Raw genomic sequence first — 288,358 nt, forward strand, 5'->3', positions numbered from 1 at the left:
TGTTGAAGGCTCTAAGTTTGAGAGTGATTTGTTACACACCATGGATGACTAATATACCAACGCTCCAACCTTGTGTCCTTAGGTCCCAGTTTGTTCAAGCCATTTACCTTCGAGACACAATTCCCAGACCAACTGATACGGAAGGATGATGTTGCCATAACTTCTACTTATTACTGAGTCTTACCATGTATGTTAATTCTTCTGCCAGGAGATCCAACACACAGAAGAGTGTCTGGCAATAGGAAAGGCCCAGTAAATATTTGCTGCATTAATGATGCAAAGATTCACAAGATCAAACCTCCAGTCAGACTCCAAGAAAACCACTCAATCTGAAAGAATATTGACAAGAATGTGCCACAAGTTAAATGATAAGCAAGCACTAGATGGTGCCCAGCAAGGCTCACGAAATTCTACACAGTTTCCCAATACCATCTCCATCCCGGGTCCCACTGTTCCTCTGAGGGAGTCCTTCATGGAGAGTTTGGTTCCACTCTAGGTGGTGAGGACTCACCTGACGGCCTTCTACCTGGGCTTCAGTCATTCCTCCAGCTTGGTCTTCCTTGTTGGCTTCCTTGCATGTCTGGGAGACTCAGTGTTCCACTCAAGTCACCTGATGTGGCTCTTCCTGGCAGGAGCCGCAGCTCCGGCTATAATATACTGGACACGTATACCCTTCTTTGGGGTTGATTTTAGTGATTCGCTTATTAACCACCACCCTCACAGTGTGACACCACCCATCACCTTTGACATTCAGCTTCTGACCTGGGCTTCAAGAAAATTATCAGCACTGACTCTTTAAGCAGAAGGGAAGATGGTGACTGTACCTCAGCCCTGCCGTGCTGCCTGCGTCCTCTGCGGAGAAGGAGGTGTCTCTACCCCAGCTGACCACTTCCCGTGTATCCGGGGGTTGGCATGGCATCCTGACGCTCCTCTGGGTCAGGGGTAGGCACAGTCTGACCATGCCTGTTGCTTAACCACTGTCTATGTCTACTTTCAGCTACTACAGCAGCAGTGAGTAAATGCAACAGAGCCTGTAGGGCCTGCCGAAATGAAACTACTTACTATCTGGAGCTTTATGGGGAAAATTTCCCAGCCCCTGCTGTTTAGATCAGTGGATGCCAGAAATTTGCATTTTACAGAACTATTACCGAAGTGAGACTGGCAAATATGACTATAATAGTCACAAAACAACTAAAACACCAGCATTTTAATATTACAAGGAAATTCAGTACTTAAGAAGATAATGAATAAATTTAATTAGCAATCCACGAGAGCCCTGGATTTTCTCATATTTAATGCTTCCAACTGATAAAAACATCACCCAAGCCCAACTCTGTTGCATCAGAAAAGATAGTTTGGGGTTGACATGTTCACACTGCTATATTTAAAATAGATAACCAACAAGGACCTACTGTATAGCACAGGGAACTCTGCTCAATATTCTGTAATAACCTAAATGGGAAAATAATTTGAAAAAGAATAGATACATGTATATGTATAACTGAATTACTCTGCTGTACACCTGAAACTAAAAACAACATTATTAATCAACTATATTCCAACATAAAATAAAAATCTAAAAAAAGATCATTAGAATTTTAATTAAAACACCAGAGGGTGAGTCCCAGCCTTTCTCCTTTCCATTGGGTGAGCTGAATAAGTCAATTGGGTTCCATGACCTCACATTTGCCCTATAGGAAGGAAGGTAGGAAGGAAGGAAGGAAGCTCACAGGGATGGAGAGTTACCTTGTGTCAGTCATTGTGCTATTTTATTTTTGTTCCAGCATTTTTGTAAATGAGGTAAGTAAGGCTGAGAGGGGATGGATCAACAACTGCTGTTATATATAGAGAATAGGCTCAACTGGCATCAGAAGGAAGTTCTGCTCACTGGAAGCCTATACTCTACTGCACCTCAGAGAGCCACTCAGAGGACAGAAATGAGGTAGCCCTGGCAAGTCCAGGTGATGCGTGGGACCAGGAGTAGCCCTTTACCTGAAATGGAGTAATCACCTAATCCACCCTATCATGTGATCAATGAGAGAGCCCCTGCCAGCCAGTGATGGGGTTCACTTATAGTGCTTCTGCCAGGTCTGTACAGGGAGTTTGAGGAGGAGGAGGACAAAGAGAGCTGGTGCCTGGTGGCCCTACTCCCACTCTGAGAGAATGGGGTGGCCAGGGATGGGTAGTGCAGAACATAAGGCATGAAAGGACATAGAAATCTGAATGACCCTTCAGAGCTCCCATGCACTGCTGGTAGGAATGTAAAATGTACAGTTGCTCTGGAAAACGATCTGGCAGTTCCTCAAGCAATTAAACATGTGCGACCCAGCAATCCCTCTCCTATACCCCAGAGAAATGAACACACATACCCCACAGGATCTTGTACACTAATATTTATAACAGCATTACTCATAACACCCCAAGATGGAAACAATACAAATGTCCATCAGTGGACAGATGGATAAACAAAATGTGGTCTATCCATACAATATAATATTATTCAGCCATAAAAAAAGGAACGAAGCCCTGATACATGGTACAACGTGGATGAACCTTGAAAACATTATGCTAAATGCAAGAGGCCAGTCACAGAAGAACGCATGGTATATGATTCCTTTTATGTGAAACATCCAGAATAGGCAAATCTATTGATACAGAGAGTAGATTGATGGTTGGCAAAGGATGGGGGATGGAGGAGAGGGGATGGGGGTGACAACTAAGGGTATGGATTTTCTTTCTGAGGTGATGAAAAGTTATTAAAAGTGACCGTGATGATGGTTGCACATGTCTGTGAATATACCAGAAACCATCGAATCACACACTTCTCATGAGCAAATTGTCTGGTATGCGAATTATAACTCAATAAAGCTGTTAAAAATATTCATGATCATAACTCTACCTCTCTCTCCACCTTCTCTGCTCTACTGCTCACACTTCTAGGTTTTAATCTGGAAATCACTTTGAGGATGTACAGAACCTGTGTGTCTGTCTGTTCCCTGGCACCATTCCCTCCCACACACAGAGAGCACATCTACTTAGCTGAGAATAGCAGGGTCTGGCAAACATTAGCTCCCAAACCTTCAAATATACGCTTTCTTTGTGTCCTTTAATCAGTACTTGTCAGCAACAATGAAAGTAGCGGCTGAGAAACAGTCATTATGAAAAATCAGAGTAGCACACTAACAATCCACGCGACTCTATCCCAGCATCTCCCCTGTACCAGGCTGGGAGATAATTACGTTTGATGCTGTGCAGGGGGTTGAAAGAAAAACCACCGCGATTTCCCGGGAGCAGGTCCGTTCAGGCTCCCCCTGCCAGGAAGTCTACTTTACAAAGAGCCTGAAGCTCATGAGCCTCTTTCACGGTCTCTCTGCCCTCGACTAAATGTTCTGTAAATAATTGGACATTAAAGGCTTGGAAATAATCAAGCCGCCATATTCCACGGGTAGAGGACTAATTGGCAGAACTTGGTCTTGCCGATCATTAAATCCCGAGTCTGAAATGCCCGAGAGGGGGAGGAGAGACTGGAATTCTTGTCTAACACTGATATTTATAGCCCTTTGTTTTCCCAGGAGCAGATGTCTTCCACTCTGTGGGCATAAATTCAGAGTCTTTCAATTTCACATTCCTATCCACAAATTATTTAAGCACTAGGGCTCTTCTATAAACAATGTTACCTTAAAAAAAAAAAAGAAAATCAAAGGACTGAATACTGCCAAAGTTAAATATGAAACCTGGAAGCTGTTGAGGCACAAAGGAGGCTGTGCTCCCCTGAGGGTGAGTGTCTGGATCTCATGAATATTCATGACCCACCTCGACTCAGGAGGGACCTGCACTACCTCCCAGAACCCAGACGATGAGCACCCCCTTCCTGAGAAGCCTGGAGGAGGCAGCCCCACCCTGTTGGGTCCCAGCCTTAATTGCCTCTTTTTTGTTGTTGTTTTTACATCTTTATTGGAGTATAATTGCTTTACAATGGTGTGTTAGTTTCTGCTTTATAACAAAGTGAATCAGCTATACATATACATATGTCCCCATATCCCCTCCCTCTTGTGTCTCCCTCCCACCCTCCCTATCCCACCCCTCTAGGTGGTCACAAAGCAACTAGCTGATCTCCCTATGCTATGCGGCTGCTTCCCACTAGCTATCTATTTTACATTTGGTAGTGTATGTACGTCCATGCCACTCTCTCACTTCGTCCCAGCTTACCCTTCCCACTCCCAGTGTCTTCAAGTCCATTCTCTACATCTGCGTCTTTATTCTGCCCTGCCACTAGGTTCATCAGTAGCAATTTTTTAGATTCCATATATATGTGTTAGCATACGGTATTTGTTTTTCTCTTTCTGACTTACTTCACCCTGTATGACAGACTCTAGGTCCATCCACCTCACTACAAATAACTCAATTTCATTTCTTTTTATGGCTCAGTAATATTCCATTGTATACATGTGCCACATCTTCTTTATCCATTCATCTGATGATGGACACTTAGGTTGCTTCCATGTCCTGGCTATTGTAAATAATGCTGCAATGAACATTGGGGTACATGTCTCTTTTTGAATTATGGTTTTCTCAGTGTATATGCCCAGTAGCGGGATTGCTGGGTCATATGGTAGTTCTATTTTTAGTTTTTTAAGGAACCTCCATACTGTTCTCCATAGTGGCTGTATCAATTTACATTCCCACCAACAGTGCAAGAGGTTTCCCTTTTCTCCACACCCTCTCCAGCATTTATTGTTTGTAGATTTTTTGATGATGGCCATTCTGAATGGTGTGAGGTGATGCCTCATTGTAGTTTTGACTTGCATTTCTCTAATGATTAGTGACTTTGAGCATCCTTTCATGTGTTTGTTGGCAATCTGTATATCTTCTTTGGAGAAATGTCTATTTAGGTCTTCTGCCTATTTTTGGACTGGGTTGTTTGTTTTTTTGATATTGAGCTGCATGAGCTGCTTGTATATTTTGGAGATTAATCCCTTGCCAGTTGCTTCGTTTGCAAATATCAGAAAAGAAAGTCTGGGCTTGTTTTATTCCTTCTTCTTCAGGGTTTTTATGAACATCGATAAGATCAATACCTGGATTGTGCTGTGAGTCTCCTGAGACGAGACCTGAGATTAATATTAGCGATTGTCATTTTAAAGACCGATCTCCCAACCACTTTTGACAGCCAGTCTAATGATCCACTTTCAGCCTGACCAGCCAAACTCTTCTAAAATCGATTTAGAGTCCATTCTGCTGAAAAATATATCTGGCAATTTAGAATATCTTTTAAGGTAATTAGAGACATCTAAAGGCATCAACAATTTTACCTGCCCAAAGGTAAACTCTGATAATGGCCCCTGTCACCTGTGTCTCCCACAGGGTTAGAAAGGAGGGAAGAGGCACCACTGGCACCTTTCACATCACCACGCTCCATAACCTGGTGCAAGGTGATTGATCTCTCTATGGGTCGATTTTCCTAAGAGTCTGAGAAGTGAGGATCATAAATTCTAATTTACTGATGGGAGGGGAGGGTTTGTTTTTATTTTTATTTTTGAGATACAAATGCTGTGATAGTAATACCTCACCTCACATTAGCAGAGAATGTACAGTTGTTAATATATTTTCATGTGATTTTTAAGGAACTAACTAACAAATAAATCGTTTGGGAAAATAATTAGGTAGAGAATAGTTAGGGAAAGCAATATCACTCCTAATTTAGAAAGGACGAACAAGACTCAAAAAAATCCCAGAGTTTGTCAACGCCACCTATAAAAGACAAAGCAAACAGCAGAGACCGGTGGTCAGCCCTCTGGCCCTGGCCTTGGCCACACCTGGCCAGAGCCCAGCACACAGACCACCCAGCCTTCCACCAGAGGGGAGTAGCTGACACTTACACTGGATCCTCTCCCTCCAAAGTGGCACCACTGAGGGATAAATTAAGAGTTTGGGATTAACATATACACACTACTATGTATAAAATAGATAACCAACAAGGACCTACTGTATAGCACAGGGAACTATACTCAATATTTTATAATAATCTATAAGGGAAAAGAATATACATATATATGTAAACTGAATCACTTTGCTGCACACCTGAAACTAACACAACATTGTAAATCAACTATACGTCAATAAAAAATAAATTAAAAAAATAAAGTGGCACTACTGATAACCCTGTCTCTCTGGAAAATAGGAGACTGAAGCCAGCTGTCACTGTGTGAGTCTTAGCCTGAGGGAAATGTGACAATCTTTCAGCATGCTTACCTGCTTTGGGACAGACAAGCATGGGGACATTCATTTTTGTCACCCACTTCTCCACTCACAGCCTCAAGGCGCTGGTATGAACATGCATTGCAAATGACACTAGACTTTAGTTTTACAACCATCTTGCCTCCAAAAGACCCCAGACCAGTAAGCCTTCCAGAGCTAGGGACGTGCTGGGTGCCACAGTGAAGACCAGGACCGTCTCCTTCTCTCAGTGGGTCAGGGACCCCCTGGACACGTGAAATAAGCTGAGACAGCTGCATCCACAGGGTCCCCGACTGAGCTTCTTCCAGAGCTCTGAGACCCTGCCCATGATTTTTCTCATTTCTTTCTGCACAATAGAATCCACCGGACCGTTAATCTAGCACAAATAAATATTATTACATGCTTTGGTGGGGACACAAAGGCAAATTGGGTTCACCGTGAAGATTACCTTGCTCTTCATTTCATATTAAAATGCCTAGAAGTCTCCCAAGAGACCATGTCAAAGATGAAATTTATCCATTGCTCTGCATTTGCTAATTTGGTAACAGTTCTGATCTCATTTGCAGGGCTTAATATAGAAATTCATTGAACCTGAACAGACACACAGAAATGAGGAATTTATCCAATGCCATTTTCTGTGATATGTGTCAGAAAATATACACAGTATGCTGCCATCTCTTTACACATATATATGATCATACATATGTCCTATATAATGTTAAAAATTCTGAGGCAAAAATGCACTTAGCTCCTAACAGCATCATACCTTCCAAACAGCATAATGCCTTCCAAATTCTTCCTAATTTATTTTCTCTGATTTTTGAAAGAAAGATGCTGTGTTTTAAAGTATTCGTATTTTGTATTGAAAGAACATGTTATAATTCTGTATCATAATCCTCAAATTTCAATCAAGTAACATGAGATGAAAATTCTAAATTGAGGAATGAAAGATAAGGACCCAGCATCAATTATTGTGACATGCCATTAGACAAAGACTTAGACTATTTTATGGGACTTCACCATCTCCTAAGGACCCCAGTCCCACATGTTATCAGGCAGTTTAGGGGGTGCAGCCATCAAAATAGCATACCTGACAATGTGACCATACCTGTCAAATTCCGAGTCCCCAGCCATGTGCCCGCCTTCCCCTCCTGATGCTGTGTGCTTTGTTTGTTGGCTTAAAAAAAAAAAATTCCTTGGTTGAACTAACATGCAGGAACAGCCGGGATGGAAAAGAATGGGCAGGATTAAATGGTATCTTCATAGCAGTGTTTGTAAATGCATGAATGTTTATTTTAAAGGTTAGTATAAAGCATGTCTATCCTTGGCAGGTAATAGTTCAGCCACAGCTACACTACTTTGTTATTCACATTATTTTGTGTGTGAAATGGGAAAGGTGTCCATATGTATCATCTGAATTTCTCAGATTTGGCTGTGACAAAAGAAAAATCTCCCGGTTTGCTGCTGTTCTTCACCATGACTGGGCAGGTTCTGAGGAAGGATAGTAAGAGTGTGGGGGGGACTCAGAGTTGAGTAGCTCAGTATATGAAATCCAAGATGCTCCGAGGATGGTACAGTTTTATGGTCTCAAAGCAATGCATGCTATGGTAATAACATAGCCATTTGTACTTTACCTATAACAAGAAACACAGGGGAACTTGACAACTTCATTGTGCCTTTTACTGGAATTTACTAGAGATCATCTGCAGTGAATTATGCTATTCTGTCATATTTCAGAGTATGTTGTCCTTGGTGAGTGAAGAGAGCACAGGATAAATGGAACATGTATGGCTGACAATAAGACAAAATCAGTGACCCCAGCCTGGACGATCTATAGCTTCCTACAGCTGCTGGAACAAATTACCACAGAGGTCATGACTTGGACAGCACAGATTTATTATTTTATAGTTCTGGAAGTTGAAGTGCAAAATGGTTCTTACTGGATGAAAATCAAGGTGCTGGCAGGGCTCTGTTCCTTCTGGAGGCTCTAAGGGGGTGAACCGGCTTGAATGGTGTCCCCCCCCCCCAGAATGCATGTCTGCCCGGAATCTCAGAAGGTGACCGTTATTTTGGAAATAGGGTCTTTATAGATGTGATCAGTGAAATTATGATGAGGTCATATTGAATTGGGGGGGGGGGCATAAAGCAACATTTGATGACCTTACAAGAGAATTAAGCTAATCGAGAGACACAGGAGAGCACTGTGTGAGGAAGGATGTAGAGAGGATGGAGGGATGCATCTATGTGCCTAGGGATGTCAAGGATTGCCAGCAACCACCAAATGCTGCAAAAGGCAAGAAAGGGTCCTTTCCTAGAGCATGGCGAGGGCATGGCCCTGCCAAGACCTTGAATGTAGGCTCCCAGCCTCCAGAACCAGGAGACAATAACTTACTACTATTTTAAGCTACCCACATTTGTGGTTATTTGTTATGATGGCCCTGGGAGATTAATACAGGGAGAATCTGTCCCTCGTCTTTTCCAGCTTCTAGAAGCTGCCTGCATCCCTTGCTTCCTGGTCCCATCCTCCATCTTCAGAATCAGCCATGGTGGGGTGAATCCTCACATTGCCTCTCTCTGACCTTCTTCTGTCACCATATCTATCTCCGACCAGAGCCAGGAAAGGGTCTCTGATTTTAAGAACTTATGTTTTGACTAAGCCTTCTGGGATAACCCAGGATAATTGCCCCATCTCAAGGTCGATGACCTCAATCACACCTACAAAGTCTCTTTGACCACTTAGGTGACAGGCTCACAGGTTCCAGGGCTGAGGGCCTGGGCATCTTTGCAGGGGAGTGGGGCATTATTCTACCTGCCAAAGATGGGCTGGCAGAAAAGAATACCTTGAATTAAAGACAAAAGTGTGAGCAATGTAACTTAAGAAAGTCTAGGAAAAAAGTCAACAGCTATTGAATACTCATTACATTCAAAGAGGAGTATTGGGGAGAAGGAGGAGGAAAAGAAAAGTTGAATAAGGCAAGTCTTCCTTTAAGAAATCATATTTTAGTGGAGTAAACAATATAAATGCATCTTTCCATAGTACCCAAGTCATTTACTATGCAACTCCAAAAGGAAGCACAGGAGACTTTCTGAAATTTCATATGACTCCTTTATTAGTGTCTGTGAAATATTTCCCAGCCATGAAATAGGATGCTAGGCAACCAGGAGTTCTGTGATGAACCAGCCAGAGGTCTGTCGGGGAGCAGGGCAGAGCGAAGCTCATACCAGGAACAGTCTCCCCAAGAAGACATTTGAACTGGTTCTTGAGTAATGTGCGTGGCTTAAGCAAGAGGGAGAATGAGACTCCAAACAGCCAGAACGGTATGAGCAAGGGAACCGAGCCATGAAGGTTCAATGAGCATTGAGAAGAACAAGTGGAATTCTTTAGACAGTGTCCAGCTTGAGAATGAGGGTGAAGTTTAATTTGCTTTGCTCACCAATGGCTGCCGAGCATTGAAGGCAGCTGTTCTAGTCGTTTTTCTCTTTGCCTTTCACTTATTTACTGTTGAGTAGCACACATGATGGCAGACTGTACAACATTATTTTTCAAAACCAAATCCAGCATTCTTTCCTCTTAAGATTGTTTTTTCACATGTTTAAAATAAGAGTTTAGAGACTAATACTAAAATGACTTAAGTATCACTGATGATATTTAAACAAGTACATTTCCAGTACTTCTGAGTCTTTAGTTTGTGAGCAGGCTGACAAGTGTAGGGGAGCAAAGCTTGGTCACCCCACCAACCCCCGGCAAACGTGTCTCTTTGGTATGAGGATTATTTTAGGCTGATTATTTTTAAGAAACAGAAGATTCAGGAAGCCTCTCTTTTTACTTCCCTCTTGCTACCTTAAGAATTTAATAAAGGGCATGCTCCCTAAACAGAGCTATCACTAGAGATGTCTGTAAAGAATATGTGTAAGTGTGGTCGGAAAACTCAGCAGGGCCTAGAGATAAGGGTTAGTCTTACCTAACTGTCTCCTCCTGGCCCAGCAAACATGTTTACCGAACTCTCAGGAGGCATCATTTCTGGAAGAAATGTAATATTAACGGTTCTGAATTACCTTTTGAGTAGAAGATGTCCTGGGACTTAATCTCCCGAAGCTCCCAGTGAGGTTAGCTGTACTGGAAGGTTTCTGAGGCCAGTCAGGTGTAGGGGAGGGGCTTCAGATCAGTGGTACCCAGATAGTACATGGAGAGAGGATTGGTGGGTGGCATTTGGGTTGTACATTTGCTATACTGTACACGTCCTTTTCTTTGCCAGCCATTTTTAAACTTCAAAGTGTATCTGCTCAGTGGCAGATGTTCTAAAACCCTTTCATAATTACCTAAATTAATAAGAAATAAAATATTTTAAGCCTGTTTCAAACGTAACCCTCTCTCATCTCACATGTACATTCTTTTTGTCGAAGAGAAAGACAGTTTCCTCTGCCCTTCTAGGTTTTCCTGGCTGGTCTAAGAATTAAATTGACATGAGATAGATTAACAGGAGAAAATCAAACAAAAATTTAATAACAAGTATACATGGGAGAGACCCAGGGGAGCTGAGTAACTTGCCAAAATGGCTGAAACCCTCATCTTAAATACTATCTTCAGCTAAAGACCCAAAAGGAAATCTGGGGTAATGGTTTGGGACCTCAAAGGGGAGGAAGGCAATTGATGGGGATGGAAAAGCAAATGTTTTAGATTTCTTCCAGATGGAATAAAATGAACACTCCAAGTCCCCTCCAAGTGGGAACCAGATAAGTTGCCTTAAGATTTAGGCTCCGCAAATATCATTCAATCTGTGTGCTGTTTTCTTTAGGCACTTTGCTAATACTGAAGTATTATTTCAAAGTTTATTGATATTGAATGAGTTTTAAATGCCATCTAATTATTATGTAAATTTGAAACGAACGCAATCAATGTAACAAAATAAAATATCCCATAGGTTATGATTCTATATCCCTCTGGGAGGTATTGTCTGGGAGTTAATTCTGGAACCGGAAAATGATCCCTCTGAAATCCACCACACCTGCTCTAAGTGGGGCACTGAGCCCTGCCCTTGAAAGTGTGGTTGTTCTGACCATTCTGTGTGGCTTTTATTTTGACACCTACACGTCAGAAGGCAGAGAGCACAGCCTCATCACATAAGCAGCCAATGTATTCACAGGCATTAAGAATACAAACTGCTATACATAAAATAGATAAGCAACGGGATTTACTGTACGGCACAGGGAAGTCTTTTCAATATCTGGTAATAACCTATAATGGAACACAATCTGGAAAAAAATATACATATAAAACAATTCAACAGATGGGAATACAAAGGAACATAAAAACCAACATAAAGTGGATCAAAAGATTAATGAAAAAAAAAAAAAAGACAGGAGTGGGTTCTGTGCTAGGTGGTTTCACCCGCTGTGAAAGGTCATAGACTTCCCAGGCTGTCAGGGTGTGATATATGGTGTGCAGTCCAGCCATAGATTTCTAGGAAACACTCATAAGGTCCTTGGGTCTTCCAGGCCTCGAGACAGTGGAGAGGAGAGGCAGAGGGGCTCGGGTGGAGAGACCGGACCTTCTGCCATGTGTCCCAGCTGTGCCCCTGCTCTCAGCTGGCAGCGCACACCCTCCCTGGGCAATGTCCCCGAGACCAGAGGAATCAGGGTGAGTGGGTGCGTAGGCCTTGTCTCCCATCTGTGTGTCCTCTTAGCGTGGCCCCTGGCATGGTGATTGTGTCTCTTTCCCATGTCTTAACACTCAGGACGTTGAGGGTGTCCCCCGCCGGGTTGGACCCTGCCACCAAGAAGATGACTAGGCCGTGTTGCCTCACTTGGCACCCGTCCTATCAGCTTGGCACCCGTTCTCACCCCATGGGGCTGTCCTCTTTGCTGTCCTCGTCTGATGACATGGTCGGTCCACCCGTGGTGACGGAAAGAACATGCTGCAGGCTGTCCCCAGGCTGGTACAAATTCCAGACGGGGTGCAGCATCTTCAGCACCTGAGTGACTATCCCAGCTTTTCTGGGTTTGATGTGTCTTTGAATCATTGAAAGACGGGGGCTGTGAGCCCTGGTCAGACTTTCATCCCCTGAGCTCCTGGGAGGCGAGCTTTGATGACACACAGCCCTGGCCTTGCACCTGTGCGTGCTGTGTTATGAATGACTATGGAAAACAAGGGTGACCCCAGTCAGGGGAGCACAGAGGATGCTGGAGCTGGCCAAGCAGTGGTGACATCAAACCCACCACCCCCTTTTGACAAACCAGGAGAGGTTTCGCTCTCTGCCGGACCCAGGACAGATGTTTTAGGCCTGCCCCACTTGCGGGGCCTATGGCTGCTAGCACATCACACCCCTCTTCAGGGGAGGGCCCTGCAGCTGTGCGGCTGCCACAAAGCAAGAAGGGTCCAGTGTTGTGTGTGTGGGGGGGGTTGCCTAAGGAATGGGGGCATCTACTGATTTAAATGATATTCACATCTAAAAAATACCTTCATAGCAATGTCTGGACTAGTGTTTGCCCAAACAATTGGGCACCGCAGCCTAGCCTAGCCGACACATAAAATTAACCCTCATAGATTCTACCAACGTGAGATGAAACTGTGCTTGCACCCAACCGCCCACCGCAGCTGCCACTGAAGTCAGGGCTGCACTGGGGGAGAAGCCGTAGGAAGAGGTGTGGGGGGCATCTGGTGGTCAGCGCTCCACCCCACCCACTTCAGCTGGGGCTGCCTTCTTTCACAGGCTTCCTACACTGCGACTTAGTAAAAGACTGTGGGTAGGTGGGTAAAATGGTTGGGGTACAAATATATTCTGCTTGTCTCTCTCCAGCATGTACACCCACGCAAGCACACATGAATACAAACCCATAGGGAATCTGGTGATAGAACTTGTCACTCCTGGGAATTCAGAGGCTGGTTCGGGTCTCCAGTCCCAGCCTTGTCATTTCTAACTTGCTGGCTCTGACCCAGTTGTGCTCTAACAAAGAGATGTAACAGGTGCTTCTTGGGGCCCAGGACCTGCCGGGATGGTGAATTTCTTACAAAGGTGGCCGGGCTGCTGCCATGTGTACACTTAAGATTATTTAATAGGCCTGCTTAGAAGATAGAACTTTCAGATTTCCTTATGTCTATGTGGCTGTTTGAGGGCTTTGTTGAAAATCAACAACTCTCTTTCACTTCCATTACTCATTTCCCAGCAAATGCCTACAGAGTATGGATCAGCTGTTCTTGAGCTACAGTCTAAAGAGCAGCAACAGGGTCTAAATATGTCAAATCATCTTGACACAAAGAACAGACTTCCTGTTATCCCAGTTGGAGCCATGCATTTACAAACTTAGATGGTTTTGTTGAGATCATTTTTTGAAAGTTAATGATCTCATCTAGACTCATTCGTTGGCAGATTTCTGTTTAGGTAAACATGTGCATACACATTGTAAAATATATTAAAATGGGACCCAAATCCAGTAACCTTGGACAAGTCCTTTAAGTTATTGGCTCCAAGTTTTCCTCTGTGATAGGAAAAAGGAGGAGAATTAGATGATCATTAAGGCTGGCTCTCTTCCCCACCATCAGGCGCAGTAACCTTTAATACCAAGAAGCACCCCCCTGGGAAACATGAATAAGAACGATCCCTGGAAATTGTTGCCTCATGATAGATTTTACTTGTTATTAAGTTTACCAAGAAACTTAGTTATAATTTTAATATACAGAAATATAATAGTTACTCAGTATTTCATTACTTTGGTATATGGGCAGTGTATATGCTGCAAAAGAGACATATCCCCCCAATTTAGAGACAAAGTTGGTAAACATCACTCTCTGAGCTATGATAAAAAATCATTATAAAATAATGAGTCAGCTACCTGAGAAACTAGTCTCCAATGTGAAAGATTGACAAATGGTAAATTGATCTCTGATGAGATTCCTACACTTCTCAAAGTTATACCAAAGCCACTGAGGGGTCTTCATCAATTTGGAAAGTATCCTCAGAGAGACCCACAAGGGAGGTCAGTAGTTGGATGGAAGATTTAATCCCATCTTGGGCATCATTTGTCTGGTTTCAAAGTGATTTTATACCAAATAGTCACCACTTACATGGCGCTCAGACACAAGATGGCAGGGAATGGGACCATGGCCTGTGTACAGCCTCTGCTCACGGACAAACCCAGGGTCCCCAGGACCCTGATGCCAGGGAAGGTGAAGCTGCTTCTGATGCAGGTATGCATCTACCTCCGTATGGTTCCGGAAGCATCTCGACAAGGATAAGGAGAACAGGCAACATTCTGAAACCTTCTATGTGCCCAGACCTGCCCCAAACACTTGGCTTGTATCATCTCAGGGGGCTCTTCGCGCCAACTCTAGAACATAGCCTCCATCTAGTCCCTTGACACACAGGAGGAGGGTCCGGGCAAGTGACTCGCCTGAGGCCACAGGCAGGTCAGTGGAGAAGAAGGATGGGAACGTAGGCGGGCATCCTCTGTCAAGAAGCTACTCAAAGTGGGCAGCAGCCTCAACATCGTGAGGGGGCTTGTTATAAATCTACATTCTCAGGGGCACCAGGGCTGGGGGCCGGGGTGATGTGCTCGTGTGCTAGGCTTTGACCAGGGCTGCCACGCTGCCCTTCTGGGTAGAATTCCTGCCCTGTGGCTGCCTTTCCCTCCCAGCTTCAGACCCAGAGGAGCTAAAACACATTGTTCTCTCCTCGTGCCTCGTTGAGCCTGCGCAGTGATTCTTTCACGTATTTCTTTGCAACATGCTAGTTCCCACTGTGATGGAGACGCGGGCCACAGATGTTTCCTTGGGAATCCCTTTTGTGGTCTATTTCACAAAGTTAATGTCAGGATTAACACTAACCTGAAGGACTTGGAGTCACGAAGAGGCACGTGTGTTTAAAGCTTTGAGATTTAATGGTTTTAAGTGAAATTTTTTAACAGCATATAAGTGTGATGGAAGAGTGAATAGGATGTCCTGTTTTATATTTTCCAGATATAAAACCAGACAGACTCTATGTTTGCTGTAGGAATAACCTGCACAGAAGTCCAGTAGTGTCAACACTCCCATCGTAGAAAACAGAAAACCTCCTTCATATGTGTGTACACCCAGACCCAATGGCAAACTCAACAGAATTCATTAATGTTAACATGGAGAGCTACACAATGTCCAGGACTTTGTAACCCACAAATACGGTGGACATCTAAGTGGTCCATTCCATTAGGCTTTTTAGATATTGAAAGTGACAGGCTTATAAATAAAATATTATTGGATATGCCAGCAGTCTTGGTGGTTCTTGGAGGTAGTACTGTATTCATACACTGAGCTACTTGATGCCAAGAAACACCTTGTCTGCTACTATTTTGCTTCTAAGGTGTAAGTGACAATATTATTTTGGAGTGAAGGGAATAGGACAGCATCTCCTGGGATCCACAAAGATACAGTGCAGATCTGGGAGTGGAAATTATCCGTGAGTTAGTAGGTTTGCAATATGTTTGCCAAAATCATTTTTTGTTTATAATTAATATTGCTGCTATATTAGTCTGCATAAAATAACTTGGCAAATCAGTCTTCAGATTTCCCTGGATACCCCAGAGTGTTAACAGCAATTATTTATGTTGTGGAGACTACCGTTTATAAATGGCATGGATTTCTTCTCTTTAGGGCTAAAAGGCATCATAAATCAAGATTATGGAAGTTAAATTTAAACACTGAATCTTTTCTTTTCAATAGAGGAGGATATTGATTGAATTAAACAATGACTTTGCTCAATGCTACCATCATTCTTCTTTACCCTGAATACAGACATTTTCCAAATAAATTGAGTCTTCAGATTTAGATAATATCTGTGCAGCACAAAAATGCACAGGGATTTCAAATTACTTGATTGACTTCATCAGAAAATATCAAAAAGTCAAGACAAAAGTGCACTGGGGCCCAAGTAATCTATTTTACTATATGGGTTAGAGAATCACTTTTTCTAATCTCCACTTTAAACTGTGGAGATGGATGGAATATCTATATAGAAAAGCTCACTTTGGTGGTAGGGGGGTAAATTTAGCAGTATGCCTAATTTGTTCACAAAAAAATAAATGACAAACTTCTGATTGGCAGCTTGATCGATTTAAACTATTATAGATTCGGGAAGAGGATAGAGTCTGTGCAGTATTCTAAATATCTGAAACAGGGTCACTCTTAGTGAGGTCTGGATCTCCAGACTGCCTGCACAGGACCTTTGGAGCTATAACATCTGAGAGAGGCAGCTCTTCTCTTCCCAGCCAGGAGGGGGTGACCCAAGGGAAATCGCCTCAGTGGCTGTTTTTTTTTGCACCCGCAGGTTTGCTGGACTTAGCTTTGAGCAGAGGAAGAGAGTATTCTTGTCTGAGCTGGAAACTTCTGATGGAGCAACTTTATGACTCTCTGTCTCAACTGGTAAAACTCAAGTGTTTTCAGGAAATCAAGCCAAGACTGCCTGTGAACCCAGAGGTCATAGTTGGTGGATCCTTTAACAAGCCGAGCTCCCATCCTGCTCTAAAACCTCCCTCCTGCTCTCCCACTGAAGTGAAAACTTGCTAGGCTGGTGCTCATGACCCACCCTGGTTTGGTTCCACCTGCCTTTCTGGTTTCCCACTGTGGAAGCAAAATCAATCCTTCTTCCTGCTGCCATTGTAAATGCGTAGACATACAGCATCTTACATTTAGGAAATAAAAATTTAAAAAATACATCCCTGGAAAAAACACAGGGTCATCTGTCTAGTTCCAGTTCCCAGAGGAGATGAAAACATGAGCGCTTCCTTCGGTAGCTGAGTCCCCAGTGACAACCTTGCTAAACCTGACATCGCCGGCAACAGCGATGCGGAGATATGTCATGACCTTCACGGACACAGGCAGGTGAGGAAGCAGCTGTTTTTCCAGCATGAAAAAATGAACTGTGGGCTTGCTAACCTGGACAGTTTTGTGCGTGTTTCCCTTCCATTCTGTCACGTATCTGATTATTATTACCGAATGAGCAAAAGTGGCATGACTGGGGTTATGGTCTGATCATCTGATAGTTTCTGTTGGGTATCAAGTGATACAGTATTTGTGATTGTGTGTGTGAGCGTGTGTGCATACATGCATGTGTGCATTTGGCTTTTTGGCCAGTTGGTCTTGGACATCTGATATCTCTGGCATTTGAGACAAGCATCTGCTTGCCACTAGGTCACAAGATGTTATTTTTGCACAGATGATGTCATTTATGTCACTCTCCACATCACTGATGTATCTTGTCCTCTGACAATTGATAGAATCTCTATGCTGTTTGTCTTTTTAGCATGCCACCATGATGTCCAGTCACTTAAAAAAAAACTTTTATTCCCTCTGGAATCAAGGAAGCCCCATGAGTTCTGCAACTGTTAAGAACTAGTGACCTTGTAGTTCTGCAGGGTTTTCTTTGTTGCTGTTGTTTTGACCTGTGACTAGAGTGATACAACTTAGGCTTCTAATTTTTTTGATCATCTAAGTGGAAAAAAAAAGATTTTAAAAAGTCCCTTCTGGTTCTTTATTAAAATAATGTGTTTATAGCTGTAACACAGTCTATTTCTTTGGCCAGCTGGTATATGAACTTTCTCTCACTCCCCCCAACTCCACACACACACATACACACACCATTTCAGGGAAATTGGTCACGAGAATCTGCCATTTTGTGCACACTCTAAGGATACATACTTCAGAATAGCATATTTATCAGCAAAGGTGAGGAGATGTGGAGCTAGGAGGAAGCACTTTTGCAGCTGGTTTTTCTGTGGCTTGGAGAACAAAGAAGAGACCCTGAGGAGAGTTTTCTTTCATGTGTTAACACCCATGGGCTGCCCGGCAATGTGGACAGAATGGGAAGCTGGCTTTTGGTATGTCTGGAATGTACTGACTTCCTGAGAAATCCAGAGAAGTGATGTCTCTCTCATCCATCAAAAGAACACAGGGAAGGGCTTCCCTGGTGGTGCAGTGGTTGAGGGTCTGCCTGCCAATGCAGGGGACACGGGTTCGAGCCCTGATCTGGGAGGATCCCACATGCCATGGAGCAACTAGGCCCGTGAGCCACAACTACTGAGCCTGCGCGTCTGGAGCCTGTGCTCTGCAACAAGAGAACCCGCGATAGTGAGAGGCCCGCGCACCGCGATGAAGAGTGGCCCCGCTTGCCGTAACTAGAGAAAGCCCTCGCACAGAAACGAAGACCCAACACAGCCATAAATAAATAAATAAATAAATAATAAAAATAAAAGAATTCCTTTAAAAAAAAAAAAAAGGAAGAATGCTGGAAATAACTGAGTAGGCTTGCCATGCTCCTAAGTTTTAATTAGCTCCACTAGTTGGAGCTCTACAGTTTATTGAACCAACACTAAGAGAATAAGCACATCATAAAGTGAAACTGACTCTCTGGGTTAATTAGAATAAATAAAAAGTCACTAACTTGAGGATATTCCAGTCTTGGGTTTTACAGTCTGAATGCTCACATACACTTGTCACTTGTGATCGGTCAGCCTGCAGGGCTGATGGGATCAATGAAAATACTCTGGAGCTGTGTCAGTGTCCTCACCGACCTCCATAGATCTGCCACCTTAGATTAGCTTTTGATTTGATCTTATCATTTGATTACGTATGTCCTTCTGAAGAGGCCCAGCTCTCCCCCTTCCGATATGGCTGCTGTAATCAGTTTACCAGAGCTGTTTCACCTCGCTGAGCCTTGTCAATTGCTGTTTTCTCATCTCCCTTACACTTGCCTCAAGGCCTCGCTATATGTGACAAACAGACCTTGAATCTTCTGGGAAACGGCAAAAAACTGCAGTAAATGACTACACTCTGAGGAGCTCCTGCCCATCCCTATTACAGCAACTCTTGTCAAGGACTCAGAATTCTCCACGAAGCCGGCAGTGTCCCAAGGAACACACCCTGCGTGTCATCAGGGACTGAGTGAGGGCTCCCAGGACTCTTATTCCAGAAACAGATGACTTGGTGAAAGTCATCTGTTCAACACAAAATCATCAAAAAAATTTACAGCGGATAAAATGGACTGAAAGAGTGGATTTAATCATAGTTAAACTTCTGTTTTTTGTGGGGTTTTTTTAACCTATATTGGAAAAGAATCTGAAAAAGAATATATATATATATATATATATATATATATATATATATATATATATATACATATAACTGAATCACTTTGCTGTACACTTGAAGCTAATACAACATTGTAAATCAACTCTACTCCAATAAAAATTGTTTGTTTTGAACTAAACTTCTGTTGTCAATGAGCATATGAAAGCACTCATCTCTTCTTCATCTACATCTAACTCTCAGTTAAAGAGCCAATAGTTCTACAAAGTGAAATGAAACTTTCTTTAAATAATATCTTGTTTCAACTAATCCCTGAGACTTGAGAAAGAGGAAAAAGTCTTGTGAAAGTTCTTATATAGATAAAAGCTAATAAATGGTTAGCACACAAGTATAGCAACTCTAATAGAAAGTATTTGCATATATTAATTGTCTGTGTCTACAAACCTTTTCAAAAACTGATGCCAATGGTTAAATATAATGTAAACCATTTTACTAAATCTTTTTACTTTTCCTTTATTCTTTCCAAAGGGACATAATTTTAACCATGACCATGCCAGAAACCCTATGTCATTAGTTATGACAAGCCTAAAAACACAGAACTGGGACTCTTCCTCAGGTGTGGAACGATGCCAGGGAAGACTTCCCAGAAATGCTGGCTGGTACGTGCTCTATGTATGGCCCATAGAATCCTGGTGCTATGATATTATCATTTCCTGGCAAGGTGGGAAGATTGACAAATTTTGTAATCTCAGAGAAAAATGTGCCCTTATTCTTGAAGGTATTAAAGAAAAAAACACAGTAGTGGTGGATTAGATGCTTCTTCATGTCTGACCTGATAGATTAACCGATAAGTGCAATAAAATAATTCTGACAAATAACTACAGTTCTAGGGTTTACAAAGTCTCATCAAAGAAGTTAATTCTTAATCTTAATGGTGTATAGCTTTAACTTTTTAAACCATACAGTAAGGCTGTATTTATATACTAAGAAACATCTTCTGTAACAAGTAAATAAAGGTGGTAAGTAAAACAAACCATAAAACTAACCTTACACAATCAGAAAATCACAAAACGGTGTGGTCAAAGCTCTAGTAAAGGCTCTAGTAGACTGCACTGTGCCCCCAGCTCTGCGTCCACACCCGCCCTCCATGGTGTCTTCACAGACAGCCTGTATTTCCCTGCTCCTTCACTTTGGACTTGGCCATGTGCTTTGCTTTGCCTGATGGTATATCAGCAGGAGTGACAGTGTTCCAGTTCTAAGCCATAGGAGGTCCCACACATGTCCACTCAGCATCTCAAGTCTCTGCTGTTGCCATGAGAACACGTTCCCATGGGTGGCTGCTGGCCTTCCAGCCTTGGCTCCAGAGTAAGATATGTGGGTGGACCTGGGCCACAGACCTGATGTAGGAAGCAGAATCATCCCCACCAAGCCCAGTGTAGATGCACAAAACACTTGAAGATCCACAGACGTGGGAGCAAAGACAGAGAACTCTTGTTCTAAAGCCCTGGTTTTGGGGGTGGTTGTTATGCAGCGATGAGTAACTGATACAGGGGTGGGTAACTGACCACAAGATGGGGCTGTGGCCCTGAGTGGCTCTCTGTCCTGTCATCATTGTCCGTGACCTGTCACAACACACCCCACATTCAGAGATAATGACATCTTGCACCCTGAAATAAAAGAAAAATAACAGGTTCACTCTGTATAACACTAGTCTATCTAATAAACAATACTTTGAGTCTTTCTTATAAGTTACTGCCTCCTTAGTGGAAACAATTTTATCACTGAATATTGTATTACCAATGTCTGAAGATATATCATAACCATGAGAATGTGAAAATCATAGGAGAAAATTGCCATTTATCCACCATGATCAGACTATGAATTGATAATCTTGGTAGTTTTGATTTTTAAAAAAAATTTAAATACCTGGGTTTTAAAATTTTTTAATGAGAGGTCCATCTGTAGACCAGACTCTCTTGTACCTCTTTGTGAACAAGTTATTTTCTTTTCTAACATACTTTGTCTCTGACTGTCCCTTCATGAAGAGGATCTTCCATGGCCTCCGTTAGCTCCCTTTTCCTTTTACACCCTAATCTCCCTTCTGGGAATTCCCATAGTACTACACACCTCTCTTACAGCACGCATTATTATTGTCCTGTATCTGTTTGTGTTTCAAACCTTATACTTTAACACTGGTGTGAAAATGTCCCCAGCTCCTAACAGGTGCTCAGTGATGTCGAATTGCTTGCATGAGCAAATCTGGGGCACACTCTTTCTTAGGGACCTCTAACAAGATTGTAGGCAGAACAATTCCATAAGAAGATGTGTATCTTATGTGCAAAAATGAGAGAATAATGTTTGGCCAGAAGCTTAGACTCTGAACTTAGCTCATGGGGGCTGGATCCAATCAGGACAATGTACTTCCTAGGAGACTTCAGTGGGCAAATGAACTTCCTTGAGGCACATTTTCTTCTTTTGTGAAAAGTTGTTACTGTTAATGGTCGTATGCATCAGTTCCAATGGTTAAGTTAAATCATTATGTAAAGTGCCTGGCACCCACTAGGTCGTTTAATGAAAGTTTGCTAATACTGGACAGTTCAGATTCCTGCTATTTGAACAAGTGTGGTTCTCTTTGGCTCGAGGACCTGGCATCAAATGTTCGTAATTTTCATCCGGGACCCTCAGGCTCTTCCTCAGTGATGTTCAGGAGACCGTTCCATTGCCCCTAATAAGGCATCCTGAAATTCTTCTTAACGAAAAGAAACCACATTACTTTTCAAAAAAATGATGAGAACATCTCACTTTCAAAACAGGAAGTTCTGAAGTTTGGATATTTTGAGTTCTGTTTTTAATCCACAATGTAATCTGAAATATTCAGAAGCAGTAGCAGTAATATTGTCATAGTTTAACCTGCCAGGTGTGCTCACAGGTAATTTGTCTGGAGAATTATTTCTCAGCCTCATGAACCTGATTCCGTTTGCACTGAGTCTCCTGTGGATTCGGGTGGAAAGCAGCAAGAGCAGAGGTCAGGCACCTTATGCTGCACCAGCTCACTTCCTTGGGGCACCACATGTCTGTCTAGGATGTCAGGCAGCCCCTCTGGCACCATGGTATGTGTCACAGATCGAAGTCCACTCCTGTCTTTACTGCATGAAGCATTCCCAGGGGATGTAAAGGCAAGCATTTTCATGGCAACCTTTTTAATTAGTAGAGCAGAAACACTCAAACTTATTCAAGTATTTGATCAAAGAAGATTACAATTTATATATTTAAAATAATTGTGTATGAACTAGAGAAGATTTTTATAGCCTATTAGTATACTAGTATGAATCAAATGATTTCTAGATCTCTTTATTTTCGATGAGATTCACTACCAACATGAACAAAAATCTTAAGTGTTGTCATGAAATTGTTAGGAGAAGCAAAAGCCAAAATGCTGCCTTCATGGCTTCTAATACAGCCCAGGACAGTTATAAATGAAAACTAGCCAGCATGATGTGCAGTAGCGGATGGAGCGTTGGTCTCACAGCCTGACCATCATTTGAAGGGCTGTGAGCAGGTCACCAAGAAGAAGACTGAAGGAGATGACAACTGAGGCATCTCTGCAATGACAATCTCCATAGTTCCAGACAGACACAACTAATTACAATGAGGGGTAATTTAATATGCTACAAAAATTGTAAACCATTAAAGCCCAATAGCCTCAGAATCTCTGGCAACAGATTTACTCAGATGGGCGTAAGCAGAATCATTTCAGTAATAAGGTGCTTGAGATCATCTCTAAATTTTAATATGAGCATTTATGTTCTACTGTCAGCCTGTGGGGATTCTTTTTCACATAGAGAGACATTATTTGGGATTAGAGATGGGGTGGGCAAAGATAAGTAGAAAGTGATAATTTAAAAAATCCAGGGGTGGGGAGGGATAAATTGGAATATTGGGATTGACATATACACACTATTATATATAAAATAGATAACTCATAAGGACCTACTGCATAGCACAGGGAACTCTACTCAATACTCTGTAATGACCTATATGGGAAAAGAATCTAAAAAAAGAGTAGATGTACGCATATGTATAACTGATTCACTTTGCTGTATACCTGAAACTAATGCAACATTGTAAATCAACTATTCTCCAATAAAATTTTTTAAAAAAATCCATAAGGTGATCTAACCATTGTTCATAGAGTTGGTTGGTGCTCGAGTATTTTCTTTCAGTTTAGGGCTTTCATTTTTTTAAGTGAATTTTTTCTAGCTCATTCTTCATGCAACAAGATCATGATGTAACTCTTCAGAGTAATTTTATATATTAAAGTATATTACTCTGAAGTAATATATAGCATTATACATTGGCAGGATCAAAAGTTCTCTTTGTCATTTCACAAAGTATCACTGAGCACAGGGACATGGTCATGTATTTGAGTGTCCCCAAGACCTAATAATAAAGGCTAAGAATTGGTGTCAATACAGAGGCCTTTGGAATATTCTCCATGTCCTCCAAAGCTACTGTGATCTTCAGTTACATTTGTTCCTCCATTCATTCATCCATTCAACAGAAATGCATGAGCTCCTGGTATGTGCCAGGCACTGGCTAGTGGCTGTGTGTTGGTGAACATGGCAGACAGTATGCTTCACTCTACGTGGGCAGACAGGCCCCAGAATGGGAACTTACAACACAGTTTGGCTGACCTGATCTTGGAGTACTCTACTGAGATCGAAAATTGTTTTATAAAATGTGAGAGAGAGAACCAAGAGAGGAGGACCATTCTGAAACAAGTCTGAAACAAAGCCAGACCCCGCAACGTACGCCCTTGAATTCTTTGCTCAATTTTTAACTTGTGACAAAGACTCTCTCCCCTGAGCCTGCTTCTTGGCTGGTCTTCAACCTTAGCCCCATCCTTGCTGGCCCTACCAGCCCAGCTTTAGGAAGAATCCTGCTGAGTCAGTTTAGAGAGAACCCTCACCTTGGTATCTGGTCACCCTGTCTGCTTTCAGCAAGAATCCCCCCACCCTTGGTGTCTCCTCTCAACCACTTTCTTTCACTGAACCCCTCACTCTGCTCATTGGTTTATAAATCCACAGCTGTTATTTCTGTATTCAGAGTTGAGTCCAATCCCTCTCCCTGTCAACTGGAAAAAAAAAAAGAAAGAAAAAAAGAAGCACAACGTGAGAGTTGTGAGTTAAGCTTTATTTGGGGCAAAATGAAGACTGTAGCCCGGGAGACAGCCTCTCAGTAGCTCTGAGGAAATGCTCCTAAGAGGTGGGGTGGAGGTCTGTATACATGTGGTTTCGGTGAAGGGGGGCACGTGCAACCCAGCACACATTTGGCAGAAGGTTGCAGCTAGTCACAAGGAGCAGATGTCTCCATTAATGGTTTTAGTGCTTTCCTAGATGTGAGAAGGTGCAAGAAATCGGGCTCACAAAATCTCCTCCTGAAAATACCTAACTATCTGAAGGCCTGTTCTGCCAGTTTTCCCAGCGCACAGACTGCCTCATTCCTGATCTCTGCCCTGAGCTCCTTTCAGGGTGTGTTGAAGGTCAGCGACTGCAGTGGCCAATGACTTCATTCTTGTAGAACAAGATGGTGAGCAGCCATTTTTAGTTGGCATTCCCTAATGCAATAGCCTTGAATTAAGTCTTCCTTGCCATTTTCAACACGTGTCAGAATAACTGTTTCTCTAACACTTGTCAACAAACTCAGGCCCTTTTTCATCTTTCCCAAATCTTAAATTAGCATAAAACTTCTGAAGAGCTTGGCTAATTCAAACTGATGGCTTGAGGACCCATCACAAATTACCAAATTGTGTAATTTGGACTATCAGCTAACACAGTGGAATGAGATTTGCTTGAATCTATATTTGTCAGTGATGGGAAACAGCTGAGCATTGATGCCCAGCCCTCACTAAGCTCTCCACTTCCAGTGAGTTGTTTGTTACAAGAGTTTTTAGGTTCCTATAAACATATTAGCTCGTGTTTCTCCCCCTGAGCATTTAAAATCTGAGCATGAGATGGAAGCTAGAGCACAAAGGTGTCTCTCTGAGACCTTATCCTAATTCTCTTGGGCTACTTTCAGACTATGTGGTTTTGTCACGAGGTACTGAGGTATGTTCCATTCTACGTAAACCCCACAGGGAACCACAGGTGTAGCAGAATATTGACAGAGCAAGAGAGCATCTCCTGTGAGGACCTGAGAAAACTCTGCTGAGTCAGTACCTGCAACCGGTTGAAGAATGGAGCCCACCTCCCCAGGACTCACAATGCTCATGCATGATGGGCGGATTCCATCCTAAGTCCCAGAGAGCCTGGCTGTGAGTCCCACAGCACCCAGTGGTTGAAGGGCTGTTTTTTTCCCAGGGCATCACAGCTCGTTTGGACCAGAACCTGGTTTGGAGGTCACAGGGAAGTACAGACAGGCCCTGCCCTCAGACGCTATCTAGGATTGACTCTGATGATTTCATCTGGAATAAGTCCTTGATGCTCCCTTCCCTACAATTTTCTCTTCTCCAGAATTTCCTTGGCCTCCTTTGGATGTTTGGATGCACATCGTTTGGATGCACATCTGGTGCTTCAGCTCCAGAGTGGCAACTGTGCCCACGATTTGGAGAGGTGAGGCCAGTAAAGGAGCAGAGAGACATTTCCTCCCTCTTCTTTGTTTCTGCTTCCTGCACACAGGAGACACTGGCTAATTGCATCTTTATTACCACTTCTCCCACATCAGGATCCCACAGTATCATTTTTATTATCTTAATTTCAGTGTTAATCATTCTGAATTAGAAAAAAAGATACTTTCTTTTATTAAGAAGATAATTTTTTCAATTAAAACCTGAAACTAGCCTTATAACAATCAGATGAAATGAAATGTATCTCGATGTGTTGCATGAAGAATCCAACATTTTCTGTCTTTTAGGCACCACTATTAATAGACCTGGTTAAATGTACATTTTGCAGAGAAAATGGCACAAGATACTCAATGGAGATATTTAACTTTACCACATCTTTTATTAAAAAAGTCCAGACCATAATATTTGAAATGCTTTTTTAATTTTATAAAGATAATATTGGGTCATGCTTTCATTTTAGGGCTTAGCCTCTTATATTGATTGTGTGAGAATTTAGTATAAACTAAGTACTTGTGGTAATTGTTATTTTTTGATGACTTGAGATAACACATATGATTGAGTTTTGAAACTGAACTCCCAGGAATTATCAATGTTACCCAATTACTAACAATTTCCAAGCTATAAGGGAGTGCAAGACAAAGGCCGAGAAGGCAGAGGTCTGGGACCCAGCTTGGGTCTCACTGTTCCAAGACTAATGCATATAAAGTCTGGACTAGAAAAGGGTGCATTTGGTTATGAAACATATCCATTTTATACTCAGATAATTATATAACTTCCATGTCATTTTCCAAGGAGCCATGCCTCAGACATGCCCAGCTTCTAGGTTTGTTTTCTATTGGCTATCCTAGTCACCAGCTACATTCTGCTGAAAGCAATTCATAGACACAGACTCTCTAAGGACTCAAGTATCATTGATTTATTTGTCAGTGTTCTATCAATTATTTATTTACAAGAAGGTTTGACTTGTTCACCCTCTATCTATCAATCTCTCTATCTATCATCTACCTATCATCTATCCACCAATCTATCTATTGATCTATTTATCTCTCCTGTATGTAGTTATATCTCTATCTGCTTTTCTATCAATAGATTTAGAAAGAACAAGGGATAGGGGAGAAGTCTTCAGAAGCCCATGTACTTGCCCAGGACTAATGAAAAGATCTTTCATTGGTATAAGTGTAAACCTTTTTTTTCTTTTAGTAAATAAAGCTTCTTGAGAGCAGTTACTTGGCCAAGAAGCCAGTGTTCCACTAGCGACACTTCCCACACTGAAGTCTCATTCTGGATTTGGGGGCATCTCCAAATCCTCCTCGGGGACCGTGTTCCAAATTCACATCCTCAACCTTGACATCTGTCCACAAACCTGGTCCCTCTCAGCTTAGAAGTTGTGTTTTTCCTTCCATTCAAAACTGTCTCCCATGGATCCTGCCATTCCTTCTGCCTTTTGGGCTTTTCCATATCTTCCTGTCAAGGCTAAACCCCCCAGAGGAATTTTTGAGTATCTACTCTCTTTGTCCTTTTTTACTTTAACCAACAAATTCCAATCTGGCTTCTGGCCACAGCCTCCATCACACCATTGAAGAGACAATTGCAAGGACTTCCTATCATGATGGAAACATCCAATGGAGCCGAGGGGAATTTTTCCATCTTTTTTCATCAGAGATGAGTAACCCTAGTGGCTACTCTCTCCATCACGAAGATCTTCCTGCCTGTGTTCTGGAATGTTTCTGCTGTGCCCCTCCAGTCCCTCCCCAGGATGCACTACTGCCCTGCTAGATTCTGTGGGTTGGGGTTTCTCAGGGCCCACAGACACTGCTTCAGGGGTGACCTCATCCCCTGCTGAGGATTGAACCACCGTGGCTCCCAAGTCTGTGCCTGTGGCCCTGACTTCTCCTGCGAGCTCCAGTCTTGACTTGCATGCAGCTCTGGGAAAGTCATCTGAAGACCCACCTACCCTTTAAGCACAGCTCACAGTGACACTGTCACACAACTGCCCTCCATCAATGCACCCCCTCTCTGGCCAGTTTCACAGAGTCACCCCCATTCCACATCAAATCTGTTTCCTTTGACTGCTCCATCTCGGCCAGAATTTGAAGTCATCATTGATCTCTCCTCTACCTCCTCATACTTTCCCAGATACACCCGCTCCTTGATTCTATTTCCTAAATAAAGATCAAGTCTACGTTTGCCTCTTTATCCACCTTTTAATGCATTATTTCAAGCCCTCAGCATATTTTTTGGACATTGGAAAACATTTGAAATATTTTTTCCACTGACCTCTTTCATTCAGATCTGATTTCTCTCCAATTCCTCTTTCATTCTATTGCCTAAGTGGACTTTCTGAAATGGACTTTCTGAAATGCAAACAGATATTCCCAACTGGGTGTTGATAAATCATGGGAGAACCAGTAATTATAGAGCATAACATTGAACAAGAAGTTACCAGAGTTATTGGCAAATATGCAAATATTCACTGCTGATCTAGCAGAACACACAGACACACACGGCGTTCTTGAGTAAATATCTTTTCAAAAAGTAGTAAAGACACAGAAGCAAGACTGTTTAGTAAAGCCTCTATGTGTTCATAGAAAGAATATATTTAATGGGCAAGGGCTGCCTTGAAAATCCTTGAGGTTAGGAATTTGATACAGCTTTTCTTAAACCTTAAATAATATATTTCTGTGAACTTGGATTTGAGGGGAGCCCTGTGTTTCCTTAAAAGAATTTATCATGGGAGAGTAAGGTGATTTTTGCTTTCTTATAATGTTTCTGAGGATTTCAAAATCTTTAAAAATAAACATATTTATCTTATAATTAGGGAAAATAATAACAAAATGAATCAACACAAAATTTTAATGATAAACTATTTCCATCTTGCTTCTTGGCTCTCATGAGCAGCCACAGCTGGGAGAGGCCACCTGCTGGTTTCCAGAGAAGTTTGCTCTGAAGCAGGATTGAAGAGGAAGAAGTAGCACCCCTACTGGCACCAGAATCTCTCCCTCTCCCCCTCCCCTTCCTCCTCCTCTTCCTTCTCCTTTCCTCCTCCTCTTCCTCTTCTGGTCTGTTAAATCCTCAAGGCCTCCCACATGAAGTGTGAATGGCAGGACTGATGTTGTTTGCACAGCATTTGTTATGCCTGTGAGAAGATGAAACAGCGTTTAAGAGGAGGAATGTGCCTCTTTCTGTCTCAGCTGTAATAAACTTGACCTTTATCTGCAGCTCAGCGTTAGTGATGAGAGCTGCCTTGGGTGTAGGGATGTGTGTGTGTGCATGTGTGTGTGTGTGTGTTTGTGTGAAGGGGATGTATGGAACCCCATGTAATACAAAGAGGAAAAAAGACAGGGAAATGTGATCTTCTGGGTGATCTTAAAGGGCTCCTTTATCAATGGAAAATGATTTTGATTTTGTGAAAGTCTCAGGCTGCACCTGTGGAATCCATTCCCTCCCTTTTTACAGGCAGGTGACCTTCCTCAGCTTAGCGCAGCCCTGAACTATGCCTTGTGGACAGAAGAGAATTTAGAGACACATGATATTGGAAGAGCAGTGGGGAAATAGTCTGTTTACTTACCTGGGAAATAACGGAATTCCTTGGGTGGGCTGGAAGCCACAGCTGAGGTCTGGGAAGGGAGCCTGGAGAGGCATCAGCCATGTGTGGACCAGGTCTGAACAGCACACTTGTATTAAGTGGCTAAGAAGCTGGCCCAGGAGGATTGGACGGCACTCTTACGGTGAGTTCTAGAGACGTGCAGTCATTGCCATGGGAAGGAGGCCTTTGTGCCACACATTTTTCTTTGCGTCTTGTTTTATTTTACTCTGGGTGTATGTGTCACCAGCCACACTTCTCCCCAGCTGCCATGTGAGTTGCAGACCTCACTATTCCAGGTGTGGATGTGCAGACCCACCAGGGGTGACAAGGGTCCTGGCCAGGAGGGTAAAGGACACCCCTGGAAGCACTGGGAAGAGTGAGCACAGTGGGGGAAGGCAGCTCCTCTGATGAGTCAATTTTTACAATTTCGGCTTTTACAATTTCGGTTTTACAATTTCGGCTTCACACAGCACCGGTGTCACAGGCTCAGCCGACAAACTCAAATGTTCTTTCCCTCTCTGCCCAGAAGATCATGGGGGAAACTCGCAACCACTGTGCTCTCTTCTGTGAGTTCTCTTCATGGACCCCCTGAGCTGCAGGGCAGGGTGCAGCTGGGCTCCCACCGGCGTGGACGCGATCACACTAGCCTTGCCCCTCCAGCCAGGCTCCGAGGGCTGTGTGGCCAGCACCCCTTCTCTGATTGCCTTAACGAACGTGAGACAATGGAACACACATGAATTCTCCTTCCTCCTTTTCCCAAATCAAGATATCTTAATTTTCTTCGCCCACTTAGAATGCAAGTTATTTGAGGTTTTTCTCATTTTTCTATTTCTTAGGAAATACCAGGTTTATATTTAGTCATTTACTATGGATTTTTCTTGGTTTCTGATATTTAAGTCAGAGTTATTTTGCATGGGTACAAGTGGTTAGCAGGTAACCACGGTTTCAGGTTGGTGCTAAGCATAGGTGGAAGGTGCTAATGTTGGCTGAAAGGTGTGTCTGTGCTGTGTGTGTGTGTGTGTGTGTGTGTATCTGCGTCGTGTTCTGGAACACAGCGTGCATGACCATCGGTGAGAGTCATTGCTCTTGTCAATCTCACTGGTGATACCAGAATCTGGTTAGAAGATACATACCATCTTCATCTTTGCCTTGCTTCCAACCTCAGTGGCTCCCAACACATCCTCAGGCAAATTAAATTATCTGTGAGGTCCTGGGAATGTCTCTTTTGCCTACCACCTTCTTGCCCCTCAATCAGCGTCGCTGCTTCTGCAGGACAAAGGGTGCCTTCCTGGTCCATAGGCCAAATCCTCTCTAGGTCCTTCCTCTAAGTGCTCCACACTTCTCACTCCCCATCCATGCAAGCTGCCCAAGAGGCCATGCCCAGCCCTCAAGATCCTGCTCCCCTGCAAGATGCCAACTTGGTCCTAAAACAAATTTGATCTCAATCCAGCAAGGGGTCTCTGAAAGAGCCCTGTCTCTTACTCAGAAATTTCTAACTTCCACTAACTCAACAGATCTTCATAGAGATCTGAGCTGGTCATTTTTTTTTTGGTTTTTGTTTGTGTCTCAGAATTTCAGATCTGTAAGGGATTTGCAATCACCTGGTCTAATTCCCTCATCTTGCAGATGAAGCTGATCCCTTCCAGTATCTGTCCTAAGTCCCAGGCCAGGTAGAGGATAATGACTTCACTTATCCTCCCTTCTACTAACTCCTGCTCACAGGTGGTTTGTCTGTTGTTTTAGAGCAACAATAGGGTCCCAAAAAAGTGCCTGGGGAGGTCCTGGATGGCCTGATGATAGAAAATGACAACATGGCAGGCTCAGTCATAGGGCCTCCAAACCCATCAGGCACTTTCCCCTGTGAGAGCTGTGATTAGTGACACAGAGTCGACCATGAGGGAAGACTAGTTCCAGAACTTTTTTAATACCCCCAATAAAAACCCCACCCCATACCCATTAAACAGTCCTTCTACCCCAGGCCCTGGCTCACACGCACAACTTTACTTCCTCTATCCATAGATTTGCCTAATCTGGTTATTTCATATAAATGGATCATATAATATGTGGCTTTGTGTCTGCCTTTTTTCACTTAGCGTAGCAGTTCCACCCCATTTAGGGGTGATACTGGAACAACATTATGAATGTACTGGATCCAAGCCCCTGGATTTTACAGTTGAAAATGATAAAGTTTATGTTATGTGTATTTTACCTCAAAAATCTACTTAAGAAAATAGAGTTTTGTTTCTTTTAAATGTACAGAACAAGCTGATTGAGAATTGACAAAAATTTGTCAAGTATAGATTTTGCTGCCTATTCATAAATACATAGATGAAACAGCTGTAAATTGAAAACCAGTTGCTTTTGCTCAATATGGGAGATGGTTAACCATAGAAATCCTATCTTTGTCATTCAGTTTAAACCCGCTCTTATTCTTGGAACCGTATAGAACAGAAGGTAGGTTCAGCTCAGCTCTGGTCAAATTGCAGTGAGTACTTAATTAGTATGATAAACAAGTGGAGTTTTATTGAATAGTTAATGTACACTCAACATTACACATATTTTCTTGTTCTTGATGTTTGAAAGATCAGGCAAGGATAGAAATGATCCTGGTTGAATAATCAAGAAATAGGTCAATTCTAAAAGCACTGCCCTGCTTTTATTATTCCTTTTGCAAAGAAGAGGAAATTATGTTTTGTCTCGCTCTTTGTTAAATGTATATAAGCCTGAAAACTTACGTCATTCCAGTGGTATCTTCAAGACGTTAGTGGTGATATAAAAGACGGTGCTCTCCACGGGGGAGAAGAGTTTGGACAACTTTACAGCTGTGTACACAGCATATAAACATTTCAGTAATGAAAATGGAATTCAGGGCCAACAGCCATACATTTTAGTAAAATTCACTTTCAAACTGTGCTTCTCATCTACGAGCTATATATATGCAAACACACGATTATAGCACCCGTTTCTGGCAACAGCAAACAGAGCTTGACCTGGTTAATCCCTTTTTGGTCAATAAATATGTCAGAGCATCAAAATTATTTTGGTGATATTTGATTTTACAGTGCCTAGAACCCAAAGTGATTATTTTCAAAAAATACAATTAAAGTTCTTTTAAAGTGGATATAACACTTGCTGAAAGGTCCCTTTTTTCTAGCACTTATCCAAACTTTAAAAGATCCATTGCTCACGAGAGCATTTTACGTGGTGCAATTTCCAGTCTTTATATCACAGCCCAGGAAATCATAGCACAGATAGCAGACTTTACTGCTCACAGCTCACCCCCAAATTCTGCCATTTTCCTAATGGACATCGTAGTTGCTTTTCAGAACACCGTCCTTGGAGGAAAATGAGTATGAAGAAGGGTTGAGAGGGATTTACTTAGTACAAGAGAGCATAGATTTCAACGACACAGCTCTTGGTGTGTGGCTTTGGCTGGTTCTCCTTTCCCTCAGGAGCAGCTTCTCCCCATGGTGTGCACCCCTGACTTGCTCCCCACTCTTCAGGACTCCACTCAGAAATACTTCCTTTCCCCAAGTTAGATTTTACCTCTTCCTTACCACTTCTGCTCAGCCTGTGCTGGGTCGCACCTGCTGCATGAGGTGCCGTCCCCGCAAGCAGGTATGTCTGGCACACTCACATTTGCATACCCAGCTCCAAGGCTTGACAGACAACTCGCCAATCAAATGTGTGAATGTGTAAGTGAATGAAGGTGAAAATGTTCTTTCATTACATGACACATTAAGATCTGATATGGCTGAAGAGATATGTTTTTATGTTTTATGACTGCTTTACATCGTCACATTTGTTATCCCTTTTGGGGGTACAGACCTCCCTCCAGGATAAATGATGGTCCTGGCAGAGAGTCACGGAATGTCCATTGGCTCCCTCCCCAGTATCTTTATATATAAATACACACACATTTATATACATGTAAAATATGATACATATATCAGAATATATACAAAATGGTACTGTGGTCAAATTCGTGCATGTGTGTATTGGACGGCACCAGAATTCATTTACATAAGTGAGTGCTTCTCACTTGAACTGGTTATAGCATCAGAGAAATGTATGATGGACGCTTAAGCACGATATTTCACATAACAACTATATGGGTGCAGTTATTAATGACAGGTATTAATGATTAAAGGTTAATAACAAGAGACAGTCCAGCGTCAAGAATAAGCCAGTTAAGCTTTCCCTGCCTTAATTTCCTCAAATGAAAAATAGAGATGATAAACTTACCTTCCCCATGCTGCTGTATAAGAATTAAATAGCTCATACAGGTGACCCCTTAGAACAGTGTTTCCACAGAGTAAGGGATCAGTGAGTGTCTGCATTTTGATTGAATCCTTGTCAGTCATCCCAAGCCAAAGACAAACCTCAGAGTTCTGTGCAACTAGTGAATTTACTTTCATGCACATAAGGTACAATCTGATGGGAAAAAATAAAGAGACATTAACAAATCCATAATCATCATAGGAGGTGTTTTTTAAAATCACATTTCCCAGAAATTAACAGATGCAGTAAATATACAAGCATAGACATTCTCTTCATATACTCAAGAAAAATCAACATTTAAAAAAAGGAAGTCATATCTGTCATGTCTGATTGCAGCACCTGAATAATAAAATAGTAGCAAATGATAGACCAAAAAATATATTCGTTAGAACTTAATACCCTTTTAGTAACCCTATGTGAAAGCCACAATCTAATTTTAAATATTAAAATAGCAATGAGTGATGAGGCCACTTTACCCTCCTGCAGTTACTTTCCTTTTTTCTTTATTGGAGTATAATTGCTTCACAATGTTGTGTTGGTTTCTGCTGTACAATGAATTGAATCAGCTCTATGTACACATTTATCCCCTCTCTCTTACACCTCCCTCCTACCCAACCACATCCCACCCACCTAGGTCATCACAGAGCACGAGCTGAGCTCCCTGTGCTATACAGCAGGTTCCCACTAGCTATCTACTTTACACATGGTAGTGTATATATGTCATTCCTAATCTCCCAATTTGTCCCACCCTCCCCTTCCCCGGCTGTGGTCACATGTCGGTTCTCTATGTCTGTGTCTGTATTCCTGCCCTGCAAATATGTTCATCTGTACCATTTTTCTAGATTCCACATACATGCATTAATATATGACTTTTTTTCTCTTTCTGATTTACTTCACTCTGTATGACAGACTCTAGGTCTATCCACATCTCTACAAATGACCCGATTTTGTTCCTTTTTATGGCTGAGTAATATTCCATTGTATATATGTACCACATCTTCTTTATCCAATGTCATTGGACATTTAGATTGTTTCCACGTGCTGGCTATTGTAAATAGTGCTGCAATGAAAATTGTGGTACATGACTCTTTTTGAATTATGGTTTTCTCAGGGTATATGCCCAGTAGTGGGATTGCTGGGTCGTATGGTAGTTCTATGTTTAGTTTTTTAAGGAACCTCCATACTGTTCTCCATAGCGACTGTATCAATGTACATTCCCACCAACAGTGCAAGAGGGTTCCCTTTTCTCCACACCCTTTCCAGCATTTATCATTTGTAGATTTTTTGATGATGGCCATTCTGACTGGTGTGAGGTGATACCTCATTGTAGTTTTGATTTGCATTTCTCTAATGATTAGTGATTTTGAGCATCTTTTCTTGTGCCTCTTGGCCATCTGCATGTCCTCCTTGGAGAGATGTCTATTTAGGTCTTCCGCCCATTTTTTGATTAGGTTGTTTTTTTGTTTTTTTTTTTTTGATATTGAGCTCCATGAGCTGTTTGTATACTTTGGAAATTAATCCCTTGTCTGTTGCTTCGTTTGCAAATACTTTCTCCCATTCTGAGGGTTGTCTTTTTTGTCTTGTTTATGGTTTCCTCTGCTGTGCAAAAGCTTTTAAGATTAATTAGGTCCCATTTGTTTATTTTTGTTTTTATTTTCATTACTCTAGGAGGTGGGTCAGAGAAGATCTTGCTGTAGTTTATGTCAAAGAGTGTTTTTCCTATGTTTTCCTCTAAGAGTTTTATAGTGTCTGGCCTTACACTTAGGTCTTTAGTCCATTTGGAGTTTATTTTTGTGTATGGTGTTAGATAGTGTTCTAATTTCATTCTTTTATATGTAGCTGTCCAGTTTTGTCAGCACCACTTATTGAAGTGACTGTCTTTTCTCCATTGTATATTATTGCCTCCTTTGTCATTGATTAGGTGACAATAGGTGTGTGGGTTTATCTCTGGGCTTTCTATCCTGTCCCATTGATCTATATTTCTGTGTTTGTGCCAGTACCATACTGTCTTGATTACTGTAGCTTTGAAATATAGTGTGAAGTCAGGGAGACTGACTCCACCAGCTTTATTTTTCTTTCTCAAGATTGCTTTGGTTATTCGGGGTCTTTTGTGTTTCCATACAAATTGTAAATTTTTTTTTCTAATTCTGTGAAGAATGCCATTGGTAATTTGATAGAGATTGCATTGAATCTGTAGATTACTTTGGGTACTATAGTCATTTTCACAATATTGATTCTTCCAATTCAAGAACATGGTATGTCTCTCCTTCTGTTTGTGTCATCTTTGATTTCTTTCATCAGTGTTTTATAGTTTTCTGAGTACAGGTCTTTTGCCTCCTTAGGTAGGTTTATTTCTAGGTATTTTATTCTTTTTGTTGCGATTGTAAATGGTATTGTTTCCTTAATTTCTGTTTCTGATCTTTCATTGTTAGTGTATAGGAATGCAAAAGATTTCTGTGCATTAATTTTGTATCCTGAAACTTCAACAAATTCATTGATTAGCTCTAGTAATTTTCCGGCTACATCTTTAGGATTTTCTATGTATAATATCATGTCATCTGCAAACAGTGACAGTTTTACTTCTTTTTTCCCAATTTGGATTCCTTTTACTTTTTTTCTTCTCTGAAATCTGTGGCTAGTACTTCCAAAACTATGTTGAATAAAAGTGGCGAGAGTGGCTATCCTTGTCTTGTTCCTGATTTTAGAGGAAATACTTTCAGTTTTTCACCATTGAGAATGATGTTTGCTGTGGGTTTGTTGTACATGACCTTTATTATGTTGAGGTAGGTTCCCTCTATGCCCACTTTCTGGAGAGTTTTTATCATATGGCTGTTGAATTTTGTCAAAAGATTTTCTGCATCTATTGAGATGATCATATGGTTTTTATTCTTTAATTTGTTAATATGGTGTATCACATTGATTGATTTACATATATTGAAGAATCCTTGCATCCCTGGGATAAATCCCTCTTGATCATGGTGTATGATCTTTTTAATGTGCTGTTGGATTCTGTTTGCTAGTATTTTGTTGAGGATTTCTGCATCTATATTCATCAGTGATATTGGTCTGTAATTTTCTTTTTCTGTGATATCTTTGTCTGATTTTGGTATCAGGGTGATGGTGGCCTCGTAGAATGAATTTGGGAGTGTTCCTCCATCTGCAATTTTTGGAAGAGTTTGAGAAGGATGGGTGTTAGCTCTTCTCTAAATGTTTGATAAAATTCACCTGTGAAGCCATCTGGTTCTGGACTTTTGTTTGTTTGAAGATTTTAAATTACAGTTTCAATTTCATTACTTGTGATTTGTCTGTTTATATTTTCTAATTCTTCCTGGTTCAGTCTTGGAAAGTTGCATCTTTCCAAGAATTTGTCCATTTCTTCCAGGTTGTCCATTTTATTGGCATAGAGTTGCTTGTAGTAGTCTCTTATGATCCTTTGTATTTCTCTGGTGTCAGTTATAATTTTTCCTTTTTCATTTCTAATTTTATTTCTTTGAGTCCTCTCCCTTTTTTTCTTGATGAGTCTGGCGAATATTTATCAATTTTGTTTATGTTTTCAAAGAACCTACTTTTAGTTTTATTGATCTTTGATATTGTTTTCTCTGTTTTTATTTCATTTATTCCTGATCTGATCTTTATGATTTCTTTCCTTCTAATAACTGTGGGTTTTCTTTGTTCTTCTTTCTCTAGTTCCTTTAGGAGTGAGGTTAGATTGTTTATTTGAGATTTTTCTTGTTTCTTGAGGTGAGATTGAATTGCTATAAACTTCCCTCTTCTAATTAAGCAAAAGATACTTTATAAGAGAAGTTATTTAAATGTACACAAAATAAGTTTTATATACAAGGAGCAAGATAAGACAGCATTTAGGAAATTTTTCCAAAATATTGGATATTTGTGAAAAAAAAAAACATAACTTTTTAAAATGTGAAGTTTAAGTAAACTTCCTTAGAACTTTGGCTTCAGCAAGACCTTGTGTTCAGAGGTAAACAAGCCTCCTATGGAATCTTTTACTTTAATTTGCTAGAAGCCATATCTTAGTCTGTTAGTGTGTGACTGACCAATCATTAACAAGCAAAAGTTCTCAGAGGCAGCAGCTCCCAGTGGAACTCTGGTGCCCGAAGACACAGAAGAAAGTCACCAAGAAGTCAGGAGGAAGGAAGAAGATCTGGATTTTAGCCAACTTATTTCTCTTACTTTGATTAAAAAAACACAATTAATGGAGGACTCAGAAAATATGCAAGCTGTTTTATATTACTATAAATGTTGTCAAAATTTATAATTCCAAATGTTTAAAGAATGTAAACTATAAAAATAATTGTCTAGTATTTAACTATTTAACACATTTTAAAGCTATTTTATTATATTTTTTCTTTTTTAAAATTGATTTTTTTGAAGTATAGTTGATTTACAATGTTGTGTTAATTTCTGCTGTACAGCCAAGTGATTCAGTTATACATATATATGTGTATATATATATGTACACGCATTCTTTTTCATAGGCTTTTCCATTATGTTTTATCACAGGATATTGAAAATAGTTCCTTGTGCTATACAGTAGGACTTTATTGTTAATCCATTCTACATATACTAGCTTGCATCTCACACGACAATTTTCTGAACATGCGTTTCAGAGTCAGCCCAACCTTAATATTATTTGTGAATGATATTGCCACCATCTAGCTGTTTTCACTCTCTAGGAGTTTATGACCTTGGTGAGCTAAGATTAACCTTTGGCTTGTTGTGATAGGCAATGTTTGCTGGTAGTTCTGTTCCTTTGTCTCATAGGTTGGTTTACATCTTGTGCCAAATAAGCCCCATTTCTGGTTGCTGAACTGTTGAATCTGTGCCTGCACACGTCCTTGCAAGGATGCTGTTCCTATTCCACTGGGAGTTACCACACCTAATGGCTAGACTGACATCAGTGTCTCATTGAGCCTCTGCAAGTCCTGCTCACAGGACCTGTGTCAAGATATACTCCTGCCTGGCAGTCTAGGGTGTGGTTCCATGACTTTGTTTTCATGGACCCTAACTTATTTTTTTATTTTAATTTTTTATTTTTCTTAACATCTTTATTGGAGTATAATTGCTTTACAATGGTGTGTTAGTTTCTGCTTTATAACAAAGTGAATCAGTTATACATATACATATGTTCCCATATCTCTTCCCTCTTGCGTCTCCCTCCCTCCCACCCTCCCTATCCCACCCCTCTAGGTGGTCACAAAGCACAGAGCTGATCTCCCTGTGCTATGCAGCTGATTCCCACTAGCTATCTATTTTACATTTGGTAGTGTATATAAGTCCATGCCACTCTCTCACTTCATCCCAGCTTACCCTTCCCCCTCCCCGTGTCCTCAAGTCTATTCTCTACATCTGCGTCTTTATTCCTGTCCTGCCCCTAGGTTGTTCATAACCATTTTTTTTTTTTAAGATTCTGTATATATGTGTTAGCACACGGTATTTGTTTTTCTCTTTCTGACTTACTTCACTCTGTATGACAGACTCTAGGTCCATCCATCTCACTACAAATAACTCAATTTCATATTTTTATGGTTGAGTAATATTCCATTGTATACATGTGCCACATCTTCTTTATCCATTCATGCTATTGTGAATAGAGCTTCAGTGAACATTGTGGTACATGACTCTTTTTGAATTATGGTTTTCTCAGGGTATATGCCCAGTAGTGGGATTGCTGGGTCGTATGGTAGTTCTATTTTTAGTTTTTTGATGAACCTCCATACTGTTCTCCATAGTGACTGTATCAATTTACATTCCCACCAACAGTGCAAGATGGTTCCCTTTTCTCCACACCCTCTCCAGCATTTATTGTTTGTAGATTTTTTGATGATGGCCATTCTGACTGGTGTGAGATGATATCTCATTGTAGTTTTGATTTGCATTTCTCTAATGATTAGTGATGTTGAGCATCCTTTCATGTGTTTGTTGACAATCTGTATATCTTCTTTGGACAAACGTCTATTTAGGTCTTCTGCCCATTCTTGGACTGGGTTGTTTGTTTTTTTGATATTGAGCTGCATGGGCTGCTTGTAAATTTTGGAGATTAATCCTTTGTCAGTTGCTTCATTTGCAAATATTTTCTCCCATCTGAGGGTTGTCTTTTTGTCTCTTTTATGGTTTCCTTTGCTGTGCAAAAGCTTTTAAGATTCATTAGGTCCCATTTGTTTATTTTTGTTTTTGTTTCCATTTCTCTAGGAGGTGCGTCAAAAAGGATCTTGCTGTGATTTATGTCATAGAGGGTTCTGCCTATGTTTTCCTCTCAGGGTTTTATAGTGTCTGACCTTACATTAGGTCTTTAATCCATTCTGAGTTTATTTTTGTGTATGGTGTTAGGGAGTGTTCTAATTTCATTCTTTTACATGTAGCTGTCCAGTTTTCCCAGCAATACTTACTGAAGAGGAAAATGTTTAACTATTTTGCTCTTTGGAAATGTCACAGTGATAATCTTATTTCTAAGGAAACTTCATCCTCATCTTCCTAAAAAATGTATTATAACCTTGATTGTGCATGTCACTTTTCAAGGTGTCTATAAATGAGAAGACAGAGAAACAACTTGTGAAATATAAGGTTAGTAACTGGAGGGTCAAACCCAGGAATCACACAGATAGGAATCACACCATAGAACCAAGGCTGGATGCAGTAGGTGAACACAGATTCCAGGTCAAAGGTGATGACCTTGCGGAAATGGGAAACAGGATACATGGAACTGTGGGTACACCAGCTTCCTGATTCATTTTTCAGACTAGAGGTGCAAGATGAGGGTTTGTGAATGCAAGATCATCACTTCCTTGACCCGAGTGGAAGGATGGAGCAGGCTATTATGAGTTCCCTTGAATAACAAGAGCCTTTGGAGGAAACACAGGGGATGAAACATTTCTTTCCAGGGGAGTTTGAACACTGTCATGGTCATCCCAGGGAAAGAAGGAAAACTCAGAGCCTTTTTGAGGCATGTTTGGTCTTGGGAAAACCTGTCTCTTTATCCATCCTCACCACCCATCCATCGACAACTCCTCACCCACTAGAGAAAGTTTACAGGGAGTAGTAGCATTCAATAAACACCCCTATTGGTCATTGTTGGGAAAAGATCCTCACAAGAAAATTACATCATCTGTGGAGAAAGAAAGCGAGAGAAGAAAAAAATATAAAATAAGTGATATCATCCTAGGAGCTCTGCTACCCTAATGGGTGGGAGGAAAGGATTTAGCAGCTTCCTGTCTACATTAGTATAGACACTGTCCTAACTCAGAAAGAAACACCAGGACAGCTGACACTGAGAATAAAAATATAGTAATACCTGCACTCTAAGGACACACACACAAACTCATATCACAAGAAAAGGAAAAGAGAGAAGATAAATTATATTTTAATATCCAACCTAAGAAAAATCACTTCTTATCTTTCTAATAGTGAAAAGGGAAATATGCAGGATTACACAGATTTCATAGCTAACTAGTCAATAAGTGCTTATTCGAATATAAGCATAAAACAGTTCCTGTCCATTCCTCACCCATTACCACAGCAGAGACCAAGGAACGACCTCATATATTTGCTGTCATTTGTTTCTTCTCCCACTCTCCTCCTCCACCACACAGACAGACAAACAGACGTAGTACCACATACAGGCTGGCTGAGAAGAGAAAGGAACTACACAGGAAAGTAAGAGTGGTGTTTCTCTATTCCACTCTGAGGGAGAACATGATGAATGATGTCCTCAGTAACAATTGCCTGATAAAATGAAAAGATATCCCCATATGTCTGGTACTTGGAGAGTGTATTGGTCAGGAACCGGCAGGATCCAGATGGCTCATCCAAGCTAGTGTCCTTGTTAACTCCTCCACCCTTGTATCACATTACTTACCAGGGAAACCAAGGGAATGCTGCAGTGTTCCAGGGCCACTATGACGTCTGGGCTGCCTGTTACCACCTGAAGACATGAGTGGTGCGGGGAGACCATGGTTACTGGAAGCTAGAACAGAGAGTCATACAGAATGGGCCACCTTGAGAGGTGCCGTGTCCCTCGGTGGAAAGATGCAGCCAGCACAGTCCTCCCTCACAGGAAGAATGCCAAAGGAAGCAAGACCCTGACTTCACTCTCCTCCCACCCACAGACCTGCTGCTGGGGCCCCTCTGTGGCTGGTCCTACAGGACATCTAAGAACAAGGAGCCCTGGTATGGTCACCACCAAGGAACAGGGAACCAGGCGGAGCAGTAAGACCAAGTCTGGAGGGGAAGAGGAGGATTCCCAGCCTACACGGGCTATGAGCACGGCTAGTGTCACATGGAAGTGTGATTCATCTGTTGAAGGTGATTTTACTGGGAACCAAAGTAAATGGAATTCCAGTGTGTAACATGTTCTACTGAATAGAGTCTATTTTCACACTTAATAGAGGGAGAAAACTAAAATCGTCTTGGGAAAATAAATTGTTAACATTTCCTCTAAACCATTCTTCATGATACTAGTTGTCTGAATGCGGTTTTGATAGAATTTGCCGAGCTGACACTTCACAACTGAGGTTTAGAGCAAGAAACTAAAGAGCAGGTAGATGATAACAAATGTTCGGGCTGCAGATGACCCAGGTGACAGTTTATTGTGAGAAATGAAGTGTTTTGCTTTGATGAAGGGCTATTTCACTAGGTTTCTAGATTTAGCAAATAAAAATAAAGGATTCTCAGTTAAATTCAAATAAACAATGGATTTTTAAGTATAAGTATGTCCCAAATATTGTGTGGTACATACTTATACTAAAAAAAACACTATTTATCTGAAATTCAAATTTAATTGGACATTGTTTTTAAATCTGGCAACACTATACTTCACTGCTACGTGCAGTTGGTTTACAGGGTCACCATTTGTAAGGCCAGAAGGTTTTTTTTTCTTTTTTTCTTTTTCAAAAGGCAAGTTCAAATCTATTCAAATGTTTAAAAGTGGAATGGATTCATTGTTCAAAGTTCTACAACATGGCCTGGGATAATTTCTAGGTTGGGTTTAACAAATTCTCACCTCTACTATAGAAGAATTTTAATATGGGAACTATTCACTTGTTTATTCATGCATTCATATGGTAAATATTAATTAATGTCTCTTTAGTGCTAGGAGTTATTCTAGATGTGACAGACACAGCAATAAACACGAGAGACAACACACCTGTCCTCATCTACCCTCATGGTGCTTAGGGTCTGGTGGGAAAGACAGGTGTTGGCTGGAGCTTCAAGTTGGCTCTCGAAGGTTTGGCTCCCCGGGAAGCAGACTCTGAGATGGGCATGAGCATGTAGGTATTTTTAGAGCAAGCCTCACTAAAAATTGAAACCCTTATTTCAAACTTTCTGGTTTCCCCGTTGCACTGTTCTACCTGCATTTGGTCCGTCTTGTTAACCCCCTTTTCAAAAGCAAGTCCCTTCACTTGTGTTCCTGGAGCCCACATCACCTTGATTTCTCAAAGCCATTGTTCCTCCAATTAACCCTGCTCTTTCCTGGGTCATTAACTCTCCCCCAGTCATTCCTGTTACACCATATGTTTTTCATTCTTCCATCATCTCCTTTGATCTTGTGTCTGTTTTCAACTACTGTGCCATATTTCTGCTTCCCTTTATGCCTAAACTTTTAAAGAGGTGTCTTCTCCCTGTCCCAATAAGACTCTGATGCTGCATCCAGCCCAGCTTCCGCTGGCCTCACGTCACCCAGGCTGCAGTTTTCAAGGTCATCAACAACGGCTCTGTTAGACCCATAGATGGCCTTGTCCTCATCTTACGTGACCTCTCAGCATTGTTTGTGATGGTTGACGACCCTGTCATTGATTAAATGCTCTCTTGACCTCAATAAGGGCAATCCCTGGGGTTCCTCCTGCTTTTAGCATCACCGCTGCCTGGTCTCCTTGCCTCATTCTCACCTTCTACTTTACCCTTTAGTCTTTTCAGCATTTGTCCTGCCCGAGTACTTGCTTTACAATGTATTGCTTATTCCTGTGGATTTAAATATTACCTGTAAGTGGATGACTTTCAATTTTAATTCTCCATCCTAGTCCCTTCCTCTCATCTTCTTGAACTCTCCATGTGAATTTCTCCCAGGCACCTCATTTTAATCTGTCCATACTGAACTCTTGATTCCTCTCACACATATTTCCTCTCCAAACTTCCACATTTTTGGAAATCATGTAGCCACAAATCATTGCTCGTTTCTGATTCTCTTTTCCCCTCAATTCTCCATACACAGTGGTCACCAAATTCAGTTTCCTCTCAGATTATATCTTAAATCTTCCCACTTCTCTGAATCTTCTGCTTTCACACCTGGCCTATTGAAAAAGTTCCTGCATCTTCTGTATCTTCTTTTTTCTTTTGTTCCTTTCAATATATTCTCCACACACCAGGCAATCTTCTTGAAATATAAATCAGATCACTTAATTTGCCTGCTTAAAACTTTTCAAAGGCTTCATATTGTGCCTTAGAATAAAATATAACCCACTGAAGGAATTTGGGTGAATTGATCCCAACCTGGTATTCCCACTTCATCTTCTCTCTTCCTCCTTCTCTTGTCTCACATCCTGTTCATCTTTTCTCAGTTCCCAGTTCTTACTGAGCCCCTTCTTGACCTAGGGCTACAGCTGCCTCTCTTGGAAGAATTCCATGCACTCCTTCCTTATCTTTTGAATTGCTATTTCCTTACTATTCTTCAAGTCCCCGCTTAAAAATAATTTCCTCAAAAAAAGTCTTCCCAGACCCTTTCCCTCTAAAATGTGTCCCTCCTTTAACCCAAATTTTCATTTCCTTCCCATCACTTATTACAGTTTGTTCTAAGCCTGCCTCTTCCTCTAGTTCATAGGGGGACCCCATCTGTCATGTTCGCCCACGGACTCACCGATGTTGCAGGACAAACAAAATCTGCGAGATAAAGCAACTTGTCATAAGGTAGGCCATCAGAGAAGGAGAAGGAGTTGTTTTTGTTGTATCTGAATTTATAGCAAGACATTCAGAAAGTAGAGTATAGCATTCGGCAAAAGACAAAGAGGCAAGTTCAAAGATAACATTCTATATCTGTGGTGTTCTTTGTCCCTCGCATGTAATCAAGTGTGTTCACCAAAAGAAGATAAAAGATTTGATCAGAAGTAAACTTAGATAAAAATGACAAAAAAGAAATAAACTTAGATAATAGTGAAAAAAGATTTTAAGGTCTGTAAAAGAATAATTACAACACATCCTTGAAGGACTGCTTATAATATGTTTTGATTCAAACATATATGTGAAGCAAGAAAATTATAAAATGATAAATCTTTCAGGTATTGATCATCATGAGGTTATATGTACATGTGTACATACAAATATACAGACAGATGTGTATATGTATATGTATGCACACACATATTCACACACATAATATATACACACATACACACACATAATAACACAATATTGCCACATTGCAGTATTCTTTACAAGTGATCATTTTTCTAAATGACCTATGGGTTGTTAAGAAAATATCTATTCTATTTATAATTATGTTTATTCCCAGAGTGCATATTTTCTAACCTCCTGCCATGTGCCAGGCACTCCTGCCTACACTGGGGATACATCATTCAACAACAACAACAAATGATAACCAGCAGACATGTCAGATGTTGATAGATGCCGGGGAACAGAACTGTCAAAAGAGGTTAAGTTGCACTTTCATATGGGTTGTCAGCAAACCCCTCAGGGAGACAATGACATTTTAACAGATATATATACATATATGGGGAGGGGAGCACACCAGGTGCTCAGAACAGCAGGTGTAAGAGCCCTGAGGCAGGAAGTGTGCTCTGCAGAGAAGACAAGGACCGCACATGCCTGAAGGAGGTGGGGAGGGTACGGAGGGGCTGGCAGCAGGGCAGGTCACATGAGGACCTTCTTGGTCAGCCTCAATACTTTGGTTTTCCCCCTGATGAGATGGGGAATCTCGGAGGGTGTCCATAAGAGTGATGTGGTCTGATCCCCATTTTGCAGGGATGGCTCTGACTCTGTGTTGAGAACCTGTGGTCAAGCAGGTGTAGAAGCAGAAAAGCAGGTAGGGCCACAGAAGTGACCTGTTAGGGGATGTTGGAGATGTAGACAGAGGGCAGCAGTGGGGGTGGTGACCACTGGCCAGAATCTAGACGTATTTTGTACCCAGAGACATTACCACTTGCTGAGGGGCTGGATACAGGGGTGGGAGAAAGAGAGGCATCTGGTCCATCACGTTTGGCCTGAGCAGCTGGTGAGTGGACTTTTCAATCACAGGTGTTGCAAGAGAGTCCATCAACAGGGTGGTCTTGGAGATACTGATGTTGCTGTTGGCTTTTTTTATTGTAAAGAATTTCAGCATTGACAAGGACATATGTGAAAAATAGACAGAAGCATCTCATTCTTTCTATAATACGCCAGCCCCGTTTTGCATTTTTGCGTGTAGAGAAATTATGGGAAGGGGCAGCTCGGATATTGTTCTGCGGTCCTTCTGCAGTCTGAGTGCCATTCTTGCAGCTGGTGATTCTCACTGCGCCATATTGCACCTATGAGTCAACGTGCCCCCAGGGTGATGGCAGTGTCTTTGCACTTGTGTCTTGAACACATCAGGTCTCCTTGTTTGTTGGAGGACATAAAGTCTATACTCAAAGTGGCCTTTCATATATTTTTAAAATACTCATGCCCTAGATCCTCCTCATAGCCTACTTTCTTGACTTTTGACTAAAATGTCTCTTTATAAATATTAATGTTCTTTTTGATTTCTCCAAGTCTTGCAAATGGCCAGGAGTGAACCATCTAAGCCTGAGGGAGTTGAGGTAAACACTCTGTCATTTTATCTTTTTGGAAACCCTGTGGATGCCAGGATTTGGCTGTATGTGGGATGCCTTATTCACGGATCTAGCAGCCTGACCTGGATGCAGGGAGGCAGGCTCTTCTGCTACGCATAAACTTGGTAATTTCCAGATTAATATCACACTTAAGAAACATGTTTTTACCATCTGCATTTCCAGCCAAATCCTTTGCAAATATTTTGTGATTTTTCTTCCCCCACCAAAAAAACACATTCTTGACATTAAATGTATCTTTGTAAGGATCATGCTCTGCCACCAACCCCAAAAGAACCATGACAATGTTCTCTATTGATTTTTTAAAAATCTATATTAACCAGATTGTGAATCATGGCATATTTCTGGGGACCAAGGTCATCAGTGGCAACACAGGTGAGGACAAGAAACAGAATTACAGAAGGTTATTGTTTCTCACATAAGATCTCCCAGCCAAGTCTGTTCTAAATTTCCAGTGGGAGCACAGATTATTGATTCAAAGCTGCCACCAGCTACTTAGCCATGTAGAGAGGCAGGAGCTTATTATATCAGATGCTATTTTCTACTTAGTCTCAGGTGGTAACCTAGAATCGATATCCTTAAATCTAGAATCTCTATATTAAGCCAGAGCAGGGACATTTATTATAATTCTGGTCCTTTCTCATTGTCAGCATATGCAAGCAGGCAGAGCGCTCCAGCTTTCCATGGCATGTGGCCCTAAATATTTCATTGTGTTATTCCCCATAATTGTATTCTCTCTGAACTATAAAGAGTCTGGAACAGGCTTACATTAAGATGTATTTTCCAAAGCACTTTGACTATTTGAAAAGATTAAATACTAAAATGTGACGTAATGGCACTTGCCTTGAGAATTAGGTAAAAATTAATCAATACAAAATGAAGGTAGTGCAAATCCAACAAAGATGGAAATAGTACCAAAGCCAAGAAATCAACAGGCACAGGGGAAATTTGAGGCACATTGAGAGATAATGGGGCAGAGTCTGCACCGACTGTCACAGGAAGAAACTGGTTTATCTAAAATTTTTTTTTAAAGTTTCTTGACCTCACCCTCTGAGGGAATTTGTTAGGGGATACTCGGTAGATTCCTGAGCAGTGTGACAGATTTCATAGCTAACAATTTTGTGTAAAATTCAAAGGGTGCCGTTAGAGGTTGCTTCTTGTACAACCTTTTGATGAAGGTCAAGTTCACTTTGCATGGGCTTCGATCAAGTCGGTTCTGCTGGGAAACAGATGGTTGGTTTGTTCTGTAGCTTTGGGGAGCTTCAATTTTACTGAAAATTTCATGGGAAATTTTAAGTTCTAAATTAAATATTAGAAAATATTATTTTATACTAAACTAGACCAACTGTGTTATGAGATAGAGTACAAGATTTACAACAGTTTGGTGATAAAGGACCCCGGAGAAGGCAGTATCCGAGCATTTGCATACAGGTTGTAAAGATGGAGTGTTCTACTAAAACCCAATCCTACCCTTTCAAACTGGGAATTTGACCCATCAGAAGGCTCTTCCTACTTTTAAAAATATCTCAGTAGCATTTTGGTAAAGATTCAAAGGGGATTTAAAAGCCCTTGGATCTGTTGGCTTTATCCAACTTGGTCTGTAAGCACACAGTTCCTCTCTGTGATTTGAGAGTTATTAAAAACCACAAAGCAGATACCAGGATCTGTTCTCATCACTTTACTCAATCCATCCTCCGAGAATTCTCATAAGAGAATGATGAATGTTAGCTTCCATTTTTCACAGTGAGGAAGTGGAGCCACTAAATAAAAGGTTCAGAAACATTCTAAGGTCACCCTGCTGATGAGTGACAGGGTTGGATTGAAACCCAGAGTCTGCATTCACCACTGCTGGGCTACACTCTCCACCTGATCACAGAGTTGACAAAACTTAATTTGTACTTAACCTTTTTATTTTTGGTGAAATAATGATAAATACCATTAAGTCCAGTGTTTTCTTTTTCTTCCTCATGTAAGATATTGCATCTTTTAACAATGAGGAACAATGAGAAAATTTTCACAGAAATTCCAGAACTAGCCAGCAGAATGCTTAGGCTATATTTCAAGGACTCCAACTGGGGTTTTGTTTGTTTCTGTAATGAAGGTAAGTTAGACTCAAGGCCTCTGCCGGTGCTGGCTGGAGGATAAGTTAGGTGAGGAATTTAGCAGAACTGGGGTCTCCAGATGTCCAGGATCTAAGTGACTCAATAGATGTCTATTATTATGGTTGTCGCCCTGAATGTGCTTTCACAGCGATGGTAACAACAGGGAGTGAACAACACTAGCTACAATTTCTCAAGCACCTACTATGGACCTGGCACTGGGCGCAGTGTTTCTCTAGATCGTTTCATTTAAACCTCATGCAGCCCGTTAAGGAACGCCAGATGCCACCCGTGTCTCTACCAGCTTCAATGCTGAGTCTCTTAATCATGAGGATATGCTTCTTCCTAGAAAAAAGAACAAAAGCTCTTCTTGGATTGAGTGCAGATACCTACAAATTGAGGATGGGTGGAATGTATGCATTCATTCAGCATGATTCAGCAAATATTTTTTGAGGTACCTCTGGGTGCAGTGTGTACTACACACTGCAGTTGTGTGGGGGTAAAGAAGATGCTGTTCTCACTCAGTTTACATTTCTCTTGGGGAAACTGAAATAAAATCACTGGGAGGAGAGGTTAATTCCCACTGAGAGGTAAAGGGAAATATCCACAGAACGCAAAGACGAGAAGTTGAAATTTAAAGATAGAGTAGGGTTGAATGGGCAGAGAAGGGGAAAAAGGCAGTGCCTTCAGAGGAAAAGGAAAATTAAAGGTGCAGAAATAGGGGAAACAAAATTTTTACTTCGATAATGAAATGTTGGCTAGAATGGAAACACCTCTTTAAGTCACCTAAAGTACAATTATTTTAACTCAAGATAAAAACTGCGAGAGACTGCAGAGCTGATTAAGAAGAACCAACTCTAGATTTGGTTATTGCAAAGGTTAAGCACATTGAATTAATGGCTGTGGCATTGAAACCAGTCCCCTTATGATAAGGGTGGAACGAAAAAAAGCTTCTGAACCATGTTCTTAACCCTATTATGTGGAGTTTTGAATAAATGTTGTTATACGACCACCACCCTTTGCTTTAAAAATTGCTGTTTATCCACTCTGCTGCAGAAGGGCTTTCACAGAATGTGTTTCTCACCAGGGTTTTAAAATATTTACATGTGCTGATTAATAATGTACAGTTGGCATTCAGGACCTTAGACTTGTGAATAATTGACGTGTTCATTTAAGATTTGCAACTGTTCTGTATAATGAGGAAGTGCACCAATCTAAGTTTCCCCAGCACTTCAGTGGAGAAAGTTTGCAGTAAAATCAGGCTTTCTTTCAGTTTTAGAGAGGTTGAAAATAAGGACTCTAAGCAACTAAGGCAGGAAAACAATTGTATGTCCCAGAAGTTCTCTGTTAAGAAAGGGGAAGCCACAATCCCCACTACCACACGAACAAGTGAATTCTGTCAGCTGTAGTTTTCTGAGTTGAAGGAAGGGGACTCAGGAATCTGGCTAAATTCCACATTGCCACACCATCCTATTAAAATGCAAACATATAATATATGTGTGGGCAAATATGTATGCGTGGGTGTGCATTTCCAATCACTATCAGTTTATTTATTATAATAGTGTTTTCAAAAAAAGAAAATTGATAAAAAACAATGAGAAACTAGTGTAAGATTTTATATGGCTGCTATCTTAACTGTCAAGCTGGTCACACCAAAATGTTCATTTCTAACCACACTTCTTTCAGAGAACTGAATGTTGGTTATTGACAGTTTAATATCAAAATAATTCTTTAATTTCAAAAAAGAAATGTCAAATCTGGCAGTTTTAGAAGCTTGATAAAAAAATATAGAAGAATACTGAATGTAACTTTTCATTAAATTGTTTTTTTTGCCCTGGCAATTCGGTGTGGGGCTTCATGTAATAGTACCCTGCCTGGGTCATCAGCCACAAGCAACATCACGAAGAAGGCATACCGTGTATTTACTTTTCTAATTTTACACATAGATTCCCCTAATTCTCTTCTTGGGACCATGCCTCATTAGCTACATAATCTTTTCCATATCATTCCTGGCTCCTCTATAAGAACATCTCATTTTTAGTGTTTTTTTCTTTTCTTTTATAAAATGGCTTTCTAACTCTTGTCAGGGGAAGTAACCAAAAAGACGTCATGGCCCCAAGATTTCTGGGGATATACTCAGTAGTCTTGTGATTCCAAAAGGGTGACATTTCCAACACAATGACAAGGCAATAGGCAAAACTGCTTTCTAAGGACCATCACGTAACACCACCTGAGCCCATATCCTCCTCTCTTATTCAGAAGATACTTGGTGATCGAGCTCACAATGCACTAAAAGTGGATGCCTCACTGTAACATGTCTGGTTGGACTCTCCAAAGTCCTAGAAGCTGGCAAGCATCCGCGCCCCAGTGTATAAACAAACGCTTTCTCATTTGCCTATTTTGATGGATCTTTCTTGCTCTTGTCTTCCCTGGCTGTGTGAAAAATCTCCGGCCCCCAGATTCAGGTTGTGCTGTTCATTACAAGTTTTCCTTGCTTGTGCAGTCTATTTGAGGCATTCAGCTCCTCCAGCAAAATCATCAGCTTCTAAGCACCTTCAGTTTCATGTGTCCACGTCTGGGGATAGGACTCAGGCATCAGCCCATAAAAAAAAGAAACCGCTCTACAGCTCAAAATACAGGGAACTTAATCTAGGGCATTGTTTACACAGCAATGCAAAAGCTAAGAAGCTAAATGTGAGCAGTGATGTAACAGAGGTGAATCGATACGTAGTTTCTCAAGGCTGGATGTTGGCAGTGAGTAGTGCTACCAGGGCAGAGGCTGAGGTCATGACGCAGAAAAGAACGTGAGGGTGGAATCTTGGGGCAAGAGACTGAGCCAGACAGAAAAATATGAGATTACAGAGATGGCACCCAAGGTAGATGCAGAGAAATAGCTTGTCTTCTCCCTTCGCCCCCACCTTGCCTCTAACCTCCCTCCAGTACCAGCCATTGTCCAAACCAGGAAGAATCAGCTGACATGGGACCTAGGACTTGCAACCCACTGAGCTAATATTCTGTGCTATAGATTAGCATAGGGAAGGTTTAAGGATTAAATCTGCTTGCAAACAGGTGAAAGACCAGCCCTGGGTGCCCTGCCAGCGCCATCGTGCTCTGAGAAGGGGACTGATACATTAGTGTGCTTCTCCAAGACGCAATCTGGAATGAGATAGGGTTCCATTGTCTTGGCACGTGAATAAAGGCAACCAGTCAGAATTTATACTTTTCCCAATAAAATATAACACGATATGAAAGATATTTGAATACATTCTTAAAACCTACAGAAATACGTTTTATATGAGGAGATGACTAATTGTCAAATGAATTTAAATTTGATAACATGAAGAATTCTCAGAGTATATTTTTAAGAGGTAACTTCAAATTAATTTGACAGAAGAAGGCCTTAGGTTTGAAAAAATGTATAAAATATGCATAGAACACTAGAACTGTTACAAGGCATAAATACATGGGTGGAAGGAATTAAAAAGTGTCATATCCTGAAATTTAATCACTTCAAAGTTGCACAATAAACTTAAGGGAAAGAGGATCTGTTTCACCTCCATAGAAAAACAATATGGCCCCAAACATGCTGACAAACATGAACGTGAGCATCTTATTCTTGAAAAGGGCTTAGCTGTTGCCGTGGGCCCCTCAGACAGATCATTTAACCATGTAGAGTGGAATCACTTTTAGTTAAGACAAATGTATTAGAGACTTATGATGCAAGGTAGTCAATGTTGGTTGCTTACCCCACAACCATCCCTCTCTCCACTTTTTCTTTTGGCAAAAGGTCAGTTTTTTATTTCCACGTGTTGGGTGGCAACACCCTCATGGACTATAGGTCTTGTGTCCAGCCCCAGTCAGTGTGCTGCAGTCAGAGCTCAAGGCAGGAAATAGAATCCACATGGAACTTTTCACGTAGAACGTCATTTAACACAGGGATTAAATGAAAGAGCTGGAGGAGGGAAAGTCAGAGGTATCACTGGGTAGTTTCAATGGCACAGGATGGTAGGGAGCTCCTGCTGCTTCTACCATTACCAGCATCACCATGACCACCTGACTTCACAGAGCTGCCGTCTAGACACTGAAATGTGGATTCCAGTCACTGAATTACTCACTCCTCTTGATCTTCTGGTAGCCACAACATCAGCAAGATGGGTCCTATCTCAGTCCTGACTTGGACATTTTAAGTGTGTCTCACTGACAGTTTATCACCCAGGACTCCAGCTGGAAGGAAGTTTTTGAAATGTAACTTTTAGACATCCAGCACTTTTAATAAAAGAAGGAGGGTCATATAAAGGGCAAGGATGTTGACTGAGTGTTTATAGAAAACAGCTAGCATTGACATATATACACTACCAAAGGTAAAATAGATAGCTAGTGGGAAGTAGCTGTACAGCACAGGGAGATCAGCTCAGTGCTCTGTGACCACCTAGAGGGGTGGGATAGGGCGGGTGGGAGGGAGACGTAAGAGGGAGGAGATATGGGGATATATGTATATGTATAGTTGATTCACTATGTTATACAGCAGAAACTAACACACCATTGTAAAGCAGTTTCACTCCAATAAAGATGTTAAAATAAATAAATAAATAAAATAAAATAAAATAAAATGTTTACAAATAATAAAAAAAAAGAAAACAATTAGCACAACATCTGACTTTGCTTTCGACTTTGGAATTTACGTCTAAGACTGCTGTTGAACTTCTGGGAAAGTCTAATATCCTGATAAAAGATATACCTCAGGAGAAATTCCCCTTCCTCTTTTGGAGGAGGATATTATATCTGGAACTAAGGTTTCTTCTTGCAATCCTAGACAGTCAATACTCAGGGTAAAAGCCAATAAACTGGGGATAATAGTAGGAAGGAAATTACCGGGTTCTTGATGACAGAGATGTGTCAGTGATCTGATCAACCTTGAAAGAACTTACCTCCAAACTTCCAGGTAGATGAGGCATTAACTCCCCCTCACTGTTGGGTGAATATTTTTTAACATGCAGCCAAAGAAGCTTTCCTCCCATGAGGTGTATATTGCACTGCAACAGCTTGTAGAAACGACACTATGGAACTCACAAGGAATAGGCAATAACAAATTCTGAAATCACAGCTGATGTCACGAAAAATGGTTGAAGCCTTTCTCCTGAAATTATTCTATACAACCCAGTCATTCAAAATATGCAAGAAATTCCTCATAAACAGCACTGGCTGTCCACTTTCTTGACATTTCTACTTTTGACTGCACAATTTTGAAATAGTTAGGAATCTCTTATCTTAGAGCCATTCTTCTGAAACTAATGTATGCCTATGATAAAAGTTCTGTTCTATTTCAAACATTTAGCGTCAGGTACTTTATATTACTCTTTCTGATTTAAGAAATTTATGCCATATGTTAATATAATCAGCATGCCAAATTTTCTAGCAGAAAGATTGGTCCTGTTTAAGACATCTGCATCACCAGCTGTCTTAATGGCCATTGGGCAAACCGTGAAATCCAGCAAAGCTTTCCAGCATTTCTTTGGGGTGAAGTATCTTTTTTTTTAACTTTTTATTTTATATTGCAGTATAGTTGATTAATAATGTTGTATTGGTTTCAGGTGTACAGCAAAGTGATTCAGATATACATATACATGTATCTATTCTTTTCCAAATTATTTTCCCATTTAGGTTGTTACATAATATTAAGCAGAGTTCCCTGTGCTATACAGTAGGTCCTTGCTGGTTATCCATTTTAAATATAGTAGTGTGTACATTTCAATCCCAAACTCCCTAACTATCCCTTACCCCCACCATTTCCCCCCGGTAACCATAAGTTTGTTCTCTAAGTCTGTGAGTCTGTTTCTGTTTTGTAAATAAGTTCATTTGTATCATTTTTTTTAAGATTCTGCATATAAGTGATATCATACATTTGTCTTTCTCTGTCTGACATATCCAGCTTTCTTTATGTCTGCTTGACCATCTAAAAGATTTTTAAAATCTATTTCAATGTTTACTGCATGCTGTGTCATATTTTAAAATAGGGGAAAAATATAAATTTGGAAATACTGATTATTCACAAAGTTTTGAATAATTTGAATTTTTTGTCTGCTATTTGTTATTTGCTGTGTTGTACAATGGGCCTGCAGGGTGAATAGGACACAGTCTCAGGAAGACACACTCTACCTGGGGAGACCCAGCTTCACAGTATCTCTTCTCAAAGTATCACACAGAAGTTGGGAAGTGCAATGACTTTGAATATCTATTAATACTAAGTGATGTAGTCCTACTCTCACTGACGGAACATAGATTCCTAAGTTACTTAGTGTACATTCTATAAAAACAACAACAATCATACTTCTCATCTTCTATGCATGACATACCTTCATATTGCCTATTTTAAATGATTTTAATGGTTCACATTTTATAAGAGCACAGTTCTATGCAAAGTCTGAAATTAAAGCCCAGAGCATCAATAGCCCATTGATTCAGTTAATGAATAATCTGTACATGGTTTTACTGGAAAAATTGCTTATCCTTATCCTTCACTTGTAGAAAAATACATCATATGGAAGATTCACATAGGGGTTGTTAATCCATCTAAAAGGAACCAAAACAAACTAGTAACTGTTCCAGTCAGTAAAGTTACATTATTCTACGGAAGGAACCCCAAGCCACAGGCCCTTATCACTGCAAAGGTTGATATTTTGCTCAGACCTCCTGTCCAGAGGGCTCTGCTTATGTGGTCCCTCAGGACCTGGGCTGGTATAGCCTCCACCTTCCACAGCAGGGAGAAGAGGGCAGGGCTGGCCACACAGTGCCTTTTGTCTGCAAGTGTCATATGTCTCTGTTTCACATTTTCTCTACCAAAGCACGGGGTTGACTGTGCTCTTAGATGCAGTCCTACCATGTGTCCAGAAGGACAAGAGCTAGAAGTGTCACCCTGAGCTACCTTGGCCAAAGACAGCCCTGGTCATTCCTTTCACTGCCTGTAAGTGGCTTTGTGTTTTCTGGGAAAAACTGGAAAGAGGTTAAGTTTGCCTCTGAGCTTATCTCCTTTGCCAGATGTCAAGAGCCCTCTGTCCTCTGCCTTGCCCGCCACCAGCATCCATCAAGCCCTGACCTCCTCAGTGGGTACCATGTTGTTTTACTCCACCCTCCTCTTCTCATCCTAGCTGGGTGCTGATGACTAAAGAAATGGAATTCCATTCATTCTATGATTGTCAACATAGTCAGCTATCCTAGGAAGTATTTTCACCATGCAAGTAGAAACTACTTGCCGCAAATAATTCCTTATGTATAAGCAAGGTGTTATTTTTTGAGAGCAGTTCCTATGAAATACTTGTTTACTTTGTGCATCTCACTCTTAGGACGAGGTTCAGATCTTCACATGAACCAGTCTATTTGCCAGAAAGATACTTCAGCCTGTATGAAACTTTCACTGTGTGCCAGGCACCCAGGAGCCACTTTACATCAAATGTCTGGCTGGATCTCTCTGAGCCCGAGTCTCTGACTCTATGAAATGGCTCCAATCTCTGTCTACATCTTCCTGTGCTTCTCATCTGTGTGTTTCACATCTCCCTCTGCCTCTCTTATGCGGCCAATTATGACAGCAGTCAGTGTCCGCCTGGATATCCCAGGAAAATCTCCTTACTTCAAGACCCTTAATCACATTTGCAAAGACCCTTTTTCCAAACAAGGTAACATTCATGGGTTCTAGGAATTAGAGCCTGGACTTGTTTTAGGGAGCCATTATCAGCCTATCACAGTAGACTTCCAGCCATTCTATCAGTCTTGTCCTTCTGGACTTTCTTTGAATAGTTAATGTTGAGCCAATAGTCTGACTCTTTTATTTTCCTTATCTTTACCACCTCCCCACCCCCTTCTCAATTCTTTGTCTTTTGCTATCTTCTGGGAGTTTTCTATAACTTTTTTTCTGTCTCATGATGTCCTACTGGTCTGTCTTAATGTTCAGTTACCCTATTTAATTTCTGGAGTACATTCCCTTTTCTCTGATATTCTTTTTTCATAGTATTGCAATTTATTTATATGGATGCAAATTCACGGATGCTTATTTCTGTGGGTATTTCTACTCTCCTGCATTTACCCTGCTTATGCCAGGTTCTATTTTTCTGTTTGTTTGTTTTAGTTTCTCTATTTCATGTTAGAGGCTCTCCTTAAATGTCTGTCTTTCCTTGGTCACCTGTTTATATTTTTAAATGAGGCAGAAAAAAAAAAAAAAAAAGAACCCTGCAGGAGCTCTCTGTAAATGTGTGTGCAGGATGGGGTGGGGGGGGAAGGAGAGGGGCAGCTGGTATGCTCATGACCTTCACTCTTCACTGATCATGTAAGAAGCCAGAATTCTCACATGGACCAGACAACATCAACACCTTTCATCTTTGTCCTTTGAGTTTCAGGGACAAACTCTCCAATCTCCTACTTGGTTCTTTAAGGTTTCCTGCATATGTTCTTTTTAAAAGCAGGATGTTAGAATGAATACTGGCCTTCAATAGTCAGTATTTCACTAAGTTCCCCAGCATCAGCTGTGCATTTGATCTCTTCTGTGCCTGGGATCCCTAGTTCTAGGGTTTCTCTGAATCAGTCTTTCTACTAATTAAAATCCTCATCTCTTGCTTGGGGCTGGGGGTGGCTTGGCTGCTCTGAATAGGAAGAGGGAATCTTTCTCCATAGCTTCAATCAGTTCCCCTGCTATCAGCTGGACAGAACCCATAGTCCTTGCCCAAAACCCTAAAGTACCCCCAGATCTATGTCAGCATTCAGTTTTTCTAATTTTATAAAGTAACATTGCTGTGATGGTTGAATTTATGTCAACCAGGCTAGGTCACAGTATCCATATATTTGGTCAGACATTATTTTAGATATTTACATGAAGGTATTTTTTAAATGAAATTAACATTTAAATCAGTGGACATTGAACAAAGCAGATTGCCCTCCACAAATGTGGGTGGGTCACATCCAATCAGTTGAAGGGCTTAAGAGAAAAGGATTGAGGTCCCCCAAGAAAAAGGACTTCTTCCTTCGTATTTGAACTGCAACATCAACTCTTCTCTGGGCCTCGAGCCTGCTGCCTGCCCTGCAGGTTTTGGGCTTACCAAGCCCCACAATCATGTGAGCCAATCCCCTAAAACAAATCCCTATCTATCTATCTATCTATCTATCTATCTATCTATCTATATCTATCCATCCATCCATCCATCCAGTTGGTTCTATTTCTCTAGAAAACTCCTACTAATACACTGACTGTCTCCCATGGTTTATATAACAACTCCTATGTTATATAGATTTTCTATTTTCCCTGTTAAAGCTGTCACAATGAGGACCATATTTGGGCATCATTATCTGTTAAGAGACATCTTTGTCTCTTAATAAGTGTGAGCCTTGAAGGCAGGAAATGAGCCCTGTTTGTGCTTAGAAATCTAGTATCAAGCATGGAATTGATACAGGCCACTACATGAACAATTATTGACTTGGTTATTGTTTAGGATAACTTTTGAGACGGGTGGGTCACCTATGAGTGTAAGAGCCTTGAAAAGCCCTTGGTTCACAGGCCAAAGTGTTTCCCAGGACAACTTTTCACAAAAAGCAGGGTTGTTTTTTGAGGGTTTGTTTGTTGCCACTATAAAAGAGATGAGAGCTAAACATCAACTCATTGTAGTGTCCTGCCCTTTCCTCATAGAGTTGGTGCAGTTGAGTTTTTGTGTGTTTTTTTTTTTCCCCCTCTCCAGGGACAAGATTACTAAGCCTTTAGCTATAAGTTGATAAGATCAGAGAGGCAATCATTTAGTTGGGATGAAAGAAAGGCCAAGGTTTCCCAGATGTTTCACTGTTATAATTTAACCTTGTTTAGTACCTAGTATTTTTCATGCCTTTTAAAAAATGTACAGACTGAGTTAACCTGGAGGGAGTCCTCTCATTTGGGCAAAGAAAAAATTACATTTGGTCAGGATCCAGTGGTCTTCAATGTACATTTTCACCCCCTAGGCTGAAAATCCCACAGTAAGAGGATTCACAATTGTTCATGATTTTGTAAAAAGAATCAGGAGTTAACACTGGAATCCTGTTTAAATGGAGTTTTGTAAGCCTTTCTAAATATATTTATTTTCATTGAAATAAAACAATGCAAGATACAAACTAAATAAAGATATTACTCATGACATTGTATGTAGTCTAATTAATAATATTGGTTACTGTGTATTTATTATCTATTGCTTCATAGAAAAATTTGAAAGTTCTTTTTTCTCCTGGCATAAAGAAATATTTACAGGTTGGTCTTTTATCAATAATACGCCCAGTACCAGACATCATTTTCTATTTATTTCCTTCATCCTGGATTTTAGTGCCTCTCAGAATTGATCTTCCAGCGGTGATGACTCTCACTTTTCCCTGCACATACTATTGCTGAAGTTTCAAATTGTGGAAGTTAGAATATGGCCAAAGGCAGAAAAATGATGCAGAGTTGTGTCCCAAATCCCAGTGTGGATGATCCTTAATGGTTCTTCAGGTTAGGATCTGACCTTGGCACTACAGGCTCAGAAATATGACTTCGTTGTCACACTGAGAAGGTCCATTTTTTGGAGGCCATGCTCTTGAAAACCAAGCCCATAAGACTGACATAAAACCAGAGGACCAGATGGCTACTTCTATACTATGAACAATCTAATTGTTATTCAGAATGAAACATTCCTGTTGGCAAAACCAGCACAATTTCTCTTTGTGAGTTAGACCCATGTAGGAAAGCCAGCCAGCTGGTTCACTAGTGAGAGAGTTTACTGAGCTTGCAATCTGAACAAGATGCCAGGAGAGCTTGGAGGTACCACCACCATGAATGGGCTGGTTTTGCCGACAGGAACATAATGTTGTAAGTCCACTGCCAGAGGCTCCCTCTCCCCTGGACACCAGTGTTGGCCCCTTTCACTGGTGCTTTACTGGGCTGTCCTGGTGCCTATAAAAATGCCAGGCCCATGGGTCACTGCTATGCCTACCCTCTGGGCAGAAGTTCTGTTCCCTTTGTTCATTCATCTTTGACTTACATCAGTGACAGTTGTATCTTTTTTTTTTTTTTTTTTGTATACACCATATTTTCTTTATTAAGTCATCTCTTTTTTTTTTTTAACCTTCTAGTTGTTTTAATTCAGTGTTTCTTTTTTTTTCCCACACACACACTGTATTTTATTTTTACAAGAGATAAATAGACTGACACCAAGCATTGTACATGGATGACCACAACAAAAGCAACAATGATTGCAATTACCAAACATGAAACACACTCATACTATGTAATAATATTTACATTCAGTCCAGTGATCCTCCACTGTAACAGCTCCTTTACTTTGCAGTGAAAATTGATTTGTATATTCTTTGCCTCTGAGTCCTTGTGGGATTTTTTTTTTTTTAATTCAGACAGAAAGTCACAAAAGTCAGTTCACTCAGTCCCATGTAATTAATTTTTTTTATCTTGATCTTTTGTTAGCACTTTTATGAGTTCATCAGTTTTTCAGTAGAGTTCTGAAAATGCTTATTCATTCAGTTCAGCAGTACAGTCAGTTACCAGAAACCTGTACTTGTCAGAGTCTTTTCCATGAATTTCTTGAAGATGAAACCCTTTTATAGGAACATATTTGCAAAATCATCAGAGTACACCCAGAACTGTCTGTAAATGACAAAAGACTTAAAAATGACCACGGTTAAAGATCAGATGAAAGTTCATAATAATGCAGTTGACAAGAAAATTAGTTATTTCTGAGATATACATTTTAAAGTAATAACTAGGATTATTACTTATAACATTATACCAGAACATATAAGATTTTTAGAAATTTCATGTAATGTCTGAAACATTTATATTAACGTATTTCCACACATATTTCCATACAAATACAAATATAAGATTTTTAGAAATTTCATGTAATGTCTGAAACATTTATATTAACATATTTCCATACATATTTCCATACAAATACAAATATAAGATTTTTAGAAATTTCATGTAATGTCTGAAACAATTATATTAACATATTTCCATACAAATAACCCAATGAAAGTTTAGTATTAGTTGTTTTGTTTGTTTTTTTATACTGCAGGTTCTTATTAGGCATCAATTTTATACACATCAGTGTATACATGTCAATCCCAATCACTCAATTCAGCACACCACCATCCCCACCCCAACGCAGTTTTCCCCCCTTGGTGTCCATATGTCCATTCTCTACATCTGTGTCTCAAATTCTGCCCTGCAAACCGGCTCATCTGTACCATTTTCCTAGGTTCCACATACATGCATTAATATACAATATTTGTTTTTCTCTTTCTGACTTACTTCACTCTGTATGACAGTCTCTAGATCCATCCACTTCTCAACAAATGACTCAATTTTGTTCTTTTTATGGCTGAGTAATATTCCATTGTATATATGTACCACTTCTTCTTTATCCATTCGTCTGTTGATGGGCATTTAGGTTGCTTCCATGACCTGGCTATTGTAAATAGTGCTGCAATGAACATTCGGGTGCATGTGTCTTTTTGAATTACGGTTTTCTCTGGGTATATGCTCAGTAGTGGGATTGCTGGGTCATATGGTAATTCTATTTTTAGTTTTTTAAGGAACCTCCATATTGTTCTCCATAGTGGCTGTATCAATTTACATTCCCACCAACAGTGCAAGAGGTTTCCCTTTTCTCCACATCCTCTCCAGCATTTGTTGTTTGTAGATTTTCTGATGATGTCCATTCTAACAGGAGTGAGGTGATACCTCATTGTAGTTTTGATTTGCATTTCTCTAATAATTAGTGATGTTGAGCATCTTTTCATGTGCTTCGTGGCCGTCTGTATGTCTTCTTTGGAGAAATGTCTATTTAGGTCTTCTGCCCATTTTTGGATTGGGGTGTTTGTTTCTTTGATATTGAGCTGAATGAGCTGTTTATATATTTTGGAGATTAATCCTTTGTCCGTTGATTCATTTGCAAATATTTTCTCCCATTCTGAGGGTTGTCTTTTCGTCTTGTTTATGGTTTCCTTTGCTGTGCAAAAGCTTTGAAGTTTCATTAGGTCCCACTTGTTTATTTATTTATTTATTTTTATTTTTTATTTTTTTAAAATATTTATTTATTTATTTATTTATTTATTTATTTATTTATTTATGGCTATGTTGGGTCTTCGTTTCTGTGCGAGGGCTTTCTCTAGTTGTGGCAAGCGGGGGTCACTCTTCATTGTGGTGCGCGGGCCTCTCACTATCGTGGCCTCTCTTGTTGCGGAGCACAGGCTCCAGACGCGCAGGCTCAGCAATTGTGGCTCACGGGCCCAGCCGCTCCGTGGCACGTGGGATCCTCCCAGACCAAGGCTCGAACCCACGTCCCCTGCATTGGCAGGCGGACCCCCAACCACTGCGTCACCAGGGAAGCCCCCACTTGTTTATTTTTGTTTTTATTTCCATTACTCTAGGAGGTGGATCAAAAAAGATCTTGCTGTGATTTATGTCAAAGAGTGTTCTTCCTATGTTTTCCTCTAAGAGTTTTATAGTGTCCAGTCTTATATTTAGGTCTCTAATCCATTTTGAGTTTATTTTTGTGTATGGTGTTAGGGAGTATTCTAATTTCATTCTTTTACATGTAGCTGTCCAGTTTTCCCAGCACCACTTATTGAAGAGACTGTCTTTTCTCCATTGTATATCTTTGCCTCCTTTGTCATAGATTAGTTGACCATAGGTGCGTGGGTTAATCTCTGGGCTTTCTATCTTGTTCCATTGATCTATGTTTCTGTTTTTGTGCCAGTACCATATTGTCTTGATTACTGTAGCTTTGTAGTATAGTCTAAAGTCAGGGAGTCTGATTCCTCCAGCTCCATTTTTTTCCCTCAAGACTGCTTTGGCTATTCGGGGTCTTTTGTGTCTCCATACAAATTTTAAGATGATTTGTTCTAGCTCTGTAAAAAATGCCATTGGTAATTTGATAGGGCTTGCATTGAATCTGTAGATTGCTTTGGGTAGTATACTCATTTTCACAATGTTGATTCTTCCAATCCAAGAACATGGTATATCTCTCCATCTGTTGGTATCATCTTTAATTTCTTTCATCAGTATCTTATAGTTTTCTGCATACAGATCTTTTGTCTCCCTAGGTAGGTTTATTCCTAGGTATTTTATTCTTTTTGTTGCAATGGTAAATGGGAGTGTTTCCATAATTTCTCTTTCAGATTTTTCATCCTTAGTGTATAGGAATGCAAGAGATTTCTGTGCATTAATTTTGTATCCTGCAACTTTACCATATTCATTAATTAGCTCTAGCAGTTTTCTGGTGGCAGTTTTAGGATTCTCTATGTATAGTATCATGTCATCCACAAACAGTGACAGTTTTACTTCTTCTTTTCCAATTTGGATTCCTTTTATTTCTTTTTCTTCTCTGATTGCCGTGGCTAGGACTTCCAGAACTATGTTGAATAATAGTGGTGAGAGTGGACATCCTTGTCTCATTCCTGATCTTAGAGGAAATGCTTTCAGTTTTTCACCATTGAGAATGATGTTTGCTGTGGGTTTGTCATATATGGCCTTTATTATGTTGAGGTAGGTTCCCTCTATGCCCACTTTCTGGAGAGTTTTTATCAGAAATGGGTGTTGAATTTTGTCAAAAGCTTTTTCTGCATCTATTGAGATGATCATATGGTTTTTATTCTTCAATTTGTTAATATGGTGTATCACATTGATTGATTTGCGTATATTGAAGAATCCTCGCATCTCTGGGATAAATCCCACTTGATCGTGGTGTATGATCCTTTTAATGTGTTGTTGGATTCTGTTTGCTAGTATTTTGTTGAGGATTTTTGCATCTATATTCATCAGTGATATTGGTCTGTAATTTTCTTTTTTTGTAGTATCTTTGTCTGGTTTTGGTATCAGGGTGATGGTGGCCTCATAGAATGAGTTTGGGAGTGTTCCTTCCTCTGCAATTTTTTGGAAGAGTTTGAGAAGGATGGGTGTTAGCTCTTCTCTAAATGTTTGATAGAATTCACCTGTGAAGCCATCTGGTCCTGGACTTTTGTTTGTTGGAAGATTTTTAATCACAGTTTCAATTTCATTACTTGTGATTGGTTTGTTCATATTTTCTGTTTCTTCCTGATTCAGTCCTGGAAGGTTATACCTTTCTAAGAATTTGTCCATTTCTTCCAGGTTGTCCATTTTATTGGCATAAAGTTGCTTGTAGTAGTCTCTTAGGATGCTTTGTATTTCTGCGGTGTCTGTTGTAACTTCTCCTTTTTCATTTCTGATTTTATTGATTTGAGTCCTCTCCCTCTTTTTCTTGATGAGTCTGGCTAATGGCTTATCAATTTTGTTTATCTTCTCAAAGAACCAACTTTTAGTTTTATTGATCTTTGCTATTGTTTTCTTTGTTTCTATTTCATTTATTTCTGCTCTGATCTTTATGATTTCTTTCCTTCTGCTAACTTTGGGTTTTGTTTGTTCTTCTTTCTCTAGTTTCTTTAGGTGTAAGGTTAGATTGTTTACTTGAGATTTTTCTTGTTTCTTTAGGTAGGCTTGTATAGCTATAAACTTCCCTCTTAGAACCGCTTTTGCTGCATCCCATAGGTTTTGGGTCGTCGTGTTTTCATTGTCATTTGTATCTAGGTATTTTTTTTATTTCCTCTTTGATTTCTTCAGTGATCTCTTGGTTATTTAGTAACGTATTGTTTAGCCTCCATGTGTTTGTCTTTTTTATGTTTTTTTCCCTGTAATTCATTTCTAATCTCATAGCGTTGTGGTCAGAAAAGATGCTTGATATGATTTCAATTTTCTTAAATTTACTGAGGCTTGATTTGTGACCCAAGATGTGATCTATCCTGGAGAATGTTCCGTGCGCACTTGAGAAGAACGTGTAATCTGCTGTTTTTGGATGGAATGTCCTATATATATCAATTAAATCTATCTGGTCTATTGTGTCATTTAAAGCTTCTGTTTCCTTATTTATTTTCATTTTGGATGATCTGTCCATTGGTGTAAGTGAGGTGTTAAAGTCCCCTACTATTATTGTGTTACTGTCGATTTCCTCTTTCATAGCTGTTAGCAGTTGCCTTATGTATTGAGGTGCTCCTATGTTGGGTGCATATATATTTATAATTGTTATATCTTCTTCTTGGATTGATCCCTTGATCATTATGTAGTGTCCTTCCTTGTCTCTTGTAACATTCTTTATTTTAAAGTCTATTTTATCTGATATGAGTATAGCTACTCCAGCTTTCTTTTGATTTCCATTTGCATGGAATATCTTTTTCCATCCCCTCACTTTCAGTCTGTATGTGTCCCTAGGTCTAAAGTGGGTCTCTTGTAGACAGCATATATATGGGTCTTGTTTTTGTATCCATTCAGCCAGTCTATGTCTTTTGGTTGGGGCATTTAATCCATTCACGTTTAAGGTAATTATCGATATGTATGTTCCTATGACCATTTTCTTAATTGTTTTGGGTTTGTTTTTGTAGGTCCTTTTCTTCTCTTGTGTTTCCCACTTAGAGAAGTTCCTTTAGCATTTGTTGTAGAGCTGTTTTGGTGGTGCTGAATTCTCTTAGCTTTTGCTTGTCTGTAAAGCTTTTGATTTCTCCATCAAATCTAAATGAGATCCTTGCCAGGTAGAGTAATCTTGGTTGTAGGTTCTTCCCTTTCATCACTTTAAGTATATCATGCCACTCCCTTCTGGCTTGCAGAGTTTCTGCTGAGAAATCAGCTGTTAACCTTATGGGAGTTCCCTTGTATGTTATTTGTCGTTTTTCCCTTGCTGCTTTCAATAATTTTTCTTTGTCTTTAATTTTTGCCACTTTGATTACTATGTGTCTCGGCGTGTTTCTCCTTGGGTTTATTCTGTATGGGACTCTCTGCACTTCCTGGACTTGGGTGGCTATTTCCTTTCCCATGTTAGGGAAGTTTTCGACTATAATCTCTTCAAATATTTTCTCTGGTCCTTTCTCTCTCTCTTCTCCTTCTGGGACCCCTATAATGCGAATGTTGTTGCGTTTCATGTTGTCCCAGAGGTCTCTTAGGCTGTCTTCATTTCTTTTCATTCTTTTTTCTTTATTCTGTTCCGCAGCAGTGAATTCCACCATTCTGTCTTCCAGGTCACTTATCCGTTCTTCTGCCTCAGTTATTCTGCTATTGATTCCTTCTAGTGTAGTTTTCATTTCAGTTATTGTATTGGTCATCTCTGTTTGTTTGTTCTTTAATTCTTCTAGGTCTTTGTTAATCATTTCTTGCATCTTCTCAATCTTTGCCTCCATTCTTATTCCGAGGTCCTGGATCATCCTCACTATCATTATTCTGAATTCTTTTTCTGGAAGGTTGCCTATCTCCACTTCATTTAGTTGTTTTTCTGGGGTTTTTTCTTGTTCCTTCATCTGGTACATAGCCCTCTGCCTTTTCATCTTGTCTATCTTTCTGTAACTGTGGTTTTTGGTCCACAGGCTGCAGGATTGTAGTTTTTCTTGCTTCTGTTGTCTGCCCTCTGGTGGTTGAGGCTATCCAAGAGGCTTGATGGGAGACTGGTGGTGGGTAGAGCTGACTGTTGCTGTGGCGGTCAGAGCTCAGTAAAACCTTAATCCACTTGACTGTTGATGGGTGGGGCTGGGTTCCCTCCCTGTTGGTTGTTTTGCCTGAGGCAACCCAACACTGGAGCCTACCCCTGCTCTTTGGTGGGGTTAATGGCAGACTCTGGGAGGGCTCACGCCAAGGAGAACTTCCCAGAACCTCTGCTGCCAGTGTCCTTATCCCCACGGTGAAACAGAGCCACCACTCGCCTCTGCAGGAGACCCCCCAACACCAGCAGGTAGGTCTGGTTCAGTCTCCCCCAGGGTCACTGCTCCTTCCCCTGGGTCCCGATGCACACATTACTTTGTGTGTGCCCTCCAAGAGTGGGGTCTCTGTTTCCCCCAGTCCTGTCAAAGTCCTGCAATCAATTCCCACTAGGCTTCAAAGTCTGATTCTCTAGGAATTCCTCCTCCCGTTGCCGGACCCCCAGGTTGGGAAGCCTGACATGGGGCTCAGAACCTTCACTCCAGTGGGTGGACTTCTGTGGTATAAGTGTTCGCCAGTCTGTGAGTCACCCACCCAGCAGTTATGGGATTTGATTTTACTCTGATTGCGCCCCTCCTACTGTCTCACTGTGGCTTCTCCTCTGTCCTTGGACGTGGGGTATCCTCCTTGGTGAAGTCCAGGGTCTTCCTGTCAATGATTGTCCAGCAGCCAGTTGTGATTCTGGTGCTCTCGCAAGAGGGAGTGAGAGCACGTCCTTCTACTCCGCCATCTTGGTTAATCCTCAACAGTTGTATCTTGAGAGACTTGTCATATCTGCTCTTTCTCCACCATCATTTCATCCGATCTGTAGCTTTGCAACATTTTGAACCAGCATTGTTGTTGTAACCTGTATTAACTGTTCTTCTGGTACCTCTGAGGTCGTCCAAATGGTATCTACTTTCTTTAGATAAGAAAATATAGTAAACTATATTTTACACAATTATCAAAGGCTTGAGCCCTTCCATCTTTTATGGACTGAATGTGGACAAGCCCAGGTGTCCATGCATAACTGGGTGTTTGATCCTATTACACAAGGCTGCACTCAACCACCCAGTATTCACTATTTTAATGTTAAACTTGACCCATAAAGAATGACTCAGATATATTTCAACCATTTATTGACTGAAATGTCTTAGTGGTAGTCCACAAGTGTGGGTTGGGGAAAGATAGTCAGTTCATGTGGTATAGTCTTCTAGCACACCTGAGGGTCAGGACCACAGCCATTTAGAATAGCACCAAATTCTGTGACCTTTACCTGCAATTTTCTCTTTTTTTTTTGAAGTAGTTTCCTTACTTGGGTCTGATGTGGACTTAACTCACTCAGAGGTTGGAAATAACTCCAGAGACAAGCAAATAGGACCCAAGTAGCTTTAAAACACATTGAGAAACCTCATGGAGATCTCTGAACTCACCTCTATTAAGCCCTCCACCTTTAAAAAACCCTTTGTGTCTAGGAAAGGGGTTGGAATAGTTTCTATCAATTTCAACAACTCAGGGGAGCCCTGTATCTCTAGAAACAGATTTGGAAGTAATTAGATAAAATTAATGTTGTTACCTCCTTAATCTTCATTAAACATTTGTTGGAATCACAGGTAAAAGATTAGAGACTGTAACATTCCTATGAAAATTTTCCATGCAATTTCTTCAATTTTTAGGGGATATTAACATTTAGTATTTATTCTTTTAGGATTTGGTATGTTTTTCTGGAAATGTGTCCATTTCATCTAAATTTCATGTATGTATTACTTCATTAATTTCTTCCCTTGTTTATTAGATCCTTTCTTCAATTTATTTAGGTTTAACTTGTTGTTATTTATTTTTCTAACTACTTGAGATAGATGCTGTTGAGGAAAAAAATCGCACCAGAGAAGGCGAGCAAACAGAAGTCAATTTTATTCTACTATTGCTGGTGATGGGATGAGAGTACAGAGCAAGTGTGGAAACTCAGCTCTGCTACAAAAAAGGGAGAGCATTTAGAAATCTGGGCAGGGGATCAACACATCTAACTCAATACAGGGTGTTCCCACCCCCGACCCCTACAGCAGATCTTGGATTCGAAGTTTTGTTCCCTTAGACCCACAAGGGTGATCCAAATCTCTGTGTAGTTTCCGAGTCTGTCATCTCTCTGGAATCAGAAGATGCTCCTGGAGGGAAAAAGCTTACAATGCTGAGCTCACCTGTCTGGTTTTCTTTATCTCTCCTGTCTTGGTCCCCAACACTTCAACAGTGGGTGGTCCCCACCACCATTTCAGAGCTCCAATGTCTTCAAGCAAAATATATTTTCCAGCATTTCTAGTTATTCTCAACGAGCATATCTAGTCTGTTCTTAAAAGACGTTTTTAAAGCATTTGTTATATTTAACCAATAATGGATCTCAGTGATTTGCTTCTTAAGAGATGTAATTGAAAACACCAAGCTTAAGATTTTGCTTTCATGGGATGAGGATCATTATCATGGTGATCTTTTCCTTTCCAAATCTCCTCTTCACTTTTCCTTTTGTAACTCAACTTTGACATCTAAACGTTGAGTTTATTTTGCTGGTTTTATAGCTCATGCATCTATTATTCTTGTCTTGCTTACATGCCATCCTCTGTTTTCACTCTGACTTCAGTGTGATACATGAGCTCTGATGTGGGTGTGTGCATTAAGGAAAAGAGCATTGCAAACCTGTACGATTGTTCATATTATATGGGTTTTGAAAACTAATCCTAAATAATTATGCAATTCTGCATAAGGCACATGCATCTTACTTATTTTACAACTGAATTTTCATTGTCTCAGAGACAAACATATAGATGACATAGGAGGCTGGATTTAGGTGGCTCTAACTTAGTTGTTGACAGATGTTTACTTCAATATGGCTTTGCATGAGTTCATAATGAGTAGCAGGGACAATTCCCCAAGCACTGCCTTGCTAATCATCTGTCACAACAACATGGAAAGTTGAAGGCAGCACATTAATGTAGGCGGATTGCTGCTAAATTTTCAGACTGATGTCAATGGTATACCATTAACTGTGAATTCCCTGGAGTCCCCCATCTTCCCAGCAGTGACCTAGTCCTGTACCTGGGCTCAAGGACTGGTAGATTCCCTGTGGTCAGAGCACCTGCCCCAGAGAGAATGGGTTGGTCTTAGGGTGTCTACCTTCTTGACATGTTGGGTGGGGCCTGGGCACATCCATGACCCTAATGTTCTCACTCTCTCTCCGGCTTCCGCCACCCCTATGCTTTTCTTTAATACTCTGTTTCCATCTTGATACCAGCCCTTTATTGTCCCATTCTTTCTTAGGGTCGTGTGGAGATACTCTTCATTCAACCCTCAGAAGTGAAGCTCCTATGAACTCTAATTGTTTCTTATATTTGCCACTACTGGCTATTTGCCTCTTTGTCTTTGGAAAATTTTAGCTATTTTGGAAGCTTCTGAAAGGCAGCCAGTATATGTGTTAAATCTTCATTTCCCAGCAGTCATTTCAGTTCCTGGCACAATATAGGCACTTAAGACAGTTTGAACAGATAAATCAATAACTCACTAAATGAGTGGGATGATTTGCAGTTACTGGAGGGAAAATCCCCTCTGTGGAGTAAGAGGAGGAGGATACCAGCATCATTCTCCCAGGCAGACCTGAACCAGCCCTGTCCAGCTGGAAACCCAGGACTTCCTGGTTCTTGTCCCTTCTTTGGCTCTTCTGCTGCCTCCTTATCCACTGCCATCTGTCACTGTTTGACAGATGCTTCTGTTCTTGCCATGTTATGATTACGCTGTTTTGTTGTTTTTTTTTTTTCCAACTTGACTATCAGTATATTCTGTTATAAACACAGAATGACACTTACTGCTCATTCAGAAAACCTGGAATTTAATTCTGGCTCTGCCACTTTGGACAAGATTCTTCACTCTCCAAAGCCCCAGTTTGCATATCTGTAAATTGTGTGGATTTGACTACATGAGATTCACCATCTCTTCCAGATCTCAATCCACGCAACTCTACCAGGGACGCTGGGAGACACGCAGCCACGTGTGAAGGATGCTTTCCTGGCTTTACACCGTCCCTCTCAGCCAGCCCACGATGCTCACATGTGATGCTGGAAAGTGCTTCCCTCACGGGTAATAGGTGGAGGGACTGGAGTGGTGACACGGAGCATGGATATGACACACTTCACTTACCTGGACCCCACCAAAGGGAAGCTTCTGTCTATGCACTCAAATAAACCCATCAGTCAGGCAACACGTGGCATTTTGCAGGAAGCAGTTAACCTGTATGACTTCTACAGGACAGCCACAGGCCACTGCGGGAGAGAAAGACCGTTCCGTACTGGAAAACTGCACACTTAGGAGAACAAAGGGTTGTTGCTTAGCCCAGTTCCTTGGAACCTCAGAAATAACTTGAAAAACTAATGAGAGGACAAACAAGGTCCTCAGACCCCTGGAGAAGAAAATTCACCGTGTGAAGGTTGTCAGCAGGACGGGCTCTGTGGCCTCCTATATGGACTCCAGGGTGCCTGGCGGGTTCCCTCCAACATGAGTGCCAAGAGGCCTGCACTTGTGACAGGCAGTGCAACCTTGACAGCTAGCCGGCCTGCATTAGGTGCCTAAACGGCAGCCCTTCTTTAGCTTAAATATTCTTTACATTCCTCTCCACCTGCTGACAGTTATATTTTCTCTCAAAGCCTCTCCTGGGTCAGAAATGCCTGATCCTTGGCTGTTGGATGAAGAGACTCAGGAAAGGAGAAAGAGCTATTTGAAAGCTTTGCACGAAGCTGGCCGCGGTTGTACAAATTAGGTTTACGCGTCTGAGAAGATGGAGACATGAAGATACGAAAGATTGTTTTATAAAGTAAAGGAGATGCACCCACTGAGAAAAGAACATAAGACGATGCTCTTAAATCAGAGTAGAGGGAGAAATGCTTAATAGTTACATAAATCTTCTAACAATGCAGCAGGTTGCAAAGGCTAAGGCCGGGGTCAGTGACGACTTTTTTTTTTTTTTTTAAGTACGGGAACAATTAGAATGGAATCATAGTTTCAATTTACTTTCTGTGGAGTGGGAATAAACTTTGAACATATCTTCAAGGCATAAATGTGGTGATTACAGCTGTGATGAACTATCTGCCCACTCACATCTCAGAGTGAATGCAACTGGATAATTTTAAATGTCTGTGATGATTTAAATGTGGAATTATACAGAAGGAAAGTAAAGCCATCTTGTTTAGGAGATTAAGTTAAGGCTACATGTTGGCCATCACAAGAGGGAAGACCCTGGTCCAGATGAGGTCCCCCTGGTGTTTCAAGTGCTCCCTGGGGAAGACACCTCCATGGCTCTCGTAGAGGACAGCGGTAATTGTGAGAGGAAGAGACACCCTTGACCCCAGATCTGATCCAGGGAGCCACCAGCAAAGCCACTGAGAGTGGTTGCAGCCCTGGTGCTTCTGGTGGTGGGACCCTGGGTCGGGGGCCACGCCAGGACCGTGAACTCAGCACAGGTGAGTGATGGCTGGGAATGGTGCTGAACAGATGGGGGAAGGTAATGAGATGTCAGCCAAACACTCTGACCATGTCCTATCAAGGACACTTGGTCTATTTACTGTTCCCTTGGGCTGGCATCTTATTCCTAGTACCCACATTCCTCTCACTCACCTCTCTCATGTCTTTACCCAAATGTCCCCTTCTCAGGATGCTTCGATGACCAACTGACTTAAATTTGCAACCACTCTCCCCAGCACTACCCGCCCTCTCTCCAGGGCTGTTTTTCTCCAAAATACCAATCAGCTGAACTACTGCACAGTTTACTTGTTTACTTTATGTATTGTCTGTTTCTTCAACATGAGGGCCTTGTCTGTTTAATTTTCAGGAGTATTTCAGTGCCTAGAAAAATGAAACTAGAACAGAGAGTTAGTATTTATTGATTGAATAAGTGAAAAGACAGCAATTACAAGTATTTTAAATATCCAAATTGAGGCAACAGAGCAACCAGCTAAGAAGGAGTTAAATTTGAGCTAAACACAGAAAACTTAGGTCATTAATAATAAAAACAAAAGCATTAAAATTGCTCAAGATTAATCTGCTGAATTGGCCAAAGTGTGTGTGTGTGTGTGTGTGTGTGTGTTTCATTTAGAAAGTGTAGATAATGTTAAACAGCAAGATGCTAAAAGAAAAAGAAAAAATTTTTACAATTGGAATCCACTTGATTGACAAGGTACAGATTGTCTTGAACACTGATCATGTTTTGTATATAAAGGTAACTGTTAATTTTAAAAAGTTGAGATAAGTTATTTTGCAAAATAAGCATGTATTCAGTAGTTTTAAGGGAGAACTCTCTGTATATCCCAAATATTATGGGATTTACCATTTAGAAAAAACAATCATGGCTGTAAAAGTCATGCATGTAAATTCCTTTATAAACAATTATCTGATAAAGTTTTATACCTTTCCCCAAATAGGACTAAGGGCAGTATCAGTTAAAATGTTTATTACCGTGAACCCAACATAGTTATTCATCCATTTGGTTTACTGGCCTCAAGATGGTCATTCATTTATTCAGTCACTCATTCAATAAATATTAATTAATCAGCAGATATTTAGTGAGGGCCTGTTACGTGCAAGGCCCTGAGCTACATATTATGGAGGATGAAATGGTAGGCTTGCTGCCCTTGAGAAATGTGTTTCCCAGAAGGGGAGAAAAGGTATATTAACATCCTCCCTGCCAGCCCTCTGATTCCAAAAGCATACTATACTCAAGCAAAATGGAAAAAGCCAGGCCCTCAAGGAACAAGGAGCGAGGGTATACACAGGGAGGGCTGAGCAGCCTGGCGAGGCTGGAACTAAAGTGTCACATACAAGTGTTGAAGGCAGGCTTGGCCACACAGCAGCAGATACTGAGAGCCAGTTGGGGGCTTGGACTTGATCCGTGGAACAGGACAGCATCTTCACACTGATTTAAAGTGTCAAGAGGAGAACTGGCCTAGCTAGCCTGGATGAATCTGACAGTTTGGGTTGCATTAAGAAGCAATACCTAATTTTATAGTTTTTCCCCAAAATGATGCCAAAAGAGTCGGCAAGATGTTGGAGTTTTGGAGCAGTAATTGGCTTGGATGTATGCTTTCAGTATGTTTGATTTATAAAGACAGGTAGCTACCTCAGCAGTGGCCAGAAGTAGAAAATAATTATTACAACGCACACAACACTTGGCCCGAGCCTATAAATGAGATTGTTCAGGGTGCCAGGGTTCCATCTGGAAAATAATCTTTCCCAGCCAGTGTGTGACACTCAGCTGGTTTGGAAGGGCTCTGGGCAATCAGTGAAACAACCTGGGCGTTTGATGAGCTCCAGGGCATCTACCCCAACGGACCCCTAACAAATGCCTCGGTGCTGGTGACGACTGCTGTTCGGAGTTCAAGCAGAAATGTAATGTCTGGCACCTGCTCGAGACTGAAAATCACAATGGACCCCTTTCCAGTCCAGTTTTCCGTTCTTCACGCTCTGCTACATCTCCATCTGCTTTTTGGTGAAGGACATAAAGGTGGGTCTTTCAGCAGCTGAAAGATACAGGGAGACCCGCTGGTGGGACCTCTGTTTGTCCCATGTCCTTCAAGGCCAAATCTCAGCCAAGAGAACCCGCAGCAAACGAGGAGCTCCAGAACTTGTCTTGGTTCAGATGCTGAACAAAGAGGCCCAGATGGGGCAGTGGGAGGCGGTTGGAAAGGGGAGCGCTCCTTGCTTTCATTGTAGGGGTGAGAACTTGAACCTCCTTCCCAGCAAGCTGCTCACTTACTTTAGTCTATCCAAGTGCGTACAGTCTCCAACTAAGCTTCGAGGACATTCCCCAAGGAGAAAGTGGTGGCCAGCTCTCCAATATACACGCTACAGGTCAGAGTCTGCCCTGCTGCCATCCCAGTAGAACCAAAGAGTTTTGCTCTGTTGTGTAGCACAAAAGATAAACCTAATTCTGTCCGTGGTTGTAGAAAACGTCAATTTCCCTATTTATATAATCCACCCAAATCCACTATGTCCTCTTAGAAATAGTCCGAGCACATGCACTTCTGAAGTGGGTTATAGCATCATCTTTATTAATAAAGAAGAGCAATAAGAAAACTAAAATGTGTGCAGTAGAGAAAGAACATAGATACTTCTCTCATCAAAGTTCCCAAAGTCCCACAAAGAATCGGTCATTCTGACCACACCCTCTTGGTTTAATTTTCCTCCTGCTTCTGTGATGCTTGTCAAAAGGGCCTAAGTTAGGATAGGGGAAAATCAACTGTACGTTCTCTCTTCATTTGCATATTACACAGACTCAACTTTTCTACCTTAGACATAATAATATAATGATTTTTCCAGATTTATAATAAAAATTTTAATTGGGATAAATCGTGGGTTCTTAGTCTCTCCAATAGAGAGGCTAAATTGCCTTTTTCTGTCACAGGAAAAGCTGCAGGGACATCATTTTTAAGAGCTGGATGCAGACAGCAGCTGCCTTCAGATCCACCTGCAACTTCAAAGGCCAAGGATGGGCTGTGCTCCCAGCCAAATCGGCACGGTTGGCCAGGGCAGAGCATCTCGGCATCACCTGCACCCTGGCCCGCGGAAGACTGGCTGACAGAGCTTAGGGGCCGCTTCCTGCTCCTGGGTCGGGGAAGGGGACCAGTGACCAGGTGGTTTCCCAGGCGCTTTCGCAAATGCCAGGCTCTCCACCCGCCGGGCACTTGCTTGTCCCTCCAGGGCTGGCACTGCTCTGGCGCCCACTTCCCTGGAAACAGGAACGATGGAGACTTGACACTGCTGCATCCCTGGCAAGTGAAAATGGGGCACAGAGGTTTGGCAAGGAAAACAAAGGGTGGTTTGCTGAGTACCTTTCTGGCATCTGCTGGGACATCTGTCCTTGCCCTGACCTGGGAGGCATTTTCTAGACTCAGTGGGGAAGCCAATGGGCTCTCTCATCTCCCATGTAGCACTGGTCATTCTTCCCCAAATCCACAGATTCCTAAGTGTCCCTGTCAATCTCTCTCTCTCTCTCTCTCATTCCTTCCTCATTTCTTTCCCTTTTCCTGTTTCTCTCCATTCACCTCGCTCCCCATCCAATCATTCCAGTCCAGATTCTTACTCTACAAATAAGTTTTTGATTTTAATATCCTGTGGGGAGAAAAACAAATCCTGGATCTCTCCAGTAAAGTTGTCTGAAGTGGCTTCCTTCCTAATTACTTATTTAAAAAATCATTGCACTCTATTATTTTTAAGTTACAAGTTATATTAGATGGAGAAATAGTTATTATTGGTCCTGTCTTCAAGGCTTCTACCATCTGAGAAAGATGGGGTAGCTGAGGAGCAGTGCAGCTCGGGAGAGGACAGTGGTGCTGGTGACGTGGGAAGGACCGGAGCTCAAGTTCGGCCGGCTGAACACAGGCGGTGTGGGCAAGCAGTGAGATGGGCCTTGTTTGCATCCCAAGACTAGAGCTCGCCCTGTGTCCCCAGAGCTGGGGAAGGGGTGTGGCCATCCGGGAGGGGTCACTGGAATGAGAGGTGTCTTGGTGCTGAGACTGAGGCCACGGTGGACAGGGTTTTGTGCGGGCTTTTCCTTCCGTCACCATGGAAATGAGAGCATCAGGGGAGATCCCAGAGCCTCGGGATCCATGATTGCCAGACCTTAGGAGCCACTGCAGGGGCTTCTGGAGTCTCCATGGTGCTGGTGGGCTCTCCCAGATGCCACAGCAACTGCAGCAGCCCGGATGCTTCCTGAGGAGAACACATTAAAAGGTGACTCTGGCCACAGCAGCTCTCCTCAGAGGGGTGGGCCCCTCCCCTGGGCCCCTCCCCCTCCGGGTGGGCCCCTCCGTGGGCCCCTCCCCCTCCCCCTTCCCCTCCCCCATGCCCCTCCCCCCTCACACCCGTGGCCCCAGAGTGACCCCTGTGGCCGTGACAGGAGACAGACGCGGTGGGGGAGAACCGAACGGGGACCACAGCGCACGTGGGCTGTGCCTCTCTGTTCTCCACGCCGTACAGATCGCAGCGTCCCTTTGTGCTCTCTAGTGCTGGAGCCGGTGAAGGCAGGGATTCAAAATGTCTTGAGAAGACAAGGCTGAAAACAGCGTTGAGGGCTGCTGTCTGAGCAAAGCAACCCCCTGCCTCCCTCCCTCCTCCCTCCCTCCCTCTCTTCCTCCCTTCCTACTTTCCCTCCCTCCTTGTCCTAAGCAACCTCCCCAGGATTTGGGGCTCCATCTCAGGACCTGGTAGAATAATTTCTAGCGGACTTGTGTGGGAGAAACATTTTCTCTTCTCTCACCTGTCCCCTCGTTCATCCGTCCCTTTATTTATTTGCCCCCCAGACACTGGAAGAGCACTCAGGCGGGCCAGCGGCTGCTCTGGGCGCCCGGGCTCCGGGGATGAAAGCCCTGGTTTTGCGCCTGGCAATCAACAGTCCGAGGCAGAGGAGGGGCACGGCGGGCGGCCACCTGCTGCGGTGGACACGTGGCCGGCGAAAGGACAAGAAGGCCACAGGAAGTGTGTCGGAGGCGTTTCCCCTGAGAAGATGCCTCTTGGGAACCCTTCCCTCCGTCACCCTCTGCGCGGGCTTTCAGCTGGCGGGGAAAGGTGGCCCAAAGGCAGTGGACCACCCCCTTATTTACAGCGGCCCGGGTCACGTGGGTAGCACGTCTGGTTTTAAGGTTATTTGCTGGACTTAGACTTCCCGCTGCTGACTCTCTCCTGGAGAAGGTGTGACTATTTCAACCACACGCAGGTGTAAGGGCACCCGGGAGGTTCCTGGGTTCCTCCCTCCCATCTTCCGGGTTCCCACTGCCCCCGCAGTGTTGTCAAGGTCAGCAGTATTTGCAGAGACTCCCTCCCCAAGGCCGCTCTCTGAAGAGGTACAGACCGGTTCGCAAGTGCGTACACAGCTGCGTGGGCTGCAAAGGCGTCCCCGGGGAAGCCCGGCGGGCCCTCCTGTCCGCCCCCTCGAGCCCCGCGGGCCCCGCCCACTCAGCCCGAGCAGCAGGTTCTCGTTCCCGCCGGCAGAGGGCGCGCGCGGCAGTCTGGTCGCGGCCCCGGGCGCTGTGATCCCGCGCACCTGGTGGTGGCACCTGCCCACTGGTCAGCGTCAGGACTGCCTTTGGCTCGTGCCAATCAGTGCTGTGCCCTGGGCACGCTCCGCGGACCCCAGCGAGCGCCGAGCACCGTTCCTCTTGAGAACCCCTGATTACTGCGCCGAGCTTTGAGGAGGCCCCAGGCGGTGCCTCTGAGCGCTCCCACCTGCCAGCGAGACTGGGTCCTGTGGGCGAATCGCGCTTCCCCGAAGTGTGCAGTCCACTACGCCTGGTTACGTCGTGCAGGGCGTTGCGAACTCCAGAAAACTGAGGCCAGGTGGAAGCATCGGTTGGGCCGTGAGCCCCATCCCCCCGTGCCTCAGCAGTAATTCTGCTCCTTCTTCCTCAGTCCTAGCACTGCTGGCTTTTCGTTTGTTTGGTTGGTTGGTTGGTTGTTTTCTGTTTTTTGTTTTTTTCCTATCCTTAGGTCCCCGGTAATTGGAAAACAGTAATGTGCTTAATAACCCAAGCATTGTTTGTCTCTACTTTTAGCAATAACTATAAAACACACACCAAATGTGGCATCAGAAATGTGTCTGGGTATCAATGTCAGTGACACATAGGAGACATTAGGGTTTCTCATTCCCTAAAATAAAGTGGCAATCTCAGTAAGTTTCTTGGTTCAGTTCTGATAAACTGCACCAACAGCCAACATACTGAGAAGTTTCCCACTTTTAAAAATTTTCTTTTTTTTTTTTTTTGCACTGCAGACAATTCCTCAGCTTCATGACATTAGCTTTTAACTTTGATTCATGAAGTAATAAAGGGATCTCTTATTCACGAAGCCACTTATCCTGCTAAAAATTCTTTCTTTATTAGCTTTCTCATTACGAGCCTGTAGCAGTCAGCCATTTCTTACAAAGAGCCAGATTCCTTATCTCTTGAGAGAGGTATGTGAGAGACATATAAATAGTATAGCAGCCAGATTGGTAATTTGTCAGAAACTCATGAGCAATAAAGTCCAACTTCTCAATTATCCTGGGGACTATCCCAAAGCCAGAAGTCTCAGAATTTATCGGAGGCTCAATGTGGATTCTTCTTATGAGGTGTTGGCTACAACTCACTTCTTGGTTAGCATTTGGTTTGAGGTATTTGCATTTGGAGCATCTCTGAATAATCATGATGGGCAAATTCCTCCAAACTGAAATCATCTGAGACCTTCCTTATGGACAGACTCTAGCCCACAACTACCTTACTGAGGAAACTTTCAAAGTGCGTTATTTCCCTCTGGACACTGAACAAAGGTCTTGTGACCTCCAGAGATGATGTAATAGGAATTGTGATGAGGCCCCGCTCAACATTGCTCACGTCTGTGCTCAGCCTGGTCCCGCATGTGCTCTGTGGTATGTTTGTGGGAATTCTTTCATTTCCCCAGCAACCTGCTTTTCTGAGCTTACAGATTCTCCCAGATTCATGTTATCAACCTGCAGATTAAAGACAGAGTAGGTGGAGCTGAATATGACATCTGAAATATGTGAGTAGAGTGGAACTGCTTTGTTATGGGAGGAGAAAATGCCCAACATTTAATCATCTTTCTCACCATATACACAGAAATGATACTCTTTTGCTAGAAAGCCATTTAAGTGATTCAGAGAGTTAGTACCTTTGTCTCTCTTTCTTGAAATGTGGGGTATATTCTATTCTTTTCATTTCTAACTGAGTATAAGAAATGGAAACGAGACCTTTGCCTAGCTTTTCTCTCATCACTGTTCCTACTCATGAGAGATCCCAGGCACTTCTCACAAGATTAATGGGTCCTTTAAAAGTTTCTTTTGCATCCCCGATTTAAAGAGTTGCATATTTCATGAAATGCCAACCAGGAGGTCACCAGCATGTGTGGGCAGGCACTTTCTGCAGCAACTGATAATCATATGCTCTTTCTTCCATTGGGAGACACTGGACCCAGTGTCTGCAGGCTGGTGAGTGGCAAGTCCTCCTGTCTTTAAAGAGCCTGATTTATTCAGGTCAGTAGACATTGGGCAGAGGTGTTCTTGTGCCATCAACTCCAGAAAATGGCAAAAGGTAGAACTCCCCCAAAGGGCTGATCTGAGAATAAAGACCCCAGATACATAAGACTTTCAGATAAAAATATGACAGGTCATTTATTTATGCTCTATTGTCACCTGAATATCAGTTGAATAACAGTGGGATAATCAAGCAAAGAGATGTCTGCAGGAAATCCAGGTACATTTAGCCAGAGCCCAAAGAAATGTCAGCAAAGGGTGAGAAGTTTTTTTTATTTTACTTCTTTTAAACACTGGGATAATTGCGTGTCAGAAAAGACTTGTTAATGCATAGATGAATAAATAATAAACCATGAACGAATGCAGAAAAGCATAGGGAACAAATGGGAAATTAAACTGAGTATAATTTAGCTAAAGTACATGATATTTGAAGGGGCATTAGGGAATTATAAGATGGAAAGCAGGATTGTAGAAGCCTGAATGTGGCATAAAAATTATGGTAATATGCTGCTATATTTAAAATGGATAACCAACAAGGACCTACTGTATAGCACAGGGAACTCTGCTCAATATTATGTAACAACCTAAATGGGAAAAGAATTTGAAAAAGAATAGATACATGTACATGTATAATTGAATCACTTTGCTGTACACCTGAAACTAACAAAACACTGTTAATCAACCATACTCCAATATAAAATATAAAGTTTAAAAAAATATGGTAATATGTATTGGAAGGGGATGTGATAACAGACATGCAAGTTAAGTTGCTACAATAATCTAGCACTTCCTCAATTGAGATCCATGGGTTATTAATTTTATATTGTTATATCACTTATAATAAGGATATTACAATAATAGGGGTAAACAAAATTAAACATTTTTTAAACTGATCGCTGTGCGTTTCCAAGGAGGATAAATATAAGGCAGAATTTAGGAAAGTTATTCGATCCCTAGAGCAGTTTTTTTTTTCTCAAGGAAGCTCATAGGACTCCTGTTCTGTGGGTAACACTTTGGGAAACTCTGGGTAGGAGGTTGTCAGGGTCTGATCCGGACTCTGAGGGTTGAAAGGGAGAGAGGAAGGAGCAGTTCTGAGAGCTGCTGCTGCAGAGGTGGAGCCAACAGGACAACAGAGCATCTCATGAGGCGGAGGAGAGAATTCGGACATGGTGGATCTGGCTGGAAGCATAGGAGGCACCCTGCCCACATTCCTGGACACCCCTCCCTTCAGGCTCACACCCCAGCCTTCCTCCTAAAGCACTTGTGGCTGCATCCCTGGCTGTTTTCTCCCATCAGAGGTGTGCACGTGGGACTGACGGAAAGTGCCAGCAAACCAGCGTGCCTGGGAGCAGCCTCCAGACGATGAAGGATGGGAGGGGGATGGGTAAGTACCTGTTTTCTCATACCACAGAGCAGTCTACACAGTCTCCTGGAGCCCCAGGAGTCTCAGCTTTCCACAGTTGTAACTTGCTCAGGAAGGCACCCTGCTCTGGCCTTCTCCCACTCCATCTCTTTCTTCCTCACTCTTACTGGTGCTTCCTGGGGTCGCCTTCCAAATTAACCATTTTCACCCAAATCCTGGTCTCAAGGTCGGTTCCAGGAGAACTCAAACTAAGGCAGGTGCTTAACTAAAAAAGAGAAGAGCTCATCATTTTCATCACAATTCCTGTGTACTACTTTATCCTTTTCTGTACAAGTGCTCCAACTCACCTTTGTATCTGTCCACCTGCCTATCCACCTGTCATCTATCAATCAATCAGCTATCTATCCATCTGATCTGTCATCTATCTATTTATCTATCTATCCATCCATCAAAATAAAGGATACAGGTAAATATGCAAAACTATTGTCATCACTGGGAGAATTGACTGAGTGTGTGTGTGTGTGTGTGTGTGTGAGTGTGAGTATGTGTGTCTGTGTGCCTTTGCATGTTGTTCAAGTACTCTAAAACAATATATGCTTACTTTTATATTTAGGGGGGAAACTATAAATGTTTTTTAAATGCTTATCTAAAAGACTAAACAATTCATACTCAACTTCCGCACTCTGCTGACACACTCTTCCTTGGAAGAAATGACAACTTCACATTAATATATGTATTCAGCACCTCTCTTCCTTAAACATGTGATTTCACTTAAAAAAAGAAGGAAGACAGAGAAAGGAATCAGAGCATTTCACTGACTAGCTAATACTATCTTAGTTACAAAGGAGGTGGTGAAGGCTGTCTCATTAGCTTCTTTGGGGGCTGGTTCCCTTCTCCTGCTATTTGAGGCATTTACTACAGGAATATATGCGTTCATCACTCTGCCTTCACTAGGGATTATGATTCATCCTTGCCTACACAGATCCACTAAACAGCTTGGTTTCTGAATCAGTGACATTTTAGTCCTTGGTACCATAGACCATTTCCATAAAACATATACAGTCACAAGGATGCCCTTAAATTTAACTCAAAGACTGAGTTTGAGATATCTTTGTCAGAAAGATCAGATTGGGTAATAGGGAATTAGAAATTGTACGTATGCGACAAAGAGTGTCAGTGTCCTACCTGATGGGGCTGTGCATGGGGTGGGGAGAGGACCTGAGGAAGAGGCAGAGAATTTTCAGTTCTCCAGTACCAATCCAGTGTGATGTGCTGTAGGGCTCCTGAGAGGACTGCAACCCAGTGGGTGACTTCCAGAGAGTTTCCATGGTGTGTGTGGGGTGTGTGTGTGTGTGTGTGTGAGTATGTATGTGTGTGTGGGTGTGTGTGGTGTGTGGGGGTGGGTGTGGGTGTGTAGGTGTGTGTGGTGTGTGTAGGTGTGTGTGTGAGTATATATGTGTGTGTGTGAGTATGTGTGTGTGTGGGTGTGTGTGGTGTGTGTGTGTGTAGGTGTGTGTATGTATGTGTGTGTGGGTGGGTGTGTGGTGTGTGTGGTGTGGGTGTGTGGGTGTGTGTGTGTGCATGTGTGTGTGAGTGTGTGTGGGTGTGTGGTGTGTGTGTATGTATGTGTGGTGTGCATGGGTGTGTGTGGGTGTGTGGTGTGTGTGTGAGGTGTGTGTGTGTGGTGTGTGTGGGGGGTGTGTGTGTGAGTATGTATGTGTGTGTGGGGGTGTGTGTGTGGGGTGTGTGTGTGAGTATGTATGTGTGTGTGTGTGGTGTGTGTGGTGTGTGTGTGGTGTGTGTGTGGGGGTGTGAGTATGTATGTGTGTGTGTGGGTGGGTGTGTAGGTGTGTGTGTGGTGTGAGTATGTGTGTGTGTATGTGTGTGTGAGTATGTATGTGTGTGGGTGTGGGTGGGTGTGTGGTGTGTGTGTGAGTATGTATGTATGTGTGGGTGTGTGGGGGTGTGTGTGGTGTGTGTGTGAGTATGTATGTATGTGTGGGGTGTGTGTGTGTGGTGTGTGGGTGTGTGTGTGTGGTGTGTGGGTGCGTGAGTGTGTATGTAGGGTGTGTGGTGTGTGTGGGTGTGTGTAGGTGTGTGTGGGTGTGTGTAGGTGTGTGTGGTGTGGGTGTGTAGGTGTGTGTGGGTGTGGGTGTGGTGTGTGTGGGTGTGGTGTGTGTGTGGGGGGTGTGTGTGGGTGTTTGTGTGGTGTGTGTAGGGTGTGTGTAGGGTGTGTGTGGTGTGTGTGGTTATGTGGGGATGTCTCTTCCACAGGTGGGTTGAAAATCTCAAATCATCAGGGCGGGGCTGGCATCAGCTTGTCCTCAGCTACCGTAAGGCCTGAGAGAACCCACATATTTATAATAGGGAGGAAGGAGGGGGCCAGAAAAGGCCTTGGACTTGAACCCTGGTCCATGTGCTGTCACCTCCCTGGCGGTGGCCATGGCAGTTCAGACATGGTGGCGGGGGTAAGGTATGGCCAGGCAAGGCCTGCTCCTTCCTCCCCTCCTTCTTTAGCTGCTGTTGCAGGGTGCCTGGGCCCTCGCTGGTTACCTGAGCTGACTTACATGTCCACGAGTAGCCCCTTCATTGAACTCGTTGGTCACATCTCTTTGAGTGGGACTCTCTTGCAGAGACTGACTGACAGCGTCTCTGGTGTTATAGTGGGTGAAGCCAACACCCCCGTAGGGGCATAGAGGAAGGATAAGGGACCTTTAGTTCACTCCCTTTCCTCGGTTCCTTCTGTTTAAGCAGGAGACTCACCCATTTCCTCGAGCTGGCAGCATCAGCAGACATAAGCTTCCCAACTTCCTGCCTGTATTTTGAAAGCATCCCAGAGCAGTCTGTTTCACAGCAGAGGTGATGTAGGTTGGCGGCTGGGTTTTCTCCAGACCACGGGTGAATGGCTTGTGACTGTCTGGTAGTTTAGGAAAACTCGGCCAGCCGGGACACGTATCCATGGTGGCCAGATGCCCACACACGGCTCTGCAGCACCACCCAGAGCCACTGTCCCTGGGAATTCGCTTTTCAACTGTTTCTTAGTTCTTCCTGTTTGTTTCTTTCCAAACAAAGAGACCAGGACAGAGTCCCTGGTAATTTGCCCCTTGCCTTGTGGATTCTGACCAGTGAAGCTGCCCACATTTCCCTCTGAAGTCTTCCTGAGGGGAGGAGAGACAAGCCCAGGACATGTGGACTTTCACCCTTAGGGCTGTCAAGCTCCTGGATCTTAGAAACACCAAAACTGGACACGACAATTCCGCTCTCTCAGGAACTCTGTTATTGTTCTTACTTTGTTTCCTCTAACTGTCTGCCCACCCCAGCCATGTTCCGAGCATTATTCTTGAAACCTCCCCCTCTTTCATCACCCACACAGATCACCAACCCACTCTTGTCAATTCCATTTCCTCAGTGTTCTTAAATCAGATTCACTTTCTCCATCCCCACCAATGGCACCCTATTTTAATAGACTGCCATCTCTCCTGGAATACCATAACACGTTTCTTCCAAACTGGTGTCTTTGGCTCCTATCTTGGCCTTTTTCAAAATCTTTTTCCACGTTGCTGTTAGTGTGTTCTTTGTACCCACACCTGATCACACCCCCCTGTAACTCAATACCCTTCAATGGCAAACCTTCAGTTAACTCACAAGGTATAGCATGCCCCTCACCACCTGACCCTGTTCATTTGTCCAGTCCTGTCCCTTGCCAGCCCCATCTTCTACCTTTCAATCCCACTGTTTGCCATCCTAGGACTCCTGTGACAGAAACAAAATAATCTTATACCAATTTCTTCTTCAGCTTTGCCTTTCCTTCTAAACTGCTTACCTGTTTCTTCCTCCAAAAAGAGTAGACGATGTTTTTAGAATGTCAACTTGACCTAGCTTCCTGTTCAAAATCTAATGCCACGACCCAAACTGTGACATAATCAATTCAGCTCTGACAGTGTGAAATCCCATCGAATCACCTGTAATCTTAAGGAGAGGACAATCTGCTCACAAAACAGGCATGAGCCCTGAAGTGGGAGAGTGGGGCCTCATGGTAGGAAGAAAGTAAAGAGAGTTCTATCCATAAGCCTCCATATCATCACCGTCAACACACATTCTCTCTCTCTCTCTCTCTCTCATCTCAAACCTAAAGACTTTGTTGGATTGGAATCTCCATCAAAGAATCCAATAATCACAAACAGTCATCCTGATGTAATAATTGTGTGTGTGTGTGTGTGCGTGAGTGAGTGATAAGGATCATCTCTCACATGAAACCCTAAATGTCTCCTTGGCTTAAAAAGGCCATCCCTGGCATTTCACTGCCTGGAAAATGCTTTCTTATCTTTCATGACCATCCAATCTGTTACCACAGCATTTTTACATATGTCTGCAGCAAAATTCATTTATTTGTTCATTAGTTCATGCAATTCACTTCTTTATTTCACAAGTATTTATTGTCATTCTCCCTTGCAACATCACCCAGCTTTCTTACAAATCCCTGTAATGTTCTGTTGCCCTTGGGTTGAGGACAAATCACCTTGATGTAGGTGATAAAGGCTTGCATGGACTGGTCCCTTCTCATATCTCCAACCTCCCCCTGGAAGTGACACACATCTATCCAATAATAGTGCAAAGGCATCAGCAGTGCAATAGGAGAGCCTAGCATATATTAATAGAACATTTCAGTGCGTAGGAAAGGGCTCATTACAAATCGTGGAGAAAATGAAGATTACTTTCTACATATTTTTGCATACATGTTGTATCATTTGTCTATACTTTTTAGCTGTTTAGGAAAGTCTCCATAGATTGTGACCTCACATCATGATTCAATATAATCCCAAAGAAATGAAAAAGGTAAATTCTGAGATTAAATGTAAGTTTATTTATAAATGAGAAAGTATTGATGTTTCACTGATTTTTTTCTACTACGATTGATTTAACCTTATTATCACATGAAATACAATAAAAATTGTTATTTTAAGAGATATAGCATAAGCTGGGATGAAGTGAGAGAGTGGCATGGACATATATACACTACCAAATGTAAAATAGACAACTAGTGGGAAGCAGCCTCATAGCACAGGGAGATCAGCTCGGTGCTTGTGACCACCTAGAGGGGTGGGATAGGGAGGGTGGGAGGGAGACGCAAGAGGGAGGAGATGTGGGAACATATGTATATGTATAGCTGATTCACTTTGTTATGCAACGGAAACTAGCACACCATTGTAAAGCAGTTATACTCCAATAAAGATGTTAAAAAAATAAATAAATATATTTTTAAAAAAGCAAAAAAAAAAAAAAGAGATATATACATGTGAAAGAAAAACGTTGAAATATCAGAGATATTGAGATGTAATTCTGCACCAAGCTCTTCTTTTTTAAAAAAATTTTATTGGAGTATAGTTGATTTAAAATGTTGTGCTAGTTTCTGCTGTACAGCAAAGTGAATCAGTTATACCTATACATATACCCACTCTTTTTAAAATTCTTTTCCCATATAGGTCATTACAGAGTATGGAGAAGAGTTCCCTGTGCTGTATAGTAGCTCCTTATTAGTTATCTATTTTATATACAGTAGTGTGTATATGTCACTCCCAATCTCCCAGTTTATCCCTCCCCCCTTTGCCCTCCTGATAACCATAAGTTTGTTTTCTACATCTGTGACTCTATTTCTGTTTTGTAAATAAGTTCATTTGTACCTTTTTTTAGATTCCATATACAAACAATATCGTCTGATATTTGTCTTTCTGTGTGACTTACTTCGCTCAGTGTGACAATCTCTAGGTCCGTCCATGTTGCTGCAAATGACATTATTTCTTTCTGTTTTATGGCTGAATAATACTCCACTGCATATATGTACCACATCTTCTTTATCCATTCCTCTGTTGATGAACATTTAGGTTGCTTCCATGTCTCGGCTATTGTAAATAGTGCTGCAATGAACACTGGGGTATATGTGTCTTTTCAAAGTATGGTTTTGTCTGGATATATGCCCAGGAGTGGGATTGCAGGATCATATGGTAACTCTATTTTTAGTTTTTTAAGGAACCTCCATACTGTTCTCCATAATGGTTGTACCAATTACATTCCCACCAACAGTGTAGGAGGGCTCCCTTTTCTCCACACCCTCTCCAGCATAAATTCACATTTAATCTAAGGATGGGGAAGGATTTGTCAGCATAATAGCAAGAGAAGTAAATGCAAAAATAAACATTAATTGATTTGATTAGATATAGTTTTTCATCACATTGGTAACATCATAGGCAAAATGAAAGGACCAAGAAACTTAGGTGAATATTTGCAATGTGTTTGATGAAGAAGTTATGCCTTAAATATGTAAGAAACTCATACACATCGATTACTAGTGCACTGGCATCTCCATGGAAACAGTGTTCAGCAATTTTAAGTGCTCTGAATAATATGAGCTTTTTACTACTTTGTTGTTATTGTTAATATTGGTATTACTAAAATACAGGGAGAAAATACAAGGCCCAAAGTTCATAAAAACAAAGGTAAAACACGTAAAACAATGTCCATGCTCACTTGCATTCAGTGAACTTTAAATTCTGAGCAGATACAATTTCTATCATTTTATTAAAACTTTTAAAATTAATATCAGTACTAGCAAAGGCTATTCACTTTGTGGTAATAATTAATACTATTTACCAAATGTTTTCCTGGTTTTTATCCTTGGAGCACTTTTCTGCTCCTGAAGGTAGGTGTGGCCATGCAACCCTAACTCTGGACAAGAGCATGTAGGCAGAAGTGGTGTGTGTTCCATGTGGGTGAGCTTCCAGATCCCTCTAGCATATGGTGATACCGTCTTCCCAGCCAAGGCTAGAAGCACATTTTCCATGCAGCCTCCTTCATCCTGGGTTCTTTGAGAATGATGATGAACAGAAAAACTGCCAACCTGCAGTAGACATGGGACATGGACAAGAGAAGAACCTTTTTTTGTGTGTGTTAAGTTCCCGAAACAGCAGTGTTTGTTATTGTAAAGTAGCCTGTTCTGGTTGATACCACCCATAGGAGAATATAATTTGGAAGCATCTTTCTTGAAAACAATTTGGCAATATATAAAGCAGAAACTAAAACACCATTGTAAAGCAATTATACTCCAATAAAGATGTTTAAAAAAATAAAACAAAAAGATTTTAAAGCATCTTAGATTTGGGTTGACTGATTGCCATTCATTCACTTATTCATTAGGTAAAAATTTTGTGAACTTGCTATGTGTTAGAAAACCTGGTAGTCTCAGGGAAAACAGAACAGAAAGGTGCCAACACAAGATCTTATAGCAATTTCCTCTCAAAGATTCTTTCCTAAGAAATATTAAAAATATAATTAATAAATAAGCAAAAACATGCAAAATGCACATTTTTATCTGTTATATTAGCCAGGTGGATACAAGGCAAATATCCAAGAATAGGAGACTATAGAATAAAATTTATTCTATCTATAAAGTAAAATGTTCTGCTTATTTATAATTTTAAAATAATATTCATAGACATAGCAAATGCTAACTGTAAAATAACTGGTGAAGAAAGCAAAATGGTGTTCAAAGTATAGCATAATCTAAATGTTATAAAGTATAGGAATATATTATAAAATAAGGTAAGGTTATACTTATAAGGTAAGGTAATGTTATACTTCAAATTATTATAAAATAAGGTAATGTTATACTTCACATTATTAAAGTTAATTATTTTGGGTAAAAAGAAAAAAAGAGATTTTTTTTTCATTGTATCTTTTGTATGAAAAGTTTAAAAATGGACTTGCTGTATTTTTTTAATAAAATTAAAAAAAACAAAGTCATTGAAAAAACCTTCCCACCATTCACAGCTCTGCTGAGGATGAATTAAATTACATTTTGAGAGTGCTTACAATTTATGCATAACAACCACAGCATTAGTAAAACAAAACACAGACCTAACTCCAAAAGAAACAGGAGGATAAAAAATAAATTATAATCTGATACAAAATGATGAAACTGTTTGGAAAAAAATATTTCCAGTGGTGGAGTGCCCTAAAAAATAGGTTAGCTTTAGTCCAGTAGGACTATAATATGCAATTAAAGTATAAATTTACATAATAATAGTCAATTCTCAGCCAACTTCTAATTTTAAAACTGAGAACACTGAGAAAACAGAAACATAGTCTGAACAGTGGAGTCGGTTCTCAGTGACCCTCAGGAGTGAAAGGAGGTGGAGATTATGCCATCCACTGTTGGTGAGACCATGCTGAAATTAATCACACTGGAAACGGGGTAGAGCTAGGCTTTATTCTTGTTCAGGGATTTCAGTTTTATATATATATATATATATATATATATATATAATCATAATATAAAATTATAAAATACTGAGTCAGGTAAAGAGAAAGATTTATTATTGTGGAGGAAATAAATATGTAGTCAGTATATTTATTATATAATATGATATAAAATTATAAAATAACATTATTGCATTATATTTTATATTATATAATATATGCATTATAGTGACTATATATTTGTTTTTTATTTCTCCCACAATAATATATATCATAATTTTGTATTATATAATAATATGTATTATACTGACTATATATTTATTTCCTCCACAATAATAAATCTTTCTCTTTAATTGATTCATTGGGGTACTTTTGTCGTAAGTGGTTCAATTACTTCTACTTCCTTTTCTTAAATAAAGAAATGAGGACAACCTTTCTGCTTCTGTAAAACAATTTAGTCCAAAACCCATTTGGTGGGGCCAGGTGAGGTCGGCTTCCACGTGAAGCAGAGCCACTGGCCTGGTGGGGTCAGGAGCATGACTTGGGGCATGGAGCCTGCACGAAGTAAGGTGGGAGTCCAGTGGAGTGAGGAGGCCACCTGCAGGGGTACTGTGTGGGTTTCATATCAGAAGGACTGACCAAGGAAGTGACCACACTGAGGTTAATGAGAGCCAGGATCCTCTCTGCCAGAGAAGAGAGAAACAACTATGGATAAGGAAAAAGCAAGAATGAACTATTTGTGAAACTAGTATAAATTTGATCCCCAAATCATTAAAAAAAAGAAGCATGAGAAAAATAGTAAATTTCATTTTGAAATAGATGCAAAAACTCCTAGTAAGATATTGACAAATTGAATCCAACCATGTAGAAAATATATATCATTACTGACAAGGGTTTACATGAGAGTTTAAAGAAAGGTTAAAAATTAGAAAATCTATTAATACTTCTGGCAAACCTTATGACTTAACCACCTGTTTTTAGCCTTTCTCTCTTCTGCACCACCTCTAAAGTATAAGTAGAGTTATGGAAAGTATATCTTTCCATGAGGGACAAAGCAATGGGAAAAGAAAAATTCAAGGAAATAAATATTTTGAAGTAAATGTAAGGGACGCTGAACTGATGAGGAATTAAGGGGAAACTGCAGCCAAATTCTTATTGTGGGTGATGCAGAGAAGGCAGAGGTCTGGAAGCAGGAAGGGGAAAGCTAAGCTCACTGTTTTGAATCATGAAAACCCCATTCATTTACCTGTTCTCAGCTTTCTGAATCTAAGCTGTCGTAGGTGTATCCCCAAGTAAGTAAGGAGTGGAGGATGCTTAATAGGGAGATCTAAGAACCCCAAGAGTGGGAAAAAACCTCCAAATAAGGGTATTTGGATAATGGAAATGGAAAAATCTGCATTGTCATGCATGCATTAGTTAGAGGATCTAATCACCACTTTAGTGTCTAACTGGTAACTAGGAGCTAATTTATCCAGTGATCAGGAGCTCTTTCTAACAAGAAAGAGACCAAAATAAGGGGGAAAAGTCGGAGGAAGTATATGAAATGAAAGAAATGAAGCAAATTTCAAATCAAGACAGAAGAGTAAAAACAAGGCTATAATAAATATCCTGAGAAATAAAAGGATTCTTCATCCACAAACAAGAACTGGATGCCATGAAAAAGGAACAGCCAGAAAACAAGAAAAGGCTCTTGGGAAATAAATAAAGCAGAAATATCATGTTAATAGAAGGGTATGAGACAAGGTATAGAAAAACCCTCAGCAAGTGGAAGAAAAATGACAGAAAAGAAAATTGGATGAGTAAATGAAGTGTGAAGGATGATACAAGAGTCCAGAGTGTAATTGCTAGGAATTTCAAAAAAACAAAGAGAAATAAACTACCCATAGTTTGGAAAGTTTCTCTTGTGAGCCTAGTAAACTATTGATAGATAAAAAATATCCACCAAGGGCTTCCCTGGTGGCGCAGTGGTTGAGAGTCTGCCTGCTAATGCAGGGGACACGGGTTCGAGTCCCAGTCTGGGAGGATCCCACGTGTTGCGGAGCAACTAGGTCCATGAGCCACAATTACTGAGCCTGCGCATCTGGAGCCTGTGCTCTGCAACAAGAGAGGCCGCGATAGTGAGAGGCCCGCACACCGCGATGAAGAGTGGCCCCCGCTTGCCGCAATTAGAGAAAGCCATCGCACAGAAACGAAGACCCAACACAGCCAAAAATAAATAAATAAATAAATAAATAAATAAATAAATAAATAAATAAAATAAATTAAAAAAAAAATCCACCAAAAAGTAAATCTCATTACTGCAAGGAATAAAGGGGAGATGGGAAAAACATGAATCAGAATTTGATTTAAAAATTAGATTATATTTGAGAGGTAAGGAATAAAAAATAGCTTCACATTTCTCTTCATCAACATTGGAAGTTTGAAGACAATTTAGCAGTTCCTTCAAATACAGTAGAATATGATTTTCACCACGGAATTCCATACCTAGCCAAATGACTAACTAAATTTGATGACCAAATGCAGTAACTATGACACTCACAACAGATAAGTTGAGAAGGCACATCTCCCAGGAAGCCATGGAAATTTGGGTGTGACAGAAAGAAGGAGTAAACGAGCCAGGGCTAGGGTGAGACGAGTGAGGGCCTTGGGGGCCCCAGGGCAGCATGCCCACCTGTGGGGGGTCTGCAAGTGCAGGCTGAGCACCTGATCCACCCTGGAGCAAGCTCCTCACGCCCCATCCTGTTCCCTACCCCAGAGGAATCAAGAAACCAAGAAATGGAGAGCCTGGAAACTAGGACACAGGCTGTTCAACACCAGAGTGTGAAGAAGAGAAGTTCCAGGTTTAGGGTCTTGCCCAGACCAAGAAGGCAAGAATAAGCTCATTGTTTAGAAATACAGAGATCAACATCTTACCCTTAAAAAAAAAACTGAAGATCCACTTTTTTTTCTTTTGTAGAACAAGACAGAAGAGTGGGCAGGGGAGTAGCAAAGTGTTGTATTTTGCTCTAAGCTTTATGTTTTTTTTTTACTTTCTTTCCTAGTATCCAATTTTTGAAATATGTGCATTTATTATTTGTGTTAAAAAGGAAAAACATCATTTGAATAAACATAGAAAGATAAATTTCAATGTAACTTGCCACATTAATAGGTTAAAGGAGAAATCAGTGATTCTTTCATCTCAGCAGACACAGGAAAAAGATTTCATAGTGTCAATAGCCATTCATCATCAAGCAAACATAACTTAACAAACAAGAATGGAGTGGCTCTTTCTTGCCACGTAGAGTATCTTCTAAAAACCTAAAAGAAACATTGTACATCGTAGTGGAATCTTAGGAATATTCTATTTAAAAATAAGAAATAACAACAGGTTGTCCATCTTACAACAGTCTTCAAGTTGGCACTCACTGTTTTAGTGGAAAACAATAAGAAATAAAAAACACATTTAAAACAGCTGGAAAAGGAAGAGATGGTTCTGTCACTATGTGAAGTTATATGATTGTCTACACAGAAAAACCAAGACAATCAATGAACAGCCTACTAGAACCAATGCAAATTGCATAAGGTTGATGGATACCAATAAATATGCCCTTTATATTGGAAATAAAGAATTTAAAAATGTAATATTAAAAATATAGTTCATTACAGGAAAAACACAAACATCAAAACTGCACACTGAGATTAAAGTAAAACCAACAGTCCATTAATTATGGGGGGAAAAATCCATAAAAGACTGAGAAGATACAAATAAATGCACAGAACTCTCCTATTCACAGATGAGAAGACTCAGGATGGTAAACATGTCACTTCTCCCCAAATTTTCCTGCAAATTAAAAAAATTTCAATCAAAAACCACCAAGTAATATTTTTGTGAAACTTACAAATTAATTCAGAAATTTATATGGAAAATTAAAAGTGCATGAGTAGATACAATGTTTTGAAGAATCAAAACTGGTAGAGGAACAGTTGTTTGGATGTGAAGACTTTCCAAGAGCTGTAATAAACCGTGTGGTGTTGACAGAGGGAAAAACAGAACAGAGATACTACGATGGGGTCACACAGGTGTAGAGTGGGGTAGGTGAGGGAATTTGTATCATAGACCAGTGGGAAAAAAGCTTATTTAATGAGTGGAATCAAGACCATTAACTGTCCATAAGGAAAAATAAAGTAAAATAAAATTAGGTTCCTGATTTACACAGTACACAAAAATAATTCCAGTTGGATTTAGAAACTAAAAGTGAAGAAGAACTCTAAGACAATGTTCTTTTGTCCTGGATGTTATAAAGTTATTCTTCTCTAGTTTGTTCTGATTATTTAAACACCAAACCTCAAACAAACAATAGCCAGTACATGGAAGCAACCTAAATGTTCATCAAAAGAGGAATGGATAAAGAAGATGTGGTACATATATACAATGGAGTATTACTCAGCCATAGAAAAGAACTAAATAATGCCATTTGCAGTGACATGGATGGACCTAGAGATTATCATATTGAGTGAAGTAAGTCAGACAGAGAAAGACAAGTATCATATGATATTACTTATATGTGGAATCTACAAAAAAGGGTAAAAATGAACTCATCTACAAAATAAGAATAGAGTTACAGGTGTAGAAAACAAACTTATGATTACCAGGGGGTGGGAGTGGAGGGATAAATTGGGAGATTGGGGTTGACATATACACACTACTATATATAAAATAGATAACTAATGAAGACCTACTGTATAGCACAGGGAACTCTACTCAATACTTTGAAATGGCCTATATGGGAAAACAATCTAAAAAGAGTAGATATATGAATATGTATAACTGATTCACTTTGCTGTACACCTGAAACTAACACAACATTGTGAATCAACTATACTTCAATAAAAATTTTTAAAAAATAAAAATAAAATTATAGGTAAATTAGATTATTTCAAAATATAAAACTAATATCTCAAAAGACACTGTAAATGTTTAAAGTACAAGTAAGAGTCTGAAAAAAAGGATAATTTCAATGTATGTAACAGGCAAGAGGTAAATATGCATAATAAATGAAGGACTTTTAGAAATTGATGAGAAAAGTAAATGAATGATCAACTCACAGAGGAAATGTATCTATCACATCTTTGAAAAGATGCTCACCCTCACTAATAACCAGAGAAATGCACATTCAAACATCAAGGAAATGCTATTTTTACAACAGGATTAAAAGTATGATGGAGTATATGTTGGTCAGAAAGGATGGGAAATGGCCTTTTCTGCTCAGCATGGGGGGATCTAGCTAGTCCAGCTATTGTGGAGACAGTGCATCAGCATACTGAAAAAACAAAAAATGTGCATGTCCTTCAAGCAATCAATCCACTTCTGGATACATAACTACATAACCTAGATGAATGTGTGCACACGAACACCAAGTGATATGCAAAAGAGTGTTTATTGCAGCATGGTTGTAATACTGAAAGTTCAGAGACAAATGGAATGTCTATTAGTTGGAGGTAGGATACCTAATATGACACCAGTTTTAATGCACTAGCTTGACCGTGGTATGTATGTTTCCATATCAGGGTAGACATATCTCAAAAATAAATGGATAACAAAAAAGCGAAATGGACACCAGTAAGTATAGTGTCATATCCTCCCAAATTAACAGTAGACACAAAATAATATATAATTTTAGGAGTACAATATATTATGGAAGAAATATAGAAATGCAGTAAATATAAAAAACAGAATAGTGTACTTTTTTTTCTTCTGATACTTGACTCTTAGCACAGAAGTTGGGGTGCACGGGACTCCTGCTGGTGGGGGCCACAGGAAGTGATTTTAGCTATAGCTTTAATATTTCATGTGTTCAAATAGACTGTAATCAAATAATATACAACTGTCAACTGTTAATTATAAATGTAGGAATATGGGTTTTCTTCTCCTATTCTTGGTAGTTATCTCTATTTAAAACTTTTTAAATAAAATTAGTTTATAAAGGGATATCTAATAAAACAATGTCACGTTGGTATGGCTTGGCTAATCCTATCCTTCAATCACATGTCTCTATGCATTAAGCTTTCAGGCTTTTGATCTTTCAGCCATCTTTAATAAAACTTCAAAGTCACATTGGAGACACTGAAACTATTCAGCAGGCCTGTGAGGAAGGGAAACTCAATTGGAGTCCCGGGGCTTTAAAATGTGTTTAGCTTTGATAATATCTTATGTTCATATGAATCCTTTCATCCCCAGAATATTAAGCTCTTCAGACATGTTAGCTCAAGGGTCCCCACCGTCCCTTGTGAGGCAGGATATTGGCTGGTGTTATTTGGAAGAATCCAAACAGTGATAAATTTAGATCCTGCAAGTCCCAGAACAGCAGGATCAAAGTGCTGGTTTCATGATACATGAATATGTAGCCATGTAATTTAGGTTAATTCTCCTCTTTTAATTCATCGTTCCATGCCCATCTTCTTAATTATGCATGCCTAATGTCTCAATTCATAGTTTAATGCTTATCTTTTATGGCTCTTTCCCTTACTTCTAAGGTGTTTGTTTTTTGGCAGAGCATATCTAGAATATTTTCTAAGTTTCACTGTCATACTGAGTGAAGTAAGTCAGTCAGAGAAAGAGAAATATCGTATGATATCACGTATATGTGGAATGTAAAATAAATGATACAAATGGGCTTATTTACAAAACAGAAACAGACTCACAGACTTAGAGAGCAAACTTATGGTCACCAGAGGGGAAGGGTTGAGGGGAGGGATAGTTAGGGAGTTTGGGACTGACATGTACACACTGCTATGTTTAAAATGGATAACCAACAAGGACCTACTGTATAGCACAGGGAATTCTGCTCAGTATTCTGTAACAACCTAATTGGGGAAAGAATTTGAAAAAGAATTTTAAAAAATTCAATACGTATCAAAACAGTTTCATCAGCAGAGCAACATGTCATGATCACTTCTCTCCCTGTGTCCATTTTACTTTTGTCCACCCCACCATTTAATTTCCCTGGAGTAAAAAACATCTTTCCTTTTGTAATGCAGGTGCATCAGAATCTGTTGTAACTTTTGGTAGGTTGCCACAGAGAGATGTAAGGATCTCTTGCCCAAACAACTGTTTGTGCATCTGGGAACTGGGAGTAGATGAAGCAATGATTTGCCCTGCAGAATAACTGTATACAAGACTGGAATCCATTGGGTAATATGCCATCTTTCTTTCCACTTTGTAGATTGTAGAGTTGGATTAACAAGACCCCAGGGATTGTCTGGGTAGGGATGCTCTAGGAGTATTCCATTCCCACATTACCTTAGAGCCTAAAAAAGACGCACATCGTTGTTTTTCAACTTCTATTGCAAACTAGAAAATGTTCATTGATTCCATATTAGGAATGAGAAAAGGATGAAGCAGAAACAGGACATGGTGAAAATGTTTTGATGATGTTCAGGATGACAAATGTATGTAGGCACCTGTGTGTCTCCCCCTTTGGAGCAGTTTCCTTTTGGTTAAAGAGAAAGATAGCCGCTCCTTGGTCACATGTCCTTGTCCTTTCATTGGTTAAAGGCCATGTGTCATCTCGAAGAATCAGCATCTCATGGTCCCAAGATGGATGCAGAAAAAACTTTGACCAAGATTGGAACGTGGCTTTGTCAGTTTCTCACTGCCCTCTCCCTTGCCTCCGGGTAGGATCAGACACAGAGTTCATCCTTTATAAATATTTGGTGAATGAGTGTTTGAAAAGCCAAAATACTCCTATGAATATGTTCCCTGAAACTTCCCAGTAATTTCATGCAGAAGATGTGTGTGTGTGCTTGTGTGTCCAGTGATTTGCTTTTGCATGCCAAGTCCTCACTCGAACAGCTGTGTTTTTAATGGTCTCTAAACCTGGCTGCAGGTATACAAATATATCCAACCTGGGCAAAACTCTAAGCAAAACTGAAATAAACCATTCTGGACCTGGAGAGTCATTTAGTCTGGGAATTTGAGCAGCCAGCCGGCTGTCCTGGAGATTGTAAGCAGCATTCTAATGCACGGCATCGCTGGAACAGCCTGGTAGGCCTGGGTGAAATGACCTCTGGGTTATTCTGTTCGATCCATCAAGCCTTAAACTACACCAGAGCAGAGCTGAACAAGGCTCACAAACAACTCAGCCTCGCTTTTATCGACATCGTGCACATTAGCAGAGGATTCCCGAGTACTGAACTTTTATGACATCCCTGATTCGTGCTCTCCCCCCACCTCGCATCCCCCGTGTGCTGCATATGTGTTGTAAAATTGAGCGTGTGGCATCCGCTTAATGGTGTGTGGCTCATGCACAAACAGCCTTGAATAAATAAGTGGAGGCTTCACTAGCGTCCTCCTGTTTGCGATTTAGTGAGTGTGCTTTTCTGCAGCACCCCGTGAATCCCTCCTGGGGCAGGGAATTGCCCCCAGGTGTTCTCCAGACGGCACGTGTCCCCTGGCTGGAGGACCAGGCCCTGTGTGTCCAAAGGTGGACTGACCTTGATGGAAGCAAAATGTGTCTTCAACTCCACACGCTCCCTTTGGAGGTGAGTTTTGCCCGATCCAAGTAGACCTGCCTTCCATTAATTGTTCCGACATAAAGGATGTGAACTGAAGAACACAAAGAAAAGGCAGTTTGAAGACAACGATGATTTTTTTAGATTCTACATATAAGCGATATCATATGATATTTGTTTTTCTCTGTCTGACTTAGTTCACTTAGTGTGATCATCTCCAGATCCATCCATGTTGCTGCCGAACTTATTTACAAAACAGAAACAGACTCACAGACTTAGAGAACACGCTTACGGTTACTAGGGGGAAGGGTTGGGGGGAGGTACAGATTGGGAGTTTGGGACTGACATGTTCACACTGCTATATTTAAAACGGATAACCAACAGGGACCTTTTGTATAGCACAGGGAACTCTTGTCAATATTCTGTAATAACCTAAATGGGAAAATAATTTGAAAAAGAATAGATACATGTATATGTATAACTGAATCTCTCTGTTCTACACCTGAAGCAAACACAACATTGTTAGTCAACTATACTGCAATATAAATTAAAAATTAAAAAATATATATTAAAATGGACATAATCAGAAGGACACTTATCTATGGTGCAAGGCTATGAGAGTTTTCCTTATGATATTTTTTTTTAAATTTGCTAGTTTCCCACATTACCTCTTTCACTGATACTACCTACGACTTAAATATAGATTCAATAAATAAATGCATGTCTGGTACCTGAGGCACAGAAGGTTAAAAAAAAAAAAAAGAAGACAACAATGCCAAGGAGTCCTGTGAATGTTTCTGTTTTATGCTAGTGGGGAGTAAACAGGTTGGACCATCAGGCTGAGCAGCTCAGAGATTTGGTCCCATACACTAGTCACCAAGGGAGGTATTCAAACCTGACTGTCTGTCATAGGGTCGGCAAGACATGGGCCTCTGGGTGGTGGAGCTGTGAGGCCCCCAAGCCACTTCTGCCTGCAAGGCTGGTCAAAGGCAGCAAAGGAGAGCTGCGAATTTGCTGATGTGGCCTATGGCATTACGAGCACTGTGTGTGTGTGTGTGTGTGTGTGTGTGTGTGTGTGTGTGTGAAAAGGAGAGCTGTGTGGGTGGTCATTTGCAGGTGATGAGAGAGAGGGAGAGATGAGGGAGGCAGACCCTCCATCCACCCCGGAAGCTCTGCCAGTAGGGGAGCCTTGGGCAACTGGTCCAGCAGACTCTGTGGGGAAAGTCTAAATGGCCACTCAGCCAGTCACCACTGTGCTACTTAGCACAGAGGACAGTAAGTCCCTTACATATGAACCTTCAAATTTCAAACTTTCAAAGATGCGAACGTGAGCTTGCATGTCCAATCACGTAAGTTAGTTCACATATATGGCTTACTTTGTCACACACGTGCACCCTCTACAAGTGGTTGCGCTTTTGTGTACTTTACTGTACAGGACTGTATAGAGTACAGTAGTTCAGTATCTTTATTTCCAGCTAGATCTGCAAGAGGATGACTTCATTGGACTCCTTGCTGAGCAACACGAGGAACTTATTAATGAAGACCTGATGGAATTGGAGGCCCAGAGAAAGGACAAAGAGAGACAAGAGGAAGAAGTAACTGAAGAACTGAAGAGATTCACGATGCAGGAAATGGCAAGGGGATTTTCTTTATTTGAGGAGGCACTGTTAGTTTTTGAGGCACAGGACGCGAACATAGAATGGGACACAAAGGTTGCAGCAGCTGTTCAGAATGCAATTCAGTGCTACTGTGTCATCTATGATGAGAAAAAATAGAGCTATTACCCACACATCACTGGATCATGTTTTCAAGAGTGTAGACGGAATTGAATCCAGCAAGGAACCAGAACCTGTGCCATCAACGTCAGGTGTGAGTGAAACTGCAGCTTGCCCTCCATCTCCTATTGCTGATGACCCTTCAGCTCTACCATCTCCCACCTCCTCTCCCTCCTCCAGTCAGTAACTCTTCTCGCCTGTTAACACGATGCCAGCCCCTGTGTGCCAACTGTTGTACTGCACTACTGTACTTTTCAAGGTACTGTACTGTAAGATTAAAAATGTTTTCTTTATTTTTTGTGTTTGTTTTTTCTGTATTTTTTGTGTGAAAAGTATTATAAACTTATCACAGTGCAATACTATACAGCCGATTGTGTTAGTTGGGTAGCTAGGTTAACTGTGTTGGACTTATGAACAAATTGGACTTACAAATGCACTCTCAGAATGGAACTCGTACGTATGTAGGGGACTTACTGTAGTCTGATGTTTGGTGTCTGCTAGCTCTGGTTGAACAGGGGAAAAACGAGAGTATTGCCTATCCAATTCACACACGCACATTGATTCAATGAATAAAAAGGCTCTGGGAGTCATTAAACAAAACTATATGGTCTGGACTTAAAAATATTCTGAGGGGTGAGATTGCTGTCCATGGGTCCATGCTGGGCATTTTCCAAGCTCTCCCTTATTTAACCATCACAGTAATCCTGTGAGCAATTGCACCGTCAGGAAAGGGCAGAGTTTGCTAAAGTAACAAATAGCACCAAACCTCAGTTCATTTCTTGTTCCCAGTTAGTCCAGAGGGTTCCTGTCAGCTTGTCAAAATCACCTCTGCCATGGGTTAGACAAAAGTCCAGACCTGTTTCACTATTGTGGTGTTTCTATCTGCACACCTGCTTTTCTAGTCACTGTAGCAGGGAAGAGAACATGGAAAAATCACAAAATAGCCTTTAGTTGCTTCCAAAAACGTGTCATATTGCATTGGTCAAAATAAGTCACTTGGGCATTCTTCCCTCTGTAGGAGAGGAGAAGGAATGGAGAACTGGGTATCTGGGCATCTGGGATGCACTGGTAATGGGTCTCAGCAATACAGATCATCTATGTTTTCTAGGGGAGTACGCACTTCGCCTTCGTGCACAGATACTAAGAGATGCACCAGCCTTCTACAACAGATCTTTCTGACCCAGACCTCTGCTCTTTACACACGACACACATGCACAGCACTCATCTCACTGGACCTGGCAGTGTGTGACACAGTTGTCACTCTTTCTTCCTTCCATGTCCTCCTCTCGGGCCCCAAGGCTCTGCAACTCTCCAGTCTTCCTTCCCTCTCAGGGTCCTTTGCTGGTTCTTTCTTTATCCCTCCAACTTAGAAGGTTTGATTTCCCTACGTCTTAGAATCCTTCTTTATTCTTATTTATCATATCAAGTCTCGTGGACTTAATTATCTATACCCAGAAAACTTGAAGACTTTCACCTCTAATTGAAAACACTTCTCTATGAAATCTATATGAAACCATCGACCTGACCATTCCTCTTGGGTGTTGAATAGGAAATTTAACATGAACAACATCAAACACCCAATCTTCATTGCTTCCACCTCACCCAACTCCCACCACCATCTTCCCTGTCTTGGAAAGTGGTAACTCTGTCCATCAAATTGCTCAAGTCAAACATACCGGAATCAACATTGACTTTTCTCACTCCCTATTTTTAATCTAGAAAAGCCTTGTGAACTCTAGCTTCCCAATATATCTAGAAGACGACTGTTTCTTATCACAACCTTGGTCTAAGTTCCTGTCATCCTGGTTATTTTAAGAGCTTCCTAACTTGTTTCCCTGAGTCTGTTCTCTTGTCCACCTAGTACTCTACTATTTCTATCATCCACTTAGTAACCAGAGGGATCCTTTAACTCTTCTACATTAAACCTTCTGATAGTGTCCATCTCAATCAGAGTAAGTTCACACTTTCATAGTTTCCAGAAAGACTTACAAATCTACTTCCACTCTCACTGCCTCTCAGGTACTATTTTTACTTTTCCCTCCTTTCTCCCCACATTCCAGCCATGTTTCCTTCTTGCTCCTGCATGGACATGGCAAACAGGCTCCTAGTTAGGAGCTTTGGTTCCTATGTCCTCGGTCTGGCACGTTCCTCCACCAAATATCCAAGGAGTATTTAGGTCTTTCCATTATGGATTTCTAAATTAACTCCACTGTGGCCAGAGAACTACTTTGGCAGTATTTAAATCTTTTCCAATTGGTTAAGACATCTTTTATGGCCCAGAATATGACCTATCTTGGTAAATCACCCGTGTGCATACAGAAAGAACACGCATTCTGTTGTTGTGGGATAGGGTGGTCTGTAAATGTCGATTATGTCAAATTGGTTAATATTTTGTTCAAATCTTATGTGTCATAACTGATTTTATGTCTATTGTTTGTATCAATCATTGAGAAAGTGCTATTAAAATCTCTGACTAAAATTGCATATTTTTCTATATTTTTTATAGTTCTATAGTTTTTCTTTCATGTCCTTTGAAGCCCTGCTATTAGATGCATTAAAAAATTAGGAATTAATATGCCATCTTAATTAACTGATTTTTGATCTTTATGCAATAATCTTCTTTACACCTTGTGACATTCTTTACTCTAAAATCTGCTTTGTATCTTATTAACCTAGCCACTCCAGGTTTTTTTTTTTTAATTGCTGTTAGTATTGTATACATATTTCAAAATTTTGCACTTATTACTCATTTCTGTCTACTTACTTAAAGCATTTTTCTTGTAGATAACATATAGTTGAGTCTTACTTTTTTTTTAACATCTTTATTGGGGTATAATTGTTTTACAATTGTGTGTTAGTTTCTGCTGTATAACAAAGTGAATCAGCTATACGTATACATATGTCCCCATATCCCCATATCCCCTCCCTCTTGCGTCTCCCTCCCACCCTCCCTATCCCACCCCTCTAGGTGGTCACAAAGCACCGAGCTGATCTCCCTGTGCTATGCGGCTGCTTCCCACTAGCTGTCTATTTTACATTTAGTAGTGTATATATTTCCATGCCACTCTCTCACGTTGTCCCATCTTACACTTCACCGTCCCCGTGTCCTCAAGTCCATTCTCTACATCTGAGTCTTTATTCCTGTCCTGCTCCTAGGTTCTTCAGAACCTTTTTTTTTTTTTTGATTCCATATATATGTGTTAGCAAACGGTATTTGTTTTTCTCTTTCTGACTTACTTCACCCTCTATGACAGACTCTAGGTCCATCCACCTCACTACAAATAACTCAATTTTGTTTCTTTTTATGGCTGAGTAATATTCCATTGTATATATGTGCCACATCTTCTTTATCCATTCATCTGTCGATGGACACTTAGGTTGTTTCCATGTCCTGGCTATTGTAAGTAGTGCTGCAATGAACATTGTGGTACATGACTCTTTTTGAATTATGGTTTTCTCAGGGTATATGCCCAGTAGTGGAATTGCTGGGTCATATGGTAGTTCTATTTTTAGTATTTTATGGAACCTCCATATTGTTGTCCATAGTGGCTGTGTCAATTTACATTCCCACTAACAGTGCAAGAGGGTTCCCTTTTCTCCACACCCTGTCCAGCATTTATTGTTTGTAGATTTTTTGATGATAGACATTCTGACCGGTGTGACATGATATCTCATTGTAGCTTTGATATGCATTTCTCTAATGATTAGTGATGTTGAGCATCCTTTCATGTGTTTGCTGGCAATCTGTATATCTTTTTTGGAGAAATGTCTAATTAGATCTTTTGCTCATTTTTGGATTGGGTTGTTTGTTTTTTGGATATTGAGCTGCATTGTATATTTTGGAGATTAAACCTTTGTCAGTTGCTTCATTGGCAAATACTTTCTCCCGTTCTGAGAGTTTCCTTTGCTGTGAAAGAGTTTTTAAATTTCATTAGGTCCCATTTCTTTATTTTTGTTTTTATTTCCATTTCTCTAGGAGGTGGGTCAAAAAGGATCTTGCTGTGATTTATGTCATAGAGTGTTCTGCCTATGTTTTCCTCTAAGAGTTTTATAGTGTCTGGCCTTACATTTAAGTTTTTAATCCATTTGGAGTTTATTTTTGTGTATGGTGTTAGGGAGTGTTTTAATTTCATTCTTTTACATGTAGCTCTCCAGTTTTCCCAGCACCACTTATTGAAGAGGCTGTCTTTTATCCAATGTATATTCTTGCCTCCTTTATCAAAGGTAAGGTGACCATATGTGTGTGGGTGTATCTCTGGGCTTTCTATCCTGTTCCATTGATCTATATTTTTGTGCTTGTGCCAGTACCATACTGTCTTGATTACTGTAGCTTTGTAGTAGAGTCTGAAGTCAGGGAGCCTGATTCCTCCATCTCCATTTTTCTTTCTCAAGTTTGCTTTGGCTATGAGAAGTCTTTTTTGTTTCCATACAAATTGTGAAATTTTTGTTCTAGTTCTGTGAAAACTGCCATTGGTAGCTTGACAGGATGGCATTGAATCTGTAGATTGCATTGTGTAGTATAGTCATTTTCAAATGTTGATTCTTCCAATCCAAGAACATGGTATATCTCTCCATCTGTTTGTATCATCTTTAATTTCTTTCATCAGTGTCTTATAGTTTTCTGCATACAGGTCTTTTGCCTCCTTAGGTAGGTTTATTCCTAGGTATTTTATTCTTTGTGTTGCAATGGTAAATGTGAGGGTTTCCTTAATTTCTCTTTCAGATATTTTATCATTAGTGTATAGGAATACAAGAGATTTCTGTGCATTAATTTTGTATCCTGCTACTTTACCAAATTAATTGATTAGCTCTAGTAGTTTTCTGGTGGCATCTTTAGGATTCTCTATGTATAGTATCATGTCATCTGCAAACAGTGACAGTTTTACTTCTTCTTTCTGATTTGGTTTCCTTTTATTTCTTTTTTTTCTCTGATTGCTGTGGCTAAAACTTCCAAAACTATGATGAATAACTGTGGTGAGAGTGGGCAACCTTGTTTTGTTCCTCATCTTAGAGGAAATGGTTTCAGTTTTTTACCATTGAGAATGATGTTGGCTGTGTGTTTGTCATATATGGTCTTTATTTGTTGAGGTAAGTTCCCTCTATGTCTACTTTCTGGAGGGTTTTTATCATAAATTGGTGTTGAATTTTGTCAAAAGCTTTTTCTGCATCTATTGAGATCATCATATGGTTTTTATCCTTCAGTTTGTTAATGTGTGGTATCACAACGATTGATTTGCGTATTTTGAATTGTCCTTGCATTCCGGGGATAAACCCCACTTGATCATGCTGTATTATCCTTTTAATGTGCTGTTGGATTCTGTTTGCTAGTATTTTGTTGAGGATTTTTCATCTATGTTCATCAGAGATATTGGCCTGTAGTTTTCTTGTTCTGTGACATCTCTATCTGGTTTTGGTATCAGGGTGATGGTGTCCTTGTAGAATGAGTTTGGGAGTGTTCTTCCCTCTGCTATAATTTGGAAGAGTTTGAGAAGGATAGGTGTTAGTTCTTCTCTAAATGTTTGATAGAATTTGCCTGGGAAGCCATCTGGCCCTGGGCTTTTGTTTGTTGGAAGATTTTTAATCACAGTTTCAATTTCAGTGCTTGTGATTCGTCTGTTTATATTTTCTGTTTCTTCCTGGTTCAGTCTCGGAGCTTGTGCTTTTCTAAGAATGTGTCCATTTCTTCCAAGTTTTCCATTCTATTGGCATATAGTTGCTTGTAGTAATCTTTCATGATCCTTTGTATTTCTGCAGTGTCATTTGTTACTTCTCCTTTTTCATTTCTAATTCTTTTGATTTGAGTCTTTTCCCTTTTTCTCTTGATGAATCTGGCTAATAGTTTATCAATTTTGTATATCTTCTCAAAGAACTGGATTTTAGTTTTGTTGATATTTGCTATCATTTCTTTCATTTATTTCTGATCTGATTTTTATGATTTCTTTCTTTCTGCTAACTTTGTGGGGGTTTTTTTTGTTGTCCTTCTTCTTTCTCTAATTGATTTAGGTGTAAGTTTAAGTTGTTTATTTGAGATTTTTCTTTGTTCTTGAGGTAGGATTTTATTGCTATAAACTTCCCTCTTGGAACTGCTTTTTCTGCATCCCATATGTTTTGGGTGGTTGTGCTTTCATTGTCATTTGTTTCTAGGTATTTTTTGATTTCTGCTTTGATTTCTTCAGTGATATCTTGGTTATTTAGTAGCATATTGTTTAGCCTCCATGTGTTTGTATTTTTTACACTTTGTTTCCTGTATTTTATATCTAGTCTCATAGCGTTGTGGTTGCAAATGTTACCTGATATGATTTCAATTTTCTTATATTTACCAATGCTTGATTTGTGACCCAAGATATGATCTTTCCTAGGGAATGTTCCATGAACACCTGAGAAGAAAGTGTATTCTGTTGTTTTTGGATGGAATGTCCTATAAATATCAATTAAGTCCATCTTGTTGAATGTGTCATTTAAAGCTTGGGTTTCTTTGTTTATTTTCATTTTGGATGATCTGTCCATTGGTTAAAGTGTTAAAGTCCCTTACTATTATTGTGTTACTGTCGATTTCCCCTTTTATGGCTGTTAGCATTTGTCTTATGTATTGTGGTGCTCCTATGTTGGGTGCTTGTCTGTAAAGGTTTTAATTTCTCCTTCGAATCTGAATGAGATCCTTGCTGGGTAGAGTAATCTTGGTTGTAATGTTTTCCCTTTCATCACTTTAAATATGTCTTGCCACTCCCTTCTGGCTTGCAGAGTTTCTGCTGAAAGATCAGCTGTTAACCTTATGGTGATTCCCTTGTATGTTTGTTGCTTTTCCCTTGCTGCTTTTAATATTTTTTCTTTGTTTTTAATTTTTGATAGTTTGATTAATATGTGTCTTGGCGTGTTTCTCCTTGGATTTATCCTGTAAGGGACTCTCTGCGCTTCCTGGACTTGATTATTTCCTTTCCCATATTACAGATGTTTTCAACTATGATCTCTTCAAATATTTTCTCAGTCCCTTTCTTTTTCTCACCTTATTCTGGTACCCTATAATTTGAATGTTGGTGCATTTATTGTTTTCCCAGAGGTCTCTGAGTGTGTCTTCAAGTCTTTTCATTCTTTTTTCTTTTCTCTGCTCTGCGGTACTTATTTCCACTATTTTATCTTCCAGATCACTTATCCATTCTTCTGCCTCAGTTATTCTGCTATTGATTCCTTCTAGATTATTTTTAATTTCATTTATTGTGTTGTTTATCATTGTTTGTTTTCTCTTTAGTTCTTCTAGGTCCTTGTTAAACGTTTCTTGTATTTTCTCCATTCTATTTCCAAGATTTTGGATCATCTTTACTATCATTACTCTGAATTCTTTTTCAGGTAGACTGCTTATTTCCTCTTCATTTGTTTCCTCTGGTGAGTTTTTACCTTGCTCCTTCATTTGCTGTGTATTTCTCTGTCTTCTCATTTTTCTTAACTTACTGTGTTTGGGGTCTCCTTTTCGCAGGCTGCATGTTCGTAGTTCCTGTTGTTCTTGGTGTCTGTCCCCAGTGGCTAAGGTTGGTTCAGTGGGTTGTGTAGGCTTCCTGCTGGAGGAGATTGGTGCCTGTGTTCTGGTGGATGAGGCTGGATCTTGTGTTTCTGGTGAGCAGGACCATGTGCCGTGGTGTGTTTTGGGGTGTCTGTGACCTTATTATGATTTTAGGCAGCCTCTCTGCTAATGAGTGGGGTTGTGTTCCTGTCTTGCTAGTTGTTTGACATGGGGTGTCCAGCACTGGAGCTTGCTGTTCGTTGGGTGTAGCTGGGTCTTAGCATTGAGACGGAGATGTCTGGGAGAGCTCTTGCTGATTGATATTACATGGGGTTGGGAAGTCTCTGGTGTGCCAATGTCCTGAACTCATCTGTTCCACCTCAGAGGCTCAGGCCTGACACACGGCCGGAGCACCAAGATGCTGTCAGCCACACAGCCAGGTACGTTGTGAGTTTCTTGCCTTTTGAGAAGTCTGAGGTCTTCTGCCAACATTCAGTAGGTGTTCTGTAGGAGTTGTTCCACATGTAGGTGTATTTTTGACGTATTTGTGGGGAGGAAGTTGATCTCCACATCTTACTCCTCCGCCATCTTGAAGGTCCTCGAGTCTTACATTTTTAACCCAGTCTGACAATCTGTCTTTTAAGTAAGATGTTTAGACCATCTGTGTTTGATGAGATCATTGATATGGTTAAGCTTAAATCTGTTATCTTGATATTTGTTTTCTATTTCTCCCATCTGTCCTCTGTTTTCTCTTGTTTTCTTCCATCTTTTGAAATAATTTAGCACTTTCTTTTGATTCCATTTTATCTACTTATTAGCTATAACTAATCAGGTTAGTAGTATACATCTTTAACTTATCATCACTTCCTTCAGGTGATGTTCTACCACTTGATGTATCCTGCAAAAACCTTACAATAACACCTGTTTTCACTTCTCCATTCCCAACATTGGTGCTATTACTAACATACATTTTACTTTCCCATGGTACAAACTCCACACTACATTGTTACTATTCTTGTTGAAAGAATCAATAATCTTTTATAGGACTTAAATAATAAAGAAAAATGCAGTATACATTTACTCAGGAAGATATCATTTTAAGTGCTCTTTTTTCCGTTGTGTACATTCTTATTTTCATCTGGCTTTATTTCTGTTCTTCCTAAAGGAATCTGTGAACATTTCTTGTCACGAATTCTCTCAGCTTTTATGTAAACCAAAAAGTTCTCCTCTATTTATGAAATAGATTTTGTGAGGTACAGCGCTCTAAATGGATAGATTGTCGTTTCCTTTCGGTAAGTTGAAGATGTTCTGCTATCTTCTCACTCGTATTGTTTCTGGTGAGAAATCCAATGGCACTTGTATCTGTAGCCCTCTTTTTTTATTGCGACTTGTTCCCTCTCTGCTTGCTTTTAAAATATTCCCTTTATTGCTGGCTTTGAGCAACTAAGATATGATGTGTCTTTGTGTAGTTTGCTTCATGTTTCTTGTGCTTGGGATTCATTGAGCTTCTTGAATCTGTAAGTTTACAGTTTGTGTTAAGTTTTGAAAACTTTTGGACATTATTCTTTCAAACACTCTGGCCACCCCTCCTCCTGTCCTGTGGAAGTTCCATCACACATCCCATGAGGTTCTTGAGCCTGGCTGGTAGAAACAGATGCCATTCCCAGCTCCCAATCACTAGCCCTCCAGTCCTTTAGGGTTACTTTTCCCCTGGCCTCAGGTAGTTTCCTCATCTGTGTGTACTGGTACCTTCACTATGAGCCCTTTCCAGCCTACCCCTTTGGAGATTGAATCCACACCCTTCCTAGGCATGTCTGTCCCTGCATGCTTTATAATTTTCCATAATATTTACTACCTTCTGACATAGTCAGCTCCATAATAGTAGGATTTTGAATCCACTTTGTTTACTGCTGTTTCTCCAGCATCCAGGACAGTGCCACACTCACACAGTAGATGCTCAATAAATACGTATGCAGTAAGTTGAATGTTTGAATGAACCATTGAATGAATACATGACAGGATGACAATTGAATAAATAAAGAATAAATGAACCACTCCAGGGAGGACTGTCCATATTCCTTCCTCTATCATTGAAAATAAATCATTTTTCAGTAAACCAGTCCTCTGGTTCCATTTTTACTAAACAAATGCTTCTGATGTACTTTGTGTGTATAGGCAGAATCTGTCATGTATGTCACAGCCTTAATTCTGGAACCCAACAGAGGATCAGAAGAGAGACACAGGACCTCCCAGGATTTAAGAGTAGTGACTGGTAGGTGGCTGCTTTACCTGTGGTGTGGACAGGGCAAAACCTGGAGACTCCAGGTAAAACCAATTAAGGTCAAGAAGAATTGATGTAGGTGCAATATTGTAACCAAATGAGTGAGAAGAAAACCAGGCACAGGGTAGACTGTAAAGTGAGAATGAGAAATGAGTTAGAATGATGTGGATAAATTCAGGTTCAAGAAAAATCCAGGAGTAAGGATGAAAACAAAATGGAATGAGGAGGACCAGGGGAAGGATATGCACACACCTTGGAACCCAGACCAGTAAAGCAGTTGAATGGGGGTTGTTCTTCCAATGTCCTTCATCCTGCAGATCATCAGTCCTGGGTTTTCTTAAGCCATCTATCCTGGTTGCCTTAGGAACATTTATGCTTCTCAGACCTTAAGGTTCCAGTTTGGTTTAGAAAACAAAATTATTGCACAAATAGGGGCAACATGCTCTCTGGCTTCAGGATGGATATTTGGAAGATGAGTGGTCCAGGAACAATTTTCAGGCTGGAATGCTTATGTACCAAATTAGTTTCACATCTCACTTACGTTAATTGTGAAACAGAATGCCTGGGCCTTCTTGGGTTTGGTGGTGAAGGCCAAATGCATCCTGAATACCTAAAATAAATTCTATATTTGACAGCAAAAATTTCTAAACATCAATCATAATTCACAAAGTAAAATTCAGAAATTCCAGCAGCCTTGGAACAGTTTAAAAATCTGAATATTTTTCTAACCCAAAAAACCCTTTTCATAAAAAGTATGTGGCTGCATAAGAAGGAGTAACTTTTTTAAAAGAGCAGTTTCTGAAACTTATGATGTTGTATGTGTGAAATCTAACAAAAAAAAAAAAAATCCTGACATCATCCATTATAGAAAATAACGTTTTGAAGTGGTAATCAATTTTTAGTGTATTCTTGGAGATGGATGATCATATATTGGTCTAAATCATTTTTGTACTTCAAAGCAGAGGTCAAAATGGTCACTTATTATTGAACCTGAGTCTGATGTGAAATTCAAAATGGACTATAGACATTTTGGCACCATGCCTTTTATTAATGAGTACTAATGATCTTGGTGAATTTGGAATATCTTATGTAAAACCACACATTATTGGCATTGCTATCAAAAGGAAAATCTGAATACTTTGATCCATTTCTCTCTGTTCTTCACAGCTGTAGATTTCCAAAGCAATTTGGGGTCTGCCAACTGGCTGTATGCATTCCTGCCTCTTTCTGATTAATCATGATTCTGGGACTGTTGGCATGTCTCCGTGTGCTCCAAAAAGGGTAGACAATGTCTCCCTAGTGTCTTCCTCAATTCAAGCTTGAACGCGTGTTTTTGAGTAGAAGGTGCTTTAGCCATTAGCCCTGGGTAACCAGCACAGCAGCCAGCAATAGCTTGATTTCTCTGCACCTCAGCATTTGCTTAGGGACCTCTTCAGCTCGGATACATCTCGGCAGCAGCAGGGCACTCCAGAGAATATCACCGGGGTAATAATTCCTTGGTTACATCCTGAGGAGGAGGAGTACAGAGCTGATAGAAGGTGGGGATGTTGACAGCCATTTTATCTCCCTTCTGCCTTTCTCATGAAAGTTCACCCAGAATAATCTCAAACCACCAGATGGATATTTAGGATTTATGGCAACTATTTATCATTCCTAATTATTGATGCTGAAGTTTAGGATCCTTGCCTGCTTCACAGAATTGGCTATGGAACTCAATTGTTTTAATTGGCAATACAATTGAAATTATAATTTTATTGAAATTGAAATCATTGACATTACATTAAAATTATAGGCCCATGATTTGCTTGCCTTACGGAGTAAACAGTGAAGGGAGGAAGGGGAATTATTAAACCTACTAATGAGATTTGATGATTTACATAATCAAGTGTAATGAAATTTAAAAATGACAGCTACCTGCTTCATGCTGAGGTGATTTCTAAAATATAAACATATAGATCCACCCTCTCCTAGATTTAGAAGAGGTGAAAAGGGATGTTTTACAAACTTAATTACTGAAAACAATGAATATCTGGATTAAAAAAGTAAAGTGTTTACACTCTGCCCCTCCCTAGAGGAAATGCAGGAGATTTATAAACATACAGGTGGAGGACAGGGTTGGAGCAGAGTGATTAGAAACACACAGTTGTGGTTTCAAGTTCATTAGCATGTCAGGAGCAGGTTGGAGTTGCCAAGTGCTGTAGCCAACCTGCCAGACTGGGCGGGGAGGAGAGGAGCCCAGGCCCACAGGCTTTCAGACTAGAAGGTGGGCTTGGAGCTGGCCCACTGCTGCTCAGAGAAGATATGTGGGCAAGGGAGTGATCTGAAATATCCACTTCCTTCTTACCCCTCGTCTCCTCCCTGAACCAGCCTCTCTCTCGGCCTTTCCAGAATATATATATTATATATGTATATATATATGTATATGTATATATATAAAATATAAATATATATATATAATCCCCATTTTTATCCAAAGGCCGTTTTATTTTGGGCTACAGAGCAACATAGACTAGAGGTGGAATCCCTTTTACTTAGATCAACTTCAAGACCCCTCTCCACAGTCTATACTTGACTGAAGAGCACTTACCTGTGGGCAGGTGTCCCTCACTTGCTTATACAGTGGTTGCATGTCAAAAAAGAGGGAGACGCAAGAGGGAGGAGATATGGGGATATATGTATATGTATAGCTGATTCACTTTGTTATAAAGCAGAAACTAACAGACCATTGTAAAGCAATTATACTCCAATAAAGAGGTTTAAAAAAAAAAAGGTAAAAACCTTTCTATAATAGGATAATCATCATAAAAATACAAATAAGAAACTAAAAAAAAAGGTTTCATGTCACCACAGTGGAATCATATTCTACATAAACTAGGTGAGCTCACTATTTTAAAAAACTCATTGAAGGATAGTCTTGCAAAGTGGGAAATCCCTGATTTGCCTGTTTCCAGTGTGTGCTTTTTCTTTATCAAGTTTGCAAGTACCAGAAAACATTCAAAGTATACTGGATTCAGCTCAGCTTTCCCATAGAGCAAACCTCCACCAGGATGTACTCTGCTGGTCCTTGGTGGTGTCCCTAAGGGCTTCATCTCCCCTGACGATGCCCTCATTAACCCAAGGGCACCTCTCAACCATTAGCTGGGATTTAGAAAAAAGACATAGAGGGTGCTCTTTTCCTCTGGGCTTTGGAGTTCCCTGAGTGCCAGGCCACCTGGAATGAGAACAAGGGATGTGAATGAGATCTGGGGGTCTCAAGGACCTTCCTGTATGACCTTTGTTGGGGCAGTTGAGGCTCACATCCCTGATCTTCCCCAAAGCTCAAAGAAGCTGCCCAGTGGAACTGAGGTGTTATGGGGCAGATCCTGCTGGACCCAGGCTCTGTGGCCAAGCCTGCAGCCAATTACACAGACAATGGCCACCTTCCCCTTTATAGGGCTTCTACCACAGAGGGCCCCTCCTGCACACCTTCCTCCCTGTGCTGGTGGGCTCTCAGGAGGATCCTGAAGAAGGAACATTGTGAAGATGCAAAAGGAACCAGCAGGGTGGGGATGCAAGGCAGACATATAATGACCTGGTTATTTTGCCAACCAATGTACTTTGGGGAAACATTTAATTGTCATCCCCATGAGTGTTAACAGAGAAATAGAAGAAAATCTAAATTAGAAAAACAAGTGAAAGGTCTCTATTTGCAAGTTTATGTATAAAGGGAATGCTGGCTTGAAAATTGGGTGTTTTTATTTAGTACAGTATAAATACTGGTTACAACCTGCACTTATAAATTTCCAGCCTGAAGCTTAGCTGGGTTTGAAGAGGAGAGTGATGGAGTCAGGCGTGACCATTTCCTGAGAAACAAGTCAGACACAGCCCAGAAAATAGAACAAACACAGAGAGACACCTCACAGGAGGTGCAGCAGAACTTAAGGGAAAGAAACCCAGACAGGTCCAGAGCAGTTCAGGTGTGGCTAGGGCAGGTGAGGGCGGGTATTGGAGAAGTTAATTGGAGGGCTTGGAAAGGTGCACAAAGCTGTCACCCAGAAATGACGGCAAATTCCAAACCTGGAGCAATGGTCCTCAATTTATATGCTATCCTGAAACGCAGGCAACTGGATTTTTTTATTGCTGCTGCTGCACCCTGAACTTACCTATTTCTGAAAACACAGTTTATATTCAAGTCACTTGTCTTTTGATCCTTTCTAAGGTTGAAATCTGTCGTCTTGTTATCTGTGTTTATAATATTTACTGTTGGGAAAAATGGAAGTCTGGAAGCTAATAACGAAAGATAAATTCTAAAGCCAAGAGGTTCTGGATTGCATGGGAGTCTCTCAGCAAATTTCTGCCATTTTCTGCAGAGGAGAATTCACATAAGCTGTAGGATTGGTAGTGACCTTGGCCCCTATTTAGAGGTCACCTGAACCATAGGAATCAGGAATCATGTGCAGGGAGCAAACAGTGGTGACACCACTTTCTCCTCAGTCACAGAGGAAACACTTGACAGGAGGCAGCTATAGGCCTAAGGACCTGGCATCCTGTGGGTATTTTTCTCTTTCTCCCAACTAAATAATTTCAGGAGATGGGTAGCAGAGGAAATACCACACAGAAAATCACTCATTACGTTTCTAGGTTGATTCGATTTCTATCACTGCTATAATAAATTACCACAGATTTAGCAGTTTAAAACATAAGTTTATCATCTTGCAGTTCTGTCGGTCAGGACTCCGACAAGGGTCTCACGGGCTAAAATTAAGGGGTCGGCAGGCTGCCTTCCTCTATCTCTCTGTCTTTCCTAGTACCTGGAGACTTGCTTATTTTGATTGACTACAGAATTTAGTTCCTTGAGGTTGTGGGACTGAGGTCCCGTTTTCCTGCCAGCCATCAGCTGAGGCCATTTCCAGCTTTGAGAGGCCATCTCCATTCCTTGGCTTATGCCCATTTCCTCCTTCTCAAAGCCAGCAGTGCTGGACAAGTCTCCTTCACCCTGCACCTCTCTGACTTCCCTGCTTCTGAACGTTGCTGTGGTTGGATTCCATCCACTCATCTAATCCAGGATAATCTCCCCATCTCAAGACCCATAATCTTAATCTTGTCACAAAGATTCTTTTGTTACCTACAGTACCATAATCTTAACATATCTGTAGGTTTCCCCCTATTGTACTGGGAATTTAATAACAAAAATAAGATTGTAAGGCTAGTACTTACACTGCACACTAGAAGCAAGTGATTTTATGCTAATTGAAATATAACTTATCTTCTAAAGACCTCACCTGGTAGAATCATTAGAATTTAGTTAAATTATTAAAATTAAATTCTTTTAAAAATATACTAGATAATCCACTCTTCTTCTTAATTCTGATTGACCTCACTATTCACTGACAATAGATGTTAGTTAGAAGCTACTGTAAACTAGTGTATGTCTAGGTCTGGACATTAGCCTGCAGCATCCCTAAGCCCTGTTCAGCAGTGATTCTCAGTACAGAGAGAGTACATACGAACAACGAATTCCCTTCTGAGAGCAAGTTCCTAAGTCCAATTTGTTCATAAGTCCAACAAAGTTAGCCTGGGTACCCAACCAATACAATCGGCTGTATAGTACTGTATTGTAATAAGTTTGTAATACTGTTCACACAAGTATATTATGTCTGCTGAAATAAATATGGGTACTATGGATCCAAAGAAATCATAAAAACCACACATAATATTAAACTCAGTTTTAACAAATGTGGTCACAGTGAACTAATTGGAATTAAAAGATGATATCTGATTTGTATATATCAATCCAATGTCTATAATATCTAATGTACATTCCTATTCAAAATTCTTCAGAGTGAAATTCTTTTATGAGCTTGAAATATAATTTTTATAGAAATATTTTATTCTAAGGTTGCATATTCTAAGAAGTTCTGCACTAGTACCAAAGAAATGAACACTTCTATTTTATACAAGTACTGTACTACTGTACTCTATACAGTACTGTGCAGTAAAGTACACAAAAGCAAAACCACTTGTAGAGGACGCACACACATAACAATGTAAGCCAGACACATGAACTAACTTACGTGATTGGACATGTGAACGCACATTTACATCTTTGAAAGTTCGCAACTTGAAGGTTCATATGTAGGGGACTTACTGTACTTTCCATAATGGGTGCTGCCCTTATTCTCAATCTCTTATTTTTCTTCAAAGTACCTGTTCACTGTCTGTATTCTTCACCAGGATTTATAAGGGATCATGCATGTTTTTATCACTGAGCACACAAACCTAGTGCATTGTGCCTGGAGAAAAGCAGCTTAATAAAAATTTGTCATATATGGACATATTTTTGAGCAAATTAATGGGTGGATGTGTGGATGGATAGATTAGTGGATGGATGTGATAAGTGGAATATTGCCTGCCATATCAGTAAACAAAGATGTCACAGTCATCAGCGATTATAGCCACAGCCTATGGTGAACTTGTGAGCCCTGAGGGAACTCTAGATGGAAACAAAAAATAAATGCCATCTAGCAGCCATTAGACTGCAGCTACTCCCTACCATGAGCCCTGAGGAAACTCAGAATGTGATAACACAGGATAGTGGCCCCACATAGCTGAGGTGCACTTCAAAGGAATGATTTCAGTGAGCCTAGACTCTTGCACCTTCCCAACCATAGAAAAGTTCTAAATTCCTTAACTTGAGATATCTAGTTTTATTTTATTAACGTAATCTTTTGTTCCTAATAGCTGCGCTTTGTTGGAAAAACTCTATATATCTTGGCTCCTCCCACCCCCATCTCCTTGGAGTAGTTTTTTCAGGGTTACTTGAGAAGCTGCCTCCTGGGCTTGAAATCCTAAAAATTCTCACCTAATAAAACATAATTCTCAACCTTTAGGATGTAAATAATTTTTTCGTCGATGGATGGATAGCTGGATGAATCAAAGACTGTAGAATAGTTTCTTGCATTGAGAGGAAGTTTCAACTAGATAAGTTAGTTTCCACTCAATACTTAGATTATATAATTTTATAAATCTGACCATATTAAGGAAAATAATCATTCCCACTTGTATACCTCTGTATGATTTTTAAGCACTTTCGCATCCATTATCTTCTTTAATTTATACGATACTACTGACATAACTGGAATACATATCATTCTCATTTTAATTATTAGGAAAGGAAGATTTAAAGCTAGTTAGTTTGAAAGGAAGGACAGAATGCTGGGCTTCTAATTTTCAATCCAGTACATTTGTTCTGTATTAAGTCCTGTGCACAATCAACCAGGCCACCGAACCCCACAATACACAAATTCCATTAAATATGTGGATCTAACTTCCAAACTTTGGTTTTCAAACCTGGAGACAAGTTTGTACTGAATTCCAAAGACTAGACAGCCCAGGGAAGTCTGGAAGGGGAGTGGGAATTTTGGGCTCCTTATGGACCTGGTCCCAGGACTTTTCCTTATTCTTGAACAAGGTCTTTTTTCACAATCTAGGGACATTGATACTGTAATATGGAAGAACAGATCTGGCTCCATATTGGAGCTGTTTCTTTTACTTTAAACTTTGTATTCTATTGCTTTTGCTGCAAGTTAATCACTAAAGGAAAGTAGCCTATAGCTTACAGTGTACATCATGGCCCATCCCTGGGAACCCTGCCTCCCAAGCCTAAGCATTAAGCTTTGCTTAACTCACAGGAAACACCCTGACCAGGTCCACCTGTCAATGACTGCAGGAAAAAAGAAATGAACACAACTTCTCTGGAATCTGACTGCAACCAAGAAATTTGTGGCAACTTATCACCTTTTTACTTTACCTCTTCACCTCCCCTTCTTTGTAAAATAAAAGAAACTAGCACCTAAACTCAGGCAAGATTGTTCTTTAGGACATTAGTCCCCCATCTTCTGGGTCTGCTGGATTTCTGAATAAAGTCACTATTCCTTGCTCCAACACCTCATCTCTAGATTGATCAGCTTGTTGTGTGGCAAGAAGTGTGAACTTGGACTCGGCAACAATACTGCATTTTCAAGATTAGAGGGAGATAAATAAAGTCACTATTCCTTGCTCCAACACCTCATCTCTAGATTGATCAGCTTGTTGTGTGGCAAGAAGTGTGAACTTGGACTCGGCAACAATACTGCATTTTCAAGATTAGAGGGAGATAACATGTCTACAATACCTGGATCAGGGACCCGTAGCTCTCTGAAAAGTTCAAAATCTAAAATTAAAGTTTCTAAATATTGGGGGCCAGTCTTTTGGGTCTCAACAGGTATCTGGCATTCTGAGAGCTGTTGTGGAGGGAAGAGCTGAACAACTTACCCCACATCTGAGGGGCACTTTGGTGATGGGGACAAGAAGATATTGTTGAAATTTGCAGTCAGCACCAGGGGTTGTGATTATCATGTCCCTTCTTTCCTCTGAAAATCCTCTTGGTGAGGCTCTTTGTTTTAGCATTAGACTCCATTACTCTGTTTTTGCTTTGCTTTGCTTTTCTCTATTTCCTACAGAGTTAAAAATAAATTCACCTAGGAGTCCTAAACACAACCACTATACTCTTCCATTTGCAAGATGACCCATTGTTTGCATGCCTTTCCAGTAGGATGCTGACACACCTTCCTTCCCACCCAGTGAGAAAGAGGCATCTCCTCCCATCACACCCTCTTTCTCTGGTTAATACCAACATATTTTATGACACATGATTGTGTTCAGCTTGGTTTCTCAAGAGACAGGTGTTCTGCATTCAAATGTCTGCACCTTAGTCAATTTACATGATTTGAACCCCTTTTGCAGACAATTTGTTCCATGTCATCAGATTTCAGTGTCTTCAAGCTGCTACCAGAGGAGCAGAGAAGCTTCATGCTTGTCCTTTCACAGGAAATGTGCACCACAAGAATATACATCAGCCCTCTGGAGGAACAGTGCTGATATAAATCTATGCTGCTGCTACTCAAGGGTGTTGGAATATGGTTATTTTCTTCTTGTTATTATTTCAGTGTTTGCTTTCTAGAGCAAACCTGGCTGTTAGGGGTTGTTAACTAAGATAAAGTGCTTCCATTGAAACCTCCTGGTGAAACATATTGGCCAAATCTTCATTTTGAATCTTGTCCATAAATAATCATTAAAGGTTTGTTTTATTATATTTAAGGAAGGAAAAGGAGAAAGAAGAGAAGGAGGCAGAGGAGGAAGAGGAAGAAGAAGAGAAGGGCACAACCCTTAAATTTCTGTTTAGCCATCAAGCTAAGTCAGTTTGTTTCAAGTTTCTCTTAGCAAGAGCTTCCTCAGAGAAACATTATTATATTGACTGTCTGAATACAAATTTCTAGAAACTTTTTCTTAAGTAGGCCTTGCAGTTAACAGTTCCATAAAGCGTTCACATTTGGAAAAGAGCTGCTCTGTGTCCATGTGCTCTGCAAGCACTCATACGAGAGCTAGAGCTCTAGGTTCTTATGCGTGTAAGTGGGGAACTGCAGTGCTTAAATAATGACTTTTGCCAACAGCTGAAACCAAGCCATGTCCAATTATGTGGGAACTAAGTAACTGGCTTTTGGCTGGGCCAATTGAGTACATCATGGTTTTAAATATCACCTCGATGTATCAGTGTTCATCCAGAGTTCTCAGAGACTAGAATACCCATGTACATAGTTACATAAAGACAGACACAGACGTAGAGAACGGACGTGTGGACACAGCGGGGGAAAAAAGAGGAGGGTGGGACGAATTGGGAGTTTAGGATTGACATACATACACTACCATGCGTAAAATAGATAGCTGGCGGGAACATGCTGTAAAGCACAGGAAGCTTAGCTCCGTGCTCTGTGATGACCTAGATGGGTAAGATGGGATGGGGCTGGGAGGGAGGTCCAAGAGGGAGGGGATATATGTATACATAGAGCTCATTCACTTCATTGTACAGCAGAAACTAACACAACATTGTAAAGCAATTATACGCCAATTAAAAAAAAAAAAAAAAAGACACCTGAAAGGGATCCTACAGCAAAGATCAATACTGTTGTTGTTGTCATTTGCTATACATTAGCTGGTTCTTCACCTTGGATCAGACTTCCAGAACACACTCCCTTGTCTTTGCTTCTCTGGGCATAACTGATGGGGCCATTCGTGGTATAAGAACAGGAAAGGCTTTCTAAATGACAGCAATTAACACAACAATAAAGAAGCTGAATTCTGCATATTTAAGGTGATTATTTTTTCTTCTACAGTGGCACTCACTGTCCGCTGGCCAGCCTCAGAGATGCTGTCAGTGGCTACTTGGCGATGGCACAGCCCAAGGTACGATGCTGAGCTCTCCTGATGGATTCCATGTGCTGAATGTGATATTAGAACAGCAACTAGCAACTGTCCTCATTAATTATAAGAAATGAATCATAGGCTAACACCACTAATTAGAAAAAAATTAATTGCTTGGGTCAAAAAATAGTCATTTGGCAGGGTACCAATTATCTCTGTTGGTTTGTGTGTAAGTCCTGCCTAGAGGCATGTAAACAAACTAAATTGCCTTTTTAGACTCTTCAAGCTTTTATGATTTTTTAATAATTAGTATATAATTGGACAGTTTGATAAGTTTGAAAAGCAACTTATTTACTTTGAAATCATGTAAGAAATATTTTTTTCTTTTTTTACAGGAAAAGTGGCTCTTCCAAGAAACACACCAGAGTAGAAAGCTCATCTATAAAAGCACACATTCTTTTCCCTCACCTCAGATTCCCAAAATGCAAACATATGGCCTGAACTGTACACTCACACACGTGCTTTCATACTGATGAATATTGTTGACCAGATGGCAGATTGAGCAATAGCTTATCCCTCTATCCCTGATCCTTAAAATAAGGATCTTGCCTATGTCCAGTTTGCATTACCTGTGATATCTAAAATCCATCTTTCTGTCTATCTCTCTATTCATCCATCTGTCTATCCTTCTTTCTAAGCATCTATCCATCCACCTACCTACCTAAGTATCCATCTAGCTGTAACTAAAAATAATAAGTAGATGAATACACAATGAAAATATAAAGATCACATGTCCTGCATAATATAATAAAAAGTATTCTGCATAGTTTTCTTATTTCAAGAAATGTGTTTACCTCCTGACATTCAGAGAATCATGGATTCATAGAGTCAGAAGTCCCTCTGTGATCATGAGAATGAGAACAGAGAAGCTAGGAGAAGTGAAAGAACTTACCCAAACTCACATGGCTTCTTAAAGATCTGCTGGAACTCGAGTGCCTTTTAACTTGACTCTCCTGCTTCTATTTATTTCAATGGTGCATCACTCACCAGAGGAATTTAAAGTTATTGAAACATCACTCTTCCAGGATAAGAGAAAAACCTTTGTTCTATTTTAACATGGCTTGCATGGCGTGAAGCAGCATGGATTACCTAAGGAAGGTTTCAAATTGTTCCAGATGATTGTGGTCCACGCAAGATGGCCAGAGGAAGCAAAAGAAGGGAGCAAAAGAAGTTTTGATGTTAATGGAGCTACACAGTGTGTGTGGGGCCAGGGGGAGGATGGAGTTAGTGCTGATGGACACAGGTGATCTTGTCTACTTCAGTGCTGCTCACTTCTGCCAAGACTATTCATGAAGGTTAGAGAAACCAGAACTCTCTTCGGGTTTCATCTGCTAAGATGGTCTTCCTTTGCAACAACAGAAAATTGTTTCTTCTATAATGAGGTCCCTTACTCACCATTCTTTTATTTCTGTTTCTATTTCATAGTATTCAAAGATTAGGAGTGGTATCATCTCATTAATTCGTTGCTGGCAAGAACAAATGCTCTGAGATGTATAATGATGACAACTCTGGCATGAATCTTTGGCAGAATCTGAGGGATTTTGTTTGTAATTCAAAAGTATCTGTTCCTGTGAAAATCTTTCAGAAAGTAAGCCACCAAATTATCTCTAACTACTTTTATTATGTTGAACAATCGTCTACCCAGAGCAGTGCATATTGTATTACAAAGGACATAGAAATGGCTATGGCCAGATGGTGTTTTGAGTGTTCTGGATAGCATTATTGTACAGAACACAAGAGAGAGATGTTTTAACTGCCCTATGGCATCCCTAACATGGCCAGGGCTGCTCAGTGGGGAGAGATGGCTTAGTGAAAACTCTTTCAAACATTGATGGTCTTATCCCAAAATATAAATTCTGTCAAATCACTCCTCTGTGATGATAATTGCTCATAGGAGGATACATGTGCATCAACAAAACAGGGTCTGGGCAGCTCTCTGAACCAATTTATTAAAATGCAAAAGATTGATTCTATAAGCTGACAGTTTAGAAATAATTTTTTACTCAACCAACAGCAACCGTCTCCAAATAGATAGCTAAGACGAAACCACCTCATTCCCCCATTGTGTGTGTCACCAAGCGTACACTTGGCAATGACATCCCAGGGTTTTGTCACAGCTGAGCTAACAGCAGGATAAGCCCAGTTAGTGATCCTAAAACTCTAATCATAAATGAATGCAGTAAAACACCTACAATTGTAAATAAGAATAAAATTTCTCTGAGCTTCCTATTAAATTATAGAATGTGTTCATCATCATTAAAACCCCAGATATTTTCTTCCATTCAACTTCACACAAACTGAATAAAAGCAGTGTTAAATAGCTTTATGAAGAGCTGGGAGGATGCTACAGACACAGGCAATTTCTTAGGTATTTAAGATCCAAGCTGGTTATTGCATTAAACTGTAAGAGTGCACAGAAGCAAAGAAACTACAGAACTTACGTATCAACATCACTTTATTCCATCCTCCTGTTTCAGAGCTTACAATAAAGTCTGTTTTTAATGTTAATGTGTAAAAATTTTCTTCCTAAGAAGTATTTCCACATTTTGTATTATTCTTTACCCATAAAAATTCCTTTTTTTTTTCATTTCAAGGTTTCTTGTATGTCACCATAACAAGAGTTCTGGGTAAGTTCTGTTGCAAGATATGTAATTAAAATCGACCTTTCCGCATGGACAATTCATTTGCTTAGCCAATAAGTATTTCTAAAGTTTCTCTTCGTTGTGGCTTTCAAGAGATATGGGGAAATAAAAGACATACAAGAAGTGTAAGATATAGCAGCACCCTGGGGAGGCTTCAAGCCTAATTTAGAATGTATGGCATGGAAAAAGTGGAGTAATTGTGATCCAAGTATACAATAATCTTGATAAGAAAAATGTAAATAGAACCATAATGGGCGGGTCCTTGTTTTCTCTCCATTCTGTGATGTTTGCCTGCATTCCCAGGGCAGTAACATCCCCGTAAAGGTACTGTCACCCCATCAGCTTCCATTCAGGCTCCCTTATTTTAATATTTGACATGAAAAATAGAATCCATGAAACTATCAATGGGCAATGTGGTTGACACACACATTGGAGGGATTCAAAACCACCTCACTCTCCCTTGCCAGGTAAATGGTCTCCATTCACTGGTCTTCTGAAATGATTCTCTTCTCTGTTTGGGAAAGAGGGGTTGAAATCACATTCATATTTACATATTGCTATGAACTCCTCCAGCTTTTAGCAATACTTCTTGACCTTTCTAATAAGAGTTCAGAAAAATTATTTCATCGAATGCCTGACTTACAGAGAATGGTGATGCTTGCTTTTGAAAATCTGTTCCTAAATAGTTTTCCTGTCTCTTCCACCATGTTCCTGTCATTCTGAATGTTTCCCTGGCTGCCTTCCACTGACACAAAATGAGAACAAGGGAACAAAATATGCTGGGTTTCTACAGCCATTGGCAGTGCCAATGTTTCCAAACCTGTTTGCCATGCCTCTCATGACCGCCAGGTGGAAATAATGACTTTGCAGTTCATAATCAAAGAATACAAGTTCCACAGACCCCCTGAACACACCCCAAATCTTGTATTTCTGGCCTTGTAGAGCTGGCATAATTTTTTTTTTTTTAAATCTGTTATTATGGCTTGCGTGAGTAACTTGTCAATATTTACATTTATTTTTTGACACTTGGAGAACTGAAATGACAAATTCTACTACAGCTTCATCTTTTATATTTCAGCTGTTTGTAGTAAGTATTTTCTATATGGACCTCACATGTAATAATAATGAAATGTTTATCTTATACTGAGTGAATGATTTATTGCTAAGAAGGAGGCAATTCATACACAACAAAGAAAATGAGGGCTGACTTGCCCTATAAATGTTAGATGACTCATTGTTATCTTTTTGTTTGCACCTTAAAATTTTCTCCTATCACTAAAGAATATGGGCTCTGTAGGCCTCACTATTATGGAGGTAATTATTTTAAAGGGAATTTTTGTTTGTTTGGGAGGCAGCATGCCCAGGTAAAAGTAAATGGAAAAGCTCAACAGATCAATGATTTGTGCATGCATAAGGAAAGCTTTTGGCATAGCCCTGGGATTTACACTTCATTATGGAATAACAGGGTACTAGGACTCCCCAGCACTTTGGAAATGGTGTCTTTTCCTTGGGGGGCATGCACTTGGCCCTGGCGGGTGTTGGCGATTGCCTGGAGACATCTGAGGGATGCCTACAGGGCTGTGTCTAAAAGAAGAACTTCGGGGCTTTCTGGCCATCAGTTCACTGAGAGAGAGGGGTCCCACCCTCAGACCTGGGTTTACTGAATCAGCCTGAGCGAGGGCGACTCTGAGGACAGTTGGTGCCCACCATGCTGATCCTTCTCTGGCCTGGCTACCCAGCGACCCATTTAGAGGTGTCATGCAGAGGTAGGGCTACAGGTAAAACCTCAAAGACCCATTCTCCCAAAAGCGAATGATGACATGAGACCCAAGCAGGTCCCTTTGGTAACCTACTGTCATTTCCATATGACGAGGGTAGGTATGTGTTCTTGTTCTTTCCCTCTAGCTGCAGAAAGACACTCTGTCAAACTGAAGGCCCGGGGTGAGAGCCACAGCAGTGAGACAGCCTATACCTGCCTGAGGGTGAGGGTACCTGGTTCTCAGGGTCAAGGACAGCCATCAGGGTGGTGACAGGCAGATGCCACACAGAGAGCTGGCCAGACTGAAGAGCATGTGTGCACAGCCCTTGGGGCCTCCCAGAAACGCATGGGGTATGTTTGGCTCCTGTACCATCAAGAAGAGGCAGGAGCTACAAGAATGTGTGACCACGGGGCCTTTTGTGTCCCAGGTGAAGCTGGGGATCTCAGGTAGCTCTTGCTGAGCCACTATGATCCAGGGTGAGCCAGATGTGGCCAGCTTGTGCATTCCAGGCTCTGCAACAAGAAAAGCCAGGGCACTTCATGAAGTAAAAGTAGAGGGTGAAATGTATGGTCAGTTTTCCACATAGCAGATGAGATACGGGTGTGCACAGGGAAGCTTTCTGCTTGTGAATATGGCAAGGTTAGGATCAGGAGCCAATTGCTTTTTTAGAGTTAAGACAGATTTTAATACAGGGGAGATAGGTCAATGGCAGTCAGTATAAAGCACGGAAAATTTTGTTTAGACATCGTTAAGCACTTCGTGGCTAGAAGGATGCAAGGCATGGGAACTGGTGTAGTCACTAGTGGATGTAAACGTTGGAGCGGCCGAGATACCTCTCAACAACTCCCACCAGCTATGTCTCCTTGCCCACACCAATGTCCTGTAATCAATCACCAGACACGACTGGATGGGATTTGTGGTTAGTTTGAATCCACACAACTTGAGACTTTCTGTACATTTTTACAAATTCCACAATGATCACTTTTAATAGGAGCTAGGTTTTGTATAGTGTTTTACCAGTTATGCAATGTCTCCAGATCAGTTGTCTGTCCTACAGGGTATGGGATGTGGCACGCTCCCAGGATCTGCTGAGAAATGGACTCTGTTGGGAAATCTCAAGTCACAAAACCAGCCACCAAACCCAGCATTCTGGACTCCAGATCTTTCGTCTGGGGCTCCACCTCCAAAAACAGCTTACATCAGAGCTCCAAATAGTAACCGAGCGCTCGTCACCTTTCACAAGGGCTCAAAAGTTGTGAAAAGGCTGAACAAAGAAATACTTAGAGAAAAGCATCAAGAACAATTGCCTTAAGAACACTTATTGGGGGTGGGGGAGGGAAGGACTGGGAGTGTGGGATTAGCAGATGCAAACCATTATATAGGATGGATAATCAACAAGGTCCTACTGTATAGCAGAGGGAACTATATTCAATATCCCGTGATAAACCATAGTGGAAAAGAATATGAAAAGAGAATGTCTCTATGTGTATAACTGAGTCACTTGGCTGTACAGCAGAGATTGGCACAGCATTGTAAATCAACTACACTTCAATAAAAAAGAATACAATTTTTAAAAAAGAAAGCAAAAAAGAACAAGTATTACTCTCCAGCAATAAAAATAGGTTTAAAAAACTCATTACAATAATAATATTTGATCCAAAGAGAATGTATCTTGTTGTTTCCATACATTTTCATGTGCAATTTTCTACTATCTTCAGCTTATTTTCTATTGACAATTTCTATTTTGGAATCTATGCTCATCTGTGTTCTCTCCATTCTGAATTTTTGCCATGCTTATTATTTCTCCTCTATCCTCAGATTCCAGACTATAGAGCACTATTTTCATAACTTTTCAAGTATAGAGTCTCAGATTCCACACAAGAAAGCAAGCACCCCATCTCACACTACCCAGAATGTAGAAAAGTCCAGAGTAAGCACTTTGAGATACTCACCAACTTTCCCATGCTTTTTTGGAATAAAAGGAATTCACCTCTAGTTAACATGTGTTCAACAAACTCTCTCTCTGGAAGGTTCTGCCCTTAAAGTATTCTCTGTGCTATACAGCAGTTTCCCACTAGCTATATATTTTACACAAGGTAGTGTATATATGCCAATCCCAGTCTCCCAATTCATCTTACCCCCCACACAGGGAGCTCAGCTCAGTGCTCTATGGTGACCTAGATGGGTGGGATGGTGGGAGGGTGGGAGGGAGGGAGGTCCAAGAGGGAGAGGATATATGTATACATAGAGCTGATTCACTTCGTTGTACAGCAGAAACTAACACAACAGTGTAAAGCAACTATACCCCAATTTAAAAAAAAAAACAAAAATAAAAAACATTCTCTCGATGTACCTGCACTAACTAGTGTGCTGTTTCTCACCTGCATTTGAAGACTTATATTTTAAAACTCCAGCATCTTGTAATGACAGGAAATTTAGAAGCCTGTAACAGCAGTAGCAGTTTTTGTGAAACTATTTTCTTAGCAGACTTTAGCAGAATTAGGTACTGCTGAAATAGTGTGGGACCTCATTCTCCATGCACTGTTCAATTGGACAGGAGGTGATTCTTGGAGCACAATTCAGCCTGGGCTGAGAAAATTAGGACAATGTGGTCTTCTGCGATGGGGTGACAGGCCATCCTCGGGTAAATAGTGAGAATATGAGTGGGGGATTTGTACAAACCTGGCCAAAAGGGAGAACATGCAGATGCATTCCAATTAGAGCCTTGGGCCTGCATGGAAATCTGAGGCCTCTTTCTCCACCAAGATTCTCCCCAAGATTCTTTGTCACTTGTCATGCCTGCTTTGGGGTCCGGAGCAGTTCTGCAGCATGGGACCAATCACTGCCCCAGGAATCTTACTGCACCTATGGTCTCTGAGGCTGACGAATCCAAGGAAACAGCCCAAACGGCCTTGCGCACAGACTCAACAGACCCAGTGCTGACCTGTGTCCACCTGCTGACCTGTCTACCAATCAGAAACGTCTGCTGATTTGACGAAAGGCATTGGACCAGGGGATTGGGGTTTCTAGGCACAAGCGCACATGTGCCACTTCTTCAACAAAACTGTGTCAACTGGCAGGGTATGCGCATCACCAGTACCTAGTGGATGGGGGAGGTGTTAACCATGCTTCCCTGAATTCAGTGAAGGCAGAGGGCTGCCGGAGAGTGTTTTACAGTTTGTGTGTGGGGGAGGGCTGCTGGGAATTGCTCTTTTGCAGGTCATGCATATTCAGAAGGCCCCAAATCCCTGCCTGCTTACCTATGCAGCTACATCAGTGGTCTTAGTGATTGGCATCCGTGCTTTCTTAAACTCTAGCATCCTTTGAGATGCAAAACTGCTTACTATCTTTTGAATATGAGCAGATTATTTTAAAAGCTACGTATCATATCTTTTGGTATCTCTTGATTTGCCTTAGAGTTCATCTTGATAAACAATTCCTTAGAGGGGGAAGCAAAGAAGTAAAACAATATTTGCAGAGTTAAACTCTGTAAAATGCCTCATCATGCTCACGGGAGAGATCTGTAGGTTTAAATTGTGCAAATGAGTTTAATTCCTGTTTAAAGGGCTTCCATTTAAATCCTCTCCTTATCCCTAAAGCAAGCTAAAATTACCAAAGACATTTGGGGAATTTGAAATGTAAAATCCTTCTTAAAAAGAATTCCTGAGTTTCACAGACAGAGAGAGAGGAAAATCAAGACAGGAATCCATACTTTTGAATACTGTATATACAGAAATATTGTTTTCTATGTGTTTGCCTCAAATGAGATGCCTTGGACTTCAGGATTTCACAACTGAGAAAATTAGTATAGAATCAAGAGGACAAGCTTGACAGGCATTTAGAGCACTTCACCAGAATTTCACTTTTAATGATACAACTGCAAATGAGTGTAGGTTTGTAATTAGGAAGCAGAACAGATGGTGAAGACTTGGTTTAAAGTGTTCATTAAGGTAACCTACACTGCCAAGTTCCTGTTCCTGCTACACGGCTGCTGCTCAGTTGAAATGCGTTGAGCTGAGACGAGATGCAGGAAAATCACCACAGTAGGGAATATAGCACCACTATTTCCCCGTTGCCTGCCAATTTCCAGACGTGTGCAGAGTGGAGCCTAAAAATGGTTATGGAATATCTGAAACTACAGAGTGTCCACGTCATATATGCACGGTCTTCTAGCACTGTGTCAAGAAATGCAGCTCCCTGGGCCATGGGTTGGAAGGAGCATTACCTAGGGACCCACCGTACCCCCTCTGTGGTGTCCCCACTTCTGAGGGTGGGCTGGACTTAATGGCGGGTTTCTAACACATATGGTAGACAGAAGCGATGGGGTGTCACTTCTGAGATTAGGCTGCGAGAATACTGGCTTCCACCTTGGGCACCATCTCTCACTTTCTTGGAGGGAAGCCAGCTGCCAGGCTGCGAGCTGCCCTATGGAGACGTCAGGTGCGAGGAATCAGTGCCTCTGGCCGACGGCCAGGACTGAGGCCACCAACAGCCATGTGAGAGTGTTTGGATGTAGATCCTCTCCCAGCTGAACCTCAGCTGCTGTCTTTTGAGAGACCTTGAGACAGAGGCACCCAACTAAGGCACATCCAGATCCTTGGCTCATGAACACTGTGGGGTAATGGGATAATAAATGCTGTTTTAAGTACTGGACAATTTGTTATGCAGCAAGAGATAACAAAGAGGCAGGAGCTCAGAAATCTAAGGCTTATTTCCAAGTATTCGATGGGCAAGTTGCCCACTCATTCTTTTATTGTTTTCTCATTTTATGTCATTATAGCCAAGCAGTGGGTTCCTGGAATCTCAATGAGAACATAGAATGAAAGACCTTGTCAAAATATTCAATAGTAATATATTTGGTTGAACTTTTACACATAATTAAAATGTCAAATTGATCTTCCAGAAAAGTAAAACAGACTGGTTATATTTAGAATAGGTTGCCAGGGATCACGTGTTTTCATTTCTATATGGCTGTAGGTGGAGAAATGTGCAGACAGAGGTTTAACATCATGTCTGTGAAGACAGGCCCGAGTGTGTATGTGGGTGCACGCATGCACACACAGATGAGCACAGAGCTATTTTAGGGAGAATGCACTGGATTGCTCCCTTGGTCTTGTTTTATATAATTTGTATGAGTCACAATTATCTTCCAGCATCCATTTTTCTACAGACAGTACCCCATTTTTAGAGGAAAAGAAAAATGAAACTCACATGGGTTCCCTCCTGTCTAACTGGAGGCTCCTCTTGGGACCATTTTCCTCTCTTGTTCCCTTTTATTTCAGCCTCTAAATTTTGGGGTCCTGTAGGGCTCTTTCCCTAGAATTCTTCTTCATGTACTTTCTCTTCAGGTGACCTTGTCTAATCCTAATCCTTAATTACTGCAGAAACTGCAGACTCTCAAATGTTTATATTCTGTCCTGATCTCCAGACTCATGTATTCTGACATCACCACTTGGACGTCTAAAGGAAATATTCCAGTTACAATGTCCGGAACAAAACTCCTGATTTCTCCTGCCAGTGTTCCCTCAGTTTCCCACTGTAGTCAATGATATGCTCATTTATCAAGTTGTTCAGGCGAATATCTGAGGAACAGCTTTGACTCCTGAAGCCCCATATCCAAGCCATCAGCATGTTTGGCTGGCTTTATCTTAAAGGCAAATACCAAATATGACCCTTACTTACCACTTGCACTGCACCCAAGCAAGGCTAACCCACCAACACCTTATGTTTGCACTAATGCACTGTCTTAGGCTAATAAGAGTCTTAGGCTGTTTATCATACAGTAGCCAGAGTGATAGGTTAAAACCATATATTAGCTTGTGTCATTTTTTCCTTCAACACCCTCCAATATCTTCCTATCACATTTAGAACGGAAGCAAAGATGTTTCAATAGCTTTATCAGTCTCATTTCAACCAATAAAAGTTGGCTCAGACAACAGGATAACTGAAGAGGATGTAATGAGGAAACCAGGCGTGGACAGGGAAATAACTAGCTGTAGTGAGTCAGCCTCTTGGGTTAACCAGCAAAGGGCTGAGAGGGAGAGGAGGCATTGCAATTTGATTATTTCACATCCCGAGCCAAACTAACTATATGTTCAACTATAAAACAGGAAGCAGGGACAAGGTTATGCTTGGAACCTAGTCCAGATGTGCATTTCTTGTGGGTCATTCTTTCCCATTTCCTTCTATAATAAAGCACAGTAGGTTTTGCATTTGAAAGTTGAAGAATTTGTAAACTTGAACCCTCACGATGAAACCCTCCTATTACTCAGATCTCGTAGCAATCTGGGTCTCTCTGGGGAGAGGAGCAGTTCCTTATTCACCCGTCTCTGAATCCTTGGGTAGCTCAGCATCTGCCATTCTTTGAATTTGGGTTTGTACATGACCCATATACGCTCTGTGGGTGTGCAATGGACCTAAACTTGACAGATGAAGCAGTTGATGGTCAAGGGACTGAGTTCCTGAGGGTTGTACCTAAAAATCACTTAGTTAAATGATGATCATCCAGGACAGCTGATATATTTTTGCCACATAGACCTGCTCATGTTCCACCAAAGTAATCTGGATTTAATTTCCTGTGGGGTGGAAATAGCAAATGACAACCAGAAATTTAACCCAAACACTGCTGAGTTTGGACACTGAATCTAAAACATTGGCAACACTCGGCATTTTCCAGCTAGGTCATTAAGCTCAAATAACAACAACCATAACAGTCAGTGAAGGAAGAAAGATGTATCACAATCTGGTGCCAGATGCCTTGAGGTAACTGTGTCCTGAAAGAAACACAGATACATAACTCAGGAGGAGACGAGTAGCCCTGGGTGCTGTTTACTCTCCAGTCCTGCCATGTCCACACTCCAGCTGGCATTCCTGCCCTTCTCTGCCCTGCTTTCATCCAAGGCGGCTCGGCCCTGTGCCAACCATCGCTTGGTCCCGGTTGGATTCAGCCAGCAGGAGGCGGAGCACAGGTGGGAAGAGAGAGAGCCAGTGCTTCTTCCCTGCTTCCTCATCATTCAGTTGTACATCTCAGGCGGCCAGCTGTCCGTCCATCTGTGACAACGGCTCCCCTGGGTGGTCCTTCCCAGTGGTCTTTCCTCTAGGACCTGGGGTCATTCTGGACTCCAGGAGCACATTTTCCTCTAAAGTAGTGATAGCTCTCTGGTATCACTTGTCTCCAGCACCTCAGCATTTGTTCTCTTAACCCTTCTCATGCTTCACACAGTCCCTTCATTAGAGACTCCTCCTCATATAACCACGGGCGTAAATTTCCTTTCCAGCTGGTGCCCTCGCAAATATACACTGGTAGCTCACACACACACTTACTTTGTACTGAATTAAATATTCTGAAGAAGGAAATTTCCCAAGGAACATAATAATCAATTTAAATTTATGCTATATGAAATATATGAGATTTGAATTCTGTTCTATAAATATCTCATTTTCCTTATTCCTGCAGTATTTGAATGTTAGAAATGAAATATAATCAGAATCACTTTTGTCAAAAATACTTTCTTCTTCCTTTACAAAAGGAGGCTTTTTATTCACTCATTCTTGGTTTGAACTACAGGATTCAGGAAACTTGGCATTCCTGAGGGAATCTTTTTGTTCCCTGTATTATTTGGGGGTAAACAATCAGGTAAAGGTATGTTAAATAGTAGTTTCTCCTGTACTCAGGACTTTGTTGCTATTATCCCCTTAGTACTTGGCTTGATGGGGTCTGTTTACCACAGAATGATAATTACCAGTTATGTCATTTATGCACATGGAGGAGTTTTTTTTTTTAATGTGAGTATGTGTGTGTAAGAGAGACAGACAGACTACATGTCCCTACTCCAACATCTGCTGAGTCATTATTCTCCCATTTTCATTTCCTGTCATTTCCAAATCACTAGACCTATAACGACAGGCGGGTTGCCTATCTGAGAGTCTGTTCACAGTGAAAGCAGAGTCAGTGTTTCTGGAGGTCTGATTATTAGAAAATGTAAGCAGAGCAATGTGTGAGTGAAGAGAGAACTGGCAGAGACAGAGAGAGAGAAAAATATATATATATATATTAAAGAGAAAACAGAGTGAGGAAGAAGAAGAGAAGAGAAGGGGACTCCAGTGTGAGTAATTCTGCACACCTGCTCTCTGGGGGGCAGTTAGGAGGTGAGAACACACAGAAGTGGTGAGGATACAGGACTGGTTTGCCAATAGCATCAGGTACTTGAAAAGAGTTATCAGGCTGCAGTCCAAGCTCTTAGTTGATACTATAGCCAGGGTATTTGTAGATCTGAGAGCAGGGATTATAAACACCCTGCCAGAGACTTACATTTCCACCTTGAAGTCAGAGAAGGTGAGACCTTCAACTAAGAGAGAGAGCGGGGGAGTGGTTGAAATGTCTCTTAAGATTCCTTTACCAGAAAGAGAAAAACAAATATCGTACAATATCGCTTCTATGTGGAATCTAGAAAAATGGTACAGATGAACTTATTTGCAAAGCAGAAATTGAGTCACAGATGTAGAGAACAAACATACGGATACTAAGCAGGGGAGGGGGTGAGATGAATTGGGAGATTGGGATAGACATATATACACTACTATGTATAAAATAGATTGCTAATGAGAACATACTGTATAGCTCAGGAGCTCTACTGAAGGATCTGTGGTGACCTAAATGGGAAGGAAATCCAAAAAAGAGTGGATATATGTGTACGTATAGCTGATTCACTTTGCTGCACAGCAGAAACTAACACAACATTGTAAAGCAACTATACGCCAATAAAAATTTTTTTTAAAAGACTCCTTTAATTGACAAATTCTCCCTTCATCTCTTTTTGTTAGTTTCCTTTCAATTTATTAGTTAAAGAAAAGGACGTTTGTCCTATAGAGTTTCCCAGAGTCTGAATTTTGTTGACTGAAACCTTGTGGTGTCATTTAGCAGGGGCTCTTGCCCATTGATAAATGGAGCTAGAGATTTGATCAAGTTCAAGTTTGCCCCCCACAAGATCACCTCAAAGGTGTCTATGTTCTTCAGTCTGAATTGTCTGGTTGTCTTTCATCTTGTGGTGTGGGCAGGGATTAGTGATCAATAACTTGGTCCTTTCATCCCTTGGGGCTGACAAAATGGAGATGTTCTGATTCTATTATTCCGCCTTCATTTATTAGCTGGAGTATTTTTACATAGATAGTGTTCCCTTCTACTATTTGGAAGTCCAATGATACAGCTTACATGGAAAGTCAGGATGGATGTTTGATTTTTCCCTATGTTCACCAGTTTTCAAAAGAATGAGTTAGTTCCCTAGCATCTTTCAACAGTGATCAATTAGCATTTTCTTTTAAAAATCTTTATGACCTCAAGGATGTAGGCATTTTTGATGTGTTTCAGTCCACTGCAATTATTATTCTACTGATACTCAGATTTTCCCACCTTTGGCTAGTGAGAGCCCCTGAGTTAAATTTTGCCACCAAGTTACTTAAATGTGGTCCTGGTCATGTTCAGCAGCTACCTTACTCTCTGGTGTGACAGGATTATTTAATGTTATGTTGCATGCTTCATGCCTAAGACCTCAAATTGCTATTTCTTCATGGAGCCTTGGCTTGTTTACAAGAAATGGTATTTTAAGACCACAACATAGTTATATTTTTAAATACAGTCAGATATAGTTATTTCTTAATTGTTTTCCATTGTAGCTGTGATGTATTGATTTGCTACCGAAGACGAGGTTTTAGCTTTCTCTTAAGCCCTCTCACTCTGCTCCCAACAATGAATTTAGTATTTAAAATATTAAGACTAGGTCAAAATTCACATCTCAAACTTGGTTTTGTAATTACTTCCTGTTTCTTAACACTTTTTGTGTTATCTTGAGTTAATAATTACCTTGAATTTTTTCTATTACTTGATTTTCTGAGTTTCTATCTGTAATTGATCTCTAAATTTTCCTCCTTAAGTAGAACATCTTCTCATTAATTTAAACACATCAAGTAATCTGTCCATTCTCCTTCTTATATATATATTTTTTCTTTCTGCATATCTCCATTCTGGTAACTTCAACCCAGGCTGCTTTCTCCCCCTGGTGCATTGTAGTCATCCTATCGTTATCTTCACATTGCCTTTGCTTTTATCCTTTAGGGACATTCTGCTTCCTGTATGCAATTATTTTATACTTTTAAAAAAAGATTCAGTTTCTAGTTTTGATGGAGCATCTTTTCGAGTATATTCTAAGAAAAATCCTTCAGGGTAATTTTTTTTCCAAGTGTGAAAACCCATCATTTGGCTGAACATAAAATTATAAATTAGAAATAATTTGAAGAAATTTGAAGGCATCTTTTCACTGTGTCCTGACTCTAGTGGTGCAATTGATGACATTCTAATTGCCCATTCTTTATTTTCATTTATCCCTGTTTTCATGCCTTAACGTCTTTATTATCATTGTTCTGAAATTTTATAATGGCGAGCCCTCATTTTCATATTGGGTATGTCATGGTAGCTTACGATATGGTGGCTTAAGTCTTTCTATCCTGGGAATTGTATTTCTTTGATAATTTCTTCTTTTTCAGTTTCTCCTTTCTTCCTTTCTGCAGCGCCTATCAGTTGGATGTTAGATAATCTAAAACAATTTTCTAATTTTCTTTCCATTGCTCTCTGGTTATTCATTTCTTTGCCTTGTTATTCTACTTTCTGGGCAATTTACTCAACTTTATTTTCCAAAAAGCCTATTGAATTTCTTTTTTTATTTCTACCATAATATTTTTAATAGCCTAGAGATTGTTTTTGCTCTCTGAACATTCCCTTTGTATAGATTACTGTGCTTGATGCATGTTTGCAAACTTATTTCTCTAAAGCCACTGATTATATGGGTTTTACTATAAGATTCTTTTTTCTTCCTTTTGGCATTGTCTGCTCCCTCCAAGTTCCTTTTTTCCTGTTTGCTTATTCTGCTCTCTGTGTTTCACGATAGCCCCTTTCCCCAAGTATCCTGATCAGTGGATGTCTGTGTATTTTTAAGAGTGAGACATTAAAACTGGGCCTGGAACCCTGTATGGGCGTGGCTTGTAGAGTGGTGGGCTTCACTGCAGGGCAACTAAGTCAAGGAGCCCTTGACTCTTAGTTGCACTAGCTGACCTTCCAGTCTGCTGCCTGGGCACATGAAATTGGCCACCAGCATGCTGACAGTTGAGAGCAGGGGGGTTTGGCTTCCCCACTCAGTGAGTGGACATTCGCTTGATTCTGTGTTTTCAGTATGGCTTCCTGCTGAATTATGTCTGGTGCCCTTCAGTGCAGATGGGAAGTCTCAAGTCTTCTGCTGAGCTGGAGAAGGGTAGGGGCACTATGGGTCTAACTGCTTCTAATGAAGATTTTCCACCACTCATTCTGTTTCCAGATATTCCCCATCCCTATCTGCAGAAGTACCAGTGCCTGCCTCCAATTCCTGAAATCTGGAATTCCACAGCATAAACCAGCTTGCTTCTTGGTGTACTGCCCACCCTAAGTAGAATTTCTGATTTCTCTCCTGCTCCTCTTCTTCTAGGCTAAGGCTTGAGCCTTCTTCTCTACCTTCATACTGGGGAACATTGATATTGTCTTTTTTTTATGGCTTCAAGTACCATCTGAATGACTACAATTTTTCTTAATCTGTATCTACCGAGAAGCAAATGCCAAGATGGAGTTAGACATGCAAGAGGGTACACGATTTATCCCATGAACTAACTGCACTGTCATATTCAGTGGTGATAAGTGTCATTTCTGGAGAATGTGTGTCCTCCTCCTTGGACTGTAAGCACCATAACAGGGGTCAGATCAGCTGTCCATCCCTGCATCTGGCACATGGACTGGACATAGTGGGCCTTCCATTTACTTCTGTGGGTTGAATGAATATAACATGCCTGGCTAGAAGGAGGAAATGTGAGTTACATCCTGAGAAAAATGGGTGTGTTTTACTTTGGACTGTGAATTCAAGGACTAACTTTTCTCACATGATAGAAGAAGGAGAAGGGCCTTTCCATTAAAAGGCATCACCCCTGTTTCCTGCACAATATGGGCTTATTCTTTGTTCTGTGGTTGCCAAAATCAAAAGTCATTCTTATCCTTAGAAAAGAGAGTAATTTATTAGAATTAGCAGAAATAAAACACTACCTTGGGAAAATGTGTGTACAGGACTGTGGGTGGGTGTCCAATACCTGGTGTACAGTTCTCTATGTAGATTTTCCTGTGTTCACAAAACCATCCTGGAAGCAGAAACACCATCTGGAGGTGGGGTGGGGGGTGGTGGGTGGGGATGGGGTACTAGGGAAGGATACTGCTGGTCTGACCAGTGTCTGACTTAGGCACAAACAGATGATTTCAAGGACAGAGTTTAACAAGACTTGTTATACAGCTCCTGCTCAACTGAGTTGCATGAACATTCAGAGTGAGTACTGACCTGCCTATCTGTTATGGACCAGATGACGTGTGTCCCTAAAATTCATCTGCTGAATCAGAAACTCCCAATGTGATAGTGCTTGGAGGTGGGGCCTTTGGGAGGTAATTAGGTTTATATGAGGTTATGAGGATGGGGTCGCCATGAATGGGATTAGTGCCCTTATGAAAAAGGACCCAGAGAGCTCCCTTGCGCCTTCTGCCATATGAGGACACAGTGAGAAGACAGCTCTCTATGAACCAGGAAGTAGGTTCTCACCAGACGCCAAATCTTCTGGTGACTTGATCATGGACTTCCAGCTTCCAGAACTGTGAGAAATAAATTTCTGTTGCTTATAAGCCATCTGACTATAGTATTTTTGTTATAATAGCCTGAATGGACTAAAGCAAGGGAATCTGACCTAATGAAAGAAACCAAGGAGAGATCCATGGCAACCGAGCTGCATATAAATTACTAAGTCAAGAGTGAAGGCAAAGCACTCTATTGGGGGGGGGGGAGGGGTGTGTGTGTGGGCAGAAAACATGAAGACCCCATGGAAGGAAAAGCAACAGAATGGAGCAGCTCTGCACAGTGGGGGACCTGTGGGCACCAGGTCAGACCCATGACTGGTGGGCGCAATGGCAGGTATCAGGCACTGAGGGAGCAGACACCACACCCAGAGCCCTGGGGCATCCTCAGCTACACTTTATAGGAGGGACCTTGTCAAACCAAGTAGTGGTGAAGCTCCCCGAATAGGTGGTTAATGTTAACATTATCAGAGGCTGATTGGCCTTTAAAAGGAGAGTTTCAAGCAGAAGCGGGTCACCAAATGTCAGGAAGCTTTGTTCATGGATAGAGGTGCACATTTGAAATGAGACCTCTGGTTCAGCTCCAAATCGAAGATTCTGCTTTGATAGACTCACGTATACAATTTTCACACAATCATATATCATGTTAAACAATGATGATCAATTGCGCCCTAACGTGACAGGTGAGCATGAGATCTCCCGCTGTCTTTAGCCTCTAAGGACATATGGCTGTACACACACTGATTAAAGATATGAAAAAGTACCTACCACTCCTTCCAAAATTTCTTTTGACATTGTAGAATTCACATTTTTCTCTCTTGGGTTGGAACTGAGTGCTTCCTTTCTTGGCACCCTTGGTGGCCCCCTTCCTGTCTGAAGCATCAGAGTACATCTAAAAGACCCCAAAGTGTCAGAGAAGACTGGATTCTGGCTCAAGTAAGCTGAAAATGGGCTGTTCAGAACTTGGGGAGGCAGTTTCTTTGTATGTAAATTATGAAATTCAGGTGTAATGTCTCAAGCTTCTGTTTTAACCCAGTTCTTTCCACATCAATCTTATATGATTCCAAAAGGCAGCCAAAGGACACAGCCTAGAAAGGTTCAAACCTGAGAGCATGTGAAATCATGGGAGCAGATACAATCAACTGGCACATTTGCTCATGAAGAATTTATCCAGGATGAATAGCCTTGATACATCTCAAACCCTCCAGAGAGATTTTTTTCTGTTCCCTCACTGGGAGACTAGGAGAGGAGGTGGTGGATCGCATTTTTCCTCCGAGCTCAGGATTCAAAGATGTCAATTAAAGCAACATTTCTTTTTCATTATTGAGTTATAGTTGATATATAATATTATATAAATTTTAGGTGTACAACAGAATTCACAATTTTTAAAGGTCCAAAATTTTAGTCCTTTTATAGTTATTATAAAATATTAAATTAAAGTAACTTAAATCTAATGTTGCATCATTTTCTCAATGTGATAGTTGATTTATAGAACACAGAAATAAAACACTTTAATCTGGAATTTGAAAAAAAATTAAAGTCACTGTAGATCTGTAAGATAGTAAATATTCTTTTGAAGAATTATACTCTGTGCCTAATGTATGATTCTAGTGAGAAAAATAGGAATCTTCTGTGTTTGGGCTCTTCCTTCTCTCCAGCCACAATTAACAATATAGCTCTCTCCACAAAACCTATGTTCCTGCCAATTGTCTTATTATAGAAGATCAAGGATTGAAGAAATTATACTTTAGTTTGATCATTCAATGCATCATTGCCAAAGAAGCGAATCCCTAATGGTGGAATGTTTAGAGAATACATATCCTGGGTGTTTGGGCTTTGATTTTGACCCTTCCGTTTACTTCTTCTAGTTGGATCTCCCTGGGAGTGTGCCTGGAGAGGGAAGAAATCTCTCCACAGGCTACCAGGGCTTGAGTAAAATAGGGGCATTCAAGTTTCCCAACTGGCAGCTTCAACATGAGTTTTTAAGAGACTCTGGCATTTCCCACCATGGCAATGGTGAGGACCGTGAATATGAACTCAGAAGATCTGGACCCGCTTTCTGTTTGGATTAAACCATACTGTCATATGTCCTGTATCACGCCAGTTGCTCTAGCCCACTTTCCTCCTGAGCTGTAAAACTGTGATGTTTTAAAGAGTCACTGTACCCTGTCAGCGCCAGGTGTTGGGCTGTGCAGCTTCAGCAGCAAACACCAGGCTGGCTACGAGGTCTCTGGCTTGGAGGCATCGTCTGAACATCAACAACATAAATGTATTATAACATAACCCAGTCTCCACTCTTTTCTCTTATGCCTGTGTTTTCTGGGCAAAAAATAATTGCAAAGAACACCTTTTAAAGGTGCAATAACAGCTGTGTTGCAAGACATAATCACATTTTTTACTGATTCATACATTGGAAAGATTGTTGTGGAAAATTGTAATAATATAAAAATGAGGCTGATATAATTACAGAGTTTTACAAAGTGCAAATTTAAGTGCTGTCTTTTCAACCAGAGGCGGGCCATGGGATGTGGAAGCCTGATCGACAGATGTGTGTTGGGAGAGGAAGAAGTTTCTACGTGCAGAAGGCATAGAAACCATGAAAATCTACTCCATGAAAATATACCAATTGTGGAACTACTAATTCTTCAAATGCTTAGCGTATTTACTCTATAAAGAAAAGTGATGACTACAAATGTTCCAACCAGAGAGATTTCCTCAGATATCCTCTGAGATGCATGCTTGGGGTCATTGAGCTCTGAATTTGACTCAAAACTCACTCCTCTGTTCTACTAAATGCACGACCCAGTTCCTTTTCAAGTGTACCTCCCATGAAAGGAGCTTTTGTCAAGGAATCATGATGCCACTGGGAACTGATTCTAGTGAGAAAATCAGGAATACTTTGCTTTAGGGGTGAGTTAAAATTATTGTGAGATAAACATTTTGCATATACTACTTTGAATATTATATGGAACACTGCACATTTATTATTTTTTTCTTTGTGCTATTGATATTTGTTAATCTGGTATTAGTGGAGATGAAAAATCCATGTGAAAATTGAGGAACATTATAGAAAATCCAATTTTCCATTTGGCAATAACAACAATATTATGAGAGCTTTCAGAAATACAACTATAGAGGGGGCAAAAGATGGAGATGAACTTGGCATTACAATTTAATTCCAGCCCATGTTTATTCTTTAAAGTTCCCCGGGCTATTTACAGGGGTCATAACCACACAACACACACCCCATCAGCCTGAGTTTGTTCCTTTAGATGAATGGAACTCCCACCTACAGGAAGTAGAGGTGAAGGTGTGCTATAGACTGAATGATTGTGTCCCCTCAAAATTCATATGTTGACCCCAAAGAGATGGTTTTAGGAGGTGGGACCTTTGGGAGGTGATTAGATAATGAGGATGGAGCCCCCAGAAGTGGAATTAGTGCCCTATAAAAGACACCCAGAGAGATCCCTTGCCCCTTCTTGCCTTGTGAAGACACAGCAAGAAGATGGCTAACAATGAACAAGGAAGGGGGATCTCACCAGATACTGAATCTGCCAGTGCCTTATCTTGGACTTCCAGCCTCCAAAATTGTGAGAAACAAATTTCTGTTGTGTATAAGCCACCCAGTCTATGGTATTTTTGTTATAGCAGCCAAAGTGGACCAATACAGGGGGCGTTTAAGGGGAAGCCACTAGTGTAAAGAGCTGAGTGAAATTCAGCAAAGCAGCTGTGATTGAAGACACAAGGATATATCCAATGTCTATTTTCTTCCCAAGAAAAATGAAGAGACAGTGCCAGCTTTAGGAAGCCTAATGCTCTCAAGACTCTCCTCCATAAAGCTGTATTTATATGTTCCTACACTACACATAGTATATAGAAATAAAATCTTGTTCTGCCAAGCAATGGGCTCCTCTGCCACATCCGCCATCATTATGAAGGCGGAAAATGAGATTCCTTAACAACGGTTATGCCTCAGCACTCAGCGTAACTGGTTTCTTCCCAGTGTTGCTGGGATGTATTTCTAAGTTTGATTTGTAATAAGGTACCTATTTTACCATCTGGAGAAACTTCTAGATGATAAGCCCCCATGAACATCTGAACAATTTAGTGCCATATTTTGTTTTATGTGATTTTTCTCTTTGAAGTGTCCCAGGCAGTCTACATTGAGGAAGAACAGCCAGTAAAGACCAGCTTGTCCAAAGATGGGGGAAAGGCCACTAACCCACAATCTCAGACCTTTGGGAAGAGACCAGGCCTTCCCTAACCCCACGTAGGAGCCAAATACTAAACTTCAGTTCTCTGATGCTTTTTTTAAAAAATCCACAAACTCTTCTTCACTGACTATTTGTGGGGCATCAAGGGAATTTAGATCTTTGCTGCTTGTTTTTGTTGTTGTTGCTGTTGCTTTGCACGTGGGAATGAGAAAGGAAAGGTGGTCTGACCATTTCCTTCATCTGCTCTCTGGGCTCACAAGCAGCCTAAACCAGGGCCCTGGAAATGGCCACACAGGGTGACACAGCCTCTGGCTCTTCAGGGTTCCAGGACAGCAGAGGTATGTCCACCAGGGGAGCAAGAGTTCTCCCGGAGCACAGGATGAGTAGCACAGCAAACCCGGGCAGTGAATACAGGTTGATGACACTGAAAGAATTTTGTTTAGAAATTGTTCAAGCATTTGTTTTATTTTAAGTACTCAAAAGACAAAAAAGCAGCAAAGGTGTAAGTTTTTAGTGTCTTTTCATCCTCATGTAGGACCTCAGGATGATCCACAAGTATTTTCAGACAGAGAAGCCTGCAGTGAAAAAGTTGCTTTCCCAGGTGCCAGGATCACCTCTGGATTTGACCCCAGGCTCCAAGTCCATTCTGATCCCAGACACACAGATGTGGATCTCATCCTTCTGAAACACTAGGACCAGGAAGAAAGACCAGAACAAACCAAGTGTCCTCCCAGGCGACAACCGAGTTAGACGTGATGACTTCTCAGGTGCTGTAGGTGGCATAGAAGCCAGCCAGCATCCTTAAACTCCCCTGGGACTTAATTGGCATCATTCAAAATGACCCACGATTCTAGCGAAGCACATTTGGATTCATTTTTGTTCCGGAATAGAGCTGAGGTGACCTTACAGATCAACATCATGAATTGAGGAACTAGTTTTTTCTTCCAATGTCTTTCCAATTATTCTGTTAGTAGCTGATCTTCCAAAAATTAAATATGCAGAAACTGGTTTGTTAAGCTTTTTATTTCTTTAAAAACCACTCTTAAAATGTAACTGCTCTGGAAAGGCATAATCTCATAAACCTTGGTTAGTCAGTCATTTCTGAGAGTTGTATAATGGGATTTAAGTCCTAAAATAAATGGGTTACAATTTGCAAGAAGTTTGGAGGAGGGAGAGGAGACAAAAGTAAGAGGAAATGAAAGGCAGATGCAATTCCCCGATATTTACTCTGTTTTTTAATAACTGCTTTATTGAGCTATAATTCATACACAAGTGACCCATTAAAGTGTACAATTCAATATTTTTTGTATATGTAGCATGGTGTGACCATTACCACAATTTTAGAACATTCTTATCACCCCTTTTGATTACAGCTGTTCTAGTGGATATGAAGTGTATCTCATTGTGCTTTGTGTTTACATTTCTCTGATGGCTAATGATGTTGAGTATCTTTACATGTGCTTATTGGTCATTTGTACATCTCCTTTGGAGAAATTTTTCTTGGATACTTTGCCTATTTCTAGTTGGGTTACTTTTTCTTTTTAATTTACAAGTGTTTTTATATATTATACATACAAATTCCTTATCAGAATATGATTTACAAAAATTTTCTTCCATTTTGTGGAGTATTTTTTTACTTTATTGATGGCACTTTTCAAAGCACAGAAATGTTAAATTATGATGAATTCCAATTTATCTTTTGTTGTTGTTGTTTCTGCTTTTGGCATTTCTTGTTGCTTGTGCTTTTGGCTCTTACATTAGAACTTTGATTCATTTTGAGTTATTTTTTATATATTTGTGAGGTAATGATCCAAATTCATTCTTTTTCATGTAGATATCCAGTTGTCTCAGGGCCATTTGCTGGAGACAATTTTTTCCCCATTGAGTTGTCTTGGTATCTTTATTCAAAAGTCAATTGACAAAAATGTTAGGGTTTAGTTCTGGATCTTAATTCTGTTTCATTGATCTACATGTCTATCATTATGCCAGTACCACTCTATCTTGATTACTTTAGCTTTCTAGTAAGTTTTGAAATTGGAAACTGTTCTTTTTCAAGATTGTTTTGGATATTCTTCATCCCTTGAATTTCCGTATGAATTATAGGATCAACTTGTCAATTTCTGCAAAAATCTCAACTGAGATCATAATAGGGATTGTGTTAAATCTATGGATAAGCTTGGGAAGTATCACCATCTTAACAATATTAAGTCTTCTGATCTATGAACATGGAACATCTTTTCCATTTATTTAGGTCTTCTTTAATTCCTTTCAACAATGTATTGTAGTTTTCAGAGTGTAAGTTTTGGACTTCTTTTGCTAAATTTTTCCTAAGTATTTTATTCTTTCCAATGTTAGTATAAATGGAATTGCTTCCTTAGTTTTATTTTCAGGTTGTTCATTGTAAATGTATATACATAAAATTGGTTCTTGTATATTGACTTTGTATCCTGAAGCCTTCCTGAACTCATTTATTCCAATAATTTGTAGTGGATTCTTTCAGATATTGTGTGTACAAGATTATGTCATCTTCAGACAGAGATACTTTTTTACTTCTTCCTTTTTCAGCAACATGCATTGTATGTAATTTTTTGACATAACAGCCCAGGATAGAACCTCCAGTACAACATAGAATAAAAGTGATGAGAACAGATATCCTTGTCTTGTTCTTGATGTTAGAGGGAAAGCTTTCAGTGTTTCATTGTTATGCTTAATGTTATATGTGAGTTTTCATAGATGCCTTTGAAAGTTGAGAAAGGTTGAGAAAGGTTCCTTCAATTTTTAGGTTTTTGAGTGTTTTTTTTACCATGAAAATCTGTTGAATTATATCAATAATTTTTCTGCATCTATTGAGATGATTGACGACATTAATTGATTTTTAGATGTTAAACCAACCTCATGTTCTAGGTTCAATCTCACTGATCTGTGTAATCTATTTAGTATATTGCTGGATTTAATTTGCCAGTGTTCTGCTGCGGATTTTTGCATCTGCACTCATAAGAGATAATGGTCTATAGTTTCTCTTGTTTTAATGTCTTTGTCTGATTTTGGTATCAGGGTAATACAAACCTCATAGAATGAGTTTAAAAGTATCCCATCTTCTATTTTTCTGGAAGACTTTGTGAAGAATTGGTGTTAATTTCTCTTAGATGTTAAAAAAAGTCTGATATTAGATGAATATTGCAATGCAAAGCTGGATTTTAGATGATATGCTTAAGTCAAAAAAAACTACCAAAGGCCAAATATGGATTTGCTGAAAAAAAATAACAGTTCTCTTGAATCAAGTTGCACTTTGGTAATAGAAACGTAAATACAGCCTTAATAAGCAAATGTGATAACTGCTGCTACTTACTAAAATTGTAATTGTAAAGGAATATTCTGAAGCACCCATAGTTTGTAGTGGTATATGGAGGTATATGGTATATAGTGGTAAAGTCATAGCATGGGTGGTTTGATGAACAGTAATGCAATAGAAAGATGGATATTAAATGCCCTCCTCTCCAAACAACTGAGAGAGGTCAGGGCAGACCAATCAGAGGAAGGTCAAGCCTGTTTCTGCTTCTCAGGGCAAATAGGACTGGGGGAAAGCCCACAGTTTGGATTCCCCTGGCCTGCCCTTTCCCTCAGTGGCAGCCTGCTGGGCTGGCTCTGCTCTGCTCTGCATTTTCCCTCCCAACTGGAGGCTGGCAGCTGCAAATGTCCATAATTATGGAAGATCCTCTCGTTTTCTGCACTGTGGTTGAAATAATGACAGTCTCTTTTTAGTACCATTCTAATGGCTTCACACTCTGAATCACTGTGATATTATTAATAATGGCAAAAAGGGGTCTTATTTAGCATAGATAGAACTTCCCCACACATCACTTCAAGAGCGGATGGCTGAGCTGACAGGTTAACGAAGCTGCCCAGATATGCAGCTGAGCCATTAAAGGATGCAGCAGTAAACGGGTGCGTGTGGGGATGAGACAGCAGCACTCTGTTCAGTCGTTCATGCTGGAGAGATTTCACCCCACACCTGAGTTCTGCATCAGAACAGACTGGGTGCTTCTTAAATGCATGGCTTTTATCTCAACAGCCCTCCTTAAATATGCAACTTTTTACTGAGCTCCTAGGCTTTCCAAAAATGTGTACCCCATCTCCTAAATGGAATAAACAGAATCACCTTGCAATATAAAGTGCTTAAAAGACAGCAAAGAGGCAATAAACCCATTTAGTGTAAGTAATGTAGGTATGACTCTTTCACAAGGATTCCAAACTGTGCTAGGGGAGGGCACACAGACTGGGCACTCTGGTCCCACCAGCATTCCTTCCTGTACATAAGGGACACATGGGGCCAGGGCCAGAGGCTCAATTCTTCTCCACCTTGATAACAAATTGGCCATGGATAGAATGTCCTGAAATGTGACTTAGGCTTTTCTGGAAAGACAGCAGCTCATGCTGACGGGAGGCGCCTTCGTCCAGACCACACCTCTCTGCCTCTCCCGGCCCTTCTCGCCCTCTCCCTCCCTCCCTTACCTTCTTCACTTTTGGGTCCCTTTACCTCTAGCCCCAGGAATGATCATACCAGCATCTGTAGTCTTTTCCCAAATTCTACGCTTACTGTAATTTATCAGCCACTAAGCATTTAAAGCTGCTTGCAACATTAAGCAGCAGAATGGGCTAATGTTTTATTGTCTGTCCGCATTTATGACAGAATACTTGTCAGTGAATCATCATTCAAGACTGTCGTTAGGTGTGACACAACCACGATACCAAGAACGACAGTGAAAGAGTGCAGAGCCAAAAGCTACGGAAGTCAGGTGATCAATCAGATTCACCACCTTCTTTTGACCGTCCTGGAGCAAGGACAAAAAGCTTAGGATGCATTTTGATGATGCCAGAAATACGCTTCTTCAATGAGGGAAATGTAAAATATATAACTGACTCGTAGCTTTTAAACTTTTGCTTGGATTATTGGAGTTTCCTATGTATCAAAATTAAATGTAAGAGCTCTAAACATGTAACATAGTGTCACAGTTTAGTTCTCATCTCTAAGAAGAACATGTGACCTAGATATGTAAGCACTGCAGTGAAAAGGCAACAGCTAAAAATGTCCCGCTTTTTAAAAATTTCATACGCTTCTCTTTACCTGCCCTGATATGAGAACATTCCAAATAAGAAATATGTGACAGGACAACGCAAATCCCAAATCCAGTAACTGGATGCAAAGGGCTTGTTTGAGGGCTGCTGCTGTCTTGACGCCAGATAAAACTGTTCTTCATGAGGGTGGGGAGACAGAGAAGTTTTGAGCATTAGTCCAGAGTCTGAAGACTCTGAACATCCGGTGTCTGGGTAGGTAGGAGAGAAAATACAAAAGATGTTAACACAGTTGAATCTGGCAGGGGGTTGAGAGGAAAGAAACAGGAAAGAAGGGGAACTTCATAGAGGCTGATGTGACTTTGCAAAGAATGAGGGAAGGCTAATGCCATTGGGGTCTCTGTCTGTCTCAGTCTGTGTGACTGTAATAAAACACCATAAACTGGGTGGCTTATACACAAGAAATTTATTTCTCACAATTCTGGAGGCTGGTACCAGCAGATTCTGAGTCTGGTGAGAACCCACTTCCTGGTTCATAGACAACCCAACAATCTCCCCTGGCGGAAGGGATGAGGAAGCTTTCTACGGTCTTTTACAACAGGGGTCCTCAACCCCCAGGCTGCAGACCAGCCTGTTAGGAACTGGGCCGCCCAGCAGGAGGTGAGCAGCGGGTGAGTGAGCAAAGCTTCATCTGCCGCTCCCCATCGCTCCTCATCGCTTGCATTACCTCCTGAACCATCCCCCCTACCCCTGTTCATGGAAAAACTGCCTTCCATGAAACTGATCCCTGGTACCAAAAAGGTTGGGGACCGCTGTTTTACAACATAAGGGCACTGATCCTATCATAAAGTCACCACCCTCAAGATTTAATCACCTCCCGGAGACCCCATCTCCAAACACCATCACATTGGGGCTAGGATTTAGCATGAATTTTGTGGAGACACAAACATTCAGTCTACAGCACTCTGGTAAAGCACCTGTCTCCAGATGATCCCTTTGGAAATGTCAGAACCAGTTGTCTTGGTGCTGGGTACTCCCTTCTTCTTGCGGACAACTTGTAAAATGCAGTATTTCTGAGCAGAGAGACAGTTTGCATGCCCCATCCTTGGTTCTTTCTTTACTGAGATGAGAGAGAAAGGCCTCTCTCTACTCTGGGTGCTAGGCTACTTCAGTTAACTCCTGGGCTGGGAGAGCTCACACATGTTCATTTGCCCAACATCATATTTCCAGTTCTGAAGAATCTGGGAAAGAAGAGATCTGAACTGAATGCAGAGATCAGGAAAGGCAGTCCCTCACCCCCCTCATATCTGTTTCTCACGATCTCTGTGTTCCAGTTTTTATGACCAAGACACTGTGAAAGTGTAGGTTCTAGAGGTTGCAGCTTCCTTTTCCTCATGTGCCTCCCTTAGGAATGAGTATAATTATTTTTCGGTTTTTTTTCTTTTTTCAACTGAAGTATAGTTGATTTATAGCATTGTGTTAGTTTCAGGTATAGAGCATAGTGATTCAGGTTATTTTTCAGATTATATTCCATTATAGGTTATTACAAGATATTAAATATAATTCCTGGTTCTAAACAGTAAATCCTCATTGCTTATCTACTCTATGTATAGTAGTTTTTATCTGTTAATTCTATACTCCTAATTTGTCCTTTCTCCTTTGGTAACCATAAGTTTGTTTTCTATGTCTGTGAGTCTATTTCTGTTTTGCATATAGATTTATTGTATTACTTTTTAAATTCCACATGCAAATGGAATATAGTATTTGTCTTTCTCTGTCTGACTTATTTCACTAAGCATAATATTCTCTAGGTCCATCCATGTTGCTGCAAATGGCATCATATCATTCTTTTTTATGGCTGAGTAATATTCCATTCCATATATATACCAAATCTTCTTTATCCATTCATCTGTTGATGGACGTTTAGGTTGCTTCCATGTCTTGGCTATTGTAAATAGTGCTGCTATGAACATTGGGGTTCATATACTTCTTTGGATTAGAGTTTTTGTCTTTTCCAGATATACGCCCAGGAGTAGTGGGATTGTTGTTTCATATAGTAACTCCATTTTTAGTATTTTAAGGAACCTCCATACTGTTCTCCATAGTGGCTACACCAATTTTCATTCCCACCAACAGTGTAGGAGGGTTCCCTTTTCTCCACATCCTCTCCAGCATTTATTATTTGTAGACTTTTTGGTGATAGCCATTCTGACAGGTGATAAGTGATACCTCATTGTGGTTTTGATGTGCATTTCTCTACTATTTAGCAATATTGTACATCTTTTCATATGCCTGTTGGCCATCTCTATGTCTTCTTTGGAAAACTGTCTATTTAGGTCTTCTGCCCATTTTTTGATAGGGCTGTTTGTTTTTTCAATATTGAGTTGTATGTGTTGTTCATATACAATACTTTGATATTAACCCCTTATTGGTTGCAGCATTTGCAAATATTTTCTCCCATTCTGTAGTTTGTCTTTTCATTTTGTTGATGGTCTCCTTTGCTGTGCAAAATCTTTCAAGTTTGATTAGGTTCCATTTGTTTCTTTTTTCTTTTTTTCTTTTTATTTTTTTTCCTTGGGAGCCTGATCTAAGAAAATATTGCTATGATTTATGTCAAAAAATATTTTGCCTATCTTCTCTTCTAGGAGTTTTATGGTGTCATGTCTTACATTTAAGTCTTTAAACCATTTTGAGTTTATCGTTGTAAGTGGTGTGAAGGAATGTTCTCATTTCATTCTTTTATGTGTAACTGTCCAGCTTTCCCAACACCACTGTTGAAGAGACTCTTTTCTCCATTTTATAACCTTGCATCGTTTGTCATAGATTAATGGACTGTAGGTGGATGGGTTTATTTCTGGGCTCTCTATTCTGTTCCATTGACCCATACATCTGTTTTTGTGCCAATACCATACTGTTTTGATTACTGTAGCTTTGTAATATGGTCTGAAGTCTAGAAGAGTTATACAGTAAGTTCTCAAAATATGAACCTTCAAGTTGCGAACTTTCAAAAATGTGAACGTGTGTATGCATGTCTAATCATGTAAGTTAGTTCTATTTGAGGAAGCACCGTTAGTTTTTGAGGCACAGGACCTGAACATAGAATCGTACATGAAAGTTGAAGCACCTATTCAGAATGCAGTTCAGTGCTACCATGTCACCTATAATGAGAAAAAATAAGAGCTACTACCCAGACATAACTGGATCGTTTTTTCAAGAGGGTAGATAGAATTGAATCCAGTAAGAAACCAGAACTTGTGCCATCAACGTCAGGCATGAGTGAAGTTGCAGCTTGCCCTCCATCTCCTATTGCTGAGGATCCTTCAGCTCTCCCATGTCCCACCTCCTCTCCCTCCTCCAGTCAGTAACTCTTCTCACCTGTTCACACAATGCCAGCCCCTGTATGCCAGCTGTTGTACTGCACTACTGTACTTTTCAAGGTACTGTACTGTAAGATTAAAAACGTTTTCTTTATTTTTTGTGTTTATTTGCTTTCTCTGTATTATTTGTGTCAAAAGTATTATAAACCTTTACAGTACAGTACTATATAGCTGATTGTGTTTGCTGGATACCTAGGCTAACTTTGTTAGACTTATGAACAAATTGGACTTATGAACACACTCTTGGAACAGAACTTGTTCATACGTAGGAGACTTACATTACCTCCAGTGTTGTCCTTTTTTCTCAGGATTGTTTTGGCAATTCTGGGTCTTTTGTGGTTCCATATAAATTTCAGGATTATTTGTTCTAGTTCTGTGAAAAATTTCATGGGTATTTTGATAGGAATTCTATTAAATCTGTAGATTGCTTTGGGTAGTATGGCCCTTTTAACAATATTAATTCTTCCAGTCAAGAGCATGGGTTATCTTTTAATTTCTTTGAATCATCTTAAATTTTCTTTATCAATGTTTATAGTTTTCAGCATATAGGTCTTTCACCTCTTTAGTAAAGTTTATTCTAGGTATTTTATGCTTTTGATGTTATTTTAAATGGGATTTTAAAACTTTTCTTTCTGATATTTCATTATAAGTGTAAAGAAATGCAACCGATTTCTGTATATTAATCTTGTATCCTGCTACCTTGCTGAATTCATTTATTAGTTCTAATAGTTTTTGTGTGGAGACTTTAGGGTTATCTATATAGAGTATCATGTCATCTGCAAATAGTGCTAGATGTACCTCTTTCCTTCCAATTTGGATGCCTTTTCTTTCTTTTTCTTGTCTGGCTGCTGTGGCTAGGACTTCCAATACTATGTTGAATAGAAGTGGTGAGAGTAGGCATCCTTGTCTTGTTCCTGATTTTCGTGGGAAGGCTTTCAGCTTTTCACCATTGAGTATTATGTTGGCTGTGGGTTTGTTGCAAATGGTCTTTATTGTGTTGAGATATGTTCTGTCTATATACATTTTGGTAAGAGTCTTTATCATGAATGGATGTTGAATTTTGTCAAATGCTCTTTCTGCCTCTATTGAAAATATCATGTGCTTTTTGTCTTTTCTTTTGTTGTTGTGGTGCAGCACATTGATTGATTTGCATATGTTGAACCATCCTTGTGACCCTGGGATGAATCCAATTTGATCATGGTGTGTGATTCTTTTTATGTGTTGTTGGATTCAGTTGGTAATATTTTGTTGAGGATTTTTGCATCGATATTCATCAAAGATATTGGCCTGTAATTATCTCTTTTTCTGTAGTGTCTTTGTGTGATTTCGGTATCAGGGTGATGGTGACCTCTTAGAATGAATTTGGGAGTGTTCCCTCCTCTTCAGTTATTTGGAAGAGTTTGAGAAGGATAGGTATAAATTCTTCTTTGTATGTTTGGTAGAATTCTCCAGTGAAGTTTGGTTTGCGGCAAATTTTTTTTAAATTACAGATTCTATTTCACTTCTAGTGATCAGTCAGTTCAAATTATCTGTTTCTTCTTGACTCAGTTCGGGTAGGCTGTATGTTCCTAGAAACTTGTCCATTTCTTGTAGGTTGTCCAATTTGTTGGCATATAACCAGAAACAGGTGTTATTAAACAAACTCCTCTTCCATCACTCAGGACTTGCTGGTTAGCTGTGTCCCCATATTCCATGGTGAGGGGCTATAGACACAACACCAGCCTGCCATTGACTATGTGTGCTGTCTGGAGGCTCTTTGGGAAATCCATTTCCTTTCCTGCCTTTTCTGGAGTCTAGAGCTGCTTTCCTTGCATGCCTTGGTTCATGGCCCTCCTCCATCTTCAAGGCCACCATAACATCTTCTCTCTCTCTGGTTTGCCTCCTCTCTGCTTCCATCATGTGGTCTTCTTCTCTTCTGTCTGAAGTCAAATCTCTCTTTTACCCTCTTATATGCACCACTGATTACATTTACCACCCACCCAGATAATGCAGGATAATCTCCCATCCCCAAATCCTTAATCACATTTACAAAGAAGATTTTTCCATGTAAGGTAACCTTCACAGGTTCCAGGGATTTCAACCAGGAAATATTTGGTGTGTACTTTACCCCTACCACATTGGGGCTCTGACTCTGATTCCCAGGAGACCTGAACTCCAATACCAGTTGTGAGATTCCTATGACATCCTTGAATCTCTTGACACGACATGGACATTTGAATGACCTGGAGTTTATTTTGGTCTATTTTTTATTTTTTTGCTTTATTTGTGCTCCTTTGGCTGTAAGAAACAAAATAAGATTAAAAATTGAAGTGAAAAAAAAAGTGTTGTGATAAATATAATTGCATCCTTGAACAGTTTAAATATTTCTGTTAGGAAACTTTAGACCCAATAAAAATTGTATGGATTGGCAAGACATAAAGTAAATATACCTAAAATCAATTATATTCTTCCATACCAGGAGTAACCTGGAATAAATCATTTATAAGGAATTTCTATTTACTATAGAAACAAAAACATAAAATATTTAGAAACAAATTTAAGAAGAGACACATGACCTTTATACAGAAAATGACTAAAGTTTGTTGGGAAATATAAAAGCTTTGAATACAGCGATCAATATCCCACTTTCTAGGTGGGAAGGCTAATTATGATATGTCAGTTTTTATCAGATTAATTAATGGATTCCACTTAGTTTGGGTATAATTTTTCATGGAACATTAGGGAAAGGTTTCAAAATTCATCAAGAAGATAAAACTAAAGGGTGCTTTGACAGAAAGAAGTAGAGAAACAGTAACAGGATGGCTTAGAATGTGACCAGGAAGCAAGTCCATGGTGTTGGAGCTTCACCCTGGGCAAGCTACCCCACTCTACGGAAGTTAGTTACCTTATCTGTAGAATGAAGGCATGCCGGCATCCATAAATGAATTATGCAAGGCAGTATCACTGAGTAGTTAAGTCGAGCTGAATACATTGTGTTCTGGAAATCTGTCTCCAGCGATACAGGAAGCGTTTCCTGTGATGCTGGAAACAATGTTTCAATCTGAACATTTGAAATAAAATTGTTCTGTGTCAACAGAGCGCAGGGAAAATTAACATTTTAATCTATTGGCTTCGTTCATGTAAAATTTAAATATATGCAAAGTAAATTTAATAAGAATCAATTTCAACCATGACACCCAAAACACTTAATGCATTCAATTTAGACAAAAGTAATTTTAAAATATTGTCCTTGGAAAAATGGCAAAATAGTATGATTTTGGGATCCTCATTATTCCAGCACTTTCTGTAACTTGTCTTTCATCAGGAAGTGGTTGGACCCAGGTTGGGAAAGGAAGCATATGGGGTCCCCATGCTTATCTAAGCTCAGAAACAGGTTTGCACATGACTGAAAGCAAGTAAGAGGGTAGAAGTGTGCACTGTTATTTATAAGAATTTGAAGTATGATGACTAAACACAAGAAAATAATAAACAAATGAAGCAATAAGAGAGAAGGTTTAACTAAGTGTTGTTACTGGTATAAATAAATAATTAGGTCTCTTAGAAAAAGTCTCACTTTACAAAATTCACTGAAATAGAAAGCAAATTGCTCAGATGCCCTTGAATCCTTTTTATTTACCCTTGGGCTCCTGAAGATGTGTCTCCTGCACATGCAGGTGGTTGAAAATGCCTGGGCATTTGTAGATCTAAATCCCCGACTTAAACTGCCAGGACTGCGGACGTTGACTCCCTCACTTCAGGGTCAGATGGCTCTGAGGTGTAGCTCCCTACAGAGCCCCCGGGGCATCCAAGCACCAGACCTCACCTGAAATCACATCTATTCCCTGACCTGTTTTCCCCACATCCTTACCTTTTCCACTGCAAGCAGGAGTCATAAAAAAATTTGAAGAATAAATTAAAAGCAGTAAAAATTAGAAATAAAAGCTGCTTGATATATGGGATATATTTGCAGTGTATGGTACAAAGGATCACAAAACTGAATCAACACAAACACTTAAGAAAAAGATAAGGAAGAAAATGGGAAGAACAAGGAAGTATATGAATTGGCAATTTAATTAAGGAGGAATGCAAATAGTCAACAAACAAATATCTGGACCTATGATGCTCAACTTGGGAAAAGTAAATAAAATGAAATTTATTTTTCCCATCGTTTCAGAAAATCCAAAAAGTTTGATAATAATGAGTGTTCGTGGAGGTGGAAGGAAATTAATATTCTCAAACACTAAGTTTTGATAGCTACCTTGGGGGGCCATTTGGAAGTATTTCCTAAAATGTAAAATATGTATAACCTGTGGCCCAGAAGTTTTAACACCCTTAATTATTCATTCATTAAAAAAATATATATTTCTTAACTATGTGAGATAATGTAGAAGGAAACTACAAGTGGATCAGGTTGGCTTGTGGTTGGAAAATGTCAAGTAATAAGATCGGACCCCACCTCTCTTGCCTACCCAGGAGGGATCCTCAGCAGCTCTCCCCTCCTCTCCCCTGCACGCTCACTTTCCTCCCCTCTCCTGAATCTTCCTCAACAGCAAATGCACATGCGCCTGCCATCTAAACACTACACTCCTTGTCTCTGCTCCCCTCATGCTCACACCCCACTCCTCTGCTCCCCTGAACACTGAGACACCCTCACCACATGCCATGCCCTACTTGTCCATCCTCAATGGCTTTCTTGACTCCAGAAGCCTAGGTCCTACATTCCACCCGGCTCCTCCTCTTGGGTGTCTAATAAGCGTCTCAGACTTGGCATCATTCAGAACAGGACTCTTTCCTTTCAGACTTCATCTTCCCATAGCCTAGACCATCTCAGTCATGACAGCCCATTTAAAACATTTCTCAGCAGGCATACACACAAAAACATTGAAAACAATATTAGACACACATTTTCACATCCATGTTCATTCCTGCTTTCCTCACAATAACTCCAAATGTCCTTTAACTGATAAATGGATAAACAAAATGTGGTACATTCATAGAATAGTATCCAGCCATATAAAGGAACGAAGTACTGACTCGGGAACAACATGGATGAACCTTGGAAAAGTTATGCTGAGTGAGGAAAGCCAGACACAAAAGGCCACCGATTGTATGAATGTATTTAAATGAAATATCTGGAATCGATAAATTCACTGAAACAGAATGTACATTTGTCCTGGGGCTGGAGGGAGGGGGGTGGGTAGTGACTGCCTAATGGGGATACTGGCTTCCTTTTGGGGAAAATTTGGGGAACTAGATAGTGGTATGGTTGCACAGCACTATGAATGTACTAAATGCCACTGAATTGTACACTTAAACATGAGCACGTTCATGCTATTTAAATTTTAACTCACTTAAAAGAAAAAGACAAGACAAATAGCCCTAAAGCAATACTCAGTCCAGCGACCAGGAGTCAGCCTTGACTTTTCTTACTCTCTCACAACCACATTCAGCTTGCAAGTAAATCCTGTTGGCTGTTCCCTTGAAGAATATCCAGGACCTGACACTCATCTCCCCCCGGCTCCTGCCCTGGTCCTGCCCACGTTGCCTCCTGGAAGGTAGCAGGGCTCTGAGCTCTTTCATGCGCCTGTGCCGTCTCTCCTCCACCCGAGTCAGAGTGGTACTGGGACTCCCCACTGTCCCCATCACGGGGCTTCCTGTGGATTCCCCTTCCGAACAGAGTGAAACCTTAGCAGCACCTTTACTCCTTTCCTGCATCTCACTTCGTTTAGCTACACTGACCACCTGACCACTCCATGAACGTGTCAGTGAATGCTCTGCCACATGGCCTTTGCACCTGCCATTCCTTTTGCCCAGAGACTTCTCCCTGTATCTCCACATGCTTTCCCTCTCTCCTCCCTCAGATGTCTGCTCAAATGTCACTTGTTTTCCATAACAAAGTAACATCAAAGTTAATGCAGCATTAAACTATAACCCTCCCTGCTGTAATACACATCCTTCTTCTTTGCTTTGCTCTTCTCCACAGCACTTATCTTCTGGAATACAGAGTGTTTTTGTCATTTGCTTATTTTCCTTCCCTCAGACTAAAGTGCAAGCTCTGTGAGGAGTGGCATCACTCCCCTCCACCCCCGAGAGGGAGCTGCTAAAGGGACAGTTAGCTGAAGTCTGGGAGGTGGGGACTTGTTCATGCCAGGATCCTCCTCCATCAGGCTGCTCTCCTGAAGTGACGAGCAGGGAGGAGAGCTGCAGTGGGACATTCCTGCCCTGACACCACGAGGGTCTGTCCTGAAGGTTAGTTTTTGCTCTGAGATGCCCCATTGTGCTGGTCAGCACATTCTCAGGGATGCCTGCCGTCTGGGGCTCCTCTTGCCTGGTCCCCCCTCTATCCCTCTCTCCTCTCACAGGTGCCAGACCTTATCAGGATGTGGTCTGAAGGCTCTCCATCTCTCCTGCTCCCTCTCCCCTTTAGCCTCATGGGCATTCTCCCTATGTCGCCTTTGACCTCTAACTCCATCTCGACATCTGCTTCCCAGAGGATCCAGACAGGAAAAATTTTATCTATGCTGCTAAACTGTATACTTCTAGTGCTCAGAATTAAACCCCCTCACCTATATAATTAGTAAAGCAACATACATAAAATATATTCAAACCAATGAACAATCAAAGAATGCAGAAGAAAACAACATTGTAATATTTTGTTTCTCAAATTAACCAAATAAATAATGCTGTATTGACTGTGAGGCTGGTAATTCATACCCTGCTAGTATTGATAATTAGCATATCATTTTTCAAAGCTATCTTGGCAACATGAAGAAAAGACTTTAAAACTTGATCCAGCAGCCCCCAAGGACTGGTTCTAATGAAATCATTTAAAATAAAGCAAAACTAGAAAACAACTGATATATACAAAGTTATCCATTGTGTCATTAAGTATAAAGGGAGTAAAGTGCATTTCCAACTGAAACTGGTCACTTGAATGAGTTCTCATATCATTTAAAAGGGAGATGCTGAAATGGAGTTGAACTCAAGTAACCTGTTTAAGACACAGAGGAAGGAAGAGAGCTGGATTTGCAGAATCCTGATCCTCTGGAACGGTATTACCGTATTGATGGAGAGGGATTGATGGTGCCCGCATTCTCCTCTGAAGTTGATGCAGTCTGTATTCCTAGAGCAGGACACTGCACTTCTCCCCGTTTGATGAGTGGGATTTCTATTATGTTCAAATCCATTTTATCTCCATGCTCGATGCTTGGGAGAATACATGCAATTTTGTTGATTTTTCAGAGGGCAATAATTCTGACACATTTTATCGACCTAAGAATAGCTTTCCAGAGTACAAACAGAAAAGAACTACATTAAATGAACAAATCAGTTTTAAGATGCATCCTGCTTTCCAAAATGTTCAGAAGACTACAATTGTGCATCTTTGAGTTGGGGACATAGTGTAGAGGCTAAGCCGCTGAGGTGAGAACTTGGTCTGCTCCAAACCGTTCACCTGGCTCTGTACTCCCATTGCTGTGTATCTCCTGACACCAGGTGCAAGAAATGTCCAGGTGGAGCCCAGCCCAGCGCCTTCTCACAGCTTACGCACGCACATCATGCATGTGCACCACCAATGGAAGGCTTCCCCAAACCATCTTACCTTTATTATTTGTGATGGATTCTGATGCACTCTACTCTATAATTTATTTTTTAAAAAATAGTCAAAGCTCCATCCACATGTGGGTCACCACCACAGCATGGAAACTCTGCTCAGAAGAAAGGCTGCAGATCTCAGAGTGGGGAGCAGTGCAGAGATTCCCACATGCCCTGTCACATAGGAGGGGCTGACTCAGTAAGCATCCTGCTGCCAAGATGCAGACGCCTGGGTTCATCGGCACACTGGTACACACCTGTACACGTGCACAGTGGGTGCTTTCTGTCCAGGATGCCAGGTGTTCCCAAGTGGCCACAGAAGACCCAGATCTCTAAGGTGAGTTCAAAGGTTGCATTTAAGTACTACTCCTCCCTACTGTACTGAATCTTGAATGCTTTTTATGGAATAGAGTTTGTTTGGCGATGGGAGTGGGTATAATTAGGAGTTGCTATACGATGTGGAGATAGATGGGTTCATCAGTTCCTAGACACTCAAATCCCTTTAAGACACATCTGGAGGGGAGGTTCTCCTCCTAGTGAGGGTACAAGCCAGCAGGATCTGTCTCCTTGGGCTCGTTCCTTCACCTCCCATTTTCTGGCAGGCAGGCTGATGGGGAGCAGGAGGAGTGGTATTGGTGGAGCCCGAGGTGGCCATCCAATTGTCCATCAGTGCACTTTTGTGAAACACTTAGACACCTACATATTCCAGCAACTCTCAGCAGAAGTGCCGGAACTGAAAGGAGGCATGAGAACGTCTCACAGGAACTTAAACAGAGTAGAAGAAATGCCAAGCTTTTCAATTTACCTCTCTCTGAGGGTAACTAAATCTGTGGTCAAAGATGGAGAATTTTAACAGAGTGGAATAAAAAAAGGAGGCAAGAGAACAGTGATCTTACACTTTACATTGGACAAAGCATTTCCTACACTTTCTCTGATTTATCCTTCAGAACCTTCATGTGATACATGTATCTGCCTTAATTCATAGGAAACTAAGACCCAGAAAGGTCATGGAACTTTCAAATGTCGCACAGCCCAAAAAACATAAAAGGAAGGTTGTGAGATGCCTCTCTCAGGAACTCTGGGTTTGGTTTTGCAGTCAGGAAAGCCTTGAAGATTAATTCAGGAAGCTATGTGAGTTAGGATGTCACCATTGGCTTTTTTTAAATTAATTTTTATTGGAATATAGTCAATTTACAATGTTGTGTTAGTTTCTGCTGTATAGCACAGTGCATATACATATATCCACTCTTTTTTAGATTCTTTTCCCATATAGGTCATTCCAGAGTATTGAGAGTATTGAGTAGAGTTCCCTGTGCTATACAGTAGGTCCTTATTTGTTATCTATTTTATATATAGTAGTGTGTACCTGTCAATCCCAATCTCCCAATTTACCACCCCCCCCCTTTTCCGTTCGATAATGGTAAAGTTTTTTCTACATCTATGGCTCTATTTCTGTTTTGTAAATAAGTTCACTTGTACCATTTTTTGGATTCCCCATATAAGGGATATCATACAATATTTGTCTTTCTGTGTCTGATTACTTCACTCAGTATGACAATATCTAGGTCCACCCATGTCACTGTAAATGGCATTTAATAGTGTTAGAGGAACAGTGGTTTCTCATCCACAGTTTACTTCAGAATCTCAGACTAAAGTAATTCTTGACTCATTCTCCATCTAATGAAGAGTTTTTACTCTGTGCGGTGTATTTATTCTAGCAAGTATGCTGGGCCTGAGGCATCTGGTGACTAGATTCATGGCAGGTGCTGTGATGATGCCTGCATTTGACTGTCTTGCTTCTGTAATCAGTGGGGATTCCACAGTGAACCTACTGCATGTGATTTTAATTAAGAGACATGGGAAACTGTTTGGCATATGTGGGATGCCACCGTGAGTGTCTATGCAGTAAACAGAAGCAGTAAATGAGAAGCGGTTTTTGGGGTGGGCTCTTGTGCAGACAGCCACGGCTCAAGTATAGCTTATCTGCTCACTAATGAATATGGTCTCACCCTGTTCATCATTAGTGTAACCCCCTCTTGGGGGAGTGAAAAATTACATGGGCTTGTTTCACAGTAAAATATGAAACACCCTATGTTTTACATTGTGGGGTTTGCATCATTTTAAATATTTTTGAAGTAAAGCGTCTTTGTAACCGAGAGGGACCCTGTGGGGCTTTCCCAGAACAGGACCCCTCCATGTCCTTTCCCCGCTTCTTGTCTGTAGAAAAATTTTAGCCTCCTAGGTCTTCCCTGAGTTCCAAAGAGTAAATTTAATCAGAGAAGGGAGAAAATGCATAAACAAAGGAGAACAGTTAAGAAAGAAAAAATAATAATAGTTTAGCCATTAAACAAAGTCAAGGATCTTTAGTTCCTCCTCAAGGGCTATAGATAATACTCTGAGCCATATCTTTGAGCTGTTTTGCAGATACTGAAACCCCCAGCAGGTGGGAGAAGTTAACTGTATGCTGTCCACAAGCTTGTAGACCCCAGACTGTGTGGAACCAGAAGGTTGATGATGTTGACTCCCAATTACCTCACCACCAACCAATCAGAAGAATGTCCATGAGCTGATCACGCACCCCACAACATACCTCCCTCACTTTGCCTTTAAAAACCTTTTCCTGTAAGCCTTTGAGGAGTTTGGGCCTTTTAAGCACTAGCTACCTGGACTCCTTGCTTGATGCCTGCAATAAACATGGCACTTTCCTTCACCACAATCCGGTGTCAGTAGATTGGCTTTACTGAGCATGTGCATGGGCAAGGGGACCCAAGTTTGCTTCAGTAACATTTTGAGTATGAAATGAAGTAATGCTGATCTGATGTCAGATTAGGGAGATTTGGAATATTTTGTTTACTGTTTTGACATAGAAATAGAATGTGGAAGAGATCACACGATATCGGGGTAGTCAGTGTATCATTAACAAGAGACCTAAAAATTAAGGAAGGAATGACATATTGGAAAAAAGAAGCTCCATCCATCTCAGAACAGTGTCAGCTGATTTTTAACTCAAAACCGTGCTGTAACACAGGCAGAGAAGATGAGGAGTGAAGAACAACATTATTAGGAGATTGCTCTGTGCTGTGGGCAAAATCCATGATAAAGGGGCTTTGTAACAACCTGCCCCATTGCCTTGATATTTATAAGAGGAACTGTTTCACATACACAAACACACATTCACAGGCTCTGAAAAAACATTGATGTGCTGTCTCATTAATTCCCAAAGATGTGATTCTAACTGTATTTAAATAGTCAACATTTGCTAGAGAAGCTTTATAGCAAAATTTGGTATTAATGTAATAACAGTTAAAGTTTCTCACTCATTGAACGTACCAGAATTCTGATGGATTAAAGTCCTTTAATACGTACTTTTTCTTATAAGCACATTTATTTTTCAGAACTGCTTGGTCAGTGACCCATCTCCACAGTTTTAAAAAACAAAAACGGTCTTAACAAAAATATTAGATGATCCTACGTAATGTTGAATGCTTAGCAACTGCTTTTTGAGATGCCTAGGTCCCCTACAACAACTCATATAAAATGTATATAAATACTTTCTTAAATGCCCAGGAAAATAGGGGAAGAGAGAATAGATTGTCTCTTCCAATCGTGCCTGTAGGTTCTTTAAGATGTGTAAATTCCATAATAGTCCCTTTAGAGATTTAGCTATTATTATTAATATCAATTTTAAAGAATGTCAAACTATATCCTTTTATCTGTTTCATTTATCAAAGCATATTATTTATGTTCTTTCTTTCTTTTTGTTCTTGTAAAATAACTAATTTTCCAGAGATATATCTCAATTGATATAATTTATCAAAGTAAAATGACAAGATGAGGTGTGAATTAGAATTTCAGCAGTGATGTCAAAATATAATGACTTATATGGGAAAAGAATCTAAAAACGTGTGGATATACATATATGAATAACTGATACACTATGCTGTACAGCAGAAACTAATGCAACATTGTAAGTCAACTGTACTTTAATAAAACTTAAAAAAAAATACTATTCCAAGGAGAGTTTGTGAAATGGTGTATATAGAGCAAGCCATTTGTCAATCTGGCCTCTGTACACATCTTACCTCTGTCACAAGGACACTTTGGGGGTTTACAGAGCAACGTCTACTGCAGGTAGACACACAAAAGGAAAGTTAATGTGCATTTGTTATTATCTCCCAGGAAGGTCACTTGTAATGAGACCACCAGCCTCCCTCTTGTTAATGAGTCAGCCATGCATAATGCTTTCGAATCCTCGGAGAAAAACTGCTACACAAACACCAATTTTTGCTAACTACTGATGGCTATTCCTGGTGGCAACTATTGGGCAGAGGTCTGAAATCTTTGCATTTCAAGCAAACTCCACTGGCAAACACTCACTATAGCTGAACTGAAATGAGGTGACCTAGACCTCAGTTAAAGCTGTGAACCACAGCTCTCATCTCTGATTTTTTCAAACTCACTTTTGATGTGTGATCTTTTATCATGCTTTGTAGATTTAAATTTCCCCTTTTCCTATTCACATAGCTTTCATGTGACTAACTTTTTTTTTTTTTAATGATAAACTATTGCAATGAGCAAAGGATCATTTCTAACTTATTGGGGCATTGTGAGTATCATTTAAGAAAGTTGAACAATCACAGCAATCGAATGCATAATTAGGTGGCTGTTTCATATTTGTGATGTGTTTAGGTCATGCTTGGTTTGATGTACTTTATTTGAAACAAACCACATTTTCATCTTCATTGCGATGCATGGAAACATGGCAGAAAAAGATGATTTTTTATCCTGCTTCCTACAAAGGAGGTTTTGTACAAATCTGAATTTCAAATAATTTCTCTATTCAAGCACTTCAAAGGCGGTTGGGTAGATTCATTTGTAAAAGTATAACATAAAATGCAGCTTAGGCTACACAAAGCACTTTGCTGTGAAGGAGAAAATGGAGCAAGACAGTGTGACAAGCACTCATCTGTTACCTTCATGTTGAGGACAGCTGAGATGCTACTGTGGGTTGAATTATGTCCCCCTAAAAGACGTACTGAAGCCCTAATCCCTGGTACCTGTGAATGTGAGTTTACTTGGAAATAGGTTCTTTGCAGATGGAGTCAAGTTAAGATGAGGGCTTACTGCATTAGTAGCATCAATCCAGTGACCAGCATCTTTCTACTTGTAGGGGGGACAGAGACTCAGACACCCACAGGGGAACATGCAATAATGATGGAGGCAGAGATGAGAGTGATGTGCCCAAAGCCAAGGAAGGCCAGAATGGCCAGCAACAATGAAGCTAAGAACGAGGAGAGGAAGAACTGTCCCATGGAGACTTCAGAGAGAGCACAGCCCTGCCAACACCTTGATTTTGGACTTGTAGCCTCCAGAGTTATGAGGCAACAAATCCCTGTTGTTTTAAGACACCCAGTTGTGGTCAAGGGTTACAGCAGCCCCAGGAGACTGACATGGAGGCTGGGGTGGAGCTTCCTTCAAGCGACCTCCTTCCATCATCTAAGTCACAGCTAAGGTCCACAGAGCCCTTCCTGGTCAACCTTTGAGGTCTCTGTCCAGAAAAACTATGTGTATAACTCACAGAACACAGAGTGCCCGACATGCAAGGAAGCCCTGCGATCAGCGGGGAGCAGAGATGATCTTGGGCAATCATGACCATTTTATTCTGCTCTTCAGGACCTTTCAATTTCTTTTCCTCATCAAGTTTCCCCCACATTCTGTTGCAGCTCCTGGCCACTTGTCGTCCCTTCCTCCAGCTGCCCCTCCTCTGTTTAATATGGCAGTGAGGCTGTGTTCACCCACTGCCTGTGATAAGGCCCCATCACTGATCTGGGCGCCGATCAGTAACTGCAGAGTCCTGACACAATGGCTCTGTCACCAAACCAAACGTGGGTCCACTTCCCTGCATGCAGTAGAACCAATCTATTGACAGCAGGTTGTAGTAAAGGAAAGTGCAGTGTTTATTGCAGGGCCAAGCAAGGAGTACAAGCAGCTAATACTTAAAACACCCAAACTCCTCGATGGATTTCAGGGAAGGGATTTTAAAGGCAGGATGAAGGAAAGGGTCACAGGGTGCCTGCTCAGCTCTTGGACGTTCTTCTGATTGGTTGGTGGTGAGGTAATTGGGAGTCAACATCACCAACCTTCTGTTCCAACTGGTCTAGGGTCTACCTGCTGGTCGTCAACATATAGTTAGTTTTTCCACCTGGTTGGGTGGGTTTCAGTATCTGCACAACAGCTCAAGGACATGGCTCAGGATATTATCTGTAGCCCTCGAGGAGGAACCAAAGGTCCTTGACTTTGTTTCAAGGCTGAAATATTATTATATTGTCTTGCTCGATGGTTTTCCTTTGTTTTTACATTTTCTCACTTCTCTGATTAAATTTGCTCTTTGGAACTTGAGGAAGGCCTAGGAGGCTAAAGCTTTTCTACAAACAAGAGGCAGGGGACATAGCAGGGTCCTTCTTGTTTTCAGCTCTCCCAGGGCCAGCAGAGAGAAGACTACCTTTGACCTTAACATGATTAAATGTCTCAGCTGGAGAGGAAGCGTCCCGTGAGTACAGTCCTGCAATCGCTTGGCACTGATGGCCACAACTCTGCCCTCCTCGGGGTCCCACATGGGGTCCTAGGTCTCATTCTGTCTCCTGCCTGGTGCAGCCAGAATTACCCCTGGAACCCGGCTGGTCTCTGTGCTGACCAAGGGCTGTTGACTGGCATTGTCTTTGGAGGCCAATTACATAACAGTGACAGGTCAGGATCAGAGATGTGCTCAGCTGAAAGTTAAAGCAGAAGGTTAGTCAGAGAAGGGACAAGAGGGAGGGCCAGGAGAAGGAGAGGAAGGTCAAGAAGAGGTGACAGCCTGGTGGAAGCCCTGCATGGTGTCAGAGGCTGGTAAACATGGCTTTGATTTTCCAAGAGGAAGGATGTGAGTAAAAACCTCCTACCATTTGGTAAAGTAGAAGCATGTCGGCACATTAACAGGAGTTGATTAAGAAGTGAGGTTGATTTTGGAAAGTTGGCAAGAGCCTCTCACCACTTTACAAACCTCTTACCCATCCCTGCATTTTTCACCCATGCTTGGCTCCTTCACCTACACCCAGAGTGAGAGTCGTCGGGAAGTAAATCTAGGAACAAAAGGGAAATCAAAGAACTGTAACATTTTTTAAACTGGAATAAAGTTAAGATAATTTGGTCTATTTTTCTCATTGCGTTGATGAGGAAATTGACTCAGAGAAGTCCATTCATTTGCCTAAGTTCACATGGCTAGTTAACATCAAGTTCAGACTCCAGGGAACAGATAACATACCTATTTAATGACCTTCCCTATTTCCTGAAAGTTTTAAGTAACACCCTTGGTTACTAAACCTTACCAACCAAGCTATTCCCTGTTCACAAGATCTTTTCTTAAGAAAAAAAAAAAAATGTGCTCCTTAATATTTATGCAGAGCATGTCTCTTTTCACACTGTCTTCACTTCATGTATCATGTTTTAATAGGATGTACCATTTTCCCCCACAGATAAGGTAAATAGTAAAAGTGAATTAGTTATGAAGCTAAAACTGGAATAACAGACTAATACAAAATGCTTTTTTCTTGGTTATAGTGTGGTGATCATTTCATAATGTGTAAAAAGATCAAATCACCATGTTGTACACCTGAACCTAATATAATATTGTATGTTAATTATAACTCAGTAAAAATAAAATGCTCGTATTTAAAAAAAGTAAATAATGACTTTTTTCAAATTATATTTTATTAACAGGGGTGTGCATACTGTCTTCTACTGGGAAGCCTCTGGCATGATGCATAAAGTGATGGAAAGTTCATGCTCAGGGTTAGAAAAAAACACTGGACACTCCACCAAGCACAGGATAAAAGTGAACTTTACTGGTCACCCAGACCTTTCCTAGCCACTCCCAGCATCTATCTCTTCTGCAGAAAACAAGGAAAGAACCATGTTTAGATACAATTGCTCTAACACCAGAAGGCTGAACAAAGACACTGGGCAGATGACATTGTAACATGTCTGTGGTTCCTTCCTCACTCATCTTCCAGCCAGGAAATGGCAGCTTTCCTTTAATAGAAGGTAGGAATTTTATCTGTACACAGACTTCTCTATCATCACATCAGAGGCAATGTTAGCGTCTGTAAAATAGATTCTGTTATCAGCCTGAGAGAGCCAGGAATGTTAGATTTCACATTTACATTTGTGTGTACTGGCTTCAGTGCCAAAACCATCCACCAGAACCTCCCAGGAACCATCTGCATCCCTGGCTGACTAAGCACAGAGCGATGAAGACCTCCTCTTACACTGTCTCTTCTCTGTTAACCCAGAGGACCCACCTTGGTGAGACGATGGTGCCCAATAGAGTTGCCTTCCTATGTTTGCAACTGGGTGTCTTTGTTCTTGTACCACGTGGTGTGGTTCCCGAGTGCGTGCAGGTCAGAGTCCTCCTTTCTCATCCATCGGGGTCCCTTCCAGAGCCCAGAGGTGTGTGTGGGGTGGAGGCCTGGAGGTGTGGATGAACACATATATACACATATGTGTCACTAGGTATGGAAGATGGGAGAAAAGTGAACTCAGCCCACTATATGATGCATTTTATTACCAATGCATGTCCTGGTTTAACAAGGATGTTTAAAGATATTTTATTGTGAAAATCTTTAAACAAACTGAGAAGAAGAAGAAGAAGAAGAAGAAGAAGAAGAAGAAGAAGAAGAAGAAAGAAGAAGAAGAAGAAGAAGAAGAAGAAGAAGAAGAAGAAGAAGAAGAAGAAGAAGAAGAAGAAGAAGAAGAAGAAGAAGAAGAAGAAGAAGGAGGAGGAGGAGGAGGAGGAGGAGGGGGAGGAGGAGGAGGAGGAGGGTGGAGGGGGAGGGGGAGGTGGGGGAGGAGGGGGAGGGGAGGAGGAGGAGAGGAAGAGAAGAAGGAGGGGGAGGAGAAGAAAGGGAAGGAGAGGGAGGAAGGCAGGAAAGAAGGATAATATGAAGGTAGGAAGGGGTCTGATATTTCTCTTGATTGGGTCAAGCTTCCTTTAATCCAAAAGCTGTATTCTTCAAAGTGCAGTTAATGAAACTCTCAATAGCACATTCCTATTAAAAGTCCAACACTATTCTTCAATGTATTTTAATGATGATGCCTTAAAATTAGGTCTCATTTTACATTTTACAAATCACTTTTAGAGTCCAAATTCCGCTTGATACCCACATCAATCCTGCGAGGAAGGGAAGGTAAGCATTTTTACTATAGATCTGGAAGTTTTAGGAGATTATTTCAAGATCACATATGCAGTGTATGCCAAGCTTGCACAAGGCACTGCCTCTGAGGTTTCCAGCATCCTAAACTCTTCAAGTATTATGCTTTTATTCTTGAAATATGATTAGTGTTTGATTGTTTTACAAATCATGCTCACATATTAGGAGTACATCCTATGGTGTATGACTGTCTATGTCCTGCTCTCATCAAACTTGTAGTGTAATGAGATAGACAGAAAAATAAAAATTGTATTTAAAGTATAATTCCAATTATAGTAAGGACAAAAAGGAAAGAGCAAGTGTTCTGAGAAACATTAGCAAGGAGGCTGTACCACGTATTTGTTGGTGATGGGAGGAGGTGTGACTCTCTTCTGAGAAAGTGACATATAAGCTGAGACCAAACGTGATAGCGCAGCTGGGCTGAAATATGAAGATTTCTAAGAGTCATCTGAGTGTAGAAGGAGCAACTTGAGAAGGTGGGCGAGTGGGATTAGGCTCAGCTAGTGTGCACAAGTATGGTTACACCGAGATAATGAAATACCTAAGTACACGTGGTAAATGTCTTCTGCTCTGGGCCTTCGATGTCCCCTATTACCCTAGCCCCTCTCCAGGACTGCCCTTCCACCGTGCAGCATGAAGGGTTAACATCTGGCATGGGATGGTGCCGCCAGGACCCTGCATCAGCCTGTGGCCAGCATCTATCTGACTAGTTAGTCTCCTTACAAGGCCACTGTGAAATGCTTTGATATGACCCTGGGTTTGGCAACAAGGTGAATAGTATATGTGAGTAAAGTATTGAGGGGAAGTTATGGGTAGTGCTGGAAATGTAGTCCCTGACTAGGTTAAAGAGTTGGATCTTCCCTTTAATGAGCAAAAGGTCAATGCTACATCATAATTTAGAAGGTGACAAGCACAGGTGTTGAATCTGGTCAGATCTGCCAGGCAGCTGACCTCAGTGCAGGAAACAGTTGTGTGGGACGGTGCTTGAGTGACAGCAGAACCCAGCTGATGAGGCTTTTGCAGAGGCCTTACACTGAAGAGTAAGGGAGAGTGGAGGGAAAATGCAGTCAGTATATGAGAGGTAACACTGGTGGGATCTATTTGTTGGCTGGATGTAGGGTAAGTTAAAAGATCAGTTGAGGATGCTCCACAGTTTGCTAACTGGAGTGACTAGTTAGGGCAGAGTCACAGTTGGTGGAGAATTCAGGAGAAGAAAGGAGATGGGCTCCGTTGTAGACATTTCAAGTTGGAGAAGCCTGTGTTTTATCCAAGTGGAGTGAGTGTCATCAACCAATCAGATAAAAAATTCTGAAGCCCAGAAGGGGGGTCTTAACTGCAGCCACACACGTAGGGTCATCAGCACATGGGTTTTAGTTTTGAGCTTTGAAAAGCAGGTGGAATTACCCAGAGTAAGCATGTTGAGTAAATAGAGAAGGGAAGGCAGAACCTGGGGAAATAACAACACTTAATTTCACGGGCAGAAGAGGTGTTCAAAGGGAAGTCAAGTTAAAGTGGTCGGTAGACACAAAGGAGAGTGGGGAATGATGTGTCCCAGAGGGAATGGAGCAGAGAACTCCGAGAAGCAAGGGGTGGTGGGCAGTGTCAGTGATACCCAAGACCCAGCAAGATAGGGCTGAAAGGTCGCCATAAGGCATCAGTGACTTTACTGGGAGACATTTCAGTACTGCGATGGAGCAAAGCCAGCTGTGGACCGAGAAGTAAACAGAGGTAATGGGAGTGGAGGCAGAGGATGGAGAGGAGGTGGAAACCAGAAGGAAAGACAGAGGGGCTTCCCTGGTGGTGCAGTGGTTGAAAGTCTGCCTGCCAATGCAGGGGAAGTGGGTTCGAGCCCTGGTCCAGGAAGATCCCACATGCCGCAGAGCAGCTGGACCCACAAGCCACAACTACTGAGCCTGCACTCTGGAGCCCTCGAGACACAACTACTGAGTCCGCATGCCACAACTACTGAAGCCCGCGCACCTAGAGCCCGTGCTCCGCAACAAGAGAAGCCACCTCAGTGAGAAGCCCGTGCACCGCAACGAAGAGTAGCCCCCACTCTCCGCAACTAGAGAAAGCCTGTGTGCAACAGCAAAGACCCAACGCAGCCAAAAATAAATTTTAAAAATAAATAAATTTATTTAAAAAATAGAAACCTTATTTTAAAAAAAGAAGGAAAGACAGAAACGTGACTTCCTTTCAAATTTTGACTGCACAACGTAACATTTATATGCTTTATTTATCTTACAAGGCAGGATTCCATCCATGATCATGGAAATCAGGTGGAGTAGACAGAGCCCAGAGTGCTGTGTGGATGAGAAGTGAAGCCCACAGGTCACTAGGGATACAGAGGCAGCACCAGAGAGGGCTTCCTCTCTGCCCAAGTTCAGAACATTTAGGATGAGCGACTGTCATCTGGGTGTCTCTAATGCAACTCTCCTCCCCCTTAAACATCAGCATTGTCCCAGTTTGGGCTTTGGTTCTTGGGAGTGGAAATGACATAACACATGGTCAAAATCCTGCAGCTTGAATTCATTTCTTGCTTTCATTTTATTTTTTATTCAGGGCTATGCCTTCCCTTCATTTCTCCAGTTGCTAGAGATAGGACAAATTAGACATGATTTGCAGTAAGACACCGAGATGTGAAAAGTCAACGGAGGAACAGTGAGTGATTGTACCATTGTAGAACATAAAAATGAGAATGTTTGAGAAGATTTTGCTGTAGAAGATATTATATTTCACAGCACTTCATATTTATACCCCTGGAATACAATTTAAGTCTGTGGTATGAGGATTTATGTGGATTTTAACTACACAAATTTAGAATAAGTGGGATCTAGTTTTCTTTTCCTTAGGACATGATTAATTATATCCATGGCAAAATGAGGGAACAGTGGGTGTCCTGGACCCACTGCTCTTCTTTAGGAGGGTTTCATGAAGATGGATGTCAGACTCTGACTTGGTCCTTCTCTAGAGTCCCAGGGACAAGAAATTACCTCTTCACTCCCATTCCCATCACCAAGTCCACTCCTAGCCTCCCATCTGTGATGAGGATGCATCGGGCATCTAAAACTTGGGTCTCCTTGCAAGAGGCAGTGGACAAATCTATACAGGCTTGCCTGAAAGCAACAGCCTGTAGCACATAGGAGAGCAAATTAATCCACAATGCAATTGATCCACCACAAGGCGGAATTTGGAAACTGATGCAATTTTCAAATGCTAAGTTTAAGTGCAAGAGAAGCCATCTATAAATTTCCCTTTATGAGTTTTACATTCATAATTTATTTCCGGCCAAGAATCTAGTACCTGGCCATGTAGCTGGTGCACAGTGTAGAGACCTTGGGAACAGAGTTAAAAAGCACAATGCATGTACTTGACTTTCCCACCTCTGAAGCCCTTGGGATGTTAAAATTCAGTTTACATTTCCTGAGACCAAGAATTTCAGGCTCTGTGGTTAACAACCGAAGCCTAGTAATGGCTCAGTCTAAAACAGTTTTTAAGAGCATGTTTAGCATATGTTCTGTGTGTCTTAAGACTGAGCTGACTGCCCCAGAGAGGGCAACATGCCCAAGGGGGAGCTCCTTAGATGTAGGTCCTGAACTGAGAACAAAGAGAAGGACAGTCCCCTGGGCATCCTACCTACTGGAAGAGAAAGATGAGCAGCTTATGCAGAAGTAAGATGTACTGCTTGGGTGATCGGTGCTCTATTCTTTATTAAGGTAAAACAAAGCATAACAAAAAGCAACCACCAGTATTAGATCCTTGCTCCTCATAGGGAGGTCTGAAGACCAGCAATATCAGCTTCTCCTGGGAGCTTATTAGAGATGGAGAAAGACTCTCAGGCCACAGCCTAGACTAATTGAATTAGAATCTGCATATTTATAAGATGTTCTGGTGATTTGCATGTGCATTAAAGTTGAGGAACGCTTCATCAAAGGTCAAAGAACATTTGAGGTTGAGATGAGGGTCCCTTGTGACAGAGGCCAGCCCCTTTGATGACGCTCCCCTTCTAGCCACCCCTTATGCCTGGTCTTCTGGTCTCCTTCACTGTTCTGCCTCATTTTACCCTGCAAGTTTCTTATTCTATCTCCTCTCCAAATGGTGGAGTTGTTTCCGGTTTCCTCTTTATCCTTCTGCTATTCTCACTCATTTCTGTCTCCCAGTGCAAATTCTTCCTGCCTGTGCCTTTAACTCCCACAAGTAAAAATAATAGGTACACTTGAGAGCTGATTTTGGCTAGGATTGTGTGAACGAGCATCATATAATGCTGGCTGTCATTCAAAGGAACTGAGAACTTCCTCCTTCCAATCCTTGTTCTACACACCTGGGTCAACTCATACATCAGCCTTCACAATGATTCCATTATTGTCATCGCTTCACAAATCAGAAGCGTGGAGAAGAGGGAGGTTAAAAACACGCTAAGTTCCCATAGGGAGCATATGGAGGAGCGAGGGTCCAAATCCGTATTCGCAGACACTGCAGCTTGTGCTGTGACCAGCAGACTGTCCTGCATCTCCACAGTGAATCCCAGCTGGCCTCTCCATCACAGACCACAAGCTCCAGCCTCATGTACACAACTCTCTGATGCCAGCTCAGGCACCTGGACTATTCCAAACCTGCCTGCCCCCTCCGCTCCCCAGGCACTCTGTGTCTCTGATGATGCGGCCGTCTGTGGCCATCTGGACTGTCTTTTCTCCCAGGGACCTGGAGCCATGCTTGACCTCCCTCTCCTCCTCCACACCTGCATTAAACACTGGCCAAGGCTTATGGATCTCACCACTGGGGTGCGTTTGGGGGATCCCCAGTGTGTGTCCTCCCCTCCGTTTTTACTGCACGGCTTTAGTCCAGCCCCACGTCTGTCTCATTACCAACAACTTCAACAGCCCACTGATTTGTTCCACCTTTCATGGCCTTATTTTCAAGTCCAAACACAGCTACATAGCCAACCCCAAGCTGCCTGAAGTGTGAATTTCATGTAGTCGCTCATTTGTCTAGCACAGGACCATTTTCTAGAAGGCAGGTCCAAGTTCAACAACAATAATAACAGCCATTATGGGACAACTGAATGAGCTTCACATATGAGACTCACATGAACACATGCACACCTCCCCATGTGTGCATGTATCCCTGATGTATATTCCCATGTGTACACAGATATATGCCCTTACACATATCCCATCTAAACACACACGTACATCTCATATATGCACAAACCTATACCTGTGTACACCCACAGGCGTATGTTCCCACATATATGCAGACATGTATCCCCATTTATACACATACACATATCCTCATATAAACACATACATCCCATTGTGCACATACTTATATATCCGTATGTAGGCCGACACAAACTCTGTCTGTCTATCTATCCATCTATCTATCTACCAATCTACTCTATACACAGGCAATATCACCATATGTACACAGACGCATACCCTCATATATATACATAACTATATTTATACGTATATGGAGACATAAGTGCCTATATGTTCACAGACATATTTCCCTGTGTACACAAATACATAACCCCACCCATGCACATGCATCTATATCTGTTTGCACCAGACATCTATTCCCATATATTATACACGCGCATATATATCTCTCCCCATATTCCCATACATACACGTCCATATACCCCCATAAATTCACACGTCTATGTCCCTACGTATATGCATATATGAAATGTTATTTATACAAATGCATGTATCACTTAGCTTTTTGTGGTCATTTAATGCTTGTACACATCCTGTAGGTGGGCCTCATTAGCTTTTTTCCAGGCAAGTAGACTAAAGCTCAGTAGGGTAAGTGTCAGCCTCAGGTCCTGCAGCCACTAAGAGGTGGAACCAGCATCAGTCCCAGCTCCTCCCGACCTGCCTACCTCTCTGCTCCGCCTACCACTCCGTCCTGCGTTAGGACCACCTTGGTCTTTTCTGCCCTTGCATAGTACCAGATGACACTTCACCATTAAAGCAGTGTTGTTTTGTAGCCTGTGGAAACGTTTATGCATCCTCAGATGGCGGGGCACATTGGTTTGCTGGGGCCGGAGGTTGAAACAGCCGTGTGCATTCCTGCTTCTTCACAGGAGGCCCCTCTGGCATTGAGGAGGGGCCACGTGACTGATCACAGCCTTTCCTCTGGAGGATGTCCCTGTGTGTGTAAAATCTGACTTTCACAGGGACAAGTCAGCGGCAGGGAAACCACAGCACACGCCCCCTCTTGCCGCAGTCCTGTAACTTAACCAACCCTTTCCTCTGAGCAGCCGTGCATTCCCCACAGCTCTGATTGATGAAAACGATTTGCTGGTTTAGAGAAAGGTCATCTGGGTAAGTCTAGTTCACTGCTCAGCGGACCCTCTTCTCAGTGCTGACGAGGGGGATGGAATTAACCCCTGTTTCTCACTCTCTGCATCTGAGTACCTTTGATGATAGTTTTCTTGTTGTGTAACAGCTATGAAATTCATGTAATACTTATATATATATATAATACACAAAATGTATATAAAAATTATACAAATGAATAATTTTCATTACTTCTTGCACTAGAGACATAACTTGACCTTCAGAATATATTTTATTTAAACAATGTTTGAAAAATTTTATAGCCAAATATTCTATATTAAATGTATACGTTGCATGAAGCCATGCATTCATACTCTCCCACGTATAGCCTTCCTCTGATATAACTTGCCAGCTGAGTCTTGGCAATGTGTAGGATCTGACCTTTTTCTGGTCACACTTACACTGTGAACCTGGGTGGACCACATGGCCGGTGTTTGGAGAATGGTTCAATATCAACTCAGACATGTGAAGTCACAATACGAACATTCAGAGCCATGACGACTCTTTGCTGAGCACATGTGATGGGGGGCAGACTCCAAGGTGGCCCCATGATCTCCACTTCCTTCTGCTTGTGCCTTTGTGAAATCCCCTCCCCGTGAGTATGGATGGGGCCTGGGGCTTGCTTCTAGCCATAGAATGTGTACCAGGTGATGGAGTCTTCTCCTGTGATTACACCACGTACGTTTGCTCTCACTCCCTTGCTAGCTTTGAAGAAGCAAATAATCACATTGTAAACTGCCTCTGGTTGGGGGTGGGGGAGGAACCCATGGCAAGGAGCTGCAGGTGGACTCTAGGAGCTGAGGGCGGGCTCCAGCCAATGCCCAGCAAAGCCTAAATCTCTCAGCTCTACAGGTGCAAAGAACTGAATTCTTCCATCCACCTGGGGGCTCTCCGAAGCAGTCTTCCCTGGTCAAACCTTTGGGTGAGAAGACAACTATAGACACCTTAATTGCAGCCTGTGGGACCTGCAGAGGACCCAGGTAAGCTGTGCCTGGATGCCTGGCCACATAAATGGTGAGCTAATATATGCGTGTGTGTTTAAACTTCTTAGTGTGCGGTCATTTGTTATGTGGTGATAGAAAACTCATACACACACCATATGGTAGGACCTGTCTCAGTATTCAGTGTTTCCCAGGTCATGTCACAAGCTTCTGGAGGAAGCCCTGTTGTCCCCATTTTGAAGATGAGCAGACTGAGCTCAGAGATGTTCAGCAATTTGTCCAGGACTTCACAGCAGAGACGTGGCCAGGCATAGAGCCGGGCTGATGGGGCCCAGGCCTAGGCACTTATCTTAACAGGATACCTCCTCAAAATGGGAGTCTTTTTCTGTTTCATGAAAGTCTCCCTGGCCTTGTGTGGGCTTGCACAGTTAATCCCTTATATTTGCCAGGCATAGGGTACCAGGAGGTCTGGTTGTCCCACCGACGTCTACACCTTTGTCTCCCACATCCTACCAAAGTACAAAGGTTCCAGAGGCTGGGTTGGGCTGGGGTGAGGGGTCCCACACCTTTGTGCTCCACGATGGTTTGGCATTTTATTTTTATCACAAATGGAGCACTCTTTCTATCTCCTACAGCTCCTCTGCATCCATGGGCCCACTGACCCTTCTTCAGAGGAAAAGTGAGGCATACATTTGGGTGAAAATGACACCAATAAATATGATCCCTCTGCATGTGAGAACTGAATAAATACCAGGTGATGATGAAGGTGCAGAAAGTAGATGCGGCATTGATCAAATATGTGTGTCTCTTGCTGGGTCCAAGCCCACATCCTTTTAAAGCACCATATTGCCACCCCCCACTTCTACCCACATGCCCACACCAAAGTGGTGGTGATCTCCTGGCCAGCGACATGGAGTGGCCATCCATGACCACAGCCTGGGCGCACTGCCTAGAACCTCCATTAATTTATGAGATGCTTATTTTTTTTTTTTGCACTTGTGTTTTTCAGATACTTGAATCATATAACAAAACAAGAAAATGTAATGACTTTTATGTGTGTCAAGCGCTCTTGGCCTTGCCTGTCTGTTTGTGTAATTTTGGACAAAAACAACCTAGCTTTCAATTATAATAATGTGTGTCAGGAAAGAGGGCAACTTTGGGAGCCCTCATTCTCGAATAATGCTATTTTGTTCTAGGGAAGAAATTCATGCATAACTTTGTTATATTTTAAAATGAAATTGTACTGAAAATGCTGTATTTGCTAAAAGTTATATTTCAGGAGTATCCAACCCAAGATGGAGTATTTGAAATTTCAGCATAATTATTATTCTGAATAGCAAGGGGTTGTGGAGTGGCTGGTGGGAACATTCAGAGCATGTGATGGAGGAAACCAGTAGTTTCCCTTAAACATACTGCAGGAATACTTCTAGGTGGGCATTATTATCCCGATTTTGCAGGGGAAAGATGAGACGTGCGGAGAGATAAATAATTAACTAAGTTACAAAGCCAGGAAGTAGCAGAACCAAGATTTTTTACCCTCTGAAAGGACCACCATCACTTGTGCTTTTTTGACTACATCATGATAATTTTCTCTACAAAGCTAATTGCCACAGAGATAATAATAAAATATTAATACAATACTCTACTTTATTTTTGTTATATGCATTCTTTAGTCCTCTTAGAAGCTTCAGTGATAACTTGTAGTCAAATAGGTCATCCTAGTAAATAAGTTGCTTTCAAGAAATAAATTGGTTCATTTTAAATTTTGGTGCCCCGTCAAATAATTACAACTAGCAGAGTTACTCATTGCTTTCTCAATAACTGTTTATTGGGTGGAAGAGATAGTTGCCAAGTCTTACATGTTTAAGGACACAGTACACTCTTACACATCTGGACTTTGATTCTGTTGGAGAGAACCCAGTTATGGGCTACACCTAACACCCCTAACACTTGAGGTCAGGCACTGTGGATTTGGTATGTGCCGACAACAAAGGAGATGAATTCTGGTGGACAGAAAGTGGTCACCACCACAGTCATCCATTTGAAGTTGTGTTTAGGGTCAGGGGAAGAAAGAAAGCTCAGTATAAAGCCATCACAAGTCCTAGAAAGACAACTTCAACTTCCAGGTCCTTCTGCTGGGGCTCAAGGACGTCATATCTGAAAAACTGTAAGTGCCAGGTGATTATTACATGTCCAATTGCTTTCATGCTATCTCCATCCAGATGACTGAGTCTGGAGCTGACACAAGGTGAAGACTAGACTCAGAAGTATGAGCATGATTGACAGGTGATATTTCAAGTCAGCAGAAGAGATGAACTCATTTAGGCAAAAATTGTAGAGACAAGAAGAGAGAAGAAGAGGGTTCAGGACTAACCTCAGAGGCATCTAAATATTTAGAAGCCTGGTAGGAAAGGAAAAGCCAGCAAAAGAGACTCTAAAGAAGCTGCCATTGAGGAAGGAGGCAAATTAGGAGTGAGTGGCTGAGAAGAAGACCCTGGTCACTCTTGCTCAGCCTTACAGGGGTCAAATAATTAGTATGGATGGAGTTTGTGACATGGAGATCATTGTTGACCTAGAATCGTGGAGAGGTTGGGAGGGAACCTACTTGAAATGGGTTGGAATGACCAGGAGTTGAGAAAGCTCTTCTTAATTCTACTCAGTATAACTTTCTCTGAAGAGTTCGCTTCATGGTTCATTGGTGATTCACCAACTTATTCCATCAAAACAACAATTATGTACTGGAAATTCCTTAAAAAGCCTTGTCATCCATGTAAGAGGTTGCCTTTATATTTTAAGTTCTGGGAGCCCATGATTGTCAGCTTTTCTTTGCTCCCATCTTACGTTACCATTTACCCTAACCAAAATACTCATCTTGCCAGAGAAGTAAATTGCCATTTTGAAACATGAAAAACAGGCAAAAGTATAAAATATGAATAATTGTCATTGTGAGTGTAGTAAGCACTATGGGATTGTGTGAATAAGGCATTTTTCACCCTGTTATGCCTCCCTCTTTCTTGCTTTCATAATTATTGAAACACTTTTCAGATCATTAACCCTGTCAAATACAAATTAGAGAAAAAAAATGCTCCCAACTAACATAGACTTTCCCTAATCCCAACTCCAGCCTCCAAACCACTTTTCTATGTGAAAATAATCTTTTAACTTTTGCCTCCCAGCTGTATTACAAATCCTTCCTTTTTAAAAAAGTTGAAGTATAGTTGATTTACAGTATTGTGTTAGTTTCAGATATAAAGCACAGTGATTCAGTTATATATATATACACACACATATATATCCCTTTTCAGATTCTTATCCCTTATAGGTTATTACAAAATATTGAGTATAGTTCTCTGTGTTATACAGTAGGTCTTTGTTGGTTATCTATTTTATATACAGTAGTGTGTATATGTTAATCCCAACCTCCTAATTTATCCCTCCCACCACCACCCTTTCCCCTTTGGTAATCATAAATTTGTTTTCTATGCCTGTGAGTGTCTTTCTGTTTTGTAAATAAATTCATTTGTATCATTTTTTTAGATTCCCCATATAAGTGATGTCATATGATATTTGTCTTTGTCTGGCTTACTTTACTCAGTATGATAATCTCTAGGTCCATCCATGTTGCTGCAAATAGCATTATTTTATTCTTTTTTATGACTGAGTGATATTCCATTGTATATATGTATCACATCTTCTTTACCCATTAATCTGTCAATGGGCATTTAGGTTGCTTCCATGTCTTGGCTATTGTAAATAGTGCTGCCATTAATTCCAAAGTCTTCCTAACCTCTACCTATTTGTAAACTCCACTAAATGTATATATTTGAAACAAATAAAAAACAAACTTAATTTACCCTGAATTTCTTAATGGCAGAATAACAACATAGTTTTTTCTTCTTACTGTGAGAATAGGAAAATGGCACAATGGTGGTAGTATAGACTGATTCCAAAGATAGTAAACTACTCAGATGATATATTACTTACAGGATGAGAGAGTTGAATCATTTGAAGTTTCTTCCTCATTTTCATTAATAAATTGAGGATTCTTTGGAGTCACTTAAAAGGCATTGGCAAGCTTCCTAGACTTTGAGAACATTAGCAGGAAAGATCAGATAAAGAAGGAAAACACAGGAGTAACCCCCAAACTTAGCATCTTGTTTTGCATCAAGACATTTGCTAATTAGTAAGAGTAACCAGTGATCTTGAACTCAAGGAACAGAGAAGCCAAATGACAGAAAGAGCAGAGAAGATCCAACATAAGCGAAGCTTCAGGCAGGATCTCTGAAGCAGAATAGCCAAAGAGTGAGGGAAATCCAGATAGACCAATGTTTTCAAAGACTGATGCCCAGCTCTGAATACAATCCATCCAAGAGGACAAACCAATATCAAGAAGAAAAACTTGGCATAGCTAAGAGCCAAATAATAACAGCAAATTATTATGTCTTTGCCTTTTAACATAAATTTTCAAATATACTGGTATAATTTTTTAAAAACACACAATTTATAAAAATTAACATAAGAAGAAACAGAAATAAGAATAGTCCTATATCATTCAATCCATAATTAAAACGTTATCTAAAAGAACTCTAGGCCTGACCGACTTCACTGTTATATTCTAAAAACATTTAAATAGTAGTAACACCAACCTTGCACAAAAAATCCCAGAGAAGAGAAGAAAAGGTAACGATTTCCAATCAGTCTAAGAGGTTAGACTAAACTTGATACCAAAACCTAAAAAAGGATATGGTGAGAAGGGAAAATTACAGATTGCCTCATAAACATAAATGGAAAGCCCTAAATAACATATTAGCTAGTTAACGAGTTAGATAGATATAAATAAATGGAGAGATATATCAGATTAGTGCATCTGAAAATTCAGTATCAGAAAAATGGCAATTTCCCCTAATTGATCTATAAATGTAATATTTTCCCAATCAAAATCTTACAGACAAGAGTTTTTGTATGTAAATTGACCCATTCTTCATAACCCAGCAGCACAGAAGACCAGCCCAGAAACAGCTACTGTGCCAGTGTGTCTCTGGGGGTCCCTGGCAGGTCTCCCTGGGTGGTCTCCAGCAGCAACAGTCCATCCATTTACATTAATGGAAAAGAAATGCACTTGGCAATGAATGCAATGCTTTCTTCTCCCTTGCCAGCCCTTGAGTCCCCAGGACCCCTTCTAAATGTCTCCTGTGAACATGGGGTTTGGTTGAATTTGAATTTGCCCAGCTCAGCTGCACTCTCTAGTGGCCAGCACTGTCTCAACCCCAGCCCTGCAGCAACAGTCCGCTTCAAATAACAAGGGCAGCGTGGCTGTCTGCCCAGCACAGAGGCAACTTGTGGGGAGGTGCCCTCCCATTCCTGGTGCCGGGCTCCCTCTGAGCTTTCCAGCCGCATCTCTCTGCTTGGTTGTGCAGCCAGAGCCAGGATCACTGCCTGGGATCAAGGACACCCCTTCAGATTGAATCCGGTGTCTTTTATAATCCAACTGTACTGAGCAAATCCAAAATAAACATTTTAGCATATTTTCACAATACACATGTTAAATATTTTTATTTCACTTAATGATAGAAGACCATTTCTACCAAAAATGGTAGAAAACTTGGAAAACACTGGAAAAGCATAGATACTCCTCTTGATAAAAAGTTGCTGATCACCTCTCAGTGCAAGCAGTGGGCTGTTGTTGCAGATCTGATGCTTGATCAGGCACACTGCACACTAAGAGAGAAGTCCATAACCAGGGGCATTTGTTTCATACACATATTACATATTCATGTAAAAGTCACATACATATATGCATGTATACATATGAATGAATATTAACATATTTACAAATTGTCTCATTATTTACCTTATTCTATTTTTGTAGTTCTGTATCAGGATTTTGTCACTGAACATATAATCCTCATTTAAGCCAATCTGCCAGGAGCCTCTTGAAACATTCAAAATAAGACTATTTTTCAGGTTTTTTTTTTTCTGTTTTAAATGTATAACATCAGAAAGCTCATTGCTTTAGGTGTTTAGAAGCCAAAATACATTAACTTCCTTTTATAAATGCATGATTTTTTTTAAAGAAAACACATATAGAATGCCACTGAAATCTATAAAATCAACACTGTCAATAACCTATTTTTTAATGCACTCACTGATCTTAGAAATATGCTAAAATGCCGTCCTGTTCTTTTCCCCTGCATTTATCTCACTGTGCTGCTCTGTGTTACTTCACCATTATTACTGCACTGGGCCTGTCCCTGCATTTTGTAAGGTTCTTGAATTAACACAGAATATGAGGCACTTCAAAATTACTTACAGATAAGAAAAAACAGTATCTTGTGATTTTTTTTTTTCCTGAATTAGGGTGCTGTAGTAGTCAGTGTTCTCCAGAGAGACAGAACTGTAGGATGTGTGTGTGCGTGTGTGTGTGTGTATACAGAGATTTATCATAAGTAATTGGTTCATGGGATTATGGAGACTGGCAAGTCCAAAATCTGCAGAGTGGGCCAGCAGGCTGGAGACCCAGGGAAACTGGTACTGCAGTTCCATTCTGAAGGCCTCCAGGCTGGAGTCCAGAGAGCTGGAGTTCCAGGTCAAGTCCAAAGGCAGTCTTCCTTCTGTAGGACCAGGAACAGCCAGTGTTCCACATGAGTTCTGAAGGTCATCTGGGGGAGAATTCCCTCTTGCTCAGGGGAAGCCAGTCTTCTGTTCTACTCAGGCCGTCAACTGATTGGACGAGGCCCACCTACATTATGGAGGGCAACTTTCTTTATTCAAAGTTCACTGATTTCAATGTTAATCTCACCCACAACACCCTCTCAGACACTCCCAGAATAATGTTTGACTGAATATATGGGCACTCCATGTCCCAGCCAAGTCGACACATAAAATTAACCATCACAGGTGTATAACTTCATTTACAACAATTTTTAATATAAAAACCCTATGTGTTATAATTATTCTGCCTAATAGCCAAGTTTTTCTGGCATTAAAGTGAAGAATGAAAGGAGAAAGCCATGAGACAAAGCAGAGCTCTCCCTCACTAGATATATTACAAAAATAAAGGTGGATTTAGGGAAGGTGGCACAGCCCTTAGCATTTAATCAAGATTCAGGGGAGAAATTAAAATATATCTTCATCTAAAACTGTATACAAAGCTATGTTTTCTTAGCAAAGAATTCTACAATCATAAAAACAGATGGTGCTTTGTTTGCATTCAGGGAAGGGTTGTGTATGAAGGTTGAAAAACCACGTAAAAGGTAAAAGGAGAATATTAATTCTGGCACTGAATCACTATGAAATTAGAAATTGTTTTAGCAAACACCACCACTTCCAATACAATACTTTAAGGCAAATATTATCATACGTATTATACATTTATAGATTGGTAAATGATTAACTCAAATCACACAGTCAGGAAGTGGCAGTGCTGCATTGCCAGCCCCAGGGTACTGAATCTAAGCCCTGTTCTCCTTCTCATTCAGCTGAATACCTCAATTAAAGAACAGAGGTACCATATGCCTTAAAGAAATGGAAATAAATGATGGGTGGGATCAAGAATGATGGGAAAACTCATCTTTGGATTCCTCTGCAATTCAAGCTAGATTACCCTGTAGGTGTTAGGTTGACACAAATCTTCACCTGTCTAGAATTGTTCTTTAAGATGACAATGTGTATCTAATCTCACAGATGAAACTGTCCCCATATTGTCCCCTGAACCCAAGCTCTTCTCATAGGCAGTAAGGTAGAGCTCATCAAGAATGGCTTTGAAATGAAAACACAGAGAAATTCAATAATGTCCACGAGGTCACACCACAGAACCCAAAATAATATACAATTCTTGTGTTTCATAGCTCAGTGCAGTACCCTCCAGGTAATGTCAGCATGGGCATGCCAAGGTGCTATAGTATCTGTCACCTTTCATCCATAAAGAAACAATCATTTATTATTATTATTATTTATTATTATTTTTTAATTATTGATTTTACTATTGTTAGAGTGTTATTAACATGGTTCGAGCTCCATTATGCAATCAGATTATTCATTTAAGCATTTTTTATATCAAAATTTACTCCTAAGTTCCTTGGGGCACTGCTACTACTTTTCAGTGCAGACCACATCATAATTTATCATCCTCAAAGTTTCCTTTAGATCCTGCTTCTAAGACCACCATTGCTTCATCCTGATATACCTTCTTTCTCCTTTTTCCCTCTGTGCAGAGGAGAAAGTGAACAGCTGTCACTATAAGACCCACCCCCAAGCCCATTCTCATGCAAAGTGTTTCCAATTTAGGCCCTGGGAGCCTCACTTAGCACATGGAACTACGGAGCTGTGAATAATTCACTGCAAGTGCCCAAGATGAGAGAAGTTGCCATGTTTTCTGCCAGCCAGCCTCATGCAGTATCTAGCTGCACGTGGAGATAGATGGAGGGGTGGCTGTGGAACAGAGGTGATGGGTGGGTTGCTAGTTCATGGGGAGATGAACTAGATAAACAATGAGGTTTTACCCACAGTCTGTCTGGAGGAGAGCCTCCAGGATCTGCTTCTGCGCAGAATTTAATCGGAAGAAAGCATCCAGAAAGGCACTCGAACCCTTCGCGTCCGAGTCGTTGATGTTTGCCCACTTCATCCACAGCAAGCACGTAATCACCTGTCATGAGCTTTCTGTTAGGATCCAGGGCAAGTGGCAGGAAAACTGACTGAGAGATGTGAAAACCAGAGTTACATTTCAAACATAAACTTTCCTAATAACAGAGAGACTCTAGGAAAAAAGTAATTTTTTAAAAAGACTAGTTTTGCTGGAAACTGCTTTCCAACAACTGCGGAGAGAGGTCCCAAAGCACTTGTGTGGCATCTCCTCATAGGGAGGGATGCCTGTTCCTGGTCTGCAGGTTGGAGAGGAGAAATGGCAGCCGTCCCCAAGGACCGCAGTTCCACTCAAGTTCTTTAGCTGCAGGTGCCTGGCAAGGGCTGGAGGTAACCAGAGCCAGTTTTCCTGTCTCTGTGGCAAACATGCCAGAGCAAAAGCCAGGAGCAAGTGCAACTAGTGAGCAAGGAAGCACAGGCATAAATCGATGGATTTCCTGCCAGACGAACAAAACATCTCCTGGTTCAAATGATTAGAAGGTAAGTCTCTCATGGCATTTCCCTTTACTTTCTGTTGCTAGATTTAAAAAAACAAACTCACCTAGCCGTAACTGTTACCAGAAGGGCAGGGCCTGAGAGCGAGCTCTTGTCTAACACTGGGAAATGAATTGTCTGAAGAGACACATGTGGTGACAAACCAAAAGACTTTATTGAGAAGGGATGCCCAGGTGGGGAACATCAGGGTAAGGGAACCCAGGGGAATGGCTCTGCCACATGGCTCGCAGTCTCTGGTTTTATGGTCATGGGGTTAGCTTTCCGGGTTGTCTCTGGTCAGTCATCTTGCTTGGCCCATATTTGTCCTTCCTGGCGCTGCACCCATCTCTCAGCCGAGATGGTTTCCAGTGCCAGGATTTCTGGGAGGTTGGCAGGACATATTATGGGCTGGCATTTTTTCCCTCCTTTTGACCCCTCCCGAATTCTCCCAGTTAGTTATCCATGGCAGCACCATGTTTATCAGGACCTCCAGTTGTGAGATAACTCATGCAAGCGGTTGTTATTGTGCCTGGCCAAGGCGGGCGATTTTGGTCAATGGTTCCGTAACATAACCACTGGTCCACACATGCAGTGATGTCAAGATGATTTCTATACTGACCTCCCTTTCCTTCTCCTGTTGTCTTCTGCCCCTTTCTCCAAGTGCGTCTTACCTCTTTTCCAACAGCCTCTGGCCCTGCTCCATCCTCCTGCAGTAGGGGGTCCATTTTTGGTTTGGGTCCCCTTCTCCCAGGCTGGCTCCACTGGCAGGACTGCTAGAATTCCAGTTAAACCCCAAGCCCCGCTTCCCATGCCTGGCACACTAAAAACACAGGCTACTTTTGTTTCATTAATTGCTAGCTTCTGCTGCCTTATCTTTGCTCCTTTGCTCTCTGCTCTCTCCTTTTCTGGTCTCTGGGCTAAAAGTTGAATCTGCTTCTTCTGTCCCTGTGCTTTCCTTTGATGTTTAGTTCACTCCTGGGAGGGATGCCTGGATGGGCTTCATAATGAGCAGCTGTGAGGGCTGCCTTGGAGGGGAGGTTGTGGTTATCTACCTACAGACGAGGTCCTCCTATCACCAGCCTTCACTGCCCCTCAGGGGATGGGGGAGAGATCTTGGTTTACAGGACTCATTGCGTTATGAACTCCTTGAGGGCAACGGAAGAGTTTTATGGATCTTGATTCTCCAGTACTGTGCCCAGAGTGTCATAAGCTTTCAAGGAACATTTGCTAAAATGGCTGAATTAATGAATCAGTTTCTAGATGAGTGCACTTCTGTCTACACACCCTCAGCTGCAGTTGTTTTGCTGTTGTGATACAGCTTTTGGAAGTGCCAGAAGTTTGGCTAAGATTTCAGAATTTTCCTAAGGCCCAAAGACTGCTCCATCAGTTTGATGTTTATTTGCTCTCCCTAGAGGACCTAGGTCCTTTCCCAGGAACCACCTGGTGAGGGCGCTCGTTCCCTCTCCCCACAATCTGTGTAGACAGAGGGCTGAGCAACTATGCTTGCTGGACTGTGTCCTGGATGGTGGATCTTGCCTCCGCTATCAGGAAATGCATGAGTTTGGGAAAATTTATTTAAACTCACTAAGTCTCAACTGTAAACTGTAAAAGTTACAACTGTAAAATAAAGACCATAATAGGACCTAATAAGATAACCCATATAAAGCAGTTAAAGTAGAGCTGGCACATAGCACGTGCTCAAAAGTATTAGCTGATTTGATGATGATGATGATGAAGATGATTTATTAATTACTCACCCATTGCAGTAGAATCCATCTTATTTGTATTAATGTAGCCTTGAGTCTCTGGATGTAGAGTGAACTTTGAGAGGATCTGTCTACCCCTGTTCAGCCTTAACTTCACAGGAACTAACTGCAAAAATAAGCAACTCAGACCTACAGAGGAAAGCTCTTCCTTCCTACCACATTCTCTACACCTTTCACCATCATCTCTATGTTAGTGGACACTGAAATCTACCTTAAGGCGATAACTATTCAGATCTTTCTCAAGCTAGATGCAATCAGCCACATGGTGACCCTCTGCATGTCACTTCCTCCCCTTATCCTTTGTAGAGGGATAACCTTCTCTAATCTCTGTCCCTTCCTCCAGCTGACTCATACTTGCGCTCTGCCCATTCTACCCAGACCCATTACCTCCCAACTACTGAAAATAATACTTTTCCTGCAGTGGTCATCTGCTATGTGAGAGGACATATGTCCGCTTTATCTCATTTAAGTCTACAACCAATTAATTGACTAAGGTATTGCTATCCCTCCAACTATTCGCTACTTGTAGAATCATGGAGGCATGATTCTACACCAAGCCAGCAACAAAGACCTTGTGATTCTAAAAACACAGCACTACTTAGCTTGTTGAGCCTGTAGGAAAACAGGTGTAGAAGGGTAAACTGATCTTTTGGAAGAGCACCTCAGAGCAGGGGGATAGCCAGGGGATCACAGGATCACTGTGGGTGGTGCAGATGTTTCTACAGAAGAGCAGGGATAGGTCTGAACCCAGGGCAAGTGACTAAAGATTTCGATGTCCTCTCACTATGTACTATCGACTGCAAGTTCCAGAAGGTGAAAGACTATGTTTTATTTGAATTTTAATTGCAAGTACCCAGCCCGATGCTCAGCATAGAGCCTTGCATAAGCAGACTGTTAACTGTGTTATTTCATATCTATGCACAGATGTTCACTAAATGTCTGGAGAGTAAACAGGTGGTGAAGTTAGCAGTGTAGGCTTACCCATCTCACTGGATGGCATAGAGTGGGGAACAATAAATGAGGGTTGAATTTAATTGAAATAAGACTGAAAAGAAAGGCTTAGGAATTATTCAAGAACAGTGAAAACCTGCTGATGCTTTTCAGAGTCTCCTGGCATTAAGGAAAGTTGCAGTGGGAATAAAGTGCTGAAGATCTGCCATAGACATGCAGAACAACTGGAACTTCTTAGTGGTAATCGAACCCCAGCCTCTCCCCAGGAGATCATTTTAGAGAAGAAATGAGGGATTAAAATGCTAGACTGTGGATTGAACCAAGCTTGCTATGACCCGCTGGTAAACCACCATCTCTCTGTCTTGTTTAAAATAACTGTGTTGAGAATGTATTCTGTTTCCCCTTCAAGATTTCCACTCCCCACCCGCAGTGCACTCTGTGACGCCCAGGCTAAGCCCTACAACTTGCATCAGAATGGTTCCCTGGTCCTCCAGCTTCAAGTTGGGTCTGTCAGTGGAATAAGGTGCAGGGCATCCGCAGGTGGGGAGAGTGGATGAGGTGCCCCTAGTCCCAGCTTACTTCCTGCTGTTCCCTGGAGGCTTCCTCCTGCAGCCACAGATCTCTCCAGGTTCCAGTAACAGCTCCCTTCCCTGTCCTTCACATCAAGAAGAGGTGACAGCTTCCAGGGGTTGTGAACTCTGAGATGCAACCCTTAAGCCCTCAGTTTTCCTTAACCCTGTCTTACCTTGTAAATAACCCTTTTCAAATTCTCTTTGTTTAGGATTTTAAGAGTTCCATCTGTTTCCTGCAGACCCTCATGAATGCAGTAACGGCCAGGACCCCCAAATCTTGGTTGCTTAACCCAAGAGAAGTTGACTTTCATTCATGGGAAGTCCAACCAGATGTTTCTGTGAGCTGGCATTCAGGCTTCTTCGATCTGGGGGCTCTACCCTCCTTGGAGCATCTAAGGATGGAGATTTTATGGGTCAGCTCTGGAAGTGGCATCTATCACGTTCTGGCATTCTGTTGGCCAGGACTTTGTCACCTGACCATACCTAAATGCAAAGGAGGTTGGAAACTTTGTCTATCTTGTGCTCTAGAGGAAAGAAGATGGGCTTGGGGAAAGCTAAGCAACCTCTACCACACCATTTCAAGACTGTAGCCACATTTAATCAGTGCAGAAAATGTATGTTTACTCCAATATACAATATCCTTTCATGGTGCTGTTTGCATCCATCAGAGCAGGTCTTGGGATATGGTATAAAAATAGGCTGGGTGTCTAAAGATGGAGGCATGATTCTACACCAAGCCAGCAGCAAAGACCTTGTGATTCTAAAAACACAGCACTACTTAGCTTGTTGAGCCTGTAGGAAAACAGGTGTAGAAGGGTAAACTGATCTTTTGGAAGAGCACCTCAGAGCGGGGGGATAGCCAGGGGAGCACAGGATCACTGTGGGTGGTGCAGATGTTTCTACAGAGAAGTGGGGTAACACTTGACTGTAGAAGTGACTTTCTTGTATTTTTTTTTCTGTTTTTTAAAAATGTTTTAATTCTCTAAGAGTGGCAATACAAATTCTACAGCCTGAAAGTGTGGCAAAAATGGAGCAGGAGATCTAGAGAGGAAATTCAGAAAACCAGGAAGAAATGCACTTTTGGAGTGTAATATATAGAGTGCCTTTAGAGGGGAACTGTTCTGTGGTTTTATGTTCAATGAATTTTCAATAAATTTCAGAGGTGGAAATACCCTGTGGTCTTTCCCAAGAGAAAGCTGTGGCCCTGGAAATCTGGGTGATTTGCCTGTAGCCCCTGACAACTAATAGAGAAACTGGGGAACCAAGGTGGACAGCTTTCCCCAGGCCTAGCACACCGTAGCTGTGTGGTCAGGGCCAGCTAATCGTTCAAGGCCATACCTCCCCAGACTCCTCCAGCTGGCCTCATACTCCTGGAATATGCATCTTGCTGACCCAGAGCTCCTTCCAAAGTGAAGGACAATCACTCTCCACACAGACAGCAAAGGGCAAGGAATTAACACTCCTTGGGAATATCCTCAAAAAATGGCTGCTGGAAGTCAATGAATGAATCAATAATGGTGCAGAGTTTATTGACTGCCTTCCTTTCCTTCTCCCACTTCCCCTACCTGTGCCATCAATTCCTGTTCCTTCGAAGTAGTTGATTTTCTGAAAGGAGACGTAGCAGTTGGGAAACTACACGAATAAATTCTAGTAGAGAGAACCAAACCTATGGACTAAAGGAAAAGCTGGGAGGAGAATCCAGAAGGAAGCCCCATTGTGTGGTGGTCGGGTGAGCATGTGGGAAGTTTTGAGCAAATTTCCATTTTTATATTATTCTGGTGCAAAGGCCACAGCACCAAAGGAAGCAGCAGCTCTGGGGCGAGGGAGCAGCGTTCAGAGCTGGTCACACTCGATCCCAGGGAGGAATCATAGACTCTGTGGAACTGGGTGTGTCCCTTTGGTGAATGGAAATTTCAGCAAAAAGAGAACATGAGAAGCCCAGGTCCTTCCAGACACCCGTAGGTTGACATGAAATCATTTGTCATGTGATAGCACGAGATTCCTTATAGATTAGAATGTTAACCTATTAACTGGAACAGAAGTCTTGCATCTCAACCTTACAGTCACGGAAGCTCACCTTTTGGCTTTGGTTCTGCCCTGTGCTTGAGTTTGTGCCCTTCCTCTCCACATGCCATGCTCACCCCCATGTGCCCGATAGTCTCTTTCTTTCTAATGAATGATATTCATTCATCAAACCTCATCCGGAGGAAAATGTCAGTTTGAGCCATTTGCACGTACATGGACATTACTATAAAGGCAACGTGTGACCCTCCTGGACACCAGCCTCAGAGCCCCATGTGCAAGGAAGAACCTGAGACATCAACCACTCCAGAGAAGGCAGGACTGGGATCTTACTTGCTCTTAGCACTCAAATGAGCCCTTAATTCCACCATCATTCCTGAGCTGGTTAGGCACTGGTCCTAGAGGCTCCCTGGGACCCTGCACTCAGCTTTGTGATAGCTCCGGAGACAGCTGGTGTACCTGTCCTCTCACCTGTCCATGTATTCCTGTGCACTGTGAACACCTACAGGGCACAGGCTGATTTTCATAATAAATATTTGTATCTTAGTGCTTAGTACAATGCTTGGCACTCAGTAAAAGCTGAGTGAGTGAGTGAAGACAGGGCTCGTGGCCCATCCACTAACTCCAGCCTCGTAGCCAGAGACCTACACAGTCTTTGTTGGCCTCCATGGAAAGTCAGTTTTCTTCCTGGACTCTTGGGACTTTGAGTGATTTCTCTCTCCTTAACCCACTGCTCTTGGCTCCATGTGTCTGGTTGTTTATTTTTAAGCATCTTTCATCTGTATCCATTTTTATGGTCAGCTGGTTTTCTCCCCAACTTCCAGCTTCTACCAGCTACTATGGTGGCTTTTGAAACACTTTCCTGTTTCTAATATTTCTGCAGTTCAGTCGACATGGCAGAAAACAGAAAGAATTACTTTCAATAGGCCTCATTTTGATCTTGATTTCTTTGGATGGAATTTCATAGTGTCTCAATACTGCCTCTAAAATTTAGTAAAACCCCAACATTTGCTCTAAATTGGCTTACTAACTGATCCTCTATTACCCAAGCTGAAATCTTTGGTTAAATGCAATTAAAGTTACTTGATGCCAACACAGAAACCCACTGTGTAATCCTCTACTCTAGGTTGCCTCTCTCCCATCTGCATGGCATAAGCATCGCTCCAGGGATTTCCAAATAAGCTTCAACTGAACCTAGCTCCTCCCCTTTTCAAAACTCACTTCTTCAAAAGTTCAAAGACAGACCAAGTCTACCTTGTAGAGTCATTGCAATTATTCTAAACTCTGTCCCCATCACTGCAAGTGACTCCCAAACTCACTTTTGTCTTTTCCTCCTTCTGCGTTGTTGTCCTTGGTGAAATGTGAGTGCTTGATGCATTTCTCCCATGGGCTTGCATGCCTGTCACTTGGGTTCTGGATATTCAGGTCCCTTCAAGGAAGACGCTTGGCCTCACTTCCTGTGGCAGTTCCCTCCGAGCTTCATCCCAAGCGTGTGCAGACGAAGGAAGAGGAAGAGGAAGAGAAGACAAATGGATCTGCCCCACAGGCCTTAGAGCTTTCATTTGTCAAGAATGTCATCTACCCCAAATGCAGGAAGATGTCCTTTGTACAGCAACCAAAGGACACTAAATGTCCAAGTAGGTTTTATTCAAGCAAATACCCAGGCATTTACTTTATTTTTTTAAATCTGTTTTTAAAATTTTTTAAAATATTTTTTGGCCACACCACTCGGCATGTGGGATCTTAGTTCCCTGACTGGGGATCAAACCCACACCCCCTGCAGTGGAAGCATGGAGTCTTAACCACTGGGCCACCAGGGAGTTCCCCAAGTATTTAATTTAGAATAGCTTAAAGAATCAGAATGGTAGGGTCATCTGGACCCTTACAAGCTCTTGACTGGGATGTGTCCCAGTTGTGTAAGAGCACAGTGCAAATGTTTATCTGTGGAGCCTCTGAATATGGGGGAGATGAAGTTCCTGAGGAAGAATTGCCCTTCTCCAAACTATCTCTCTGGACTCTGGGGAGGAAAACTGTCTTCCCCACAGAATTGACTGAAGGCCAAGTAGCTAACCTAAGAGAAGGGGTCCTTCCTTCCTTTGGAAAGGAAGTCATGACTCTGTGTGTGTGTATTTATTGGGGTGAGTTGGGAGGAAATCTCCCTAATCCCATAGAGTATGAAATTTATTGGTGTCACTCTCTGGAAGGAACTAAAGACATAAGTTAAGGGCCTTGAGGAGAAATCGTTTTAAGAATCAGGAAACAGAGTCTGCATCCAAACACCATTTCCAAACCTTGAGAGAGTTTTCCATGGTATAATAGTTAGGGTGCTGCTAGTAGAGCTAGTGATCTGAGGGATTTCTGTGATTAAATCAATTTGAGAAATATTACATTTTCCCCCAATTTTTTTGTGGTAAAATGCAGAAAATGTAAAATTACCATATTAAGCATTTCTAAGAGTATAGTTCAGTGGTATTTAACACATTCATAATGTGCGACCATCACCACCATCTGTCTCTAGAACTCTTTTTATCTTGTAAAACTAAAACTGCATACCCATTAAACAATAACTTCCCATCCTCCTCTCCACGGCCCCTGTGAACCATCATTTCATTTTCTGTGTCTAGGAACTTCATATAAGTGGAATTATACTATATTTGTCTTTCTGTGACTGTCTTATTTCACTTAACAAAATGTTTTCAATGTTCATCCACATTATAGTATGTATCACAATTTCCTTCATTTTTAAGGCTGGATAATATTCCATTGAATTTACAGTTGACCCTTGAACAACACAGAGGTTAGGCTGTCCAACCCCCATGCAACTGAAAATCCAAGTATAACCTTACAGTCAGTCCTCCATATCTGAGGTTCTGTGTCTGCAGATTCAACCAACCATGGATCGTGTAGTACTGTAGTATGTATTTACTGAAAAAAATCCACATATAAATGGATCTGCACAGTTCAAACCTGTGTTGTTCAGGGGTCAACTGTATATATTACATTTTGCTTATCATTCATCCATCGATGAACAATTGGGTTGCTTATGTTTCGGCCATTGTGAATAGTGCTGTTATAAACATGGATTTATTTATTTTGGGTATATACACAAAGGTGGAATTGCTGGATTACATGGTAAGTTTTCAATTTTTTGAGGAATCAGCATACTGTTTTCCATGGCAACTGTACCATTTTACATTCCCACCAAGAGTGCACTAGAGTTCCTACTATTCCACATCTTCACCAACACTTGTTATTTTGTGTTTCTTTGATAGTAGCCATCCTAAGGGTGTGAAGTGATATCTCATTGTAGTTTGGGTTTGCATTTTCCTAATGATTAATGATTTCAAGCATCTTTTCATGTGCCTGTTAGACATTTGTATATTTTCTCTGGAGAAATGTCTATACAAGTTCTTATCCAATATTTGAATCAGGCAAAAAACATAAAGAAGTTGAAAGTACAAGGCTAAAAAATGTTAAACCAAGTTTAACCAAACCAAAGGAATTATTAAGCAAAGAAAAGTTGTGTTAATTTAAGACAAAGTAGACTTTAAGACAAAAATCATCAGCAAAGGAAAAAAATGTCAACATAATGACAATAGGTAACTTTCTCCAGGAAATTTCTAAAGATATACATATAAAATTCAATACGTGTGTCCCTATCACAGAGCTGCAGGACATATAAAGAAAAGAGCTGACAGAATTACAAGTGGAAAATGAAAAATGTGTTACTGTTGTGGGAGATTATGAAGACAATCTCTTTCAGTAACTGAGACATAAATATATAGAAAAGAAGTAGGATATAGAATAGCTTAATGCTGTAATTATAGAACATCTTGATTTAAAAAACATACACTTCACCCAAAAATACTGACTGATATTGGAACCTTTATTAATATTGATTATATTATTTATACCTTAAAACAAATTACAATAAATTCCACAGACTATTTAGTCTGACCAGAGTAAAAACAAATTATGACTTATTTTTAAAAAGTATGTATGTTAGGAAATTTCAAAGCAAACTTCTGTACAACTCATAACTCAAAGGGGAAAGTATAATAAAAACTAGACCATACCTAGAAATGAATAATACCACTTCTCAAAAAAAGAACCATGAAGATAGTTAGAATTGTACTAACACTAGCAAAGACGATTAATAGAAAATACATGGTATTATTATTGAACTCAAAATGTTAGAGAAAAAGCAAAAGAATAAGCATGAACTAAGAAAAATGTTGCAAGATACAAGCAGAAATTAATAAAACAAACAGTAAATGCATTGTTTTAAGAGAGGCAAAAAAAGCTCAAGAGGATACTTATTTTTAAAAATCTAATAGACTAGAAAAATATTTGCCAAAACTGGTACAATAAAAAGTTTAAAAAAACCATAATTTCATAATTTTTTTAAGTGATAAATTACAAGATACAGTATGGAAAATAAATTTGAAGGAAAAATTAATTAGACAATGTCCTGGGTGGGGAATAATTATATTAAAAGTGATCTGAGAGGAAGAAGAACAACTTGTGTAGAAACATAACTATCTGTATTTAAAACTGTATCAAAAAAACTAAAGCAAAACAAAACAAACAGCTCCCCAGGCCCAGGCAGTTTTAGTTGAAAATTCTAACAAAACTGAAAGAACTAAAATTCTATTGTAGAAATTGTTTCAAGGACTAGGAATACAAATGCTGGTCTCAAATCTAGTAATGAGTTTGTTCAAAACAGAGACAAAGACATTATTTAAGAGAGGAATAACATATACTAATCTCACTGTTGACCATAGAAGTTGAAATATTAAATATTTTAGCAAACTAAATCCAGTGATACATAAAAAATAATACATTATGAACACAGTGGCTTTATACCACAAACACAAAGACAATAAACATTATAAAATCTACTATTGTGTTTCAAAATATAGGTGGAAAACAATCAGTTTAACAGTAACTGTATTTACCTAAATTCAAACATATTCAAGAGTAAGCTTTTCTAAAAACTAGAAAGAGGAGAAACTTTCCTTATTATAATAAGAGGTATTTACTAAAAACTATAATGAATCCAGTATTTAATTGTGAAACCAAAAAATACTTTTCTTTAACTTCAGGAAGAAGAGCAGAATGCTTACTCTCACTACTTCTGTTCAATTTTTTTCTGGTTGCCTAAGACAACCTTATTAGGCAAGAGTAAAGAAGTAAATATTAAGGTAGAACAGTTATATTTGTGTGCATAGCAAACCCTAGGGAACCTATAGCTAAATTATTGGAATTAATAAGAAAACTCAGAAGGTTGCTAGATGTAAAATCAATGTATGAAAATGGATTGTATTCCAATAACCATCAACAAGCAGGTGGAAAATCTAATTATAAAAAGACCATTTACAAAACAAGAAATATATTACTGAGGATTAAATCTAACAAGAGATATGCAATAAGTTTATGGGTAAAAATATGAAACATTATTAAAAGACATAAGAGCTAACTAAATGAAGAGAGATAACATGTCATGGCTAGAAAGACTCAGATATCAAGATTTTTTTATAAAATAAAAGAGACTGAGAGTGTAATGTTAGCACTGGGATAGAAAACAGATGAATAGAGCATGACCGTGAACATAGAAAGAGCCCCACAAACATAGATACAGAGAATTGGTTTATGACAAAGGCAGTTTTGCAAGTCAGTGCAGAAATGCTGGCATGGGGAAACTTTCAAGATGGTGGAGGAGTAAGACGTGGAGATCACCTTCTTCCCCACAAATACGTCAGAAATACATCTACACGTGGAACGACTCCCACAGAACACCTACTGAATGCTGGCAGAAGACCTCAGACTTCCCAAAAGGCAAGAAACTCACCACATACCTGGGTAGGGCAAAAGAAAAAAGGAAAAACAGAGACAAAAGAATAGGGATGGGCCTGCACCTCTGGGTAGGAGCTGTGAAGGAGGAAAAGTTTCCACACACTAGGAAGCCCCTTCACTGGCAGAGATGGTGGGTGTGGGGGGGAAGATTTGGAGCCACAGAGGAGAGCACAGCAACAGGGGTGCAGAGGGCAAAGTAGAGAGATCCCCGCACAGAGGATTGGTGCCAACAAGCACTCACCAACCTGAGAGGCTTCTCTGCTCACCCGCTGGGGTGGGTGGAGGCTGGGAGCTGAGGCTTTGGCTTCGGAGGTCAGACCCCAGGGAGAGAACTGGGGTTGACGGCGTGAACACAGCCTGAAGGGGGCTAGTGCACCACAGCTAGCCGGGAAGGAGTCTGGGGAAAAGTCTGGACCTGGCTGAGAGGCAAGAGACCATTGTTTCCTGGTGCACAGGAGAGGGGATTCAGAGCACTGCCTAAACGACCTCCAGAGATGGGCACGAGCCGTGGCTATCAGCCTGGACACCAGAGACAGGAATGAAATTCTAAGGGTGCTGCTGCAGCCTCCAAGAAGCCTGTGAGCAAGCATAGGTCACTCTCCACACCTCCCCTCCTAGGAGCCTGTGCAGCCCGCCACTGCCAGGGTCCAGTGATGCAGGGGCAACTTCCCCGGGAGAACACATGGCATACCTCAGGCTGGTGCAACGTCACGACAGCCTCTGCTGCCTCAGGCTTGCCCCATATTCCATACCCCTCCCTCCCCCAGCCTGAGTGAGCCAGAGTCCCGGAATCAGCCGCTCCTTTAACCCCTTCCTGTCTGGGAGAAGAACAGACGCTAGAGGGCAACCTACACACAGAGGCGGGGCCAAACTCAAAGCTGAACCCCAGGAGCTGTGCGAACAAAGAAGAGAAAGGGAAATCTCTCCCAGCAGCCTCAGGAGCAGTGGATTAAATCCCCACAATTAACTTGATGTACCCTGCATCTCCGTAATACCTGGATAGACAATGAATCATCCCAAAATTGAGGCGGTGGACTGTGGGAGCAACTGTAGACTTGGGGTTTGCTTTCTGCATCTAATTGGTTTCTGGTTTTATGTTTATCTTATTTTAGTATTTAGAGTTTATTATCATTGGTAGATTTGTTTATGGATTTGGTTGCTCTCCTCCTTTTTTTAAATTATTTTTTATTTTTTTTAATATATATAGATTTTTTTTTCCTTTTTCCCTTTTTGTGAGTGTGTATGTGTATGCTTCTTTGTGTGATTTTGTCTGTATAGCTTTGCTTTTACCATTTGTCCTAGGGTTCTGTCTTTCCGTTTTTTTTTTTTATTACCTGTTAATTTTTAATAATTTATTTTTATTGTAATAACTTTTATTTTATTATTTTTCTTTCTTTCTTTCTTTTTCTCTCCCTTTCCTTCTGAACCATGTTGTTGACAGGGTCTTGGTGCTCCAGCTGGGTATAAGGCCTGTGCCTCTGATGTGGGAGAGCCGGGTTCAGGACATTGGTCCACCAGAGACCTCCCAGCTCCACATAATATCACGTGGTGAAACATCTCCCAGAGATCTCCATCTCAATGCTAAGACCCAGCTCCACTCAACGACCAGCAAGCTACAGCGCTGGACACCCTATGCCAAACAACTAGCAAGACAGGAACACAATCCTCCCATCAGCAGAGAGGCTGCCTAAAATCATAATAAGCTCATAGGCACTGCAAAACAAACCACCAGATGCAGTCTCGCCCACCAGAAAGACAAGATCCAGCCTCATCCACCAGAACACAGGCACCAGTCCCCTCCACCAGGAAGCCTGCACAATCCACTGAACCAACCATAGCCACTGGGGGCAGACACCAAAAACAAATGGAACTATGAACCGGCAGCCTGCGAAAAGGAGACCCCAAACACAGTAACTTAAGCAAAGTGAGAAGACAGAGAAACACACAGCAGATGAAGGAGCAAGGTAAAAACCCACCAGACCAAACAAATGAAGAGGAAATAGGCAGTCTACCAGAAAAGAATTCAGAGTAATGATAGTAAAGATGATCCAAAATCTTGTAAATAGAATGGAGAAAATACAAGAAACGTTTAACAAGGACCTAGAAGAACTAAAGAGCAAACAAACAATGATGAACAACACAATAAATGAAATTTTAAAATTCTCTAGAAGAAATCAATAGCAGAATAACTGAGGCATAAGAAAGAATAACTGAGCGGGAAGGTAAAATAGTGGAAATAAATACCACAGAGCAGAATAAAAACAAAAGAATGAAAAGAATTGAGGACAGTCTCAGAGACCTCTGGGACAACATTAAACATGCCAACATTCGAATTATAGGGGTCCCAGAAGAAGAAGAGAAAAAGAAAGGGACTGAGAAAATATTTGAAGTGATTATAGTTGAAAACTTCCCTAATATGGGAAAGGAAATAGTCAAGTGCAGGAAGCACAGAGAGTCCCATACAGGATAAATCCAAGGAGAAACATGCCAAGACACATATTAATCAAACTATCAAAAACTAAATACAAAGAAAAAATATTAAAAACAGCAAGGGAAAAGCAACAAATAACATACAAGGGAATCCCCATAAGGTTAACAGCTGATCTTTCAGTAGAAACTCTGCAAGCCAGAAGGGAGTGGCAGAACATATTTAAAGTGATGAAAGGGAAAAACCTGCAACCAAGATGACTCTACCCAGCAAGGATCTCATTCAGATTTGATGGAGAAATTAAAACCTTTACAGACAAGCAAAAGCTAAGAGAATTCAGCACCACCAAACCAGCTTTACAACAAATGCTAAAGGAACTTCTCTAGGCAGGAAACACAAGACAAGGAAAAGACCTATAATAAAAGACCCAAAACAATTAAGAAACTGTTAATAGGAACATACATATTGATAATTACCTTAAATGTAAATGGATTAAATGCTCCAATCAAAGGACATAGACTGGCAGAATGGATACAAAAACAAAACCCATATATATGCAGTCCACAAGAGACCAACTTCAGACCTAGGGACACATACAGATTGAAAGTGAGGGAATGGAAAATGATATTCCATGGAAATAGAAATCAAAAGAGACCTGGAGTAGCAATTCTCATATCAGACAAAATAGACTTTAAAATAAAGACTATTACAAGAGACAAGGAAGGACACTATATAATGATCAAAGGATCAATCCAAGATGAAGATATAACAATTGTAAATATTTATGCACCCAACACAGGAGCACCACAATATGTAAGGCAAATGCTAACAGTCATAAAAGGAGAAATCAACAGTAATGAAATAATAGTAGGGGACTTTAACACCCCACTTTCACCAATGGACAGATCATCCAAAATGAAAATAAAAAAGGAAACACAAGTTTTAAATGATACATTAAACAAGATGGACTTAATTGATATTTATAGGACATTCATTCCAAGAATACACTTTCTTCTCAAAAGCTCATGGAACATTCTCCAGGATAGATCATATCTTGGGTCAAAAATCAAGCCTTGGTAAATTTAAGAAAATTGAAACCATATCAAGTATCTTTTCCAACAACAACGTTATGAGACTAGATATCAATTACAGGAAAAAAAAACTGTAAAAAATACAAACACATGGAGGCTAAATAATACACTGCTAAATAACCAAGAGATCACTGAACAAATCAAAGAGGAAATCAAAAAATACCTAAAAACAAACGACAATGAAAACTTGATGACCAAAAATTTATGGGATGCAGCAAAAGCAGTTCTAAGAGGGAAGTTTATAGCAATACAATCCTACCTCAAGAAACAAGAAACATCTCAAATAAACAACCTAACCTTAAACCTAAAGCAATTAGAGAAAGAAGAACAAAAAAACCGCAAAGTTAGCAGAAGGAAAGAAATCATAAAGATCAGATCAGAAATAAATGAAATATAAATGAAGGAAACGATAACAAAGATCAATAAAACTAAAAGCTGGGCTTCCCTGGTGGCGCAGTGGTTGAGAGTCTGCCTGCCGATGCAGGGGACACGGGTTCGAGCCCTGGTCTGGGAGGATCCCACATGCCGCGGAGCGACTAAGCCCGTGCGCCACAACCACTGAGCCTGCGCGTCTGGAGCCTGTGCTCCGCAACAAGAGAGGCCGCGACAGTGAGAGGCCCGCGCACCGCGATGAAGAGTGGCCCCCGCTCGCCGCAACTGGAGAAAGCCCTCGCACAGAAACGAAGACCCAACACAGCCAAAAAATAAATATAAATAAATAAATTAATTAAAAAAAAAAAAAAAAAAAAAAAAAACAAAAACTAAAAGCTGATTCTTTGAGAAGATAAACACAATTGATAAACCATTAGCCAGACTCATCAAGAAAAAAAGGGAGAAGACTCAAATCAACAGAACTAGAAATGAAAAAGGAGAAGTAACAAATGACATGGCAGAAATACAAAGGATCATGGGAGATTACTACAAGCAACTATATGCCAATAAAATGGACAACCTGGAAGAAATGGACACATTCTTAGAAAAGCACAGCCTTCCGAGACTGACAAAGAAAGAAGTAAAAAATATAAACAGACCAATCACAAGCACTGAAATTGAGACTAGGATTAAAAATCTTCCAACAAACAAAAACCCAGGACCAGATGGCTTCACAGGCGAATTCTATCAAACATTTACAGAAGAGCTAACACCTATCCTTCTCAAACTCTTCCAAAATACAGCAGAGAGAGGAACACTCCCAAACTCATTCTATGAGACCACCATCACCCTGATACCTAAAGCAGACAAAGATGTCACATAGAAAGAAAATTACACGCCAATATCACTGATGAACATAGATGCAAAAATCCTCAACAAAATACTAGCAAACAGAATCCAACAGCACATTAAAAGGATAATACACCATGATCAAGTGGGTTTTATCCCAGGAATGTGTGGATTCTTCAATACATGCAAATCAATGTGATAAACCATATTAACAAATTGAAGGATAAAAACCATATGATCATCTCAATAGACGCAGAAAAAGCTTTTGACAAAATTCAACACCAGTTTATGATAAAAACCCTCCAGAAAGTAGGCATAGAGGGAACCTACCTCAACATAATAAAGGTCATATATGACAAACCCACAGACAACATCATTCTCAATGGTGAAAAAATGAAACCATTTACTCTAAGATCAGGAACAAGACAGGGTTGTCCACTCTCACCACTGTTATTCAAGAGAGTTTTGGAAGTTTTAGCCACAGCAATCAGGGAAGAAAAAGAAATAAAAGGAATCCACATCTGAGAAGAAGTAAAGCTGTCACTGTTTGCAGAGGACATGATACTATACATAGAGAATCCAAAATATGCTACTAGAAAACTATTAGATCTAATCAATGAATTTGGTAAAGCAGCAGGATAAAAAATTAATATACAGAAATCTCTTGCATTCCGATACACTAATGATGAAAAATCTGAAAGAGAAACTAAGGAAACCATACCATTTACTATTGCAACAAAAAGAATAAAATACCTAGGAATAAACCTACCTAAGGAGACAAAAGATCTGTATGCAGAAAACTTTAAGACACTGATGAAAGAAATTAAAGATGAAATAAAGAGCTGGAGAGATATACCATGTTCTTGGATTGGAAGAATCAACATTGGGAAAATGACTCTACTACGCAAAGCAATCTACAGATTCAATGCAATCCCTATCAAACCACTAATGGCATTTTTCACAGAACTAGAAAAAAAAATTCACAATTTGTATGGAAAGAAAAAAGACCCCGAAAAGCCAAAGCAATCTTGAGAAAAAAAAACAGAGCTGGAGGAATCAGGCTTTCGGATTTCCGACTGTACTACAAAGCTACAGTAATCAAGACAGTATGGTACTGGCACGAAAACAGAAACGTCAATCAATGGAACAGGATAGAAAGCCCAGAGATAAACCCATGCACATATGGTCACCTTATTTTTGATAAAGGAGGCAAGAATATACAATGGAGAAAAAACAGCCTCTTCAAAAATTGGTGCTGGGAAACCTGGACAGCTACGTGTATGGAAATTAGAGCACTCCCTTACACCATATGCAAAAATAAATTCCAAATGGATTAAAGACCTAAATGTAAGGCCAGACATTATAAAACTCCTAAAGAAAACATAGGCAGAACACCTTATGACATAAATCACAGCAAGATCCTTTTTGACCCACCTCCTAGAGAAATGGAAATAACAACAAAAATAAACAAATGGGACCTAATGAAACTTAAAAGCTTTTGCACAGCAAAGGAAGCCATAAACAAAACGAAAAGACAACCCTCAAAATGGGAGAAAATATTTGCAAATGAATCAACTGACAAAGGATTAATCTCTAAAATATAGAAGCAACTCATATAGCTCAATATCAAAAAAAACAAACAACCCAATCCAATAATGGGCAGAAGACCTAAATAGACATTTCTCCAAAGAAGATATCCAGATTGCCAACAAATACATGAAAGGATGCTCAACATCACTAATCATTAGAGAAATGCAAATCAAAACTACAATGAGGTATCACCTCATACCAGTCAGAATGGCCATCATCAAAAAATCTACAAACAATAAATGCTGGAGAGGCTATGGAGAAAAGGGAACCCTCTTGCACTGTTGGTGGGAATGTAAATTGATACAGCCACCATGGAGAACAGTATGGAGGTTCCTTAAAAAACTTAAAATAGAACTACCATATGACCCAGCAATCCCGCTACTGGTCATATACCCTGAGAAAACCATAATTCAAAAAGAGTCATGTACCACAATGTTTATTGCAGTTCTATTTACAATAGCCAGAACATGGAAGCAACCTAAGTGTCCATTGACAGATGAATGGATACAGAAGATGTGGCACATATATACAATGGAATATTACTCAACCATAGAAAGAAATGAAATTGAGTTATTTATAGTGAGTTGGGTGGACCTAGAGACTGTCATACAGAGTGAAATAATTCAGAAAGGGGAAAAAAAATACCATATGCTAACAGATATATATGGAGTCTAAAAAAAAAAAAAATGGTTCTAATGAACCTAGAGGCAGAATAGGAATAAAGACGCAGACGTAGAGAATGGACTTGAGGACATGGGGAGTATGAAGGTTAAGCTGGGACAATGTGAGAGAGTGGCATGGACATATATACACTACCAAATGTAAAATAGATAGCTAGTTGGAAGCAGACACATAGCACAGGGAGATCAGCTCGGTGCTTTGTGTTCACCTAGAGGGTTGGGATGGGCATGTGGCAGGGAGACACAAGTGGGAGGAGATATGGGGATATATGTATACGTTTAGCTGATTCACTTCGTTATAAAGCAGAAACTAACACACAATTGTAAAGCAATTATACTCCAATAATGATGTTAAAAAAAAAAAGAAAGAAATGCTGGCATGTTTATTAAGGAGTTTGGGAAAATCTAGTTATCCCCCAAATATATATATATTTATATTTATATGAAATACTACATTAAATTGTATATAAAAACCAAAGCTAAGTGGGATAAAATCTAAAGATGAGAAATAAGACTTTAAAAATTTACTAAAACGTTTATGCTTATGCCCACATGAAAGTAACCGGTGTGGGATGTGCCCACCCACCATGAACAACTAGATATAAGAACTAGATAAAATATTGAAATCATGTTTAAAAAAAATGGGCAATATGCAGCACAGAATTCTGACCTCTAACAGAAGGAAATAAACAAGTGATCACTACCTTCAATTTGTGCCTCTAGGCAATTTCTAAACTTCAGTTCAGGGAGGGCAAACTTAAGCAGAACATTGTGGTCTTTGGTGTTACTGAGTTGAAGAGACAAGGATTGTACTTGAAAGAGGCAGAAGTAGCTTGAATTTAGAGGGTAAAGTATCAGAGTGGAGAGAGAAAATGTCTCCTGAGTCTTTGGCTTAATTCTCATACACTCATGAAAGACATGAAACTCCATGAGGCTGGGGAAAGAACTGCTACCAGATTCAGAACAATTAGCAGGGAAGCTGAAAAATCGCCACACAGAGGTGAGAACCATTTCAGCTCCTACCAGCTAATACAGATATATCAATATTTTGTTGAATACATGGGGTGTTATGTAGAGATCCCAGAAAATAACTAAGTATTTTAAGTAAGTGGCCCAAACAAAAGTGGGATAAATAATCGTTGAGTAAAAGCTACTCTACATATGTCCAAAAAAGTACCTAAAACCAAGCTGCAAAATGTTCAAGCTGATGCACAAGTTGTGTAAGTGTCTGTTTATGTGCCCGCCCAAGTCCAACATGCTTTCAAGCCATAAAACAACCTTTAGAATTCAAAATCAGAAATACACAATGTCTAGAATCCAACCAAAAATTATTTAAAAAGAAGAAGCAGGAAATGGTGCTTCCCATTACCCATTACCAGGAGAAAAATAAATCGATACAAACAGACCTATAAATGAGAGAGATTATAAATTATCACACAAAGACTTTAAAATAGTATTTATAATATGCTCAGAAAGCATGAATATGAGAAGAAAGTTGAAGATATAAACAGGAGCCTCATGTAACTTGTGGAGATGGAAACATGTTATATCTATGAAAAGTCCCATGTACTCGTAAAATTCTCCACTTTATCTGAAAAATTTCACTGGATGGTATTAACAAAAAATGAAATGCAAAAAATAAATGAATTTGAACATAGCTGTAACAACTCTGCAAAATGAAGCATAAAAGACAAATCAACTGGAAGAAATTGAACTCACTAAAATTTATTTATCACCCCCAAATCAATACTTGCAGCACTTTCATGGTCGAACAAGACAACATTCACCTTCTTGTTTTAGCTCTCCTACTGTCAACAAGCTGCCTTTTTGTGACCCATTTCATATCATGTTTCTGCATTTTTGTGCTTTTTGTTAGTGAGTAACTGTTTAAGATGTTTAAAATGACACTCAAGCATTATACAGAACATCTGTCTGTGTTCATGAGCACAAAAAAGCTGTGATGCGCTTTATTGTTAATGTATCGACATTACATACCAAATAAGGTGTCTTTAACAGAAACACAAATTATGCATTGATTGACTGATGAAAATGTAGGCTCACAGGAACCTAACTCTGTATTTCCCCTTGGAGCAATGTTCAGTATCCACTAACTCAGTATTTGTGGACACTTCATAGAAGATGACTACTGAGAATAATGAGAATTGACTGTATTTCTTATACTGATACAATTGCTACACTTTAAAAGCAGAAATATTATATGGTGGAAACTATATTAAGAAGCTATGCCTTCTCATTCCTTCTTAGAATTCCTTCTTAGAGGAATTCCTTGTATTGGACTAACTCTCCAATCAATACTAATTATAAACTTTGTGTAAAATATAATAAACATTTTTGAAGGCACTACAAAGTGACTAAAATTGGCTTAACCAGAGGGGATTTGACTCTCGGATGAAGAAAACCACACTTAGTGAAATCCACATTCATGTATTTCACTTCAAATGGGAAAGGTAGAACAAACACTCCTACAGGGACGTTACAAATAGATGAGCATATGTTAAGATAGCATGCAGATGTCTGGGAAAGATTAGCTACAATCTGGTCCACAGAAAGAGGTTTGTAATATGATGCAAATCAAAATAAGTAATCTTTGAAACATTGCTGAGAATAAGTACATTTTATACAGTAAAGGTAAATTTCTAGCTTAACAGATTTTTAAAATTGTAACTGATTCCTTGAAAAGTTCTAGAAGAGCTAATAAATAAATAAGGACCAGCCAAGATTACAGCAATGAGGAGTAATCACTAGCACTAGTTCAGACTAGTAATCACTGGTTTTAATAGCTAATAGTTATTAAAACTCAGAGGAGCAAACTCGCAAGCTGGCTTTTTGGGTTTTGTTTTATGACGGGCTTACTGAAATGGAATATCTTGAGAGAGCTGTCCATAAAGAATATCTTGATTTCAGCAAGGCATTTTGAACTCAGTGGATTAAAAAAGAAAAAAAAAAAAAGGATGAAGCAGGAATAAATGTAATGTGTATGCACGTGGGGAGAAACTGTTTGGAATGCTGTGCTGTTCTCTGATGGACAAGAAGCAATTCTAGCGTGTTCTCTTTATTGCTGAAAAGTGGATTGTTCATCCCCATGTGCTCACGTGGAGCCCGAGCATACACAGGGGAAGATGTTTTAAATGCGTTTTGTCACAGCTGCTTTTGAGTGGAAAAATGATAATCAATAAACAATGTGCATATTCCTTGCTCATTTATTTGTTGTTAAAATTGCATTTGCACAGGAAACCTAAGTAGAGTATCTTCACATCTATAATAGGAGGCTCATTTTCTGTTTGTTTGCAATTTTTATTTTTAAAAATAATCATGAAAAGTTGGATTTGTAGAAGTAGGGGGTGAATGTGATCCACGTATTCATGATCTCTTAGCTCTGATTAAAAGACAAACAGGAAGGGTTGACACTATGTCCTTTTTATATAGCATTATCAATGGACATGGGTGCCCTTACACACGGAAGAATTTAAAAAGTCAGATAAAGACTCAGGTAAGGTTACAAGAATATTCATACAGAGTCCACTAGATCTGATGCAATGCACATGGAGGATGCCTTGCTCGTGTAAAAATGTCCCCTCCAGCCCAGGAGGTTTGCTCTAAGAGGTTTCATCCACTGTGCTGTCTTCACTTCCCAGAAATAACTGCTGGATCTTGTTATCCGAGGAATGCAGAGGGGATTGTGCCGTGTACAGGCTGACTTCTCTCCAAGGCTGCCACTGCTCACAAGCTCACTGTGTGATTGCTTTCCCAGTGTCTCACTTGTACATCCAAGACTTGGGTTAAAGCACAGCTAAGATCCATCCAACTCTAATAGTCTGAGCTTCTGCTGCTGCTTCAGATGCTCCAACCCTGTAAGCAAAGAGCTGGAGAATCTCAAACACAAGATTACAGAAATGAGTATTATATTTAGAAAACATTTCTAAAGAGTACTTTTATAGTCATAAAGATAATGCAGATATATTTTAGGAAATTTGTGAATTACAGAAAAAAACCTGTGATAATAGTTAAAACTATTTGACATTTGTTAAGCACTCACTACAATCTGGGAACAAAATACTTTGTATACTTTGTTTCTCCCCAAGCCTCACAAACTAGGTAAAATTATATTACTTATATTATAGAGATAAGTAAAGTGAGGATTAGAGACTGTAATTATTTATGCAACCATAATATGATTCCACAGCTAGTAAATGGGATTCGATCTCAGATCAAATTCTAAAGAATACATTTTTACCACTGTAATAATCTGTCAAGTGTTAAATGCTTATTTCCTTCCATCTTTCTTTGTATAGATTTACATTCTGAAAAGAAATTGAGATTATACTACATATATTGTATGTACATATACTACAATTCAATAATTGGTCAGCTTGTGTTGCTAATAATGTTGAGTATCTCCATGTCATAAATTAATCTTATAAAGTATTGTTTTCAATAACCCCATGGCATTCTGTTGAGTGGAATGTTGTAAAATGTATTACAATCTGTTATCTACTGGTGCATCACAAATTATTCTAAAAGTTTAGACGCCTGAAACCATGAAGGTTTACTGTGTCGTGGTCCCTAGGAGTCTGGAAGCAGCTTAGCTGAGCTATTCTGGTTCACAGTCTCTGGTGGGAGGTGGAACATTGCAGGCATAATGCAGTTAAGATGGCAGTGGGGCAGTGGGCATCTGAAGCCTTGACCTAGCCTGGAGGATTTGTCTCTAAAACAACTCCCTCACTTGGCTGTTGGCTGAAGGCCTCAATTCCTCACCATGTGGACCTCTCCCCATAATAGGGCAGGTGACTTCCTGCAAAGAGTGATCCAAAATAGAGAAAGCAAGGGGTAAGTTTCAGTGACGTTCATGGTGTAGTTTCCAAAGTCAAACAGATCACTTCTCGTTTATTATACTGTGTGTAAGTGACTTAGGAGGCCCATCACACACTCAAGCGGAAGGGAATTAGGTTCCATCTCTCGTAAGGAAGAGCATCAGAGAGTTTGTAGGAATACTTTCAAACCACAACATGAAATAACTCTACTTCTATATTTGCATTTACATATTTTCTAATTGATTTCTAATTATTACCATTGTTGACAATGTTGTTACAAATAGCTCTATACATAAATCTATGAGATCTTTGTCATAATTACCTTAGAATAATACCCAAGTGAGATGACTGGGATAAAGGATATAAATATTTTTGAGGTTTGGGGTGTATATTGCCCTGCAGAAGGCGGGCACCTCTTGAGCCTCTGCGGCAGGTTGTATTTTTCCAAAGATGACCAATAAAATCACTACATTCTACATATTATTCTTACAATGTGATGTTAAAAATATTCCCTTTGAGTAGTAGGGTCTAAGTCCTAGTTCCCCTACACTTGAACCTGGGTGAAACTTTGTGACTGTCTCAACCAATAGAGTATGGCAGAAATGACACTATGTACTTCTGAGCAGGTAATAAAAATGTCATGAACTTTTGTTCTCCTGGGACACTTGTTTTTGGAACCAGTTACCATGATGCAAGGAAACTAATTGTCCTCAAGGAGACCACATGTAGGTGATATGGATGTCAGCCCCAGCTAAGGTCCTGGCCACCAGCCAACATCAACCACCAGGTAGAAAGTGAGTGAGTCTTCTGATAATTTCAGACACAGGGCACTCCAGGTTTCAAGATGCCCCAGTTGACATTGCATGGAGCAGAGATAAGCTGCCCATTGAATGTGGTCCAAATTGAAGATTCACGAGCAAGATAAGTAACTGGTAATTCCACTCCAGTGTATTGACCCAAGTAAAATGAAAAACTATTTCAATGAAAGACTTATATAAGAAAGTGAATAACTACCCAAAAATTGAAAAAATCCATATGTCTGTAGACAGAAAAATAGATAAACAACTGTGCTATACTCATAAAATTAATATGCAGCAATAAAAAAGAGCAAACTACTTACACATGCAACAACATTGATAAATCTCACAAAAGAATACATACTGCACGATTTCCTTTGCATGAAATACTACTACAGTTTGTTGGAGGACAGAGGGAACAAAAAATGTCCATCGAACTGAGAAGGTATCTTGAGACCAAAAAAATGAGGCAGGCAGCTCCATGTAATCAGCGGATCAGTTTATTATAGGGTAACTTACTCACAGGGTGAGATCAGACAGACAATGATCTGTGAGCATCTGTAGCTGTACTTGGCACCACTGAGGAGCCACTGGGACAATTTTATAGTTAACCTAGTGTATGGGGGTGCATGCTTGGAAACAGGATGTGCATTCCTAAGATTTATGAATGGGTAACTAGTCTCATGGGTGCCAGGAGTGCGTCAAGGAAGGTCTTCATCATTGTTTGGGGACTAACGGAGCATGGAGGCCACCTGGACCTAACGATCATTAAACAGTATCTATTAACAAAGCCCTTGATGACAGAGAAGAGATTTACTACACGGTGCAGCCCTAGATAGGGTCAGTGGAAGGACAGGAGGGACTGAATGGGCCCAAGGTGGCATCAGTTACGCCAGCAGCCATACACAGTTAAAACTAAAATATGGTGATAAAAATGGATTGTGGTTAGGAGTACACTAGAGAGGGGAGGTTGACTGGAAAGAGTACAGTGGAATTTTCTGGGAGGATGGAAATGTTGTATATCTTGTTTTGGGCATGGTGACACAGGTGTTTATAATTGCCATTATTCATCAAGCTGAACACTTAAAATCTGTGTATTTTACTGTATAGTAATTACATCTCAATTTTTAAAACCTGCAACCACCTAAAATATTTTTACTCTCTCAGTCCAACCATGCACATTTAATATTATCATGGAAGACACTTTCTATTAAACTATTAGAGGATGGAAAATGAGAAACCATATTTATTGAAGGTCATTTTCTGTGATGGAGGTTTCATCAATTCAACTTGGGGGCAGAAGATGACAAAAAATAAAGCTAACCACTTGGTGAAAAATGGGGTCTGAAGATAGGAACTCAAGCATTAAAATAATCTAGGTGATGAAGCTTAAATTGAGCACTCCTGCTACTCATGTTCTCACATGAATTTATTAAGAGGAAATTAGCACAAGCAGTGGACTTATAACTTAGCCAACACTGTTTCTGAGAAGTTGTAGGAAATAATTTCAGCAAAAGAAGGGTTATATTAACACAATCAATATTTGCATTCAAGGCCCTGAAATATAGTTCTAATTGATAAAGAAAAAATATAACATCTTAGTTGTGTAGTGGGTTCTCGTGCAGAGTTTATATTCAGTCCTGAGTCCAGGAGAGAATCCCGAGTGAAAATGAATCCTGTAGTCTGTCATCTTGATCTTTGAACATTAGGTATAATAAAGAAAAGGTTTTGCATAAAGACAAGTTGTCTTTTCGCCTGGTAAAGTGGAGAAATGTTTGTGTACTGCTCCCAGGAGAAGCTAAACAAATGTTACCTCCATCTCTCTGTGTCCCGTCAGATTTAGGAACTGAACCCTCAGTTCTCCGTGTCTCAGAGTATAAATGTGGACAAAATACCACCTGGAACATTGAAGAGGTGCCAGTGGTTCCTGTGAATACTTTTATTTCATTTCCAGTGGTTTTCTCAGTGATGTATTAGTAAGTCAGGGAATCTGATTAGGGAGCCAATAAGAGACAAATCCCTCAGACTGAGTTTATCCATAGATATGCTTTCAAAGTCAGATGTGGGGCCCAAGGATGGTAAACAAGATGAGCCACTGGGCCATGAGAAGGAAATTTAAGAGCTTTTCATTGTATTAAATTATAATTAGAAAGGAAGTATGCAACCCTAATGTTCAATAGCAGGTCTCTAATCGAGCCCTGGATCTGTCTGCGGGTCACTGCTGATTGATGGGTCTTTAGAGAGGAGATATTGGCAGTGCCACCTCACTCAGTTACTGGCTTTATTGCCATGCTTTGCAGCTTAAATGGGCCAAAACAAGTAGATTTAAAAATTGTATTACCTAATTTCACTTAACTATCTTTTACAAAATAAAAAAACTGGCTTCAAATATACATACACAGAGATACCAGTGGTATCTCAGTGGTCACTGGTCCAGAGAGCAGAGCAGTCTGGTCCAGAGACACCCTAGCAGAACTCGGTGGGCAAACAGAGGATCCCAGGTGGATCTAGAGACACCTACATCCACGCCCCCATGAGGACACAGATTCTTGACTTCTGCTTACGGCCAATGTGGAATCAATCACAGGGACTGAATACACCTTTTCTCTTGAAACAACAAAAAAGTGGACAAAATACAGGAAATGATGATTTTCAAGACACTAGACGTCGGTTATCCTTGGTACGGAGGAAAGGAGTGAGATGAGCTTTACAGTAGCCACAGCTTACTACCTGTGGGGAGAAACAGGTGTAGCAGAGCGAACTGCCTGAAGTGAAACACGGAGCCCAGAGCCTGGAGATCAAGGTTGTCAGGGTGCATGACAAAAGAAGGGAGCAAGAGGAAAGAGAAATGGGAACATATTGTATATGTATAACTGATTCACTTTGTTATAAAGCAGAAGCTAACACACTATTGTAAGGTAATTATACTTCAATAAAGATGTTTGAAAAAAAAAAAAAAAGAAGAAGAAGGGAGCAGAGCTGTGTAGAGAGACCTGCAGAAGGCCTCCCTCAAATACTCGTCTGTGTACTGACCAACTCATGTGTCTGAGAAAAGAACCACCCAACAGGACTAGAGAATAGTACCCCTTGCTCAGACAGGGCCAGGATGGTGCCTGTTCCCACCAGCTGGGCTGGATTCACAGGACACTGGGCAGGGCATTCGGTACACTCTTGCCTCCGCGGAGGGGAATATCATCTCTGAACTGAGCATTGCTCCACTCCCGCCTAACACATCTTAAGAGCAAGACCCAAAAGGATCAAGCTGTTTGCAAGTGGCTTAACTGTGCCTCAGGACAAAGCTCAAGAACACTTATAGGAATGCAAAAATATCCAGGTACCAGCAAGGTACGATTCAAAATACATGTCCTCTTAAAGGTGACCAAGTGTGCAATGAATCAGGAAAATACCACCTTACTGAAAACTAGGAGAAAAATATAAATCCTCTATTATACTCAAATATTGCAGTGTATCTCTCTCCTTCAATAACAGAAAATCAGTTAGGATATAAAATGTTTAAACAACAATATCAACCAACTTGACCTCATTGACATTTATAGAGAAACTCATCCAATAAACAGCAGAATACATGCTCTTTTCAAGTGACACAAAATTTTTACCAAGACAGACTATATTCAATGCCATAAAACAAGTTCCAATACATTAAAAAGAAATAAATTTCTACAAAATATGTTCTTGGATCACCATGAATTAAATTAGAAATCAAAACCAGATAGACCTCTGGAAAATCCATGGATATTTGGAAAGTGAATGCATCAAATAAAATATCAAAATTAAATTGTAGAACATTTTGAACCAGATTAAAATAAAAACATGATGTAATAAAATTTGTGGAATGCTACTAAGGCAGTACTTGGAGGAGAGTATATTTAGCTCTGTATGTTAATATTAGGGGGAAAAATCTCAAATAAATGACTTAAGTTTCCAACTTGAGAAACTAGAAAAAGAAGGGCAAATAAAGTTCAAAGTAGAAGAAAAGAAATAATAAAGATCAGAGCAGAAATCAAGGAAATAGAAAACTTTAAAAAAGAGAAAATCAATGAAATTAATAGCTAGATCTTTGAGAATAGTAGTAAAACTAATAAACCTGTAGCCACATTGATTAAAGAATGAGAGAAGATACATTTTACTAATATCAGAAACGAAAGAATCAGTATCACTACTGGTTCCACGGATGTTAAAAGGATAACAAGAGAATATAATGAATGACTTTATGCCAATACATTTTATTTGTTTTATAAATTTATTTATTTATTTATTTTTGGCTGCGTTGGGTCTTTGGTGCTGTGCGTGGGCTCTCTCTAGTTGCAGCGAGCAGGGGTTACACTTCATTGCGACACACAGGCTTCTCACTGCAGTGGCTTCTCTTGTTGCAGAACATGGGCTCTAGGCATGGGAGCTTCAGTAGTTGTGGCACAAGGGCTCAGTAGTTGTGGCACACGGGCTTAGTTGCTCTGCGACATGTGGGATCTTCCCAGATCAGGGCTCAAACCTGTGTCCCCTGCACTGACAGGTGAATTCTTAAACACTGCACCACCAGGGAAGTGCCCAATACATTTTAAAACTTAGATGAAATGGACAGATGCCTTGAAAAACACAACTTATCAAAGCTCACTCAAGAAGAAATACATAGTCTGAGTAGCTCTATATATCCATTACATTTTCAAATTTGTTATAAACTTTTCAAAAACGAAAATTCTAAGCCTGAATGAATGGCATTATTGGTGAATCCCACCAAAAATGTAAGGAAGAAATAATACTAATTCCATATAAACTCTTCTAGAAATTGAAAATGAGAGATAGTTTCCAACTGATTTTATGAGGCCAGCATTACCTTGATACCAAAACAAGACAAAGACATTACAAGAAAAGAAAACTATAGCCCAGTAATCCCTCATGCACGTAGATGCAAAATTCTTAAGAGAATTTTAGTAAGTAGAATCCAAGCTACACGTACTTTCCTGGTGGTGCAATGGTTAAGAATCGCCTGCCAATGCAAGGGACATGGGTTCAAGCCCTGGTCCAGGAAGATCCCACATGCCCTGAAGCAACTAAGCCCGTGCACCACAACTACTGAGCCTGCATTCTAGAGTCTGCAAGCCACAACTACTGAGCCCACATGCCACAACTACTGAAGCCTGCGTGCCTAGAGCCTGTGGTCCACAACAAGAGAAACCACCATAATGAGAAGCCTGCACACCTCAACAAAGAGTAGCCCACGCCCACCGTAAATAGAGTCTGCGCGCAGCAACAAAGACCCAATGCAGCCAAAAATAAATAAATAAATAAATAAATAAATTTATTTTAAAAAAAAAGAATCCAAAGTACATATTAAAAATTCATCATGACGTGAAAATGACTATACTACACAAAGCAATCTATAGATTCAATGCAATCTCTATCAAACTACCATGGCATTTTTCACAGAACTAGAACAAAATGTTGCACAATTTGTATGGAAACACAAAAGACCCCGAATAGCCAAAGCAATCTTAAGAAAAAAAAAAAAAAAACGGAGCTGGAAGAATCAGGCTCCCTGACTTCACACTATACTACAAAGCCACAGTAATCAAGACAGTATGGTACTGGCACAAAAACAGAAATATAGATAAATGGAACAGGATAGAAAGCCCAGAGATAAACCCATGCACATATGGTCACCTTATTTTTGACAAAGGAGGCAAGAGTATACAATGGAGAAAAGAGAGCCTCTTCAATAAATGGTGCTGGGAAAACTGAACAGCTACAGGTAAAAGAAAGAAATTAGAACACTCCCTAATATCATACACAAAAATAAACTCAAAATGGATTAAAGACCTCAATGTAAGGCCACACAACATAAAACTCTTAGAAGAAAACATAGGCAGAACACCTTATGACATAAATCACAGCAAGATCCTTTTTGACCCACCTCCTAGAGAAATGGAAATAAAAACAAAAATAAAGAAATGGGACCTAATGAAACTTAAAAGCTTTTGCACAGCAAAGGAAACCATAAACAAGATGAAAAGACAACCCTCAGAATGGAACAAAACATTTACAAATGAAGCAACTGACAAAGGACTAATCTCCAAAATATACAAGCAGCTCATGCAGCTTAATATCAAAAAAAAAAAAAAACCCAATCCAAAAGTGGACAGAAGACCTAAATTGACATTTCTCCAAAGAAGTCATACAGATTGCCAACAAACACATGAAAGGATGCTCAACATCACTAATCATTAGAGAAATGCAAGTCAAAACTACAATGAGGTATCACCTCACACCGGTCAGAATGGCCATCATCAAAAAATCTACAAACAATAAATGCTGGAGAGGGTATGGAGAAAAGGGAACACTTTTGCACTGTTGGTGGGAATGTACATTGATACAGCCACTATGGAGAACAGTATGGAGGTTCCTTAAAAAACTAAAAATAGAACTACCATAAGACCCAGCAATCCCACTACTGGGCATATACCCTGAGAAAACCATAATTCAAAAAGAGTCATGTACCAAAATGTTCATTGCAGCTCTATTTACAATAGCCAGGACATGGAAGCAACCTAAGTGTCCATCAACAGATGAATGGATAAAGAAGATGTGGCACATATATGCAATAGAATATTACTCAGCCATAAAAAGAAATGAAATTGAGTTATTTGTAGTGAGGTGGATGGACCTAGAGACTGTCATACAGAGTGAAGTAAATCACAAGGAGAAAAATAAATACCGTATGCTAACACATATATGGAATCTAAAAAAAAAAAAATCATTCTGAAGAATGTAGCAGAAGGATAGGAATAAAGATGCAGATGTAGAGAATGGACTTGAGGACACAGGTAGCAGGAAGGGTAAGCTGGGATGAAGTGAAAGAGTGGCATGGACATATATACACTACCAAACATAAAATAGATAGCTAATGGGAAGCAGCCACAGTGAGATCAGCTCGGTGCTTTGTGTCCACCTAGAGGGGTGGGATAGGGAGGGTGGGAGGGAGATGCAAGAGGGAGGAGATATGGGGATATATGTATATGTATAACTGATTCACTTTGTTATACAGCAGAAACTAACACACCATTGTAAAGCAATTATACTCCAATAAAGATGTTAAAAAAAATTAATCAATGTAGTTCACTATATTAACAAACTAAAAAAGAAGATCCAATCATATGATTATCTATTGAATAAACAAATACAGGAAAATATTTGTCAAAATCCAGCAACATTTCTTTAAAAAGCTCCCAACACAGTAGGATTAAAGGAAACTTCCTTAAATTGATAAAAGTCACCTATGAAAATCTATAGCTAACATCATACTTAAAAGACTGAATGATTCCCCCCAAATATCATGAACAAGACAAGGATATCTCTCTCAGCACTTCTATTTAACTTTATACTGGAGGTTTTAGCCAGTACAATCAGGCAAGGAAAAAAATAGTATCCATCACAAAACATGATCATCTATGTAGAAGATCCAAATGTATCTACAAGAAAAAAAAATCCTACTGGAACCAATAAGGAGTTTAACAAGTCTAAAGTATATAATCAGTATACTAAAATCAACCATGTTTTTATATATTTGCAACAAATAATTGAAAATTAAAATTAAAGCAACAGGGATTAGAGAGAAGATGGCGGAAGAGTAAGACGCGGAGATCACATTCCTTCCCACAGATACAGTAGAAATACACCTACACGTGGAACTGCTCCTACAGTACACCCACTGAACGCTGGCAGAAAACGTCCGACCTCCAAAAAGTCAAGAAACTCCCCCCGTACTTGGGTAGGGCAAAAGAAAAAAGAAATAACAGAGACAAAAGAATAGGGACGGCACCTGCACCAGTGGGAGGGAGCCGTGAAGGAGGAAAGGTTTCCACGCACTAGGAGCCCCTTCGCGGGCGGAGACTGCGGGGGGCGGAGGGGGGAAGCTTCAGAGCCACGGAGGAGAGCGCAGCCACAGAGGTGCGGAGGGCAAAGCGGAGAGACTCCCGCACGGAGGCTCGGCGCGGAGCAGCACTCACCAGCCCGAGAGGCTTGTCTGCTTAGCCGCCGGGGCGGGCGGGGCTGGGAGCTGAGGCTCGGGCTGCAGGAGTCGGATCGCAGGGAGAGGACTGGGGCTGGCGGCGTGAACACAGCCTGAAGGGGTTAGCGCACCACAGGTAGCCCGGAAGAAGTCCGGGAAAAAGTCTGCAGCTGCCGAAGAGGCAAGAGACTTTTTCTTGCCTCTTTGTTTCGCGGCGGGCAAGGAGAGGGGATTCAGAGCGCCGCCTAAACAAACTCCAGAGAAGGGCGCGAGCCGCGGCTATCAGCGCGGATCCCACAGCAACAGGGGCGCAGAGGGAAAATCGGAGAGACTCCCGCACAGAGGCTCGGCGCCGAGCGGCGCTCACCAGCCCGAGAGGCTTGTCTGCTCCCGCGCCGGGGCGGGCAGGGCTGGGAGCTGAGGCTCGGGCTGCGGTCGGATCGCAGGGAGAGGACTGGGGCTGGCGGCGTGAACACAGCCTGAAGGGGTTGGCGCACCACAGCTAGCCGGGAGGGAGACCGGGAAAAGGTCTGCAGCTGCCGAAGAGGCAAGAGACTTTTTCTTGCCTCTTTGTTTCGCTGCGCGCAAGGAGAGGGGATTCAGAGCGCCGCCTAAACGAACTCCAGAGAAGGGCGCGAGCCACGGCGATCAGCGCGGACCCCAGAGACGGGCGTGGGACGCTGGGGCTGCTGCTGCCGCCTCCAAAAAGCCTGTGTGTGAGCACAGGTCACTCTCCACACCTCCCCTCCCGGGAGCCTGTGCAGCCCGCCACTGCCAGGGTCCCGGGATCCGGGGACAACATCCCCGGGAGAACGCACTGCGCGCCTCGAGCTGGTGCAACGTCACACCGGCCTCGGCCGCCGCAGGCTCGCCCCGCCTCCTCCGTACCGCTCCCTCCCCCGGCCTGAGTGAGCCAGAGCCCCCGAAGCAGCTGCTCCTTTAACCCCGTCCTGTCTGGGCGGGGAACAGATGCCCTCAGGCGACCTACACGCAGAGGCGGGTCCAAATCCAAAGCTGAACCCCAGGAGCTGTGCGAACAGGGAAGAGAAGGGGAAATCTCTCCCAGCAGCCTCAGGAGCAGCGGATTAAAGCTCCACAAACAACTTGATGTACCTGCATCTGCTGAATACCTGAATAGACAACGAATCAGCCCAAATTCAGGAGGTGGACTCTGGGAGCAGGAGATATTAATTAATTTTTCCCCTTTTCCTTTTTTTTGTGAGTGTATATGTATATGCTTCTGGGTGAGATTTTGTCTGTATAGCTTTGCTTTACAATAGCTTTATTTTACTTCACTATATTATAGCCTCTTTCTTTCTTTCTTTCTATTTTTTCTCCCTTTTACTCTGAGCCGTGTGGACGAAAGGCTCTTGGTGCTCCAGCCAGGCATCAGGGCCGTGCCTCTGAGGTGGGAGAGCCAACTTCAGAACACTGGTCCACAAGAGACCTCCCAGCTCCACGTAATACCAAACGGCAAAAATCTCCCAGAGATCTCCATCTCAACATCAAGACCCAGCTTCACTCGACGACCAGCAAGCTACAGTGCTGGACATCCTATGCCAAACAACTAGCTAGACAGGAACACAACCCCATCCATTGGCAGAGAGGCTGCCTAAAATCATAATAAGGCCACAGACACCACAAAATACACCACCAGACGTGGACGTGCCCACCAGAAAGACAAGATCTAGCCTCATCCACCAGAACTCAGGCACTAGTTCCCTCCACCAGGAAGCCTACACAACCCACTGAACCAACCTTAGCCGCTGGGGACAGATACCAAAAACAACGGGAACTACGAACCTGCAGCCTGTGAAAAGGAGACCCCAAACACAGTAAGATAGGCAAAATGAGACGACAGAAAAACACACAGCAGATGAAGGAGCAGGCTCAAAACACACTGGACTTAACAAATGAAGAGGAAATAGGTAGTCTACCTGAAAAAGAATTCAGAATAATGATAGTAAGGATGATCCAAAATCTTGGAAACAGAATAGACAAAATGCAAGAAACATTTAACAAGGATGTAGAAGAACTAAAGAGGAACCAAGCAATGATGAAAAACACAATAAATGAAATTAAAAATACTCTAGATGGGATCAATAGTAGAATAACTGAGGCAGAAGAAAGGATAAGTGACCTGGAAGATAAAATGGTGGAAATAACTACTACAGAGCAGGATAAAGAAAAAAGAATGAAAAGAACTGAGGACAGTCTCAGGGACCTCTGGGACAACATTAAACGGGCCAACATTCGAATTATAGGGGTACCAGAAGAAGAAGAGAAAAAGAAAGGGACTGAGAAAATTTTTGAAGAGATTATAGTTGAAAACTTCCCTAATATGGGAAAGGAAATAGTTAATCAAGTCCTGGAAGCACAGAGAGTCCCATACAGGATAAACCTAAGGAGGAACACGCCAAGACACATATTAATCAAACTGTCAAAAATTAAATATAAGGAAAACATATTAAAGGCAGCAAGGGAAAAAAAACAAATAACACACAAGGGAATCCCCATAAGGTTAACATCTGATCTCTCAGCAGAAACTCTGAAAGCCAGAAGGGAGTGGCAGGATATACTTAAAGTCATGAAGGAGAAAAACCTACAACCAAGATTACTCTACCCAGCAAGGATCTCATTCAGATTCGATGGAGAAATTAAAACCTTTACAGACAAGCAAAAGCTGAGAGAGTTCAGCACCACCAAACCAGCTTTACAACAAATGCTAAAGGAAATTCTCTAGGCAAGAAACACAAGAGAAGGAAAACACCTACAATAACAAACCCAATACATTTAAGAAAATGGGAATAGGAACATACATATCGATAATTACCTTGAATGTAAATGGATTAAATGCTCCCACCAAAAGACACAGGCTGGCTGAATGGATACAAAAACAAGACCCATACATATGCTGTCTACAAGAGACCCACTTCAGACCTAGGGACACATACAGACTGAAAGTGAGGGGATGGAAAAAGATATTCCATGCAAATGGAAATCAAAAGAAAGCTGGAGTAGCAATTCTCATATCAGACAAAATAGACTTTAAAATAAAGACTATTACAAGAGACAAAGAAGGACACTATATAATGATCAAGGGATCGATCCAAGAGGAAGGTATAACAATTGTAAATATTTATGCACCCAACATAGGAGCACCTCAATACATAAGGCAAATACTAACAGCCATGAAAGGGGAAATTGACAGCAACACAATCATAGTAGGGGACTTTAACACCCCACTTTCACCAATGGACAGATCATCCAAAATGAAAATAAATAAGGAAACACAAGCTTTAAATGATACATTAAACAATATGGACTTAATTGATATTTATAGGACATTCCACCCAAAAACAACAGAATACACATTTTTCTCAAGTGCTCATGGAACATTCTCCAGGATAGATCATATCTTGGGTCACAAATCAAGCCTTGGTAAATTTAAGAAAATTGAAATCGTATCAAGTATCTTTTCCGACCACAACGCTATGAGACTAGATATCAATTACAGGAAAAGATCTGTAAAAAATACAAACACATGGAGGCTACACAATACATTACTTAATAACGAAGTGATTACTGAAGAAATCAAAGGGGAAATCAAAAAATACCTAGAAACAAATGACAATGGAGACACGACGACCCAAAACCTATGGGACACAGCAAAAGCAGTGCTAAGAGGGAAGTTTATAGCAATACAAGCCTACCTCAAGAAACAGGCAACATCTCGAATAAACAACCTAACCTTGCACCTAAAGCAATTAGAGAAAGAAGAACAAAAAAAACCCCAAAGCCAGCAGAAGGAAAGAAATCATAAAGATCAGGTCAGAAATAAATGAAAAAGAAATGAAGGAAACAATAGCAAAAATCAATGAAACTAAAAGCTGGTTCTTTGAGAAGATAAACAAAATTGATAAACCATTAGCCAGACTCATCAAGAGAAAAAGGGAGAAGACTCAGATCAATAGAATTAGATATGAAAAAGGAGAAGTAACCACTGACACTGCAGAAATACAAAAGATCATGAGAGATTACTACAAGCAACTATATGCCAATAAAATGGACAACCTGGAGGAAATGGACAGATTCTTAGAAATGCACAAACTGCCGAGACTGAACCAGGAAGAAATAGAAAATATGAACAGACCAATCACAAGCACTGAAATTGAAACTGTGATTAAAAACCTTCCAACAAACAAAAGCCCAGGACCAGATGGCTTCACAGGCGAATTCTATCAAACATTTAGAGAAGAGCTAACACCTATCCTTCTCAAACTCTTCCAAAATATTGCAGAGGGAGGAACACTCCCAAACTCATTCTACGAGGCCACCATCACCCTGATACCAAAACCAGACAAAGATGTCACAAAGAAAGAAAACTACAGGCCAATATCACTGATGAACATAGATGCAAAAATCCTCAACAAAATACTAGCAAACAGAATCCAACAGCACATTAAAAGGATCATACACCATGATCAAGTGGGGTTTATCCCAGGAATGCAAGGATTCTTCAATATACGCAAATCAATCAATGTGATACACCATATTAACAAATTGAAGGAGAAAAACCATATGATCATCTCAATAGATGCAGAGAAAGCTTTTGACAAAATTCAACACCCATTTATGATAAAAGCCCTGCAGAAAGTAGGCATAGAGGGAACTTTCCTCAACATAATAAAGGCCATATATGACAAACCCACAGCCAACATTGTCCTCAATGGTGAAAAACTGAAACCATTTCCACTAAGATCAGGAACAAGACAAGGTTGCCCACTCTCACCACTATTATTCAACATAGTTCTGGAAGTCCTAGCCACAGCAATCAGAGAAGACAAAGAAATAAAAGGAATCCAAATCGGAAAAGAAGAAGTAAAGCTGTCACTATTTGCAGATGACATGATACTATACATAGAGAATCCTAAAGATGCTACCAGAAAACTCCTAGAGCTAATCAATGAATTTGGTAAAGTAGCAGGATACAAAATTAATGCACAGAAATCTCTTGCATTTCTATACACTAATGACGAAAAATCTGAAAGTGAAATTAAGAAAACACTCCCATTTACCATTGCAACAAAAAGAATAAAATATCTAGGAATAAACCTACCTAAGGAGACAAAAGACCTGTATGCAGAAAATTATAAGACACTGATGAAAGAAATTAAAGATGATACAAATAGATGGAGAGATATACCATGTTCCTGGATTGGAAGAATCAACATTGTGAAAATGTCTCTACTACCCAAAGCAATCTACAGATTCAATGCAATCCCTATCAAACTACCACTGGCATTTTTCACAGAACTAGAACAAAACATTTCACAATTTGTATGGAAACACAAAAGACCCCGAATAGCCAAAGCAATCTTGAGAACGAAAAATGGAGCTGGGGGAATCAGGCTCCCTGACTTCAGACTATATTACAAAGCTTCAGTAATCAAGACAGTTTGGTATTGGCACAAAAACAGAAATATAGATCAATGGAACAGGATAGAAAGCCCAGAGATAAACCCACACACATATGGTCAACTTATCTTTGATAAAGGAGGCAAGCATATACAGTGGAGAAAAGACAGCCTCTTCAATAAGTGGTGCTGGGAAAATTGGACAGGAACATGTAAAAGTATGAAATTAGAACACTCCCTGACACCATGCACAAAAATAAACTCAAAATGGATTAAAGACCTAAGTGTAAGGGCAGACACTATCAAACTCTTAGAGGAAAACATAGGCAGAACACTCTATGACATATATCACAGCAAGATTCTTTTTGACCCAGCTCCCAGAGAAATGGAAATAAGTACACAAATAAACAAATGGGACCTAATGAAACTGAAAAGCTTTTGCACAGCAAAGGAAACCATAAACAAGACCAAAAGACAACCCTCAGAATGGGAGAAAATATTTGCAAATGAAGCAACTGACAAAGGATTAATCTCCAAGATTTACAAGCAGCTCATGCAGCTCAATAACAAAAAAACGAACAACCCAATCCAAAAATGGGCAGAAGATCTAAATAGACATTTCTCCAAAGAAGATATACAGATGGCCTACAGACACATGAAAGAATGCTCAACATCATTAATCATTAGAGAAATGCAAATCAAAACTACAATGAGATATCATCTCACACCGGTCAGAATGGCCATCATCAAAAAATCTAGAAACAATAAATGCTGGAGAGGGTGTGGAGGAAAGGGAACACTCTTGCACTGTTGGTGGGAATGTAAATTGATACAGCCACTATGGAGAACAGTATGGAGGTTCCTTAAAAAACTACAAATAGAACTACCATACGACCCAGCAATCCCACTACTGGGCATATACCCTGAGAAAACCATAGGTCAAAAAGAGTCATGTACCAAAATGTTCATTGCAGCTCTATTTACAATAGCCAGGACATGGAAGCAACCTAAATGTCCATCGACAGATGAATGGATAAAGAAGATGTGGCACATATATACAATGGAATATTACTCAGCCATAAAAAGAAATGAAATGGAGGTATTTGTAATGAGGTGGATGGAGTTAGAGTCTGTCATACAGAGTGAAGTAAGTCAGAAAGAGAAAAACAAATACAGTATGCTAACACATATATATGGAATCTAAGGGAAAAAAAAAAAAAAAAAAAAGGCCATGAAGAACCTAGTGGCAAGACGGGAATAAAGACACAGACCTACTAGAGAATGGACTTGAGGATATGGGGAGGGGGTGGGGTGAGATGTGACAGGGTAAGAGAGTGTCATGGACATATATACACTACCAAATGTAAAATAGATAGCTAGTGGGAAGCAGCCGCATAGCACAGGGAGATCAGCTCGGTGCTTTGTGACCACCTAGAGGGGTGGGATGGGGAGGGTGGGAGGGAGGGAGATGCAAGAGGGAAGAGAAATGGGAACATATTGTATATGTATAACAGATTCACTTTGTTATAAAGCAGATGCTAACACACTATTGTAAGGCAATTATACTTCAATAAAGATGTTTGAAAAAAAAAAAAGATATGGACAGATGAATAGATAAAGAAGATGAGAAATATATATATATATATATATATATATATATATATATATATATATATATAAATATTACTCAGACATAAGAAAGAATGAAATTTTGACATTTGCAACAGCATGGATGGACCTAGAGGGTATTATGCTCAGTGAAATAAGTGAAAGACAAATAATAAGTGAGAGAAAGACAAATACAGTATGTTTTCAATTATATTTGGAATTTAAAAACCAAAATAAATGAACAAACAAAACAGAAACAGACTCACAGAGAGCAACCTTGTGGGTACCAGAGGGGAGAGGGCTGGGGAGAGGGGCAGGATAGGTGAAGGGGATTAAGGATACAAACTACCAGTTATGAAACTAATCAGGCACAGGGATGTAATTAATGTACAGCACAGGGAATATAGTCAATATTTTATAATAAAACTTTTTTGAAGATTCTAATTAAAAAAAAAAAAATTAAAGCAACAAAACCATTGGCAATAGCATCAAAAGTTTAAATAATTAGGGATAAATCTGTCCAAAGATCTGAAAGACCTGCAGACTGAAAAATAAGAAAATATTGCTGAGAGAAATTAGAGGAGAACTAAATAAATGAAGAGCCATACCCTGTGAAAGGGTCAGAAAGCTCAATATTGTTAAGATATCAATTTGCCTGAAATTGAGCCAAAGTAATCCCAATCAAAATCCTAGCTGACATTTTTTTTTTGGTAAAATTGACAAATTTTTTCTAAAACTCATATGGAAATGCAAATGACTAGAAGTAGAGAAAACAACTTTAAAAAAGAAAAACAAATCTGGAGAATAAATACTACCATATTTCATGACTTATTATAATGCTATATTAACCAAGAGATTGTAGTATTGTAGAGACAGATAGATGGAATAAAATAGAAGAAATAAACACACACACACACACACACACACATATATATATATATATATATATATATATGTGCACACTTGATTTGAAAATGGTATAAGACAATTGAATGGATAAAGAATAGTCTTTTTGCAAATAGTGGTAGAATATTTGGATATCCATAGGTTAAAAAAAAACAAAAAAGAAATTCAAACTACACTTTGCACCATATATAGAAAGAAACCCCAAATGGACCATAGACCTAGATGTAAAACCTAAAACATGAAATCTTCTAGAGAAAAACACAGGAGTAAAGGTTTATAACCTTGAGTTAGGCAAGGATTTCCTTAATAGAATGTCAGAATGTACAGTCCATAGAGGAAACTATTGATAAATAGAACTTCCTCAAAATTAAAATATCTGCCCTTGGAAACACTGTTAGAAGAATAAAGAGACAAGCCATAAACTGGGAGAAACTATCCTCAAATCATACGCCTTCAAAAGCACTTGCATCCAGGACTTATAAGGAACACTCAAAACTAATGATAAGTGCCTTAGTCTATCCAGGCTATAACAAAAACCACAGACTAGGTGGCTTATAAACAACAGAAGTTTATTTCTCACAGTTGTGACGGCCTAAGATCGTGGCACATGCATGGTCAGGTGGGAGCCCTCTTCCAGGTTTCAGACTCCTCAATGCGTCCCTATATGGAGGAAGAGGCTAGGTAGCTCTCTGGAGCTTCCTTTATGAGGGTACTAATCCCATCCATGAGGGCTCCACGCTCATGACTAAGCACCACCTGAAATCTCCACCTACTAATACCATCAACTTTGGGGTTTGGATTTCAACATACGAATTTTTAGGGAGACAGAAACATCCAGACCTCAGCAATAAACATATATACAAACTCATAAAAAGTGGCAAATATGTGCACATCCATTCGATCAGATACTTCACTAAAGTAGTTATATTGAAGGCAAATAAGCCCCTGCAAAGTTGTTCAACATTATTATTCATTGGGAGAAATGCACAAACGTTCTGGAAAACACTTTAGAAGTTTCTTAAAGAGTTAAACTTACCCCTCTCATATGATCCAGCCATTACATCCCTAGGTAGTTCCCCAAAAGAAATGAAAGCATAAATGAAAAATAAAATTAGCAGAACTAATGTTTATTCTTAAAGTAATATTTTGTCAAGCAAATTATTCTGTAAAAACCTCGTACCTGCTGTTTTTTCTTTGCCTGAAGCACTCTTCACCCCCCGGTCTGCATAGTTCCTTCTCCCACAACCTCCAAAATTCCAAACAAATAACACCTTCTTATTGAAACCTTTCCTTAAACAACTAACTGGAAAGGCACCCCATTCCTTTACACTTTACACATCTGTTAATTATGTACAATTTGCAAAACAAATTCAGTTCCCTACCCTTATAGAACTTACATTTTATTGAGGGAAGACAGACAATAATAAAATAAATATTTGCTGGATGGATAAATAATCACACTCGCAGCTGCAAAGTTGGCCAAAACATTTGAATTTATCAAGAAGTCTGTTTTAAAGAAGGATGTATATCCACTATGGTTAATTAATGACCTTGCTCAAAGTATGTGTTGCCTTGAGATATTGACCCATGATGACAAAATTGATTATAAACCCTAGGTACATAAGTGTACATACACAGGACATACCTTGAAAAATGTTTGATTGATAGTGATGCATGATCACAGATGTTTGCAGACGGCTGGTCTAGGTCAAGGCCAACTGTGGAACTAAGGGAACCCCCTCTCATTTCAAGAAGATAGAGACTGGCCTCCTCACATGCTGGCTGGGAACCTGGCGTGAGGGATGAATGGGCTGATTTATTTTAACATGTTTGTTTCTGTCCAGATATTTTGTTTGACACTCTTCCTATGAGATGGGAGAGGAAGAGGAAGGAAGAAGAGCAACACTGATTTTTTAAAAGCATCATTTAGTGTCTCTGGTGGTTCTCTCTCTCTCTGTGTATGCTGTGCTTCCCCAGCCACTTCTGAGCCATGGAAGCAAAAATAGCCATGAACACAGAGTCTGTCTGAGTGCCCCGGCATGGTTTTTTTTTTTTTTATTTCATACATCATTCACAACCTGCTGCAGTGACTATACAATGCAGCACATAACCTCGGTAGAGAGGAAGGATAAAGGAAGAGTGTGTCCACGTGAGGGCGTGGCCATACTTACGACTACAAAGCATCCTATGCTACCTGCTCATACAGTTTCTGCTAATAAAGGAAAATCAAGTCCTTGAATCAAGGACTTTTTTATCTTCCTGAGTTTATTGACTTTGATTTTGATATTTCAATAAGTTAGCTAACTGCAGAAATAAATCTAAATCTTAGTTTTTATATTTAGACAAGGAAAATAATTTTCTTTTGATGTCAGTGGTTTCACAGACACAAGTCCAAGGGAGCCTTTGTCTTCCCGGTTAGTAGAAAATTAGTTTTGATTTTAGATACACACACATGCACACACACACACACACACACACACACACTCACACTCACATATAGGCAGATTGACAGTAGAATAAAGGTCATCACATTTCCTCCTGAATTCCAATTTAGGGGAAAATTGAGGTCATGGTCAGATTAAGCATTGTCATTTGTTCTAAATCAATAGTTCTTCATATTTTGGGGTCACAGACGCCTCTGTGTATCTGAGAAAGTTATGGAAACTCTCTGGGGGATGGGGGTAGGGTGGGAAGCATAAAACATTTTTCATACAATTTCCAGAAACATATGGCCCCTCATATTTTTCAGAGGAAAAATCTCTGCTCCAGGTCTGAAATGCAGTGTGCACTAGCAATGCCATTATTTATAATTCAATAGCAGAGACTGGAGTGGGGAAGCAAGCTTCATCCTTGAAACAAAGAGAATGGCTGCCTCGTTCACCCAGAAACTCCCCAAGGCCAAAGGCCTTGTCTTTGATTCCAGTTCTGTTTCCACGCAGCCCACAGGTATAACACACTACCTGCAGCCAGTCTCCACAAATGAAAGGGCCAAGCAGTGCTTTGAAGAAGCTCCTGGGTGGCTCTTTAAAGTGGGAACAATTCTAACCTCGAGTCCATCTAGGAGGAAGTCTCAGTGGGTGACCACGGTCCACAGCTGCCCACCCCACCTCTTTGTCACTGTGGTCACCAAGCTCACACATCTCATCCCTGTTCTGAAGAGGGAGGCCTGGCTCTCGGTTGCAACGCTAGGCAGAAAATCTTTTGTCACTCCACGGATGCTTGGAGGGCTTCACTCTCTCCGCAAAGTCTTAAAAGGAGAGTTTAGCAGGGTTTGGGAACGGGACAGACCGTCACTGAAACATTGCATCTGACCCATCTTCCTCTAGGGAGGCAGCACGAGAAACAGAAGCATGCGTGTCTCCAGGTGCTGTGTTATTCTCCCTTGCTTGTCACACACAAGCTATTGCTCAGGTGCAAGATCAAGAATGTAAAAGTATTAAAAAGCGGTAAAGCCGATCTGGAAGTTTCTAACCACCATAAGGATTATAAAGCCACATGGATATATGGTGCTTGCCCTCACCTGGTTGCGGTGCCCCTGTGAGCCTCCATGGCTGCTCTGGGATGAGCCCACACATCCTGTGCATCGGGAAACACTCCAGTTCCCTGAAGCTGGAAGATGAGCTCTGCTTCTCAGCAGCCAACCTGCAACCAGTCACTTCGTGGGGCACAGAATGAGGGTGCAGGTTCCTGTCTGTTATGTCATGAGGGTCCAGCTTGGTCATACATCCTCCTATTCTGCTTGACTTGACTTCTTGGATGCTGACATTCACTTGCAATTCTAAACACAGCTTCTGACCCTTTTCTGTGAAGTCTTTCTAATCTCTCCAGTGAGCGTTCATCACTTTCTCCTCTATGTTCCCAGAATCCTCTAGCTTTATCGTGTTTTTACATCTCCAAATAACACCTCTTTTCAAGAGGATGCACAGGGTCTTGGCCTCAGACAGCAGAGCCCGAGGCAAAGGGACTCTGTAACCACTTAATGAGAAACGCCATCCACGGAGCAGGAGCAGGGCAACTCAAAGGTGCGTCATCAAACTGACCGACATTGTATGAAGTGCAGTCATTTACCCAGACTTGTGGGTCCATCTTCCCAGCGGCTGTACAAGTGGCTGCTTCCCAGAACAGGCTTTCTGGAGGAGGGGAGAGGAAGAATACATCTCCAGTTCCCTCTCACTGGTGGAAGGTGATCTCCACAGGGCATCACACGTCCCTGAGCTTTCTGGTCGGGCACGTGGTGCCCTCAGCATATCCTGAGAGACCCTGGGGCCAGAGATAAACAAGGTGTGCGGGGCTCACACGAGGCACGGCTCTACTAGGCTGTGTCCATGAGATAACCATGGCTGGAGATCATACAAGAGGAAGCAGCAGGGAGGTGAGGCTGGGCCTGGAACGATGGGCCAAAGGTGCCTGAACAGATCTGTGGATGGTCCAGTGCGGCACATGAAGGTTCCTTACAGTCACAGGCGTGTCATAAATGTGTGTCATAAATGTGTTATACACGGAAAATTCCAGAATCTTCAAGTCACAAGGAAACTTAGAGACTAATCTACAGCCTGACCTGGGAGCCCCTTCTGCAGCATCCCTGAGAGAGTCATCCAGACCAGGAACACCCGCGCTCCCTGAGGCCAACCAGCTGCTGCTCCGGGCTGCAATAACGGGAAACCCCTGCACCCGCATCCGTCCCCCCGCCGGCCATTAGACCTGGAACGAGGGAATTCCTCTGCTTCAAGACAGTCCTTCAAAGTGTTTTCAGAGTATCCTTTTCTAGGTTGAAAACGTTCAGGTTTTAGAATGAACAACCCACAACTACACACAACAACATGAGTGAATCTACAAAAGTGATGTGGAGCAGAAGAATCCGGATATAAGAAAGCACGCACTGTGCGTTCATTTAGATCCAGTACAAGAGCCACAGCTGCTCCATGCTGAGAAGCCCCTGGGAGGTTCACAGTGAGGCAGGGGACTCCTGGGTGCTGGCAGCTTTCCAATCCTTCATCTGGACGCTGACAACACTTTTGAATTAATTTGTGAAATTTATCAAGCCATCCACTTACGTGTACTCTTTTCTGTATGCATATTTTACTTCAATATTTTCTTTTAATGTCTGATCTCATCGACCATTATTCTGATGAAATGGGGTCCAGATCTCCCACTACTTTTTACCTTCTGTATCTTTGCATGGTGCCCGCCTGAAAATGGGACCTCAAGGAAACACCAATACTGATTCTGATCTTATCACTCCCAAATCTTATTGTAAAGTAATTTCCATGGCTAGACACTCAGCCTCCACTGATGCAACTTTAAATGGTTTGGAAGTTTGACCATTTTTAAAAATAACACAACTAATGACAACTTTTTTTCTTACATTTTCCCATACAGTAATCCCGTAGCCAAAATATTCAACAAACACAGCAAGATTCCATGGCTAACATACAACTATTTTAGAATGATGTGAAATGGACCACAAGGTTTCAAGCATGTTTCCACCCTGAAATTTGCTAACATAAGCATTATCTTTCTACCAAGACACTACTTTAAAAATGACTTAATACATGATAATACCTCCATGTGATGTGATTTTATCCAGATATTAAAATGACATGTGAAGAGTTTGCAATCCTGAAAACATATCCATCAGGAAACACCCAGGAGGAGTGTGAAATCCCGAATGGGCACAGACAAATGAACAGGCGATTCCTCTGTTGTTATGGGTGCTGCTGGAGCGCTGTTCATCCTCACGGGCTGGCCAGCTCTAGGAGTGCGCCTTGCCCACCTGTGGGCAGGTTGGGAAAGGTGGCACCAGATAGAGTCAGGTAATGGCCAGGACAAGGAAGGGTAGAGTCTGCTGTCACATGCGGAAAATCCTGAAGATTAAGGAAAGAAGGGAAATCTTTCAGCAGGATCTAAAAATTGATTAATTCATCATTCCTGAATTTCCTCTCCTTCTAACAATTCAGGAAAACTAATTTCAGATTAAAACAAGTTTCTGGAAAGGATGAAGACCATACTCCATACAAAGTTCTTATTTAAAGGAGAACAGAGAGAGATATTATACTGGTGGATACAACCACATCCCGGGTATGACAGCCTCAGTCAGGCACACCTGCTCCCTCTCATTTCTGCTCCTGGCCCAGGAGGGCTGTGACGACCTGTGCTGCAGTGACCATTGGGTGTGGATCCGGGGCAACGGGATGTGAGAGAGTGAGCTGAGGGGGTTCCAACCACAAGGATCTGCAAGAGAGTGACGTCCTGTTTCTTTCTGCAGCGTGTGTGTGTGTGTGTGTCTGTGTCTTGTGTCTGTGTATGTCTGTGTGTGTGTATGTGTGTGTCTGTGTGTCTGTGTGAATATGTGTATGTGTATGTGTATGTGTATGTGTGTGTGTCTGTGGATCCAAGTTGCCTTTAAGGGAAAGGGTGCAGGGGGATTCTGTAAGTAAATGAAGGGTGTGAGTAAGCTTATCACCACAGGTACAACGTGAAGAGTTGAAGGGGAGGGAGGAACAGCCAGAGCATTAGAGGACAAAGTCAAAGAGGAGAGAAGAGATGGGTGTGACCCTGCACCTCACCAGTGCTGAGCGCCCTCGGGCAAGGTCCTCCAGCTCTCTGTGCCTCAGTGCCCTCACCTGAACATGGCCATCATGGTCATCATGCCTCTGTGCTTTGTCGTGAAAAGCCCTGGACAAACTGCAGCTCACCTGCAGTGAGATGTCGGGTGAGGGCTCCTCTGCTCTGTTGGCATCCTGCAGAGGTGTGCTCAGCCGGGGACACCTGGAGGGGCCAGGGCACTGTGCGCCGGGTGGGGGAGCTGTGGCCTATTTCTCCCCATCTTCAGAGACAAGGGTGCCAGTCCTACAGGAATTTGAGTGTGGGCACAGCACCTCCTGCTGGGTGGAAGGGAGGGAACTTTCAGAGCAAGCTCTCAGGTCATTCTTGTTTCCATATGGTGGTTTTAGAATTAAATAAGATAGAATCAATAAGGCATTCAGCGTAGTGCGTGGCATAGGATAATTTCTCATTATATACCATAATTATATTCCAGCCCATATACAGTGTCTATCCCAATTCTGGCCACCTGGAGAATTCTGTAACTTAATTTCCATATTTTTTAGATGAAGAGACTGAGGTTCCAAGAGGCTATGTGATTTTCCCAAGCTACCAGCTAAACTGTAACCCTCCTGAACAGTTCAATATGGTTATTGACACTTGGTGTTCTCCATAAGTAACTATTGAACTGTGTTGGTTAATTTAGCCATTCAGCTAGTAAATGGCAAAATAGGCAGATAAACCTTGACTCTCTGACTCCCAGGTTGGGTCCATGCCCATCACACCCTGTTAACGTCCTTCCTTCCTTCACTTGCTTCTTGATTCCTCCTCTGACATCAGACTAACCATTGAAGGTCATCTCAGTTGTGCTCTTGACCACTAAAATGTAGAGAAGGGGGTGGGTATCATGCATCCAAACAAAAACATAAAGTGTTTTTGCAGAAAATCTCACTGACATTCCATGACACACTCTTGAGAAATGCCAGGAAAGTGTCAACCTTATTGTGCACACTTTTCCACAGACATTTTCCTCTGGTTTGTACTGCTCGGGCTCTCAGGGATTTATCCCTCTTTTTAAGTAGCCAAGAAAAACACCAGCTGCTCCCTGGAAGCCCATTCAGTTGTGGAGAATTTCTCCTTTTTTTAGAGCATTTGCTTCTCTCTGGTCCCATTGCCAGCTGTCTTCTGCTCTTTATGTCTATTGTGTGCATGCTTAGCATTTAAAATTTTCTTGGGTCTTAACCTTAAACATCTGAGTCACAGCTAGTTAGTCTTCAAATCACTAGTCAGTGTCTCCTGAAACTCACTTCTCTATTTACCTAACGGGGAGTTCCTGGCTTTCTCCTTTCTGTGATGGTCATGACTCAGTGGGCTTCCTTAACATTGAAAATCCTCAAAAACCATTTAGCTACCATAAAAGGGCAAATGGCCAAGGCAGGATGGTCATTTCCAGCCACGGGAAGATTCCTCAACAATCCACCTGAAGGTCAAGAAACTGTTTCCCCATGAATTGAACATCAGGATTAAGTGGTAGGTAAACTTGCCTTTGTAAAGCAGCCTGCTTGCCTTCTGAATACGTGTTATTTAAGTGATGCCCTTGTTACCTGGAGAGCTTACCTACATCAGTTGGAAACCACATATGGACTTCCCAATAATACACCTACTTCTGTGATTCTGTCTGTCTTTTACTGGCATTTTTTTTTCTTTCTTTTCATTTGAGTTTTTTTTTTTTTTAACATCTTTGTTGGAATATAATTGCTTTACAATGGTGTGTTAGTTTCTGCTTTATAACAAAGTGAATCAGTTATACATATACATATATCCCCATATCTCTTCCCTCTTGCGTCTCCCTCCCTCCCACTCTCCCTATCCCACCCCTCTAGGTGGTCACAAAGCACCGAGCTGATCTCCTTGTGCTATGCGGCTGCTTCCCACTAGCTAGCTATTTTACATTTGGTAGCGTATATATGTCCATATATTGCCATTTTTTTGAATAGTATTCCTGAATTCTATCACTGTGTCAAGTCCAAATCTCTAAATACATTGACGTATAGAGTAAAACAGAGATTTGCCTCTTGGTATGTCAAAAAACATCAAAGTTAAAGAGTACTCGTATTCTATAACCAAACAATAGATGTAGGATATTCTGCTTAAAGCCAGAAAGCAGAGGAATTTCAGACTAAGAGTAAAAAAGAAATAATGTTATAATTGTGATAAACAGACAGTTCAAGTTGAGACCAGTTAAGTACCACAAGTTAGATGTTTAAGGAGTCATCCTTCAGGTAGATTACACACCTGTGTGTAGGTGTGAGCATGTGTGCATATGTGTCAGTCATCATCGTCAGCAGGATCTCGTTAGAGAAAGTAATGGAGAGTTTGAATTATTGAATGTATTTAAAGAAATTTAAATTACATCGGTTGATACTTTAATGAAGGGTTTTGATTTATTCTTTTAACTAGCGTATATCAATTGTTGACAAGCAATTGGGTAATTTGAATACACTTGAGGGATGTAAAAAAATTGCTATCTTAGGCCTGCAGATTTATATGCATAGTTATTTTGTTGGCAATATCTTTCTTCCCTGGCAGTACCTAGGTTAATCCTGTTGAATAATCAAAACAATGACCAAGGCATTACTGCATTTGTGAGAAAGTTAAACTTACATCATATGAATGCATTTTCTTTTTCTCGCTATGAGTATAGTGTGTGCGTGTGTGTGTGTGCATCCAAGCCTAAATCTCTCCATGGAATCATAGAAATCAAATATAACTAGAAAAGAAGATGAAGAGAAAGCAATAGCCACCTATACACACTCTCTGCCAACTCCTACACTCACCATCTCCCTCCTACCATATAGCATTTTCTAACTTTCCAGTTCATGTCAAATTTGTCCTTTTTAGTAAATGTCAATCAGCATCTATAATTATTCCTTATAGGAATAAAAGTGTTTAGTAACCTTTAACAATTGCGCTGAATACGTTTTTTTCATTCAAGTTTGAAAAGCAATGTTAGCATGACATTGTTTTATGAAAGTATTGGGGTTCAAACAAGGTAAGCTCCCTGTCATGATGGGGGGTTGCTGAAGGAAAGATGTGTGATGTAAGGAGCCCAGGAGAGACGCAGTGTCACGGAATAACCTGGGTTCTAGAAAGTGACACCTTTATCATCATGAGTGTTAAAAGGAGCCCTGGAGGATGAAGACTGGTGAGAAGCGAGATGGGTGCTGCTTTGCTATCCTGTGAGTCTTTCACCAGTTCACCGCAGGCTACTCCTCTCTCAGTTGCATGTAGCACAGGGTATCAGCCTCTGGAAATGAGTTGAGAGATTTGTCCGATTTTACACCCAGAAGTATTTAGCTTTTATCCTTGAATGTGACTTTAGCAGGATGTAGTATTCTGAGATTAAAGTAATTTTTCCCAAGGACTTTGAAAACTTGGAAGACCTCCCCCCTGAGTTACTGTAGCATCCATCACTGCATATGAGGTGTGTTACCGACCAGATCTTCACTCCTGTGTCAGTAACGTGGGTCTCTCCATGGAATCTCTCTCTCTGTCTCTCTCTTTGTCTCTCCCACTATTTTGAGAATGTTTCTTCTTAGATTTGTTATTCTAAAATGTTAGTATCTTTATGTCCTCTTTATGATAGCTATTCTTTAGTATTTGAGGAGATTCACTTATCAGTAGGAAGTCAATTTTTATAATGGTTCTATATATGCTCAAAAATAATTATAATTGAGGACAAAGTTCTATGTATATTTTATTCAATTAGACTAGTCAGTTACAATGTATATCATTAACATACCCTTATAGTTGAGAAGAATGTTAAAATCTCCCTTTATTTCTGTAAATTTGTTCTCTTTTCTCTTATTGTTGCTCCTATGCTAAACAAATATTCTTCGCTCCATTTTATTCCTTTAATTATTTGGAAGTTACACATTCTCCTGAAAGTCTTTTTTTGTGATCACACTCAAGATATTAACAGATATATGAAAAAATAAAGTTAATCATGATCTCTATAGCTTTCCTCATCAGTGATCTAATAAAAATTTATAATATTAATAATAATTTATTAGATCACTGCACTCCTATCAAGTGTTACTAATGTCCAATTTTTCAGTTCCTTTTTTATCACAGCGTGCAAATAATAAAAATTATAAGTATTATTTTTATTGCTTTTGAAAGACAATGTTTATTTAGATTTACTAACTATTCTTTTTTTTTACTTATTAAAATTGAAGTATAGTTGATTTATAGCTGACTAGTTTCTGGTGTACAACATAGTGATTCAATATTTCTATAGATTATACTGCATTTAACGTTATAAAATAATGACTGTATTTTCCTGTGTTGTACAGTATATCCTTGTAGCTTATTTCATTTTTTAAATTTTATTTTATTATAGCTTTAATGGTAGACTTTTAAAAAACAGCTTTATTGGAGTATAATTGCTTTAAAATGGTGCATTAGTTTCTGCTTTATAACAAAGTGAATCAGCTATACATATACATATATCCCCATATCCCCTCCCTCTTGCATCTCCCTCCCACTCTCCCTATCTCACTCCTCCAGGTGGTCACAAAGCACCGAGCTGATCTCCCTGTGCTATGTGGTTGCTTCCCACTAGATATCTATTTTACATTTGATAGTGTATATGTGTCCATCCCACTCTCTCACTTGGTCCCAGCTTACCCTTCCCCCTCCCCGTGTCCTCAGGTCCATTCTCTACGTCTGCGTCTTTATTCCTGTCCTGCCCTTAGGTTCTTCAGAACTATTTTTTCTTTTTCTTTTTTTTTTTTAGATTCCATATATGTGTTAGCATACGGTATTTGTTTTTCTATTTCTGACTTACTTCACTCTGTATGATAGACTCTATGTCCATCCACCTCACTAAAAATAACTCAATTTCATTTCTTTTTATGGCTGAGTAATATTCCATTGTATATATGTGCCACATCTTCTTTATACATTCATCTGTTGATGGACACTTAGGTTGCTTCCATGTCCTGGCTATCGTAAATAGAGCTACAGTGAACATTGTGGTACATGACTCTTTTTGAATTATGGTTTTCTCAGAGTATATGCCCAGTACTGGGATTGCTGGGTTGTACGGTAGTACTATTTTTAGTTTCTTAAGGAAACTCCATACTGTTCTCCATAGTGGCTGTATCAATTTACATTCCCAACAACAGTTTGTACCTCTTAATCCTCTACCCCAATCTTCCCCTCTCCACTTGTCTCTCCCCACTGGTAACCAATAATTTGTTCTCTGTATCTGTGAGTCTGTTTCTGTTTTATTATAGTCATTTGTTAGCTTTATATTTTTATATTCCACATGGAAGTGATAACATACAGTACATAGCTTTCTCTTTCTGACATAGTGAAATGCTAATCATAATACCATCTAGATCCATAAAAGTTGTTTCAAATGGCATTATTTCATTCTTTTTATGGTTGAGTATTATTTCATTGTATATATATACCATATCTTCTTTATTTATCCATCTGTTGATGGACTTTTAGGTTGCTTCCATATCTTGGCTATTGTAAATAATGCTGCTGTTACTATTAGTATACAGGTATCTTTTTGAATTAGCATTTTCATTTTTTTCAGATATATATTCAGGGTGGAATTTCTGGATCATATGGTAGTTCCATTTTTAGTTTTCTGAGAAACCTTCATACTGTTTTCCATGGTGGCTGCACCAATTTATATTCCCATCAAAAGTGTACTAAGATTCCATTTTCTCTACATCCTCACCAACATTTTTTATTTGTAAACCTCTTGATGATAACTATTCTGGCAAGTGTGAGGTGATATCTCATTGTGGTTGTTTATTTCTCTGATGATTAGTGATGTTGAGTGCTTCTCATGTGCTTATTGGCCATCTGTATATCATCTTTGGAAAACTGTCCATTCAGATCTTCTGCACATTGTTTCATCGGGTTGTTTGATTTTTTGATGTTGAGTTGTATGAGCTGCTTATATATTTTTGATATTGACCCCCTTATCAATCACATATTTTGCAAATATTTTCTCTCATTCAGTAGGTTGTCTTTTCATTTTGTCATTGGTTTCCTTTCCTCTGATAAAAACGCTTTTGATTTTAATTAGATTTATTTTTGCTTTTATTCTCTTTGCTTTAGGAGATAGATCCAAAAATATATATATATTGCTATGATTTATGACACAGAGTGTTCTGCCTATGTTTTCCTCTAGGAGTTTATGGTTTCTGGTCTTATATTTAGGTCTTTGATCCATTTTGAGTTTATTTTTGTTTATGATGTGAGAAAATGTTCTAACTTCATTCTTTTATATGTAGCTGTCCAGTTTTCCCAGCAGAGTGGGTATCCTTATCTTGTTCCTGATTTTCGAGGAAAAGCTTTAAGCTTGTCTCCATTGAATATAGTGTTAGCAGTGAGCTTGTTACAAATGGCCTTTGTTATGTTGAGACATGTTCCTTCTATACTGACTTTGATGAGAGTTTTCACCATGAATGGATGTTGAATTTTGTCAAATGTTTTCTCTGTGTCTATTGAGAAGATCATGTGATCTTTTCCTTCCTTTTGCTAATGTGGTATATCACATTGCTTGATTTGCAGATATTGAACCATCCTTGCATCCCTGGAATAAAGCTCACTTGATCACAGTGTATGATCTTTTTTATATATTGTTGAATTTGATTTGATAATATTTTGTTGAGGATTTTTGCATCTATATTCATCAGAGATATTGACATGTAGTGTTTTTTGTGGTGTCTTTGTCTGGTTTTGGTATCTGGGTAATGGTGGCCTCACAGAATTAATTTGGGAGTGTTCTCTCCTCTTCAATTTTTTGGAATAGTTTGAGAAGGATAAGCTTTAGCTCTTCCTTATATGTTTGGTAGAATTCTCCCATGACGTCCTGGACTTTTGTTTGCTGGGAGTTTTTTTTAATTACAAATTCAATTTCACTGCTAGTGATTAGTCTGTTCAGATTGTCTGTTTCTTCCTGATTCATAGTAGGAAGGTTGCATGTTTCTAGAAATGTGTCCATTTCTTTTAGAGTGTCCAATTTGTTGACATATGACTGTTTGTAACATTCTCTTACGATTATTTTTATCTCTGTGATACCTGTTGTTATTTTTCTCTTTCACTTCTTATTTTGTTTATTTGGGTCCAATTATTCTTTCTTGCAGTGTATTCTAGCTTCAGTCTTCTTTCTAGAGTAAGTTCTCTTATTCTTTCATAAAACTTTAGTTAGTGCTGAAATTCCTCAATCTTTGTTTGAAAATATCATTATTTAAAATTCAGTATTAAACAATAGCTTAGTTGGATGTAAAATTCCAAGAATAAGGTTATTTTCTTTTAATACTTTGAAGATTATTCTATTATCACATGATTTATATTGTTAATATACAGAAGTCTTTTGTCAGGCAAATTTTTACTACGTAAGTAAATCTGGGTTTTTTTTATTGGAAAAATTTAAGATTTTTTTCTTTTTGGACTTTGTAGTTTCTTTATGATGTGTCTAGCTGTATATATCTTTTATTGATATTTATCCAATTGGGTTCATCCGTATTTATGCTTAGGAAAATTCAGGTTTTTTCCTTAACTCTGAAAAGTGTCTAACCTTTATACTCCAAATATTTCTTCTCTCTCATTCTTCCTATTTTCCCCTTTTGGAATCCCCATTAAACCTATGTTGGACAATAATTTTGCTCTTCATTTCTGCATATATAGATATACATATATACATATATGTATATATGTATATATATATATATTTCTATGTGTTTTTAAAAATAAATTTAAGTTATTCAGTGCTTATATTTTCCTAAGCATTTCATAAATACCATTTCACTTAGTCCTTAAAGCAACTCTTGAGATAATATTGTGTAAATCCCTAGAGTAATCTTACAGTTCACTATATGTCTATTCTGCTTTGTGCAACCTCCTCATTCCCTCATTTTTTTTCATTTAAATTATTTGATAATTTTCATATCTGTGTGGTATTTGTCTATATCCTGAACCTCCCTTACAAGTTCAGTCCTCTTCTTCATTCCTTTGCTTGTGAATGTTTTCATCTCCTAGTTCTCCCCAGCAGTTCTACCATCTGAAGTTTTGGGCATCTTTCCTGACTTAATCATATCTCCTGACTATTGTCACAGTAGGTTCCCTCCTCAGTGTGTTGGATTTTGGATTTGTCTTGAATGGATGTTATATCTGCTGTCCTTGGCAGACTGGGTTGGAGGTGAGATCCTAAAATGTGATTTTTGTGTTTCCTTTTTTGTTGCCACAGAGATAATTCTGGCTGTGTGCCCCTTTTATGCCAGTTAATCAACTTTTAGTTATGGGTAATGTAAACTTCAACTGTTAGGCAGACCCAGATTACATATGCTTTGAAAGACTTTTTTTTCACTCTCAGTGCCGAGGTCAAGGCTAGGCAGTTTACTTGTTTGCTTCCTGAACTAATCAGCAAACTTTTCTTCCCTACCTTTTACTGAATATGTAGTTCTGTGAGGGTCATAATTTTATGTCACAGACTATGTGTAGACCCATGGATTTTATTACACAGGTTTGTTCCTCTCACTGCAGCCTGGTCTCCCATCTCCTAACCGTGCCAGAAAGCTGCAGCAACAGCTGCTCCTTGCACCTTCCTTTCAGGGTCTTCCCAAACTTCGACATTGTTGGAAATTTCTCTTGATTTCTGGATACCTTATATATATATTTCAACATATATCCACGACGCTCTATCCAGCATATACACAACTGCTGATAGGGGGAACTCGGAAGCCTATTGCCTTGGTTCAAATCCCAGTCCCACCAAGTGGTAGACATCAAAAGTTTTGAAAATTTTATAACCTCTTTGTGCTTCAGTTATATCATTTTTAAACTGGGGGTGATAATATTCCCTTTCTCATAGAATGTGTAAGAAATAAGTAACTTTACATATGCAAATCATGTAGAGATATTCTTAGGCTCTATGTAAGTGGTAACTACCGTTATAATTGTTAAATGTTCAGGTTATTTAGAAGGTCAGCTTGCAAGGAATGCATGTCCCCACAAATGTGGCATTAATATAATAGGTACTCTTTCAACTGTGTTTTAAATAATCAGCTCTTTTAGAGAAAAGCTTCATTTTATATTGGTTTATTATGTACATAAATTGTCTTACTCAATTGTCATACAAGCCCTGAAAGGTTGGTATTATTTTCTCCATCTAGGAAGTAAGAAAACTGGACATGCAGATAATTCACACAGCTTCAGCATTGATGAGGATTCAGATCCCAGCCTAATCCTAAAGCCCTCACTCTTTTTATTTGTTTTGAAAACAGGTATGTCTTATCTCTAGCTTTAGTGACTCTAGCAGTAACCAGATTTTTTTGTACCATAACATACTAGACATGCCTACCCCAGTACTTTCTGTTCAGTGTACCTGAATTGTTATGTACAAGAAAGGGAAAAGGAGCTAGGTGAGTGCTTAATTTGTGAATCTAAGCTTCCAATGGGATTCAAAACATCATACACAATGGGCAGGTGGATGGACTAGGCTATGGTTTTGGGTGTGATTATAATGGAGGAAAATCTAGACAGGAGTAGAGATTGCCCCACACTATCTGTGACCATACACTGCCCTGCAGGTTGTCCTTGCCTTACCAGCATTTATTTTTATTTACTTAAGTAAATTTTATTTACTTATGTATTTGACTGTGCCGGGTCTTAGTTGTGGCACATGGGATTTTTTAGGTGCAGCATGTGTGATCTTCTTTGCCACATGTGGGATCTTCCTTGCGGCATGCAAGATCTTTAGTTGCAGTATGCCGGCTCTTAGTTGCAGCGTACTGGCTCTAGCTCTCTGATGAGGGATTGAACTCTGGCCCCCGATGTGGGGAGCATGGAGTCTTAACCACTGGGCCACCAGGGAAGTCCCCTTGCCAGCACTTAATTCAATGAAAGACCAATATATGTCTAATAGGTATCAGGAAAACCCAATCTAAACCCCCGGACCCTGCCTCACATCCCAATTAAGAATACCTGTAAGAGGAAAATTGTGACTAGGTGGTAGTACAGTATTTCTTCCCCAGCACCACTCTGAGTGACTTTTCTCCAAATTGAAAATGAATTCATGGTCACTGTAGCTGGAACTTGGTTTCCCCATGAAGAAATGATGAGTGAGTTCCTGGGCAGGTGCACAGAGCATTTCAAACACAATTACAGAAAGAGACCATTACTTCACCTCACTCAGCTATAGCTGAGAATACATAGAATTGTTTTGTTTTAGAATAAGTGATCAAACTTCTTCACAAATGTCTTGAAATAAACTTTTGGAATTCAGTCTGTTGGAGAGTTCAAACTGGTTGTATTAACATTTATTTTGTTCTGTGATGTTCTATGATCAAAAAGCCACTGATCATTTTCCCTTGAACTCTTACGTATCTTCTGTGAAGAAATACAATTTGATTCAGTTTTGTTTGCGGGAATGTAAAGGTTCATTAAGAATTAATCACAGGATTGAAATATATCTTTCCACCTGTATGCCTCCCTCTTATTATTCCCCAAAAGTTCTCTAGGCTTCTATGTCTGGTGTTGTTCTCTGTCCTCAGCTACCGAAAAGTTTCAGCCAAGTTGGATGAGTTCCTTCTGAGAATTAAGAATCCAGGGTTTTGGTCGACTGCTGAGGTGTGAAGATGCCCCACTGCTGGTGTGTTGGGGACCAGCAAAGGGACAGATGGGAGGCAGCATGTGGCTGAAGGTAGGCAATGGTTGTAAGATTGGAGTCCATTTGTGCATTTTGTTCTCAGCACTTTTCTGTGAGAAAACCTTTTTCTCTATTATAAGAATATTCAGGAAGGAGGTCAGCATGGTGCACAGACCCGGACCTCATCTCCTTGTTGGTCCATGAACATCCCATTGTCAGGGCCTTTCCAGGGACATCAACCTAACTGGAGGTCCAAGCCTCCCAGTCCTTCAAGCCTCCCCATACCTGCCACACATGCCCTGCTAGCTCCTTCTATTTTGCATTAAATTGTTATTTTCCTTCTTATGTAACATGTGCTTGGAATCACTTGCTCACTCTTTAGTGTCTATCCCTCTTGGTAGCTCTCCTCCCACACTGTGGCCCTTTAGAGGTGAGCTGTCAAGAAACAAGTGAAAGAAGTCATCATTAGCAAGGGAAGTCCAGAAAGAAGAGATTGTTTTGCACATTTTTGGTACAAACTTGTTGACAGGAAGCCTTTAAATCATAGGAGAAGTGCTGATTCTTATGGGACAGAGAATTGATGAGAGTCAGCACTAATAAGCCAAGAAAACTAGAGCCTCCATTCCCATGCACTTGGCATCTTAGCTCTTTAAGAAAAATCAAGAAGGAAAATTCAGCAGAGAGCACAGAACCATGTAGCCCAGACACAGGGAGCCAGAGGTACCCGTGCTTCCTTTCTGGCTGTTTAAATATCCTGTCTAGACACATTAGGCTCTGATCTCATTTTTGCTGCTCTGCAGTGTTGCAAGCTGTAGCTCTTGCTGAGAAGCTGTCTGCCATTGTCTCCTTCCTGAATAGAGGTTGAACAAGACACATAGAAACTAATATGAAACAGTGGGCCCTGTGACAAGAGACATCGCTTTGTGGGAAATTCTGGAGACTGGTGTATAGGGATCTGAATGGGGGTGGAGGGCAATTAAATAGAAGAGAACAAAGATGATGCTGGATTACACCTCCCTCTCTCCTTTGCCTTTGTTGATTCACAGCAGTAAGCAGGTCTCCGTGGGTGGGGGGAGAACAGGGGTCTGTCCTGGCTTCTGACACTTCCAGGCTCAGCTCTCCTGTACCATCCTGGCTCCCTTCGGCTGTTCTGTCACCTCCTCTCATCAAGTGAATTTCAGTTGCTTCAGATTGAAGTGCTGAGTTTAGATATGCAAACAACATCATGCTGATTGATATACCATGCTCTGCATGCCAACTGAAGCTGCCTACTGTCCACAAGCTGACTAACTAGACATCCCTGAGGTCTGGGGCTCACCCTAAAAGTCAGAGCTGAAGACTTTGCTTCCCTGAACCCATCAGCCCAGCCCCTTGAAACCAAAACTTCGAAGGGAAGTTTTCATTTGAAAACTGTTTCAGAATTAGAACTTGTATAAATCTATAACCTGTCATTTTTTCCCCTTTATTTAAAAATTTAACCCAGGGGGAGGAGTCAAGATGGCATAGTAGGAGGATGCAGAATTTGCATCTCCGTACAACTAGGGTACCTACCAGGCACTGGTGGGGGACCACCGACACCTAGGGGATGGGAGGACCTCCCAGCAACTGGTTGTTTCAATTATATTTTTATTTTTCCTAATATATTTTTTATCTTTCTAATATTATTTTGTTTTTTTTCTTTGATATTGTACTGTTCCTTTTTTTCTTTCTTTTTTTAAAATTATTATTTCTTTTTTACCACACCATGAAGCTTGCAGGATCCTGGTTCCCAGGCCAGAAGTCAGGCCCAAGCTCCTGTGGTGGGAGCTCCAAGTGCAAACTGCTGCAATAACAGAGAACCACAGACCCCAGGGAATATTAATCAGAGTGGGGCCTCCTAAAGTTCCTCATCTCAGCACCAAGACCTGGCTCTATCCAACTGCTGGCAAACTCCAGTGCTGGACGCCTCAGGCCAAACAACCAGTAAGACAGAAATACATCACCACCCATCAAAAAAAGAAAGAAACAACAACAACAAAAAAGTTACAGATGAAGGAGCAAGGTAAAAACCTACAAGACCAAATAAATGAAGATGAAATAGGCAACTTACCTGAAAAAGAATTCAGAGTAATGATAGTAAAGATGATCCAAAATCTCAGAAAAAGAATGGAGAAAATACAAGAAACATTTAACAAGGATCTAGACGAACTAAAGAGCAAACAAACAGTGATGAACAACACAATAAATGAAATAAAAATACTCTAGAAGGAATAAATAACAGAATAACTGAGGTAGAAGAATGGATAAGTGAGCTGGAAGATAAAAAGGCGGAAATAACTGCCAGGGAGCAGAATAAAGAATAAAGAATGAAAAGAATTGCGGACAATCTCAGAGACCTCTGGGACAAAATTAAACACAACAACATTCGAATTATAAGGGTCCCAGAAGAGGAAGAGAAAAAGAAAGGGTCTGAGAAAATATTTGAAGAGATTATAGTCAAAAACTTCCCTAACATGGGAAAGGAAATAGTCAATCAAGTCCAGGAAGCACAGAAAGTACCATACAGGATAAACCCAAAGAGAAATACACCAAGACACATATTAATCAAACTATCAAAAATTAAATACAAAGAAAAAATATTAAAAGCAGTAAGGGAAAAGCAACAAATAACATACAAGGGAATCCCCATAAGGTTAACAGCTGATCTTTCAGCAGAAACTCTGCAAGCCAGAAGGGAGTGGCAGGACAAATGTAAAGTGATGAAACGGAAAAACCTACAACCAAGATTATTCTACCCAGCAAGGATCTCATTCAGATTTGAAAGAGAAATTAAAACTTTTACAGACAAGCAAAAGCTAAGAGAATTCAGCATCACCAAACCAGCTTTACAACAAATGCTAAAGGAACTTCTCTAGGCAAGAAACACAAGGGAGGAAAAGACCTACAAAAACAAACCCAAACAATTAAGAAAATGGAAATAGGAACATACATATTGATAATTATCTTAAATGTAAGTGGAATAAATGTTCCAACCAAAAGATATAGACTGGCTGAATGCATACAAAAACGAAACCTGTACATATGCTGTCTACAAGAGACCCACTACAGACCTAGAGTCACATACAGACTGAAAGTGAGGAGATGGAAAAAGATATTCCATGCAAATGGAAATCAAAAGAAACTGGAGTAGCAATTCTCATATCAGACAAAATAGACTTTAAAGTAAAGACTATTACAAGAGACAAAGAAGGACATTACATAATGATCAAGGGATAAACCCAAGATGAAGATATAACAATTATAAATATTTATGCACCCAACAAAGGAGCACCTCAATACATAAGGAAAATGCTAACAGCCATAAAATGGGAAATTGACAGTAACACAATCATAGTAGGGGACTTTAACACCCCACTTTCACCAATGGACAGAACATCCAATATGAAAATAAATAAGGAAACACAAGCTTTAAATGATACATTAAACAAGATGGACTTAATTGATATTTATAGGACATTCATTCCAAGAACAACAGAATACACTTTCTTCTCAAGTGCTCTTGGAACATTCTCCAGGATAGGCTATATCTTGGGTCACAAATCAAGCCTTCATAAATTTCAGAAAACTGAAATTGTATCAAGTATCTTTTCTGACCACAATGCTATGAGACTAGATATCAATTACAGGGGGAAAAACTGCAAAAAATACAAATACATGGAGGCTAAACAATAAGCTATTAAATAACCAAGCGATCACTGAAGAAATCAAAGAGGAAATCAAAAAATACCTAGAAACAAAAGACAATGAAAACACGACAACCCAAAACCTATAGGAAGCAGAAAAGGCAGTTCTAAGATGGAAGTGTTTAGCAATACAATCCTACCTCAAGAAACAAGAAACATCTCAAATACACAACCTAAACTTACACCTAGAACAATTAGAGAAAGAAGAACAAAACCCCCCAAAGTTAGCAGAAGGAAATAAATCATAAAGATCAGATCAGAAATAAATGAAAAAGAAATGAAAGAAACAATAGAAAAGATCATTAAAACTAAAAAGTGGTTCCTGGAAAAGATGAAACAATTAACAAGCCATTAGCCAGACTCATCAAGAAAAAAAGAGAGAAGACTCAAATCAACAGAATTAGAAATGAAAAAGGAGAAGTAACAACTAACCCTGCAAATATACAAAGGATGATGTGACATTACTACAAGCAACTATATGGCAATAAAATGGACAACCTGGAAGAAATGGACACATGCTTAGAAAAGCACAACCTTCTGACACTGAACCAGGAAGAAATAGAAAATATAAACAGACCAATCACAAGTAATGAAATTAAAACTGTGATCAAAAATCTTCCAACAAACAAAAGCCTAAGACCAGACGGCCTCACAGGTGAATTCTATTAAACATTTAGAGAAGAGCTAACACCTATCCTTCTCAAACTTTTCCAAAATATAGCAGAGGGAAGAACACTCCCAAACACATTCTGTGAGGCCACCATCACCCTGATACCAAAACCAGACAAAGATGTCACAAAAAAAGAAAACTACAGGCCAATATCACTGATGAATGTAGATGCAAAAATCCTCAACAAAATACTAGCAAACAGAATCCAGCAGAACATTATAAGGATCAAACACCATGATCAAGTGGGGTTTATCCCAGGGATGCAAGGATTCTTCAATATATGCAAATACATCAACGTGACACACCATATTAACAAACTGAAGGCTATAAACCATATGATAATCTCAATAGATGCAGAAAAGGCTTTAGATAAAATTCAACACCCATTTATGATAAAAACCCTCCAGAAAGCAGGCATAGAGGGAACCTACCTCAACATAATAAAGGCCATATATGACAAACCCAAAGCCAACATCGGTCTCAGTGGTAAAAAACTGAAACCATTTCCTCTAAGATCAGGAACAAGACAAGGTTGTCCACTCTCACCACTATTATTAAACATAGTTTTGGAAGTTTTAGCCACAGCATTCAGTGAGGAAAGAGAAATAAAAGGAATCCAAATTTGAAAAGAAGTAAAATTGTCACTGTTTGCAGATGACATGACAATATACATAGAGATTCCTAAAGATGCTACCAGAAAACTACTAGAGCTAATCAATGAATCTGGTAGAGTAGCAGGGTACAAAATTAATGCACAGAAATCTCGTATATTCCTATACACTAATGATGAAAAATCTGAAAGAGAAATTAAGGAAACACTCTCATTTACCACTGCAACAAAAAGAATAAAATACCTAGGAATAAACCTACCTAAGGAGACCAAAACCTGTATGCAGGAAACTATAAGACACTGATGAAAGAAATTAAAGATGACACAAACAGATGGAGAGATATATACCATATTCTTGGATTGGAAAAATCAACTTTGTGAAAATGACTATACTACCCAAAGCAATCTACAGATTCAGTGCAATTCCTATCAAACTACCAATGGCATTTTTCACAGAACTACAACAAAAAATTTCACAATTTGTATGGAAACACAAAAGACCCCAAATAGCCAAAGCAAACTTGAGAAAGAAAAACGGAGCTGGAGGAATCAGTCTCCCTGACTTTAGACTATACTACAAAGCTACAGTAATCAAGAGAGTGTGGTACTGGCACAAAAACAGAAATGTAGATCAATGGAACAGGATAGAAAGCCCAGAGATAAACCCATGCACATATGGTCACCTTATCTTCGATAAAGGAGGCAAGAATATACAATGGAGAAAAGATAGCCTCTTCAGTAAGTGGTGCTGGGAAAACTGGACAGCTACATATAAAAGAATGAAATTAAAACACTTCCTAACACCATACACAAAAATAAACTCAAAACGGATTAAAGACCTAAATGTAAGGCCAGACATTATAAAACTCTTAGAGGAAAACACAGGCAGAACACTCTATGACATAAATCACAGCAAGATCCTTTTTGACCCAACTCCTAGAGAAATGGAAATAAAAACAAAAATAAAGAAATGGGACCTTATGAAACTTAAAAGCTTTTGCACAGCAAAGGAAACCATAAGCAAGACGAAAAGACAACCCTCAGAATGGGAGAAAATATTTGCAAACGAAGCAACTGACAGAAGATTAATCTCCAAAATATGCAAGCAGCTCATGCAGCTCAATATCAAAAAAACAAACAACCCTATCCACAAATGGGCAGAAGACTTAAACAGACATTTCTCCAAAGAAGATATCCAGATTGTCAACAAACACATGAAAGGATGCTCAACATCACTAACCATTAGATAAATGTAAATCAAAACTACAATGAGGTATCACCTCACACTGGTCAGAATAACCATCATCAAAAATCTACAAATAACAAATGCTGGAGAGGGTGTGGAGAAAAGGGAACCCTCTTCACTATTGGTGGGAATGTAAATTGATACAGCCATTATGGAGAACAGTATGGATATTCCTTAAAAAACTAAAACTAGAACTGCCACATGACCCAGCAATCCCACTACTGGGCATATACCCTGAGAAAACCATAATTCAAAAGGAGTCATGTACCCCAATGTTCATTGCAGAACTATTTACAATAGCCAGGACATGGAAGCAACCTAAGTGTCTATCGACAGATGAATGGATAAAGAAAATGTGGCACATATATACAATGGAATGTTACTCAACCATAGAAAGAAATGAAATTGAGTTATTCATAGTGAGGTGGGTGGACCTAGAGACTGTCATACAGAGTGAAGTAATTCAGAAAGAGAAGACCAAATACCATATGCTAACACATATATATGGAGTCTAAAAAAAAAAAAAAAGTTTCTAATGAACCTAGGGGTAGAACAGGAATAAAGACGCGGATGTAGAGAATGGACTTGAGGACACGGGGAGGGGGAAGGGTAAGCTGGGATGAAGTGAGAGAGTGGCATGGACATATATACACTACCGAATGGAAAATAGATAGCTAGTGGGAAAAAGCCACATAGCACAGGGAGATCAGCTCAGTGCTTTGCAAGCACCTAGAGGGGTGGGATAGGGAGAGTGGGAGGGATACACAAGAGGAAGGGGATATGGAGATATACGTATACATATAGCTGATTCACTTTGTTATACAGCAGAAACTAACACAACATTTTAAAGCAATTATACTCCAATAAAGATGTTTAAAAAATATATTCAACCCAGTAGCACGTTAAAGCTTAGCTGCAAAGGTTTAAAAAAGCCTCACATTTATGTACCCATCTGCATCCTAAAAGCATAAGTGATTTTGACTTAACAGTTTTCTACTTGTTTGCCAGAGTATCAGGAGTTGAGTTTGGAGGAAGAGAAGGAAAAATGCACATAAAAATTTATACAGCTCATATCCTTATAATGTCCTTCTAGAGAAAATCAACCATGGGTGGACAGGGGTGTGACACCAGAGCCCTCCATTGCCCCCAACTCATATGAAGAGCAGTAGCTCAGTCCCCATACCTGTGACCTGACATGACATTTCTCTTAGGAATGTGCTTTGCCTGGAGATGGTCTCAGCCCCCAGACTCAGCCTCACAGCCATTGTGACCTTGGTAACAAGCTGACCTATGAGCTGCAGTGATACTACAATGACCGTGCACCCAGGGCCCCCTCACAAGACCACCTCCACATGAAAATGACTGGGAATACAGGTACATTGGGATTTCACTTTCAGGTGTAATTGACATGCAGTAACATAAAAGTCCTCCCAGAAGAACTAAAATTGCAAACATAATCTAGTTTGGTGTTTCCACATGTAGTCTGGAAAAAGCCTTTTTTTCCTTTTTTCTTTTCTTAATCCCAGGGGACTAAGAAAGAGACATTTGCAAAAGGAATGCAAATTCCATGTGTAAGGAAGTGCATGTCATAATATCACTCTGGACTGTCTGTAGATTTACTCACCTCAGCGGACTCTTTCCTTTTCATTAGGGTTTGAGATAAAATCTCCTGTCCCTGCTGACAGCTAGCTGCCTTAGGCCATCAGTATTTCTGTGCTGACCCCATTTCCAGCAGAGCACTCCTGAGAGAGGGAAATCAAGAGAAATGACCTTCCTGTCATCTGCAGTGTGAATTCCAAAACCAAGGCCAGACCCCCTAACAATGAGTTGAAAGCTCTGAGGATTCCCATTTCTGACTCTTGGGTGGCAGAAAAGTGCTATTAATCTTTATAGATGAGATGATGTTACCATGGTGCACTGCTATCCAAACAGCAGTCAGAGAAGGTGCCTGGATACAGCTCTGAACAGTGATCGTCCAAGATGGATGCTGTTTGGGCTTTGGGTGGAAAGCCCTTTAAGACAGATTACTCACTGGAGGGTCTGGATTCAGTTGTGAGAATGCTGAGTGTTTGGAAACCTGTCAATCATCCCATTCAGCATCATTTCCTGGTTGGTGCTAGTGCTGAGCACCCTGTGGTGGTGAGTTTGCAAAGACAGCAGGTGGCCCTGCAAGAACTGGGGATCCAGTAGAAGAGGAGGAGGACAGGTAAGAAAACGATTATCAGATAGAACAGATTCCTTAATGGAGGGGAGGGAGGGGCTCCTGGGACCTGAAGGTGTAATGGGATTGAGGAGGTGACGTGTGTGTTGAGAGCAGGAATGACCGTCTCAAACATTCTCAGGGATTACAGCTTTATTCTGCTACCCACAGGGAAGCAGCAGCTCAAGACAGATGGTAACAGGAGGGCTGAGACCAGCTGAGGAGGCCTGGCAGTAGTGATGGGAGGGGCAGGGGCAGCAGGGGAGGGTAGTGCTGTCCTGAGCTGGAGACCTGGAGACTATAGGATTAAGTGGGTGCAGGTGAGCAAGGAACACACTGTGAGTGATTACATGACTCAGGGTCTTCAGGTCTGCCTAGAGATCGTGTCTGTTCTCTGAATGTTATAGACTGAATGTCCCTGTGCCCACCCCACCATGCATATGTTGATGTCCCAACCCCCAATGTGATGGTATTTGGAGGTACTTAGGGTTAGATGAGGTCATGAGGATGGGGACCCCGTGATGGGATTAGTGCCCTTACAAGAAGAGACACCAGAGCCTGCTCCCTCCACTGCCCACCAAGGAAAGGCCACGTGAGGACACAGCACGAAGGTGGTCTACAAGTTAGGAAGCGGGTCATCACCAGAACCCAAATCTGCTGGCACCTTGACCTTGGACTTTCAGCCTCCAGAACTGTGAGAAATAAATGTGTGTTGTTTCAGATGCCGCATATATGGTATTATGATATAGCAACCCCAGCCGACTAAGACATAGTTAGTGAAGCCACGATAGGAGCAGGCTGATAGGGGAGGAAGGGCTGTCCGGGCACATTCCATTTGATTTGTTTTGAACTTTCAGGTGGACTTGCCAAGTCGGCAGGTGGATAAAAAGTCTCCAGCAGTTTCACTGGGTCCACCTCCCGCTCCATCCTCACCACAACATTTGGACAAATGTTGAGAAGTTCTCTCTTCTGCTGCCCTTGCTCTTCCCTCCCACCCCATCCCTTAGGGGCAGCTTTTCTTACAGGAAAGTGTGTTTCCCCACAGGGAGGGATTCTCCTAGAAGCCACTATGGTGGTTCAGCAGGGGAGGCCTGGGAGACCACATGGACGTGGCCCAAGGACCTGCCCTCACTCACACACTCTGATTTGGGGACCTGGCTCCGAGTTTGTTTCATGGTTGTCCCAAAGCTTCTTCTTGTTCTCGCTTAACAGCTTCAATAGCTTAAGTGGTTCCTATTGTTTTCAAAGGCAGATTTGTCCTTTTTGAGCACTGAGGGGAGAGACTACAAAAACACACTCAGTCTGTCACTCTGCCTTCAGACTATCCCTTATCAATTACAAACCCTAGTTCTCTGGAATAAAATTATGTCTCCTTCTAGTGCTTAGCCAACACCTTCTTTTTCAAGGATCCCAAGCACTTTCCCAGCCCTGTTTACCAATTAAGGAATTTCCAAACCACCCCAGGAGCATCCCATCCTCGCTGAGCCCACAAGGGATAGACGAGATAAGGGACCCAAGACTCTATTCCAATGGTCATCTGGTCTTCTGGGCAGTGCAGTTCATTCCCTGAGACTCCCAAGACTCTCATGCGAAGTAGTGTCTCAGATCCTGGGCCTAACACATTTCCCCACCAGAATTCCCAAGGTCCAGAGGGTGGGAAGGACAGAGAGATGGCAACTCCCAAGGAAACAGGATGACAGGACAATGCCCTGCACAAGCAGTCTCGTCCCCTCCCCTCTCCTCCCTGGGCTGCTGTGTGGAGGGAGGAGTAACAGCACCCCTGTTCCATGTTGAAGGACAACAAGGGCAGCCTTGACCCACCCCCATCTCCACCTGCCCTGCAGGTGCCCTTCTACTAAGGGAGGGCTTACAAAGGCTTTGCTGAAAAAGATGGATGGCTTCCTTGCAAGAAGCATTTACAATTGAGAAAATGAGCAAACCAGACAAATCACTTCCATTACAATTCTACCTGTGCAAATTAAATTTGGAACTAATAATTCCCAGATGGTTATTCCGAAAGAACAAAAAGCAACCTAGCTTATTGATGAAGCCAACTACACATTCTTGGAAATAAAAAACAACCATAAATACTAATATTGGAAACCTCCAGCTTCCCTGGTCCCCTCAAGTGCCCCATCCCTCCGAAGTCCACTCCCTGGAAAACAAAATTTACTAAGAATGGTCCCACTCACCCCTCTACCTCTCACCTCTCCTCCCGTCCTCCTAGGAGGTTCTGTTTCCCAGGAGTAGACTGTGGAGGCTGGAGATTTGTAAGAATCACCGCGCCTCCACAGCCCAAGGTCGGCTTCTAACGCAACAGATAGTGGTTTTCTTCAAACAGAAACCCCTCCCTGGTGTCTCATCAAGTGTCAACTGGGGTTGACAATTGCTCTTTTTTCCATTTATAATCACGGACGTGGCTTTTATACTATCATAATCACTCCCCTCCATTCTCACTCCAGTTTTTTTATGTTTCACACCATCATAGCAGCTGAAATTCAGGCTTAGGGACTAAAGCAACATGCAGAGACTGATGCAGAAAAGAAACAGTCTGAAATGAGCTGAGAAGCCTACCATTGGAGCTGGCTTACTCTTCCAAGTTTGACAACATACATAGATGCTGGAAGGGGTGCTCTAAGACACACTGTCCCAGACAGTTTTAGAGTAGCAGAGCCTGCTCTCTGGCAGGAAATGGGAAGAAAGGATGCGCATCAGCTCACCATGGCTCTATCCAGGGCTTGGAGAACGCAGCATCCTGGCTCCGAAGGACATGCTCCTGGCCAGTTCAGAGACGACACGGAGGCTGTTCCCTACGATCCACCCACAGCTACGTCCCCTCACTCAGAAGGCCTGCGATTGCACATCTACCTTCTCCCACTTGCCTCAGCCTGGGCTTTACCAGCGTGACAGCTACAAGGTGTAAACGGCATTGGCTGGAGACAAGACGTCGTGGCTATGGTGATTCAACAAACTTCTCAGACCCTCCATCTGTAAGAGTCCCTGATTTCTATCACCCACCCAAATCACATGTTGCTGCTTTTCAAAACTGGTCCTGAAAGCAAATGAAGATGGCATCCCCTGGATCAGACGACAAACTCCCTCCTTATCTTCCCAGCCCCTATTCCTTCTCTTCCCCCAAACCCCATCCCCTTTCTCATTCCCTACACTGTTGTGTAGCACAAACTAAATTATAAAATTAAACTTCTATGCCAATATATTTAAATTTAATACAAATACAAGGAGTAAATTCATTAGGAAGGATTTAAGAGTTATTTATTATGTGATGAAAAGGTAAGGCTATAATCTCTCTGGGCTACCTGTATTTTCAATTTGCATATTATATTCAAACTCAAATTCATCTGCAAATAAAAGCAATATAAGCTTAACATTCTGCTATTTATTTGTAAAAACAACTATGTACCTTCCTTGCCCCTGAGTTTACTAATTTTCTGAAATGCTATAAAACTACTGTTTTGTGAACTTTACTTATTTTTTGAGGTGCTTAGAAATTAAAATTAGCCCTAATGTGTCTTTACTTACTCTGTCCAACTCTGTGTGAAGGTACAATTTCAACACATTCTGATTCTTCAATTTAAGTGTCAGTGATCAAGGTCCATACTTCATAATAGTTGTCTTTTGGAAAAATGAAAGTGTTCATCTTTCTGTTCATAGAAGTTAAATATGTTCATTACAGAAATTTGGGAAGAAGGAGAAGATAAAAATCACTCTTCCTAATCTCATCACTCAAAACTAATCTCTATTAGATTTGAGAGAAATACACAAAACTGTTTTCGATTATGAAAGGCAGAAGGTGTGTGAACTTACTGCCCTCAGCAACGTGCAGATGGTGGGGGTGATTGCTGTGCCCCAGGCTTGGAAGTAATCTGTCCCGGAAAAACAAGACAAATAGAAGTCGTTCCTTCCCAGGACAGACATGCAGGAAAAGACCTGGATTAATTGTTAAAGACAGACTCTCACTTGTCTGAAATATGACAAACCTGGAAAAATATTCCTCCTTGATTTTTTTTTTTAATCCCCTGAAGAAATACTCTAAATCATTCAATCAAAGGGAGAGTTTTCTTGTGAGGTTCAAGTCGCAAAGAGATAAAATAATGAGTCAAGGAGGAGGAAGCCAGGGCAGCCTGTGATGTGAGGGGGGTGATGTTGCTTAGCCCCCAAAGCCTAGCTGAGCAGGGGACCCGCCCACAAGCTCCACAGTACAAGCAGCTCATCAGACACGTGGCAAGACAAATAAGGAAATATTTAGTTCATGCTTAAAATAATAGGCATATTCAAACATTTTCTCAATGCTCATGAATGGTTATGTAGATAAAAAGTGAAAGTGGACATTTTGGTTGTTCTAATCCTTCAGAGAGTTGGTCTAAATGACACAATGAATTGGTTGCTCCGTTTCTTACTCTAATGTGTGTTTGTCAAGTACATGCAACTCCACCTATTCTTTTAAAGCATTGAATCCTGTTAGAATGAAAGGTCTGCAGCTCAGGAAGCTTGTGTTTTTAAGTGATTAAGGAGCGTGTAGCTACCATAATGGTTCATGTACATGCACATACACACACACACACACACACACACACACATGCACACAAACACAGGCACGAGCAAGAACCCCGCACCAAGCGCTGTGCCAGGAGCCCTGCGATATGCACGGCTTTTTCTTGCAAGTTACTGATATTCCCATTTTATGAGTAAAAAACTAAGACTTCCAGTGGTTAAGTCATTCATTCTGAATCACACAGTGGTGAAGCTATGATTCGGTGTGGCTGCACTCAACTTTACCAACGACAACACAGTGTGGATGGTTTAAACTTTGTCAGTGGAATGACATCAGCCCCATGAAAGAGAACATGGAGGGAGAGGCTTCAGGATGTGGACTTTGCCGGAAATTCAGGATAGCACACCGAAACATACTGTAGTTACTATAGTTGCTGTCGTGTATGGGCTCACTGTCTTGGGAGCAGATATTAAACCATGCAATTTTTTTGTTCTTCTTGGCAAAATCATGAGAGTTTTAAAATAATTCTTTTATTTGTTGAACAGATATTTGTTACCCACTAAGATTCCCAGGACACTGGGATAAGTACTGAAAACAGCATTTGTGAATATACAAATGTGTTCCCCCAACTCATACAGCTTATAGTCTAATAAGGAATAAATAAGCAGTTACTAAAATTACTTTTCATGAAGTGACATATATATATTCATATGTACATGTATTTTATATATATATACATATATATACACACACATATATGTATATATATGCCTGAAACAGAATATAAGGGCAATAGACATTTTCCCTCCATCTTGGGAGATATTACTCAAAACATGCTCCACAAGGTACCCCACGAGCCAGGATGTATTTGTCCTCAGCCAGAATCTGCTCTCTCCCATAGTGGTGACTATAAAATGTAAGTTAATACCTCCTTCATGTCCTTACTAAGTAACTGTGGCTATTAGCATTGCTGTCACCATTATAGCTTAATAATGATGATCTGTCCCTCACCACAAATAATTTTACACAGCTTAATAAGATGTATTTTATATAAAATAAAATTCACCCAATTTAAACATAGTTTGATAGTTATGATAAAAGTATACAATTATGCAATTACCACATCAGTCAAGTTTTAGAACAATCATATTATCCCTCAAATTCCCTCAGGACTATTTGCAGAAAAAGCATTTCACTGAATTCAGTACAGTATACATTCATGATTAAAAAAAATTTTTTTTCAGGAAATTAGGAATGGAAAGAAATTTCCTCCACCAGATAGAGGGCATCTATGAAAAACCAATAGCTAACCACATATTTAATGGAAAAAGACTAGTGCTCACAAATAAAGCAGAGATGTCTGCTTTCACCACTTCCATTTAACATTGTATAGGATGTACTAGCTCATGCAATAACACAAGAAAAAAAAAAAAGACATACAGTTGGGAAGGAATAAGAAAATCTCTATTTGCAGATAACATAATTTTGTATGTAAAAAGTCCTAAGGAACAACAAAAAAAAAGCTACTAAAACAAATGAGAGTTTAACAAGATTGTAGGACACAAGGTCTATATATAAAAACAATTCTATTTCTCTGCAGTAGTAGCCAAAAAATTCAAAATTGGAATTAAAAAATATATATATATATTTACCATAACATAAAAATAACTAAAAATACATATAAGAAATATGTGCAAAACCTCTTCACTAAAATCCACAAAACTGGTAACAGAAATGAATAAATAGAGATGTATTAAGTTCTTTGATTAGAAGACTCAATATTGTCAGTATGGGAATTTTCTCCAAGTTGATGTGTATCTACAAGATAATCTCTATCAAAACCCCATCAGGCATTTTACAGAAATTGGCAAACTGATTTAAAATGTACATGGAAATGCAAAATACCTAGGGTAACAAAATAATTTGAAAATAAAAGAACAAAGGCAGTGGACTTACCTGATTTCAAAGTTGGCTATGAAATTATAGTGATGAAAGAGTAAAGTATTGGCATAACAGTATGATCAACTGATCTAACATATAGATCAATTCACTGAGTCTTGGTGTGTGGCCCAGATTAAGGTCTATCCTAGGGAAAGTTCCATTTGAATTTGAAAAGTATGTAGACACAGCTGTTTGGGTACACATCTGTTTTGTAGATTTCCTTAAGCCAAGTTGATGGAACGTGCTGCTCTACTATGCTTAGGGGTTTGTTCCATGACTTACTGAGAGAGATATACTACAATCTCCATATATAATGGTTGATATTTCTAGTTTTCTTTCAATTTTGCCAGTTCTTGCTTCATATATTATGAAGGTCTGTTTTTATGTGCATAAACATTTATAATTTTTGGGACTTCCCTGGTGGCGCAGTGGTTAAGAATCCGCCTGCCAGTGCAGGGGACATGGGTTTGAGCTCTGGTCCGGGAAGATCCCACATGTTATGAAGCAACTAAACCTGTGCACCACAACTACTGAGCTTGCGCTCTAGAGCCCACGAGCCATAACTACTGAGCCCATGTGCCACAACTACTGAAGCCCACACGTCTAGAGCCCATGCTCTACAAGAGAAGCCACCACAATGAGAAGCCTGTGCACCACAACGAAGAGTAGCCTCTGCTTGCCGCAACTAGAGAAAGCCTGTGCGCAGCAACAAAGACCCAATGCAGCCACAAATAAATAAAAATAAATAAAATTAGAAAAAAAGATGAAAAAAGTAATTTTTTTACTACATAAAAAAATTATAATTTTTATATGTTCCTTCTCTAGTTTCTCTTTTATCATTATGAAATGCTAATTTTTTTCTCTAGTTTACCTTAAGGTATGTTTTGTCGGATATTTAAATAGCCATTCTATTTCCTGTATGCTTAGTGTTTGCAGGATATATTTTTACATCCTTTCCTTTCATCCCAGCTATGTCCTTGAGTTTAAAGTGCTTCTATTTCAGGCAGCATATAATTGTATCTTACCTTCTCATGAAGTTTGAAAAGTTATAACTTTGATTCAATTACTTATTACATTCACATCTAATGTGATTATTGATATGGTTGAATTGATATCTACCATTATGTTGTTTCTTATCTCTTTTCAATCCTCTGTCCCTATTACTAATTTCTTTCATTTTAAACAAATATTTTAGTGCATATTTTCTCTTTTTACTTTTTAGCTATATTCCTGTATATGTTTTTCAGTGGTTGTCCTAGGTATTATAATATCAGTCTTTAACTTTGCAAAATCTACTCCAAGTTAATATTAACTTACTTCTGGTAATATATAGAAACTTAGCAACCTTCTATCTCCATTACACCCTTTCCTTCCTGTTGTACATATTTCATGCCTTTACATTATAATTCCAAAAGTACAGTTGTCCCTTGGTATCCTTGAAGGATTAATTTCAGGACCCCACCACGGATAACAAAATTCAAGCATATTCAAGTCCTTTATATAAAATGGCATAGTATTTGCATATAACCTATGCACATCCTCCCATATACTTTAAATCATCTCTAGATTACTTATAATACCCAATACTATGTAAATGTTATGTAGATAGGTGCAAATACAATGTAAATACTATGTAAATTGTTGCCAGGTGCAGGGAAAATTCAAGTTTTGCTTTTTGGAATTTTCTGGAATGTTTTTCGATTTATGGCAGAACTCACAGATAACAAACTCACAGATACAGAGGGCCTACTCTACAGTGTGACAATTTTACTTCAAACAAACATATGTATTTTAAAGAAATTAAGAGAAAAAATTAAAAACTTTTTAAAATATTTACTTACATATTTACTCTTTCTGGTATATTTTGTTCTAGCTTTCAGATCAAAGTTACCCTCTGTGACATTTCCTTCAGCTTAAAAGTCTTCTCTTAGCATTACTTCTGGGGAAGTCTTGCTAGCAACAAATTTTCTCTGTTATTATTTTCCTGACAGTGTCTTTTGTTTACACCTTTTTTTTTTTTTTTGGAAGAATCATTTTGCTGGGTATTGAATTGTTGCTTGATGAGTTACGTTTTCCTTCTTTCAGCACCTTGAATTATGCCATCTCAATGTATTCTTACCTCTACCACATCTAATGAGAAGTCACATTACTTGTATTGTCCCACTGTGTGTGATGGGTCGATGTTCACTTGATGCTTTTAAGATTTGTCTTTCTCTTTGTCTTTCAGCATTTTACCTGTCTTGTTTCTAGGTTTTATTTTCTTTGTATTTATTTTATTTTAGGTTCACTAACATCCTTAGATCTGTAAGTTAGATTTTCACCAAATTCGAGGCGTTCCATCTGTTAGTTTTAAAAATATTTTTTCTGCCTCTTTCTCTCTCTCCTCTTCTCCTGGGACTCCAATTACAAATATGTTGAAATTTTTGCTATTGTGCCAGAGATCTCTGAAAATACATTATCTTTTACATGTTTTCTCTCTTTATGTATTGGGTAATTTTCATTGCTCCATCTTCTAGTTCATGGTTTCTTTCTTCTGTCATCTTAAACCTGCTATTTGACCCAATTTTCTGTTTCAGTTATTTCACTTTTCAGTCTAAAATCTCCACTTACTTTTTTTTTAAACATCTTTATTGGAGTATAATTGCTTTACAATGGTGTGTTAGTTTCTGCTGTATAACAAAGTGAATCAGCTATACATAAAACATATATCCCCATATCTCCTACCTCTTGCATCTCCCTCCCTCCCACCCTCCCTATCCCACCCCTCTAGGTGGTCACAAAGCACTGAGCTGATCTCCATGTGCTATGTGGCTGCTTCTCACTAGCTATCTATTTTACATTTGGTATCCACTTACTTTTAATTGTTTCCACTGTGTGTTGAGATTACATATTTGTTCATATATTATTTTCACATTTTCCTTAATTCTTTGTACATTTTCTAAATATTAGAAAATACATTTAATAACTCCTTTTAAATTTCTGTCTGCTAACCGCAATGTCTGAATATGTCTGGAGTGTTTTTTATTGACAATTTTTTCCTTATTATGTAGTGCACTTTCCTATTTCTTTGGAAGTCTAGTAATTCTAGCTTGAAAACTAGACATTGTAGGGATACTTTTGTAGAATTCTTGATTCTATTTTGTCTTTCTGAGAGTTTTTGCCATTTTGTTTTAACAGGCAATTGATTTACCTAGACATAAACTGTGAAACCTATCCTCATGAAATCACTGTTGTTTCTGCTCATATAATTTCAAGCTGGAACCATATGGGTCTCCCTTATACTTGTGTAGTCTAAGGGTCAGATAATAATTTGGGCAGATGTTACACTCTTCACTCAAGCTAGTAGGAATTTTGTGATTGGCTTCCAGATCTATGTGGGTGAGGAACACATTCAAAGCAGCACAAACTTATGAGTCTCTCCAGCCTTTTGCTTTTAGTCAGTCCCCTTGAGGTCTCCTACCTGCATGCACAATTTAGCAGTCATCTGTGGGTATGTGGTGAGTTTGTTCACTTGTCTATTGATTTCTTGCTTCAAAAATCTCCACCTAACTTTGTAGCTGCTCTGCCTTCACCTCAAATGAAGTTTGTCACCCCCAGTAAGTAGAGGTTTGTGTTTTTTGCTGCCAGATTTGAATGGAGATGTCCACAGGCAAGAAGGCTACACATCACCTTTCTAATCTAATGCAGTAACACTTTTTCATGAGAAAATATTCCTCATGTTGTTACCTAATTTGGTCATTTCTCAGTGTCCTGAAATAGTTGTTTTTAATACTTTGACCAGTTTTGTTCTTTTATTCTGTGGGGGGAATTTCCCAACATCTTCTCACCATTATTACTGGAAACTTAGTTCCCAAAACCCACATTTCATAATAATCTTTACAAGCAAAATCCTGATTTATTAAGACTCAGTGTTTTCCATATCTTATTTTTTCATTACAAAAAAGAAATAAAAATGTCCAATAAATTAAAATGCTTCTCCCCCAAAGTATTGATCTAACTCGAAATAATTACAGCTAAACATAGCACTTCCTGTGTGTCAATCAATGTTCTGAGCACTTTACATCATATCCCACTTAATCCCCATATAAGGAAACCATATAAGAAAAACATTATTATTACTTTTTTTACAGATGGGAAACTGAAGCACAGAAACAAAAATTAATTTGACTAAAGTTATACAACTAATGAGTAACAAAGCCAGGATTCAAACCCAAACACTCTTGTTCACAAGTCCATGCTTTAACCACAGCACTCTTTATTTACCTCTTGAGTTCCTGAAACTACGACTCAGGAAGACTCAAAGCCAGATCCCCAGGGCACATCACAGAGCTGTTCTCACAACTGCCCTCTGCCATTTACATCTTTGTGCTGGTGTGTTTCCCGATGATGTCTACAAGATCCAGCCTGGTGAGATTTCTATGTTTTATATGCAGAAATGAGAAGGTTGTGTTTTGTTCATTTTTACAATTTGCATGTACCATATTTAAAGTCTGAGAACATAACAAAAACAATTGTCTGTGTTAAGTGAAAACATGATATCCATCCATGAGGTATAAGTAAGAACTTCCTTATATGATAATATCATGGAAATATCACAACTGAATTCTTTCAAGCAGCCCTAAAACCAAGGCTCAGAACATTGGAGTGGATTCACTGAAACAGAAATGTGTCCCATCTTGGTCCCCACCTCCTGGCGTGGCTGTGAAATGTTGGCCAAGAAGGGGAAGGAGGGCATGTGTGAATGCCTGAGGTATGCAGAGGAAGTATGGGGAGGACAGAGGTTGGGGATAAATCTTTTAAAACTAAAAGCAGGGAGAGGAAGCTTATTTGTTCCACAATATAAAGATTCCCCAACACTGCCTTTGAAAGAGTGGTCTAACTAGCCTGCAGTGTGATTACATCCTTTTTGCAGTCAGGTCATCTAAAAAGTGTGGGGTAGTTTCTTAGGTATTTTGAGAGTAGAGAGATACTTCAAGATGACATATATTTAGCTGCCCAACCTTCTTGCTCATGCATTTTGTGTGGTGGATATATTTTCCTGATGGGCTTATGTTTAAGATTCCAGTAATGTGTTTACTGAAGCTTGTGAAAAGTTTATCTATCATATTGATTTTTTAAAAAACCAGATTTGGGTTTATTATTTCATTTCAGTTATTGTTTTCATTGTTTCATATTGCATTTTTTAACATCCTTTTATTTATTTCTCTTCGATTCTTTGTGTTCTTTGGCTTTTTTCCCAGTTTATTGAGGTGAACACAAGTATTTTTTATACATAGCTTTTCTTCTTGAATAACGGTAGCAATCATCATACATAGCATTTATTTTGCATCACAGGTTTTGGTATAAAATTCTCTTTTTATTGCTTTCTAAATAATTTAAATTTCAGTTTTAATTTTTTTCTTTAATTCATGAGTTATCTAACAGAGGGTTTCTCAATATGTGAAGAGTCAAGGTCTTTTTTCCTTATCTTTTATCACTTATTTCTGACTTATTAGATCATAATCAGAGGAAATGAACTAAAAAATTCCTCTACTTTTAAAGATGAGCTATGGCTTTTGTAGCTAAGTATATACCAATTTTTGTAAATAATCCACATATAAACATACAAAACACTCTCTAAAGAATGTACCTTTCTCTGTACACTTATTACTTACTTACACATTTATAAATTTTAATTAACTTTTAAAATTAATCTATGTTCTTATTATTTTCTTTGGGGAAATATCTGATTGAGTGATGTTTATAAAAGTCTTTCATCACGTTATTATGTTTATACTTCTAGTTTTTCTCTATGTCAAATTGTTTGGAGTATTAAGGTTTATTACTGATGTGCTTTATTCACAAATTGGGACTTTTGCTCTTGGTATAATATCTCTCTATATTGTTTAGAGTTTTCAATATTAAATCCTGCCCTATCTGATATTAATATTGCTCTGTAGCCTTCTTGTTTCTTGTTCTCTCTCCCCACATCATTGGTTGCTAATATCAGTGGGTAAGAGACTGAAAAAGAACAGGATACATTCATGGTCTCAAAGCATCTCTCCACAAATGACTAATTACAAGTGGAAAAATAATAACTTTATGATGGAACAACCTGGTTGGCACCACTTTAATGAAATTATCAAAGACACTTTTACAAACGGAGAGACAAAGGACATCCTGTGGCTTTTGATATGATGTGCAGAGAAGGATACAACATCACTTCTGTAACGTTGCTACAAAATACATTACAAGCTAAATTTACTGATGGGAAAATGTTAAGCAAGCCCAAACTGAAGATGACTCTACAAAATAACTGGCCTCAATTCCTTAAAAATGTCAATGTCTTGACAGTCAAAGATAGGTTGAGGAGTTCTTCCACATTGGGGGAGATTGATTATATATGACAGCTGAATGAAATGTGCAATCCCAAATTAGATCCCGAACAGAAAAAAATAGCTATAAATTATATTATAGAGACAATTGGTGAAATATGAATGTGGAATACAGATTAGTTAATGAGGCATGAATTTCCTGATTTTGACAATTTTACTGTGGTTATGTTAGAGAATATCCCTCTTCTTAGGGAATTCACATTGAACTATTTAAGGGTAAACAGTCACCCTGTGTATAATATACCCTCAAATAGTTCAGAAAAATATTATAAAATAATATTAAAAGATGATAAAATAGAAGATGATAAAATAAATGTGACAAAATAATAATGATTGATGGGTCTGATGGAGGTTATATAGAAAGTTCTTTATAATATACTTACATCTTTTCTGTAAAATTGAAAATGTATCAAATAAAAAGTTTACCAAAAAAGACAGAATTGTACACATGCATATTCTAAGGGACTTACTTGACTTTATTCCCTCCATCTTACTTAAGTTTATTAGCTTTGTGTGTGTGTTTCCTTTTTCCTTTTCCATATGTTTGCTGTTTTGGTCAACTTGCTACAGCATCCCTGTTTATCTTGGTTACTTTGAAGTTTCTGTGTGTTTCCCTTCCCCACTAGTGGATATCTTCTATTTCTCAATGGTTGTAATTCTACAGGGACTTCTAGATGATTGGTGAAAGCAAGAGATCCCCTATTTGTTCCACCTGAGGCCTTTCTCCCCTGCTCTGCGTGAGAAATAGAGAACACTTTTATCTCTTGTTCCTACCCTTATATTTCTTGTCCTAATTAATGTCACCACTCTGTTCCCAGTCACTAAGCCATGGATCTCATCATCGTCCTCAATGGTTCTTTTCCTCTCCAAGTTCTATCAATTCCATCTGACGGAGCCACCAAAGGCAGCACTTCTCCAATCCCAGCATCAGGCTCTCACTCAGGCCCTCACTGCTGTGCCAATATTCTGACCTGTTTCTTCCATTCTCTTTTCCACGTGGTCCCTAGTTAGGATCTGTAAGCAAATATCTGCTCATGCCACTGCTTGACTTTAAAAGTCCATAGGGCCTCCCATTGTCTGAGGGTAAAATTTGGGTAAAAATGAAGGTCATGATGCAACCTCTGTGTGTCCTGTGGACCACCTCCTTCTGCTTCAGCTCAGGGTCCTGCCAGTCTGGGCCCTAGTGACCCCAGTGCTCCTGGAGCCTTCATTCTTCAAGGGCAGCTGGTTCTCTCTTTGGAAACCTTTTCTCCCTCTTCTCTCCCTGTCCAACCCCTCCTTACCGTGTAATGTCTAAATCAACCATCCTGTCTTCCGAGGAGCTCTCCCTGGGTGCCCCCAGCAGAGTGATTACTTCTGTGCTCTTTTATATAATTAGTCATCTGGAATTGTAATGATATGGGCTCCTTATAGCAGAGAGTGTGTCCCATTAAACTTGGCTTCCCTGATGCCTCAGTAGACAGAATATATTCAGTGAATAAATGCATGAGTGGGTGCACAGGGCATGCTGAACAGCAGACTTGGGAACCACTGACCGCAACATGCTCTCATAGGAGGCACGGCATGCTGGGGGTTTTGTAGCCTCTACCAGAATACCAAACCAGCCCTGCACGTGTCTCCCAGGCAGACCTCAGGAGGAGCCTCCACTCACCCTTCACACATTTTATTCACATCGAAAGTGAGGCCCAGAGTGATGCATTCTTTGCAGCCACAATATTTGTCTTCCTTTCAAAACAATCACTTGAGGAAAGAATTAAAACTGGGCTCATGGTGAATGTCAGGGCCACTATGTCAGGTTGGGGTGCTGAAGAGTCAGCTGAAAAAGACCCTGGACTTGCTGATTCTGCCAGCTGCCCCCACCAGGGGGAGAAGGAGAACTGTGGGAAAGACCCCTGGATGAAGGCAGCCTGCAGTAGGGTTATTACGAACACAACACGCCAAAAACAATCAGTGTTTATTCCAGTCCAGTCTTTGCTGAGCTTGCTGTACATCCCGGGATATCTATCAAAGAAAACAACAGATCACATGTCAATAAATTAAATGAGTATGAAACAAAAAAACACAGAATGATGTAGGGATTTCTAATTTGAGGATATAAAGGAAGAAGGAGAGGGGGCACGTTCTTAATGGTGTTCCTGATGGCCATTAAACGTAGAAAAAAGCCATTTCCATATATTATGGAAATACACACTGGTCTCAAGTGCCTTCCATTTTCATATTGTTTTGCTGCCTTAATGGCATAGGCTATTTTTGTAACATCTGTTTTTAGGGACCCTCCCTTTCTCCTGTTCTTCATTAGAAATTCAGTGGCTCTTCTTTATAATGAGTGTTGGTGTTTTTGGGAAACAGATAGTGTGTTATTGTTTTACCGTATGGGCCATTCTGTCAGAGTTGAAATGGTTTATCCACAGAGAATGTTATGATGTGACCCCGAAAAAAATATCTGGATGGTGAGACAGCGGATGTAGTGTGCCACATGGGTGGACATGCACCCAGGAAAGGCCAGAGGCGGGGGTTGGGCGAGGATCCCTGGGAACCGTGATTTGATGGTGCACAGGAGGACATTATGTTTACCTTCCCCAGGCAGTGTGAATTCAAAGGGTCTGACAGAGACTGTGTTGGATGAATTTTTTTTAAAAAATCTGAGTCTATTATCCAAAGCAAAGATACGGTATTTCTTCACGCTGCAGCACACCCGGAAATTAAACCCCAGCCGTCAAGTACTGAAATGTCAAGATAAACATGGTGGAAGTTTATTGATGCGCTGGAAGGGATGACAAGCTTGTCGAGTTGGAGCCGTGGTGCTGGTCCATCTGCAGAGGGCTGCCATTTATTACAGCAGCAGGTGCCGAGCTTCACCCTGGCTCTGAGATCTTAGATGAGCAAGAAAACAAGGAGGAAGAAAGAAGGGAAGCAGGAGAATAGAAAGCGGGAGGAGGGTGGTGAGCAAGGGGAGAGTGCCGGGCTCAGCCTCTCCACGCTCACTTACAGCGGGATGCGTAGGGTCCCAGGGCCACCAGTTGAGCAGCTTGGCCTTCCAGGTCCCCAGCACTCAGGGTAACACTGACCCCTCAACCTCAGAAATGACCTCAAAGACAACAGCAGAAAATGATTCCTTTGGGCTAGGAGAGTTCCAGAGAAATGTGCTTGCCTGTGTTCTACGTGTGCTAGTATATTTTGGTATTTGGAGTTCCAGATTTCTGTATGAATTTTGTAGGTCTTCACGTCTTTATCTTTCTGCATGTGTCATGTATCCATTTGAACTGCAAAGGAAAAAAATTGAGAATCATACCATTTTTGTTTTCTGAAGAAGTGAGAATATTACACTGCAAACTAGCCAGGCTGCTGGTTACACAGCATTTCGAATAAAATAAAAATAAACACTCTTTTCTTTCATTTCCTGATTTACCTGATGTGCTTCTTATTCTCTCTACTCCTTCATCTTTGACCTCATCCTCTCATCTGTGCACACACACCCCCTCCTTGTCCCCTCTTGTCCAGCATGATGTGTCGTGGTGTCTCCACTTTGCCAGGCTCATCTGGGTGGCCAGAGATGGAACTCATGGTTGTTTGAGCTCCAGTGTTTCATTTTCACAGCCTGGATTCTGGCCTTGCGATCTCATCCCTCTTGCCCTCACCTCCAGGTCTTTGTTTCTTCTTGGAAACAACCTGAGCACAGCCCTGGGTAGCCTTGCGTTGCGGTAGCAGCTTTCAGTCTGAATAAAGCAAGATAGATCTGAGGATGAATTTCCCTGCTGCTTTTCACTTAGTTTGGCATCTGATCCAGATGTGCTGCTGAATTAAGTATTTCCCACTCCCTTTCAAATTCATCCACAAAGATCTTTCAGGGCAGTAGCACAAGGCATGACGGGAGGGTCTTGGGTCCCTGATGCAACAGGTGACCCACCCAGGGAAGTGAGCTGACCTCCCTAGATCCTGTCTCATTAAGTGTGAAGAACGACAGTGCATACCTCTCCTACTGAGGAGCTAGAGCACCAACCAGCTAAAAGCACTGACAAAGTAACACAACATTGTAAATCAACTATACTTCAATAAAAAAAAAATAAGATAAAATAAAATAAAAGCACTGACAAATCACCTTCCTGGAGCCGAATGGCTGATTCTAACACAACAGCCAAACAGCTCTGTCATAATATAACCTCCTGGTGTCACAGAACCATTTGGAAGAGTATTTTAAATAAAGAAGTGAAGTGCCACACATCAGGGAGACTGTGTTCTACTGGAGAGAACCTTCCAGCTCAAGTTTCGTCCCTCTGAGGTGTGCTCATCCCTAGGGAACAGACAGATCTTAACATCTCATTGCTAAGAACATGCTGTGCACTTCCTACTGGCACAGGAGAATCGAAACAAAGCCATGTCCACAGCAGGGTCAGCAAAGGAAAGGCAGCACAGTGCTGCCTGCACAGGTCCCAGCATTTTCATGGCTCTGCAGTTGGGAGGTTACCTGGTTCAAGGAAGGTATCCAGAACAGCTTTCTTCTTTGCAGCAAAGATGCCCATGGGGCTGCGCTGGGGTATCTATGGGTCCCCTGCATGCACACAGCGATTGGAGGTCTACTATGAGTCCCAGGGTAGCAGCCCCTATTCTGGATGTTGTCCCTCTGTTCCTACAAAGTCTTTTGGGACACAGAGTCATCCCCACATGAGGAGCTCCAGGAAATCGGGTCTGGAAGTCCCAGGCCCATTTCCTCTGTCCTTGTAATTAGGGCTGGGGAGGCAGCCCTGCCCCAGAAGCTCCAGCAGCCCTCCTCCAGAGAAGACTTGACCTGCTCCAGCTCACTCTCACTCCCTGGCCAGCCAGGCTGCCGTGGTGAACATATGCATTGCAGATGTCCTTCCTTAGCACCAGGATCTGAGCAAATCAGAGGGAACCCTGGTGCAGACAGAAGAAACAGCCCTGGGCCACTGGGCACAGTGGGAGACCACTGCTCCCAACATCCTTCCCATGGGCACAGACAGCCCACTTCGCTCACAACGACCCCCATGAGTATTTGCTCCTCAGGTTGGTGCTTTCAGCAGTCTGGGATTGTACTGGACTGGACATGGGTAGGGCATCACCCAGGACAGTGAAGTGCAGATAGAGATGTTATGTAAACAGGGAGTAGACTTTCACCATCCCTTCTTGTCCATGTGATTGTGCTTCCACATAGATGGGTCACAGTGTCTGGTTTAATCAGAAATAAAGATTGGAAGTGCTCAAAAGTTTCTCAGGCAGGCTGTAGGCGGTCAGCTGAGAACACCTGGCATGCACACGTGTTTCTTTCCTTCTTTGACCATATGTCTGCTTCTTCTTTTTAATGAAAGGCCAATACTTATACTTGGATAATTTTAAATGCCTCTCCCATTGCTCTCTCCTATTTCTGCACCTTTTTGTCAATTTCACCTGGGTGTTGGTGGGTAAACTTCAGAACAATGGGGATTTTGTTTATAGCCACACACGGAAATGGAAGAGGATGCGTCATGGGGGCATCTCCTCCAGCCCTTCACTCATTTTACTACCATGATTATTCACATGTTTGAAAACAGAATCGCAAATGGTTTTATTTATATTTTCCATACATACAGAGACAGAACAACTTTTATCACAATAATAAAAACAAATAGTACTCTGGCAATAAGATTTTTTTAGCTTTATGACCATTTAATGAAGAAAATTACACAATGCATAGGTGGTATACCACTTCCAAGTTACTCACAATCACCAGTTATTCTGCACATTTCTCAAGATTTTTAGAAAATATGTAAAGTCAGTTTTCAAGGGTTCATTTCTTCCACTCAGACCTTTGCTAAATCTTTGGGTGGCTGACCAGTGAGCACAATTGGTTTTCAACGTGTTCAAATTAAATGTACTTGCTACTCAGGGTTATCTGGGCCATATTTGGGTTTTTTTGTTCTTAATAAATGATCATTTGAACAAACCAAGATTGTACTTTTATAAAAGCCCAACTTGAGAGATTTTTTTTAAAGTTCTGTTTAAAGCCAAAAGAGTTCACGGCTGGGAAGTGGACAATGTTTTTTGGTGGAAACAACTATGAAACCCATTGGTCAAAAGTGGAATTCCATATGGTAATTAAGTGTAGACATGACTCCCACCCACTCAAAGGATGGGAAAGCCAATACATGAGATAAATGACCCATAATCACAATGAGAAGCATTCGCAACGGTGACGAAGCTCTGCCACCAGTTCCTGTGGGGTCACCGTACCGGCTTCAGCCTTTCCATGCCTCTCTGAGGCACTTCCTGCACCCCCAGAAAGGCAGTATGGCAGCCTTTCTAATCCTTCACATGCTTTCATGTGAAGAAATCACTTGATTTCTTTTAAATATTTTCAGAGGAAGCCTTTCTGGGGCTGCACAAACATGCGAGAAAGAGGAAGCTGGTACCTTGTCCCCTAGTGGGAAGGGCGTGCTTGATGCGGTTTCAGACTGTAGTCTCAAGGTCCTAACCTGAGGAGGTTTATCTTCTGCAAAGGAACATCCTCCCAGTGTCATATACTAAGTACAGAGAACCAGACATTTAGCACGTCACCTCGGTTCCCCTTAGCATCTCCTGGTCTTGGCTACTTCCAACCAGCACTGCAATGACCAAGGCTGTGGGGTTTCCAGCTAGTCTCCCACAGAGGCAGTCTGAGGGCCCTTTTCTTCAGCCTGTCCTGACGCCCCCCCATGCACAGCTTCTGACCCCCCCGCCTGCACCAGGACTTCCCTAGAGACATGGAAGCCCTGGCCAAGCATAATCTGAATTTCCCATTGGGAGACCATGTGAGATAATCAGCTGAACTGCCCCTTCCTCTAGATGAGAATCCCGGAGATGCAGTACTGATCTATGTGGAGCAATCAGAAGCCCTTGACATTGAGTAGCAGCCCTGCACTGGCTCTCCTTCCATCCCTACCTCATGCCCCTTTGCTCTCCTTCCACTTTCCTTGTTAGCATCACTGCTTTAAGCCTTTGACTATACCTCCTGGACATAAGCTGGTGATAGTCAAAATGCGCAGTGGTGGCAGTATTACCTGCATATTTGACTGAGTCTTTCCTCCAAGAGATCCATAACAGGATTGTTTTATCACAAAATTCTTCTTAATTACTAAAAAGTCTTGTACTTAACTTTCTACCACATTTTCAAGAGCTGATAGCATGAGGCTCCCATAAACAGTCATTTTTTTATATAAATCACTTGGCAAAAAGTGTCTGACATCTCAGGTCCTGAAGTCTCCAGATAGGGAACAAGCACCGCAGAGCAGAGCACAGGTATTTCTCTCCTTCATTTGGATGACAGACTTAGGTGAAATTGGCTCAGGATTGCATGTTAGTTTTAAAGAGATATACCTCCCTCTGGATTCTTGTTGAGCTTATGGTCGGCTAAGTCCCTTGATCTTTTTCCTCTTTTCTATGTGATCATTAAGACAGCTCTTCCCAAACTGTACTTGTAGAGTTTATTTGTTTGTTTGTTTGCTTGTTTATACCTGTTAAATTGCATTAACCAGTTATTCTGGGCTGTCTGTTGTTACACAAATGAGCCCTTCCTATGTGGCCAGGTGTCTGAAAAAAAGACAAAACAACTAAAATGTTCTTTTTTCACTGCATTCCTTTGCCCTACAGTGTTTATCACAGGTTTGGTGCTCCTCAGATGTATAAGAAAGGAAAAATTTTTCCTTTATCTCTGTCTCTCTTATGAGTTCTTCAAGTTCATTTAGTTACCAATGTTTACTACTCTTCCATCATCGTGGTGCATTTCTTTGAATAATTTGAAAAGGCAATCCGAGCAAACTTGGTTTATGTGTTGGAATAATTCAAAGCAGATGATATGTTTTACTAAACACCATTCTGATCTAATCTGACGTGCGCATATATATGTATACACAATGTGGTTGCTCCTGGGGTGCATGCATGCTCTCAGCAGCTCTCTTGCAAGTTGATTACCCAGGAGAGTCCCAATCAAACCTGGCTTCACAGGTAGCTTATGCAGGGGCTTCCAGAATGACAAACTCAACCTCAAGATCAGCTGATCCCAAGCTCTGTCAGACCCTCCCAGGAAAACCCTGAGAATTTCAGAGTGGAGGAGCTATGCACAGCAAGAGCCAAACACACTCCTTAACTGCTGTAAAAAAGGCATGTAACTGTCCATGTTTAGTCAAGTGCCATCAGCTTAGCTGTCCTAAAGGCAGTCCACCTGAGGATGCTCCTTTGCAATCTTACACCATAAAGTTGGAAGTAGAATGAAGATCCACTCACCGAGGTCAGAACATGTGTCAGATCTCACCATCTTGAGACCAGGGGTAAGATAATTAGTGTCCTCTGCCAACTGTGTAAATAAATTTTACCCAAGTTTGTAAATAAAATAGCAGATTTATTCCATTAAAATACCACATTCCTCCAGTATTATCAAGAAATGAAAAGTTTCATGTGAATCAATTCTTCAGTCAACTGAAGTACATGCTTTCCTAAACTAATATTTCTTTTCATGTCTTTTACTATTTCTCTCCAAAAATGTAATATGCATTTTCCTGTGTCTTAGGCAGAACTGTTGAACTGGTTTTAATCTTCCCCTGATGCTCAAAGTCATTATAATGAAAATGTTAATGCAGAGCCATGTCTGCTGTTGGGCCCCTTGGCCTCTCCAACTCATGTCAGGTTGTCAGTTATCACTTCCCTACCTGTCATCATACCTCCCTCAAATAGCTTCCCAATTTCCACTGATGTGGTGCTTCCAGTCTGCTCTGAGCCAGGATTCCAGACCACGCTACATGTTAAGCATGGCATACTAAATAAGATTTGATTAGAATCTGGGTGAGGGCTCAGGCTTTTGGGGAGCTGTTTTAGGGAGATCAGAGGTCTCTTTGATTACTTGTTGAGGAATGAGGCTTGCAAGACTTCCAATAGACAGTGTTGACTCTAAACTACTGGCCGTCAACCTTGACTATACATTTGAGAAGTTTTAAGAAATACTGGTGCCTGACCCCACATTGCCTGATCATAATTTAATTGGTTTAGGAGGCCAGCTGAGCATAAGGACTTCTTAAAGCCTACCAGGCAAATATAAGATGCAGCCAACTTTGGGAACGTTGGTGTTAAAACATCTTAAAAAATGTTTATTGATATGGGTCAGTTTGGTCTGGGGTAGTGATTGTTCTTCATAGGTATTATGAGCTGAATTGTGTCCTTCTCCCCAAAATTCATATGTAGAAATCCTAACCCTCAGTGCTTCAGAATGTGACCTTATTTGGAAATAGAGTTGTTGCAGATGTAATTAGTTAACATGAGGTCATATTGGAGTAGGGTAGACCCCTAGTCCAATATGACTGATGATTTTATAAGAAGGAAAAATGTGGACACAGAGACATACCCACGGAGAATGCAAGCTGGAGATGAAGACAGAGATCAGAGTGAAGCTTCTACAAGCTGAGAAAAGCCAAGGATTGCCAACAAACCACCAAGAGCCAGGCGAGAGGCCTGGAGCAGATCCTCTCTCACAGCCTCAGAAGAAACCAACACTGCCAACACCTTGATCTTGGACTTCCAGCCTCCAGAACTGAGACAATACATTTTTTTTTTCTTCCCTCTCTTTGTTTGCCAAGTGCTATTTAAATTTATTTATTTATTTTTATTTATGGCTGTGTTGGTTCTTCATTTCTGTGCAAGGGCTTTCTCTAGTTGTGGCAAGCGGGGGCCACTCTTCATCGTGATGCCCGGGCCTCTCACTATCGCAGCCTCTCTTGTTGTGGAGCACAGGTGCCAGACACACAGGTTCAGTAGTTGTGGCTCACAGGCCCAGTTGCTCCATGGCATGTGGGATCTTCCCAGACCAGGGCTCGAACCCGTGTCCCCTGCATTGGCAGGCAGATTCTCAACCACTGCGCCACCAGGGAAGCCCAAGACAATACATTTATGATGATTAGGCACCTCAGTTGTAGGAATTTGTTATGGCAACCTTAAAAGCTAATACAATAGGCATGGCTGTAAGTTCTCAGAATTTACATCTTAAATGTGCATGAGACATATTTTCCTATTGAGCATCTGCTATAGATCAGACCCAATGGAGGCACTGAGAGAAGATGCAGGGGATTCAGGAATAAGAGAGGGAGCTTTGTTCTTAAACTTACCTGGTGATATTTGTCTCACAGAATCAAATCAGATTGCTTTGCAGACAGGCAATGCATGGTGAGGGTGAGGGCTCCAAACACAAGATCACAGTAACACTCCTTCCTTCTATTTGCATGTGCAAATAGCATGGAGAGATCTGTTTTTAATAAATTCAAGTCATAAGTGTAAGGTGTACAAAAATTTGCATTGCAAAATATTCTTGCTCCAGATGCTGAGTTTGCAAGAATTTCTGTTGCTTTATAAATTATTATCCTACCAATATTTGATAAGATCAAATACCACTGAATCAATTTCATTTTAGGATCCACTCAAAATAGTATTTTAGCCTACTTATCTATGAGAGAAAGATAATTTGTGTCATTCCTAATATAACCACTGGTCTTTTGTAAAATATATTTTGCATGGATACCTCTACTTGTTCATGTTTTGTGGAAGTTAGTACTGTGTTGGCCAAAAAGTGCCTACAGTTTTTAAGTAAAAGACACATTTTTCATTTTCACCAAGAACTTTATTGAACAATGTATTCACTCTTTTGTTCCACTATCTTCTGCCATTTTTCAGGCAACTTCACAGTTCCACCTTCCCAAAATTTTTATCTTTTTAAAGATAAAATTTTTATCTTTTTAAAGACAAAATTTTTACTGTTCCAGGTGCCTTTTACAGTCTTCCAGGGAATTGAATTTTTTTTCCATTAAAAGAATTTGGTAGAAACTGAAATAAATGGAAATCTGAAGGTGCAATGTCTGATGAATACGATGGATGAATCAGAACTTCCCAGCCAAGCTGTAACAGTTTTTGCTTGGTTATCAAAGAAACATGTGGTCTTGCATTATCCTGATGGAAGATTATGCATTTTCTGTTGACTAATTCTGGACACTTTCCATCAAGTGTTGCTTTCAGTTGGTCTAATTAGGAGCAGTACCTGTTGGAATTAATCATTTGGTTTTCCGGAAGGAGTTCATAATAGAGGACTCCTTTTCCTTCCCACCATATACACAGCATCACCCTCTTTGGATGAAGATCGGTCTTTGGTGTGGTTGGTGGTTGTTCATTTCGCTTGCCCCACAACTCTTCCGTTCCACATTGTTATACAGTATCCACTTTTCATCACCCATCACAATTTGTTTTAAAATCAGAACATTTTCATTACACTTCAGTAGAGAATTTCATATGGAAATAAGATCAAGCAGGTTTTCTTCTGCTTAAATTATGTGGAACCAAAACATCAAAGCTATGTACATAACCAAGCTGGTGCAAATGATTTTCAATGCTTGATTTGGATATTTTGAGTATGTCGGCTATCTCCCACGTGGTATAACATAAATTGTTCTCAATTAATGTCTCAATTTGATCGCTATCAACTTCAACTGGTCTACCTGACTGTGGAGCATCGTCCAGTGAGAAATGTCCAGCAAGAAACTTTGCAAACCACTTTTGACACTTTGGATCAGTCACAGCACCTTCTCCATACACTGCACAAATCATTTTTTGTCCTTTAGTTGCGTTTTTACCTATCTTGAAATAATAAAGCATAATATACCAAAAATGTGGCTTTTTTTCTTCCATCTTCAATATTAAAATGGCTACATAAAAATTCAACAACTTTGATAAGTTTCTTAATGCATGCTGATATGACAACTGTCACAATTCAATCTAGCAACACTGTTTCAAATGAAGTTAAAGACAACTAAGAGCTACTAGAGCCATCTTACAGAAAAAAACGAATGAACCTTTTGGCCCACCCAATATGTAGATGCAATTTTCAATTGTCTTTGAATAAAACAGGAACTGCTTTGGAGAAATTAAAATGAGATATTTTTTCCCAAGAGAAAAAGAGAAAAACTGGCATTTCATAAGCAGCATTTTTTTTTTTACTATTTTCTCTAGATATTTTATCATATTACTGATATATAATAAACAATGGACACTAATGGCTGCCTCCCAAGCATCCATTTCTCTTTTCTCTTACACAGGAGACTCTGGCATTTGTTGGAGAGCCTGATTCCACCCTCAGGGCTCAGGGGACGAGCACACGTACAGGTCAAGACATGCTGCCCTTCCCTGTGGACACAGGAGTTGGTTGAGGTGTGGGTGTGCTGGGAGATGGTGGAAATTATTTCTCCAAGGTTGGCCAGTTTGAGAAAATATCAGTATTTTTCTGGGAGACTGAGACAAAGTCATTTATTTCCTGTACATTGGAAATGAAGAACAGGTAGCTCCAAATCTGCAGGCAGTTATCTTAAGAATGTGGGAGAACTTTACTAAGGAAGTGATCATAGAATCAAAGAGAAAGAAACTGAGTCCTATGCTCAGCTGAGTCCTGGGTGAAGTTGTGCATGACTCTGTTTGTCTCCTGGACTGCTCATCAGCTCAGCTATTTAATCCAGGGTTAGGAAAACTTCTTTTTCTAAAACGCTCCAGATAATAAATATTTTGGGTTTGGTATGTCTTGTGGTATCTATTGCAACTACTCACTTCTGCCGTTGTGTTGGGAAAGCAGCCATAGAAAATATATAAAAGAATGCACCTCTCTGTATCTTCAATAAAACTTTATTTATGAGCACTGAAATTGGAATTTCAAATAATTTTCATGAATCATAAAAGATTCTCCTTTTGATTTTTTTTAACCCCCTAAAAATGTAAAATCCAGCCTTAGTTCTTAGTTCTTACAAAAACAAGCAATGGGCCAGATGTCCTGAGGACCACAGTTTGCTGACCCTTGATTTAAACCAATCAATTCATATTTTCAGGGGGAAAGTTATGTTTTTCATTATTTACAACCTAAAACTTCTTTATAGATAATAAAGATTGCATGGAAAAGGGAACATATAAATAGAGGTTTTAAGAGTTAGTAGGAATTGGATACAAATTGTGATGGTGAAAATAAATAACTTGAAAAAATTAGAAATAAGAAAATGTTTGGGTCAGAAGAGTATGTTTTCTGGGGATATAAATGCATGTACCCACTAACACACAATGAAAGCATATGACCACATAATTTGGGAAATCTTTAAATCCTGGAAATTCAGTGTGCATTAATATATTAAATACTCTGAGAAGTCCTGGACTAAAGAAACAGTTTATTAATCTTTGTTTAATCCAGCATTTCTCAACTGTCTTTGTTCATAAAACAACTTTATCATGGCCTGGCTATTAGCATTACTTAAAGCAACACCAATTTGAATAACGTGCAGATATGTGATGTGTTTAGACAGGTCACAAAGAGCCATTGAAGGTTCTCATTTAAATGGGAGACGTGAATGACCTGCACACCAGCAGAACAGAAAGTGTGGGCACCCTGGTCAGACAGGGGATAATTACAAAACTCCAGATGGGAGGTAATGACAGCCTGAATTAGAAACATCTGCATTTGAACCGGAAAGGAAAAGATCAAGATCAGATTTGGAGGACAAGGGGAGAGAGTGATCAGGACAATGAGACTCTCAGCCTGGAGGACTGAGAAGGGGAAGAGAAGCATATTTTAGGAGATGACTTAGATTCAGCTGCATTGACTCTGAGGCATTTATCAGGCATTTGGGCATTCCCTACTGACTTTTGGAAGAAAACCATGAAGAATGTCACAGATTCAACCATTACTGGTATCAAACCTAACTTGGACCCATTTGCCCACCATGCAGCAAAGCCAATCGACTGACACTAGGTTGTGGTGAAGGAAAGTACAGTGTTTATTGCAGAGCACCAAGCAAGGAGAATGGACAGCTCATGCTCAGAAGACCCAGACTTCCCGATGGCTTTCAGGGAAGGGCTTTTAAAGGCAACATTTGGGGTGAGGGTTGCACCCCAAGTGACTCTGACTTTTATAAATTTAACAGTGAAAGCAAGGAATGTAATTCCTGGACCTTTGTGGGAAAAGGCACTTAAGGGGAAAACCTATTTAAGAAAAGGGGTATATGAATAGTAGATGAAGATAAAGTATTGAGTAGAAGGAAAGAGAGAGATGGGAGGACACGAAATATCCAGGAAGGATGGAGGGAAAAGGGTAGAGGCACGGCAGAGTGATCACCTTGACAGTGAGGAGAAAGAAAAGAGAGGAGAGAGTCAGGTTGAGATGGCAATGGGGGCACTGCAGAAGGTCATGTGGAATTGTCCTTCCCTCCTCATGAAATGGAGAGAAGAGGAATCCTTGGAAATGGAATCAAGTATCAGAGTGAAGTTGGCCATGTGGTGCCCTGGAGGGGAAACAGACTCCGAGGTCAGACACACCTACCTTCTACTACCATATACCATGTAATTTTGAGTATGAATCTCTATTTGCTTATCTGGTTAATGGGGAGAATAACTCAAATAACCCAAATACATATCCTATTAGAGATGAGAGATAATAAATGCCAGCATGTTTGCTATAGAGTCACTGTAAATATTAGTTTCTAATTTTCCACCCATCTTTCTTTCTTTCTTTCTTCCTACATTCATTTTCTCTCCCTTCCCATCTTCCTCCTTTCCTCTTTTCTTCCTTATGTCCTTCCATAGAAAGGAAAAGGTCTGGAATAGCCACTGTTAGGAATATTACAGTGAATTGGTGTTATCCTTCATAAATCTGCCCCATGCTATACCCTCCCAACCAAAGCCACATGGCTACTGAGATGTCCCACTTGCCTTCCCCTTATATTTCCCATTTATTTATATACAGCCTTCCTGCTAGTTCAGCTTCATAAATGAAATTCCAGAATCTAAAGGGCACAAGTACGTTTAACCATGACTTGGAGCTACCTTGTTGCCTTTGGGAAGAATTCCAATAAAATGTTGCAGGCAAATTAAAACCCATGTTCCTTTTAAAGACTTCCAGGAAAGGTTGATTAATGATTCATTCTGGTGTTTAATAACCAAATATGTCAAGAAATCCTTCCTACAGATCCTCTAAATTCATGTGCTGAAGTGGGAGTGGGTCCTTTTTAGGAGCTATGGTTAATTACCTGGGGCATCAATTTCTACTGAGATCACTTTTGCCAATCATTTTATATCAAATGTGTGACCAGGGCACACATATCAAGTTAATGAGTACTCTTGTACACTTTTTTTCTCCTCTTTCCACAAAGATAATTGACTCAGATTTATCATGCAAGACATCTAAGCTCCACGTAAGTCTGCAGGAAATTCTCATACACACCTCACACTCTCCATGCTGCAGGAGAAAGCTCCGTGGTTTGCTGAGAGTGGCTGGCTCATTGGTATCATACTACATGAAGAAAAGAAAAAAAACAAGTTTTTCAGATCTTCTCAACTTCTACCACTTGCTAAGTCCTTCACTATTCACTAGGGTCACACTGAAGTCCTTCTCCAAGTTTATTAGGCAATGAGTTAAACAAGGAAATAAATTATTCTGCAAAATGCTGCCCAGCTTGAGATGGTATCAATTCTTATTTCTGAAGGTGAAGATTTAGAGATGTGTTTCCTTAACTTTGTTAATTTTCTCAAGCTACATTTGCAGAGAATTGAGACTACAGGCAGGACAGATCATGTTCCAGTCTGTGATGTGAGAGTCAGGATAAACTCCCTCCAAGTCCTGGGTATCTGCCTGCTCCTGTACAGTGAACACTTGGTTTTAGCTGACCAAAGTCTGGCATCCATGTTTTTTGAAACACTAGCCGCACTTTTCATTTGTTTGCTCTACTCGGCAACGTTCTTGGAATGAACGGCCTTGGAAACCAAGGCCAAGGACAGAATCCCCTTGACATTCTTCTAGACATGGTTCATCGACTTGTGCCCCAAGCAATCTTACAGGTAAGACTCTCCATGCTGTCTGAGGGCACCACACCACTACCATCAGGTTCACCTGTTTGTTCAGATTCTGCATTTCTAATGAGCTCCCCAGTGTGGCGATGCTGCTGGACCGTGGCTCACAGATTGAATAGCAAGGTTCCAGATGCTCCAATCTGTCTGTATAAAGTGAAATATGCATTTACAACAAGGGCCCTAGAATCATGTTTCTAAGGATACCAAACATGTTTCCATAAATTTCGACCTTCATGTGCAGAATTAGCAACAAATAAGCCATCTTTTTTTTTTTTTCTTTTTTGGAAAGAGCACCCGAGCTACCCTAGGACAGTGGTGTTCAATGCTTGCTGCACATTATGGTCAGTGGGGGCAGGGAACGTGGAGAGGAAGGGGACATTTTAAAAATTACAAATGTCTCAGCCACATCCCTAGAAATTAAGGTAGACTATCTGGGGGTGGGGCGAAGGCTATGCCGAGGTAGAAGCCCCTTAGGTAACTTCAAAGTACAGTGAAGGTGGTGTTCCACAACCTTTAACCTTTGGCACAACATGACAGGTGTTACTCCTACACACAGCACATGTGTTATTTAAATCAAAGTAATTTCCTAATATTAGTTACCTCAAACACCCAGTAATTGGTAAACATTTTCTTTATTAATTCCCAGTAGGTGTTCTTTCTTAAAATTTTGCTTTCACTGACAGTTGAGCAAAGGAAAATTTTACCTCCTAACATCTAGTTTTGCCACTATAAGGTTGTATAAAATAATTAAATTAAATTGCAATTTGCAGGCTTGTGTCTTTATCTTAATTTTCCAATTTTCTATTTCTTAACATTAGTTGAAGATTATTTCCTCTCCTCAGAAGAGAGACACTCATTTTAAAAGGACTTCACTGGGCTTGAGTCTATATGTCAAAGTGTTTCTCTAAATGGCCCCAGGAGAAATTTTGATAAATGACTAAGTGTATTGATCCCTGCTATCTTCATAAGTCAAGCCAGGATGCCTTCAAAGTGAAATGTGACATAGATGAGAGAGCAATTAGAACAAAAGGACGAGTCACCATTCAGCTGCCAGTGCTTCAGAACAACAAGAGCAACATTTTTCTTGTTTGATATACAAGGAACAAGGGTAGCCTGAGAGAAGTAGAGTGTTGATGGGTAGAGACACCACAATTCCACTCCTAGGTACATACCCTAAAGAACTGAAAACCCCAACAAGCACATGTGCACACATGTTTAAAACAGCACTATTCACAGCAACCAAAAGGTAGATCCATATGTCTGGCAGGGGATGACTGAATAAACAAATTGTGGTCTATCACACAATGGAATATTATTCAGACTTAAATAATGGATTAAGTACTGATGCATGCTACAATACAGATGAACCTCAGAAAAATTAGGTTAAGTGAAAGAAGCAAGAATCAAAAAGCCATATTTTTACTGTGTATCCATTTATATGAAATATTCAGAGTAGATAAATCCATGGAGACAAAATGCAGACTGGAGGTTGCCAGGGGCAGGGTGAGAAGGAGGAAATAGGGAAAACCTGCTTAATGGGTAAAGGGTCTTACTTTGGAGTGATGGAAATGCTTTGGAATTAAATAGAGATGGTGGTTGCACAACATTGTGAATGCAATTAATGCCAGTGAATTGTTCATTTTTAAACAGTTAACTGTATTATGTGAATTACAATAGATTACTTTCTAATATGGGAACCATTTGTCATATCTGATGATAGTAAGTCTATGGAGCCAGAAAGGCAGATGTTGGTGAGGGTGATCTTTTTAAATAGAGTGGTCAGGAAAAGCCATCTCTAAAAAATGAGTTTGGGAAAACCCTAAGGGGTGAAGGAGTGAACCATGCAGACATATTTGAAAAGACTACTCCAGGCAGAAGGCCTCCAGGGGGAGCATTCCTGAATGATGAACAGCAGGGTGGCCAAGCTGGTTGGGTGGACAAGCCTAGAATTTCGATTCTAGGAGGTTCAGAGGGATGTAGAAGGTTTGTTGTGCTGGGCAAACAGGAAGTCCAGAATAAGCCACATAGAGGAAATGAAACCAAGCAGGACACTGCAGGGTCTTTCCAGAGCCAGATCAACCCCACCTTGTATCTCCCACCTCTTGTTTGTAAAAAAGCTTTAGCTTCATATGCTTTCCCCAAGTTCCAAAGAGCAGATTTAATCAGAGAAGTGAGAAAAATCAGAAACAGAGAAAAGCAGGACACAACTGTAAGAGTTTAGTCATAAAACAAAGTCAAAGACCTTTAGTTTCTCCTCAATGGCTACAGGTAACTCATGAGGTATATTCTTGAGCTGTGTTGCAGATACTAAAACCCCCACTAGGTGGAGAAAGTTAACTGCACGCTGACCTCCAGCAACAGACCCCAGACTAGCTGGACCCCAAAAATTGATAATTGAAGTTCCTGAAATACCACCCTGTTACCTCACCATCAACCAATCAGAGAATTGTGCATAAGCTGATCATGCACCCCACAACCCTCTCACTCACACTGTCTTTAAAAGCCCTTCCTTGAAAGCCACTGGGGAGTCTTTTGAGCATGAGCTGCCCATTCTCTAAGCTTGGCACCCTGCAATAAATGCTGTACTTTCCTTCACAACATGGTGTCAGTAGATTAGCTTTACTGCGTGAAGGCAGGCAGACCTAAGTTAAAGTCGATAACAATTTTGGTGACTTCAAAAGGACTCCTGTTCTGAGTCCTTTCAAAGGACTCTCACCCATGACACATTGACCCTGGTTGGTGACAGCTCTAGGATCCTGTCCAGCAGCTGCCTGAGCTCCTTTGTCTCAGGGACAGCCCCAAGTACTTGCCACTGACTGGGCGTTACTGACCCATTGTGACTTTGATTCCATGAAAAGGAAAGAAGACTCTGGTCCTGGTCTGTCAGACATCTCTGGTAAGTGGCAGAACCTCATGTGTGGCAATACCAGGGTATTCTTCCCTATTGTGTTGCTTTGATTGAAAAATTTTCCTTTAAGTGGGGGGGGGGGCGCATAGGAAGGCACAGGACTTGGTCATCTGGTGTTGAGCAGACTGCTGCTTTAGGATTTTCCTCTCTGGGGTGAGGAATCTCCCAGTCATCCAGCACTGCCTGAGTGGTGATTGGGAAACTCCCTGTTAGACCAAGGCTTGTTCACACCCCACCTGGACCAGCAGATAGGAAATCTTCCAATTTTCTGCTAGGGAATTGTGACCCTGAGAGACCACCATGCATTGGGTTGCTTGGTTCTGACTAACTGTTTCTGGTAATACCAACTGTGAATAAGTACAGTGGGAAATCAGAGGTCTAGTTCATCTTGTAGTCTCTTAGGGTACATTCTGCAGAATTGAGAGATTTTCAGTTTTGATCCCTTGAAAAGGAAAAAAAAAATGATATGTTTCTATAATAATGCGTGGTCACAGTATCCTTTAGGATCCAGAGAAAAATGGCCAAGATGAAACTCTCTTGACATTCCAAAACTGTTTTTCTTTCCTTACATTAAAGAAAGCTGGCTTGATAAAATATCTTTTCAAAATTCTGACCCTGAGAAAACAAAAATATTCCTAGGAGAAAACTTAAAGTAATAATTCTTTCATGTGCTTGAAATGCAAACACAGCCCACATTGCCTAAGATTACAGCCTTGGCTTAATTAGAACCTGAGACTTAAGGGAAGAAAAGAAGCTTTTTAAAACTCAAGTGAGTAAACTTAACTTATTCCACCTGTTATTTATAAACAAATAAGTTTTATAATGAAATACCGGACATAACTAAGTTATTTTTTCTATTGATCATCTTTTTTTTAGCATCTTTATTGGAGTATAATTGCTTTACAATGGTGTGTTAGTTTCTGCTGTATAACAAAGTGAATCAGCTATATGCATACGTATATCTCCATATCCCCTTCCTCTTGCGTATCCTTCCCACCCTCCCTATCCCACCCCTCTAGGTGCTTGCAAAGCACTGAGCTGATCTCCCTGTGCTATGCAGCTGCTTCTCACTAGCTATTTATTTTACATTTGGTAGTGTATATATGTCCATGCCACTCTCTCACTTCGTCCCAGCTTACCCTTCCCCCACCCAGTGTCCTCAAGTCCATTCTCTGTCTGTGTCTTTATTCCTGTCCTGCCCCTAGGTTCTTCAGAACCTTTTTTTTTTTTCTTTTTAGATTCCATATATGTGTGTTAGCATACGGTATTTGTTTTTCTCTTTCTGACTTACTTCACTCTGTATGAAGTCTCTAGGTCCACCCACCTCACTACAAATAACTCAATTTTGTTTCTTTTTATGTCTGAGTAATATTCTATTGTATATGTGTGCCACACCTTCTTTATCCATTCATCTCTCAATGGACATTTAACATAACTTTTAAAATAAAGTTATGATATTTCTGGTCTGTCTGTCTTTATGTAAAGATTAATTTTGTAAATGAACTCTATTTAATTGGCTTAAAGAAAAGTAAGGACTTACAAATCAAATATTTCCAAATACAACAGAAACTAACCCGATTGAATTCAGGTTCACATGATGTGAGAAATATTCAGTGTTAAATTAATATCTCATATTAAAGCTAGCTTAAGTTTGTTGGTTTAATTAATACAGACATGTCTTTAGAGTTATCAACATTCAGTATAATTCTTTTATTGTACCGAGGTTTACTAAAAGTCAAATAAGATCATATTTTATATGTTGCAAAATTTGTCAGCAATAAAAAATTAACTTGGTACCATTATACTGTCATAAGTAATAAAAAAGAGATAAAGAAGATAGAAGTTTTTAGGTGAACTCTTTAGGAATAGTTATGTTTTAGTTTTTCCAGATTTTTGGTAACTTGACACTTTAGGTTTTGTTTAATTAAGTGATGAGAATTAATTAAATATCTAGATCTTTTTAAAGTACTGAAACATTGATTGCTAGACAAGTTTAAATTTACCTATTTTTGTCTTCTTATGAAAGAAAAACTAAACATTTTGGGTTTATTAGACACATGTCTTGTACCACATTAAAAAATAAATTATGCTGCAAGAAAGTACATGTTTTTAGAGGGTATAAAATATATCCATAAGTTTTCCAATCAAAAAATGCTGGTATGAAAAACAGTTTACAATTGATTGCTTCTGTTGTTTTGCCAGAAATTAAGGTTTTTAAGGGTTACAAATTATAATATATGTGTAATTAAAAACTACTAGAAATAATAAGGGAAACATTTCAGTGTGTAAAAAAAAAGTAAGATATATGTTGTCAGTAAGAAAATGTATAAAAAATGCAGATATTTTTGTTAAGAAAAAAGAAAGTAGTTTTGTCCTAGAGCTGGTGGTTTCTGAGCAGGAAAAAATAAGGGTCACCCCTGGAGCAGGCAACCATGAGCACCACGCTAGCTGATGGCTGTGGTCATCCTGGGCTTTGTCTCAGGTACATCATCTGAGATGGGGGCCCTGGGCTGGAGGGAGAAAGTTCTGGAATATTTGTAAAAAAGGAACCCTGAGAAAAAGTTTTGTACATGGTCAAGATTGGATAAGATTAGATTAAATTTCATTAAATAAATATATTTTCTTATTTAAAGTAAGATGGTATAAGACTAGAGTTTGTTTTTTTCTCTCTCTGTCAAGAGAACAAGTTTTTCTTAGAATATTGAGCTGCTTTAGAACAAATTCTAATTGAAGTTTTTTGACCTCTGACTAACTTTGGGACATTTCAAAGGGCCCCTGAGGCATCTCAGAGAAAAATATTAAACTAATTAGGATTATTTTGTATGTTAAATTACATAAACATTGTCAAATGAGTGGTAATAAACCTGCTTATGTTATACTTTATAGGTAAATGTCATTAATATGAATGTTCTAGAAATCATAGAGTTCTTAAAATTTGGGTATGTCCTGATATCATGTTATCAGTAATAATTCTAGTTATTATTTTAATTTGATGTATGTCACACAAGTTTCCCTGTCAATTGCATTATAATCAGATCTCTAACCCTGCCTATTTAAGTCTTTTGTCATTCATAGACAGTTATTGTTTCACTCTGATGCTTTTGCAAAAATGCTTCATCTGTCAAAAGATTCATAGAAAGGACTTTTTGACAAGTACATGTTTCTGATAACTTTTAGATCATACAGCTAAACTGGGTAAAACATTTTAAAATTCTAATGAAAACCCTGATGGTTTCATAAAATTGTTAACAAAAGATTAAGGATTAGTTACATAAGACTAAGTGAACTGATAAATATGGTTATAATTTTTATGGCTTTTGTCTGAAATGTTATTGACTTTTAATCTGTGTTTTCTAGATATAAGGAAATCTTTCCCTTTAAGCTAATTATGACTTACAGAAACTTGGTAAATTATACCTTTGTAAGCAAAATTGAAACATTTATCTTTTCTCTCTATCGGATCCCTCCAGAAATTGGAAACTCTTACATTTCCAACACTTTATCAGGTGAATAAGAAAGGTCACCTCCTGACAAGTGCAGGAATCTCAAGATATTTTGAAGACCTTGAAGAGAGAGGAATTCACTGAAATTAATAGATATTGAAAGTGGAATGTGTGACTAGCCCTTGGTGTGGATTTTCTGGCCTTGAGAGGCTATTTATTTATTTATTTGGCTGCACTGCATGACTTGTGGGCTCTTAGTACCCTGACCAGGGAATGAACCTGTTCTCTTGGCAGTGAAAGCATGGAGTCCTAAACACTGGACCACCAGGGAATTCCAGAGAGGGCTTTTAAAAAGTCAAGCTGAGATTCCCTATGAAAAGTTCTGGCACAGCCAATTTAAAAGAACCTATGTGATCAATTAACCAGACTTATGGTCTTAATTTGGCTATGTTTGGGAAAATGAGGGTAATTTTAGAGAGAAAAAGATTATGTTTCAGTGGTTACTAAATTCTAGTTTTGTTAATTGAGGTCTGTATTTCCTGCCTAAAACTCACTTCCCAGATAGCTCCTTGTTGCTATGTTATATTATTGTAAATTTTAATTGAGTTATTAAAAGGATATTCTAAACTTGTTTCTGAAGCTAATCACAGTAATCTATCTTTAGATGACCTGCAATCAAGGAATTATGCATACTGGAAAAGACATCATTTAAAGGACTCTTTCTCCAACCTAGGTTAAAAATCCTTATCAGGTATTCTTAATTATCTCAGACACAGCAAAACTGAAGGAACTCTTAAATTCATATTTCCCACTTAAGAAGGACATCTGCATTAAACTTGTCTATAGAAAGGACTGTTGATCCCAAATAACATCCACATCAGGATAAGAAGAGGATAACAACAGTGGTAGACAGCTGACCCAAGAATACAGACCAGGCCCATAAGACTCATCCAACTAATTCAGTTGAACTGATTATCAAATGTTTGTCTTCAATTTTTGTCCCCATCAAAATGGAAAGTCATTGCTTTGTTTCTAACAATATTTTTGACCCCAGCTTTCAGAATGGAAAAAAAAAATTCTCCTTTGAAGTTGTCACAGAGTATTACTACTCATGACACGTATCCCTGCTTGCTTTAAGTCAACTGCTAAAAGCATATGTACAATGTTTGTGTGACAATTTGGTAAAATTGATAAAAGGTATAGCCTATAAAATATTTCCCTGTCAACACACCTCTGAACTTATTCACTATGTCTGATTAGTTTTCTCCAATGTGAATAACTAGACAAATATATATATGTGTGTGTGTATATATATATAAACAAAATTATATATATATATAATTATATATATATAAACAAAAAAGAGGCCTAGCACCAAATGAAATATGGATCCAGAGAAGGTAGAGAAGGTAACAACCACCTGGCATTGAAGGACAAATATTTTGATTATCAGTGCTTTCTACTGAAAGATTTGTAATCAAAGGGGAAATGGTGGGAGGAAATTTTCACATATTGAAGTATGGGGATGTCATTCTGGCTTATACATGATTTAACTTAAGTCAGAACAGCCTGTTTTGTGGCCTATCTAATGTACATTGTACATCTGCTTTAACCATTGGGAAAAAATACATTTAAAAATAAAAATAGAGTGACTATAGTTCAGGTATCCAAAATAGATCTGGATAGCCATCGTGGACATGATTTTAGACACGTTCCTGTATTACTGAGGACTTAAATTTTCTGAACTGTATCCACTGCATTAAGGCAACCACCAGCTGTTCTCAAAACAATATCTGCTAGTAGCTGCCAGTAACAAATTTGTGGTCTCAAGATCTCCTCTTATAGCTATGAAATCTTTCTTTTACTTTAGAAATAGTAGTAATAAATGAGACAGCTCAAGCCGTAGCCTCCCAACAGAAGGCACTAGATTCTTTAGCCAGAATAGTACTAGACAATAAAATTTCTTTAAATTACATTTTAGCAAAAAAAGGAGACATATGTATAGTGGCCAATAGTTTCTGTTATGTGTGTATTAATAACCCTGGAGAAGTTAAAACCCAAATAAATAAAATACTTCAAAAGGCTACTTGGTTACAAAATGTATGTAAAGAGGACACACTCTAAAATTTATTTTCCTAGTTGCCATCAGGAATAGGAGGACTCTTTCAGGGAATACTACAAGTGTACATTTTGATCATTATCCTCATTGTAACATGTCCACTAATTTTGAAATGTTTGTCCAAGTGCTATGACAAAGCAATCAAAGAGGCAGGTAATGTTTTCATACTACTGGGGTGGACAAAAAGTTCATTTGGGTTTTCTGTAAACGTTATGGAAAAACCTGAAAGAACTTTTGGCCAGCCCAATACAAATAATTGGTGCAAGGCCTGGTACTCAAGAATTCTCTAAAATGAAAGTCAATGACTTTCATCTAACCCCGAAAAATTGTCTTTGACCCCATTCAGCAGGAAGTTGCCAGAGCAGTCATTGCCCCTGTTCCCCTCAGGATTGAGGAATATCAAAGAAAAGGGGGGATTTAAACTGAGCAGGACCCTGAAGGGTCTTCCCGGGGACAGACACCCACCTCCACGATGTTCTCTGCCTCTTGTTTATAAAAAAGCTTTAGCTTCCTAGGCTCTCCCCAAGTTCCAAAGAACAAATTTAATCAGAGAAGTGAGAAAATGAAGAAACAAAGAAAAGCAGTCAAGCAAGACAAAATAATAATAGTTTAGTCATAAAACAAAGTCAAGGACCTTTAGTTCCTCCTCAAGGGCTACAGATAATATCCTGAGCCATATCTTTGAATTGTTTTGCAGGTACTAAAATCCCCACCAGGTGGAGAAAGTTAACTGCACGCTGACCACCAGCACATAGACCCCAGACCAGTTGGAGTCAGAAAATTGGTAATTGAGATTCCTGAAATACCACTCTGTTACCTCACCATCAACCAGTCAGAGAATTGTGCATAAGCTGATCATGCATCTCCCAACCCTCTCCCTCACTCTGTCTTTAAAAACTCTTCCCCAAAAGCCATCAGGGAGTTCAGGTATTTTGAGCACAAGCTGTCCATTCTCTAAGCTGGATGCTGTGCAATAAATGCTGTACTTTCCTTCACCACAATGCAGTGGGAGTAGGTTGGCTTTGTTGCACAAAAGTCTAGCTGACCCAAGTTCAGTTCAGTAACAGAAATAGTAGGGAAATGAGAAATAGACAAAATTATATGTAAAGGATTGAATTTAAGTGTTGTTCTAGATTGGGTTACAACACTTTACAGCTTGATTAAAACTTTTTATGTGTTTTAATAATGACCTAACAATTATAGAAACAGCATAATTGGACAAAAAGCATTTTAATACATGTTGTTACTTTACCAAGTTTATTGGCAGTCAATCAGTTGGGGCCAAAAGCCATAGCCTAGGCCTCATGGATACCCTTTTGGACAGTGACCAAAGGGAAGCCCTGGGCATTGACAGCCACACAGTAGACCCTGGAACAGTGAATAAGCCCCGCTCTAAGAGTTATGGCACAATGTTGAATCTTAGGGATTTTGTTAATCAGGTTTCTTTAGAGGAGGCAGGAGCAGGTTCCCAGAGGGAGGGCCATGGACTTTGGAGCCAAGAGACCCGAGCTCAACAACAGGGTACAACGTCCACCACCTGTGTGACCTTGGGCAGGAAGTCACACTTCACTGAACCCCAGACTCCTTACCTGAAAAATAAAACCATGTTAAACTACACACACAAATGCACACACATGTACTATGTGCAGCCCACAGTATATCCCAGTGAATGTTGAGTATCATTCTTCTCTCACCTGCTCCTGCCTGCCTGTCCATCCCAGCTCCTTGTTTATGTCAGCCTGTTTCCACAATCATCACTCTACATGTTTCCAACACCTGCCCCTACCCTTCCAACTTACTTCTCTCCCCTGCTCCTCTCCAGGTCCCCCCACCCATCTCCTCCCACAGCACAGAGCACACTCACCCTGAAGCTGATATTCTTCTCCCCCTGTTGCCAGCCTTTCTTCCATGAACCCTCCTGTCTTCACCCTGCTTCTCCCTCTGTCAGCAGGTCTTTCAGATCTGATTCTGAATGGAAGCAATTCTCCAGCCTTCACTCTCTTTTGCAGACTCAGAGTAGCAGGCAGTATTGGTACCTGAGAAGCTGGGAAGGACCTAGAGCTGACCTGATTCAATCTCAGAAGGTCCATGGAGGTGATGGGATTTATTTAGGGCATGGCTATGTTCAAGACAGTTTTAAAAACTAATATTTTATTTTAAAAAAAACAAACAAAAAACTGATTACATGATAATTCACACTGTTAGCTAGATGTTTTTGTCTTATTTTATTTTGTTTTAATTATTTATCACTTTGCATACCTCTCCCAGAGCAGAGTTTCTGACACTGGTGAGATGATGAGCTGTCTAAGCTCTGTGCCCACTTAGCTTGGATGCACAAGGGATTTACAGCAGCTGACGTCCAGCACCTGGGGCTGCCCTTGTGGGGCTCGGCCTGGGAAGGGTGGACCAAAGGTGGAACCTGCTGGCCTGCCCAGGCAGCTTGTGCTTTGGCCCCAAATCCTAATCACAGTCTTGATCACTGGGGTTTGGTTACACAGAGAACAGTCCAATGAACCTTGTAGAAACTTGCTCTTTGTGACAATAGCAACATCATAGGGAAACGTGCAGGAAGTGTCACTACCCCTGAAGACAGTCACACAGACCACACCTGCAGTGGAGTATGCTGAGATGGAGGGATAGCAGGGGGATGGCCCCTGGACTAAGCAGTTTGTAGACGTGAGGGCTGCCATTTGCCATGGCATCTGGCAGTATCCTCATTGAAACAAAAAGCTCTTTGGGTCACCTCTGAACTACAACAGATTGAGGGAAGTCAACACTCAGAGGCCTGGAAAAACAGAGGTTACATTTCAAACACCATAAAACTTACAACTCCCATGATCAATGCATTTGACACCAAAAAAAAAAAAGCAGCTAGGAAATTTACATCCCTTCCATTTTCAGCCACAGAACAGATCATCCAAATGGCTCATGCTTATTTTTATGCCCATTGAGATACAACAGACCTTATTTTCCCCCAACTATGAAACGAGGAATCCTTTTGTCCCTCAAGCAGATGAAACATTGGCTGCCAAGAGCTTTGTTTGGAGGTCATCGAAGCTGCCCCTTTCAGCACCTAAGGCTGAATTTCCATTATAGCCCCATGTCCCGAATGTTAGATCAAGTACTTCATTTAATGTCTTCTCCACACCCCAAAATGTGGCTCTCGATTCTTTACACATTCCTTTGAATCAAAATAGATCTCAGCTTGAATATCTCCCATTGATGTAAAAATACGTTATGTATTATTATAAATTTCATCATCATGATCATTATCAAATGGTTACCGGTGCTGGGCACACTGACTTTAGCATGATTTAGCATGTTTAATCCTTATAAAATCTCAGTAAGGTAGGGCCAATTGTTATCTCCAATATGCTGATGAGGATGCACTTAAACGTATTTAGAAAATCATAGAGGACAAAACCATGATTAACAAGATTAAAAGGAACAGGTCTGTACTCAGGTATGATCTCCCAATGCTAGCTCACCTTTACCTAATGGTGCTAAATCCAGGAAAATAATGGCCGGCCTGGCCTCAGTCCCACCTCCCTGCAGAACTTGTCATACACAGACTGCCA

The sequence above is a fragment of the Balaenoptera acutorostrata genome, chromosome 2 (assembly GCF_949987535.1).
Source record: "Balaenoptera acutorostrata chromosome 2, mBalAcu1.1, whole genome shotgun sequence".
Lineage (NCBI taxonomy): Eukaryota > Metazoa > Chordata > Mammalia > Artiodactyla > Balaenopteridae > Balaenoptera > Balaenoptera acutorostrata.